Source organism: Canis lupus, chromosome 10 (assembly GCF_011100685.1).
Source record: "Canis lupus familiaris isolate Mischka breed German Shepherd chromosome 10, alternate assembly UU_Cfam_GSD_1.0, whole genome shotgun sequence".
Taxonomy (NCBI): domain Eukaryota; kingdom Metazoa; phylum Chordata; class Mammalia; order Carnivora; family Canidae; genus Canis; species Canis lupus.
Genome location: NC_049231.1, coordinates 63,408,028 through 63,696,385, shown reverse-complemented (window position 1 = coordinate 63,696,385; position 288,358 = coordinate 63,408,028). Strand labels below are relative to the sequence as shown.

The 288,358-nt window shown below is 45.1% G+C and overlaps 2 protein-coding genes and 5 long non-coding RNA genes across 25 annotated transcripts in view; 4 read left to right on the top strand and 3 right to left on the bottom strand.

The window, feature by feature from the left end:
* The window catches only part of LOC111097779, a 115,120-nt gene extending 70,578 nt beyond the window's left edge, over positions 1-44,542 (bottom strand). For all 3 annotated transcript variants that reach the window (XR_005366137.1, XR_005366138.1, XR_005366136.1), the window contains exons 1-3: positions 44,298-44,542; positions 38,306-38,397; positions 11,333-11,391 (exon numbers count right to left, since the gene is read on the bottom strand). This is a non-coding gene — a long non-coding RNA (uncharacterized LOC111097779). The remainder of the gene's footprint in view (positions 1-11,332; positions 11,392-38,305; positions 38,398-44,297) is intronic.
* Positions 44,543-44,596: 54 nt separating this feature from the next.
* TMEM17 (transmembrane protein 17) lies at positions 44,597-50,209 on the top strand. Its single transcript, XM_038551400.1, has 4 exons — positions 44,597-44,777; positions 48,049-48,152; positions 48,324-48,437; positions 49,315-50,209. Exons 1-4 carry the CDS (start codon positions 44,678-44,680, stop codon positions 49,591-49,593), a joined length of 597 nt encoding a protein of 198 aa, XP_038407328.1. The 5' UTR covers positions 44,597-44,677; the 3' UTR covers positions 49,594-50,209.
* Positions 50,210-89,325: 39,116 nt separating this feature from the next.
* LOC106559435 lies at positions 89,326-106,857 on the top strand. 2 transcript variants are annotated; one of them, XR_005366135.1, is made up of 4 exons: positions 89,326-89,495; positions 102,251-102,637; positions 103,119-103,504; positions 104,128-106,857. It is a non-coding gene; the product is annotated as an uncharacterized LOC106559435 (long non-coding RNA). The 2 variants fall into 2 exon arrangements; XR_005366134.1 differs by lacking the exon at positions 102,251-102,637.
* LOC106559436 lies at positions 93,227-122,104 on the bottom strand. Of its 3 annotated transcripts, none has more exons than XR_005366131.1 (7): positions 121,969-122,104; positions 121,337-121,520; positions 103,116-103,416; positions 100,527-100,767; positions 99,593-99,697; positions 95,023-95,157; positions 93,227-94,138 (listed from the first exon to the last, which is right to left on the bottom strand). It is a non-coding gene; the product is annotated as an uncharacterized LOC106559436 (long non-coding RNA). The 3 variants fall into 3 exon arrangements; XR_005366132.1 differs by having other exon boundaries at positions 103,309-103,416; XR_005366133.1 differs by lacking the exon at positions 99,593-99,697.
* Positions 122,105-123,189: 1,085 nt separating this feature from the next.
* Positions 123,190-133,103, top strand: LOC111097778. Its single transcript, XR_005365241.1, has 3 exons — positions 123,190-123,423; positions 123,821-123,949; positions 132,884-133,103. It is a non-coding gene; the product is annotated as an uncharacterized LOC111097778 (long non-coding RNA).
* Positions 133,104-166,473: 33,370 nt separating this feature from the next.
* Positions 166,474-286,748, bottom strand: B3GNT2 (UDP-GlcNAc:betaGal beta-1,3-N-acetylglucosaminyltransferase 2). Of its 14 annotated transcripts, XR_005366120.1 has the most exons (4): positions 285,842-286,036; positions 283,160-283,217; positions 167,361-167,476; positions 166,474-166,803 (listed from the first exon to the last, which is right to left on the bottom strand). XR_005366120.1 is itself a non-coding variant. In XM_038551380.1 (3 exons), exon 3 carries the CDS (start codon positions 260,366-260,368, stop codon positions 259,175-259,177), a length of 1,194 nt encoding a protein of 397 aa, XP_038407308.1. In that variant the 5' UTR covers positions 260,369-260,377; positions 283,160-283,217; positions 285,842-285,982; the 3' UTR covers positions 257,846-259,174. The 14 variants fall into 14 exon arrangements, 3 of the variants coding, with proteins under 3 accessions (XP_038407308.1, XP_038407309.1, XP_038407306.1); XR_005366122.1 differs by lacking the exon at positions 283,160-283,217 and having other exon boundaries at positions 285,842-286,027; XR_005366126.1 differs by lacking the exons at positions 283,160-283,217; positions 285,842-286,036 and adding an exon at positions 234,844-235,180 and having other exon boundaries at positions 166,474-166,800.
* On the top strand, positions 213,840-218,319 carry LOC111097776. Its single transcript, XR_005366130.1, has 3 exons — positions 213,840-214,842; positions 215,131-215,289; positions 217,843-218,319. It is a non-coding gene; the product is annotated as an uncharacterized LOC111097776 (long non-coding RNA).
* Positions 286,749-288,358: the final 1,610 nt, after the last annotated feature.

The following is a 288,358-nucleotide window of genomic DNA, read 5'->3' as shown; positions in this document are numbered from 1 at the left end:
AATTTATAGCCAGAGGTGATATTCAAAATATTTTCAAACTGGATAAAGTCAGGCACTGAGTAAACAGAAGGGATGCCAGCTAGAGGTCCTTGAGTTGCTAGAATTCGGAAGAGTTTAAGGATCTAGGAGGAAGGGCCAGGTAAATTGAAAGATATGGACTTAGGGAATGAGGGCACTTCAAAGCTCCACAGGGGTGTTTTTAATAAGTGATACAGAAGATTTCAATATTTTAAAAACTGGTTAGAGCTGTTTCAGGGCGTACCTGTCTACCTTATCTCTGGTATGCCATCAGAATGCTCACCTGGCTCTCCAAATGTGGCCTTAAACTGTAAAGATGATGTCTTCTACTCTTGACATTTTACAGATAAGAAAACCAAGGTTGAGAAAAGTTGAGTGGCTTGCCCACGAAGCTTGAACAGTAACAGAGTGGGAAGGAGAACCCACATCTCCAAAATCTCAATCCAGGTGATATGTGGTAGGGTAAAATGGGCAAAACATTCTCACACCAAATTAACTTCTCCATTTATATTTTTTAACCATTTCCAAAGCAGAGTTGCAATTTATCTTCTAGTTGTGTGTATAGAAAAAGCATATATATTCATTACAGAAAAACAAAGGGACACTGAGTCCAGACTTCTGGATAATTATTTTTAAATTATATTAATGGGAAGCATCATGATATACATGTAGCATCTCTCAACAGAACCCACACATCATTGTCAAAGCAAATTTGAAGAGAATAAATCAAAGGTATTTAAAATAAAGTACACACCTTTCATCTTCTTAGAAAAGACCAGAAAAGAAACAAGAAATGATAGACGAAAAATATCTTATTCATCATAAGTATGATTTAGAGAATTGCCAATAAGATGCTACAGAACAACTTTTTGGATGCTTAGAGTTTTGTGTATATTGAGGGATAGATGAGTGGTATATTCATTCATTCATACTTTAATAATAATTCTGATATTTGAATGGTCCTTCACAGTTTTAGAAGTGCTTTCCATAAATAAATAAGTAAGTAAGTAAGTAAGTAAGTAAACTTTCCTAAACATGTAGTAGAAGACTATTGACATAGGAAATATTTTTCAATATACTGCTATATGGAAACGTGGGCTACAAAAACGTATGCATAGTTAAAATGCTATTTTTTGTGTAAAAGAAAGTGTATGCTGCATGTATGTGTGTATGTATACACATAAAAAAGACTGAAATACTATTTATCCTCCCAGGTTGGTACAATTATGGGTTCTTGTTTGATGTTTCCCTTTGTCTTTCTGTTCTCCAGCTTTCTTGCATTGGACCTATATACTTTTGTAATAAAGAAAAAAATTTAAAAGCGCATCCATGTGTATTTTATATTCATTGAGCCTCATAACAGTCATGTGACATATAACACCTAATTTTTATATAAGAGGGTATTGAGTCTTAGAGTGTGTGGGTGGTGCAGTCGGTTAAGCGACAGACTCTTGGTTTCAGCTCAGATCATGATCTCAGGGTCTTGACATGGGTCAAGTCCCATGTCTAGCTCCATGCTCAATGGGGAGCCTGCTTAAAACTCTCTCTCCCTTTCCCTCTACCCCTCCCCCCTACTCTTGCTCTCTCTCTCTCTCTAAATTAAATAAATCTTAGGCAGAAAAAAAAAAAAAAAGAGGATATTGAGTTTCAGAAGAACTAAGTGACCTAGACAGGCAGCAAGTACCAGAGCTTGGGTTTTCATACAGACCATTTGACTCTTAATATTATGTTCTTTCCTCTACATTAAAATAGTCAATTTTTTTAGTTGGCTTATGTGACAACTCAACCCGGTGCATTCCAGGCTATCTTTATGTAATCCTTGCTGTAGAGCACCATGCACTCATTTGTACCTGTTAGTCATCCTATGGAAAACCGTTATCTAATTAAAATAGTAGCTGTCCTATAAGTGGCACCAATTGAAGCAATTAACTTCCCACAACATATTCCTGCAGCTTTATTCATAGGAGGGGCCATTATTTCAAAGCAGTACACTGCACATAGCTCTCAAATCTCAAACGCTTCCTGGACTTTCTCCTAGACTCTGTCGTCTTTATCTACATCCAATTTCCCCTCCTATCAGTTTTTCAAGGTATGTATTTTTCTGTGATCTTTTCCTTAAAAGCTACTTCTTGCTTCCTAATAAGCCCTGTTCTACTGTGAAAAAGCAAAGAGAACTGTAGGAAACTAGAGCCAGGGAGCTAAATGTGACCACCAGCTCTGCTGAAAGCTCTGAAAATCTAGCCCATTACCCCATCACCTCACAATGAGCTCCAAAAGCTGCTGCTGATTTTCTGGGCATAGAAGAAGTTCCCAATCAATTGAAAGTCTATGCCTTAGGATTTCCTGAATACCACTTTATTCTTTGACTTTTCACACAAATTTTGCAGCATCAGGTAAATGTTCTGAACAAGTGACATTGTCCAAATCAGGAAAATTTGGAGTGAAAGTTCCATAACCCCCTGCGAGATACATAGGGAAGGTATGGATTAAGCCAAAATATTCTGGATTTTATATATCTTGGCAGATGAAACTCCACCTTCATCCTTCAAAGCCGAGCTGTGCTGTTCTGGGCCCAGTGATGATGGTTTCCAAGTGCTTGTTACTTCATTCTGCTTTTTTAAAACAATGCATATCTTCAGCCAGAGAAATTGCTGGTATCTAAGTAATGTGACCCACATATGCCTGGGCCTCATAGGCAGCCCTGTCCTGGGCTCACAGACACCTTGAATAGGACTCAGCACTTCTAGACCCAACAAGAACAAATTTAATTTCCCAAGACATTATTGTAGACTTCATGGAACAAGGCATGAAAGGGTTATAATCAAGTACCGCATGGCAACCTTTAATAGAAACTCCTGGGATCCCTGGGTCGCTCGGCAGTTTAGTGCCTGCCTTTGGACCCGGGCATGATCCTGGAGTCCTGGGATCGAGTCCCGCATCGGGCTCCCTGCATGGAGCCTGTTTCTCCCTCTGCCTGTGTCTCTGCCTCTCTCTCTCTTTCTCTGTGTCTCTCATGAATAATTAATAAATAAAATCTTTTTTAAAAAATAGAAATTCCTATTCAACATCTCAGTTGTCCCCTATGAAGTTCCCCTTCATTACCCCTTTTCCCTTAATCTTGTCCTCATATAGTCTGTAAGTTTTGCCTCATTCTGGATCTCACAGCATTGTTCCTTGTCCCTGCCCTCCCCTGCTACTTCCTGAAAAAAAAAAATAATAAAAATTTTCTAATGCAGAACAATTTAGTGAACTCTCTTAATCTTGCATCTTCACATCCATCACGTTGTTCAGCAAACAAAGAGCTTTCTTTGGAATCAGTTGGGCATCATAAATTGCAAGTAATTTTTCTCTACCACAAATAATTTTTCTCTTGTCACAAGAGTGCTGGTCATCACTAATTACTAGGGAAATGCAACTCAGAACTGCAATATTACCTCACACTTGTAAGAATGGCTATCATCAAAAAGACAAGACAGGTGTTGGTAAGGATGTGGAGAAAAGAGAACCTTTGTGCACTGTTGGGGGAAATATAGGTTGGCACAGCCACTGTGGAAAACAATAAACAAGTTCTTCAAGAAATTAAAATTTGGGGTGGGGGAGAATGAGTGAAATAATTGAAGGGGATTAAGAGGTACAAATTTCTGGTTATAAAATAAATACTATGGAGAGGAAAAGCACAGCATAGGAAATACAGTCAATAATATTGTAATAATCTTATGGTGGTAGATGGTAACTACACTTATCACAGTGAGCACAGCTTATTGTTGAATCACTATGTTGCCTGAAATTAATATAATGTGGTATGCCAACAATACTTCAACAATAAATTTTTTTCTTAAAAATTAAAAATGGGACCATCAAATGACCCAGCAATTCTGAGTATGTATCTGAAGAAAAATGTAATCAGTAACTCAAAGAAATACCTACGCTGCCCCCACTCTCACTGCCAGGTTCACTGCAGCATTATTTCTTTTTAAAGATTTTATTTATTTATTCATGAAGACAGGCAAAGAGAGAGAGAGAGAGAGAGAGAGAGAGAGAGAGGCAGAGATACAGGCAGAGAGAGAAGCAGGCTCCATGCAGGGAGCCCAACGCAGGACTCCATCCCGGGTCTCCAGGATCACACCCTGGACCGAAGGCGACACTAAACCACTGAGACCCGGGCTGCCCTCACTGCAGCATTATTGACAATAGTCAAGATATGGAAAGAACCTAAGCGCCCATTAACAGATGAATGGTTAAAAAAAATTGAAGTAAAAAAAAATTGAAGTAAATATACACAATGGAATACTATTAAGCTATGAAAGAAGAAGAAGAAACTCTTGCAACATGGATGAACCTTAAGGTCATTACACTAACTGAAATAAGTTAGAGAAAGACAAATACTGTGTGATAGCACATATATGGAGAATCTCTGGAGTCTCCTGTCTCTGTGAATGGTTCCACTATCCACTTGGTTGCCTGAGCCAGAAAATTGAATAACATCCTTACACTCCCTCTTCCATGCCCAACACCCAGGCCCATCAATCATCAGACCCAGTGGAAACTAATTGTGCATAATCTCTGGCCATATCTCTCTACCAGCACTTCTGCTCCCTTAACCCAGGGAACCCCCATGTCTCAGAACTCTGGAATAGCCTTCTGCTCTGGTTCCCCGCTTTGCTCCTCTTCATTCCATTCTCCACCCTCCAGCCAGGGTGGCTTTTAAAAACAGAAATCTGATTGTTTTACCCTGCTGCTTCCCATGGCTCTTAAGTTAAAGTCTATGCTCCTTAAAATAGCTTACAAGGTTCCTCTAACATGCACTCTACACTCCAGAGGTAATACTTTTTTCTTCAATTCTTCAAGAGAGCCATGGCCTCTCTCACTCACAGGTTTTTTTACATATTCAAGTCCCGTTTCCTGAACACTCCTACTTCCTTATTTTTGCTTTGCTAACATTGAGAAGCTTTTCTTGACTACCTCCCCCACACCTAGTTATCACAACACACACTAATTATTTATTGCCCATCTTTCCACTAGATGACACAGTCCATGAGGCAGGTACATGCCTATTTTATGGTTCTATTCCAGCACCTAGCATACTGCTTTGCATATAGGAGAAATTCCACAGATATTTGTAGTATAATGAATAAAAAAAATAAACTTGTCACCGCTTTGCACTAGCAGCAATATCCGTATCTTAAGCCTACTTTATTTGCATGCACTGTAAGCTATTTAATCCAGAAAAACTATTCTAGTTGTGTTTTCTTTTTATAAACCCATATTTAAGCAGTGGAACTCTTTCCAAATAAAATATGTTAGGGCCCAATTTATATAAAATGGACAATAGCTGCTCATATTGAAACTAGGGTGGGAAACTCCATCTACTTTGCTTCCTTGATCCTGAAGGATTTCCAAGGAACCCATTAGGACACTCAGAATTTAGTTTGAGAACCATAGATCCAGCCAATCCCACTGCAAATAGGCAGAGACATTCGTATCACCTGAGACTTTGTTTTTAAAATCTTCTCAGAAGTATCCATTAATAGATGGAGGTGCTTATCTAAAGAAATAAGAAACCTAACAAGAGACCCTCAAGTAACTCTATTTCAGCTTTCCCAATAATGCTTTTCTAACCTGCAATGAAAGAGTAAAATACTCTTTCAAAGATTTAGAGGCTCAAAGTACTTCAGGGCACAGATTGAACACATTTTACCACGAACCTTGACATCTGGGGGGTGATTCGGAGTGAGTTAAAGCATAAGAGGATTTACCCTGATGCGGTCTTTGCTTTGGTTGGAGCCTGAAGTCAATGACACGTATAAAGCTCTAATCCTCATGCAGTTGTCCTTTTCCTTATGTTGCTGATATTCAGCACCAAAGTCTAAGATTCTTTTCATCAGAATTTTTTTTTCCTCACAAATAGTGTTTTCTGCCAAAGGGAACAAACTTGCTCCAGACAGAACAGCATTCAGAACAGCACAAGAAAAGACATTCGTCAATAGGGAATCACACAATGAAATATCTCTTGGGCAGATGAGCCATCGTTTGAAGTGGTTGAGAGGAAAGTCTAGTCAAGGCCCACACAATCCCCTGGGTAAGGCCATGGCACACACTATTTTCAGAGGGCCATGAACACTTTAGTATATCAGTGGAAGGCTTGGCCTTAAAACCAGCAAGAGAGAATTTCCTCTAGATATCTTGGAGGGAAAAAATGGGAATATTTTCATGTGTGTAAGTACTGTTTATTTTGACTGTAGGCTAAACTCAAAGTATGAATAAAATTCTGAATATTTTAATGAGAATATGATTGGGAAGCATAAGAGTGCAAAGCATGGAACAAGTTCTATTTGACAAAAGCATGATAAAAAATTTAGTACTTTCTTTCACTGACTACAACATTAAGAAGGAATCAAGAAACATAATCTATATAATAGTGGTTAAGTCTAGGAGCCGGTGTCATTGAAAAGAGCCTGCATCTAACTTGGGTTACGTTTAGCACATTGTTGGCAATAAACTCAACATAATTATACAATAAGAATGTATTCTTTGTGAGGCAGATGAGGCAAATAGATCGTTTTCTTTTTTTTTTTTTTCAAAGACTTTATTTATTTATTCGTGAGAGACAAACACAGAGAGGCAGAGACACAGGCAGAGGGAGAAACAGACTCCCTGCAGGGAGCCCAATGCAGGATTCAATCCCAGGACCCCAGGATCACAACCTGAGCCCAAGATAGACACTCAACCCCTGAGCCACCCAGGCGCCCCTAGATCATTTCTTAATAGCACCGTCAAAGCATAAATACTTAAGAGATGTTCAATTCACTCCCTAACTCAAGAGCTTATACCTGTTTGGAAACAGGTAAGTAAATGAAGCATTGTAGAGTGTATAGTGGGCATTGCGATAGCAGTAAGGACAGCACAGGAGAGGAAAACCAAACCTGGGAAGGGTCTCAGGGGAAGCTTCTAGAGGAGGTGATACCTGGGCTGTGTCTTAAAGGATAAGTAAGATAGAAGGGAGGGGAACGGAGAAAGGACAGTGAGGATGGAATGAGGAGGAGTTCTAGATAAAGAAACCAGCATGCACATGTTTGTATCTCCACCATGCAAAAATCTGAAAGTTAACATGTAACTACAGAGTGTGAGCTCTTAATTTATAAATTCCAATAATAATAATAATAAAACTACAATCATGGTACATTCTCCAATGAAATAATTACTGGGTAGACCTTTTTTTTCCCCACTTATTTTAACTTTTTTTAGAGTAGTCTCCATGCCCAGAACAGGGCCTGGACTTACAGGAGATGGTGTTATACTGTGCTCATGGGCTACTCAAAGGATTTCAAAGGGTAAATTATATTATACTTTCACTTGACTTTAGAATCTTCCTCTCCATCTCCTCCCCCAAACTCCTTGTTTCAAAATGTGACCCCACTATAGGTAAAGCCTAGCATTCAACTATGTTACCCAAGCAAACTGGAAAAGGTGAAGGGATAGAGATTCTAGGATATAACCCCAGGGACCACTGCCATCTAAGCAGGGCCCAGGGGACTAAAGTTCTTGAAGGAATTTGAGAATTGGCCAGCAAGGTAAGAGGATGGAAAATTAGAAGAGGATGAAAGTTAAAGATGGAGTTTAAAGAAAGGAATGGCCTATAACTTCAAATAACCATTGGGTAAGATATAGGAAAAAAAAAAGTCCATTTGATTTGGCAATAAATCACTGGCCTCAGCACAAAATGTTACAGAGACATGGTCAGCAGACAGTTAAAGGGTGAGTAAAAGATAAGGAAGAAGAAACAGCAAGTATAGCTTTTCTCTTTTTTTCCAAGAAGAGCGACCAAAAGGGAAGGAGACAATTTGAAGAGGGCCATTACAGACACTTGCTCAGGCTGTGTAATGATCAATCCTAGGAGACCTGATTCACACCATGTTGATTCTGTGAATGGTACCAGGGACACGCCATTCACAATAGGATACGGTAGCCTGCTTTGGGGAGGGATACTGGGTTGAGGAAGAGTTGTTTGTTTGTTCATTTGTTTAGTTAAAATTTTTTATTTTGTTTTATTGGAAGGAAAGAGTATTCAGAGAGGGGGAAGGTGGATAAAAGTGTGAGAGGGAGGGAGGGTGATTGAGAACATGAAGTTTCTGATTAGGCAGGAGGGGGTTTAATGAGAGCACACTGGAGTATTTAATCACAGACGGATGAAGAACACTACTTACAGTGCAGGAAGGAAGGAAAGGGTAGGAAAAGATAATTTGATGGCGATAAAAGTTGGGGGTTTATCAGGAAATTGGAGTGTATGGAGTGTATGTACACCCAGAGTGTAAACCCTGGGTGGCTCAGCGGTTTGGCGCCTGCCTTCGGCCCAGGGCATGATCCTGGAGTCCCAAGATCGAGTCCCACATCAGGCTCCCTGCATGGAGCCTGCTTCTCCCTCTGCCTGTGTCTCTGCCTCTCCCTCTCTATCTGTGTCTCTCATGAATAAATAAATAAAATCTTTAAAAAAACAACAAAAAAAGGAAGTTGGAGTGTATGTGAGGTAGGAGAAAAATGCACTTGTAAATGTAAATTTACAAGTAATTGTAAATGGGGGGGGAGTAATTGTAAATGGGGGGGAGGAGGATAACTTGTAGCCAAAGATGAGGAAAAGAGCTTGAAGTTTAGAATAGCTGCTGAAGATAATGAGAGAGGGGAGGATTACTCAGAACCCCCCAAATAAAATGGTTCTTAGGGTCTGGCTGCTACAGACCATGACTTTGTAGTGGAAATAACCCTTGACGGAGCTTGAAAACAAATCCTGAACTAGTAACAAGGAGTAAAGGATGGCAAGATTCCATTTAAGCCTTTCTAGTGTATGTTGACGAGAGGGGGTGGAGGGGAGTGGGGTTTACATCTACTGAGAAGCAGAACAGCATAGAAAAAAAAATCACAGCCATTCGTTATGTCCATAAGCAGACTATTGAACAGTCAACCATAAAACTAAGAGGCGATGTTATACTAGACAGATATCAAGTACCCAGAGCTACCCCTAGGGTATGTGGGGCCACAATCAAATATATTTTTTTTAACCAGGTCCCCTCTCTGTATTAAAAAAAATTATTTTAAAATTGCATTACAAAATTTAGGTGCCAGTCTGAGGAATAATGGTTTATACATGAAGATTTAAAATAACTGGCAGAAAAGATATAAAGTATGTGTGTGTTGTCTAATCTGTGTAGATGAAGTTCTCATAGGGTCTGGACACCATCTCCTTATGTTCTTTCTCCTCAAATGAGTTGTTCCTGGTTAATTTCTTATGTCCCACAGCAGGAAAAAGGTAGCGACACTGCTCACAAAGGTAGCTACTACTCACAATGCCATGGCTCTTTGGAACCTTCTAGTATTTAAACGATATGGATTTCTTACCTCTGTGGTTCCCTAGTACCATTTACTGTTTAATACTGGTTATATAATTACCCAGGAGGCTGTATCATCTATCATATCACTTGTGAATACAGACTGCTTAGCCACTCTCGAAAAAAGTTGCTTCTGTGCTTTGTCGATGATGACCACAAATGTGAGTCCAGAGCATGCAGAAAAATGTGAACAGTGATTTGTTTCTGTAATTTGTTCATTAATAGAAATGTTCTAGTGAAAGCATAGAACATCTTCTGATCTTGTCTCCTCCTACACTCACTAGGCTTTAATGACCACATGTGGCCTAGAGTCTGGGGTAGAAGAAGGGTGACTATGATGAGGGGAGGAGGGTGTGCCTTAGGGTATAGGACACCCACCACCACCCTGCTGCCCTTGGGTTCTGTATACTGGGTGGGAACACTCATAGGTGAGAACCAGCGCAGGGCTAAGGCATGTAGCTCAAGCCCAAATCAGTAGTGGAGCACTGGTACCCCAAAGTCCCAACCTTGTCCTTAAGTCCAATACAAGTGTGAATCTCCCAAAACCAGCATGTTTGCACCATTCTGGTGGCCCTGCCATCTGTGAAATGGTTTATTTCTTCATTTAAGTCCCCTTTAATGTTTCTTTAATAAAACTTTATACTTTTTTCCATAAAGCTAGGTTTATATCCAGGTATTTGATATTGTTGATATTGTTTAAGTGGTGTATTTTCAATTTTATGTTTTCAAATTATGTTGTTGCTAGTGGGTAAACATGTAACTAATTTTGTCTATTGATTTTATAATCGACACTTTGGCTAAAGTTTCTCATTAATATTCATTGTATACTGTGGATTTTGTATGTGGATGGTCATATATTATTTGTGAATAATGAGAGTTTTGTTCCTTTTAAGCTATGCATATACTTTCATTGCTTTTATTTATATTTATTTTTAAGTTTCTGGTGGAGAATATGAGCAATGATATTTTCACTTCTTTTATTCCTTCCTTTATGAGCTAGCTAGGTTCTCCAGTAATGTTAAATAGATAATAGATATATGTGCAATGAGATATTACTTAGCCATAAAAAATGATGAAATCTTGCCATTGGCAACAATGTGGATGGACCTTGAAGGCATTATGCTAAGTGAAACAAGTCAGATAGAGAAAGATAAATTCCTTATGGTCTTATTTATACATGAAATCTGAAAATAAAAACAAAACCCAAGCTCATAGATCTACAGAATAGATTGGTGGTGGCCAGATGCAGGGGGTGGGGAGTGAGCAAATTGGGTGAAAAGAATCAAAAGGTACAAACTCCTAGTTATAAAATAAAGAAGTCATGGTGTAATATGCAACATGGTAACTGTAGTTAATAATACTCTACTGCATATTTGAAAGTTGCTAAGATAGTTAAGCAAAAGTTCTCATCAGGAGAAAAAATAAATTCTGTAACTATGTATGGTAGTGGATGCTAACCAGATTTACTGTGGTGATCATTTTGCAATATATACAAATATTGAACCATTATATTGTAAATATCTGAAATTAATATAATATTGTATGCCAATTATACCTCAATTAAAAAAAGAACTGTTATCATGAATATACACTGAATTTTAAAACTTTTTGTACCTGCTGAGATGGCCATATGATTTTTCTACTTTTAATATATTAATTTATTTTATTTAATTGGTTACCTAATGTTAATCCAACTTTGCATTCCTGGAGTAAATCCCCCTGGTCATGATTTACTAATTTTTCCATATACTTGAGAGTTTAATTTGCTAATATTTTGTCTAAAATTTTTGTACCAAGTTTATAAGTGAGATTGGCCTCAAGTATCAAAGTTATGCTAACTTTATAACATGTGCTATAACATGTTTCCACTTTTTTGTCTTTGGAATAGTTTGCAAAAGATTGGAATTGTCACCTGAATATTTTTTAGAACTCACCAGTAAGACTATCTGGTCTTGAGGAACTATTGCAGGTTGCTGGAGACTCTCAGTTGGATCTTGGGTAAGAAAAAGAACATTAATGGAAAAGCTTGAGAGATTCAAATATGATCTGAAAATTAGTACTATTCTATCAAGGTTTCCATCTTAGTTTTGATTAATTGTTTTATTATATAAAATATTAACAATAGGGTAAGCTGGGTAAAAAGTACATAAGAACTCTTGGTACTGGGGTGCCTCAGTGGTTGAACATTTGCCTTTGGCTCAGGTCATAATCCCAGGGTCTTGGGATAGAGTCCCACTTTAGGTTCCCTGCGGGGAGCCTGCTTCCCCCTCTGATTATGTCTCTGCTTCTCTCTCTGTCTCTCATGAATAAACAAATAAAATCTTTTTAAAAAAGAACTCTTGGCACTATTTTGGAAATTTTCAGTAAATCTAAATTTATTTCAAAACAAAAAAATAAATTAAAAATGGAAATACTATATGATCCAGTAATTCCACTGCTGAATATTTACTCAAACAAAATGGAAGCACTAATTCAGAAAGATATATGCAGCCCTATATTTAATGAAGCATTATTTATAATGTCCCAAATATGGAAGAAACCCAAGTGTCCACTGATAAATAAAGAAGATGTGATGTGATTATATATATATCCCCGTGATATATATATACAATGGAATACAGAATACAGTGGAATATTACACAGCTATAAAAAAGATGAGATGGTGCCATTTGAGACAACATGGATGGACCTAGAGGGTATTATGCTAAGTAAAATAAGTCAGACTGAGAAAGATGTATATACCATATGATTTCACTTATATGTGGAATCTAAAAAAACAAATGAATAAACAAACAAAAAGTAGAAACAGATCCATAAATACAAAAAAACTGAGGTTGCCAGGCAGGCGGCTGCTGGTGGATGGGGGATGAGCAAAATGGAATAAGGGTAGTGGGAAATACTGGCTTCTAGTTAGGAATTAAGTAAGTCATAGTGGTAAAAGGTAAAGCTCAGAAAACACAGACAATGGTTATAATAATAGTGTTGTATGGTGACAGATGGTGTCTACACTTGGCAAGCATAGCACAACCTATATACTCATTGAATCACTATATTAATCTGAAACTAATGTAACATTGTGTGTCAGCTATACTTCAATAAAATAAAAGATAAAAAAAATAAATTAAAACTTTCCTTAAAGCTGGAGGGGGCTGTTGAATGAAAAGGAAAAGTGAATGCTGATAGCCATTGAAGTTTTACTTTCCATTTTCTGCATGATTGGAAATTATTACAATAAAAAAAATTTTTTTAAGGAAAAACCACAACCAAAAAAATATGACCCGGTCTTGGTTTTTGCTTTGGATGTCGATTTTATGGAACCAATTTATTTTCTTTAAAAAAAATTTGGGGGGCTATTATTTTCCTCTTGAAAAAAGTTTTGATATGTTATATTTTTCTAGGAACTTATCCATTTCTCTGAATTGTCAAATTCGTAATCTTGAAGTTGTTTATAATCCTTCTTTTAAACCGTTTAATTGTCTGTATCAACCGTAGTTATGATCTCTCTTTTAACACCGATCTGTAAAAGGCTTTTCAAAGGAAGAATTTTGGGCCATGTTAATCTTTTCTTGTATTTTTTTCTCTATTTCATTGATTTCTGCTATTATCATTGCCACTCTTATTTATTTTTTTACTTCATTATTGTTTTTCTAATTTCTTAGCTTATTGTTAGGCTTTCATCTTTCCTAATACATCTTAATTTATAGTATTTTTGTCATCATACATTCTAAGTATTTTCTAATTTCTGTAATTTCTTCTTTGACCCCCAAGTTCAAAAATACCTTAATTTTCAACATACAAATTTTTTCTAGTTACCTTTCTGTTATTGATTTCTAATTTAATTGCATATGGTAAAAAAAAAAAAACTATGGTCTCTATAATTTCAATCTTTTGATAAGTGTTGATATTTGCTTTGTAACTCAGCATGTGGTCAATTTTCAAAAATACTCCATACTGCTTGAAAAGAATGTGTATTCTGTAGTTGTGAGGTGCAAGGTTCTAAATACCTATTCAATTAGAGCATGCTTATTAATTGTGTTGTTCTCATCTCCTACCTCCTCATGGATTTTGTCAGCTTGATCTAAGTACTTACAAGTTTAGAGAACTTCTTACATCTTCCTGTAGAACTGAACCTTTTATCTTTAATGAAATTATTCTCTTGAACGCCTTCTGTCTTAAGGACTATTTTGTCTGATATTAATATAGCAACACCAACCTTTTTTGGTTCGTGTCTGTATGGTATAATTTTTTTCACACTCATTCTAATTTTTCTGAATCCTTATGTTTTAAATGTGACTTAAATAGGCAGCATATAACTGAATTCTTTAGAACAGAATGTATATGTATCTGATACATATACATATCTGTAAATCTTTGGCCTTATAAGTTGGGAAGGTAGTCTATTTTTATTTTTTTAAGATTTATTAATTTACTTGAGAGAGAGAGGGTCGGGGAAGAAGCAGAGGGAGAGAGAGAGAGAATCTCAAGCAGGCTCCATACCAAGCACAGAGCCCTGTGCCAAAATCAAGACTTGGACACTTAACTGACTGAGCCACCAGGTGCTTCTGTTTTTGCTTATTTTAATTCCGGGTATATTTGAACTTATTTCTCCATCTTATTTTGTACTTTTTATGTGTCTTGATTTTTTCTGTTCTTATCTACTTGTTTGGTATGGATTATTTTTTCCTACTTGTTTTCTTTTTAGTTAAAATGTTATATACACCCTTCTGGTAGTTATGCTACAAATTTTAACTTGGACACTAAATATCCTTACCATTCCCCCAAACAATAAAAAAAGACAGTAGAATATTTTAACTCTGATCATTCTCCCCCAAACTTATATGCTATGGATGGTTGTGTGTTTCATTTCTAGCTATTTTTTAACTTCTTAAGAGATTACTCTTTTTGTTATTTTTACTTGATGTTTACAGTTAACCACATATTTAGCGATTTCCTTGATCCTCATTCCTTTAGTCAGCTCTGACCTTCCAGCTGTGCTTTCTTTCTGCCTTTAATTTTTTTTTTAATTTTATTTTATTTATTTATGATAGTCACAGAGAGAGAGAGAGAGGAGAGACATAGGCAGAGGGAGAAGCAGGCTCCATGCACCGGGAGCCCGATGTGGGATTCGATCCCGAGTCTTCAGGATCGCGCCCTGGGCCAAAGGCAGGCGTCAAACCGCTGCGCCACCCAGGGATCCCTCTTTCTGCCTTTAGAATTTCCTTTAGTGAGGGTCTATTGGTGGCAAACTCTCAGTTGTTTGCTTGTTTAAGGATGTCTGTATTTTCCATTGTTCTTGAAAGATAATATACAAATTTAGGTTGGCATTATTTTCTTCCAGCACACTGAAGATTTCAACCTTTTTCTGACTTTCATAGGTTGTTAAGAAATCTGCTGTCCTGTTGAAAGTCATCTGTCTTTTTTCTCAGGCTGCTTTTATTTTTTTTTTATTTTTTTTTTTAATATTTTATTTATTATTTATTTAAGTCACAGACAGAGAGAGAGAGAGGCAGAGACACAGGCAGAGAGAGAAGCAGGCTCCATGCACCAGGAGCCCGATGTGGGATTCGATCCCGGGTCTCCAGGATCGCGCCCTGGGCCAAAGGCAGGCGCCAAACCGCTGCGCCACCCAGGGATCCCTCTCAGGCTGCTTTTAAATGTTTTCTTTTTGTTTATGGTATTCTGAAATTTGGCTAAAATGAGTCTAAGTATAAATTTCCTTTTATTTATCCTCATTAAGATTGTTCGGTTTTTTGAATCTGTGGTTTGTCATTTTTTGGAAATTCTCAGCCATAATCCCTTCAATTATTGTTTTTATCCCTTCCATCATCTACTGCCTGCCTGGTATCCCACTTAAGTGATTGTTGTATTTCTTATCTATCTCTCCATGATTTATAACTTCGTTTGTGTTTTCCATCTCTTTGGATTACATTATGTAAACTTTTGTGGATCTATCTTTCCTGATCCATTCTCTGGCTATGGTTATTCTGGTATTAAATCCATCCATTGTGCTTTTTATTTCAAATATTGGACAGAGTTTGCTTTATTGCACTTTATTGACTTTGCAGGTACTGTGTTTCTTACAAACTGAAGGTCTGTGGCAACCCTGCTTTGGGCAAATCTATTGGCACCATTTTTCCAACAGCATTTGCTTACTTCATGTGTCTGTGTCACATTTTGGTAATTTTCAGAATATTTCACACTTTTTAATTATTATTGTATTTGCTATGGTGATCTGTGATAGTGATCTCTGATGTTACTTTGTAACTCAAGGGAAATAAAGAGTCATATGTAATCAAAAGCTAGAAATGACTAAACTTAGTGAGGAAGACATGGCAAGGACTGAGACAAGCCAAAAGCTAGGCCTCTTGAGCCAGTCAGCCAAGTTGTGAATGCAAAGTTCTTACAGGGAATGAAAAGCACTACTCCAGTGAACACACAAAAGATAAGAAAGCAAAACAGCCTTATTGCTGATATGGAGAGAGTCTTTGTGGTTTGGATAATAGATCAAATTAGCCACAACATTCCCTTATGCCAAAACCTAATCCAGAGCAAGGCCCTAACTCTCTCAGAGAGGTAAGGAAGCTGCAGAAGAAAAGTTTGAAGCAAGCAAAGGATGGTTCATGAGGTTTAAGAAGCAATCTCTATAACATAAAGTGCAGGGTAAAGCAGCAAGTACTGATGTAGAAGCTGTACGAAGTTATCCAAAAGATCTAGCTAGGATCATTCATGAAGATGGCTACACTAAACAACAAATTTTCTATGTAGATGAAACAGCCTTCTACTGGAAGAAGGTCACATCTAGGACCTTCATAGCAAGAGAAAAGAAGAGAAGTCAATGCCTGGCTTCAAAGATTCAAAAAACAGGCTGACTCTCTTGTTAGAGACTAATGCAGCTGGTGACTTTAAACTGCAGTAATGCTCATTTACCATCCTGAAAATCCTAGGACCCTGAAGTATTATGCTAAGTCTACTCTACCTCTGCTCTATAAATGGAACAACACAGCCTGTATGACCATATGTTTACAACATGGTTTACTGAATATTTTAAGTTTACTGCTGAGACCCACTGCTCAGAAAAAGATTCGTTTTAAAATATTACTGCTCATTGACTCTATACTCAGTCACCCAAGAACTCTAACTGAGGGGCACCTGGCTGGCTCAGTTAGTAGAGCATGTGATTCTTAATCTCAGGGTCATGAGTTCAAGCACCATGTAGGGTGGGGTGCCCACTTTTAAAAAGAACTCTAATTGATATGTACAATGAGATATGCATGTTGTTTTCACACCTGCCAACACAACATCCATTCTGTAGCCCATAGAGCAAGGGGTATTTTCAGCTCTCAAATCTTATTACTGAAGAAATACATTTAATAGGGCCATAGCTGCCACAGATACTGATTCCTCTGACAGATCTGGGTAAAGCAATTTGAAACCTTCTGGAAAGCATTCACCGTTCTAGATGCCGTTAAGGACATTCATGATTCATGGAAGGAGGTGAAAATATCAACATGAATAGGAGTTTGGAAGAAGTTGATTCCAACCATCATGGATGGCTTTGAGAGATTCAAGAGAGTGTAGAGGAAGGAACTGCAGATGTGGTGAAAACAGCAAGAGAACTGGAACTAGAAGCAGCGCCTGAAGATGGGGCTGGATTGCTGCAATCCCATGATAAAATCTGAACAGATAAGGAGTTGTTTCTTATGGATGGCAAGGAAATAGTTTCTTGAGTTAGAACCTACTCCTGATGAAGATGCTGTAAAGACTGTTGAAATGAAAATGAAGGATTTAGAACATTACATAAACAGTCAATAAAGCAGTGGCAGGGTAGGAGAGGATGAACTACAATTTTTCAAGTTCTAATATGGGTAAAATGATACCAAACAGTATTGCGTGGTATAAAGAAACTGTTCATGAAAGGAAGAGTTCATTGATGCAGCAAACTTTATTGTGTCTTATCTTAAGAACTTGCCACAGTCACCCCAACCTTCAGCAACCATCACCCTGAGCAGTCAGCAGCCATCAATAGCATAGCAAGACCCTTCACCAGCAAAAAGATTACAACTTACTCAGAAAGCTCAGATGATGGTTAGCATTTTTTAGCAATAAAGTATTTTTAAACTAAGGTATGTATATTGCTTTTTAGACATAATGCTACTGTATACCTGATAGCAGTATAGTGTAAACATAACTTTTATATATAGTGGGAAACCAAAAAATTCACTTGACTTGCTTTATTGCAATATTCACTTTATTGAGGTGGTCTGGAACTGAACCTACCACATCTCCAAGGTATATCTATATTTTAAACTCCTAGAAGCTCTTTTGAGTCTTTTTCAAATCTGCTGGGTCATGTTTTATGTATATTTTCAATCCCTTCTTTCTTCAAATATATTTAACATATTTTATATTCCATGCCTGGTAATTCCAATAGCTAATGTTTTGTAGTCTGATTGTGTTTATTGTTTCTGCTGGCCTTTGCTCATGGTATATTATTTCCTTTTGTGTTTTGTGATTTTGACCATGAGCACATATTTCTTTAGAATTTACTGATGGGAATTCTTTGAAGCCTTTTTTTTTTTTTTTTAATTTTTTTATTTATTTTATGGTAGTCACAGAAAGAGAGAGAGGTAGAGACATAGGCAGAGGGAGAAGCAGGCTCCATGCACCGGGAGCCCGACGTGGGATTCGATCCCGGGTCTCCAGGATCGCGCCCTGGGCCAAAGGCAGGCGCCAAACCGCTGCGCCACCCAGGGATCCCTGAAGCCTTTTTTGAAGATGGTTTCCCTTAGAATAGATTTGCATCTGCTTCTTCTAGGTGCCTAAAAACAACACATTAAGGTTTACTTTAAATTTAATTCTTGACTTCAGTGTTTTTGGAGTCCCAGGTATAGTGTGAATTTGGGCTACAAGCCTGTGTGAGTGCTGGCTATGTTACAAATTCTCAGTTTTTTCTCTCCCTTCATTTACAGTCAACTCTCAAGGCAGGTAATTTTCCTTGCAATTTGTTGGGGATGGAGCAGAAGGTTTCTTTGTAAGTTCATCTTTACACAAAAGGAGTAGTCTTTTGGGACCCAGATTTAAGCAGAGGGGTTTATACTTAGACTTCTCACTTTGTGCACACCTTAACCTCTGCATTCACTCCTTTGGCAAATGTCCTCAAGGCAAAGCCCTCTCTAGGCCTTTGCTTACTTCCTAGGTCCCCACTTGCATTTAGTTCTTGACCTCTAAGTATTCCTCACTTTGCTACCAGCATAAAATGCATTTCAAAAGATTAAAAAAATACTTTGTCAACTATTTTTAGTTGCCTTCAGTGAGAGGACAATTCAGGATATCCAGTCTGTCATATTGTAGAATGGGAATTTGGGGATGTCTGTCTCTGTCTGAGAATTAAAATTGATCTCCAAAGTCCCTTCTTGGATCCTCCTATCTCCTTATCCTACATACTTTCTCTCTTTAGACTATTTTATTCATTCCTACTACTTTGGTGCTTCTTGCCAATGATTCCCTGAACTATACCTCTGTATTAGTTTCCTATAACTGCTGAAACCACTTTACCAGAAATTTGATGGTTTAAAACAACACACATTCATTTTTGTATGGTTCTGGAGCAAAAGTTGAAGTCAGTTTCACTGAGATAAACTCACAGTGTCAATAGGACTGATTGCTCCTGGAGGCTATAGGGGAGAAACCATTCCTTGCTGCTGCTTCTTTTTTTTTTTTTTTTTTTTTTAATACTTTATTTATTTATTTGAGAGAGAGAGAGAAAGAGAGAGAGTGCACAAGCAGGGGAAGCAGCAGAAGGAGCTGCAGAGGGAGGAGAAATAGGGAATCAGATGCAGGGCTCAATCCCAAGACCCTGAGATCATGACCTGAGCCTAAGGTAGATGCTTAACCAAGTAAGCCACCCAGGTGACCCCTTCCTTGCTTCTTCTAACTTACAGAGGCTTCTTGCATTCACTGAATTATGACCTCTTCCATGCACGCTCCAACATTTTGCTTCTGCCATTACTTCCTGTTCCCTCTTCTGTAGTCACATCTCTCACTGTCTTGCTCTCATAAAGAGAGTTCTGATTATATTTAAGGTCCATGTGGATACCAAGAATTCTAACTTAATGGCATCTGTAAAGACCCTTTTGCCATGTAAGGTAACATTTACAGGTTCCAGAGATTCAAATCTAGGTATCTTTGGGGGCCATTATTCAGCCTCCCACAAGTTCCAATCCTAATCTCCAAACTCAAATCACCAGTTTCCTTCTCAACATCTTCTACTGGTCGTCTCCTAGGCACTTTAAACTCATTTTATCTAAAACTGAACTATATTCACCAGTTCAGTTAGTGACATCACCATTCCTTCCTAGCAACCAACCTCAAAGTTGATACACACTGCTTTTCCTTCACTCTTTACATCGAGTTGGTCACTGAGTTCTTACTCAGTCTACTTCTAAAATGTCTCTCAAATCTAGTCCTTTGTCCCAATTGCTACTTCCAGACCTTGTTATCTTCTGTAATTGTGACCTAACTGAACTCTTTACTTCTGTTTTTCTCCCACCTAAAATTATTCTGTTGTAAGAGAATATCAAGCAGACTCGTCACTAAGCACAGAGCCTGTTGCAGGGCTCCATCTTGTGACCCCGAGACCATAACCTGCGCTGAAACTAAGAGTCAGATGGTTAACCCACTGAGCCACCCAGCTGCCCCATGAATTATCATTCTAAAATGCCAATGGAAAAAAAATTGTTTACATGAAATAAAAAAATAAAACCCCAATGACTACAGTACTCTCCTGTTAAAATCTCAATGGTTCCATCTTTTTCTACTCATTTAAATCCAAAATCACTCAAGGCCCTTTGCAATCTGGCCACAATGTATGATAAGATCCTCATTGTTGCCATGCCCTACCAAGTACCATGTTTTCTTACCACTCAAACTATACTCTGTTTCCTGAACAAGTCATGCTGCTCCTGCCTCAGGGCCTTTACACAATCTATTCCCTTTGCCTTGTGAAAGGATTTAAATCTATAATGAAACCAGATAATATGATCTGAAGAACCTCACTCATGGGTCCTCAGGAAAATAAAACTTAAGGAATGAGAGATAGATTTCCCATAGATGCCTGATGTATAGAAAGCCAAAACTTATTCCTTGACCAATGAAAATTCACCAAGAACTCCTCCCCACCTTCAAGCCAATGACCTTGCTACTTGGACACTAACTAAATTCCCCTTTCTTTGCACTCCTTAAATATAGCCTGCCCAAACCCTCAATGGACTCGCCTGTAGATTGCTAGTTTGAGTGTCTCAAGTTGCAATTCCACTGCTATTCCTGAGTAAACTCAATTTTTGGTAATTTGAGCTTTCCTCAGTTTACCTCTTATATATAACTTGACAGCCTGGAAAATTTTTCCTTATCACCAACCTAAAACTCTTTCCAAACCTTCAAGAACCAATTGAATTCTTACATTTTCTAGGAAGCATTATAGGACTCTATCACACAGTTAGGATTAAGGCTCTGTTAACACTTCAGACATTGATTCAATGATTCACAATATTTATTGAGAGCCATTTATGTCAAGGACATTATGGAAAGCATTGGGCATAAAATAGTGAACAAGGTATAAATAGATCTTTCTCTCACAGGACTCGTAGTCTATAGGAGGATACAGATGAATGAGTAAACAGAGTATCATGTAAGTGCTCTCACAGGAAAAGCATAAGATGCTGCAGGAAAAAACAGGAGGGGAAACATGTGCTGATATGGAGGATCACCAAGAGGTGATAGCTAATCTAAAACTAAGCCATGAGTAAGAATCAATGAGGGAAGGGGGTTGGAGAGAGAAAGAATTCCATCATGAGGACCACATTGTGGTCTAAATGTCGCCCCCCCCCCCCCCCCCCCGCCATTTATATGTTGAAATCCTAACCCCTACAGATGCTGGTATTAGTAGGCAAGGCCTTTGGGGAGTGATTCAGTGAGTCAGGGCTCAGGACAGAGACCTCACGAACAGGATTGGTGCTTTTATAAGAGATCCCATAAGGGTCCCCAGACTCTTCCACCATGTGAAGATACAAGAAGTCTGTGATCCAGAAGAGGACCGTCACTAGCCATGCAGGCACACAGACTTGAGACTGCCAGCCTCCAGAGCTGTGAGCAATAAATTTCTGCTGTTTAAACAAAACTGACATAAAAATATCTAAACAGTTGTCAGAATGGAGGGACACCTCATGGGATGGAAGCAACATGACTGGGCAGAACAGATTTCTTTCCAGGGTGGTCACAGGTGCTTTGGCAGGGACACAGCCCTGCTTTCTAGAGGACTCTGGGTGGGTGCCAAGGGCCCTGCAGGGCATGTGGGAGCCAAGGATGTCTTAGAATTGCCACAGAACTTAGAAACATCTCCTTGCTCTAGTGTTTAAGTCTATACAGAAACCTTCCCAGAAGGATCCCTGGGTGGCGCAGCGGTTTAGCGCCTGCCTTTGGCCCAGGGCGCGATCCTGGAGACCCGGGATCGAATCCCACGTCGGGCTCCTGGTGCATGGAGCCTGCTTCTCCCTCTGCCTGTGTCTCTGCCTCTCTCTCTCTCTCTCTCTCTGTGTGTGTGACTATCATAAATAAATAAATAATTAAAAAAAAAAAAAAAGAAAAGAAACCTTCCCAGAGAGCCTTAAGTGGATTTTTTGACATTATAAAGTGATTATTAAGTTATCCTATTGCTCTTTGGCTACCTTCTGTTTTTCTTTTTTAATGATCTCTGGGATGACATTTACTCCAATAACACCAGGCTGCTGTAAGTCCAAACACTGGGATGGTATTTCTCCTCACAGGTTGAAAACAAATGAGATATATTAAAATAAGCAAGGTATACCCACTTGTGCATCGTGTCCTAAATGTTTCTTGCTTTATATGCATCTCCTCTGCCCCATTTTATCTTACTTTTTAATTTAAGCCATTTCAAGAGATCTATGTGTGAACCAGTCAAGTCTGCCCTAGGCCAGCCGTTCCTGGACTCACAGCCCTCACAGCAGCAAGGTTGCCCCTATGCCAGTGTTTGGACAGAATCTAAATTCTTGATTTTTGGGTAAGGTGTTACACTTTACATGTACTCAGCAGAAATGTGTGTGTGTGTTGTGTTTTTGTTTGTATAGGTGAAGTTTTCTATTTTTGTCTAATATTACCAGTCTTACATATATATAAAAAATTATGTTATTTACCAGCCAAGTAGCATGTGGTATTTTGTTACAGCGACCCAGATAGACTGAGACACAGTATATATAAAAGCTTCAATATAAAAGAAAACACAGTACATTCGTAGCACTGAAGAAAAGGTCTGGAAGGCTGGAGTGTAGAGAATGGGGTAGGGAATGTCAAAAGATGAGGATGGGGTATAGCAGGAGTCAAATCCTACAGGGCCCTGCAGGCCATGTTCAGAAGTTGGGTCTTTATTCTAAGAGTAAAGGAGAGCCACCGAAGAGTTTTAAGCATGAGAATGACATAATCCAATGAATGTTTTAAAAGATAATTCTGGTTGAAGCAAGGGTAATGGATGTAAATAGGAGAAGAATATCAATTAGGAGGTTATTGCAGGAAGCCAATTAAGAGCTCACAGATAGCTAAGCAAGGCAGTGCTAGTGGAGACACACAAAAATCAGATGGATTTGAAAAATGTATAGGACATTATGAAGAAGACAGAGTCAAAGATGCTGCTCAGGTGATGGGTTTGGGCTGCTGAGAATGGTGGAGCCAGTCCCTGAGAAAGGGATACAGAAAGAAGGTAAGCCTACAGGGAGGCTTTGTGTTTTAGCACTTGGTGGAGCAATGCTTTTTGTGCACTGCTTTCTATCTCATTGTCTCACCTCTGACTTCCATACAGCTGAGGGCAACAGCTCCCTGCACTCTGACAGGAGCCCACCTCTGCTTTTTTGCCTCACCTCTTTCTCCGGAGCTGGGGAAGTCCATTCAAACTGTGCAAAGGTACAGCCCGTAAGTGCCTCAAGTTACCATTTTCCAGGGGCAATCTTCAACCAACGAGTGCTAGAAGCCGGTGGATAACACCCCTGCCTCCCTTCCTTCAGAGTGACAATTCTGAGTCACAGGGACAGTGATTACTAGTCTATGCTCACAATGATTACCAGTCAGCCATGTATCAGCGTTTCCTCCTCCTCTCACTATTCCGGCTCCCTCACTCCTTCTTCCTAGAACTATCATCCCAAATAAACTTCATTCATCTAAGCCCTTGTCTTAGGCTGAACTTGAGGGAGAGAGCCAAACAAGATAGGACTTCAAAGTGAAGATCCAAGTTAGCCCTTCAGGAGAAGAGAGATGGAAAAGAAACATAAATGTGTGTTTTCTTCCCAACAAAGGCTGAAAAATGTAGCAGTAGATGAAATAATTCAGTGAGAAGAAAAAGGGGCCTGTGAGGGAACCTTGAGAAACAGTAATGTTTCAGGCTCTGGCAGAGGAGACAAGGTGACTGACAAAAGGATGACCAGAGAGAACAGGAAAGAACCAAGAAGGCTTGTAGACATGGAAGCCCAGGGAAGAGAAAGATTCAAGAAAAAGAGAGAGCTCCGTCGTGCTAAAGGCTGTTGAGAAGTCCAAAAAAAAAGCACAGAGAAGTAGCCATCAGATTTAGCCAAGAGGAGTCCATTACAACTTGGTGAGAAAACAACTCTCCAAAGCACGATGAGGCTTAAGCTAGCTTATACAGAGTTGAGTGTTCATGCGGAAGGGAGATATATGAAGAGAGTGAATATGGGGAACTCTTTTAGGAAGTTCAGCTGGGGAAGGGGAGGAGAAAATCAAGAAGATAGCTTTTGAATGACTTAGGGGAGTATGTATGTAAAGACGGGAGAAAATTGAGCCTGTCCCAACTGTTTCAGCTCATAAGAAACTAGGCAGAGAAAGAGGTTGAAGGTCAGAGAGAATGAGGAGCTATAAAGATAATGAGTTTCTGAAAAAGAAATCTAGGGTGATTTCCAAGTAGATAGATTAGATTCAGTCTGAAAGAAGGACTTGCCTTCCGCTGAAATGATACTGTGGTTTCTTGCCTCTTTCAGAGATTATATAGATATGGAATCCCAAAGCATGGCCATACTCCTTTTGTACTAAATTGTCTTAATCTAATACATTTTCATTGAATTTAGCTATGATAATACCTGATTAATACATAGACATATATATGCCCATCAACTAAATTACTGGATGCTGCCATGGTATTAGGACTGGAGTCCCTCAGATGTTACATGGGTATTTGCTTGACTTCTGTGAAAAACCCATGTTTCTCAGGTGAGAGAGAGAGAGAAAGGGGAGCATCATTAAACTTCGGTGTAGCAATCTGGTACCATGTGACCTCATCTGCCTTTTTCTAGGGGAAGTCAGCAAGCCTTTCACTGCTTTTGGGTCTGTTCCTCATTTATGAACTGAGACTAATATAGTAAGTATTTATGATACAAATTATTCCTGAATATTGGTCACAAGTTAAGCTTCCTTAAGTTAAACCTTTATTACCTATAAGGTTATAAAAGAAGATAGTGTTCCTGAAGATCCATTTCATACTATAAAATATCAAAATGAATCATGAAAAGACAACTATAACAACGATGATTTTCTAAGTTTGTGAAGAAAAAAAGTCAAAGTTTTAAAGGATCCTCCTGGAGGATTCTTCTTTCTCAACTGGCTGAGGCTTCTTAAAATACAAATCAATTAAAAAATTTCTAGCTAAAGATATTTTATTTCTCTGATAAATCTCCCTGAAGCAAGTAAATGCTTCAGTGCTCTGAAAACCTTCAAACTGTGATCAAAATTAGGGCCATCTGTGTAAAAACTATCACTGTAGATTCAGTGGGTAGAAATTTCTTTGAATGTTAACATTTTCCTTATTGTGGCACTCTCTTCCTTCTTTCCTACTCCTGCAGCTCCTCATCTTCTTCCCATCTCTGCTCCTGATTTTATCATTAAATGCCCCTAGCACATAGCAGCCTTCCTCTTGAGTGGATTTTGTAGGCAAATTATTTAATGCTACCCTACTGGTTCTTGTGGCTTCTCTGAACAGTTAATGTTTTGCCAACTAGCCTCTGACAGTGATCCAATGAGCTTTCAGTTGCGATTAAAACTTTGATGTCTTGATGTTGCTCTTTTTCAATATAAACGAACGATGCCTTTGCAAGAGCATTGGCTCTTGCCAATGAATATGGATTTGCTTCACCTACACCTGCGTCCATAAAATCAAGTTTTTCTACTTCTAGCACCAATCAACATAAAAGCAGCTTCAGTTTTCTTGTTTCCTGTGATAAGAGTCATATAGGTAGTCCCACGGCGAGATTTGGCCAATACTAGTAGAGTAATATTTATAATAATAAAGGTCGTAAAGGCAAAGGTCTAAAGTGAAGCAACCCTTCTATCTGTTGTGAGGATTAAGAGCATCAAGGGTTTTAAAAACTACAAAACCTTATACGAATGGGAGGAATTCTTGAAATCCGAACCTGTGTAATATATACAAAACACACAAACCAAGCAGCTACTAATGTGTGGTTCATACAGGCCTGTGTAGTTAGAATTTGAAGCTTTCCTTTTCCATAAAAATCATGGCTTCATCTCACTGCGTTAAAAAACCATTTTGGTCACCACAGAAGAGTAACACCAAGTGAACCATATACCTACGACCAGGAAAGGAGCTGCTCTTCATCCAGTGTCCTCCCTTCCCTCCCTCCGTCCCTCTACATCAACCACTGTCCAGCTCTCTGGCCTTTTGCAGAGCTCACTGTCTGCAACTCTGGAATGACATCTCTCATCTTGGAGTTTGGGGGCTTGAAAAATTCTGACAGACACCCATGAAAGCACAAATAGCACTGTCCCATTCAAATCTGAACCAGTCCCCTAGCTCAGCGACAGACTGTTAAATAAAAAAGTTTGCCCCTCCCCCAAAGCTTTTAAAGGATCAGTGTTCCCTTTGTTTAAATACAAAAGAAGGAAAGAAAAACCGAACTAACTTGCTATAAAACAAAGCAATTTGAAATTCTAGTCACATTCTGAAAAAAGTCAAGAGATCATTTTTCCACAGGAACCCCCATTAATGCCTCGCGTGACTTTCAGGAAGGCTTCAGGCAGTAGAATGCCTCAGAAATTCAATCTGGGTTTTAATGTCCCACCTACCCCTGTAGTGCCAAAGTGCCAAACTGGCTCTGAGAAAGAAGCCCCAAAGCAATTGTCAAGTCACTTTCTCCCTTAAATTTCCAAAAATTAACAGAACATGGGGATGTACACTCACATGCATTAATTCACTAATGTTTATTAGGTCCCAATCACACCTACATATACTGTCCCCTTCTCTTTGCGGCTCATGATCTGCTTCTAGTGTCTCTTACATCACTAAAACAACAGTTACAATAACAACCACAGGAATTTTCATTAGAATAAACATGATCAGTAGTCCTTGCAATTTTCCATGAAAGCTTAGATAAGAAAAAACAGAAAAACATGAAATATGTTTCCCTTGAGTCCCATCACGATTCATTTCCGTGCTTGTTTCCATCGTTAGTTACATGAAAGACAAGTTTACATATTTTGGGGGTTCCCATCAAAGACTAAACTACAAGAAACAGACGTTTGGACCTGACTGTGGTATGATGCTTCCTAGTTTACAGAGCACCTTTGTATTCTTGATTTCCTTTCATCTACACAATAACAACTGTTGGGGAGGTATTATTGTAGATGAAGAAATAGGATCTCAGAGAATTCAACTGCCACAGCTAGGAAGTAACAACACTCAAAACGGACCATCTGATGCTTTCCCCCACCCCAAGTTTCCTTAGATAGATGAATACAAAGATAATAAGACTTAAGGAGTGATAATATGTGAAAAGCTCAACTCTCAAGGATATAGAAAGATGAAAAAGTGAGAGGATCAGAAAAAATACCTTAAAAAGACAATCCTGATTTTTTTATACACACACATCACTGTTTATAAGTTTTATATTATAATCTATTTTTCCTCTAACAGCTCTGATGGTGTTAATATTTTGGGAAAAAACTACACAAAAACCATTTTAACTAAGGCGTGTTTCTATTGATTTATTTGTGGTGGTGTTAACACTGGAGCTGCTTGTAGGCTATCTTCTCACACATAATAATTATTATTTACTGATGGCAAAGCTCTGTGGATGCAACCAAAGTGTCAGTGACATAAAGAAAAGCCTGTTTAAATGATCTGCAAAGCAGGGCCACAGCTGTAACTTTGCCCTGGCAGAGTCTGTCAAGTAAATAGCATGATCTTTTCAAACACAGCCATATTATTTTCTTCCTGGCATTTGTAATTTGTTAAAATGCTCAGTGTACATGCCTTTCTTCCTAATAACAATGGCAAATGGCCAATCTCTGTACTTATCTCTTGCACACACATTACTTCTATGTATATTTGATCTAGTTTCTATATTTGAAGGAGATATGTGTATACACACACACACACACACACACACACACGAATGCACCTCGCTGCAAATTTCAAACAGCATTCTGTGACTGCTATGATATAACCAATAACTCAGTGATGTAACACTCAAAAATGCCAAATAAAACAAGTTCATTTGAGATGCTATAAAAGTAGCCCAAGATCAACCACTGGATCTGCTGAGAATTAAACACACACACACACACACACACACACACACACACACACCATGATGCTTCAAAACTGCTGATATTTGATTTTGTAAGACATACTCCATCTGATATTTATAGGCTTAATCTTATTGCCAGAGCCCCAAGAGCGTCTGTCTGGGATCCCAGCCATTGTCTACCAACTTATTTGTACCTTGGTAGATATGTGAATATCCAACAGCTTTCTAATTTAGAAATGATGGGTGGATTTTCAGTAACTTTTATTTTATTTATAACTCAGAGATTAGATACTAAAACAGGAGCCACCCAACATCACTGCCAAAAAAAATTGATCTTTAATATAAATCCTTTTAGGCATGACTTTTTTCCACATACAATTATACAATCTCAGGATTTGACAGAATCTTGAAGGTTATTGAAGCCAACCATTCTTTCCAGCCAATTCAGTGCATTGGTTAAAAGTTGGGGTTCTGGAAACAGATTGCCCAGGCCTTCACACTTACCATCTATGTAATACCAGGCAAGCCTTCAGACTCTCCAAGCTTCTGTTTTATTTGTTATATGGGGATAAAATAGAACGTCCCTTCTTGGGTTGCCATAATTGAATGCAATAGCACGTGGCTCGGTATATGCACACAGTGGGTGCTCAAGAAACGTGGACTATTTAGTTCCTATGACAGGAGGGGATCCTACAGTTATCTTTCCACATGGTGACCCAGCCTTTGGTGAAAACCTCCAGTGACAAAGAATCTTCCATCTCCTAAGGGATATCTCTCCTAATTCTGAACACTCAGACTCTTAAAGGGTCTGCCAGAGTTTATATCTCTCTTCCACTTGCCTCTTAGTGACCCTAATATGCTTCCTTGGACCTTTCAGGGAAAAAAAAATCTGTTCTGCATAACAATTTTTCCTTTAAGAAAAAAAAAGATTTTATTTATTTATTTGAGAGAGAGAGAAGGAGTGGGGAGGGAGGGCAGAGGGAGAAGCAGGGAGCCTGATTCGGGTCTTGATCCCAGGACCCTGAGATCATGATCTGAGCTGAAGGCTCAACTGAATGATCCACCCAGGCAGCCTCACAACAATTTTTCCTTTAAGTAGCTCAACCCAAGGTAATTTGGCTCTTTTTTCCTCCTGTGAGCCTTTTCCCCCTGTGAAATATCCCCAAATCTTTTCCTCATGTGTCATGCTTTCAAAGTTCCCTCCTCATCACTACCATGATTATTCCTGTATAAATCTCTTTTGGTTTATGTCCATACAATATTCTTACAAGGTGATACACACAGCTAATGAAATAGCCTAGGTAAGGACTAAGTTAAAAACATATGAAATTCTGATTCTGAATAGTGACAGTTTTATTTCTTCATTCTCCATCCTTATACCTTTTATTTCATTTTATATTTTTGTGTGGATCAGTGCTGAATAAAACTGGGAGCAGGGGCCAGGCAGTAGTAAGTATCCTTGTCTGTCTGCCTGTCTGTCTATATCTATCTATCTATCTATCTATCTATCTATCTATCTATCTATCTATCGTAAGCTATACACCCAACATGGGGCTTGAGCTCACAATCCCAAGATCAGGAGTCACATATCCTACTGACTGAGCCAGCCAGGCACCCCCATCTTTTTGATTTTGAAAGGAAGGCTTGTATCAGCAAGCCCTACTACGTCAAGCACATTTTGACAAAACTTGTGCTAGGCCTACCAGAAATGGAGGTGGGACTACAGGAGGCATAGAGGTTTTCTGAAAAAGGTATAATGCCTGTGATGTTTGTATCAGACAACCTCAAAGAAAAACAAACTGTTGAAACTGTGTTTTTCCTACTCTGTTTGGCTATGAAGATTGTCTACCTTATCTTAAGGATAAGGATATACTTTTGATTACACATTCCTCAACAATTGTTGAAATATGAGCCAATAAAATAAATGACCTCAAGCATATCTAAATCAAACATACACTGAGGTTTGGTTCTTTTGATGGTGTTGTAGGACTATAGCTTCCCTGATTCTGGACCTTAGCTAAGCTTTAGTAACAAAGCCTAAGATTTCAATAGTTTTTTGGCAGCCAAAGCACACTGATGCTAATAACCTCAAAGCTCCCCTAACCAGATATTATGTAATTAGTATTCAAAACCCATGAGCTGGTTTGTAGTCCTATTCTTATTAAATATTATATGATGGAAGATATAGGTAAATAGTTATATTTTTAATATTATTTTTTGTAAGTAGGACACAAAAGGCAAAAATATAATAAAGTGATTGACAGATTTAACTTAAAAATTAAAATCTTTGTGTCAAAAAATAAAGTTCATAAACAAAATACAGATGACAAACTTGGAAGAAATATTTGCAATATGTATTTCAAAAAATGGTTAATGTATTTAATATATAAAAGCTCTTAAGAAACATGAAGATACATACTGTAATTGAAAAATGAACAAAAGACATGAACATAAAGGTCCTAAAACAATAAAAATAGGCAATATAGATATGAAAAAATACTCAGCTTTACCAGTATTGAAAGAAACTAAAAATAAAGCAAGACTTAATTTGTATTTATAAAATTGACAGGAACTTGGAAAATCATAATATTCAACAGGTAAAGCAACAGGGAAATAGACCAAGATTCTTATACACAGCTCAGGGTTTATCAGAAAGAAAAAACTATAACATTTTTCCAAAAATAATGCCACAAGAATATTTATAGGACTCTTATAGATAAGAAGTGGGGTGACAGGGTAAGCATTCTAATTGCCTAAGTAAAGCATACTGATTAAATAATAATGATACAGCCATCCAATTGATAGAATAATATTTAATGATTTGGAAAAATGTTTATAATTTTAAGCAAAAAAAAAAGGTTAGTAAACAGTATTAGAGCATTATCCTGAGAGTCTGAAAGGAGATTGGGTAAGTAAATGATAGTATATTAAAATAATATTTAATGATTTGGAAATATGTATGATTTCTAAGTGACAGTATTTAAAAAGTAGTATTATTATCCTAATTATAATTTTCACAAAACAAATAGACTGTAGAAAAGAGAATCATTTTCTCAATATTTGGCAATAAGCATGTATTATTTTTATAATAAAAAATGTTTTCTTAATGTAATCTTGTTACACTTAGACATTGTTCCAGGTTGTAGCATCCTGCTAAACAATGTGTTTTCCTCAGTGAATTTGATAAGCATGCTTTCAACAAAGGTGGTGATAAAAATGTTAAAAAGAACAAGGTCAAAGGGAGAACTTTATATTAAAAACAAAAGCAAAAGTAAAAATAAAAATAAGGACAAAAAACAACCTCCCTCAAGGCTGGAGCATTTCACTAATTAGTATCTTTTGGGTATGCTCACTTAATAAGTTTTTAATTCACTGATTTACACTCAGATTTAGTGAAAATTTCTCAAACTTGTCCAAAGATATTACATGTCTTAATGAAATATTTTGCTGAGCTCATATACACATTCAGCTACATTCGCTGATAGTCTCTTGATTAAAAGAAATACAACTAATTTAGGTCACCTTAAGAAATCAAGTTTCTTACAAGATTACATGTGCAGTACATAGACCTAAATAGATCCCAGAAACCCAGGTGGTTCTGGTGAAAATGTGCCCTTTCCATATATCTTTTGCTTCTGTCTGGAATTTGCTTTGGTCTCCTTTTGAAACTCATTAGCCAATCCCTTCTACATTGTCCCACTCCAAATGACAGAGATAATCTGATTAGCCACCACTGTGCATAGAAGAGCCCAACTCTGTTTCCCTGAGCAGGAGGCTGTGGGTGAGTCATTTTCATCTAGAAAGAAACACTGGGTAGGACAGGCACTATGACTAATGTGTCTGATATTACTGATTTGCTAGTTCCACCAAAGAAGAAAGTGAAGTTCAAATGACATGATTGTTCATATTAAACACACTTTGCCTGATAATCACTAATTTTGCTTTTAAATATACTCATAGACCATATATTTTAATGCATGAGGAGATATATGGAATGCAGTGAAAAAGTTTAATTTTAGATGTAATTGGAATTCTAGATATGAAAGAAAGAGAAAACGGGAAGAAGTAATATCTGAATAAATAATGACCAAGAATTTTCTAAAAATCCAATATATATTTCAGCCACAAGATGTGCTGTGAACCTCAAGAGATTATGAATTTTAAAAGATTACAAATTCACATCTAGACACATCAAACACTGAAAAGCAGAATCTTCAAAGTAGAGAAAAAGATACAATACCTTCAAAGGAGCAAGAATTAGATTGACAACTGACTTTTCATCAGAAATAATGGAATGGTATAAGAGCAATGGAACATCATCTTTAAAGATTTTACCAACCAAGAATTCTATACCCAGTGAAATATTCTTCAAAAATGAAAGCAAAATGAAGACATTTCAAATCAACAAAATCTGAGAAGATTTATTACTAGTGAACTGATACTGAAAGCAAAAGGGAATACAAACCCAGAGAGAAGCATGGAAGTGCAAGAATAAAAGAATGAAGAGCAATAGAATAAAAACCTGGGTAAATCTAAATGAACATTAACTACATAAAACAATAATAATAACATGCTATGGGATTTCAACTGTATGCAGAATTAAAATATGTGACAATATTAACACAAAAGGCAAGGCAGGGGCAAGTATAGTGCTCTAAAGTCCTTGTATTGTCTGGGGAAGCAGTATTTATGTGTATTAGATTCAAGGATGATTTTTTCTCCAGGATAACTACAAAAGGAATAATAAAGAATGTAGACCTAACAAGGTAATAGGAGGAGGCATCATTTTAAATAAATCCAGAGAAAGCAAGAAAAGAGAGGGAAGGGAACACAGAAAAGTGGAAAAAATAGAAAATAAATAAGATGATTGATTTAAATCCAGATATTTTAGCAACTTTAAAATGTAAATGGACTAAAGTGTTCTATTTAAAGACAAAGATTATCAGACTGGATTGGAAAAAAACCTATATACTGCTCACAAGAGATCTATCTTAACACAAAGAGGTTGGAAGTAAAACGATGGGAAAAAATACAATCAAACATTTACCAAGAAATGTAAAAGAGCACACTGTAAAACAAAAGCATTTCTAGAGTTAAAGAAGAACATTTTATACTGATAAAAGGTCAATTCACCAGGAAGGGATAACAATTCTAAATTTCCAAGTTCCTAAAACATTGTTTCAAAATATCATAAAGAACAGGGACAGAACTAAAAGGAGAAATTCACAATCAGAATGGAAGATTTTTAACATACCTTTTTCAGTGACTGACAGAATAAATAGACAAAACATCAAGTTTTGGAAGATTTGAGTAACATATTTAATAACCATGACCTAACTGAACTCACATAGAATGTTTCTATTAGTCAGGGTTTCCCCTAGAGAAAAAGAACCAAAAAGAGACATGAAGATATATATGGAGATTCATTATAGGAATTGGCTCACTCAGAATTATGGAGGCAGAGAAGTCCCACAATCTGCCATTTGTAAGATGGGGAACCAGGAAAGCCAGTGGTATAAATCAGTCTGATTATTATAATTCAGGGGAGCCAATGTAAATTTGAGTCCAAGATCAAAGGCCTGAGAACCAAAGGGCACCTGATATAAATCCCAGAGCCCAAAGGCCTGACTTCAAGGACAAGAAAAGATAGATGTCCCAGCTCAAGAACAGAGAGAAACCTTTCTGTCCTTTCTGGTTCATTCAGGTCCTAACAGATTGATGAAGGTAGATCTCTTCACTTAGTTACTGAATCAAGTACTAATCTCTTCCAGAAACACACCTCACAGACATGCCTAAAAGTAATGTTTTACCAGCCATCTGGGCACCCCTTAGGACAGTGAAACTGACACATAAAATTAATAAAACATCACGACACTGCATCCAACAATTGAAGGAAACACATTCTTTTCAAGTGTACTCGGACATCTCTCAAAATTGACCATATGCTGGGCCATAAAGCAAGTCTCAACAAATATCAAAGGATTGGCATAAGTAAACTGAGTATGTTTTCCTTTTTTTAAAAAAAATTTTTTGATGTATTTATTTGATAGGGCAGTGGGAGCTGCAAGCGGAAGGAGAGAGAGAAGCAGGTTCCCTGCCGAGCCACCATATGGGGCTCAATCCCAGGATCCTGGGATCATGACCTGAGCCAAAGGCAAACGCTTAACCAACTGAGCCACCCAGGCACCCCCTGAATATGTTTTCTCACCATAATGGAATTGAGCTAGAAATCAATTGCAAAAAGATAACTAGAGGTTGCCTAATAGATGGAGATAAAAACAATATACTTCTAAATAACCCACAGGTCAAAGAAGAGATCTCAATGGAAATTGGAAAATATTTTCAACAAAATTATAACAAAAATACTATATATCAAAATTTGTAGAGTGAAGTAGAAGGAAAACTTAAAAGATAACTTATAATTTCTAATGCATATATTAAAAAGGGAGAAAGTCTGGGGGCGCCTGGGTGGTTCAGTTGGTTAAGTGTTGGACTCTTGATTTCAGGTCAGGTCATGATTTCAGGAAAATGAGATGAAGCCCCGCATAGGGATCCATGGGCAGTGTGGAGTCTGCTTAAGATTCTCTTCCTCTCCTTCTGCCCCCTCCCCAACTTGTACATGCTCTGTTTCTCTCTCTCTCTCTCTCTCTCTCGTAAACAAATCTAAAAAAAAAAAAAAAAAGAAAGTCTGAAAACCAATGACTTATATATCCATCTAAAAAAATCATATCCAAAGAAATAATGGAAAATTAAACCCACAGAAAATACAAATAAGGAAATAATGAACAGAAAACACATGCAATAGAGAAAACCAACATGCCAAAATATCCGTTCTTTGTAAAGACAAATGCAATTCTAAACCTCTGCCAAAACTAGTGAAGAAAAAAAAAACAAAGAAGGTACCAAAAAACCAGTGTCAGGAAGAACAGGAAAGACATGGATATAGATCCTACTAGCATTAAGAATACACACATCACACCTATCAGAATAGCCACTATCAAAAAGACAAGAGATATCAAATGTTGGCAAGGATATGAAGAAAAGGGAACCTTTGTGCACCATTGGTGGGAATATAAATTGAAAAACTATATGGAGGTTCCTCAAAATATTAAAAATAGAACTATCATACGATCCAGCAATTCCACTTCTAGGTATTTATTTGAAGAACACAAGAACACTAAGTTGACAAGATAGATGCACCCTCATGTTCACTGCAGCATTATTTATAATAGCCAAGACATGAAAGCAATCAACATGTCCACTGACAAATGAATGGATAAAGAAAATGTGATAGATAAATAGGTAATAGAATATTATTTCACCATAAAAAAGAATGAAATCTTGCCATTTATAACAATAAAGTGGACTTTGAGGACCTTGTGTTAAGTTAAATAAGTCAGACAGAAAAAGAGAAAAACTTTACTATCTCACTCGTTTATGGAATCTAAACAAACAAACAGATAAACAAACCCAAACTCTTGGATATAAAGAATAGATTGGTGGTTGCCTGAGGTAGGGCCGGGGGTGGGCAATATGGGCAAAGGGGTCAATAGGTACAAAATACCAGTTATGAAATGAATAAATCACAAAGATGTACAGCATGGTGACTATAGTTAATAATACTGTATTGCTTATTTGAAAATAGCTGGGAGAGTAGATCTTGAAAGTTTTCATGACAAAGGAAAAATTTTTAACTATGCATGGTGAATGTTAACTTGTTAGCTGGACTTATTGTGGTGACTGATTTGTAATATATGTAAGTATTGAATCATTACATTGTACACTTGAAGCTAATACAATGTTATATCAATTATACCTCAATTTAGAAAAGGAATATAGGGGCACCTGGGTGGGTCAGCCAAGTTAAGCACCTACCTATTGATTTTGGTTCAGGTCATGATCTCAAGGTCCCCCGGTAGGAAGTCTGCTTGTCTCCCTCTTTCTTTGCCCCTCCTTCTGCTTGTGCACTCTCTTTCTAGAATAAATAAATCTTTAGGGATGCCTGGGTGGCTCAGCGGTTGGGAGGCTGCCTTTGGCTCAGGTCGTGATCCCGGGATCAGGGATCGAGTCCCACATGGGGCTCCTGTGGAGAGCCTGCTTCTCCCTCTGCCTATGTATCTGCCTCTCTCTCTCTCTCTCTCTTTCTCTGTGTGTCTCTCATTAATAAATAAATAAATCTTTAAATAATAATAAAAAATAAATAAATATTTTTTAATTTAAAAATATAATAAGAGGAAATTATTAAAAAACTGCATGCCAATGAAATGAACAAATTCCTAGAAATATACAATTTGCCAGAGTAGAAAAAGAGGAAATAAAATCTGAGTAGTTCTATACCTATAAACAAAAATTGAATTCAGAATTTTAAACTTTCCCACATATGAAACTCCAGGCATAGAAGGTTTCTCTGGTGAATTCTTCCAAGCACAATAGGACAAACATGGATCTTACACGAAATCTTCCAGAGAACAGAAAAAGAATATTTCTAACTCGTTTATGAGGTCAGTATAACTGTGATGCCAAAAGTTGGCAAGAACATCACAAGACAGGAAAAGTCCTCTCTCTTATGAACATAGATGTGAAAGACCCAGATAGAGTATTAGCAATTAAGGCCAGCAGCACTCTTTCTAATAGCCCCAAATTGGAAAAAAAGTCAAATGTCCATCACCATCTGTATAAATAAAATTCATGGTATATTAAAATAGCAAAATATTATGCAGCAATGAAAATGAATAGTTTTTATTTACTTCTGTACACAGCATGGATGCACCTCTGCAAATGTAATGTTAAGTGAAAGAAGCAAACACAAAAGGTACCTGATGCAGAACTTCATTTACACAAAAATAAAATCAGGCAAAATTAACATACAGATACAGAAATCCAGATAATAGAGATGTTAGGAGGAAGATGGAGATAATGACCGAGAGGTGACTTAAGTGGGTGTTTCTGGGGTGTTCGCAGTGTTCTGTTTCCTGATCTGGTGCTGGTTTGACAGGTATGTTCACTTTGTCAAGCTCTACACCTACAACTTGTATGCCTTTTTGTGTATATGTTACATTTCAACTAAAAGAAAAAAATAAAACCATTCTAGCTTCTTAATGGAATTGATATCAATCTCACCGTTTGTGTTACTCAGAATTGATCATCCTGCTCATAAAAATTAGAACTCTATTTTATTTTGTAACTACTTCTTTAAGGACTCTCAAGTCATTGGGGTATAAATATGAAATGGCTTTTATTTTTCCAATAATCCCCCCATCTAATTGTGCTGCGACCCTGCCATTTTCTTGCTGGGTGTCAACTCTCTTAATATCACACTTTGGCTTGATTCCATTATTCAGCCTCTTCAAGTTATTAGGATCATCTCATTCTGGCAAGTAAGGTTCAGTTTCATTCATTTTCAATTAGGCTTCAAACTGAATTAAAAATTATTTTTCCTCCCTTCCCTCCAGAGAAAGGCAGACAAGTTGGCTGTTAGTGGCTCAAAGTATGCATGTGGGGGGTGGGGGGGAGTGACTTTGAGAGCAGGAACGCTCAAATCTTCACACCCTTCCCTCTCCTTCTTTCTGACGCTTCCTTTGTGATGTGAGGGCAAGAGTAGGAACAGGTGAGTAGATCTCTTATGCGGCCCCTATATGGGAAGACTGCAGTTCCCTCTCTATAGGATGCTGCTGTTTCCCTAGTTAACCTTGTCAGACTTCTGACACTCTATCCTGGAGAGTATCCAAGTTCTGAACTCCTCCCTGGCAAGGGTCTCTGGGGTGCCTCCCTGCTGTCCAGTTCCTTGGGGCATATCTTAAACCTACTTGTCCTCTTCCACAAGGGGCCCAGCTAGCAGCCTTAGAGAAGCCAATGTGGACTACTGCCACGCCCCTTCCCTCCCAGAGGCCATCTCCCTGCTGGCCCCTCTCCTTGTCCTGGAACATTAAGCCCCGTGGTCAAGGAGAGATAAGAAGTGAGACAATCATCAGTCTACAACCAAGTAAAGTGGAAAAGTTGAGGGTTTCTAAACTTTATAATAAGCAATTCTCTTGAGGGCTTTCTCTAGACTTTGAGAGGAAGAAGTAACTCCCATCTCTTCTCTTACAGTGACAATGGGGTGAAGGGAGGGAATATGGTATCCTTATGAACATTCTACTCCACAAAAGCCTTCTCCGCTCACTCTTATACTTCAGGGAGGAGGGATGCAGTGGTCTGGGGAATGTTGAATGGTAGGGCTGTTTCACTCTACTAACATTTTTTTAGTAGGCTGGCCTAACCACAGGAGATCCCCGAGTTCAGAAAATGTGAACTTACCACCTTCTGTGCACAGCTTTGGTACTTAGCCAGGGCCCAGCCAACATCTCTATTGACATCCTATTGCACTTGTCTCCCATTACTTGGAACTTCTGGTTAATCGTCATAGCATGTGTTGAAAAAAAAAAAAAAAAGAAGAAGAAGAAGATGAAGAAGAATTCTGTATTAACTAAAAATACAGTAGGAAAGGGAATGGGATACAAGAATAATTGGAATGATTTTCTATTTTGCAAAGCAAATTTACATCCAAGAAAATTTAGAGGGCTAGGTTATTCATCTACATAAATACAATAAATAATTCAAATTTATTTGAATTCTTTACCTATGTGTATATTTTTTGTTTTAATACTCAATTGCCCATTTACAGGATTTCTACTCATACAACCTTGATGTGATTAAAGGTAAAAAGTGAACCTGACTAAGCAATGTGTAGTATGCTCTTACAGACAAAAGTACCCTATGTTAAAAGCACAGAATCACAATTTATAACAAGCAAGAGGTTACAACTGTATCGATATTGAGTGCAGAGGGCAATATTTTATTATAGTCAACAAAAGGTAAAGATTAATTTTCTTCTAGAAAGAAAAACGATGTGTATTTTACATCATGTAATATAATATTAATGTAATATAAAAATATCATTAAGCTCAGCAATACTATCATTACTAAAAATGGAACTTATTACTTATTCAATAAAATGGCCACTTGCTTCTAATCAATATCACAATTCACTTGACAGATCTGAGGTTTCCTGAGGCAGGTTTTGCTTTGCTGATCTTCTTAGGTTTGTCCTTCCCATCTCCCACATAGTTTGATACATGGAACAGTTGTTTGCTGTAGCAGACGAGCGGCGCGCTTGTCTAACACAAAGAAATGTCACAGAACCAAAAAACTATAATATACACAGCATTCTAATATTCAATGGGGATGCCTTTGGAGATAAAATATTAAAGTCAGCTTTCAAATATCACTTAATATGGTAAGAAAAATTCCTTTCATGAAATTTGACTTTCTGTGTAACTCATAGCCTGATTCTTTCTTATAAACTTGAAAAATATTATGAGTAGAATATATTATACTTGGGATTCAAAAAGCTTCTGATTATTCATTAACAACTTCAAGATTATAAGATTATATTTCAGGTTATTTAGATTTTTTAATGCAGATGCTGATGTAGAATCATATCTGAAAATATTATATCCAAGCATATGTTTTTTAGATTTATATAAATTCTTAGAAATGTCTCACAGATCATTTTAAGGCAATAAATTGAATAACATGTTCTCTGTTACATATTGTTTCTAAAGTTTTTATTAGCATCAAAAGGTAAGAATTTATAACTTTATTATGCCAAAGAGTGATTTAAATAACTCCCCAAATTAGTTTCTTGTCACATGAGATAATACACTATTACCAGACAACTTTGCCTCCTGTCAAAGAGAAAGAAACTACTCCACTAGGCTCAATATTTTTGTGAAAATAAATATTTATGAAAGTAAACCATGAATGTATTAAACCCCAGCAAAAAGCATTAAGCAATTATTGGAGAAGCTATTATTCTGACCATCAACATTCATATAAAAAAGTAAACAGTTTGACTTAATAGGGTCAGTTATGAATCTTACTGGGAATGATTCCCATGATTTTAAGAAGGAAGACTCCATACTTCTCTTTAGATTCTGAGTAATAGGTCTAGGATATAGGAAACTAAAATTATATTAGTCTCTTGATTACGTGAAAATGGATTCCCTTCTTTGTTCTTATTTCACTAATGTGATTGCCTACAAATATTGTGAGCACCAACAAAATAATATTTGGAAAGTTTTTTCAGCCCTTTGGACCATCAATAATGACAGGATTCTTTTTAAACCACAACTTCTGCCTCTAATATACTCTTTTCTAATATATTTTTACACCATTATTGCCTCTTCCTTTCAATTTATTTTAATAAGATTTCTTTTAAACTATGAAATGCATGCTTATTGCAGGATATTTAAATAATAAATATAATTTAAAGGAAAAATACCCATTATGCTATCCATTTTTTCCTCCAGGATTTTGATGAAATAACTGCCATCTGAACAAGTGTTCCATATCCTTTTTTCAATGCTAGGGAAAATGTTTAGGAGAATTCACTCAGGCTTTTGATAAATTTGGTTAACATGCATGTACTGTTTTATGGGTATTCATATCAAAGCAATGGAGATATTGTCTTGCAGGTACAATCGAATTCAGAAAATCAAATGCTGGCATGATTTCACTCCATTGTAGGGGTTTCCTCTTCACAAACAACATTTTAATAGATCTGTCAGTGATAGCTATCACTAACAGAAAGCCTTTTCTATTGATACAATCTTCACATCAATCATAATAAAAAGTCTGAAATCAATTCCACAACTCTCAGGTGGTAAAGTGAGAATTTTAGGTGATTTGAACCCTGCTCTCTCTGCTTCCATGGGTATTTTTTTCCACTATAGCCCAAAACCTCACCATTAATATCCTATTCTGTTTAACTAGATCTGTGGTTGGACACTTCAAATGCTCCTTCAACAGCTTTTTTTGTTTGTTTTAACTAATATTGATAACATTGGAAGTAATATCTTTGTATATAAAGCTTTATTTATAGTGTTTATGATTATAACCCCAAAACAGAGCCTTAAAATTTGGATTATTGTGTGAAAAGCAGAAATATTTTTAAGACAGTTTGTCCATATTGCCAAAAGCTTCCCTCAATGAGATTGTTCAAATTATAATTCAATCAGCAGAGCATGAGGCTTCCTAGTTCACTATGCCCTTCATAAAAATCTTGGCTAATTTAATACATGAAAATTGATTCTTTGTTGCCAAGTTTAAATTTTCAGGGGACACTATAACGTACTGTGTCCTAATATATCAACTCTCTATTCTATAGAATGAACCGTATGTAGGAACTGGCTAAATCCTTGAACTAGAAATGAGAAGATATGGGTCTTTAGATCTTTTATTCCCTTTATTCATTCCATAGTTACCCAGCTCCCACTGTAGGTCAGGCACTATACTAGTGTTCAGGATATAAAGGTGAAAGATCATCCCTGATCTCAAATAGCTTGTGAACTAGCAAGAAAAACAGACACGGATAGACAATTCTAGTACAGCATGACTAGTACTGTGACCAAAGTAACACAGAGGAAGATGCTTTGAGAAACAAAGAAGCCACTTAAGCCAGCTTCAGGGAGGTCCTGGAGCCTTTTTTGGAGATGCAAAGGCTTAGGTTCCATGCTAAAGAGAAGCAGAACTTAGCTCACTTTTCCCTGAAATCTCCAACTAGAATTACTTGCTTCCTCATCTCTTTTCCTTTACTAACATATACATACTTATTTGTTTCTACCTCTCTCACTGGTCTGAGCTTCTGGATGAGGAGGGACCATATCCCTAATTAGCCTAGTACAGCGCCCCCAAAAATAGTAGGACTGCATTAAACATGTTAATAATTTTGAAATTCTAGCCATGTAACTATTTCCTCCCATACCTTCCTAAATACACCTTGACATTTATGCAAATAAGTACGATCTTCCTTGTGATGGTAAAAGTAAAACTGCTCACCGCACACCAATAAAAATGGCTAAGAGAAAAGGATCAAAGATAACAAGTGATGGTGACAAATTTGAAGCCACAGGAATGCTCAGACATTGCTGGAGGCAATAGAAGTTGGTACAACCAAAAACTGTTGGCGGTATCTGGTACAGCTGAGTCATACCTCACAAGCCAGCAATTCTACACCTAGGAATAAGAGCAACACAAATGCATGCACATGTTCACCCAGAGGGATATTTTCACCAAAAGTGGCATCATTCATACATAACAGCTCCAAACTAGAAAATACACAGATGCTCTCCAACTGTAGAATGGATACACTTACTGTGGTGTGCCACAAACAGCAAGGAAAAAGAACCTACCGTCAACAATGTGAATTTCCTAAAAATTATTTGAAGGACAAAGAGGTAGATTTTTCTTTTAAAAAGCACTCAATAAAATAAATAAATAATAAATAAATAAATAGCACTCAATATAGAATTACTTTTGCAAAAAGCATATAAATAGGCAAGATTATTCTTTGGTATTAAAAGTCAGAAAAGGTCTGTTACAGTCAGTCACTAACTACAAGGGGACTAGGAAGGGCAAGCTTTCCAGAAGGCCTGCTAAGGCTGTATTTCTTGATCAGGTTACACATGTATATTCAGTTCGTGTCCTTTTCTGTAAATATATACTTGTTTGAGGTTTTTTTTTTTAAGATTTTAAAAATTTATCTGAGAGAGAAAGTGGGATTGGGGATGGGGAGCAGAGGAAGAGGGACAAGCTGACCCAGTGGTGAGCGCAGAGCCCTACATGGGATACACGCCAGGACCCTGCGATCATGACCTGAGCAGAAATCAACAGCCCCTGGCTTAACGACTGAGGCAGCCAGGTGTCCGACTTGAATGGTTTTTAAAAAATAAAAAAATATATATATATATATCTTAGGGATCCCTGGGTGGCTCAGCAGTTTAGGCCGGCCTTGGGCCCAGGGCGTGACCCCAGGATGCTGCAGGCTCCCTGCATGAAGCCTGCTTCTCCTTTGCCTGTGTCTCTGCCTCTCCTTCCATGTATCTCTCACGAATAAATAAATAAAATCTTTTTTAAAATAAATAAATAAATAATAATACATCTTAGGAATCCCTGGGTAGGGATCCCTGGGTGGCGCAGCGGTTTGGCGCCTGCCTTTGGCCCAGGGCGCGATCCTGGAGACCCGGGATCGAATCCCACGTCGGGCTCCCGGTGCATGGGGCCTGCTTCTCCCTCTGCCTGTGTCTCTGCCTCTCTCTCTCTGACTATCATAAATAAATAAAAATTAAAAAAAAAAAAAAAAAGGAATCCCTGGGTGGCTCAGCGGTTTAGCACCTGCCTCCAGCTCAGGGTGTGATCCTGGGATCCAGGATCCCTGCAGGGGGTCTGCTTCTCCCTCTGCCTGTGTCTCTGCCTCTCTCTCTGTGTTTCTCATGAATAAATCAATAAAATCTTTAAAAAAATAATAATAATACATCTTATTTGAGACAAAGCTGGAAGACACAGAAATTTCTTTTAAATTTTAATCACCCACAACCCACCACCCAGAAATAAAAACTAACATTTTGGACTATTTCCTTGTCTTTTTTTTTTTTTTTTTTTTTAAGCCAGGGTGCTTGTACCACCTCCTCCACCTCTGCTCCTCATGTATCCACACACATACATTTTGCAAAACTAGGTTGACTTCTAAGTTTTTCCTTTCTTTGAGGTAAATTTTTACTTAAAACCAATCCATTCCTGAAGTAAGTCAATCGGAGAAGGACAAACATTGTATGTTCTCATTCATTTGGGGAATATAAATAATAGTGAAAGGGAACATAAGGTAAGGGAGAAGAAATGTGTGGGAAATATCAGAAAGGGAGACAGAACATGAAAGACCCCTAACTCTGGGAAACGAACTAGGGGTGGAGGAAGGGGAGGAGGGCAGGGGGTGGGGGCGAATGGGTGATGGGCACTGAGGGGGGCACTTGACGGGATGAGCACTGGGTGTTATTCTTTATGTTGGCAAATTGAACACCAATAAAAAATAAATTTATTATAAAAAATAAAAAATAAAAAAATAAAACTAATCCATTCCATCAAGTACTCCTCAGTGTATCCACACACATATATTTTGCAAAATTAGGTTCACTTCTAGTTTTTCCTTTTTTTTTTTTTAATAAATTTTCCCTTTATTTTTGGTAAATTTTTCCTTACAGCTAACCCATTTAATCAAATACTCATTGCAAGCATTTTTTTTAAAAAAGAGGCAGCAATATATTCCATCCAACGTGTGTGTATATATATAAATGTATCCTATAAATAATTTAAAATATCTTATTTATATGCCTACACAGTATATGTTACTAATATAATAACAATTTAAAAATTAGGAAAAAAAAAAAAAAAACCCTCCTAGGAAAGGAACTACCAGGTCGTGAGCATTCTTTAAGCTCTCCGTTCCTTCTCAATTTCCTTCCAGAAAGCGTGCATTCCACTGACAAAGCTGTGAGGGCTCCTGGCATCACGATCCGACCTCAGGTCACTTATTATTATTATTTCTATTTGTCTCAAGGGCGGTGAGGCCCTAAAACGGGACGGAGGACCCCGCGGCTGGGCACCCGGCGGTGCGCGGGGCAGAGGCGACGGTCCCCGCGCCCCCGCGCCCCCGCGCCCCGGTCACGGCCCCGGGCTTCGGTGCGGCCGCGCGTGCGCGGGGGCCCCAGCGTCTCGCGCGGCCCGGTTGCCGTGGGAACCGCAGGAGGAGGCTGCGTCCGCAGACCTCGCTGCGAGCTGTACGGAGGCCCGGGCATGGAGCTGCCGGATCCGGTCCGCCAGCGGCTGGGAAACTTCAGCCGGACCGTGTTCAGCGACTCCAACCGGACCGGGCCAGAGTACAGCGACGGTCCGGGTGAGTGGCCGAGGCCCCTCGCAGCGGGGAAGGCCTGCGGACGACCTGGCGCGGGGTATGGAGTGGCCAGATTTTGCCCGGACCTAAAATGGCGGTCTCGCCTTCAGCTGGTTCGCCGCAGTGCGGGAAGCGCCCTCGGAGGAGGGGCTGAGCCTGGGGCTGCGGCAGCGGCTGGGGCGCCTCCAGCCTCGTATTTCCACCCCCACGCCCCTCACGACGGGTCCTGCGCCGACGGTGCTGCGGCCTGGCTGGCGAACTGGAAGCCGAGCAGCTGAGGTGGCGCCAGCCTGCCTCAAAAACTAAAAATGCATGAAAACCGCCCTCGCAGCACATGTCCGGTTTCGCACCCTGCGCGCAGGCCGGCGCGGCTTTTCCCCGCGACTTCCGCCCTGGCTCTGCGGGGCCGCGCTGGAGCGGAAGCAGCCCGCGCCGGCGCCCCGGCCCACTCACTGCCCGCCCGGGTCGGAATGTCTTCCCCCTTTCCCTTTTGTTAGCGGGACAAGTGCGTTCCACCGCGAGCCCGTCTTCGGATGGGAGAGGCGGAAATACTTTTTTTTTTTTTTTTTTTTTTTTTGAGTCATTTTGAAGCCGCTATCCACTCCGGCAAGGCAGCTGCCCAAATAGCCCCGCTTTGCACCAAGCTCGCCCGGTCCCCGCAGCGTCTGAATCCCATAAGCAGACACCCCGAGGCCGCCGCCTTCAACTTGATGGCAGGTGGTCACTCGGGCTCCTCCGACACCGTTTCCCCTTCTTACATCATGATGTCATGATCATTCTGTCAACCAAAAAAAAATTTTTTTTTTTTTGATCACTTAGGGAATAGAAATCTTTTCCTCTTGCTTGGTTTAGGGATTTTTTTTTTTTTTTTTAAGAGGGAAGAGAAAAGTAAATCCCCATAGTTGCATTGTTGGCACCCTGAATTTAGGCCTCTTCAAGACTCAGGATGTACAGAGAAAGACATAACGTGGAGGATGAGTTTTAAATGTGATTCTAAAGCAAAGACTAAACAGGCACTGAAATCTGATGATGCAAGGTGTCAGGCAGGGGCAGGGGACGTTTTCTGTAAAGGGCCAGACAAGCAGGTACCTTAGACTTTGCAGCCCATAGGCCTCTGTAGCATCCATAGACAAGGGTAACATGCATGCATGTGGCAGTGTTCCAATAAAACTTTATTTATGGACACTGAAATTTGAATTGCATAGGATTTTCAGTGTCACCCAATATTATTCTTTGGATTTTTTTTTTACCCACCCCCCCACCCCAACCATTTAAAAATGTGAAAAAACCATTTTTAGCTCACTTGCTATACAAAAACAGGCAGCTGGCTGGTAGTTTGCCTACCCCTGATTTATATAATGTTTTAATTTAAATTCCGTTTACAGAACTCAACTTGTACTTTTGCAAAATTTAGTAAATTCATGTCTTGTGGCTTTCAAGTTTCATTTACATATTAACTTGATTTTCAACTGCATGATTATAAGTTTGAAATGCCGAAAGATAGACCTAGCATAACTCTTAAGATGCTCACGTACGCGATTTCTGACACAAAAACTACTTTGCAAAATTTGACTGGCTTCTCCAAATGTATTAAAATTGTCAGCTTAATTAATCATTTCCCCCCACACACACACACACATTTTCTTCCTGCGAATCCAAAGTAGGTTTGACTTTTGGCACTGTAATTACAAGTATATACCATTACCATGTCCACTGACCAAGAGTTGTACTGTTGTTATGAAAAAAAAAAAAAATCCTAGGCTGGCGAGTTGCCTTCAAGTTAAACAAATTTTAAGAATTCATTTGTCAGTGATAATCTAATAAGAATAAGCAGAATAAAAATTTTAAATAGGGATAAGCAAAAGTAGATAATAACAGAAAAAAGCTAAAGAGCTTGCTGTGAGAGACCACGATTATTTCTTATATTTTAAAATTATTAAATGACAGATATACTCAGCTATGGAGGAAAAAAATCTGTTTTTAAGAAATTTATTCTAGAGCCTTTATAAATTCTTACATTTAGGGCAGTTGATTTCAAAATCTACATCTGTTCTTAAATTGATAGAATTTAGTCAAATTTAGGATGTATTTGTAGGGTTCAATTTAAAAAAATCAAATTCTTAATTTGGGACCCTTCTTCCTTACATAGAAGCAAAAGCTATCTTGCAGTCGGCCTTAAATAAATGAATCTCCTATATCACAAATGGCTCCATTTTTTTTTTTTGGCTCCATTGATATTTATGATGGTACGTTTCCATTAATTCATTCTTTCTGCTTATGCGTATTTGGTATGTACCAGGTGTAAAGCAAGATTTTAGGTTCTCTGAGGGTCTCAAATTTGGGTAGAATATAGTCTGTGCTTACAGTGAGGCTGTGTATTAAGTAAAAGAGAAGCAAGGGGGACTAATGTTGTTGAGGGCCTAACTAAGCACTAGGCATGGTGGAAGGGTGAGATAATTAATGGTCTCTAATCCTCCTCACAAGCAACCTGTGAGGTACTTTTAATGTTACCATTTTACAGATGAAGAAACTGATTAGTTGAGAAATTAATCAGAAAGTGTAAATAATTTATCCCAAGTCTGGCATCCAGGGTTACAGAGGTGTTTGAGGAGTTAGGGGTTTACTTGGACTCCACAGTTCATGATCTCTGTACCACACTAGCCTGTTTCTAGAGTGAGGGGATGTGGTTCTTTGCTAACACTTTATTACACACAGGTTAGAGACAGAAGAGACGAGATTTCTGCTGGGATAGGAGAATGGGATCAGGAAAGGATTTATGGAAAAAAGTGGCATTAAATGGGTATTAATGAATGGGTGGGATTAGGGTATGCTGAAGAGGGGTGTGTCTGTAATTTAGAGGGATTAGTTTTTGTATGAGGTTCGTTTGTGAGATTAGTGTTTATGTATTTTACATGTTCATTTTATAGCCTCTATTTACATAGAACTCTATAAAGGAGGTAACGATCTTTATCTGTTCAACAGGATTCATATTAATATTCCACATTTAATCTATACCGGTAATGTACAAAAAAGTCAACAGGCTGTAATGGCAAAATGATAAAGTAATTGAAAACTATATAACACATCCCCAAGAACTAAATAGTATTAAATAGTATTATGATGAATATTTCTTTTCACCATCAGCAATTATAAATAGGCTTAAAATTTGGAGCTTTGTTGAACCAACCCCGTAGTTACTAACTTTAAGAAACGAAAGGACCTCTAGGGCATTGACCAGGATTAAGAGTTTGTTCTTTTTCTCTTTCTTTTGTAGATAATGAAATGGTATCTAGTTTGGCGTTGCAGATGTCACTTTATTTTAACACTTACTTTTTCCCACTTTGGTGGATAAGCAGCGTTATGATGCTTCAGATGAAGGTAAGTCTATGCTTTTAATACTTCTGCTGAGATCTTTCCTGCCCCTCCCTGGCATTGTTACATTGTCAATAAATTACAGTTCTTAATATCTGTTTTCTATCCCAGGTCAGTTTTACTATCTATGAGATTTTTACAGACATGCTAATTTTTGTGTTTTGCTTTGTTTTTTAGTATTCAATCTTGCCTGATTACTACAAATTTATTGTGGTCACTGTTATCATCCTAATAACCTTAATTGAAGGTATCAGGTTGTATCTGGGCTACATGGGGAACCTACAGGAAAAGGTAGGCTCTTCTTTCCTTTGCTCAGTGCTACATATAAAGGCAGTATGGTTTTCATAGCAAGGAAAAGGCAGAGAGATGTGGTAAAAGGAGCAAAGGCCTGCCTGCAGCTTTACTGTTTCTGTCACTGTAGTCGGTTTGCTGAATCTCTTGAGCCTTGGTTTCTTTGTATATAAAATGGAGAAAATATTTACTCCACCGTTTGTTGGGATTAAGTGAAATAATTTATATAAAGTACCTGAACATAGTAAATACTTAAGAATTGACAATTTCCCCTCTTCTCACCATTGTTGAAAATACTTGGTCAATTAAACATGTCTAGATTCAGGAATCCTGTGCCAGGCACATGCTTTCTGAATCGTCATGCTGCATAAGCATCCACAGCTACCAGAGTTTAGGGATGCTGCCTAAAGATTTCTCTGGTTTTCCAGGTCCCACCCACAGGCCTCACTGTATTTCTTGCTGTTTCCTAACCCAAGCATCCATTCCAGGCTGACATGTTGATTCCTAGTTGTGCTCATTCCACATCTTTGCTTACTTACCTTCTTAAGCCTCTTCTTCCTTCTACCCAACCCTAAAAGCTTACGTCCTTGGGTTCTTTCTTTTACCTACCCTAAGTAGTCTCTTGTCTTATTTCTTGTAGTATTTAGTTCATACCTCTAAGTGGTGCATTTCATTATTCACCAAGGTATGTTGTTCTAGCATTGCCACATCAGTTAGTTTTCACCTTTAATCAAGACTGTAAATCCTTTGAGGACAGGGACCATGTTATACTCCTTTTGAATTACAGAGCTCATAATGTAGGTTTCAGAGTGCTGATCCGTATAAACAAAAGACTGTCCTCTACTGATGTGATTACTCTTACTGTGTGTCATTGCAGGTTCCTGAGTTGGCTGGCTTTTGGCTTTTGAGCCTCCTATTGCAGCTGCCTTTAATTCTCTTCTTGCTCTTTAATGAGGGCCTAACAAATCTGCCCTTGGAAAAAGCGATACACATCATCTTTACTTTGTTCCTTACTTTCCAAGTTGTTTCAGCCTTTCTTACCCTGAGGAAAATGGTAAATCAGTTGGCGACTCGTTTCCACCTCCAAGACTTTGACCGGCTCTCTGCATATAGAGGAGGCGTGAGAAGAATGAGATCTTGTATAGAAGAGATTTGACCCAGTGCTGTTGAGTGAAAAGCTGAAAGGTCAGCTTTTCCACAAGAGGAAAATATCAGAGTTCTAGCATGAGGAGAACAAAGCTAGTGTTTTGAACTATATATTCTTTAGCTTTGAAATTGCAAAGTTGGGGGTAATAAGACTGTATAGTACATGAAAGCAGTGAGTCAACCCTAAAGCCTAAATAGTGTCCATTTGGCACCAGATTTCTTAATATTCTTGTTGACTTTTCAGGTGTGTAGAAGTCTGTGTTAGTAGTCACAGTTTACGAGCTTTACGGGAATATTTCTAGGTAGCACCTAAAACTAGAAATGTGTATATTTCTGTTAAACTTGTTGGCTATTCATGCCTTGGCAGTACGTCTGAAGCACATGGCAATTCTTGTCAGTATTCTGATGTATTATATATTTGTAAATCTAGATACCGATTTTTCATGTCTGCTAGGGTTAAATTCTAACCCTACTCCTAGCTTTTATACTGAAGTTAAAAACCGGTGGATTATCATGGTATTTGGGAAATCATAAAATTGTAATTTTCATAAAACCATGTTCAGTATTTATAGTCATGATGTGCAAAATGTCTTTATAATAAATTATGAAATATTTATGTTAAAGTATTTGCAACAAATTATTCCTGTCTTGTATAATTCTTTTGGGCTGTGGGTTTATTATTTTTATTACAGAGTTGCAAGGGAAAGAGAAACATATATACAGGGTTAGCCTTTTATGTAGTGGGCACTGGGCTAGGCACATTAACCCTTTTCACCTCATCTACTAGATCATTGTTCACTGAAAAACTCATAGCCAGTAAATTCACACCCGGCTTGATTTGAAAAGCAGGGTGCTTGTTAATAGTACACAGAGCTGAGATGAGCAAAGGGACAATAGTCATGATCTTAAATGAGCACGTTCCCTCGCTAATAGGAGAAATCTATTTAGGGAAGTTCTGTTAAGAACAAAGCTGCATGGGTATATCTGAACATTATTTTTATTATTGGATTGTGTTAAGAGATATAATATTTTCTTCTTTCCTACAGGGAAATGTGCCTTTATAAGTAATGTATTTTACTGAGAGACAGTTGTAGCTACATTAAAAAGTATTCTCTCCAATTTTCCTTTTCTATAATTCAGGCTTATCTTAGTATCTCCCTGTTTTGCCTTATTCATTCTTATATTGCTTATTTTTTGAAAATATTTTCACTTCCCACCCTTAATTACACTTTACCAAACCAATTATGCTAGTTTTGTTATTTCTGCTTCCTATTATATATAAAGATCAAATATTTCTCCCTGGTTGCAGAGGCTGTTTTAACTTCTCCCTTCTACCAAAATAGTTCCTATGTATACTCCAGTCATTTGAAATTCAAAATACAGTAACATTTGGATATTTTTCTAAAGCTTAATTTGTTTGCATTTGTTTCCTGGTGGGAATAGATAGGTGATTCTATTAGAAAATATAAAATAAGAACATTAAGCTTATATGACAGATAAATTAAGGGATGATCAAGAAAAACTATTATATTTAACAGTTATTTCCAGAGTTTTATCCTAATTATCAGAGCCTCGGATACATTTAAACTTTAATTTAGTTTTAAAGGATTAATAGCTAAATTATTAGGGCCATAACCAAAAAATGCTAAAGGCTATAAAAATTTTGGTAAAATGAATTTATTAAAATTTTCTATAAAACAATTTTTTTTTTACTGTAGTAAATACTTGCTTAAAATGCAAATATACTAAGGGTAGGAAAAAGAAAGTCCATTGAGAACATGATCAAGTCATTTATTTTTCCTCTAAACAATTTTGTGTCAGGCTGAACCAATATTTCCTGTTGGAGTATAGCCGGTTCCCTATGTAAGCATATGAAAAATGAGGTAAAGAAGATATTTACATGTCAGCACATTTAGAGTCCATGCAGTCCTTGTTTTTATTTGGATAAGTCTGTCTATTCTTAATTCCTATTACATCTATCTCTCCAGGGGTCCACAACACTGTTCTGAAGATTCCTAGTTAGGATGCTGACCTTCACATATATTTTTTCTTTCACACATTTTTTTATTCCAGAGGCTTTTTCTCATCACAGACAAGGTGGATGCAAATCTCTGTAAAGCAGAATGATTTTTAAAATTGGATTTTAGTCATTGTATGTTTGCATGTCAAGTATGTGAAAGGGAATAGTGGAAGGTTCACAGACAGCTCAGACTGCTCCCAGTTCTGAGGTGTATGATGTGGGAGGTACAATATTTGCAAGACACCCTTAAGACGAAATCAGAAAGCCTAAGTTCATCAAGAAGGTGCCCTGAACAATTCCTAAGTACCTGACAGTAATAGTCCTTCAATTCCAGCACATCTCCCCTCTTTGTTCCTAGAATCCAGTGTCCGGATTATTAGCATGTTGGCCCTTCATCAACATTCCATAGCATTCGCTATTCCTCTCATTGTCTGAGCACAGGAAGGGAACATGGTGAGAGGTGCTGGGCTTGTGGTTAGACACATACACGCTTGCACTTGCCTGTAAACAAGAACAAATGTACTGTCTGGTAGGAAAGGCAGATGAGCAAGTCAGTGATAGCACAATATAATGGGCATTGCAGGATTACAGAGAAGGGACACAGAAAAGATGAAGAATCTGGGAAGCCTTTCCAAACAAAGTAACACTTGAGATTTGAAGAATGTGTGGGTATTAACTGTTCATTTTGGTATGAAGGGAGAAGTTATAGTGACTCTGAGCACTGTTTCGGGTATTGCATGGAGTTCGGTGAAGCTGGTTTGAAGGGTACAAGGGAAGAAAGGACACAGAATAAGGTAGAGAAGCTTGGGAGCAGCTCGTACACTAAGCTAAAGATTTTAATATTCTGAATCCCTGAGTGATTTTTTTTAAAGATTTTATTTATTCATGAGAGACACAGAGAGAGAGGCAGAGACACAGGCAGAGGGAGAAGCAGGCTCCCTGCAGGGAGCTCGATGCAGGACTCGATCCCAGGACCGCAGCATCCCGACCTAAGCCAAAGGCAGATACTCAAACACTGAGCCACCTTGGTGCCCCTCCCTGAGTGATTTAAACAGTAGAATATCACGAACAGATTTAGGTGTCAGAAAGATCTCTCTGAAGAGAACTGTGGAAATGGATTGAAAGGTTTGACCAGATGTTGATTTGATGAAATAACTGTGGGAGAACAAAGTTTCAAAAAATCATTTTATATTTTAAAATAGGTATTGAAAGTTTTTTCCTAATGCAATTTTTTGCAGATTACACACAATGCTAAACACAAGGCACTCGCTGTGTTATTGCCCCTCTACCAGTTGTTAGTTTATTACTAGACTTAAATAGATCTCTATCTAAAGTAGTCTTTTATACATTTTATTTGACATAACCTAGATAGGTTGTTAATTTGCATCAGTTAAAATTATAGCTTTTAAAAACTCAACTTTTAAAAGAAATTTAATCAAGATTTTGAGAGTAAAGAAAAATCATTCTAATTCCACCACCCTAAAATAAGAACTTCAGCAAATGTCATGCTTCCTTGCTGTTTTCCCTTTGTAAATGCTTTTTAAAAAACAGTTGTGATCCCTGGCACTTTCTGCTTTTCTGAAAACATAAATACCCATCTTTCTACCCATCACCTTGAATGACTGCACAATATTCCATCAAGGAGATAGATGCTAATTTTTTTTAACTTCTCTCCTATTGGGTATTTGCATTGTTTTCTTCTTTTGCTTTTATTCCTAACATTGTGATGAGCACCTCATGTATATTGCTTTTTCCATATCTTAGATGATTCTTTTTGATTAATAAGCTGGATTCTCAGAAGTGAAATTGCTGGATCACAGGGTCTGAACATTTTTAAGGACTCTTGATGCATGATGCCAAATTACAATATCCACTTTCTGCCATTCACCACTCACACTTCTAAAGATAGTACAATGAATATTTTGATAAGGACAGACTTATGGACCTTAGTTACCCAATCATCTGTGTATTTCTGAGTGGATAGATACCACAGGTACACTGAATCTCCTAAGGAGGAAAAAAAATAAAATAAAATAAAAACTAAAAGCTGTGGAAGAAGAAATGCAAAGAATTTAAAAAAAAAATTTTTTTTGAATTAAGGGAAAACTGATAAGGGACAGGAAAAGGATTAGGCAAGCTAGTCGCAGTCAGCAACAGACAGTGAGATGTGACACAATAAAAACTGGGTCATTGAGTTGGGACAGCCCTAGGACATAAAAAGACTGAAATGAAGTAAAGCTCTAGATTACTTTGTTCTTGAATATTGAATTTTTTCAGAAGCATGGAGCATGAAATATTATAGTGATAAGCCAAGATTGGAAACATAGCCAAGAAAAAGAGGTCTTTAAGGGATTGTTTAAAATGTGCTGAAGGAATAATTTGGTTTGGTCTTAAACGGCTCAAAAAGTAAATTGACATAAAGCTTTTGCATAGCAAAATAGGCATGGAGGCGGAAAACAATGAGGCAAGGGGAATAGTCTACCCTATTTGTAAATTTATTATAGTGTAAAACATTAGATTTTGGTCCTAGGAAATTCTCATCAGAAACTTAAATGCTATATTTTAAAAGTGCAACCAGCAGTAATTTATTATGAGTATATATCTTTATTCTAATTTTTAAACAATTATTAATTTGGAAGTTTTAAGTTAATAAAAACAAAACTAAGCAGTTAATTATAGGAATCATTCTAAAAATCCCCCCCGCCCCCACCACCACCACCACCGTGGTGAAGCATTTAAAAACATTCAGGCCTTAGAAAGATGTGTTTAAATACAGATTTAACCACAATGTTTAAATTTATCCTTGTGCTTTCATAGATTTACATCTTTCTAAAAATGAGACCAGTCAAGAAAGTATAGAACTCTTCAAAACAAGATTAAAACCTGAGGATAGGGCAGCCCTGGGGGCTCCGCGGTTTAGCGCCGCCTTCAGTCCAGGTTGTGATCCTGGAGACCCAGGATCAAGTCTCATGTTGGGCTCCCTGCATGGAGCCTACTTCTCCCTCTGCCTGTGTCTCTGCCTCTCTCTCTCTCTCTCTCTCTCTCTCTCTGTGTGTGTCTCTTGTGGAAAAAAAAAAAAAAAAAAAAAAAAACCTGAGGATAGATAGAACATATATTCTATGAAAAACTAAAGACACTCGGAAATTTATCTTATCAACATACTCAATCTAAACAAGTTCTAGCAACACAGTGTGGCTAGAAGCAGGTTTTTAACCTAGTGAAGTATATAAAATCACAGTGTATAAATCATAGCTATTTGTCCTTCATTGTTCCACAGACCCAAGTGTTTAGCACTAGGTTACATCAAAAATGCAGATTTTTAAAAACACCAAGAATCGCCTTCTAAGTTTTCAGAACTGTAATAGCACTATATTCAGCTGATAGGGAAGTAGTATCATCGATTAATTTTTGAAGGCTTTTAGTTCCTGATCTTGAGTTGGTATATTCTAATCAAAAACATGTTGGGGAAAAAAAATGTTGGAGACACTGCTCAATATTATCACTTAAAAGAGAAAAATGTTTGATAGTCAAATTCAAACTCAAAAAAATGTTTAATATGTACATTTACTCATTGTTTTATAAATATTTGATTCATTAGTGCCTAGAAGTATTAAAATGATCAGTAGGGAGAGTAGAGGTTTAGAACTTTGTTTCAATAACTTTCCTAAAAAGAACTAGTTAAGAGTCAAGGTTTTTTGCTGTTCTAAAATCCTGAGCTCCCTGTGGTCAATAAACCCTTGCTAAGGAAGGCAGCACAGCAGTTAGCTGTTGATTGGTAATTTTACCAAAGGATGTTCATACTATTTATTTTTAGTATGCTATGATTTCGTTCTGCAAAGTCCATGTCATTGAGTTACCTCCAACAATACACTATCCACTATGTCTGATATTTCAGGACAAAAACAGAAATAGAATTGAGTCCTGCCCTTGCAACCAAAGTCCAAAGGAGACAAATTTTAGGTGTTAGTAATAGCTTAGGATAATATTGTATTAGAGCAACATGAAGATAAGTGAGGAATCCTTCTAGGGGGCAGGATGGTCTTTAGCGTCGATGGAACAACATGTGCAAAGGCACAGACCTTCGAAAACAGAAGGACTGAACAGAACCAAAAGTAGTTTGATGTGAATAAAACATAAGGTGTGTAGAAAAGGGCTTGAGATGAGCTGAAAAGATCAGCATCAAGATGTTATCAGTGTTTTATACATGATAGAGTGGACTTTATACTAGAGAGACTGAATAGTGCATCTGTATTGAAACAGAATTAGAAGGCATTGTTTGAAAATGATAGAAAATGATAGAAAACTGAAAGGGAGAGCTCATTTGATTGATGATACAATTTCATTTCAAAAGAATCTCTTAACAGGCTGAAACGCTAGGCACGATACATTTTACACATACACATGCACACACACACACACGCCCTCCAACATACACCTCTCTCAAAAAATCAGTTCACTGGTGCACAATTAAGGAGCTTGTTGTGTGCTGCTTTGCAAGGGAAAAGGGTTTATGATGTGGGAGGTACAATATGAGGGGGTCTTGGGAGAGCACAAGCATGTACTCCAGAAATAGAGGGACCAGGTCACACAGAGTAGCGATCTCACTGTACTCTAGCATGTTGCAGTAGTAACTGTCTCCACGTCATAGTACCTTCCCAACACTTGTGCTCATTGAGAAACCTAAAATCAAATCCAATCACGTCACTACTCTCCGCAAAATTCCATCAGACTCCATTCCCTGCAGCATAACTAACACCCAAACTCCTTGGTGCGGCCCACCTGTCTGGCCTTCTCTTGCCACACCTCTACTCCAACATCTGCAGCTCCTCCAGAGCACCATTCTGGATTTTGCCTATGAACCTTTTCCCCTCAGGCAGCTCTTTTTGCCTAAAGTAATCTTACCCACATGGTAAATAACCTTTTAATGCCTGGCTCAGCTGTCATAGCCTCTGTGGAAATTTCCTGCTGTCCCCTACCTACTTCCATGTAACACTTGTACACATTGTTCATATGACTGCATTTAAAGCAACTTATTATGTGTATTTTTAAAGATTATTTATTTATTTATTCATGAGAGACATAGAGAAAGAGAGGCAGAGACACAGGCAGAGGGAGAAGCAGACTTCCTGCGGGGAGTCCAATGTGGGACTTGATCCCAGGACTCCAGGATCATGACCTGAGCCAAAGGCAGACACTCAACCACTGAGCCACCCAGGTGCCCCTGCATGTATTTTTATATTATACTCCTGCTACTTAATTGTAAGGTCTTCATAACAAGTGTTCTATTCATCCTTATATTTCTAATGTTTAACACAGTGTAAGGGTTCAATAAATATTTGGTGAATAAGTGAATGAATGGACTCAGTTGATGGAGTCAGTGTTGCACAGTGGTTAAAAGGTGGCTTAAAAGGTTAAAAGTAGCTTCAGAAGCAGATAGACCTACGCTCAAATCCTTTTTCCATTTATCAGCTTGGTCAGCTTAGTTAACTTACCGAATCTTTAATTTATTCATCTTTAAAATGGGTGCTCATGGGGCTTTAAGAATTAAATGAGATACACATCACGATGAGCATTCCTAAGTGGCAAATATTCTTATTATAATATAAGATTCTAAATTTCCTGGGCAATTTAATTTCTACTAAGTCTTTCAACACACTTTGTTGCTTTGTAGGACCAGAAGCTTTACCCTCAGACTTGATTAAGCTTTGATTACCTTCCCCTAAACTGATAAGTCTTACTGATATTGTGTAATAGGAGCTATATCTGGTCTGAACACCCTAAACACCGGGCACAGGCATAAAGCTTGTCCTTCCTGTGAGGCCAGGTCCATTTAGATCAAGTTATAATTGCAGAGGTTGCTTAGAAAGCAAAGCTTCAAAAGAAAGGAAATTAGATATTGTTACAAGGTTGTTGTTTTTTTTTTAACAAGCAAATATGTATCTATTAGGGACATTCCACTAAAATAGGCTTTTTTTTTTTCCTCCCTTTCTCACGAGTTGGTGATCTCAGAATTGTAAAGGTTTTTAGAAGTCATTGTTGATACAGGGAGGTGAGATAAATATACTGTCTCAGGAGTCCAGCTAATTACTTTGGCGTTGTCTATGTGGGCTAAGCAGTTTTATCCTGGGCTTTTCTGTCCAGAAATTGAGTTTTAACTAAGAGACTCAAAAGGAGTGACCATGGTAACTAAACTCATAGAAGACTGATGTACAAACCAGGGCTTTTCAATTTATAATGCAAACTACAATGGCCAGTTTTTTTTCTTCCTATAAGAAATCTATTTAAAAAGCCAAAAGCATGGGCAGCCCGGGTGGCTCAGTGGTTTAGCGCTGCCTTTGGCCTAGGGCATGATCCTGGAGTCCCAGGATCGAGTCCCATGTTGGGCTCCCTGTATGGAGCCTGCTTCTCCCTCTGCCTTTGTCTCTGCCTCTCTCTCTCTCTCTCTCTCTCATGAATAAATAAATAAAATCTTTTAAAAAATAAAAAAATAAAAATAAAAAGCCAAAAGCCAAATTATAATCGAAGTTGCTTATTAATCATGAAATGGAGGGAAATGATGTTCATATCATCCAGCTATGCTAATTTGAGATACTCACCTCTACTCTAGAGATGCATCTGCCTCCAAACTGGCTATTTGAATCCCTGCCGATCAGGGCTCCCCAGCCCCATCCCCAGCCCTGGGGGATGCCATGAGCAGTTAGGGGGGCCAGAAAGGTCATGATGTGTGCAGGGAATGGCAAGCAGTGTCTATAATGCTCAATGTACAGGGAGAGGAAGAGATAAACGAGAGAGAGGAGGCTGAAGAAGTAAACAGGACCAGATCATGGTATGTAAAGACCAGTAAAAAGGAGTAGCAGGGACCACAAGGATTTATTAAGCAGGACTGAGAGCTGAGCTGGGCCATGTGCAGCTATTCCAACCCACGTAATTGCATCATTTTCTATAGCTGTCTGGGTAGTCGTGGACAGATGGTTACACTGATCCAGAGTTAGACGTATATAAAGTAAATGCAGTGGAAAAACAACAACACAGAGATCTCCAGGTGTGCTGACAGTGGCAGAAAGGAAAGAACCATGGCATCTCTACTAGGTAGAAGGAGAAGTGAAATCATGAGGGATACTCAACAAACAAGGGTGAGGCCAAGGTCTTGATGAGGTGAAAGGCAAGTTTGAGTACCCATCTCAATGGGCATCTTGAGGACAAGAATCGGGTCTTATTCACTCTATCCCCAGAGCCCAAGACCATGCTTAGCACATCTGTAGGCTTTGAAGACTGCTGACTGAATACACAGATAAATCAATAAACCAACCACGGTAGAACTCACAGCTCCTGCCTCCTGGTCTTAATATACAGTCATTTCTTTAATCAGTAAACTCCCTAGAAGTTAGAAATGCCACATTTACTCATACCTATTTTGGGGGCATGAAAAATAATTCTAATTTTAAAACCAACAACCACTCTCACACTAAGAATAAACTTGCAGATTTGGCTGGACTCCCAAAACTAATACAAGTAACAGGCATCATTTAATTGAAGGCTTGCTATGTATCAGATGCTGTGTGCTTGGGCTTTATCATAATCTCATTTGATTCTAATGACAACTCTGTAAGGCAGGAATTATTCCCATTTTATAGAAGCTGAAACCAGGACTTGGGAGAGGTTAAGGACTTGTCCAGACTCAACCAACAAGCAAACAGAAGACAGAATTTAAACCTAGCCTGTTGGGCTCTGAAGACCATGCTTTTTCACCAAGCAATGCCCCCTCCCTCCAAACACATGCTCTGAAGATGTATTTCAGTTGACTTAGAGTTGTCCAATTTAGAAGCCAGAGCAGGAACAATGACACGATTTCTCAACCTTGCACCCCTAGATCTCTAGGGATCAAGAAAAGTAGTAAATAAAAGGTCCACAAGTTACTGTCATTGTTTTTTTTTTTTAATTGAATAACATGTTTCCCTACTGAGAGGCTGAGCACACTAACTACACATCTGGGTTTTAAAATGTTCCTTGGAATTGCTCATTTCAGGACAAAGTTGACTGGCAGTTAAAGAAATGTGTATTTGATTAATTTTTTAAAGATTTTATATTTATTTATTCATGAGAGACACAGAGAGGGGCAGAGAGAGAAACAGTCTCCCTACGAGCCCAATGCGGGACTCAATCCCAGGACCCCAGATCACGCCCTGAGCTGAAAGTAGTTGCTCAACCGCTGAGCCACCCAGGGGTCCCTGATTCATTTTTTTAAGTGAGGAAAACTTCCGGTAGATGAATTAAAAGGATTGTCATTTTCTGAAGTAGATCCTTGTGAAAGCCTTTTTAAAAGTTTACTTTTCATGTGCTATCTTATTTACCCCTCCAAAGAATGGTAACAATTGCATTGTTATAATATTATATATTAATAATTATAACATTTTCCATATAAGAAAAACTGGGCATCTAATAAGTGAACCAAGATCATATAGTCTGTAAATAGCAGAACTGGGATTCAAAATGCAGTGTCTGATTCCAAAGCTTTATTACACAGTTCTACAGATGAGTTGAGGTCCTGTTGTTTGGCAGGCAGAGAGGTCTCTAGGATGACTCAGATACTGTTCAGGAGACTTACAGTCTAATAGTAGCTTTCACAAAGGGGAAGTGTAAGAGAGAGTAATAATGAGGTGCTTGGCGGGGGAAACTGGGCCCCACTCGAGGCGCTTCTGTCCCATTTCAAATAGCCATGGGGTCCAGAGTGTGAACCCACTGTTGGAGCCAGGAAGCAGCAGGGCTTTTAAAGCAGCCGGTAGCCTGCCCTGTGACCCACAATTGCACTACTGGTATTTGCCCCAAAGATACAGATGTAGTGAAACGCTGGGACACCTGCACCCCAATGTTCATAGTGGCAATGTCCACAATAGCCAAACTGTGGAAGGAGCCACAATGTCCTCTGACAGATGAATGGATAAAGCAGATGTGGTCTATATACACAACGGAATGTTACTCAGCCATCAGAAAGGGTGAATACCCACCATTTACTTCCACCTGGATGGAACTGGAAGGTATTATGCTGAATGAAATAAGTCAATCGGAGAAAGACAATAATCATATATGGTTTTACTCATACATGGAATATAAGAAATAGTACAAGGGACCCTAAGGGAAAGGAGGGAAACTGAGTGGGGAAAAAATTAGAGAGGAAGACAAACCATCAGAGACTCCTAACTCTGGGAAACAACAAAGGGTTGCAGAAGGGGAGGTGGGCAGGGGGATGGGGTAACCGGGGGATGGGCACTAAGGAGGGCACGTGATGGGATGAGCACTGGATGTTTTACTATATGTTGGCAAATTCAATTTAAGTAAAATATATTTAAAAATAAAATAAAGCAGCTTGTCATGCACATTTGCTTCCTTTTCCCTCTTGCCTTAGAATAAACCCCAAAGCTATGTTTTATAAAGCCAAATTCCTCTACAACAAATGAATAATGTACAAACTGAGAGCTCACAGAGATGCTGACAAAGGAGAAAAATGGTCACATGGGGTCATAGGAAACGGATTCTGAGAGAGGCAATTTGAATCATTAGTGGTCCTGTGACACTCAAGGTGCCCACACACTTTTGTTTCTCTGAGTAATGGGTTGATTATTAAAATTAACTTAAATCCTACGTATTTATTACTCAGTTTCTAAATCATAATCTTTAAAATATGAGGACTTGTCAGATATTACTCTGTATTTATGCCTCAGCATTTATGAATTTGTTTTTTTTTTAAATATCAGAATTAAATATTTTCTGAAATTAATTTTTGGTCCTACAGAAACAAAAAGGAACTCACTGGTCTTGGATTTCAGAGACGTAAACACCATGGAGCTCAAGTGCACAAGCTTACCTAATAACATCTTGATGGAGAGTTTTTGTTTTGTTTTGCTTTGACTTTTAAACTTAAAAATAATAGAGTTAAGGTAAGGCGCACGTGCACTTGGGGTGTTATTGTGTGGCTCCATATCAAACAAAATCTTAATAACACCTACAGCTTGCCAAATTTCTTTTGAAAACGTCAGTCTTCTGAGTTACAAAAACAGTCCCCACTAAGCTGCTGTCTTTACTACATGAAATGGGACGGAGCCAGATATTTCTTCCTTTTGCAAACAAGCCCAAATCAGCACACGAATGGAGGAGTGAAAAAGACACAACGAAAATACAAGAATAATCAAGCCCCTCGCAAAAATGCCCACTCCGACTGCCGGGCACAGGCAATCACAAGTCAACGTGATCCTCACCAAAGACAAAAACAATCTGCTCACAGCAAACGCAGCTGCAGCTAATAACACGAGCAATATCAAGAGCAGATCTGAACACACACACACCAGAGAAGAGATTTTCATGGTTTCGTAGAGAAAACCCCACCTTCTACCCCATTCAGTGCCAAGAGCGAAGTCAAGCAAATGGAAAATACGCTGGAAATTTCGTTGAGGCTCTCCAACAAAAACATTCCTTCCCTTTTCCTTTTAACTATTTGACACAGCCACGCTTTGGAGCGAGAGGGTGCGAACAGTCACCCCCTACCCGCCCTAGGAGTGTTTTACTGTAATTGCTTTCTGAGATGCTGGGCTACTCCAGGCTACGTTTACCATTTCCAAGCCCCCGGGAGTACGTGTGATGGGTGCTGCCAACCCCGAATCACCTGGTAAAGGTGTCTGCCTGGGAAAGCACACGCTTTTCCAGTTTAATTCCTGCCTTAACCGTGTAAGCCTCTGTCCTATTGACTAACAGACACATACCCCAATAAGGTGTCATGTGTGTGTGTGTGTTGTTGTTGTTAAGTTTGGAACCTAAGCAGAGAAATTGTGCTAAGGTTGGGGAAAGTCTTTAATTTTACTCCAATTAAAAAAAAAAAAAAGAACAGGATAAAACAGAGGGAGTGTGAGCAAGCAGGAACTCAGTGTAAACCTTTTAAATCTAGCCTCTTATAGGTTAGGGACTTTGTTTCTTTTGATTTCCCTAGACTCAGGATTCAATTCCTGGTCAAACCACAAAAGGAGAACTGCAGAATCGGGCCCTGCGTATTTGAACGGCCATCAGAGAATGGCAGTCAGAACTCTTCCTTGCCAGTAGCTTTTAGGATTGCCCTAAATATCATAGGTTTTCTAAGTCTTCTTCATAAGGCTTATTCGTTATTTAAAAAATAAATAAATAAATTTTAAAAATTAAAAAAAAATGTTTGTCCATTTAATGATTGCTTGAATAGCCTATTCCTCCTTCATGGAAAAACAAGGTCAGTACCAGGACCATGGTTTTTATTCTCCATTCAGCATCTTTCTCTGACATCCGTTTTAATACATATGAATAGCTTTGCATTTGGGTCACATCTTTCTACGGCAGCTATCTGTGTTAAAATGATCATCTTGGTCACTTAACGGGGCACCGCAGTGCTGGAAAGAGGAAGTGACATAGCCAGGTCAAGTTTGGTGAGCACAAAATTTGAATCCAGGTCTGACTGCTGCTCCTACAAGGCCACACTTTCCCCCCACACTCCTTCTCTTTACTCTGTACTGTCATCTAGAGTGACAGCCTGCAAATGAACTGAATACCTGCATTTTATGTTCCATCCTGGGTTTCAAAGTAAACTCAAGGGTGAGATCTGTGCAAGTTTGGTTTCTTTACTTTGCTGTTTTGACTCTTCAGCTTCCTTACCCGTTAAAAGACAATTCCACCCACTCACCTATATTATAGGCATTTTCAGGGTCTAAGGAGATCTGTAAATGGCTTGGAGAAAGGTGAGGGCTTATTATTCAAGTGGGCCAAATGATAGTCCCCTAAAGATGTCCATGTCCTAATCCCTGGAACCTGTGAATAGGTTAGGTTCCAAGGCAAAGGGAATTCAGTTTGCAAATGGAATTAAGGCTGATTTTAAAAGAGAGAGATTATCCTGGATTATCCAGGTGGGTCCAAAGTAATTACAAAGATCTTAAATGTGGAAGAGGGGAGCAGAGGAGGTCAGAGGGGTCTCACATGAGCAAGACTCAATTGGCCCCTGCTGGCTTTGAGGACAGAATGGGGTAGAAACCAAGGAATGCGGGCAGCCTCTAGACGATGCAAAAAGAAAATGAATTCTCTCCCAGAGCCTCCAGAAAGGAACACAACCCTGCTCGTACCTTGATCTCAGCCCAGCGAGAGATTTGTGTTAAGCCACTAAATTTGTGGTATTGTTATGTATCCATAGAAACTAATGCAGTTATCAAAATGAACTATTTTTTTTAAAGATTTTATTTATTTATTCATGAGAGACACACAGAGAGAAGCAGAGACACAGGCAGAGGGAGAAGCAGGCTCCATGCAGGGAGCCCGACGTGGGACTCTATCCCAGGACCCCAGGGGTCACGCCCTGAGCCGAAGGCAGACACCCAACCGCTGAGCCACCCAGGCGTCCCTTAATGACTGAACTTCTAAGGACCAAAACAAGTTCTAGATGGATTATGAGAGCTGAATGAAATACACTGAGTTGCTGGCACTGTGTCTGCCTGTAGGTCACCGAAACAAATCCAATAAGAGAGACAGCAAGACAACAGGGCTCACAGGGGCACACAGCCAGCCAGGGAGGGGGCAAGGGCAGTCTGGAGCTGCCCCAGGATAGCCTGAGCGGGAGACCCGTGCTAAAAATGACAAGAGGCTGCAAACCATCCCACCTGTTAGGTGAGACACCCTTGGTGTCACCCACGTAGACAGATGATTCTCCCCTCGTCCCCACCCCCAACACCCCAGGCTGCACCCATTTTGTCTCTTTTGGTTCCCTGTTACCCTTCCAATTCCCCTTCCGGCCACTCTCAGCTCACATTCCCCCACCCCCACCCCACCCTCCGGAGGCAGGGTTTGGAGCTCTGTGATCTGCTCTGGAGCCAAATCCCCAGGAACACCTCTGGTGGTCAGTTTCCAGATTCAGGGACCGGGCAGGTCACCGAGCAACTTTATCCTTATTCTATTCTTGCTGGAAGATCATTCCTGCTTCACAGACATCTTATCAGAGGGCCTCCAGGGACAGAGGCAGAGCAAATGCCAGATTTTAAAATTATTTCCCTCCAGCTGTGCATTAATATTTTATTTCAATCTTGCCCCAAAGCCTGCTCAAGATGAAAAGCTTGAGGGGGTTCCAAAGGTGGATCAGAGCCAAACTGATTTTTGTCCATGTCTCCAGGCCCCAGCTCTCTCCCACCTACAGCAACCGGATCATTAAAATGAAAATCCTGCCCTGGAGAATCCTCTATTCCTGCAGATTTACACACACCTAGCACCCTGGCCAGGCCTCAGAAGCTCTTCCCCGGTCAATTCAGCTTCCACGTGAGCGTCCCCTCTGACCCACATTCCTGGGACAATTTCTTTTGCAAATCAGCAGGTCTTAAGCAAACAAGGGCATATTCAGGACACTGAACTACGCAATTAGCTGAGGGTAAATTTGGCAAGGCATCTGGTCTGTTCACCAAAATGGAAATACAAAAAAAAAAAAAAAAAAATCCAGCTTTTAAAATTAAACATTAACTGTGTAAGGTTGATTCTGGGCAAGCCTGTGTGGGGTGGCACAGAGGAGCACTGGCTCTGGACGAGGGGTGGAGGGACTGGGATTCCTGGGGCCACTCGGGAGAATCATCATCTGATTGGGGCAGATGCTAAACGTGGAGACAAATATGATTGCGCAGTGCCAGAAAATGAGAGCAAATAGCCAGTCATCTTTTGTTGGCATCTCCTAAAGTCAGCTCTCAGCAGGGTTTAACATTTTACTAACTGTGGGCATTAGAATTGTTAAAAAGGATACCCTGGATTAATCAAATGAAAGATACACTCCCTGAGTCTCTGGGATGTTAGAACACACATCTTATGTAAAAGCCTGTGCCACTCTTACATAACGCAAGGTCAAAGGCACAGGTCAATGAAACAATAAGAGGGCCTCGAAGAGAGTAGAATGCGTGGTGGCAAACGTATTCACTGTTAGGCCCTTCCAGCCACTTCTGGTTCGGGAGCATTTGTGTTGAAGTTCTGTAATCACCCGCCTCTGAGAATCACAAAGGTCAGTGTGACAGGTTTCCAAACACTGGAGGAAAACAACACATATAAATATCAGAACGATCGGTCAAGCTGGTTTTCAGGAAAACCAGGAAGTCAAAATACTATCTTTTCCCAACTTTTGCAGCAATCCGCAGCCCCTGTAATAGAAATGATGAGTCAGTTAGGAAAGTCATGACTGCTTTTCTACTTCTTTCTGCTCATCTGAGGAATTCTTATGTAATTCTCCACCAGCTGACTTTGCAGTATGACCATCCTTTTTGGTCAAAGTCAGACTATTCTACACAATATGAGAAAAGGGGTAGAAAAAAAAAGAATTTCAATAGCGATAAATGCAGACCTGGACATATGAGAAAATATCAAAGCACTCAAAAAGAAGCTGAGCACTATACAGAGGTCACCCAGAGTAAAGTGTCTTAGTGGACCACATAATGAGCAAAAGTCAGCAGGTAGGTATTTAAAAGACAGGCTAATGCCTGGAAGGCCAGAAACAAGATCAGATCATGGATGTGCTCTATACAATTGGGGAAGTTAGCTACATGTGACTATTTAAATTTAAATTAATTAAACATAAAGGAAATGTAGAGTTCAGTTCCTGAGTCACACTAGCCACATTTCAAGCGCTCCATGGCTGCATGTGGCCAGTGTCTACTGGACCCGTCAGCACAGATAGAGCATATTTCCACCACTGCAGAAAGGTCTATCTGATGCTGCTACTCTAGAAAGAGAGGAGCCCTGGAAGTAACCTGGACAACTACCACCAAGGTCAACGGAACCTTTAAGAGAGTCAATAGAGGACTAAGTTTTTTAAGCTTTGAAAGGAAAAAGGTAAAGAGTGTCTTTAGGCCTTAAAAGTATAACTGGTGAGTGAAGACCAGCTATTTTCCACTTGTTTGAAGAGCTAAAGCAGGAAGATTGTAAGTTGATCATAAAGAACCTCTAATTGTGAGGTGACTGCATGCTGGAAGAGAATAGCAAGGGACACTGTCAAATTTGTATCCTGGGAAAGATTTAAAAATAGGGTAGTGACCTGGCATCCCAGATTTGGTGTCAGGGGATTGACTAGAGTGAACTCTATCATCATCATCAATTTGCTTTGATCAGTTCGAGTCCAGCACATAATCAAATGACAGTCACAGAGAAGCACTGCTGCCTGAGTCCCCAGAGGATTTGGTTCACTGTCTCATGCCTATGGGGGCTGTCATCCCCAATCGCAGCCTGAGATCTTGACCTCAAAGTCTGGCTGCTTTTTCCTCCCCCTGTAGAAATTGTTTCCAATGGGAATTAGAAAAGTTCACGCCAGCCTTTCCTTTGAGCAGCCCACTCCACCTTTTTTGAGAAGCTACAGAGGCAGAGCCCACGGTGACCTCAGATGCACCGACTAAATTGGCATGACTATGATATGACCCAGCAGGTAAGAGCCTAAACTCTGGAACCTGACAGGCCCAGATTGGAGTTCCAACACTGCCTCTTACTGACTGGGCAACTTCGGGCCATTTATCCTTCATATGAGACATTCTCTCTTGGTTGCAGATAACATTTTCTTTTAAGAAATTGAAAACAGGGACACCTGGGTGGCTCGGCAGTTGAGCGTCTGCCTTTGGCCCAGGGTGTGATTCTGGGGTCCTGGGATTGAGTCCCAAGTCAGGCTCCCTGCATGGAGCCTGCTTCTCCCTCTGCCTGTGTCTCTGCCTCTCTCTGTGTGTCTCTCATGAATAAATAAATACAATCTGTAAAAATAAATAAATAAAATAAAATAAAAATAAAAATTGAAAACGTATTGGGTTATGTACCCAAGAAACTCAAGGGTCTGCCCGCCGTTTCAGGATCTCTCACTCACCATACTCCTCTTTGTTACTGGTTTTGTTTATTAATCTCTTTTGGTGGCAACTGGCAAAACTCCAATCCAAACTAGGTAACATAAATAGGGAATTTATAGGTTCGTGTAACCTGGGTGATCGAGAGTACAGCAAACGTCAGACGTGATTGAATCTAGGGTTCCAAACGATATCTTTCCATCCTCAAATAAGCATGTTCTATACAGTAAGACGAATATCAGAAGCCAAGCCCTAGACTTAACCTGAAGTTTTTCTCAAGGGACAAAGATCGTATCTTTCCTGATAGAAAAGTCCCAGGACAGTTTCTGATTAGCCCACCCTGGGCCAATGCCCATTTATAGACTAGTCACTGGGACCAAAAGGATGGAATGCTCTGACTGGTCAGGTCACCTGGTCATTCCATGGCCTAAAAATAGACTAGGTAACCAGCACACAACTGCAAGCAACGCGTTCCTCACAGGAGAGAGGCAGCTTGAGGACCTTACGGTCCATAAGAACGTGCTCACTGCAACTCCTCAGTCTTAGTTTCCCCACCTGCAAAGGGGAATAAAATGCTTTTCTCATAGGACTGTTAAGAGATCAAATGAAGTACCTCCTGTAAAGCATCTGGGACATTGCTCAAAAGATGGCAGCTTATAGTTTTGCCAAACAACAATTTACTATTATTTTGTGTAGGACCCTGTAGCTTTGTAACCTGTCACCTTGGCTGGGCTGAATTCCTTTTCCTCTATGTTTCTGTTTAGTCGGGGAGAGAGGTTCTTTCATGAGATGGGGAGGGTGGAAGTGAAGCAACAGCCACTTTGCAGTTCACACATGCCGCAAATCCGCTAGATCACCTTGTGGGTGTGGGGTGGAGCCTAGCCTGGAGTAGTTCCACTTTCCCCTGGAAACACCTTCAGCCTCTCTGACTCCTGGACCAGGTGTGTGTACACTTCTGCAGTGCAGGTGCCATCTTCCCCTGTAGCACATCCATACACCAAAGGCAGCGAGAACTAGCTTGGGTTTCAGTCCTCCTTGGGTCCTTCCTCATGCTTGGGGGTTCCAGCTTGTGTTTGCTCTCTTCTACCTTATACCCACCTTCCCTTCCCACCTATCGTCTCTGGAGACTTCAAGCCTGAGCATTAGACACAAGGACAACAGCCTTACAGAGATTCCTTAACCAGCTCCCACAATTGCATAAGGTCCCATCCCTGACACATCCACTCCCCCCTCTAAGTGCTTCTGTCTCTTTCACTGGACCCTGACTGATGACACCAGAACTTCGTTTTTCTGAACAACCCCCCCCCCCGACCCATCTCCCTTTAGGGCTTAAAGGAAATAAGATTCTTTGGAAATGGTTTTTATGAGAAGCACAAATTATTACGAAACTAGAGCTGACAGTTAAACTTCAAAATAATAATTAAAAAAACAAAACAAAAAAACAAAGAAAGTTGGGGGTGGGGGAGACAACACCATAGGGCCAAACACATTCTAACTTCCACCCCAGAGGCACAGTAGATGAAATAAATGGGACCAGAAGCCTTTATTATTGATCCTGATTATTAGTTCGTACTTGACCAAGATCAAGCGCAAAACCCATGCAAGAGACAATTAGACACTTGGGCCGAGGAGAGGAGTTCGGTCACTGAAATCAAGCAATAATCCTTTTCTGTCTACTTATATATAAGCTTAAGGCCAGTGAGCGAGGGTGTCCATCATACCAACATATATGCACCCCGAAAATTTCTTGCCATGTGCCTTCCTGCGTTTGGAGGCTTGGCTGGGTCCCCAGTGGCGGCTGCCCAGGACAGTGTTCTCTGGACTTCCTCACTCCCTCCCTTTCCACAGGAAACAACAAAGCAGTACATGCTGCTCCCTCCTGTGCTCTGGAGGAACTCATGACAGGCCATGCTGGCTAAGAAAGGAAGCATTCCCATCCCGTCACATGGACAGAGGGGACTTTAGGAAAAAGTGAGTTCGCTTTGGGACTACACCAAGGCACCTCTCAGCGTAGGGAAGCTCAGTGGCTTCTTGACCCTCTCTCCCAATGCTGTCCACAAAGCTCTCTTCCTTGGATGTCCCTACCTGACATTTACCACTAGAGTACTTTATTGTGGACTCAAGTCACAGTCACATAAGACACTTTGATCATCTTTGTGCCCTGGAACAGTAAGGAGAGACGCTCCCAGCCCCTGGTGAGGTTTTAGGGTGGAGGGGAGGGGTGGTAGATAATAGGACCCAGGTGGTAGAAAGGGGTGGTCTGAAGAGAGGGGACAATGAATGGTAGTTCTAGGAGCCACCATAGTGTGAGTGCCTTGGATTGCTCAGTGGTGTGCAGGGCTATAGGTCAGGGGGCCTCTCGGGTAGGAGAGGACACGTAAAGGAACGTAGAAAGGCCCTGAGCTTCCCTCTGCCACAGCTCGGCCTAGGCCTACATATCTTGCCTCCACATACCCTTTCCGTCTTCCTGTATCTCAGTCATTTCAAGGGTCACGTTGGGGGCCTATTCCATGCTCTCTGCGATAGGTCAGATGCCTCAGGCTTCTTGCCCCCCATCCTTGACCTCATCTCTGATTCTAACTGCAGAAATCAAGGAATGTGCCGGCCTCACCTTCATAGCCCCTTGTCTCAAGAGCTGCCCCATGTCCTTTGCTTTCTCTATTTGGGGATTTCTAGGGTGCTGCAGACACCAGTGGGAGCCCACTTATTTCTCCCACGTGCACAGGGGTGTGAATGCCTCCACTGGGACTTTCAAACAGTGGGTGAAGCCTCCTCTGGCTGACCGTCAGGTGGGCAATCCTGAGTGATTATGTTTACACGCTCCTCAGAACGTCCTGGGTGGGATTAAACTCCACTTGTAGAGTGATGACCTTCATAACACACCCTCACCGTCTCCTCTTCCTTCCTTCCTTTTCCCCACTCCCTCACTTCTACCCCCTAGGGTCAGCTCCCGAATAAACTACCTGCACACAATCTCTTAATCTCTGGCTGGGCTTTCCAGAGGGGGTCCCAGGATAGCAAAAATAATTTTTCTGTGTAATCCCAGTAAATCCCGGGGCCCCACGAGGCTCAGTCTTGGCAGGATGTCCAACGCACAGTCCAGCAAACAATAACGGCATCATAAAAGGGAATTTCAATCTTTAGCATTTACAGAGATGCATCAAAGAGGACTTAACACTTCCTAAATTCTCCTTGTCTGGGCTCCAACCCATCTCAGAGCTGCTCCAGACCCCTCTACTTGCCATTATCACTCTTACTCTTTTCGATCTCTTCTATTACATGAAGGCCTTTAGCTTCCCTGGCACCACGCACAGACCCCATCTCCACCTCTACAGAAGCTGCTCGGATTCGGCTTCCCAGGAGAGCAAGAAGCGATCTTCGTTGCTGGTGGTGGTAGAAAGAGAGTAGGAGTCCCGGCCCTCTCCGCCTTTGGTTCTGGGATAAAACCCGGCCTGTGAGCTCCAGGGCATGGACGTATGAACAGTGGCCTCCACGGGGCCCAGACGGGAGCCCACAGCAGCCCTGCGGGGAGAGCACCTTTTTCCTGTCATGACACACAGAAATGGGCATTTATACCATATCCTCAGGCAAATGGATAAAATTGCCCTCCCAAAGGACAGCAGGCGCCCCATCTTGCTTGGCACAGCGGTCACCCCGCCGAGCTGGGAGCGGGGCCTAGGGAGCCCCCAGGGCCTCTGCGCCGTGGCCGGTCCCGAGAACACGTGGGGAGCTGGCGCACGCGGCTCTGGCTCGCTCGCTCGCTCTCTCCCCCTTTTAGCTTCTAACGAACACGAGCACTTGCTTGACGTTTTCCTGTACGTTCTGACATTTTCCAGCCGCCTCCCTGCCCCCATCCGCACATTCCACAACACGCCAATTAGCTGTCCTCTGCTGTTCGGCCGCACTGGTGTGCCCAGTGGGCCTGCTTCGTTCCCAGTTCAGTCCCTGGCTGTCCCTGGCCGTCCCTGGCCATCCCTGGCCGTCCCTGGCCGTTCCTGGCCATCCCTGGCTGTCTCTGGCCATCCCTGGCCGTCCCTGGCCGTCCCTGGCTGTCCCTGGCTGTCCCTGGCCGTCCCTGGCCGTCCCTGGCCGTCCCTGGCCATCCCTCAAAGACCAGACCAAACCAGCCAGCCGCCCAGCCAGCTGTCAGCGAGCCCGCTGCTCAGGGAGCCCACAGGGGGCTCATTCTTCTCCTTTCTCCTCCTCACAATCCACGGGCTCTGAGGAAGGAAACCCTGAGCTCTGGGCTTGGCAGCGGGGCAGGAGGCTCTTGTTAACAGCTTGCCTTCCTGTTTATATGGGGTCTGGCAAAACTGTTAATTTCTCTCACGGAGGTGACAAATGGGAAAACCAGAAACGCCAAGGAGTAGCAGCTTGGAAAGCTGCCTCAGAGGGACTTCTTGAAGCAAGACAGCGGCTGCGAGTGCTTGGGGGAAGGGGGGAGCATCTTGGGTTCCAGTTCCTGGAAGAAGAGGACATCCCTCCAAAGAGGTAGAGTGACCCCCACCCCCGTATGGGCCTGCCTCACCTGCTGCTCCGCTTCCCAACGGGTCCCTGCAGAGTAAGCACCTGGACGAGGGCCTGCAGGGTCTCGTGCCCGTCGCTTACGGTCACGAGTGACTCTGAGCTGGCCCTGAAGTGCAAGCCACCCCAGGAAATACACCAGGATTCAACGGCCGCCTTCCTGCTGCCTCCCCTTGGCATGAACCTGGTGTTTCTCCACTGAAAACACTTGGGGGGAGAGTCTGATCTAACTGTTTTGGGGACGGACCTGGGCCCTGATCTGTTTTACAAGCTCCTCAGGTGATTCTAAATAAGCAAGCCGGGGCCGAGAATGTTGGGAAGGAAAAACTTTTCCCCTACCCTCTGAGGTTCAGTAACTGAGATACTGCAAAATTTTACTGCCAAAAAATTAACAGAAGAAAAGGAATACACGTTTATTCATATTTTACATGCCCGGTAACTCACATACAAGAAGTCAAACTCAAAAGAAGTGGTTAGACTCGGAGCTCATATGCCCTAGAGCTCATCTGCCCTTCTTAACAAAGGAAAGTGGGCTTGGGCTCCAAGGGACAATAGATGCTGGGGAAGCAACTAGGAAATATGTGGGAGAAAACTAATGGGAGACAAGGGCAACCTTAGTAAGGCTCGTTAATGCAGACGCATCTTGGCGCTGACTCCAGGGATGAGAGCCGTTTGTCCTGCCTGGTATGGGAGAGGAGGGTGTCCCCAAAAGGGAAATGTATGCCCCCACTTTTAGGTGGATAAGCAGAGGGCAGAGAATTCTTTCTGCATCTATTGCTTCTCAATTGCTTTTAGCTCAAAATAATCCTTACTCCAAAATGGCATATTTGGGGGGTGGAGGGGGTGCATATCCTCATCTCCTTCAATAACTACTGCAAAGGATAGATTATTGTTGTGTTATTATCGTAAATTAAATGCTAGCTCATTTCAGAAAGCTGTTTATAGGGGTGGGGTTGGAGGCAAGGAATGAGATGAGGAGCAAGCCATTCCAACAGGCACAGCCCTGTGCCAGGGTGACCAACCATCCTGACTTGACTGCGACTGAGGAGCACAGGTTTGAGGAAGTGTTCCCTGGATGTGGATCCTTGGGTGCTAACACTGGGAAGGTCAGTCACCCGACTGGACCCCAGGGCACCATGGACTGACTTTCATCATGGGTTCCCTGGGCCCCTGGCCTCTTGAAGGCAGGCCATGGAGTATTATTCCTGTTTATAGTCCCTAGGATCTGCCATACAGTAGGTGCTCATTGTCCAGTTCCTGAATTCGTTGCCTCCTGTTTAATACCACAAAGGTCCCCAGCTTTTACATGGGAACATTACCACCCTTTCATGGCCTGCAGAAAGACGTGGTGTTATTTGTTCTAGAGAGAGAAGCAGCTTCCGAGTGGGTGGGAGAGCAGGTTGTAGGCTGGCTTTGGGAGAGTATTTGCAAGCCCGTGGACACAGAATGCTGTGGCTGCAAACACTGCAGAGAGATGGAGCTATTCTCAGCATAGACATGGGACTCATTTTAATATCCCTGTGCACACAATTCCCATCAAAGGGGCTGGATTACAAAAATTAACTATTTTGGAGCTTTTTGTGCCTTATAGAAGGAACCCCAAGATATATTCACACACACACCCTTCAGTTTTACATGAAGAGGGTAAAACGAGGATTGGTAGCTTCGTGGAGAACGCTGCAGCTTTCTACTCAGGCGTTCTGAGGACTCTCAAAGCCTGACAGGCAGGCCTTCCAGAAGCTATAGAGAAGATCTCCCCCATCTCACCACACTGGCTCCCTCTAGTCCTTAAGCGTGGCCACTGGAGATCTGCCAGGGTCCTGTTCATCTCCTGTTCCGGAAGCTCCTACCTAAGCCCCTCTTACTTCTACTCCTTCCGCAATGGTTGGCTCATGTCTAGGCAACTCTAAGAAATCCTATCTCCCACTCTCTCTTCTGGACATTTCTAAAGCAGGCAGAGTCCATATCACCCTGTCTAGCATCCCTGTGTTCCCTTCTGGAAGCAACCAGGTAATTCATTCTGCCAACATCTCCCTTGCTGATATATGCTCTCTAGTATACCCCAGTCTTGGTATTCCCGGTACTCTGTGAAAACCTGGATGGCTGTGGCCCGCCCACCTGCTCACCATGGTACATACTCAATAGGAAAGAAGTTGGGAATGTGGGGGGTGGGGGTGCGGGGCACATAATGTTGGCTCTGCTGTCATGAGGCCTTGGGTGTGAACTCTCTCACATGGTTGCCTTCCCTGATTCTGTGTTGTGGGCATCCCTCCAGAACTTCTAGGACTACAGGCCGTCTCCTATGCCTGCTGCAGTCTCCCCTAGGTCCTGGGTTCCTCAGTCCTGGCCAGATCCTCAACTCAGCCCCAGAGTCAGCAGCTGAGCACACAATCAGGAGCCTCACCCTGGAGTCGGTTACCCTGAGTTCTGGCTGTGTGGCCAGACCCTCCCAGTAACTTAGTTTTCTCATCCATAAAATGGGGATAACAATAGAGTGACTCACTTTTAGTAAAGCAATTAGAACAGTACTTGAGACATTCAAAATGCTGGCTATTGATTATTATTTTACTGGAAGGGAAAGAGGCCGCCTGATTAACCTGAGTCCTGTGCCCCAAAGTTTTTCCCATCTTTGGGTTGGTTCTTATTGTTAGAGGCAGTTCCAATCTCTCTAGAAACTTCTAGAGACACTCCTGGGGTTCTTTTGCGCTGTACTATGCCTCCCAAAGAGGCCAGCCGAGGCCACATTCTAAAAAGGTTTCCTTTAATTGCCACCCTGAGATAGTCTATTTCTAATTTTATTGTATGTGTTCGTTTTGATCTCTCAAACCTCTGTGGGCTTGTTGAGGCAAAGCAATTCCTTCTGGTGCAATTCCTTTATCTCCCAACTAAGCCTAACATAGTTCTAGGCATGGGTTGAATGACGCCTTAGAATCTGGGAAAACCCAAAAGCAATTTTCTACCCGTGTTGCCTAATGTCCACGAGACCAGAAATAACACTAAAGGGAGTCCCCTACCCTGCCTTGTTTATCTTGGACATCTTCATCTGGAACAGGCGAGTTAACACCTGCCTTGGATGTTGGTAAATTGGAATTGTGGAGTGACAATTAGGAGAACTTCCAGGCCTCTCCTCTGTCTACTCCCCGAGGTTTAGAATCAGCCCAAATACCTTTACAGGGGAGATACCAGCCAAAAATCAATAAATAGACATCCTCTCTCCCTCAGTGTTATTTCCTCAGCAGCGCACCGTAATAATGCTGAGCTTAGAGTCTGCAGTAATAAAATAGACACGGGCCATGAAGGGGCTATAATTCTCGGCTGCGGGGAAAGCCCCAAGGCTCAGCTGTTGTCCTCCATGGTCACCCTTCTTTTACTGGAAAAGGAGTGGTTTGTGGCATCTCTCAGATCCCTCTGGCATTGCAGAGCTTTTGTTGGAAAATGCTTTTATATTAGCATTAAGTCTGTGTTACCCTTGAAAAGACTGCCTGAGTACTAATATGTGCCTGAGTAATATAAGTGAGCTAACCTATTTTCCAGAAAGAACTCTAAATCCCCCCGACACACACACACACACACACTTGTCTGAACAAAATATCTGTATTCCCACCCACACTCCCAGCTACCTACTGCGGAGGCGGAAACGCTGCCAAGTTTTGCTTTAGGGCTACGACTCCTGGGGCTGCGGGCTGGTCCCCCATTCCAGCCAGGGTCTTTCCTCCCTGCGTCTGAGTACTTGCTCTGCTCTGATATAGATAAAGGCATGTTAATGGGGCCCCGAGTCCTTCTGCCAGATGGGATGACACACCGTAGACTTACTGCGGTCAGCAACCCTTGGAGGAGAGTCCAGACATTAAGCGCTTTGCTGTGTGGAAACTCAGCAACAGCAAGCCAGACCAGCCCCGTCCACCGTGCACATCATATTCCTGCCTGGGCGTCCAGGTGCAGCCTGGCCCTTACCTGAAAGGCCTTCCCTTCTCCTAGTCATATGACAATCCTACTAGCTTTTGACCCTCAGCCCTAGCTCCTCCCTCTCCTCTGTGCACTCATTCAGGGTGCCCTCATGGAACACCTGTAGAACTCCAGGGAGTAGGTTAGGGATGGGGATACGAAGATGAAACTCATAGGACCTACCTGCAGGGAGCTCCCAATCTAAGAAGCCTTCTCTAAGGACGCCAGCCCACAAGAACCTGCCCTTTCTTGAACTCCTTCGATCATCATCTGGCCTAGCCTTGGCTTTCACTAATATTATCCCCAACTTACAGATGGATTAAATGAGTCCCTAAGAGCGTTGCCCAAGATCACGGACTCAGTTGGTAGTTCTCCAGTACTCTACCTTTCTCTGTGTTGGTCCTGTTTCCCCAGTTGGCCTCCAAGCTGCCAAGAAGATGGACAAGACACTTTAGCTTGTGACACCACAGCCTTTCAGTCAACTCCTTTGCACGCATTGGGAGCCCAATAAAGGCTGATGACTCAGTGAGTGCTCTGGGGCCAGCCCAAGGTCACCAGGCTGCTGTGCGTGAGACCCCTCAGCCCAGACTCTGCATCCTGAGAGGCTGAGTTTGTTCTCAACTGCTCTGGCCTCACACTCAAGTTCCCGTGGTGCAGTCTCCTTTTCAGCTTCCAGAAATGTACCTGCATCTTGCCATTTACAAACAGTTTTTGCATGCTCCAAAGGTCCTGTTCTCAAGACAGGCCAAGGTGAGAAGCTCTCAAGATGAGAGGTTTACATAAATAGGGATCTTGATTGCAATCTTCTTTGTCAGAGAAAATCACATTACCCTGGCCTCCCCAGCGCCCCCACTCTGCCATGAGCCATTTATGGGGAACAGGAGATAATCAAGAAAAGGGAATTTTCCTCCTGTGAAACTTCTGGGGCAGCTCCTTATGAGAGGCTATGGTCTTGGCAGAACACAATGTGAAGGAGAGATGAGTGGAACTACAGGAAGCTCAAGGGGACCCACCCCGCAACAGTGGGCCAGCCACATGAAGTCACCGAGGACCCTGTGGGCTAGGCCTCTGGCCAAAATGGGTAAGCCTGGTTGTCATCCAGCCAAAGGCTGCTGTGCCCATGAAAATGTTCCTCTACAGACACAGCCTCACTTGCGATCCACAGGCTGCGGGCTGAAGTCTGCCCACGGGTGTTTTTCCCTCTAAGGGCAGCCAGAGGCAGCTGGGGAGTTTAGGAAGCGGCCAGGAAGACTCTGCATGAGGACACTCAGGTTTCAGGATTCAGGTCAGAGCCTCATTGAAGATTTCTTTGTTGTCTTTGTAGAAATTTAAACGTCCATCTCTCCAGAGCCGCCTCTAGAATCTGGTGAGCTGGAGAGAGGTCTCAGGGCCTTGGAATTAAATCCCGGGGATAGGGGATCCCTGGGTGGCTCTGCAGTTTGGCGCCTCCCTTTGGGCCAGGGCATGATCCTGGAGTCCCAGGATCGAGTCCCACATCCAGATTTCTGCACGGAGCCTGCTTCTCCCTCTGCCTGTGTCTCTGCCTCTCTCTCTTTCTCTCTCTCTCTGTCTCTCATGAATAAATAAATAAAATCTTTTTTAAAGAATAAAATAAAATAAATAAATTCTGGGAGTAGAGGAACAGGGAGGGAGGATCTCAGAGCAGAGAGAAAAGGTGCCCCTCACCCAGAGGTGGTCGGTGCAGTAGGAGAATCTGACTAATAAGACCCAACTGGGCCAAAGGGAAACAAACCCACTCTAGGGGCATCTTCCTGGAGCTCAGGGACCAGGGAGAAATTGCCACCTGCAAGATGACCTTGCTTTAAGGACCAGGGAAATGAGAGGACACACTCTGGAAGAGTATATCCAAGGCACTGAGGACATTTGGATGCAAAGGTGAAGGTCCTAGAGCGGGGCTCCAGATGGGTTTTCTCAAGGCCAGGGGACGGGAAAGAGATAGGACACCGTGCGACAGACTTGCAGCCAGTCAGCAGGACCCAGGCTGGCTGGGTGGCTGATGGCCAGGAGACAGCCTGCTTCTAGGGCACCAGACACCACCTCTTCCCAGAGACCATGAAGTGTCAGCCAACAGAAAATCCACCTGGGCCTCCTCGTGCCTCGTCCTATTCTCAGGAGCCAGGAATGTGCCCCTTCCTTCTGTCTCCCTGACCTCAGCTACACTCAGCAGAACAGCTGGATATTCTCCAAAAGCAACTTGCCTCCCATCACCTGGCAACAGGCAGACTGAATAACCATCACCTTGAATTTTTGTTTTCTTGAAATAAAATTCCTTAGAAAGAGCTCTCAAAATGAGGAGAAATCCTAATTTGGCAACACCATGGACTGTTTCTGTATTTCAGAGCAGTTCAATCTCTGGATTTTTAGAGAAAGGAAGAAAGGCAAGGCAAGGAGGGAAGGAAGGAAGGTAGGTAGGACAGAGGGAGCAAGGAGGGCGGAAGGAATGAACCGAAAAGCACCTTAGTAGGCAGCTAAGGTAGCCTGTGCAGTGAGATGACGAAGGGAAAAGCCCTGGCAAAGCTCTTCCTTGCTTGGATCACACGTGCGATGGGGCCGGTGGCCTCCTGGCCTCGCTCAACACTTCACGACTCTGGGCCCATCTTGAGGGAAGAAGAGCTTAGCAGGTTCTACAAGCCCAACCCAGTCTACTGGGCGTAGCCTGAGGCCGGAAGAAGCCTCTAGCTAATTTAGAGACGTTCACTCCTGTGTACTAACAGTGGCCTGGGGCCGCCTGGGTGGCTCAGTGGGTTCAGGGGTTAAGCTTCTGCCTTTGGCTCAGGTCATGATCCTGGGGTGGGGGGTCCCTGCCTGGTGGGGAGACTGCTTCTCCCTCTGCTCCCCCCCACCGTGCTAATAGATAAATAAAAGCTTTTTAAAAAATAAATATAGGGACGCCTGGGTGGCTCAGTGGTTGAGCATCCACCTTTGGCCCAGGGCGTGATCCTAGGATCCTGGGATAGAGTCCCATATTGGGCTCCCTGCAGGGAGCCTGCTTCTTCCCTCTGCCTGTCTCTGCTTTTTCTCTCATGAATAAATAAACAAAACCTTAAAAAAAATAAATACATAGGGATCCCTGGGTGGCTCAGTGGTTCGGCGCCTGCCTTTGACCCAGGGCATGATCCTGGAGACCCAGGATCGAGTCCCACATCGGGCTCCCTGCACGAAGCCTGCTTCTCCCTCTGCCTGTGTCTCTGCCTCTCTCTCTCTGTGTGTCTCTCCTGAATAAATAAAATCTTTAAAAATAAATAAATACATACATACATAAAAGTTGCCTGTGTTGCATATGCAAATTGGAAATTAGGTGCACCTGACATAAGAAGGAGCATTTGCACATTTTCTGGAACAACAGAGGTACTCCTTGGCTTGGCCCTGCAGGCTTCCTGCTGTGGCTGACCCCACGGCCAGGGATGGGCTGTGGGGCTCCTAGGCTGCCCCCGTCCCGCCCCAAGGATGACACCTGGCTCTGCGGGACCCCTGGCTCCCCCGCACCCCGCCTCCAGCAGCCCCACTCTGTGGCCCCGGGCCTCCACGCAGGTCGGCTGGCGCGGAACTCTGCACCCGGGAGCTCGCCCTGTGGACACCCGAAGGTTCTTGCGGGGGGTTTCACGCTCTAGGCCACCCGTGCTCATAGGCGTGTGTCCCCTCTGGTGACCAGCACCCCCTACAGCCGCGGCCCCCACACCCACAGCAGCTCTACCCCGCAATCTAGACGCGAACTGGGGCTGACCAACACGGGGGAGCCTATGTGAGGGCCCCGTGTGTCCTTCTACTGGAAGCCACTGGTTTTTTAAGGGGACGAATGACTGTCCTCTGGACTGTCAATCAAGTGTCAAAGGATTCTTTCATTGGAGTTGGGGGGGAGGTCTTTTGTCCCTCCCCGGGACCGTCCAGGGCAAGAGCCCGTGTGACAATGTGCTGGTGGCACAGCCGTCACCTCCACCCCACGCAGGCTCAGCCCAAGGGGCAGCCTCTAGCAGCAGGGAGGCAGGGGGCTGGCTGGCCTCACGGGGCAGGGCACCAGAACTGGGGTCTCCCCCGGCCAGGCACGGGGCGGAAAGGGACATCATAATGGCAGCAAGCACGACAGCCCACTCTGGCCCTTACACGCTGACCGAAGCCGCTTTAAGCCCAGGTCGCTAACCACGAGGGACCGCAGAGCTTCAGGGCCAGACCCAGGGGACCACCACGCAGAGGGGCCCCAGGTCCCAAGCCTCAGACACCCGTCTTCACAGTGAGCACCTGTTCTCCGGTTAGAAAAGACAACAGATGAGAGCCCAGCAGCAGGCAGACACCCCTGTCACTGCCACGGGCCCCTAGGACCATCCCTTGCTGCCAGAGGCCCTGCCACCTGGCCCTTGGGGGAGTGGGAGCCTCTGGGAACACGTGGCCTCTGTGCCTCTGGGGAGGGGGGGCAGTGGGCCAGGAACGGCCTCTTTCCCCAGCCCCGAGGCATCGCGGCCCCACCTGGCCCTGCAGAAAAGAGAACTTCAGCCCCAGGGACTGAGAGTTTGAGAGGCTCCAGGCGGGCCCTTAAGGAGCCTCTGTCTTGGGATGAGACTAAGCAGAGCAAAGTGAGACAGGACTGCCGGGAACTCTGATCTGCAGTTGGCCCCTGGGGCAGAGGCCTGTTCTGCCTTTGGGAGTCCTTGGCTTGGCACCAGGGTGAGGCTTCCCAGAAGTATTTTGACAAGAACACTCCAGAAGTCTCTATGGTGCTTCCAGGTTCATGTGTCTTTAGAATGTTAAAATAGGAAGAGACCTTTTGGGGGATTTTTGGAAGTCCCTTCTCCTCCGTGGGCCGGTTTGCTTATCTGTACCATGAAGGCCTTGGACTGGGCCCAGGGATCTCAACTCCGCGCATGGAACTCCCTGGGGAACGCCAGGATCATGAGCTTGTGCTTTCTGAGTGTGCTTCCAAGCAATCCAGGGCCAGGTGTCGGGGGAGTCGGTGGAGGGAGTGCTGTCCCCAAACTAGCAGAGACTTGTTTAAGTGGGATGAGGGGCAAATGGAAGAGCGGTATTATTCTGTTCACTCAACTGTTTTGTTGAATAAAAAGTAAAAAAAAAAAAAAAAAAAAAAAAGAAAGAAAGAAAGAAAGAAAGAAAGAAAGAAAGAAAGAAAAAGAAACTACTGGTGCCCCAAAGCTACCTATTCCTGATTGTCACCTGGAATCCATTAAGTTGGAATGTCTAGAAGCTGAGGCCCCAGCATTGGCGTTTTAAAAACAAGCCCCCCGGACAGTCCAGTGTGTAGCCAGGATTGAGAGCACGAGCTGGACCCTCACTGTGGCTCCAATGCACAGCTGAGTCCCCGAGCCACCCACACCTTCAACCAGACACAGCAAGTCACATTCAGATCCCATCGGCTTTACCTGCTCCCTGCTGGAGCCCCGGCTCTCAGATGGGACAACATGGGAGGGCCTCAGACAAAGGTCCCCAATTGTACCCCAGGTCCATGCTGCCCTGAATGCTGAACCCTCAAACTGGCTGCTTCCTGAGGCCTCCAGGGCCACCTGTGCCAGCTCAGGGGGGATGGGGGGCTGCCCCTCCAGGTGCATCAAGAAGTTCTGGACAGGACTGAGCCCTCTCACCGGCACAGTGAGCTGGAGCCGGAGCCCCATTTTCAGTCTGCTCCTGTGGCCAAGCAGCCAAGCCTCCCACCTCTCTGAACACAGCAAGTCGCATTCCTATTGCAGTTGGGTCGACTTCCCAGCAGACGCTGAATGTTCCTGGACCGCGTCCCAGCATCCTTTCTATCCCTGTTGCTTTTCAGCATCTGGGACCAAGCAGCAGCAAACAAGCTCGGTTTGGATTTCCCCTCAGGATGCCCGGCTTCCTGGGGCCCCTGAGCGGTTCCCCCTGCTTTCACTGCCCCCCTCACTCCAGAGCACCAGCTGGAGACCCCTGGGCCTCCCACCCTCTGCGATCGATCGGATCCTACAGGCTGGGTTTTCCCCTCCTCTCTGCCCTGGTACAGACCTTTACATGCCAAACTTAGCAAACTCCTCAGAAGGTTCCCCCGCTGCTGGGCCCTTTGTCCTTTGTTAATGACAGATCAGCTCTGCAAGGCAGCCGGGGGTTCCTTTCTAAAACACAGGAACTTCTTAGGTTATATTGCTACTTTTTACATAGGTACCTCTTCCTGTCTTTTCTGTAGCTGAGGTTGGTTCTCCAGTTTGGCATTTGAGGCCTTTCCTCTCTCATTTCCCACTACTTCTCTACTGGGGGAAAAAAAACTTTTTTTTAAGCCTTCTGCTTTTGTCTTTCTGGTCTGCTTCTGTCTCCCAAATGTTCCTTTACCTTTAGGTTTCTGCTCAGCCTAATCCTCCTGCTTTGCAAAGTGGACTGCCCTTCTCTCTACCTGCCATCCTTAGTATTTGTCAAACCAAATAACAACAGTAATAGAGGTTACAACTTCCTGAGCACTGTGCCAACAGTGCTAAGCACCATATATGCATCATCTCTTTTATTCCTCATAAGACCTCAGTCACTTCAACAACAACAACAAAAAGCAAACAAACTTTTGACTTACAGAAAAGCTGCCAAAAATAGTACCGAGAGCTCTGTGTACCTCTCACCTAGCTTGCCCTAATGTCAACACCTTATGCAACCATAGTGCAATTATATTTTTTCTCCCTAAAGCCCCTCTTTTGGTCAAGAATCTCACATTTAATGTAGTGGTTGTGTCTCCTGATTCGCCAATCTATAAACAGTTCCTTCATCTTTCATCGTCTTCTGTGACCTTGCCTTTTTGGATGGGTGCTGATTAGTTACTTTGGAGAAAGTCTCTCACTCGGAGTTGGTCTGATGTTCTTCTCACGCATAGCTGAGGTCACGTGTTTGTGGCAAGACTACCCCAGGAGCGATGTTGCGTCCTTCTAAGTGCACCATACCGGGGGGGTTTACGATGTTGATTTATCTGCTTACAGGTCACATTAACCTTGAGCACTTGATGAAACTGCCAGGTTTCTCCACAGAAGGTTCCTCTTTCTCTCTTCCTGATTCCTAAGTACCTTGGGGGAGATACTTTGAGACCACGTGAATATCCGTTTTCTCCTCTGATTCCTGACCACTGAGTTTATACCCATCCATGGATCTTGCCTGCAGCAGTTATCACTGTGATGTGAGTCTAAAGAGGATTTTGTATTTCATGAGGATCCCTGTTTTACCCCCCTTCATAGAGGACAACACGGTGGCTCAGATCTACAAAGTAACTTGCTCAAAGTCCTAATGCTCCTTACCATAGGGTCAGACCTCGTGCCAAAGCTCCGCTCCTGATGCTAAGCTCTTTATTCTCCTCATTGAGGGGTGAGCCATGTGCCGTCCCGTGACGCCCCTTGAGGCCACTCGATCTTCCATGAGTGGGCTCCTCCCCTAGACACAACGTTAGTTTCTGGCAGGAACTGTGTCTCCCATCTGATTTCCCCAGGCTGCTTAGGGCAGGGTCTGGGGTCCAGCTAGTACTTGGGGACCAAGAGGTCCTGGAAGATTGACGAGGTCATGCGTATCAAGAGGAGGAGACAGAACCAAAAATGTCTGGCTTCTTTCCTTTTCCCCAGCCTGGAAGGTACTATGGCTGCACACATGCCCAGGTCTATGAACAAGGAGAGAAGGGTGGGCAGGGTCTCCTGGAGGGGCACGGGCAGAAGCCTGAGGCCAACTGGGAGGAGGGGGCGGGAGAAAGTTAGAGAGAAGGCAGAGAAAGGAGAAGGGCCCATCTTATCAGGTCCAAACAGCCAATTCCATGTTCTAGGGTTTCACTGGTTACAATCAGACCATCAAGGGCAAAACTACTCAGGAAGTTTACTGAACTCGCCGGTAGGAAGTGCAGCCTGGAAGTTCAAGTGTTTTCCGTAATTACTAGTGTCTCTGTGCCTCTGAGTTCACATGTGTCCACAAAGCAACAAATATTTACTGATCACCCTCTAGGGAGCACCACGGTGCTAGCTACTGGGAATACAATTGGGAGCAAAACCAGGGCAGTGGGAGCGGTGGGTTTTGTCTGACTGGTCTTTCCTGGGCTGTGGGTGGAGCAACCACGCTAGAAGAGGAAGACACAGGGACAAACACACTAAATGATGTCTTGAACAGGCCAGAGGTCAGGGGCTTGCCTACGTTCACGCAGAGCTAGAACTCGGGTCTTATGCCAGTTTCCGGGCTTTCCCTGTGCCAACATGAACCCCATTCATCTTTGTTCACTTCTTCAAAGGTTTTATTTTATTTATTTGAGGGGGAGGGGCTATGGGACTCCTTGCTGAGCACGCCGCTGACACAGGACTCGATCTCACCACCCCGGGATGGCGACCGGAGCCGGAATCGCGAGTCAGACACTTGACTGAGCAGGCCCGGCAGCCCCAGCTCCGCAGCACCTGAGGGCGTCTCGGGAGATGTGCGGGCGCACAGGGCCGGGGCCAGGGCCGGGGCAGGAGCGGGACACGTGGGGGGGGGGTGAATGGCAGGGGGGCCTGTTCCTAAGGAAACCACAGGCTGGCAACGCTGAGAAACAGCCTTCGGGAGCCAGTTTCAGGCCTCGGCTTCCAGCTCTGCTCTTACAGCAACTGCCGGCCCCCGGGCCGAATGTCCTGGACCTGGGCTCCCGGTCTTCACAGTGAGAGGAAAGTGGAGGTGAAAACCAACGGTACTGCACGTGGTGACAAGCGCTGGACCAGGAGTGGTCCTGGGGGTCTCTTCCTAGCTCAGCCGGAGGGTCTGTCCCAATCCCTTCACCTGTCAGACGCCAGCCCACTCGCTGGATGCAAAAGGAGGGCGGGCACAGAGGTTTCAGTCTGAATCACCGGGAAACTGAGACCCAGTAGATGGCAGGCCCATCCCACAGATGGGGCACAGGGGGCCGGGGACACACCTGTGCCAAGTACCTGCGAGGAGCTGGGCCATTCTCAGGCCTGGGCCACACTTCAACTAACAGTGCCCATGGTCACCTCCGGGTTCCCTCCCAGCATTTCCTGGAAAAAGCCAGGTTCCCTGGGCCAAGCAGGAAGGCGGCCACATTTTCCAGGTGCCCCCTACCTGTTACGTAGGGTAGGCCAGCAGAAGAGGCTGGGCTTCCGCCACTGACCAGGCAGGGGTGGCCGAGCTGGACACCTGCCTACAGGGAGCGGCACCAGCAGTCAGGATTGGGGAAGCTCCAGCGGCAGCACCTCCGGATGAGGACACACTCGACTGTCCATTCACATCAGAGGTCACACTCACCTCCATGTCCCCTTCCCTGGCCACTTTACATCCCAACCAGACCAAAGCTCATTTGAACTCATTTGAACATATTTGTATAACCAGGGAGCAGAGTTCAGGGCCTGAGTCCTGACCGTACTTGGTGTTTTGCCAAACTCCAGGAGATCAACAAGCTGAGGAGACCTACCAGGAGTCCGAGGGCCTCGCCAGAGACCCCAGGGCCCAGTTCCTTTGTGGGACATCACCTACTTACCAACTAATAGCTCTGAATCTCAGTCTGCCCTCAAAAGCTCCATCTTTCAAGGGTTTCTTCTCCTATAAAGCTGTCCCTACACCTCTGGCCATAATTACCTACTTTCTCTTCTACAACTTGGTCAGTCATTTCAGGACCCATCTCCAACACCAGCTGGACAGTCCCATTCCCCCCCTCCACCCCTCCCAGAGAGCCTTAGGAGGTGTTCAGCAAATCGACAATAGAATTGAATGAGGCAGGGGTTCCTGGGTGGCTCAGCCGGCTAAGCGTCTGACTCTTGGTTTCGGCTCAGGTCGTGATCTTATGGGTGGTGGGATCAGACCCCACACTCAGCAGGGAGAGTCTCGCCCTCTGCCCTTTCCCCCACTTGCTCAAGCTCTCTCACTCTAAAGTCAATACGTTAAATTAAAAAAAAAATTTTTTTTAAGCTGCACAAAGTCACACGATTGCACACACAGCTCATAATTATGTTGGAAGAATGACCCAAGAATAATGGAGTTCCCCTTGATTCCTAAGGACTCATTTCTCCCACAGAAGACAGACACCATTCAGAACCTCGACGTGACAGTGCTGGCGCAAGGCAAAACCTGTCCACATCTGGGTGTGAGGTGGCCCCTAGCAGCGAGCGAGGGTTTGAGACACAGAGTTCTGCAAGCTGATGGTAGTGCCTCGGGTCAGTGAGACCAGGCAGGGGCAGCTGCAGCCCACATGGAAAAGGCTTATCAAAAATAAATAAATGAAAAAAATCTAGTATCAAGAATGTTTATGGGAAGACAACATTTTAAAAATAATGTTACGGGGCGCCTGAGACGCTCAGCGGTTGAGCGTCCGCCTTGGGCTCAGGTCATGATCCCGGGGTCCTGGGATCGAGTCCCGCATCGGGTTCCCGCAGGGGGCCTGCCTCTCTCTGTGTGTCTCAGGAATAAATAAAAATCTTTTAAGAGTGTTACAATGACACTGGGACTGACTGTGAACATGTCTTTCCCCCTCTGCTCGAGAGTTTATGCAGACCACATGAAAATGCAATGAGGCAGTGCTGTCTGCCTTGTAAGTGTGTTAGTGTGTAAAATGGTTTTGGCATCGTTGGTGGAAACGAAGCGCTGGCCCTGGCTGGCCGCTTACAGAGGTCCCTCATTGTGACCGGCTGGAAAATGAACCAAATGAGAGCGTTTCTGTTCCCCAGGGTGACCTGGTCAAGAGAAGAGTCAGGAAGCAGAGCCACGGGCGTGGCTGAGCACCGCGTGTCTGCCCCAGGGGGAGTCTGCAGCAGAGGGCTCCCAGAGTCTGAGTCACTGAACCTTCCACCGTGCGGACAGTGAGGGGGTTCCAAGGCCCTGGAGCCCACACCGACAGAGGCTTCAGTGCTCCACACCCGGGCCCTGCCTCTCCACAGCTGCAGGCCTCCTGCAGAGCTGGGGCGCCCCCCATGCGCGATTATTCCCAGCACCCACCCCCACCCCCCACCCCGGGGCACTCTCCCTGCTGCCACAGCCCACTGAGAGCTCTCGGGACGCAAAGCTTCGACTAGCTTAGGATGTTCCGTCAGAAATCCTACAAGCGGGGAAACCACGTGGCCTCAGAGTTCCACCCCTACATGTGGATCTGAGAGAGGGCTACCAAGTTGTATGTGAACGTTTGTAGCAGCTTTAGTTCTTGCTGGGTTGTGCATTGTCTTTAAAAACTAAGGTTAAGGGATGCCTGGGGGGCTCAGCGGTTGGGCATCTGCCTTTGGCCCAGGGTATGATCCCAGAGACCCGGGATCGAGTCCCGCATTGGGCTCCCTGCATGGAGCCTGCTTCTCCCTCCGCCTGTGTCTCTCATGAATAAATAAATAAAAATCTTCAAAACAAAACAACAACAACAACAAAAAACTAAGGTTAAAAAACAAACAAAAACTAAAGTTAAGTTTACTTTAGAACCAGAATTTAGTTTCTCTTCAAACCAAACTCTGCGGGATTCCATGCTGGCAGTGTCTGAAGACGCAGACCTGGGCATGTTGACTTAGCAGTAGTAGTAGCAGAACCTTCTCCAAAAAGGCCCAACTTATCATGGATTTTCAACTCTAAACCTCCCCTGGCCCGAGCAGGGCAATCCGAGTGTTCATCCTCCGGATCATCAGCGCCAGGTTTCTGAGGGCGCGTGGCTGTCCCTGCAGCATCACACACTTTACCTCTGGATCTGTATGATGTGACCAGGGGGGCTATGGGAGACCCACCTGCAGATGAGGAAACCAGTCCCCGCAGAGCCCAAGCCACCGGCCCAAGGCTGCACAGCTGGGCCGTCCCGGGCGGGGCCTGAACCCAGGTGCTCCCGCCTGTTGCTGCGATAACCGATAACCGATAACCGATAACCGAGGCTGCCCCCGATGGGCAGAAGGAGCCCCGGAGGTGGGTGCGGAAGGCAGGCCTTCCCCGCCAGGGCTGCCCGCTGCACCATCGCCCGCCAGCTCCGCTCCCAGCCCGGGGCGCCCGCCAGGCCCGCACACACCGACGGCGGACGCCCTCCGGCTCCACACCGAGACCGGGTTTGAGCCCGGAGTCCTGGCCTCGCACCTCACAGGCACCGAGGGCCCCTCCCGCAGGCCTGGGCGCAGGGGCGGGGGGGGGGGGGGGCGCGCATCCCCGGCTGAACTGCCCAGACGCCGAGGCCGTGGGCGGCGCCCCCACCTCCGCCCAGGAAGCGGCCAGGCCAGACCTGAGCCCGTTACGGAGTAAGCCCGGGGCGGGGGTGGCGAAGGCCTTGGCTCTTGGCTCCTTCGCCTCGGCAGGCCCTTGGGGGAGGCCACAGCGACGTGGGGGGGAGGACGAGCCGGAGCAAGGGCGGCAGCAGCCCAGCCCGGCACCCGCCCCGCCCCGGAGGCCCCCAGGAGGCTGCACCGCGCCGGGCGGGCGGGGGGGGGCGCTGCAGGGCCAAGCTGGCCGGACGTGCTCGGCGAGACCCCGAATCCTCCTGCCCGGCGCTGTCGGGCGACCCCCGGGCGCTGTCGGGGCACAAAGACGTGGGCGCCTCGGGCCCCTGCGCCCCTTTGCAGGCTGTGGTCCCTGCACACGGGCTGCTCGGCCTCCCTGCCTCCCCCCAGCTTCCCCCCTCGCCTCTCCTCCCTCCCCCCCGCCTCTCCCCCCCTCCTCCCCGCCTCCCTGCCTGCCCCCCCAGCCTCCCCACCCTCCCTGCCTCCTCTCTGCCTCCCAGCCTCCTCTCAGCCTCTCCCCTACCTCTCCACCACCCCCCCCCCCCCCCCGCCTCCCTGCCTCCCTCTGGCCTCCTCCCCAGCCTCCCCCTGCTTCCCCTGCACCTCCCAGCCTCCTCCCCACTTCCCCCTGCCTCCCCCCACCCCGCCTCCCTGCCTCCCCCCTCCCTCTCTGAACCCTCCCCCCACCCCCACCCCCGGCCTCCTCCTGCCCGTCGCAGTCGGGACGCCCTCCTGGGTGCTTTGGGAGCACAAAGACGCGGATGCCTCGGGCCCCTGCGCCGCCTCTGTGGGCTGCGGCCCCTGCACAGCCGGGCGCTCGGCCTCCCTGCCTCCCCCGCCTCCCCCCGCCTCCCTCGCCTCCCCCCGCCTCCCCCTGCCTCCTCCCAGCCTCCCCCTACCTCCCCCAGGCCTCCCTGCCTCTCCCCGCCGTCCCCCTCACCCCGCGCCTCCCCCTCGCCCCCGGCCTCCCCCCCACCCCCCGCCCCTCCCCGCCTCCCCCAGGCCCCCCCCCCGCCCTCCCCCCTGCGTGCCCCCGGCCCGGCGGGGAGGACGGCCCTCCCCTCGCAGCCGCCCCGCGGGCCCCGCCCTGCTGCGCCTTCTCCAGGGCTCCCGCCGGGGCCCGCGACGCCGAGGGCCGGTGGCTCCGACCGTGACGCCGCGACGCGAGCGAAACCGGAGGCGCCGGGAAGCCGCGGCGGGACGAGCGTTAGCGCGGGGGATGGCGCCCCCTGCTGGCCGCACGCGGGGACGCAGCCGGCGGCCGCCCTGCCCGGACCGCGACCTGGAGGGCAGGTGCGGGGAGGGGGGGGGGGCACCCGGGCACCCCTGGGCGTCACCAGCCCCGAGTTCTAATTCGTCCCGAGACCATCGGCTGCCTCAGCCCTTCCCGGTTCTAAAAACGCCGTCAACGCTTGCAAAGTTCCAGCAGGTGAGCAGGAGGAGGGAAGAGGGAGGAGGAAGGAGGGAGGAGGGGGAGGGGGGAGGAGGAGGCGGCGGCTGCCGGTACGCAGCGGCTCACCCCTCCCGGGCCTACCTGCGCTCCCAGGCGCCTGGGCAGGTCCTCTCCGAGCCGCCACCTCCAAGGCCTGCGCCCGGGAGGCGGCGGCCGCCACTCACTCCCCGCACGGCGGAGGCCTGGGCCCCGGCCAGCCCCTAATCCTTGGAACCTGTGAATGTTCCTTGAAATGGCAAAAGGGATTTTGCAAGTGTGATTAAATTAAGGGGCTTGAGATGGGGAGATAATCCTGGATTATTCAGGTGAGTCTTAAATGCAATCACAGGCATCCTTACAAGAGGGAGGGAGATTTTGCTGCAGAAGAGAAATAAAAGCGGAAAAAAAAGAAGAGAGAGAAAAACGTATTACAAAGGAACGGGGCGGGGAGGGATGTAAGAGGCTACTGCCTCCTTTAAGGATGGGTAAGGGGCCAGAGGCCAAAGAACACAGCTCTGAAAACTGGAAAGGCAAGGAAATGGATGCTTCCCTGGAGGCTCTGTTGATACCTTGATTTTGACCCAGTGAAATCGATTTCAGACTTCGGATTTCCAGAACTATGAGACAATAAACGTGTGTTGTTCTGAACCATCCGGTTTGTAATAAGCAGCCGTCAGAAACTGGTGCACGGCCTTCTACTCTCAACTCTTGTGCTGGGCAGTTGAGATTAGGCAGTTAAAAAAAACAGAGACCCCCCAGGGAGGTTTATAATCTCCTTCCCTTGGGAGTCTAAGAAGCAACAGCCAAAGAGATATTTCGCCACAGAAGATAAGTGAATGACTTATCCGCACATGAAAGATGTTCCATCAGTAGCATTAGGGAGGGCAGATCATGAAAACCACAATGAGATACCACACACCCAGGATGGCTATAATGGAAGTCACTAACAAGCTTCGGCAAGGATGGGGTGGGGGTCTGCGATCCTCAGACACCGCTGGTGGGTTGGTAAAATGGTGCGACCACTTTGGAAAATAATTTGGCAGTTTCTTTAAAAGTTAAGCAAAACTTACCATATGACCCAGCAATCTCACTCCCAGGAATCTATCCAAGACAAGTGAACATTTATGGGGTGCCTGGGTGGCTCAGTCTGTTCCACTCAGTGTCCAACTCTCGATTTCAGCTCAGGTCACATTCTCAGGGTTGTGAGATCGAGACCAGCATCAGGCTCTATTCTGGACACGGAGCCTGGCTAAGATTCTCTCTCTCCCACTCTCCCTCTGCACCCCCACCCTGCTCACACCCTGTGTGTGTCCTCCCTCTCTAACAAAAAACAAACAAAAAAGGTGAGTGAACATTTATGTCCAAAGACATGCATGCAAATGTTCACAGCTGCATTATTCATAAAGCCAAAACCTGGAAATAACACGCACGTTCATCAACAGTGAATGAAAATGTGATAAATACAATGAAATATTATTCGGCAATAAAAAGGCAGATTACAGACACGCTACAATAGAGATGAACCTCCAAAACATTATACTAAGTGAAAGCAGATCCAAAAGACCACATATTCTGTGATTCCATTTATATGACATCTCAAGAGATAAACCCACAGAAATGGGAAGGCTGGTGGTTGCTGGGACTGAAGGTGGAAACAGAATGACTACAATATACGTAGAAGGGATCTTTTTGGGATGAGGACAGTGTTGTAAAACTGGATTGTGATGATGGTTGCACAGCTCACTTAAAATAGGTGAATTTTAGGGTATGTAAATTATACCTTAGTAAAATTTATTTAAAAAAGAAGGTGCAGCCCAAGTACATAGGTTGATGAAGGCTCAAATATCTTAGGAGTGTTTCCATTTTCTTTCTTTAAGAAAGACACAGAGAGACAGAGAGAGAGGCAGACACAGGCAGAGAGAGAAGTAGGCTCCCTGCAGGGAGCCTGATGTGGGACTGGATCCTGGGTCTCCAGGATCACACCCTGGGCCAAAGGTCGCGCTAAACCACTGCGCCACCCAGGCTGCCCAGGAGTGTTTCCATTTTAAAAGAGGCTCATAGGGCACCTGGGTGGCTCAGTGGTTGAGCGTCTGCCTTTGGCTCAGGTCATGATCCCAGGGTCCTGGGATCAAGTCCCTCATCGGACTCCCTGCAGGGAGCCTGCTTCTCCCTCTGCCTGTGTCTCTGCCTCTGTGTGTCTCTCAAGAATAAAAATAAATAAATACATAAATACATAAATACATAAATAAATAAATAAATAAAGCAAGCAAGCTCATTAAAAGATTTCAAAACCTAGAGTATGGTGGCAGGCCAAGTGACAACTGGCCAGCACTTGTTCAGGTCATCCTGGTAGGCGGCATCCTGCCACACCAGCAGGTGATCCAGCACTACTGGTGGCCTCCTTTATATTCTGGGGCACAATGAGAACAAAGCTGCACACTTTCCTCTCCCCACCCCTTGGCTAGGGCCCCAGGCAGAAGCTGGTACCTGCCTTACGGAGCCACATTCATGCCACGGTACTCCAGCCCTCATGCCTCCACTTTCTAGAAGGCAGGCATAAAAGCTGCTCCATCCCACCCCCACAGCCAGTTAAGTCCAGCTGCAGCACTTAGAGCTTCCCACTCTGGGAAGGGCTCCGTACTTCATCCCACCCAGCACTTCTCATGCTCCATACAGCTGACAAGCAAAAGGGAGCATGGTGAGGGCAGGAACCATATTTAAGACTTCTGGCATCCTCTCCAGTGTCTCCTCCACAAAATGCCAAGTGTGGACAAAGAGCTGAGCAATATACAATACAATGACTTATAAGTAACATATATTTGGTCATTCAGATGACCAAAATACATCTCTCAGGTGTATTTGGTCTTCATCAGTAGTTCCTGAAAATGCTTCAGGAATGTGAAGGTAAAAGGGGTGTCTTGTTATTAATAAGGTAACTTTCAGACCCCACCCAAGGGCAGGGGTTGGTTATCAGGAGGACCAACCATGTGATTAGGGAGTTTGAATTATCCCACCTCCCAATGCCCCCCTGCCATCGCCCCCTTCTCGAGAGGGAAAAGGGGCTAGAGGTTGAATCAGCCAAATCCCAATGAGTTAGTCAATCATGACTGTGTAATGAAGCCTCTATAAAAACCCACGGGGACACCTTTCGGTCTTTCTTAGAGAGCTTCCACACTTGGGAAACTGGAATGCTCCCATGTGCCACCAAGCCAGGCCCCAAGCTCCATGAGGAGAAAAAGTCCTTTGTTCAAGGCCTGGCCCTATGTAACTCTTCATCTGGCTGTTGTTGATTTGTATTCATCACATGCTTTAATAAACTGCCAAATGTAAATAAGACATTTCCTGAGCTCTGTGAGCAGCTCTAGCAAACTAATCAAACCTAAGAAGGAGGTCACTGGAGCCTCCAATCTGTAGCCAGTTGGTCAGAAGCACAGGTCACAACCTGGGGCTTTCGACTCGTGTATGAAGTAGGGGGTGGGGGGCAGTCTGTAGGACTGAACCTTTAACCTGGGGAGTCAGATGGCATCTCCAGGTAGGTAGTATCAGAATTCACTGGATTCTCAGATACACTTGGGTGCCTGAGAATTGCTTCCTGTTGTGTATGGGGGAACTCCGGCTTTGGAATTAGGCCTGAGAACCTTTAAAACAAATGGTAACCACCTCGTTTTTGAAAGATAAAGAGCCAAACATTAGTGGTAGATTTAAAAAAGATGATCCAGAGAGCTGTATTTCTTTTAATATACAAAAGGGTTTCTTTTTTATTTAGGGTTAAGCTCTAAGGCTGTAGTAAAACCTGGCACATGTGGTGATGCAAACGGAATAAGAACAGAAGACTCTCTCCATAAAAAAAATTCATAATCGAATAAAAAAACAACCAAGTATGAAGGAAAAAGAATCAAGAGTTCTCACCCTCTTCTTTTAGGGGAGTTTAACAGTTCCCTAGCCTGTCCATTGATAAACTCATTCAACTTCGTAAGTTGGTACCATGTGCATGCTGCTCCTGTGGACACCTCCTGTGGACCACACTCATCACCTCAAGTGTCTGGGTCACCAGAAGTCTACCTCGGCCCTTTGCTGGGATTATAAACTGAGTCTTGATGCAAACCTCCTCTCCCCCCGCCCCCCAAAAGCACACAGACCTCCTCCCCAGGGAGAGTCGGGAACCACAACACAGTTGGAATCATAAAGAAGTGACAGGCAAGATCAGAATCAAGGTAGTTCTTCCTAAATTCATGAGTGTGTCACCTGACAGTGAGGTTTTTACCTCCAAAGGATAACTCCACTCCTGCCCTCCTTTCTAGAGGCAGTAGCTATGCCCAAAGCCTCTCTGATTGCTCTACCCACACCTGCAGTCCCCTGTTTTGAGAAACATTCTTGCCTTGAGCACCATCTGGAACCTTTGCATGGGGCTTAGGCTGGTAGAAGTTGAAGGGAAGGTGTCTGCAGAGGTCCATCAGGTCAAAAGCAGGTGCTATAGGCCGGCGCTCCTGCGGTGCCACATTCTGACCCACAGAATTTTCCTTCTTAATGTAGGTTCTAGTCAAGAGCCACATTGAGGTCAATAGCCAACATGAGCAAGGCTTCAGTGAACACAACAACTCCAACCAGCAAGTCCAGGTAATTAAAGGATAACTCAACTCCTGAAATACAAAGAAACATTAAAAAAAAAAAAAAAAAAAAAAAGATAACCAAATGACAGTCCATTATCTAACAGACTCTCAAAAGCACCTTCAGAGATTTATACTCTTATCCCCTGTCCCTAGCATATTGCCTGGCACGTTAGTAGGTACTTATTTTTTGAGAGAATAAACAAAGGAACTGACTGCTAATGTTTTAGCAAAGCCAAAGCCAGACTTGGAACAAAATGAATCTGGTAATGACTTGTCACCAACTTTTGCTATATACCTCCCTCAAGAATCCTACTCATGTACACAAAGTTAGCTTTGAAAAATGTCCCACATCCTTTTGCAATGTGGATTCTAGATTTCCTATGAGCTAATAACTAAAGGTCTTCCATCTTAGGCATATCAGAAATTAATTTTATCTATTTTTTAAAAGACAGAAACTGTTAAAGTTGAGACCGTTCACCAAGAGAAGCACAAGGGCCAGTTGTACTCCAAAATGTATCCCATCATCATGTAACTTACTATAGATCCAAAGAACTATAACTAGTTTGCATACCATCTAGAAACTATCTTTAGGGCAAAATCCACAGATGCCAGATTTCTGAAACTTCAAGGAGGCTGCCTCACAGAACTTATTTCACCTCGACTCTTGTCACTGCAGGCAATGGACTGAATGTTTATGTCCTCTCCAAATCTGTAGGTTGAAATCATACCCCCAAGGTGATGGAATTAGGAGGTAAAAACTTTGGGAGGAGGGGATTAGGTGAAGAGGGTTGAGCCCTCAGTGGATAGGATTAGTATCCTTTTGAAAGAGGCCCAAGAGATAGCCTTGCCCCCTTCCACCAAGTGAAGACACAGCAAGAAGACGGCTGGCTAAGAACTAGGAAGCGGGTTCTCACCAGACACTGAAGGTGCTGGAGGCTTCATCTTGGACTTTCCAGCCTCCAGAACAATTTCTGTTGTTTATCAGCACCCAGTCTATGGTATTCTGTAACAGCGGACCAAATGGACTGAGACATTGCCTTATCTAGTCACTTGGAGGGCACAGGAAGAGAAAAAACATGGAAAAATTTCAAATTGTTGGTCACAAGTAGATTCCAAGCCATAAGATATTCAGTTAATACATACTAAGCCCGTATTTTGTGCCAAACTGAATCTCCCTTTGAGACAAAAACTAAGAAACACACACACACACACACACACACACACACAAACCTAAAGAACTATGCAAACAGCATTGCAAGATCACCCACCTGCCCTTAGAGCCCAATAGCATCTTTGCTGGAGTTTCAACATCTAGCATGCAAAGAGCCAGACAAAACCTTTGATGTCTGGTTGAAGCTTTTGTTCAAGACCCGAGGACCAAGGTCACACAGCAAGTTGGCAAGAGGAGAAAGAGAAATCCTGTCCATTGATCTGCCCGTGATGGCACCAGACAGTTTATATTATTTCAGAGGTGACTGTACCAAATGGATTACCATCACCAGCAATAGCTCCTTTAAAAAGCTAAGGGCATCAGCTAGTTCATTACCAACTGCTCTGCCAAACCGGCTCAGAAGAAGCTCACTTAATCCCGTGCAAGTCCCCGGCCAATTTTATCTTTGGTAAGAAAACGTCTAAAAGCAAGGGCATGACAGACAGAGCCTTGGGGGAGACAATGAGATGTTCAAGTTCAATGCTACATACACCCACTTCTGATCAGGGTCAGGAGTGGCATCCTTAGGGAAGTGCTTCAACACCAAAGTTTGCAAAGGAGAAGTCAGCACAGCGAAGATTCTTATAGTAAATGGTTTTATGCCGTGTTCCAAGTTCTAGAACTGATTCTGTACTTTGTATCCTCCCGAGAATGTTTGCTTTTTGGTGTTTTGTGGCCAGAGGCATCAGAATGAGAGCTCAACCCTGATCTGAGGATGGTATAGATCTCACAGGAGATCCCAGCAGCTCGTAAGCGTACAAACGAGAGGGCATCTGGGCAACCAGTGCCTTTGTGAGGAGTGTGCACACGCAGCGTGCCAGGCTGCGTGGGGTATGGTCTTCATACTCCTTTTGGCAGCGACATTAGTAAGAGCCAAATCTGTTCACACATTCTGCTCCATTATCACAGAACTCCAGGCCAATTTCACACTCGTTCGCATCTAAAAATAGAAGAATAGACTACTCTGGTTAGTCTCACTCTCTGGTCCCTTCTGCTGTACTATCCTCCAGACTATTCCAAAGACTGATCATCTGCCTTTTCCTACTCTTGCTGGTCTCGTGCTGTTCCTTGAACACATCAGGCCCAACCCTGCCTCATGGCCTCAACACCATCTGGAGGCCGGCCTCCTCCCCCGGCTGGCTAGCTGCATGGCCCTCTCGCAGGGGTCTTCCCAACAAGCCTTTCCCTTCCAGCCTTTAAACTGCCACGATGACCACATTTCTCAGTAGAACCCATCAACTTATCAACTAATGTACTCTAGTCGTCTTGCTTGTCTCTTGGCTAGACCGTAAAGTCCATAGGGAAGGAATTAGTCTTTTAGGTCCACTATTGAACCGTGAGTACCCGGGACAATGCCGATGCATAGTGGGAGTGTAATAAAATATGACATAAATAGATGAACTACTAGCCAACCCTCCCGTGGACTGGGAGGCAAGCATAACTTTTCCATGATGAAGACTAAGAAGGGGCCTGCTCTCCACAGGAAAGGACATGGCCTAGCACCAGGGGACTTCTCCTATTGACTCAGCCCTGTCTGAATCATGCTGTAATCTTCCAAGCATAGTAAATACCGACTACCACCAGCTGCCAAGAAACCCCTCCATCCCCTCAAGAAAAAGGACCTCTTTTCTCCATCTCATGGGTTCCTAGAGCATCCTTGATGAGGGTCCTTAGCTGGTAAGATAGAGAAGCAGGCACACTCGTCGCTTGAGATCTTAAGTGTAACCAGAAAATGTGTGTGATGTCCACAGCATCTTTCCTGAGAATGTTTTGGGAGAGAAGAAAACACAATCCAGATACCCTTGGTAGAGGAATATTCCTTTCTGAAGAACGTTCAGTTTAGACAATATAGTCATAAAACTGTATCGTAGATGGTTGAATTCATCAATTTAGTTCCTTATCCAAATTCTGGTCTTTTCCATGAAGTCACAAGCCTTAGTTCTTGTCTGTAGAAGAGTTTCTCTCTCTCAAGAAAATTTAGCCTGAGGAAGTGGTTTTTTAAATCACGCTCTCCCTAGGATGTTAGCTGCTCCAGTTTATTTTATTTTTTTTTTCATTTGTTTTTATTTAAGTTCGATTTCGCTCGTTGTATTTTACCAAATTGTTCTCCCATTTACAACAAGGCAAGGGAAAGTCGTGTCAAAATCTTGTCTAACGCTCTAGTTGTTTTGTTTTTTTTTAGAATTTTATTTTTAAGTAATCTCTACACCCAGCCAGGTGCCCCCTGACACTCTAGTTTTAACACTTGATAGGATTTCCCCTTTTTATTTCAGGTACTTGGACTATATATAAATGATTTAGGCTTTCCCCCGCCCCCTGAAATGGAATAACCGCATATTAACACATCTTGAATAAACAGCTAAACCTCTAGCACATGTGCTTTTCCATTCTAGAGCCAGCCTGCTCTCAGCATTTTGGGATGAACAGTAGTCCTTTTGTCCTAAGCTCGGTAAGCAAAAGCAGAGATCGTATGAGACCACCCTTGCTCTTTATGACAGCTGGTCAGCACTCAACACATCCCTACCAACTGATTATGGAGGCTGCCTTCAGCCCCCACACGCAAGGGAGTATTGCCCCCACCCCCACCCCCGCCACCAAAAAGGTCTGGTGCACCGCAGCCCTAGGTAGATAGCCGTTGCTTATCTCTAACAGAGTCTTTTTCTGAATACATTTTAAGAACAGAAGCTAAAGGCAACGTAATTCTAGAAAAGAACCGCTAAGTGACAATCCTCATTAAAGTCAAGTCTTCCTGAGAAAAGGAAAGAAACTTATTATGTTCTCATGAGTGGCACCTGCTACAGATCTCTTCCCTTTCGAAAGACAAACGAAAACCCACAATGCTACATGGCCCACACACATCAGTGTGTGCACTCCCATTCATGCTGTAGGCACACAGGCTTGTGTATTTTCAGAAATTTGTATTGCTATAGTCTTTGAGTGGCTAGAAAGGAGCCAAGTGGAGGTTACTGGAATTTATTTGATCTTCTTCAACCCTCGTATTTCTGACTTTTATCATAATAATCCCGTGATAGACAGTGCTGTATGAGTTGTCCAAGTTCTATCTTTCCGGGATTTCTAGAAGGGGAATATGTGAGCCTGAGAACCATTTGTTTCAAGTTCTTGATATATGTGTTAACCTGTTTTCCAGAAGGTGCAAGATTATCTATAGCCCTGTAAGCAATGTCTCCTAACCACTCACACTTGCTAGACTATATTACATGCCATCCACTGTTCTAAGCTCTTTGCATGAACTCATTTAATCTTCAGAACAATCTTAGGAAGTAAGTACTATTATTCCCATTTTCTAGAAGAGGAAACTGAGGCACAGAAACTATCCCTGATCTTTTTTTACAGGAAGAAAGCTAGTTTGAGGAATAATCATATTGTCAACCTAGGGTGAACACTGAGGGGAAGCAGAGTTAGGACACTTAGCGATGCTTCCTAACAGCCTAAGATTGTATCCATCTGAACTCTGAGGACATAGGGGTGAGGGATGGGTGCTCCTCTGTACCATTTAAGTAGCTATGGTCCTTCCCCTGAACAGCTCAGCAGCCAATTCAGAGATCCAGCAATCATGCAACTGGTAGTAGTATCCCCGCCAATTAGGTCTTAGTAAGTTAGAAACTTCTAGAACTAGAACCTTCATTAAACTCACGTGTGGACTTCATAAAGCTAAGATAAGAAAACAGATTTGGAATGGGGACTTTCCAAAACTCTATGAGGGACTCAGCAGGGACTAGAGCCTAACCACCTAAACCCCAGTCTGTCTGACATCCCTTGCTCATGCCCATTGCCCCTCACTTGTGTTCCCTGATTGCAGCCAGAAGGCAGACCAGCAAGTCCGGGGGAAGGAGGACAGTTTCCCACCTGGCTGAGGGCCAATAGCCAGAAGAGGGAGGAGAAGGAGAAGGGAGAGGGAGGGTGGTGGAGAGAAAGAGAAAATGTGGGTGTGCAGTGGTAGGGATCCCCAGCAAGGACTGCTGACCTCATCACTAGAACAGGAAGGGTCTGTGGGCACACGGGTACGTAGCCCAATCCTCAGCTTCCCACCTGCTTAGCTTCTCTCACCACAGATGTGAACCCTGTGAGAGAGCCCCCCACTCAAAGACTCTTTGAGGTGGTCTGACTCAACCATCACTGAACTAAGACACCTGCCGGAGACGGGTGAGAAGAGACCCCTGTCAACGAAGCACACCAACAAGGCTTTCGTCTCACATGCCTCTTTGGGCTTTTACCCCACCCCCACCCCACCCCTGCCACCAACCCCCTCCGACCTGAAGCATGCTCTTGTGGCTTGCACGTACGTCTGTGTTTACATCAGACTTGGGAATAGTTTCTCGGACAAGGGCCCCAGGGCCATACTGCTCTTCAGGTCAGGCCTAGGAAATATAAAACCATAGACACCATACTCTAAAAAGGTACTGAGTTTGAGTACTTGTAAGGTTGGGGAGGCACATAGCTTGAAATTCTGGATCAGAAAGGCTAATTTATGGTCCGTTTCCTGACGTGCCCGGTGCAAACCATACATTGTGAATATGCCCAACTACACAGCCCCCCTTCTGCTATTGGCTTATACGACGGCTGTAGAGGATTCGGGTCTGTAACCGTGATTAGTGGGTTTAGAATACATCTAGCAATCTCCAATTATGAAATCTCACCTCTCGGGTTATGCTGAAATGCTAAAAAAGAGCCATTTCCAGAGAGTAAGTAAGGTATTATTATATCTTCACGAGTCACAGGAGAAAGTGAAAGAGAAATTCAGTTTTGCTCTCCTGTTTATAGGAGTCAAATTCCTATAGTGTTTCGCACTTAATGCAGACCTTGATAGTGGTTTAAGTAGTAGATGAAACCTATTCAGCTCACATTCGGTGCCAGGGTGCTGATGTTCAATACGTTCTGTATAATTCAACCACTTGATCCTCAGGATCCCTGGGCGGCTCAGTTGGTTGAGCGTCGAACTCTTGGTTTCAACTCAGGTCGTGATCTCAGGGTCATGAGATCAGCAGCACGTCGGGCTCCGTGCCCAGTGGGGAAACTGCTTCCTCCTTCTCCCTTTCCCTCTGCCCTTCTCCTCTGCTTGTGCACATATATTCTCTCTCTCTCAAATAAATAAGCAAAATCTTTTTTAAAATGTCAGTTAATCCTCACAACCCTGAGGTACTATCATTTCCATTTTACAGAGTATGAAACAGAGGTTGAGTGACTTACCCCAGGTCACATGGCTAGAAGGCCGCAGAGTCAGAATTTAGAACTAAGCTCTCTGGCTCCAGACTCTGCACGTAGAGCAAAACCCCTTGTGAGACTGTATGTGGGTTTGACTTCCTTCTCCTATCACCGGTGTCGAGGTGCTTGGGGTACCAGCCGCAGAGGATTAGGGACAGCAGCATTTTATGTAGTGGAGTCTCAACCGGCCTTCACTCTTCCATGACCAAAGACTTATTTTTTATTTCTGAGAAAAAAAAAAAAAAAAACGGAGTCAGAAATAATCATGACAGAGTTGGAAGGGACCCGAGAACCTGCCTACTTCCATGACCCTTCCTCCCTCGTTTGGAGAGTCAAACTCCGTTCTCTGTGTCTTTGGGCGCTTAGAGCAGTGAGCATCTGCTCACGATGCAGTCTAATCCATCTCAGAATAAGGAGGTAGCTTTCTCAATAGTAAAAAGGAAAACTTCTGACAGCATTTCAAATCCAGCAGCTGCCAAGTTATCCTTTTCAATAATCTTCAAGACTCCCCTCTCTCCTGATAACTCTGCCTGGGTTCCAGCTTGACAAAGCTTGTCAAAGTCGCCTTCAAAGTATGTTTTTCAGAACACAGCTGTTAAAAAAAAAAAAAAAAGAATAGAGCTGTGTCAGCCAGGGTAGAAGTACAGCAAATAAAGGAGGATTATCACCTCCCTTGATCTACATCATCTACTTCTATTAATATGGCCCAAGTGTCTGTTCTCCAAACAGTTCTGAAATAGCCCTGCCTGTGATACCCCATCTCAACTCCTAATCCCAATTACCCTCCAACTTCTAAAGTTGCCTCTTGATGCTAACTGACCAAAAAGAGGCTTTTGAGGAAGGAAACACAGTGATAACCCTCTAGGCCAGAGCAGAACATGATCTTGAAACCACGGTTTTGTGGCCTTCAAACCCAATAAGTGATTAAAATAATCACAAGTCAAAGTCTCAAAGCTTCAAGGTTTGAACTGTTTTCAGTTCAAACTAAAGGTCTAACTCCAGCAACTCCTGTTGCCAACCCCGAGGCTGCTCTGTGTTTCCGGCTCTTCCCACCTTCAGACTCTACAGGATCCTTCTTCCCAACCCTCCTGCGTTTGGGCATGCTTGAGCGTCACTCCTGGACCACAGCATTTAACTGCTATGCAAACACAGACCCTCCAGAACTCTTCCTCTCTGGAGGCACACAGGAGCTTTGGGCTGGCTCCCTGGGGCCTGTGGCGAGCAGAGCCCGCCTGCTCCATGTGACGCCCGATAGCCTGAGTGAGAAAAACATCTTCCTTTACTTCCAAGCCACTGAGATGAGATGTTGGGGGTATTTGTTACCACGGTATACCTAATGTGTTCCGACTCCATTATTAAATTCCTGAAAGGAAAACAAAAAAACAAACAAAAAAAGAAAAAAGAAATTCCTGAAAGGAACGGAGTTTCCCCCCAACATTTCCTAGATCCTTCTTTTTTCTTTTTTAATTTTATTTATTTATTCATGAGGGACACAGAGAGGCAGAGACACAGGCAGAAGGAGAAGCAGGCTCCCTGCGGGGAAGCAGGACTCGATCCCAGGACCCCGGGATCACGCCCTGAGCTGAAGGTGCCCCCGCCAGGTGCCCTCCCCAGATCCTTCTTACACCACCTAGTATCTCCTGAGAGCTGACCCTCCCCCGATACTTTTCCTTCTTTTTCCCAATTGGGCTTAAAAACTCTCTTTGCAGTGAAAATGCTTAGGATCATAGAAGCCCACCTGCTACTGACAAACCAGAAAGACCATCTCATCCTAAAGTCTGACACAACAGCTCCTTCTAGAATCTGTAGCATCAACAGAGGCCCTTACCACCCTCAGGGCGGCCCTGCCCTCCAGCTGCTGATGATGAAGAAAGGGAGGGCGAGGCCGTCAGGACAGACTGAGGTTCTGTGCCGCCTGACCTTGGAGTCAAGCTCCCCCTAGGAACAGCTCTCTGCGGGGGGCAGCGGCTTCACTGCAGGGGGAGTCAACCCAGAAAATGAGAAATTTTGTAAACGGCCTCCGGGCAGAAGCCCTTCCAGCCACGGATGTGACGTGGGCCGTGACGGAAACGAGGAGGGCCTACTCCCCTAAAGAGGTACCAAGTTGCTGCAATTTTGTTTTCTGCTCGGCAGGGTCCCCAGATACCCAAGTGCCAGGCCTTGGAGGGGGGCTTGCCTGCCTTCTGGTCCATTAGGTACCTCATGGCACTTAGGGGGCGCCCAGGGTATGCAGCGCCTACTCACCTAGAGTAGGATCAGCTTCCTGGGCTCCCCCTCACCCCCCAACTCCCCAACTCCAAACCATGGGATCTGAGGAAGACAAGTCTAAGTTCAGCCTGATAGGATTCTAAAACCTAATATTTTGTTGGCAGAGTAGGGTGGGGGGTAGTGGAAAGATATGGGGGGCGGTGGAGAGAAGTACATATTTTCCTGTGAGGACTTGGGAGGGAATACCTGGCACTCATGAACTCGCTGGATCTCCCTTGATGGAAATAAGGAAAGCATCCAGAACGGAGAACATGACTTCAGAGCATTTTTTAAAGCCACTTCCCCTCACTCTAAGCCCTTCCTCACCAGGATTCCATAAAGCCTCGTCATAAGCTCTTCTTCTGTTGGATTTATCATTGGATTTCCTGAAGTCCCTAAAAAGATACTCCGAGGAGAGGTGACATTCATCTGACATTCATCAGCTGTGTGCCAAGAACTTTCTGGGCCCCACAGTAGATACCAGCGAACACATCAGGTGACCTGTCCTCCCGCCACTCACATTCCAGTGAGACGTGCCGTAAACAAGAAAACTGCTGATGGCGATGAGTGCCCTGTAAACTAAACAGGGTGATGTGACATCGACTGCTGGTGGCATCGGAGCTGAGACCTAGAGGGACGAAAAGGAGTCGGGCAGGTCAAGGGCTACCGCTGCTCTGGAAGTCAGGAAGTCAGGCTCAGTGAGGGACACAGCCCAGGTGAGTTTCCAGGAAGGGAAGGGAAGGGGGGGGAGAGGGAGAGGGAGGGGGGAGGGAGGGGTGGGGAAGGCAAACCTCAGACCTAGTCCTCTTAGGCCTGCCCCACTGCAAAGCAGCACTTAAAACAACCCAACTTGAGGTTTCAACGCTTGAGGAGCCCCTCCACCATCCGCCACAACAAGATGGCAGCCCCTCGTTGCCTGTCCTTCCCACTTGCTGCTGTCCGTAACCAAGGTTGCGATGGCCAGGCCATCAGTGGTAGAAGTCTTCACCACTCAGCAGGGGAAGGAAGCACTGGGGGCTTGGGGCCTTGTGTCCTGGCCTCGTTGGGGACGAGGGTGCAGTCCCCCACAGGACGGCTGAGGGGTCACCTGTGGCCCCACAGAGCAGACCATGGGGCTGGGTGACAACCTGGTATTTCTCACCCCTCCACCCTGAAGGTGCAGCCTGGCTGTGGCCAGTGGGTGGAAGGTCCTGGACCGTCTGGTGCTCAATCCTGGCTTCCGCAGCACTTCCCCAAACCGGGGGCCCCTCTGGGAGGGATCTGCTCTGCCAGTGGTCAGGCGAGGAGTCTAGGCTCTCTGCCCTGGTCACCCTGTACAATATCTGAGCCATTTCTCTAGATTTCTCTTTTCAGGGGCAGTTGCAGACCCCGACGCTGTCTTCTCCTTGCCTGGAAAGAACCGTGAGGACTTGGAGGGCCATTCTGAGGGGGCTGGCAGTGGACAGTCCACCAAACCATCCAATACAGGTTTACCCTGCAACTTGGGCTTTCAGAAACCAGTAGTGAGTGAGTAGGGCTTTTGTTAGACCCCTTCCTCCATGCCATGCCTCGCTTAGCTGTAGCCCTTGGGCTATGAAGATTTCACCTCTGAAGAAAGGATCTTCTTCCCACCAGGTATAAGGGTAAGGGAGTACAGATGCCCTCTAGCCCCTGTGGCTTCCTCGACCTCTGCCCTTCTGCATCCCAGACCCACGTGGGTGACACTCGGGTCTGAGATGGTTTCTAGCTGCCACTTTGGGGCCAGGCCAATGAGGCTGCTCACTACCAGGGGATTCTCTGCTCACAGGGGACTCTCTCTGGGGCTTGGCAAAGACATAGTACTGGCCTCGGAATACACTTCTGGGGGGTCGGGAGGTCAGTCTCACGGAAAGTAGCATCACGTGGGCAGCCAGTGCCCGTGTGCCAAACATCAGACTCCCAAAGTGTCTGCACACACGACAGGCCTTCATTTCCACCGTGGAGGAGGCTCCCCAGACGGTGACCTCATCCTGGCTCTCGGGAGTCCTCATGGCCACAACCCATGGATACAAATGACAACATACCTGTCAGGCTTGGGCCAGATGGTCCAGCTGCACCAGATGTTTAGTGGCTGGCTGGACAGATTCTGTGACAATGAAAACCCCCCAAATGGGTCCCTCAAAACCACATGGCACCTTTGGATTGAAACATATACTACCCTGATGCTTTGCCTTACCTCTGTGGAAAAAGGAATGAGGGGAAAGGGAGTAGGAAGGATGAAGAAGGAAACAGGTTGTGGAAGACCCAGCTAATAAATCAGAAGAACACTATAGATACAACCCTACTCCTCCCCAACTAAGACAGAAGGCTCACCTTGGGCTGTGCTTAAGGGACAAAGCTACTGACTTCCCAGAAAGCACTCAGCTCATGGGTCACCACCTCCAGAAACTTCCCGCCTACTTCCCCAGAACTCCTCCTTGGGAGGAGTTGGCCACAGTGCCCTGAGAGTCCTTGCACCCTGACAGTAGTCACACAGAGCATTTGTCACGGGGCATCTGGCCAGCAGCAGTTTGTCCCCAACCACTGTGAGCCACCAATCCTAGAAGCTGGCCGCCTCCCAGTGGCTACTGCCCAACAGCACACTCAAGTGCCTGCTGGATGCAGTGTGGCGTTGCCGTGTCCACAGACTCGGCTCCTGAACAGAGAGGCAGACATCACAGGGGCTGAGGGTACACTTGTTTCCCACCCTGACCCAGACCTGGGAAAGCGATGAGGGAAGCAAACTGTCCAATCCGCAGTTTATCAGCAAGTAAGGCAATGGTGACACTTGGAATATCCCCCTGAGAGGTCTCTTAAGAGGGCCTTCATGGGCCTTCTACCACCCGCGGCAGGTGCTCACAGCTGGGTTGCATGTGAGTCACCTACCATTTGCCTCTTCCTTCCGGCTGCCCTGAAGTCTCTCGCCATGGCCTCGGTTCTCAGAAGCCATGGCTACTAACTTGGGCAGCGAGCAGCTTTGAGAGAATAGGCAAAGCCCAACATCTAGGCCCTGTGAGAGCCCCTCTCTGCCCTGCAGTGAACCAGGTCTAAGCGCTCCAGGAAGGGATTCCCAGGCAGCCAGGTAGCACTGATGTGGAACACCCTGAAGAAAGCTGCCTACAGCCTTAGCTCCCTAAAGAGACTGGGAGTTTTATCCAATTCTGCAAAGTTAGAACTGCCACGTTTAAGCAGACATGGCAAGAAAATACCATGACAAAATACCTGTGTCTGGCACTCCAGGTGACCGGGAGCTCTCCAGGACGCTCCCCTTACAGAATCATATCATGAATTTCGTGCATACACACAATTTTTCATTTGCAAGGAGGAGGGCTCTATGTACTCCTTCCCTGCCTTACTCTCCAGAGAAAACCAGGAGGGAGTTAGAACAGCGAGAACTTGCTAGAGACATGTTGACCTGAGGGTGGTTAGGGACACTAAGGCCCAGGGCTGGCAGCATGATGAGGTCAGGAGTCTGGGACTGGTGCCCTGAGGAGAGTCCTGGAGGAGCTGGTATGCTTCCAGATTGCTGCATGTCAGCCTACAAACAAAAGCGCATCCTCTTTGAAAGTAAGCATTCCAGTTTAGGCCTCGAGCAGGGGTCCATAAACTATAGCCCACAGGACAAGTCCGGCAGCTGCCTGCTTTTGTAAATAAAGTTCTACTTGACAACAGCCAGGTCCATTCATTTATATGAATGTTGGAAGTATTCTATAACCTGTCCCGCCCTGGGAATAACTCAGAAGCAAAAGCAGTAGCTACTCGATACATGTGGCCACTGTGAACATGAAATGTGGCTTATGTGACCAAAGAACTGAACTTTCAACTTTAAGTTTAATTAATTTTAATATAAATAGCCACATGTGGCTATTAGCTATCATTAGTGCAGCATAGATTAAGATCAAGCCCTTTTAGCAAGATGACAAGAACCAATTCACACTCGAAGATTTCTTGGAATTATCAGATAAAGATAATTATATGAAACAATGTTTAAAGAAATAAAGGACATAATCATGGGGCGCCTGAGTGGCTCAGTAGGTGAAGCATCTGACTCTTGATTACACTTGGGTCATGATCTCAGGGTTGTGAGGTCAAGCTCTGCTTCGGGCTCTGTGCTGGGCATGGAGCCTGCTCAAGATTCTCTCTCTCCCTCTTCCTCTGCCCCTCACTCTGCCAAAAAAAGAAAGAGAAAGAAGGAGAGAATCAAAGCAAAACGATATGTTGGGAGGGGCCCCTGGGTGGCTCAGTTGGTTAAGCGGCCGACTCTTGATTTGGGCTCAGGTCATGATCTCGGGATCATGAGATGGAGCCCCGAGTCAGGCTCTGTATTCGGCAGGGAGTCTGCTTGAGGTTCTCTTCCTCTGCCCCTCCCCCTACTCTCTCTCTTTATCTCTTTAAAGTAAAAAACTAAGTCTTAAAAAAAAAGACATATTGGGAATAAATGGACAGATTGAAAAATAAGTGAGTTTATAGAAATGAATAACTGAACTAAAATTTCATGACTACCGATGTCTACAATATACTTGAAATTCATCCAAACAATAAGATGAATAGATGGGTGGATTGACAGTTGAATGGATAGACAGATATGATAAAGTATGATAAAATGTAAATAGCAGAAGGCAGGTAGTGGGTATATGGCTATTTGTTGCAAAGGTCTTTTAATTTGGTCATGTTTAAAAAATAATAAAATGTCAGAAAAAAAAACTAGTCATGAATCAAATAAAGCACCCAAATGCAGCACAGAGAGATATGTATATGAAAATATGAGAGAAGTTAAGAGAGTCTTAGATATTTAGGGGTACCTGGCTGGCTCAGAAGAGCATGCAACTCTTGCTCTTGGGGTCATAAGTTCAAGCCTACGTAGGGTATAGAGATTAGTTTTTAAAAGGGAGAGAGAGACTTAGATATCTAATTGGAGCTCCAGAAGAAACAGAGAATAGAGGAAAAAAATATCTGAGGAAATGGTTGCAAGTTTCTTTGAGCAGATGAAAAACATGCACCCACAAATCCAGGATGCATAGTGTAGCAACTCAAGATGGCCATAAAAATCTTGCCTCTCCACTCATTGAAAGGTGGAGTCTAACCCTTCTCCCCCTTGAACCTGGGTTGTCTGGGGTGACTTGCTTACGTAATAGGCCACAAAGTCAAGCTGTATGATCCCCAGGCTAGTCAGAAGCAGCTTTTCAGCTCCCACCTTGGTCTCTTGGAAACCTCAGGAAAGCCAGCTACCTTACAAAAAAAATCTGACTAGAGAGGTCTCAAAACTACATGGAGAAAGCGGGACATATCTGCACCCAGCCTCCCAGATATCCCCACCAACATTCATGTTATAAATGCACATGGAAGTCATTCTGGACCCCGCAGACCAGTGCAGTTATCAGCTACATATCACTAAGGGACTTCAGTCCATCCCATGTGGAGTGGGAGGACGGCTCTGCTGCGATCTGCCTAAATTTCTGACCCACAAAAGTAAGAGATTGAAAAAACATTGCTTCTTTAAGCGATTAAGTTTTGGGGCAGTCTGTTACACAACTAGCTAGAAGACAGCATTCCCAAGCAAAATTTAAGGTAACAAAGGAATACAGACAGACATAATAAAATAGGAAAGCATTAAAGACAAAGAGAAGATCTTAAAATAAGTCAGAGAAACAGGATTGATCACCTTCAAGAAATGTCACTGAGCAGGCTTTTCTGTGGAAGCAATGGAAACCAGGAGACCCGGGAGTCATTTCTTAAAGATTCTCTTGAAAAAAGTAACTGTCAACTTAGAGTCATGTACCCAGCACAACTATGATGAAAGAACTTGGAAGACGTTAGATAAATAAGAATTTATCTCCAGTGCCTCGCAAGAAACTTCTTAAGTTCATCTAGGGAAAGATGGTTTGAAATACTGAGAAGGATGTGAATAAAATGCTAAGTACTTACTAAAGTTGTTCTGGAGTAGCTCAGGCTCCAGAGAGAGTACACCCTCTTCCTTGGGAGACAGAGGGGACATAACAGTAGGTGTCCTTACTGCTTGGGCTCATTTCCCAGAAGGGGAGCCTGGAAAGCTAGGGACAGACACTGGCATGTCCCAGGCGAAGTCTCTCCACACCTGCCCCGGGAGATGGGTAGACTGCCAGGGCTTAGCTTCCTATAAAGTGAGCCCCTTGGAGGGCTGGGAGGCCATTTCAGCATGTTCCTCAAGGGTCTCCCCAGAGGAGGCCACTGCCCAGCTGGTTTGCTGCTCTGAGGCTAACTAAGCAATTATAGAAGGCCTTTGGCCCTGAGGGAGCTTCATTTCCAGGGGAAGGACCAGAGAATGTGAAAGCCAGAACCTGGGAATAACTCAGAAGCAGAAGGATACCGGTCTTCTTCCATCCAGTCTTCTTCCCTCAAGCAGGTTTGTTATTCTGTGCTCTCTCTGCCACAGGAGAAGATGGGAAATAAGTTCCCACTTCACCTTACGTAGTGAAGACCAGGCACTGAAACACTGGAAACTCTGTCCTCGGGCTCAGGTCAGGAAGTACTCACTAAACTTTTAGAAGCTAGCTCTGCTCCAGTCAGATTTGGAAAGAGAGGGCAGCCCGGGTGGCTCAGTGGTTTAGCGCTGCCTTCAGCTCAGGGTGTGATCCTGGAGACCTGGGATGGAGTCCCGCGTCGGGCTCCCTGCATGGAGCCTGCTTCTCCCTCTGCGCCTCTCTCTCTCTCTCTCTCTCTCTCTGTGTCATGAATAAATAAAATTGTTAAAAAAAAGAAAAAGATTTGGAAAGAGAGCCAGACCAGCCAGCAAGCTCTGCAGAAAGTTTGGATTGCAGGTCTGAGGAGTTCAGCAGAGAGGCCAGCACCCACTCTGCTCTTTCCATGACTGGATAAACCCTGGGAAACGGCTGGACTTGGTGGGCCAGGGGAAGGGCCCACCTCCTAACTCATCTCCCTGCTTCTACTCTATGGAATGGTCCATTCTGCAGAGCAATTTCTGTTCAGACATACCACACCATTTATATCTCAAAACTCCAGAAGCCTGCCCTCATTCAGGCTTCAGTCCCCAGGGGACGCAGCAATGAACAAAATCAGAGTCTGTTCTTCTATGCAGCTTATGTCCTAGTGGGTGTGATGATCCCTTCATTAAGATCTAAGTTCTAGGAAGAAAAACCTAAGAAAGTGGTGGGAGGGGACTATTTTTGACTGTGATTAGAGATGATTTTGCTGCATCCCTGGAGCTTAGAATAAAGCAGTGCCCAGCAAATGGTAGCTGGTCACTGAATGCAGGCTGACGATGTGACTAAGGGTCTGTCAATGATCTGATGCTGTGTCACTTGGCTGGGACATAAAGACAGTAATCATAAGACCAGCGGAGGGGGATCCCTGGGTGGCGCAGCGATTTGGCACCTGCCTTTGGCCCAGGGCGCGATCCTGGAGACCCGGGATCGAATCCCACGTCGGGCTCCCAGTGCATGGAGCCTGCTTCTCCCTCTGCCTGTGTCTCTGCCTCATCTCTCTCTCTCTCTCTCTCTCTGTGTGTGACTATCATAAAGAAAAAAAAAAAAAAAAGACCAGCGGAGAGACCTACAGGGAGAGGTTACAACGTAGGTTACACAAACCTCAGACCACACAGCTCCTCTGTCTCTGTGGGTAATAACCAGAGTCCACTGCGCAGACACGGATGCGGAGTAGGACAGTGGCCTTCAAACTCGAGTGAGCATCAGAACCACCACGTGGAGGGCTTGTCAGAGATTCCTGGGCCGTGTCTCCAAGCTTTGATTTAGTAGGTCTGGGCTGGGGCCTGAGTGTTAGCACGTCTGATAAGTTTCCAGGTGATCATGATTCTGGTCTGGGTACCTCACTTTGAGAACCATCAATGTAGGTCAAACTACATAATCCCCTTGGTTCATCTCTGCCCCGGAGAAGAAAGCCAGCATGCCGGCAGTTCCTTACACCACATGGGTGGTGATAGCTGGTCTTTGCTCATCATGTGCCATCCCTCCTCTCCATGTCTTTGCTACCCTTCATGGAAGGGCCCCCTTCACCTCCTAGCTAAACGCTGCCAAACTCAAGTCTTACCTCTGTGGAGCTCCCCGTGGCTACACTGACTCATAATACCCTCCCCTCTCCTCCCACCTGTGCAACTGCTCTTGGGGTTTAGCCACTAGATCATCTTTCTAATCACTAACTTTCCTAAGTACTACGCACTTGCCTCCCGTCATCTCAGACCAGGAGCAGAAGGGCAAGCCCAGGCTGCAAATGTTCCCTAAGTTGGCTCAGAACCATGGCTGGCACGAGATTCCACAGAGCCCGCTGCTGTGTTGCTCCCACTATCCGGAGATGACGCCCAGCCCAAGGAACTCGCAGCTCTCTAAGTAGCCCCCAGGGGTATCTTAGGGAATCCCAGGACAGGACTTCATTCTGGGTCAGCTGGAGACAGAAGAAGGAAATGACAGTGGAAAGTTCACTCTTTCCCTCCAAAGCTTCTAAATCTAGGCTTGTCAAATATACACAAGCAGCCTTCTCTTTAGACCCTTCTCCTAAAGCCAACACAACAGACGTCAAAGGCAGAATGTGTTCCAGAAGACATGCTGTTGAGGGTCAGCCCCCCACGACGTCACCAGGTGGCCTAGCAGGTGTTCCTGCGGTGGTTCTCAGCACCGGCTGCAACTTAGAATCTCCCGGGAAGCGTGTAACATCCAAATGCCCAGGCCCCCAACTAAGTCAGGGTCTCTGGGCCTGGGATCCAGGCCTTGGTATTTTTAAAACTCCCCAGGTAATTCTCATGTTTAGCCAAACTTGAGAAAAGCTTCTGCATTCTCTCCTAACTTCGGGCCCTTAGAAATGTCAGTGTAGAGAGTTCTCCATCTTACCTGGATCGTTCACTTGGATGATGGTCCTAGTGCCTGACTATCCCGGGTTGCTCCTCTCTGAGACACAACCCCACACAGGGATGGGAACACTTAAAGAAAGATCAACTACCAGGCCAATGGGCTTCCCCCGAGGACCCAACCTTAAGATTTTATCTCTGCATTGAATAGTGTGGTCAGGTTTGAGTTTCTAAGAAGGCCAAGAACCTGCCCCCAGGCCTGGTTCCTGTGCCCGAGTTTGGTTGGAGAACGAGGTGCAGAAGCTGGTAGAAGCTCCTCTGGGGACAGAACAAGCTTAGTAGGGCTCTCATTTTAGTTCCTCATGATTTCCTGAAGTTTGGGAGTAAAGATAGAAGCAGAAGACACCAGAATCAAAGACTTAATCCTGGTCTTAGAAGCATCATGATTGGATGACCACCTCCTTGCTCATTTCCTCAAGGGCCAAGGTCCCAAACTGTTGATGACAACATAGACTTTATCCCCATTCTGCGAACACACCCGACCTGTTTGTGTGCCTACAGCGTCATCCACCTGTTAAGAGCTCTTCTGCCTGACGTGGTGGCCTAGCCTGTCCCACAGACGACAGGCGTCCTGGGGTCAGCGACTGAGCCTTACCAGGCCCTAAGCCAGCCTCCTGCAGCCAGAACCCTGCAGGGTCTCCAGGAACACTGATGAGTTGGTAAAAAAAAAAAAAAAAAAAAATGCAGGCAGCAATGTTTGGAGAAGAGGAAGGCTGTCGTTCCCCCTCTAGGGGCTTTTCTGAGAAGTAACTTGATTAAGGGCACAGTGGGTGACGTGCAGCAAGGACGCCGCGTGGGGTAGACGTTACGAGGGTCACTCACCACTGTCCAGGGGCCCGAAGTCTGCGGGAGACATGCCTCCTGGTGGGAACGGGAAGCGCTCGTTCTCCACAGAGGCCTGCCCTCGGGCCCCACTGCCTCGGGGCTCTGCTCCCCACCTGGCGAACAGCCCCAGGTACCCAGCCCTCTGCTTCACCCCCTCATGGGGGGGTGGCAAGGGGCTCTGAACAGCTGTTGATCTGCCCTTTGGGGGTCTGAGGCCAGCCCCAGCCCACACGGGCACAGCTGTGCCAGCCACTCCGGGATGGCCCCTTCAACCAGGCTCCCTAAGAGGTGGCAGGTGGCAAGTGGCAGGTGGCAGGCGGGCCCTCCCCCCGCCAGGGACCGGCTGGTCCCCGCATATGCACCACCTTCTCCTAGGGCCTGAGAGCCAGGCCAGGTGTGGGGCTGGACCCGAACCCCGACTGCAGATGTGGGCCTAATGAGGCTCCCATTCCGCAGTAGGCCGCCAAGGGCAGGCCGTCCTCCACAGGGGCCGCAGTCGGGACGGGGGACAGGTTTGTCAAGACCCACTTCGGACGGTGCCAGGGCCACGGGGGGAGTCACTTCGCCCCCGCCCACGCTGCCAGCCTCCCCAGAGGCTGAAAGCGGAGGAAACAAGCCCACAGACTCCTCCTCACTGACTTCTCAGCAGTCCCCGCACCCAGACTGGGCAGGGCCAAGGCTGGGGATTCCTCTGGAGCGAAAGCAAGATGGATCTGCAATTTTTTTAAAATAAATCTGGATTTGTTGATTATTGATTTATTCATGAGACACAGAGAGAAGCAGAGACATAAGCAGAGGGAGAAGCAGGATCCCCATGGAGAGTCTGAGGCAGGGACTTGATCCCAGGACCCCTGGATCACGACCTGAGCCAAAGGCAGATGCTCAACCACCAAGCCACCCAGGTGCCAGATGGATCCGCAAGGTGACCAGAGAGTCCCCTGTGCCCCTTCCTCCCTGTCCAGGGCCCCCTCATCCATGAGCTCTCCTCTGAGACATCTGTATGCTCTCCTCGCCCACAGGCACCTGCTGGCAGGAAACCAGGGCATCGGTGGTTGGCACCTTTGTGTCATTTCAGTCGGGCCTCTGGTTGGCACGGCAAAGCCTCAGGGCCACACTTTTCCTGAGTTGAAGAACTCCAGGCATGGCGAGACTCTGCAGGAGAGATGAGACGGGAACGGGATGGGGGCTGCAAAGGCATCCTAGGGCCCTGAAACTGCATTATCTATGTGGGTCTGGCCAGCTCAGGCTCTGCCCCCCTGAAAGCGTTGGCACCCCTCAGAGTTATGTCCTTGGTCAAGGTTGCGCCTCCCTCCATGCTCCTCTCAGGGTCATCTCTACAGCATCTAGCACTTCCACTGCCATCCAGACCCCATATTCTCAAATCCTTACCTCCACCCTGAGGTCCCTGAATACCATGCCTGAGTATCATCAGGCTGGTTTCCACCTGACATGTAGATCTCCTTCCCCACACCTCTGCTCTTTCCCCCAGAGCTCCATCAATAGTACCCCCATCCACCCTGGTCTCACCAGGCCCAACGTCATGAGCCATCCTGGCCTCCTGGGACTCTCTCCCTTGCTTTCCACAGCTGCTCTATCTGCATGACCCCTGCTGCGTACACCCCCATCCTCTCCATCCATTCTGTCATTGCCTTAGTTGGAGCCCTGGAACCCTCACTTGCCTATTGGGGCATATTATATCGGGCATATTATATGTTCGACGTGGCTTTGGGGAACTGGTGTGCATGGCTTTTCTGCTTAGAAAGGTTAAAAAAATAACTTTGGTTTTAGAAATCAATATAACTTTTATCATTATCAAAAACTTTTAGCCTTTTTTAAATGAAGAATATAAACAATCAGTAACTATTGTTGACTATCACCAAGAATTCTCATTCTGAGAGACTCTATTGGGCAACATTTACAGCAAGGAGAGCTTTTAAAGTCCAAGGGCCTGGCACTCTCAAGCACCATTTGATACGTATATATTCTATCTTAAGTGTCACGTTGTTCATTCAGGGGCATTAAGTACATTCACCTTGTTGTGCAACCACCAGCACACCCATCCACAGAATTCTTTTCATCTTGCAAAGCTGAAACTCTGTACCCCTGAAACACTAATTTCCTCCTCGTCTCTGCCCCCGGCACCCTCCCTCTACTTGTTGTCTCTAGGAGTTTGACTGCCTTAGGTACTTTCCATGTGGACTCGCCTGAAGCCTGCTTGAACATCTCGAGCCTTTGCCCTTGAGCTCTCCTTTGCCTGCAATGCCCTCTCCTGACTTTCAGACTCCCACCCACCCTTTAAGACCCATGTGTCTCCTTCCTCTGAAGCATTCCTTGCCTATTAAAGTCAAGTTCATAACCTCCCTCCCACCCCATGGCATTCCCCCACTGACCCAGCAAATACTTCAGTTTGCACATATCTGCAATGATTTACCTACACAGACAGCTCCCTGAGGCCAAGGACCCTGCGCCTTTTGTTCATCACCAAGGCCTCAACACCCTGCAGAGCCAGACTCATTAGCTGAAAGATGTCCCGTCTCTCCCTCAGCTCCATCCATCAAAGACCAACAGATGTCCTGGGATCCCCCTGTTCCACCAAGGACCTCTCTACTTCCCTGGGCTCCAAACCTTTGTTTTTCATTTCATTAGGTTGGGAAAGAACAGTTCAGCTTTTTCCCAGGAATCCCAGCAATGTGCCCTAGTGGCCTAGGCAGCCCCTTCCCCAACAAGTGTGACTGGTGACCTCTGTGTGGCCACCGGCCAAGATCTTTGTTCTACAGGGGAAGTGCAGACAGGGTGCCCACGAGCAACAGGTCCCACCAAAGATGTGCAGCGCTGATTGCCTCTCCCCAGCCCGGCCAAGACGGAGGGAGGGCAAAAGGCCTGAGTGAGGCCTAGAGCGGCTCTGGTGCCCGCACCTGCTGGCTCCGGGCAGCCTGTAGGCCGCTGCTGCTCTCCGGGTCGTGACCCCGCCCTGTGGTCTGCTGGTGTCAGGCGGGTGGCTGAGCCATCTCACGTGTCGGCAGCAGGCCTCCACCCCGTCTTCACAGAAACGCAGCAGTGGCCACTAAACTAAACATTGGACAGAGGCAAGTTTCAGACGGTTCTGGAGGCCGAGCTTTCTCTCTGAGGAACGGTCCTTGCCAGAACTTTAGGCCCCAGTGAAGATTTCTGCTCAGGCGCAGGGGACAGGCCTCCACTGACCGTCTGGCTAAGAGAAACGCTTGGAGGTTGATGGCATTTCAGGTCAAGCGCCTCCCCGTGCTGGCTGGGGCAGAGGCTGATCTTGGCTACAAGAGTAGCCAGAGATAGTCCGCATCACACTTGCTGGGCGGAGAGGAGATTCCTGGGTCCTACCCGGATAATCCGATTAGCTGGTTCTGAACCTCTGGGAGGGGTGGGGGTGGGGGTCCATAAATCGCCCTAATTAATAAGCCCCCACCCTGCCCCCAGGGAATTCTTGTGCTCACTAAATCTTGCAAAGCTTTTCCTGACGGGTCCAATAGCAACAAATCCAACAGGAAGAGAAAACTCACTTCCGTCCCAGGGTCCAGATATGAGCAAAGCAAAAGAGTCACAATCATTAAGCCACCACCACCCGAGGGCAATGGTCGTGTATTTGTCTCCAGAAACCCAGTGCCTGGGCAGAGGGTGGTCTTGGCCCTTGGAGGAGGTTATAGAGGAAGGAGATGAGAAAAGAAGGGGGTCTCCGGTGGGACTATCGTACAAAGACATCAGCCTGTGGGGTCACAGCAAAGATGAAGATGGATGAGGGGCCCCACAGCAACATAAAATCACATGCCAGGGATGGATCTCAAAAATGTGACAGTGAAAGAAAGCATCACAGGAGGATAATACAGTAAGTTCCATTTATATGAATTTTTAAAAACCGATGGATGCAAAGAGCATATTGCACAGGAACGCAGACGTAAGCCCTAAGTCTGTAAAAAGCAGTGAAGGAATGATGGCTCTGGAATCCAGATGGGTCCCTTGCACTATCCCAGTGGGAGAGGGGACCACAGGGGACTTCAAAGGTACCTATTCAAAAAAAGAAAAAAAAAAAGGTACCGATTCATTTCTAGTTCTTGAACGGGGGGGGTGGGCGGACACTCAGATGTGGGTGCGTGTACCATCCTGCATAGATGATGTATGAAGGCTTTTAAACCTACAGATGAAACAACGAGCAGCATAAGTGTGACCATGGCTTGTTCATCAAATTCTGAAATACTGGAAAAGGCAGGCCCTTCTAGAATTTGTGGCAGGTATGGCTTGAGTGAATAAGAGGAAGTCCCATGGACCACGGGGACTGGGGATGTTTGGCACTTGTTACTACTTGAGCTCACCTCGGGGACAGGGAGGGGCAGGTGAGTGAGGTGCTGGGGAGCTGACTGGGAGAGAAGTTACAGCGTCCAGGCCACAGGCCTTGGGCTGACAGCCATGTCGCAGAGCCGGGTCCTGGAGAGAAGGGGGACATGCCAGGGTCAGCAAATCCAAAAGGGCCATGATGGGAAGGAGGAATTCAGACTGGAAGTCAAGCAAGTGGGACAAGAGGAGGGTACATGAGATGGGGCGTGATCTGAAGGAGCCAGCCTATAGGAATTCTCTGAGCTGGATTCGGGCCCCATCTGGTCTGTGGCAAACTTCTGGAAGTAGACCTGACGTGAAGGAGAATGTCAGCCCCAGAGGGGATGCCAGTGTACAGAGCCACAGGTGGCCAAGAGCAGCCCCCCTGAGGCAGAACCCAAGGTGGCCCCATGAACCATGACCCCTCACCCCCCCCCCCCCAGGGACATAAGCAGCCTTAGAAGAAAACTGTCCACTTTCTGGCTCAATGTAGAAATCCCTTCTCCATCCTGTCACAAATTCCCAAGCTCGGACCATTCTAGAGGCACAGGACCTCTGGAGGGTTCTGCCCCATTGTAAATAGTCACGCCTTCTTATGGAATCTTTTGTTCTGAGCTGCATTTCAGCCTCCTTGGCATCTTCCCCCCATCGTGTCCCCTGTGCTTTCAGGAGCTATGCAAAATTAGCCAAGTCCCTCTTGCACCCACTGGGTTAGCAGGACTGTGGGTCCTGGCCAGCAAGCAGAATGAGGTCCCACTAGGGGAATGGTGCAGTTGACGCAAGGATGTGCCAACCTGACTGCCTCTCAGAGCAGGACTTGCTGTGGTCAGCACACAGCCTCCAGCTCTCTGGGGTTGGCTGAGAGCTGCCTTACACCAAAACGACTGATCAGGGGCAGGTGTCTAAACGCTGGCCACTGCGTCCCCCACCGGCCACTTCAATGGGCCACATATGCCCGTGGGCTCGGCTTTGTGGGGCCTGCATCCCAGCATCAGCACCCTCCGTGTGCAACCCTGCTTCCGCTCCCTGACCTTCTGCTCCCTGACCTGCTTGCCAAACTCCAGCTCAGCACCTGCTTCCAGAAAGCCCTATCTGCCACAGAAAGGGAGTCTTTACAACAGATGGAACCAAAGAGGAGGTGGTGTTGGATGCTCAAGCAAAGAAAAAAAAGATGGTCTTTCCATTTTCAGATACCTGATTCTCTGCAGCCTTTGCTAAGAGTCTGGGGGTTCCCTAAGAGCTCCTTCAAAGGACACAGGAAAGGATTTTCTTCAGGAGAGAATCCTCTGCACCTCTCCAACCTAAGCGGCCTCCAGCGGATAGTTCAGAATGGGCCAGACTGCAAACATCTCAGCTCCCTGCCCCTGGGCAGGACTGGAAGAGCCATCACCCTCTATTTGTTGACGCCAGGACGGGATTTGCTAGCCCAAACCAGCAGAACCACCTGGCAGTTTCCACTCACTTGGAGAGGGTTTCCTTTCAAGTTCAGTTCCTTTCCCAGCCCTGGAATTCCCAAAAGCAGCAGCTTCCTGGTTCTCCCTCCTCTGGACCCATAGTACTGAGTGTTCTTGCCCCATTATATGCAATTAATTAGGCACCGCTGTAGGACAATTCCCAGGCTCCCGGCTGCTCAGCTCATTGACTTACCCTCTGAATTAGTATTTCCTACTGAAAAATAGCAACCAGCTAGGAGCTCCTTATCCAGGTTTGGGGTTTTTTTTGTTTGTTTTTTGTTTTTTGTTTTGTAGAAAGACGACTATGCCAGACTTCCTCCTAGCATGGCTATTGGGTTAAATTACAGGGCATGATTTCCAATCTTTTCTTTTTAAGTGACTTTTGCTATCATCGTCACTTGTTTTTATTATTAAAACAAGAGAAAGTCATTGTATTGGTTTCCTATTGCTGCTGAAACCAATTACTACAACCTCAGCAGCTTAAAACAATCCAAATTCATCATCTTATAGTTCGAAGGTCAGAAGTCCAAAGTGGCTCTCACAGGGCTAAAATCAAGGTGTCAGGAAGGCTCCCTTTCCTTTTTTTGGAGGCCCTAGAACAGAACCCCATTCTTACCCCTTCCAGCACTTCTGGGGGCCTGGCCCCCTGCCATCGACACTGGCAGGTGGAGTCTCTCCGGGCACCATTCTTCTGTGCCTGCTCCCCCTCCCCCATGTAAAGACGCCTGTGATTACACCGCGTCCCCTGGATTATCTAGGATAATCTCCCTTTCAGCTGATTAGCAACATCAACCTCACCTTAATTCCCTTTTGTCGTGTAATCTTACATACAGGCTCTGAGGATTAGGACGGGGACATCTTTGGAAGGTCATTATTCTGCCTACAACATACATGCTCATAGAAAATTGAGAAATACAAAGTATAAAGGAGAATATATAAATCACTTGCCATCCCGCTGCCCAGAGATAACCAACAGGTACAGGTCAGTGGATCTCCATCCAGTCCTCTGTTCAGAGCATGGCTTTTTGCTTAGCAAACTAGATTTAGGTAATACTATAGGGTCTAGTAACTTTCCTTAATGGTACGCATGTATTCCCATGCTATTTAGTATTTTGCTACATCTCATCTTTTAATGGCTTTCTAGGATTCTACTATGTAGATGTACTACAATTTATTTAACTTAGTTAATCCTCTGTTGTAAGGCACATACCTTATCTCTAAGTTTTCTTTATGCCTAGGAGCCCGGTGGTAAACATCCCTAAAGCTACATCTTTATATACGTTCTTAGGCTACATATCCTAAAGGTACCCCAGAGACTGGGTACCAGCCATAATATTTGTCCTGTAAAGTGGGATGTTTTTGAGACTGAAAAGGGGTAATCTTAAAAGTTAACAGTAACTAATAACTAAGAATAAGCCAGGACTGATGTGGGCGTGATCCCTTTGCCCACCTGGCCTCCCGAAACGTGGCAATGATTCACATTCCCAGCAGCAGCACCCAAGTATCCTAGCTGTAAGCCTTTGCCGAAATTGCCAGCCCCCCTTCCTGCCCCCAGTCGCGTCTTCCTAAAACTGAAACCACACAGAGGCAAATGCCATTCTAACTCTCAGGGGACAGGTGGCAGTGGAGGCCCGTTTCTGGAGGCAGGGAAAGGACGGCTAAGCCATGGCTGGCCCTCGTTGCCAATGATTTTACTTTAGGTGAGTCTATCGTGGCTTCTGATCCAGGTACAGGCTGGATTAGCTTCAAGGCAGTGGTGACCGGCCCCCCCTCCCTACACAAGGATGCAGGGACAGGTTCCCTGGATCCTGGAAGAGGCACCTTCCCACAGAGCCTTCCCCAGGCCCAGGCAGCTGTCCTCAGGGAGTCCGACAGCAAGACAGTATTACCTGAGCAAATTCACCTGACAAACTTGGCTGAGCAGGAGGCACTGACCCTGCAGAGCCAAGGATGAGAGCTTGAAGCTGCAGCCAATTCCCCACACAATGTTTCGGGGACCAAGTTACACTTTCTCATCAGAGAACCTCCTTTTGGATAGAACCCTCTGAAACCATCAACTGTCAAGAACACACTCAAATAGGGGCGCCTGGGTGGCTCAGGTCATGATCCCAGGGCCTTGGGATGGAGCCCCGCATTGGGCTCCTTGCTCAGTGGGAAGCTGCTCCCCCTGCTGTGCTCTCCTCTGTCTGACAAATAAATAGGATCTAAAAAAAAAAAAAAAAAAAAAAAAAGAACACACCCAAGTAAGGCAGCTGAAACCAGTAACCCAGAGGCCACTCAGCAGACGTTTGACTCATTCTTGTTGACTCATGTGCTGGAAAAGCAAACCCAAATGCACCCCGATAGCAATCTAGTTTGGGAGCAGTTTCACTTGTTAGCAACTGGCTATCGGCCTATAGAGAATGTAAGCCTTCAGATATCGGCCCCAGACCCCTAGGTTACCCTGCCGTGAAGACCCACACGGCCGGCTTCAGGCCTTTGCATCTGCAACTCCTTGCCTCCCTTGGATACCCACTGGCTCACTCCCACTCAGAGCTCTGCACAAATGTCACCTGCCCATAGAAGTTTTACCTGATGGATGATCCTATCAGAAATAGCCCCCCCAACCCCCCTGCCTGGTTTCCCTTCATCACACTTACCACTACTCTCCATTGTAGGGTACACTTAAGGGCCTCATTACCTGTCTCCCCGCGTTAAAATGCCAGGTGCCGGGGGATCCCTGGGTGGCTCAGCAATTTAGAGCCTGCCTTCAGCCCAGGGTGTGATCCTGGGGTCCCGGGATCGAGTCCCACGTCGGGCTCCCTGCCTGGAGCCTGCTTCTCCCTCTGCCTGTGTCTCTGCCTCTCTCTCTCTGCGTGTGTCTCTTGTGAATAAATAAATAAAATCTTTTAAAAAAAATAATGCCAGGTGCAGGATGGTGACATTTGCATTTACAGCCCAGGCCCCAAGTCTTAGGCCAGCGCCTGGCACATCGTAAGAACGCAATAAATACTTGTTGAAGGAGTGAATGAATCCTAAAGTTAGTGTTGAGGCAAACACAGAACAGCCGGCCTTTCACCGGGCAGATGGGGACTCACCTGAGTGGTATGTGGGAGCCAGGCGACGTCTCGAGGGGCTCTGGGGATAAGCTGGGGTGGAGAGAGAGCCAGGGTGTGTGGCTTGCGGCCCTGTGGTTGCAGACACCATAGGGGGAGGGGGGTCACGGCCAGGGGCTCCCTCCTGGTTTGACAGCCGCTCTCCTCAAGCGCTGACCTGGTAAAACTGGAAAAGTCTAGAAGCATCATTTGACTGATGGGAAACTGAGGTCCAGAGAGACTTAAGTGGCAGAGCTGGGGTTCACACTCAGGTCTATCTGACACCCCGTCGGCTCTTCTTTCTAAAATGCACCACCACCCCCCGGCAGTGGGAGGAGGGAGTCTCTGGGCAAAACTGCTCTGGAAAACCTTGACCAGCAGCTCCTCTGATGGTAGCAGAACAGACTCCAAACAATATTTCCTCTGAATTTTTACAATTCTCTATCAAATGACAACGCTGGACTTTGTATAACGGCGTTGTTCTGCAGAACTTTCTACAATAATGGAAATATTTCTATTTCTGCGCCGTCCCATATGGTAACCCCGAGTCACACGGGGCTGGTGGGCCTCTGTGGCTAGTGGGGCTGAGGAAGTGACTCCTAAGTTTTAAATGTGATGTCACTCAATCAACTTACATTTAAGTATGAATGGCCGTCTGTGGCTAGCGGCTACCGCTCCTGGACAGCACCATTCTAGAAACTTGTATAGAGAGGCCTTACTCTGGAATAGGAAGAGGAGGGGCAGGTGGGAGGGAGAGATGGGCGGAGGAGAGAGCTGGGGGGGGCGGGGAAAGAGACGCAGAGAGACACGCAGAGGGGGAGAGGGAAAGAAGGGGAGAGGGGGGAGAGGGGTGAGGGGGCGAGGGAATGAGGGGGAGAGGGGGCGAGGGAGAGAGGGAGTAAGGGGGAGAGGGAGAGAGGGGGTGAGAGGTAAGAGGGAAAGGGAGTGAGGGGGCGGGGGGAAGGGGGAGGGGAGAGGGGTGAGGGGGCAAGGGAGAGAGGGAGAAAGGGGGTGAGGGGGAGAGGGGGTGAGGAGAGGGGGTAAGGGGGAGAGGGAGAGAAGGGGAGGAGAGAGAGGGGTGAGGAGGTGAGGGAATGAGGGGGAGAGGGAAAGAGGGGGCAAGGGAGATAGGGAGAGAGGGGGTGAGGAGGAGAGGGGTAAGGGAATGAGGGGGAGAGGGGTGAAGCAATGAGAGGGAGAGGGTGACAGGGAGAGAGAGGGGGAGAGGGAGAGGGGGACAGGGGGAGAGAGGGGGAGAGGGAGAGGGGGACAGGGGGAGGGGGTAGAGAGGGAGAGGGGGAGGGGGGAAGAGGAGGAGGGGAGAGGGGGGCGAGGGGGAGAGGGAGAGAAGGGGAGAGGGAGAGAGAGGGGTGAGGAGGGGAGGGAATGAGGGGGAGACGCGAGCGCGCGGCCTGGCCGTAGTTCCCCGCCGCGGCCACGAGATGGCGCCCCTGCTCGCAGGCCGGGGGTGGGGGAGCGCGGCCGGCGCCCCGTGGCCCCCGCGGCGCCCCCTGCACCTTCGCGGCTCGCTCTCCCCACCTGCCCCCCCGCCCCCCGCCCCCGACTCCGCCCGCCTGGAGCCGGAGGCCCGCGGAGGACGTCGTGTGAGGCGGCCGCGGGGTCCGGGGCCGAGGGCTCTGAGCCCGCCGAGCTCGTCGCGCCCGAGGCCGGGGCGGGGGATGCACCCGGGGCCGCTCCGCAAGCCCCCGCGGGGGCGCTCCCAGCTCCGGGCCGGCCGAGCCGCCAGGGGGAGGGCAGCGTCGCGGGGCGCCCTCGTGCGGCGGCGGCCGCTCCTGCCCTGCGCCCTCCCGAGCAGCTCGGTGGGGGCGGGGGGGGGACCCCAGGGGCCCCGAGTGGGGTCCGGGCCACCTGTGCTCGCACGAGAGCCGAGCCTGGACGCAGGAAGGCGCCCACAGCAGCCCTGGCCCCCGAACCCGGTCCCTTCGGACCCAGCCCCTTGGCAGCCGTGACGCGAATCGCTACGGCCCCGAGGTCATCCGAGGTCAACCGAGGCAATAACCAGGAGCATCATTAATTCCTGAGGCCTCAGTGGCTCATTTATCTCTGATATGCACGGGCATCAAAGGAGGGTATTTATAGCTTGGAAACAAGCCTCCCATTCTTCCCCTGCTGTGATAAATAATAAAAAGCGCCCGGGCTCCTTCCTGGGCCATCTCTTTCCTGCTGGTCCCAACTGTCCCCGGACAAAAGCCAGCCCAGCGCTCCCCCCTCTCTCTACTCCTGCTCTTCCCTCTTGAAGGACCGGGCCACAAACCCGGCCCTGCCACTTACTAGCTGTGTGACTAGGGCAAGTGACTTAACCTTAACCTAGGCCTCAGTTTCCCGGTCTGTGAAATAGGGCTGATAAGAGCATCTAAGGCTGGCCTGTGAGAACTACACGACCCAAAATGCTCAGCACAGAGCCTGGTACAAAATAATGCCAGCGGCCTTCGTCAGTACCTCAAAATCCTTATTTTATCCTACCAGGACTTGTAGCTGGTGTGCACCCTGTATCTTTCACGTTCCACGGTGGCCTGTAAGAGATGAGTGAGGACGCATGGAGCCCCCACTGGAACCCGGGACTGCCCAGCTGTACCAGGAATCGGATCATTGTAGGTCTGTATGCAGGGGAGGCGGCCGGGGGCAGGGGGGATCTTCAGCCTTAAGGAGGCTGTGAGCTGGGCCCAGGTCAGTTTCTCAACCTCTGCACTCTTGACGTTTTGGTCCAGGTGACGCTTTGTCGGGAGGTGTCATCCTGTGCGTTTCAGAATGTTTAGCAGCATCTCAGGCCCCCACTCACTAGGTGCCAGTAGCAGCCTGCTAGTCGTGACAGTCAAAACTGTCTCTGGACATCCCCGCATGTCCCCTGGGAGGCAAAACTGCCCTGGGTCGAGAACCTTTGGTCTCGGCAGATGGGGGGAGTGCGGAGACCTCCCCGCAGGTACCTGGTAGAGCTAAGGTGACGAGGCAGGAACGAACGGAGAAGAGACTCTCCTGCCAGACCCTCAGGGTTGAGCACAGAGGTGAGCCCTCCGAGAGGAACACCGCCACGGCCTTCCCCAGGAAGAGTGTGCCCTGCTTGGATGTGCACCTCCGGGTGGCCCCCGGCCACAGGTCAAACACATAACCCTGCCCGGCCCAGGTGCCCTGGCTGAGGAACAGTGCCCCGGAGCCCCCACGGGGCAGACCTCGGGTCAACACTCATCTTCGGGCCAAGGACCCCCCGAGTGCGGATCCCTGCGCTGCTCCTCACTCACCGGGCGACCTCTCTGGGCCTTAGGATCCGCATCTGTTAAATGAAGGCATTAAGAGCATTTACCTCTTAGGGTCATTATGGGGATTCAGTGACTTAACATATGTAAAGTGCTTAGCACAGAGTCTGGCACATGGCAAGTAGGAAGTAAGTATTCGTTAAATAAGTCAAAACCCAAAAGGCAGAGGCCACAGACCAGGGGACTCAGGCTTCTTTAAGTCAGAAGTTGCCCCTGCTGTGACCTCGGCCCGGAAGGTGTGTTTCCACGGGCCCCTGGGCATCTGCGCCAGGGGTTAGGGGCTGCGTGCATGCGGATCTCCGGGGATCCCCCCTACAGAGCTCGTTGCTCTTAAAGTCAACCTCCTTCGCCCAGACAGAAAATTCAGCGCAGGGGGCTTCGGAACTTCCCATTCGACAGCCCCTGGGGACTTCTTTGATTTTCCGTGTGTTGGGAGGAAAGCCTTTCCCTCTACCAACTTAGGTCTGAGGGGTGGGAGTAGAGACCAGATTAATAGGACAAAGGCCAAGTGCGTCACACACTAGTGCGGGAGCACCGAGTAATGGGTAACTCACTGGAAAACCAGAGGTAGAGGTGTATATACCAGTTTAACCAAAGGAGGGGCGGTGGTCAGGGCTTCAAGGGATGGAAGGTTCGATGAGGAATGTATACACAGTTTCTCCAGGAATGTCCCTGTGCCCCATATCCCTGCCTCCCTGACGGAGGCTTCCCTGGAGGGCTGGGGGTAGGGTGGGCAGCTGGTCTCCTAAAGCTCTATGCTAAGGGGAGTCCAGACGAGGCTTCTATGCATCTGCTGTTGGGTTGTGGGTCCCTTCCTGGGAAGTACCTGTGGAGGGAGAAGGCGTGAGGGAAGGAATCGGGGTGAGTGGATGTGGCCTTTTGGGAGCCCTAACACTTCTGCTTAGCAGGGGAGGCAAAACCCAAGTCAGGAGGCCTCCCCGACACAAGCTGGACAAGCCCCCCAGCGTTGCCAACTGCGGTGTGCTAGTGACCCATGGCTGTGTAACAAACTACCCTAAAACATCTATCTCGGCTTAAACAATAAACATTTATCATCTCTAACAGTATCTAAGAGTCAGGAACTTGGAAGCAGCTAAGCTGGGTGGTTCCGGCTCAAGGCCTCTCACGAGGTCGCGATCCATGTGTTGAATGGGGTTGCCGTCAGCCCAAGGCTTGGCTGGGGCTGTAGGGTCCGCATCTGAGAGGCCTCCTCTCACAGCTGTTGGCGGGGAACCTCAGTCGCCACGGCACGGACTGTGATAGGGCTGCTTGTGTGACTGCTATGAGGTGGCACTAGCTTCCCTCTGAGTGAGCAGCCCAAGACAGAAGCTAATGCAGAAGTCATAATGTCTTTACTGGGCGAGGCTTAAAGGCATGTTCGGTCACTGCCATTGTCTTGATGCCCATACAGGTCAGCCCTGATATAATGTGGGACACTACACGAGGCCAGGAAAACCAGGAGGTGGGGGGCATTGGGCACCATCTTGGAGGCTCTCTGAAACACTGTCCCAGAAGAATGTTCACCTGGGCGCTGGCCCAGGTGTCAGCCCAGCTCAGGTACACCCTTGTAGAAGACTCTCAGACAAAAATCCATCCCTCTGGAGTGGGATTTGGGGCTCCTACCCACTGCCCCAAGCATACCCACTCAGAATTGGGTCATGAGTCGTCCCCATGAGTCATCCCCATGGCAAAGGCTACAGGCAAGACACCAGGTGGGAGAAGCACAGGGTTCATGGGCCCTTCTCTCAGTCAAGACCAAGAAATAAAACCTTCATACAAAAATAATAATTAAAAAAACAATAACAACAGCAGCAACAGTAATAGGGAAACATGCAATTTTTTAACTATAAGATATTGGCCCAAGATTATAGAGGAACAGACATAATGGGGCTGAGGCAGTTCTGCAGGCTTCAGGGACATGAGTTAAGTCCTATCACCCAAGACCCTTCCTGAGTTCCAAGTCCAGATATGGGAAACTACTGTTAGCTTCGCGCCGTTTCCTGCTAGCTCGTGCCTCCCAGCCATTGCATATGCTCTTCCCTCCGGCAGGAATACCTTTCCCTCAATCTTCCTCTTCTTGGTCACTGTTTATCCTTTCAGACTCGGCTCAAGGAGCACTGCCTCCAATAAGCCATTCCCAATCCCTCATCTGATGAAGCTGTCCTCTTCTGTGGTCTCAAAGCATCCTCACCTCCCACAGATCTCTACCGTGTTTGACCCCACTCACCGCTTGCTCCCCCACTAGACTTGAATCTTCTTGAGGGCAAGGCAACAGTGTCAGATTCATATTGTATGGTGCCCAGCCCAGTGCCTGGTGCATACTCCCACTAAATATATGTTTGTAAAAGGAAAGGAGGGTGGGCAAGAGGGAGAGAGAGGAGGAGGATAGGCTCAGGAGACAGCAGTAATGCATCACCTTTCTTTCTCCCCTTCATTCCCAAGAGTGGGGCTTCAAGCAAAACAAACCACTGTCCTCTGCCCCTCCACAGCCCAACCACAGTACACTGGAGAGTTCTAGTCTCTATCATACAACACACTGTTTGAGAAATAGCTTTCAGTATTAAAGGTGCTCAAAAAAAGGGGGTGGGGGAGGAGCTGCAGGAGTATTTGTCCTCAGGATATCTTGACTTTACTAGAGGAGTGTGGGGCTATCCACAGGTTGAAACCACTCCATGGTGACAATCTCTGTGACCCAGCGGGTTCCCTGAGAGCAGCCAACAGTGCTGACCGGAGGTGAATGTCTGTGATTAAGTGACTCAAGGCCATAACAGGGTGACTCTAGAATGAGATCAACTGTTGGAGAGAATTACAGGGGACTGAAGGTTTGGGGACACGTGACGTCCCTTGGAGTAGCCCAAGGCCACTGTCTGGGCCCATTCTGCCTAGATCCCTAAGTGAGAGCTCTCCCTGCCACCTCTGGGCATGCGTTAGCCTTCTGGTTATTCATAGCTACTCACTCACATGCTGTTTCCACATGCATCAAGTTAATATTTTAAATATTAACTGTTTTGTTTTGGTTTTCTGTTTTCTGAAAACTCATGTACTGAGAATGAATTAGTCATACTTCTTGGTTCAAGGCACATCAACTTTATTAGCATATGCAGGTCTCACTTTTATTTTACTTTTTCCCCCTTCCCCTCTGTCCCACCCCCAGCCTCATTTTCTTCCTCTTAACCATTGCTAAGATCCTGTGTGTCCTGCTAATCCGTATTCCTATTTGCATCCAGATCCAGTATTGGTATTATTTTGTACATATTTTTAAAAAATAAGCTGAAGTGGTCAGCATGTATGATATATATATATATCATTCTCTTCTACTCTTGTCCGGTCAAGATGATGAGATTTTGAGATGGCTCCAAGTTGATATGAGTCAAGATGGACCAGAGCATTTCTTTCATCTGCTGAATAGTACTCATCATTTCATATAACATTTTATTTATCTGCTTTCCTATTAATGAACTTCTAGGTGTTTCCAAATCCTATTACATATTCACATGTGTCTCTTTGGGGGCTTGGACAAGAGTTTCTTTAGGCTCAGCATCCAGGAGAGCTGGGTTGTAGGACCTACCTGTAGTGTTTCACTTAACGCTTCCAAACTGTTTCCCAGAAAGTCACAGCAGTTAACATTCCCATGAGACTTTGTTGTCCTCCATCTTTGGCAGCACTTGATATTATCCAACTTTTTAAAATTTGACAATCTGATGTGTATAAGGCCTATATCTACATCTTAACCAAATTTTCCCTTTCCATCCCCATCTGTTGTGTCCACCATTCAGTGTCAGGCTGTTCTGTTCTCACTTCCTCAGAAAGGGATGTAATGGCCAAAAGCAGAAGATGAGGAGGAGGCACAAGTGTTTGCTTCTGGCTTTTGAGTTTCAAAATCCTAGACTCTTGGAGGGCCAGAAAGGATTCACAGCACAGAAAAGTGATTTCAGGGAAAAACATCACAAAAGGGAGAGGAAAAGAAGGTACCCCCTTGAACAGCCCCACTTGAAAAACAGGGGGTGAGCTGGGTGAGGAGTGTTGAAAGGCAAGTTCCTACCACTTGCAGACCAGAACACTGATAGCTGAGACAGGTACCCTAAACACAGGAAGTGAGCCAGGTTTCAGGACAGCAGCGCGTGGCAGGGACGGTTTCCCTGGATGCCACCTTCTCCCAACACTTCTCAACTCTGGCTGCAATATGGAGGTCTATCCTCATGTTGCCGGGTCTTTCCATTTTTTCAAGAGAATCTAAAATCAAATTTTTTGTGTGGAAGCTCCCCTTTAAAAAAAATGTTACTATAGAAAACTTCAAACATATTTAAAAATAAACAAAATAGTTTAATGAACTTCCTTGTACTCACCACTGAGTTTCCCTAATTATGGACTCACGGACAATTTTGTTTCATCTATAACCCCACCCACTTCCCCCTATCTTCAATTATTTTGAAGTAAGTCCCAGACACACCATTTTCCTTGTAAAGATAAGGACTCATTTCTAAATATAACACAGTATCATAACTAAACAAACCCCGATAATTTCAGATCAAGTAGCCTGTCAGTGTTAAATTTTACTTTTCTCGTGAGCGTCATGTTTATTTTATATTACTTTATTTTCTACAGTTTGTTAGAAACAGGATCCAAAGTACATGCATTGCAAGCAATTGGTGCTTTTAAGTTTCTTTTAATCTACAGGTTGATCCCCATCTTTTTGTCCCTTGCAACGCATTTGTTAAAGCCAGATCTTTTGTCACATGATTTCCTACAGTCTGGATTTTCCTGGTGTCATTTAACATGCTTCTCTGTTTTCTGCATTTGCTGGTAACTGGTAGTTGGATCTAAAAGCTAAAGCTCTACTTCAAAAAAAAAAAAAAATGTTCACAATCTTTTCAAAAGAATCTTTAAATACCCTCTGAGCCAGACAAAATACCTGCTGGACTGGATTTGACCTGCATGCTACTAATTTGCTTCCTCTGGCTTAGATGTTAATGATCATGAACAAAAGGATTCAGGGACCTCTATCCTGAGCTGAGCCCCAAGGAAAGAGCAAAATCTCAAATTAATGTGTAGGATCTGAGAGCAGGAGGCCATGTGCCTCACTTTCCAGAGAGAATCCAAGTCAAGGAGGTAGTAAAACTCAGGAGAAGGGAGGAGCGCGTACAGCTTGTTGAGGCCTGGCAGAGGGATTTTGCAGGCACTCAAGAGCAGCCCAGAGGTAGAGAGATGCCCAGTCCTGAGGGACCCTGCATCTCCATAGCAACCAAGGAGCATCTGCCCTGCTCCACCCCCATGCCACGGGAAGTCCTCCAGAACCACACAACCCAAAGGGGGTGGGGGGCAGATTCCAAATAGCTAGGCTGAAGATCAGGACTCCTTGATTGGAATGGGAGCCTGTATTAGACGTCCAGTTGTATTAAGGAAAACAGAAGTTTAGGTCTCTTCATCACTTGCGTTTACCGACTGAGATTTGTACCCACTACACATGGGAGTCTCTGGGGACTCATTAAAAACCCCCTTGCAAAAAAAAAAAAAAAAAAAAATCCCCCTTGCAGCACACCACAGAGCCGTGCATTTGGGGGTGGGTGGGCTCTTTCCTGAGAATTGGACAGAGAAGAAGAACCCTCAGAGGGCATTATTGATTCTGGAAATCTTCTTTTCCTTCTGTTGGATTTTGATGGAAATATTCATCTAACTTTCTGGATTTTGTCTTTTTTTTAAAAAACATTTGAGCGCACTTCATAATTAATTTACTAATGGATTGTATTTTTCAGTCTGAACTGAGGTTCTTGTTTTTAGTAGAAGAATTATGACTCCATTCACTTACCATTATGTTTAGTCATTTCCTGGGTTCATATTTTGTTTCAATTTTTATATTTCCTTGCCTCTTTTCCATTATGTCCTTTGTTTATTTGTACCTTGCAAGTAAGTATGTATGCTAAGTCATATTTTTTTTCAGCAGTAATGGGCAATTAACTTAATAAAAAAAAAATCAAACTTGAGATCAGATTCGCAGTTACCAGAGGTTGGGGTGCAGGGGTGGGGGATTTGGAGGAAGGTGGTCAAAAGGTACAAACTTCCAGTCATAAGAGAAATAAGTACTAGGGATGTAATGTACAACATGATGACAAGAGCTAACAATGCCGTAAGGTATACAAGAAAGTTGTTAAGAGGGTAAATCCCAAGAGTTCTCATTGCCAGGAGAAAATGGTTTTCCTTTTTTTCTTCTTTTCTTTTTATTGTATTTCTATGAGGATGGATGTTAGCTGAACCTATTGTGGCAATCATTTGGCAATATGCCCATCAAACCATCATGCTACATACCTTAAGTTTATAGTGATGTATGTCAATTATTTCTCAATAAAACTGGGGGGAAAAAGACACGAGAAAGATTTCCATTCCTTTATGGCTACTTTTTAAAAAATTTTTTTAAAAATTTAAAAAAGATTTTATTTATTCATGAGAAACAGAGAGAGAGAGGCAGAGACAGAGGGAGAAGCAGGATTCATGTAGGGAGCCTGATGTGGGACTTGATCCAGGGACTGCGGGATCATGCCCTGAGCCAAAGGCAGACACCCAACCGCTGAGCCACGCAGGCATCCCATGACTACTTTTTTTAAAAAACAGATTTTATTTGAGAGAGAGCAGGAGGGAGACGGTGAGGGAGAGAATCTGAAGCAGACTCCATGCTGAGCATAGAGCCCTATGTGGGGCTCAATCCCACAATTGTGAGATCATGACCTAAGCTGAAACCAAGAGTCAGATGCTTATCCCACTGAGCCACCCAGGCGCTCCCTTAAGTTAGTTGACTGATGTGTGTTTTGACCATTACTTAGAGTGCTTTATCATGCACTTTCCCAGTGTATGTATATCTTTTCCTCATAGTAACTAATCTCTCTCAAGGCCAGTTAATTAAATGTCGTAAGATTTGTGGCAGCTTAAGTTTGGATCCAGGATCATAGGAAGTTTGTACATCACAGGTAGATAAAGACGTGAAGTTAAAAGTTTTGTTTCCCAGAAATCTATATTCTCCAGATCTATCTAGGAAATCAGATGAATATGCATTAAACTACATGATCATATGGTTTACATTCTTCCATCTGGTCCAAAGAATGGTGTCTGTCCAATCTCTTGCTAAAACATGATACATCGTATTATGCTATTCTCTAGATCTACTAATTTAGTAATTCCGTTAAAATGAAAAATTTGGCTAGTTGGGTATCCATTCATTTATTTCTTCATCCAATTATAATTTCTAAAGATAACCAATAAGAAAAACAAAAACCACTTTTCCATATTTAGTACTAGCAACACTCAGAATTTTTAACTCTCTTCTGTGACGGTTTTTGTTTTTTGTTGTTGTTGGTTTTGTCTTGGTTTTGGTTTTCTGCTTTTCACCACCTACCAAATAAAAGCAAAAAATACTCAAAAGAATGAGAAAGATCATCAGAAAGACCATCATATAATGGAAAGGATATGCTTAATAGTAAAGTGCTAGGGACAGTGAGCATATATGACCTCAATGTATAGTTACAAAATAAGCAAAAATGGGCATAAAAACAAGGAAATTTCATTCCAGAAAACACCATTGTCCTAAGAGATTTTGCTGTCCTATCCTCAGTTAGGCTTGAATTCAATTGCACAATAATAGAAATGTAAACATGGCAGCTGAAGACAATGGAATATTTCCCCCAAGTAACAAGATGTCTGGCACAAAACCTCCAGGGCCAATGCAAAGCCTGTGGAAGTTACCAAGTATCCAGGCTCCTCCTAACTTCATGCTTTGCTGCAGTGTGCTGTTCTTGACCTTGAAGTGTAGAGAAAGATTATTTTCAGCTAAAGGCAATTAAGAAGTAAATACAAGAAACGTCCTCTGCACCACTCTACTTAAAATGAATCCAGACTTAACTTTCTAAACCACCCAGTCTAAGTCAATAGCCATTTACAAAAGGCCCACAGTGTGCCTGGAATTGGGAAAGTCCGGGTAGACCAGGCATGGTTTCCACTTTGGGGAATGTGGCAGAGACTGCTAGCTGCCCACCCACTATCTAGTCTCCCCTAGTCTCCCCTAGTAAACAGATGGTTTTGATTTCGTTCGGGGTAGTAATGCACTCAGCTAAAGGATGGCATTTCCCAGCTTTCCTTGTAGTTAGGACTGGTCATATGACCTCTGGCCAAAAAAAAATGGAAATGGAAATGCAGAGCTTCCAGGAAGATTTTTTTTCCAGGAAGATTTCCAGAGTGTTGCTTCAGCTGGAGGTGAGGTTTCATCCTTTTCCCTTTTTAATTCCTGTTCCAGGAATACAGATATGGTAGCTGAGCTCCAGCAGTCAATTCTGAGACTGGCAGAGAAGAAAGAGTGAAGAAATGGGAGTGCCTGATGACTCTGTGAAGCCACGATTCCAGCCCTGGACTGCCAGATGTCTTAGAATCCTTAGCTATTTAAATTACTGTTATTAGAATTTTGTGCTGTGGGCAACCAACCCAAATCCTACATAGTATAAAGATGTTCAATGAGATCCATCTGCCTTTCTTTCTACTCCCTCTTTGACTTCTCTGCTTGCTTACAGTTGGACCTCTACCTCGTTGTGTAGGTGACATACCATTTCTCCATATCTCTGGCCTGTCATACCAGCTATTATCTTACCTATTTCAGTAACTTGTAAGTTGTTTGAGTGGTACCCTGCTAAGCTCTGCCTGGAACCCTAGTAACTATATCCATGGATGTTCCTCAGCCCTTAGTTTGGACCTCAAGGCTATCCCAGCTGAGAAAAAGTATCTTGAGATAGAATCAACAGACAACTTGTACTATGTCGGATTTCCAACTGTCCACATCAGTTGCCCATATGGTCTCATATATCAATCAGGCCACAAACATCCTCCCAACTAGTTCAAAAAGATCAGAAATGTACATGCTAAGTTCTCTGGCTACAATAAAATGAAATATAAAGCGACTACCAAAACAAATAAAAAATAAACCAACTACTTGGAAATTTAAAAATTCATACTAAATCAATAATTGAATTGGAAAGGAGCTCAAGAACACAAAAGGAGTTTATTCAGAAAACGATAATGATTGAAATAGGCCACAGTAATCTCTGTGGAGTGTGTCCAACAGCAGTACTTTCAGGAAATTTTATGATTTAAAGTGTTCTCTGTTTTGGTGGTTGATAAAAAGAGAACATTTTATAAATAATTCAACTGAAGATATTAGAAAAGAATAGGAAGACAAGCCAAACTAAAGAGGAAAAAGAATAGGGGCCCCTGGGCGATTCAGTCAGTTAAGTGTCTGACTCTTAGTTTTGGCTCAGGTCAGGATCTCAGGGTCTTGGGAAGGAGCCCTGCACTGGCCCCCAGTTGGGCGTCCACCTCAGCCTCCAGCTCTGCACTTAGTGCAGTCTACTTGGGATTTTCTCCCTCTCCTTCTGCCCCCCTCTCCACTCCCATGCATGCTCTATCTCTCTAAGACAAATAAACAAAAATCTTTTAAAAAAATAAAGAGGAAAAAATATGATAAAAATAGAGGAGATAATTCTGAAAGTGGAAAATAATTTCATAGGCTCAATAAATAAAACCAAAAGCCAAGTATTTAAAAGTCAAGTCATAATTCAATGACATTTGATGTGCAAAAGGAGACACCAACCACTATCTAAAAATTTAAATAGAAATTAGAACATAAAAATATATGCTAAAATAAAGAAAGAAAAGAAAAATATATATGCTAACATTTGAACATACAAATAAAAATAATTTTTTATAATATAAAACTCCAAACTTCATCTAATATATATTAAAATAATAATGTAAGAAGGGGGAAGACATGTGGAAAGTTATTCAACTAGAAGTGTCCAGGTGTGTGTGTGTATGTTAGTTTTTTATTGCTGTGTGTGCTTTTATTTTTAAGCCACAAACTCAGTGGCTTAAAACAATCCAAATTTATTATCTTATAGTTTCCCTGACTCAGGAGTCTGGGTACAGCTTAGTTGGGCCATATGGCCCATGGCTCAGAGTTTCACAGGTGACACTCAAGGTGTTGGCTGCACCATGTTCTCATCTCGAGGCTTGACTGAGGAAAAAATCTACTTCCAAGCTCACTGGTTGTTGGTAGAATTCATTTCCCAGTAGCTGTATGACTGAGGGCCCTGCTTCTTACGACTGTTGGCTATCCTCAGGTCCTAAGGCCACCTGCAATTCCTTCCCATGTGGCCCTCCCATAGGTAGCTCACAGCATGGCAATTTGCTTCTTCAAGGCCAACAACAGAATCTTTCCAGTCTACTTAGACAGTCTTATGTGATGAATGAAACCAAATACATCTCATCACCTTAGCGATGGTATATGAGTTAGAAGAAGAATCACGGGTTCCACTGGCATTTGATAGGAGGGGATTGATTATACAGGAACATTACTCATTGGAAGTCACCTTGGGTGCATCCACCACAATATGGGTGCATCCTAAACCCTCCCAAATGTTCAAAGGCTCATTACCTACCTTGAAAAGTGGCAAACAGGAGTTCCATCTCCAAGACTGAAGATCCAAAAGAGGCACATGTGGTGGGCAAAATAAACCTTTAAGAACAAAGCCTCCAACTCTCATCCTTATGTGCCTTAATATCCATTGTTATATACCAATCTACAGCTCAGCTTGCAACTCCAACCTCTGCCCTCCACTTCTTCTCCCTCAATTTAAACCCAGCTACTATGCTCCCAATCCTTGGCTTTACTTTCTTGGTTTGACAAGGAGCTGTCTCAATGGAATCTTGCTGTCCCTGGCTGTCATGCTCTCCCGCTAAGGCCGTATGTGCAATACCTTCAGCTTCGGGGCTCTAGCGACTTTGTAGGCCCTTGCCCTTTGGTCTCCTCTCCTGTCACTTGCAAAACCATTACAGATATTCTGAGTCATACACTAAAGGGCCTGTCTATGATTGATGCTGTGAAGAAAGGGATCGTGGGCTACACCTGATGAAGTCTTGCTTGGTGAGAGCTCTCTAGAGATGGATTAAACTGAATTGGAAAGTTCTGAGGCTGATTTTGTTAGTGATGACAAAGATCAAATGTAATTCTTGGTCTGTTTTTATAGGATGGTCAGGGAGGAGCTGAAAAACAGACTTGGTCTTTACTAAAATGTATTGGCCTTAAAGTGTCTCTGCTATATCTCATTTCTGAACCTTGAAAATTATGGCCTTTTGCATAGGTCGCACCAAGACGTAAACCTCCATATGGCTTAATCCTGAAATCTAATAAACATAATGCAGGAATAAAGAATAGACTTGAGTGGCCATGTGTTCTAAGGGCAGTGATATCCCCATGCATTCCAACGGAGCAATTTGGTTCTGGAGGGGGCTAAAAAAAGTCCTCTCTTTAATGTAGAAAGTGCAGATATACATATAACATATATATGTACTGATATATAGCCTATATGTGCAATTGAAATTACATGGAAGCACAGTTAAGGAAAAAAAATGCTTAAGAGTTCCCCTAAGGTGCAAAATAATAAGAAAAATTTCAGAAGCACTGCTATAAGAAACACTCCCCGATAGATACAAGCCATCCACAAATCTTACATAAAAATATACAAGACATCTTATCAAGGGCATTATGGTCAGTGAAATACATCAGACAGAGAAAGACAAATACCATATGATCTCTCTTATACGTAGAATCAATCAATAATCAAACTCGCAGATACAGAGAAGAGATCAGTGGTTGCCAGAAGCAGGGAGAAAAGGTAGGGAAAAGGGTAAACTGTTTTTGTTTAAATAAATTCAATTTAAAAAATATGTGTGTGTGTGTGTGTGTATAAAATGTGTATATATATATATACATATATAAAATGGTATTCACTAGGATATTATGGGAAACACTACACCATGACCGAAGAGCCTTTATCCCAAGAATGATAGAAATGCTTGACACAGAGGCAAGTATTAATAGTAATCCACCTACATCACTGGATTAAACAATGAAAAATACAATGATTTCAACAAATGCTGAAATAGCATTTGATAAAATTCACTAGGTATTTCTCATTTTTAAAAAAGAGGGAAATAGGAATGTATTACAATAACAAAATACAGACCTTTTAAAAACAGAGCTGGTTTTACTTTTAATACAAAGCAGAAGCATTGTTATTCAACATAGGAACAAAGCAGAAACTTTGACCCCAGCCACTCAAAATGATCATCGGCCACAGGGCGGCTTCATCCTACCTACAGGTCAGTCTGTAGCTAGCCAGCTACTGTCCTTTGTCCAGAGTGGCTGCAGGGCAACATTAACCTCCATACTAGGAATATTTTCTGATGGAAGTCTCCTGAATCTCTGGCACGTAGGCATAACTACCTTGCTGGGTCCTTGAATCCTTGGGAAGTCTGACTTCTCTTGCTATCTTCCTATCCATCTCATTGTTTTCATCCTTACTTAGCTTAGATCATCATCCAGTTTCCTTGAAATTACGTATCTCCGCACCAGGCCTCAGACAAATGTCAACCCTGATCAGGACTTCGGTTCCCTGCCAACCCCTTCGTTCCCCTTTGTTATAGATTTTTCACTCCCTCTTGGACATCAACAAGATAGCACTACCCTTGAAGATTGTTCATTCTGACTCATTCCCTTCTACCCTCTGTTTATTTGTGCATACTTTCACAGCTGGTGATTTGCCAACACCCTTTGGGAGCTTGTACTAGTCATGGATCTTAGTTGCAAACAACAAAAAGGAACTTAAGCAGAAACAAAATTTACATAGGACATTGTAGTAGTTTGCTAGGGCTGTCATAACAAAGTATCACAAACTAGCTTAAGCAACAGAAACTGTCTCAGTCTGAAGGCTAGAAGTCGGAAATTACGGTGTTGGCACAGTTGTTTCCTTTGGAAGGCCAAGGCCGCAGGAGGATTCGTTCCATGCCTCTCCCCCAGCTTCCAATGGTCTGCTAGCAATTTTCGTATTCCTTGGATTGTAGATCTTTGCCTTCATCTTCATATGGCCCTCCCTCTGTGTATCTGTGTCCAAATTTCCTCTTCTTATAAGGACAACAATCATATTGGATTAGAGGCCTACTTGACTCCAATAGGACCTCACCTCAACTAATTACTTCCACAACAACCCCATTTCCAAGTAAGATCATATTCTTAGGTACTGGGGTTAGGACTTCAACATATGAATTTCTGGGGGTCACAACTTAACTCTTAACAGATATACTCTCAGTAGCTCATTGTATCAGCACCAGGACCAGAGTATCAGGTTTATACAGGAACCAAAGGAAGAAGACTGTCAAGATGGTGCATCAGGAGCAGACAGCCTAGAACTCTGGGGCTCACCAATGGGGCACATATTCCACAACCACTGCTGACCCCACCATAGCAGGTCATTAGAGTAGCTCTGCTGGGTCTGGTCCTAAGGGCTCCTGCTGGGGCCTCAGGCTCTATCTAGATTCCTACATAGCCCCTCACAATGCAAGTCCAAGTGAGGCATCTGACTTGTGGCCAAGTCTGGGCCACAGGCTAATACTCTAATTGCTAGGGGGCAAGAAAAGCACACTGTGCCCTCTCTGTGATGGGAAGCAATCTTGACTCCATCGTATATCGAGATTCTATCACAGTTACAAGGGTGTTGGGGTGCTGGACAGATGTGTTAGTCTTGGTTCTGCAGAGAACTAGAACCAATAGAGGACAGATGATGATAGACTGATTAGACAGATAAATGGAAGAGGAGATTTATTGTAGGAATTGGTTCACACAATTATGGAGGCCAAGAAGTCCCACAGTCTGCCATCTGCAAGCTATTTCGAAAATGAGGAAAGCCAGTGATGTAATTCAGTCTGAGTCTGAAGGCCTGAGAACCAGTGGAGTTGATAATAGAAGTCTGAATCCAAAAGCCCAAGAATGGGAGGGCCAGTAGGTAAGTCCAAGTCTAAACCCAAAGACCTGAGGACCAGGAGTACCAATGTCTGAGGGCAGGAGATGTCCTAGCTTAAGCAAAGAGAACAAATCTACTCTCCCTCTACCTTTTAGTCCTATTCTGTCTCTCAATGGATTGAAAGACCTCACTGGTCTTTACTCATCTACAGAGTCACATGTTAATCTCTTCCAGAAACACCCTCATAGGCACACCCAGAAATCATGTGTTAACAACTATCAGAGGCATCACTTGCCTAAACAAGCTAATACATAAAACTATCACGGCAAACAAAATGACAAATGTCACTACAAAACCGTTTGCCAAATCCTGTACATAGTGGTCTTCAACGTGTGGAACGGAACACCAGCTACAAGGATCTCCTGGGAGCATCTCAGAAATGTAAATTCTTGGCCCTATGCCAGATACACTGAATTAGAAATGCTAGGGTGGGGCCCAGCAAACTTTTCAACAAGTCCTTTTCTTCCTTTTTATTTTATTTTATTTTTACAGCTTAATTGAGGTGTAATTGACATACAATGTTACATATAAAGTTCACACTTTTATGAATTTAAATAGGTATAAATCCATAAAACGGGGATCCCTGGGTGGCTCAGCGGTTTGGCACCTGTCTTTGGCCCAGGGCGTGATCCTGGAGTCCTGGGATTGAGTCCTGCATCGGGCTCCCAGTATGGAGCCTGCTTCTCCCTCCTCCTGTGTCTCTGCCTCTGTGTGTGTGTGTGTCTCATGAATAAATAAAATCTTTTAATAAATAAACCCATAAAACCATCACCACAATCAAGATAATACACATACGCATCATCCTTAATGTTTCTTCAACCCCATTGTCATCTCTCCCTCCTTCTTTCCACACACACTCCCAACATCCTAAGGCAACAATTGATCTTGTGTTGCTCTAGGTTAGTTTGCAATGTTTAGAACTTTACATATACACAATCACAGTATTATTCTTTGCTTTTTTAAAAGATTTTATTTAAGTAATCACTACATCCAATATGGGATTCAGACTCACAACCCCAAGATCAAGAGTCACACACACTAACTACTGAGCCAGCCATGTGCCCCTTCTTTGTCTTCTTTTATTCAGCATAACAAATTTTACATTCATCCATGTCACATTATGTGTCAAGATCCCATTCTTTTCTGTGATGAGTAGTGTTTCATTATGTGGATACGTTTGTTTATCCATTAACCCGTTCATAAATGGGTTTGGATTGATTCCAGTTTAGGGCCATTATAAATAAAGCCACTGTGAACATTCATGTGAGAGTCTTATGGACATACACTTGCATTTCTTTTGGGTAAATATCTAGAAGTGGAATGACTAGATTATATGGTAGTTGTATGTTTTATCGTTTAAAAAAACTGCCAAACTTTTTTCCAAAAAGATTGTTCTATTTTGCATTTCCACCAGCAGTGTATGAGCTTCCAGTACCTTCATATCCTTATCAACACTTGGTAAGGTCATCAGTCTTTTAAAAAATTTTTAGCCATTCTGAAAAGTGTGTAGTGGTATCTCATTGTAGTCTGTATTTGTATTTTCCTAATACCTAAGGATGTTAAGCATCTTCATGTGCTTATTTGCCATCTGTTTATCTTTTTTGGTGAAATATCTGTTCAAATCTTTCACTCATTTTTTATTGGATTATTTACCTCACTGAGTTACAAGAGTTCTTCATATAGTCTAGATACATGTCTTTTGTCAAGTAATATTTTTCAGATATTTTCTCCCAGTCTGTGGTTTGTCTTTTGGTTTTTTCCTTTGATAACAGTGTCTTTTGAAGAGCAAAATCTCAAATTTTGAGGAAATCTAATGTATCAATATTTTTCTTTTACAGTTTGTACCTTTTGTGTCATATTTAAGAAATCTTGCTAAACCCAAGCCTACTAAAATTTTCTACTAAATTCTCCTCCAGAAATTTTAGCTTTTAAATTTAGGTCTATATGATCCATTTAAAGTTATTTTTTAAGATTTTATTTATTTATTCATGAGAGACACAGAGAGAGGTAGAGACATAGGCAGAGGGAGAAGCAAGCTCCCTACAGGGGAGCCCCAAACCCCAAACCCTGGAATCACAGCCTGAGCCGAAGGGATATGCTCAACCGCTGAGCCACCCAACCATCCCTAAATTTTTAAGAAACTTTATTTTGATATAAGTTTAGGTTTACAGAAAAGTTGCAAAGATAGTAAAGAGATTTCCCCTGATGTTAACAACTTACATAAGCCATAGTACAATTATCAAATAAGAGAAATGAACATTTATTAACTAAGCTACTGACTTTGTTTAAATTTCACCCATTTTTCCCTCTACTGTTCCTTTTTGTTCTAGCCTCCAATCCAGAATCCCCATACTGTATTCAATTGTTGCGACTCCTTAGGCTCTTCCAATCTATGAGGATTCCTCAATCTTTCCTTGTCCTTCAAGTTAATTTTCATATATGATATGAGGTAAAAGTCAAGGTTCATCTTTTGGCATATGGCTCTTTAATTATTCCACACCATTTCTTGAAAAGATTCTCCTTTCTCTCATTGAATTGCCTTGAAAAATTTGTCAAAAGATCAAAGGACTACAAACATGCAAATCTATTTCTGGACTATGTTCTGTTTCATCAAGATTTCTATTTTTTTATTTTTAGATCAATACAATATTGTCCTGATTTTTGTAGCTCTATAATAAATCTGAAATCAAGTGGAGTTAGTCCTCCAACTTTGTTTTTCTTATTCAAAGTTGTTTTGGCTACTCCTGGTCCTCTAAGTTTCCAGATGAATTTTATTTTAATTTTTTCAAAGATTTTATTTATTTATTCATGAAAGTCACAGAGAGAGACAGAGACATAGGCAGAGGGAGAAGCAGGCTCCATGCAACGAACACGATGTGAGTGTCAATCCCAGATCCCATGACCACGCCCTGAGCCAAAGGCAGACATTCAACCAATGAGCCACCCAGGCATCCCTCCAGATGAATTTTAGACCAGTTTTTAAATCTCTACAAAGAGCCCTCTGGAATTTTGATTGGGATTGCATCAAATACACAGATCAATTTGGGGAGAATTGACATGTATTGCTATTGAGCCTTCCAATCCATGAATTTAGAATTTCTCTCCACTTATCTAGGTCTTCATTAATTTCTGTCAGTAATATTTTATAGTCTTCAGATTCCGTAGTGTACAGATCTTGAACATCTTTTGCCAAATTTATCCCTAATAAGCATTCCAGGTGAGTCTGATGCACAGTAAAGTCTTAGAATCACTTCTCTACATCAGCACTGTTAACTTAAACATAATTTTGGAAAAAATAAGTGTTAGAACAGAATATGCAAAAAACTGATAGAGTATGCAAATATAAATGGGAACTTAGTAAAGTCAGGGGTTATAATTCTTTTTTTTTTATTTATTTTTTATTGGTGTTCAATTTACTAACATACAGAATAACCCCCAGTGCCCGTCACCCATTCACTCCTACCGCCCGCCCTCCTCCCCTTCTACCACCCCTAGTTCGTTTCCCAGAGTTAGCAGTCTTTACGTTCTGTCTCCCTTTCTGATATTTCCCACACATTTCTTCTCCCTTCCCTTATATTCCCTTTCACTATTATTTATATTCCCCAAATGAATGAGAACATATAATGTTTGTCCTTCTCCGACTGACTTACTTCACTCAGCATAATACCCTCCAGTTCCATCCACGTTGAAGCAAATGGTGGGTATTTGTCATTTCTAATAGCTGAGTAATATTCCATTGTATACATAAACCACATCTTCTTTATCCATTCATCTTTCGTTGGACACCGAGGCTCCTTCCACAGTTTGGCTATCGTGGCCATTGCTGCTATAAACATCGGGGTGCAGGTGTCCCGGCGTTTCATTGCATTTGTATCTTTGGGGTAAATCCCCAACAGTGCAATTGCTGGGTCGTAGGGCAGGTATATTTTTAACTGTTTGAGGAACCTCCACACAGTTTTCCAGAGTGGCTGCACCAGTTCACATTCCCACCAACAGTGTATGAGGGTTCCCTTTTCTCCGCATCCTCTCCAACATTTGTTGTTTCCTGCCTTGTTAATTTTCCCCATTCTCACTGGTGTGAGGTGGTATCTCATTGTGGTTTTGATTTGTATTTCCCTGATGGCAAGTGATGCAGAGCATTTTCTCATATGCATGTTGGCCATGTCTATGTCTTCCTCTGTGAGATTTCTGTTCATGTCTTTTGCCCACTTTCATGATTGGATTGTTTGTTTCTTTGGTGTTGAGTTTAATAAGTTCTTTATAGATCTTGGAAACTAGCCCTTTATCTGATATGTCATTTGCAAATATCTTCTCCCATTCTGTAGGTTGTCTTTGAGTTTTGTTGACTGTATCCTTTGCTGTGCAAAAGCTTCTTATCTTGATGAAGTCCCAATAGTTCATTTTTGCTTTTGTTTCTTCTGCCTTCGTGGATGTATCTTGCAAGAAGTTACTATGGCCGAGTTCAAAAAGGGTGTTGCCTGTGTTCTTCTCTAGGATTTTGATGGAATCTTGTCTCACATTTAGATCTTTCATCCATTTTGAGCTTATCTTTGTGTATGGTGAAAGAGAGTGGTCTAGTTTCATTCTTCTGCATGTGGATGTCCAATTTTCCCAGCACCATTTATTGAAGAGACTGTCTTTCTTCCAATGGATAGTCTTTCCTCCTTTATCGAATATTAGTTGCCCATAAAGTTCAGGGTCCACTTCTGGATTCTCTATTCTGTTCCATTGATCTATGTGTCTGTTTTTGTGCCAGTACCACACTGTCTTGATGACCACAGCTTTGTAGTACAACCTGAAATCTGGCATTGTGATGCCCCCAGATATGGTTTTCTTTTTTAAAATTCCCCTGGCTATTCGGGGTCTTTTCTGATTCCACACAAATCTTAAAATAATTTGTTCTAACTCTCTGAAGACAGTTCATGGTATTTTGATAGGGATTGCATTAAACGTGTATATTGCCCTGGGTAACATTGACATTTTCACAATATTAATTCTGCCAATCCATGAGCATGGAATATTTTTCCATCTCTTTGTGTCTTCCTCAATTTCTTTCAGAAGTGTTCTATAGTTTTGAGGGTATAGATCCTTTACCTCTTTGGTTAGGTTTATTCCTAGGTATCTTATGCTTTTGGGTGCAATTGTAAATGGGATTGACTCCTTAATTTCTCTTTCTTCAGTCTCATTGTTAGTGTATAGAAATGCCACTGACTTCTGGGCATTGATTTTGTATCCTGCCACGCTACCGAATTGCTGTATGAGTTCTAGCAATCTTGGGGTGGAGACTTTTGGGTTTTCTATGTACAGTATCATGTCATCGGCGAAGAGGGAGAGTTTGACTTCTTCTTTGCCAATTTGAATGCCTTTAATGTCTTTTTGTTGTCTGATTGCTGAGGCTAGGACTTCCAGTACTATATTGAACAGCAGTGGTGAGAGTGGACATCCCTGTCTTGTTCCTGATCTTAGGGGAAAGGCTCCCAGTGCTTCCCCATTGAGAATGATATTTGCTGTGGGCTTTTCATAGATGGCTTTTAAGATGTCGAGGAATGTTCCCTCTATCCCTACACTCTGAAGAGTTTTGATCAGGAATGGATGCTGTATTTTGTCAAATGCTTTCTCTGCATCCAATGAGAGGATCATATGGTTCTTGGTTTTTCTCTTGCTGATATGATGAATCACATTGATCGTTTTACGGGTGTTGAACCAGCCTTGTGTCCCAGGGATAAATCCTACTTGGTCATGGTGAATAATTTTCTTAATGTACTGTTGGATCCTATTGGCCAGTATCTTGTTGAGAATTTTTGCATCCATGTTCATCAGGGATATTGGTCTGTAATTCTCCTTTTTGGTGGGGTCTTTGTCTGGTTTTGGAATTAAGGTGATGCTGGCCTCATAGAACGAATTTGGAAGTACTCCATCTCTTTCTATCTTTCAGGGGTTATAATTCATATGAATTGATAAAACAGTTGAATAAAGTAGATGAATGTAAGATACACTATATACTCAAAATACAACATAATTTCTTTGACCTGATTAGATATTTTATTTTATTTATTTATTTTTTATTTATTTTTTATTTTTTTTAAGATATTTTAATTAAAAATGAGATCCCATTCTCAATAGTAACAAAAAAACAGCAAGTGAAAATTTTAATTGTATTTAATATAATTTATGTTTTAAAAAAATCTTGTACAGTGATGCCTGGGTGGCTCAGCGGTTGGGCGTCTGCCTTTGGCTCAGGGTGTGATCCACCCACATCTGGCTCCCTGCAAGGAGCCTGCTTCTCCCTCTGCCTAGGTCTCTGCCTCTCTCTCTCATGAATAAATAAATAAATCTAAAAATAAATTAAAAATCATGTATGTTCATATGTTTATATATGTAAATGAATAAAGAAAGGCCTGGAAATCTGAGACAAGTGCTTTTCCCAGGAAGATGTATAGAAAGTAAGAAAGGGTTGTCTACTTCCTTTGAATTTCTTCCAATGATAAGATATTAACACAGTACTTGTAATTGTTAAAAACTTTCCTAAACAGCATATAGGATTTCATTTTGTCAACTGCAGATACATTTGTGAACACATTTGGGTCTCAAAAGATGATTATACAAATTTAATAGCAGTTATGTATAGATAGTAGAATTTCAGATGATTTTCACTGTGATTTTTTTTTTTTTTAGTGTTTAAGGCTTTACAATAAGCATGTACTATTTTTATAATGAAAAGCAATAAAGGTATCTTCATTTTGGAAAGAAACATAATCTAAAGAGTGCTGTTCATGACACACACAGGACACTTAAAAACTAAGAAAAATATAAACAAACAGAAAAACAGATCAGTTCTTATTTCTTTTTCTTTTTTTTTTTAAAAGTAGGCTCCACACCCAGCATGGACCCCAACACTAGGCCTGAATCTACAACCAAGACCTGAGCTGAGATCAAGAGTCACTCAACTAACTGAGCCACCCAGGTGCCCCAGATCATGTTCCTATTTCTAATTTATAGTATATTCACATATAAATATAATAGAGACAAATCTTCCCAAGCTATAAACAGATTTATTATCATACTGATTAGCATTTTAACATAAGAAACTTCCTGTTAAAATATTTATTCCACTCTCTTTTTATAAAACCCACTGAATATAGCAAAAAGAAATGAAATATAGAAGGAGGGAGGCCTACATTTTCAATGAGGCAAGGAAGCACCAAAGCAGAAACCATAAGGCAAACCAGCTGGTCACTGTGGGACCAAAACTAGAATAGGAAAGAGATGCCAGGTACCTCCTTGAACCCACAGTAGGACCCAGATCACCAAAGGTCCATGGTGGAAGTTTAGCTGATGACACCTTTATCCCATGTATAAGGTGTGATAGTATGGGCTGACTGTAGAAACTGGGGAATATCCCATAGAGAGCAGGACTCACAGTGCAGAGTGGCCTGGGTGGTGGAGCTGCAGGAATCATCTTACCAAACTCACCTCTGGAAAGGGAGATATGTGGGGATGATGCAAGGGGAAGGAGGAAGTGGAGGCAGGAACCACCAGATTGCACCACAGGGAGCCTAGGAGTCTGAGTCACTGGATTTCCAGAACACCAAAATTTGAGGGAAGATGGTCCCCAAAGAAAAGGAAATAACTGAAAGGGTGGTTTGAGACAACAAAACCCATGAAAATTTAAGGCTCCTAGATACTCTCCAATCTCACCAACTTCTTCACTTATCATACCATTATTCAGCCAGTAGTGGCCCCCATTCAAACCATAATGGGATTCACACATGGAAATTATAGGAGAAGGGAATATTACACAAAAAGATGAGAAGAAAGAAAGAAAGAAAGAAAGAAAGAAAGAAAGAAAGAAAGAAAGAAAGAAAGAAAGAAAGAAAGAAAGAAAGAAAAGAAAGAAAAGAAAGAAAAGAAAGAAAGAAAAGAAAGAAAAGAAAGAAAAGAGGAATTACCTAAGGTGTGGTATTACCCAAAGAGGTTTAGATAAAGTTTCCATATTCTCAGAGAAATTTCAGACAACACAATCTAGAAAAAGACTCCAAAGACAGAAGAATTCAAAAAAGAGATTTAAAAAATGAAAAGAGTAAAAGTAAACTAGTAGATTCTAGATGAAAATGGAACCACAAACAATGACAGAAATGGAATCTACAACAGAAGCAACAAAAAAATAGGATACAAATAACTATGTAATTAAGACCACAGTGGAAAGATTCTGGGAAATCACATGAAATGAACAACAAAACTCAAGATTTTTACATAATTCTAGAGAAAATTGCTATTGTTATAGAAGACCAATAATAGAATCCTTGGCATTTATAAAGGAGAATAGTAATTTCTGAAGAAGAATAAAAGGAATTAAAAATACATTATTATCAAAAACAGAAGAGGATTTTTGTTGAAGTAAGGATGATCTAAATCTACAGATTAAAAGGACGTATAAGGGCAGCCCAGGTGGCTCAGTGGTTTAGCGTGGTCTTCAGCCCAGGGCCTGATCCTGGGGACCTGGGATCGAGTCCCGGGTCGGGCTCCCTGCATGGAGCCTGCTTCTCCCTCAGCCTGTGTCTCTGCCTCTCTGTCTCATGAATAAATAAAATCTTTAAAAGAATAAATAAATAATAAATAAAAGGACATATACACATAGACTGTTCAACATCGAGATATATCTTAGTGAAGCTATACAACACCAAGGATAAGAAAATCTCACATGGATGGCCATGTAGTTAATAAACCATGTGCAGAGAGAAAAATTAAGTTTCTTTGGGCTTCATCTCAATGCCAAAAGATAGCAAACCAACATCTAAAAAGATGTGAAGGAAAGAAAACATGATTCAAGGATTGTGTACATGCCAAGTTACCTTCAAGCATAAAGGCAATGGACAAGCATTCTCAGGCATGTGAAACTATAGGGAACAAGGCACCCAGGAAATCTTCTCAAAAAACAACTTCTAAATGAAATCTATCCAACCAAGGGATGAGTCAATATAAATTCTAGAATAGAAAACCTAAGTGGAAAAAAAAAAAAAAAAAAGGAAAACCTAAGTGTATCAGTTTCCTAGAGCCGCCATAACAGGGTTCCACAAACCAGATGGCTTAGAACAATAGAAATTCATTGTATTACAATTTTTGAGTCTAGAAGTCTGAAATCAAGGTGTCAGTAGGGCTATGTTCCCTCTGAAAGAGCTAGAGACAGATCCTTCCAATCCTTTTCCAGCTTTTTAAAGCCCTACACATTCATTCACCAGTAGCAGCAAAACTCCAATTTTCACATCATGCATGTCAACATCCAGATTTCCCCTTTGTAAAGACATCAGTAGTCTTGGATTAAGGCCCACTCTAATGACCTCATTTTTAATTTGATTACCTCTGTAAACACTCTCTTTCCAAATAAGGTCACATTCTGAGGAACTAGGAATTATGACTCCAACATACATTTTTTGGGGGGGAGGATACAATTGAATGTGTAACACAGCGGTAATACAAAGGGTTGAGCATTAAGTCCATTAGAGATTGAGCTCAAACTAAACAACGGTAAGAAATGTGGTTAGAGGACAAAATGAAGGGAGGTAAATATTGATGATAGAACACAATAAAAACCAAGAGAGCAGGAGAGCGGGATAAATTGTGAGTAATTCCTTACCGTTAGAAGGAAGTCCAGACATGCCACTTAAAACTGAAACTTGTTTTTTAAGCTTAAATTTTATTAAAAAAATTTTTTAAGCATCGTTGACACACAAACTCGTTTTTTAAAGCATAACAAATTTAATCTCTTAATGTTTGTCATTTTTACTTAATTCTGAAAGAATTAATCTTTTGAAAACTTGTAAAGAAACAAGTCATTGCTAAGTTTGTCTTTAGTTTTTCTGACAAACTCAACTACATCAATATTAAGTTTTTTTCATCTAAAATAGTCTGCAGAATGAGATCCCATCTCATAAAATTATATAGTTGTTCTAGCTCTCCACGTACCTAAAGAGTCTTTAAGGATGTTTTATAGAAGTTGGTAATGGTTATCTCTGAGCAGTAGAATGTATAGGGAGATTTTTTGTTTGTTGAACTTTGTTTACTGTATTAACTGAATTTTTATAATAGATGCTATTTTGAACAAAAACAGTGAAATTGTTTTTTTGTTTTGTTTTGTTTTGTTTTCTAAAAGCTTTCTTTGCAGGCATTGGGGGTGGGCCTCAACTCCAGATTCTAGGAGGCAGCGGGCCCAGGGAGCACAAAGTGGGGACCGAGGGTGCTGTGACAGCCAACACAAGGTGCCTGGGCTGTTGGGGGCCCTTCCACAGCTGGGGGTCCTGTTTTGCAGCTGTTGTGGCAGGAATCTCCCCAAGTGCAAATCCCACCACATGTTTTAAGGACTTTCCATGGTCAGACCCAGCCCTCAAAGCAGCCACATGTCCTCGAAGATCAGCAAATTGAGTCAGAGCTGCCCTCTAACTCTTAAGACCCAGCATTTGCTTTACTGTGACATCAAAGAAGCCAATGCTCCCAGAAACCAACCTGGAGGTTGGCTCTGTCCTTCTCGAGCCCCAGGCATCAGAGTTGCCTGTGCGATGGTCCTGAGCTCACAGCTGTGAGATCAAGTTCCCCACTCCACCTGCAAGCTGCACTTTTTCAACAGGAAAGGCATCTGGGCACATAACCGTCATCATCATGTTCATATTTTATTGTTCCTCTTCTTATATCTGGTTGCCCCCAAATGCTTGGCAGGAAGTTTATCTTTTATTATTTCTCTTCCTGTATTTTAATGGAAACGCTAGAGGTTTCTGTGGATACAGCACGCAGGCAGCTGGGCTTTGTAAGGCTGAGCACATCACAAAAGGGTCATGGGCTCTTGGCCTTACCTCCTGAAAGTTGGTGCTGGCCTTCACATTTGATCTATCTAGCCTATAAGATGTGACAGGTGTCCCACCAGGAGATACCAGCTCAGCAGCAGTGGGTGCCTGGACAAGCAGGAGGGCAGTGGCACGAACAGGGTCTCAGCTTGGGCCAGCACCCCTTGTGGGGCCTGTGACCCTGAATGCTGGCCTCAGAGAGCGTGGCGCGTAGGGCCTGCATACTGGACTCTGCCAAAAGGCTACAGATCTCATGTAGCCGGGGTCTCCAAGGGACAGGATCCCCAGACAGCTTGTCCCAGTATCACGGCTATGGAGGCACGTGGAAGGCTCCAGGGAATGCTGAGCACCAAGAAACAGGGCAGGAGCCATCAGCACCTGCCAGCAGCCCAGGAAACTTCTTGGAAAATGTGGTCTCTAGTCACTTTTTTTTTTTTTTAAGTTAGAGAGATTATTATTAAACAGAGAAATTTGTTTGTTTCAACATACAGGAAATCAATGTATTTCAAATAATCTAACAGGACACGTTCTTACTACGTTCTCTGTTGTTCTGAATCTAGGTCCTAGACTTGTCTGTCGCGATCTATCCGTTTCCTCTTTGCGCTCTAGGAACATCTAAGGCTAGTGGCAGCTATTCCGAGAGGCTGAGTGTCTCAGAGCTTATATCCATTTAGACAAGGCGGCAGAGACCGTCTTATCACCCGCCACCCTGACCTCCGCAGCAGCTGTATCTCCTCCCACACCCTTTTCCCTGGAGCAGCTTCTCCTGTGCGTCACTGCGCCTGGCAAGGCTCTCCCTCCTCTGATACTTGTCATTCCGGCAGATGGCTTCTGCTCCACTTACCTCTGCTCCCTTAGTTGCATTTTCTCCACAAAGTTTACATCTCTAGAGAGCCACCTCGGTTTATTAAAAATATAAATTCTAGTCATTCATGGAAAGCAGATTATGAACCAGCAGCAAAATGAATCCGCTTTCACCACAGCCTCCCCACAGCCTTTTAGACCACTGCCCGCAGTGGGAGCTGATGCCTCTGCACTATCTGATGTCAGATCTTGTGTGACTATGTTTAGCCACTTTCTTGTGAGCCACTCCTTCAACTCACTCACGCCTCAGCCTGCTTGATCAGGCTTCTGGCCCCCCACCCCCACCCCTGCTCTATGGATAATGCTCTTTCCTAGACCACCAGTGAGTCCCTACTCATACCAAAAAGGAGGGACATATTCCACCTCCCATTTGCCCGATCCCTCTGCTCATGTGAAATGTTTTCTCCATCTTTAAACTCCAGTGGCCACTGGTTCCGCTCCCATCTTTCTCTCCCAGTTCTTCCTGCAGGCCATCTGAGAGTTCCTCTCACTCTTTAATGGCCATCTCTTCCTCCTCTCCCCACAAGTGTTCAGGTTTCTATATTCAGTGAGCAAGCTCTTCCATCCTCATGTTTCAACTACCAGATGTCTCCAAACCCAGCCCTCTCCAGGTTTCCATTCCCATTTAACGAGCTTTAATAGGTGGTCTTAATTTACCCTGCACTGGGACGTGATCATGCCCCAAACTCTCTCTCTTCCTGGGTTACACTTCCTGTATTACATTGTTTCCGCAGCCCATGCTCATAAATGGAAGTAAGAGCCATTCTCAGGTCCCCAAAGCAGAAGTCACTCAGAGCTTCAATTATGGTCTTTGGTTTCATCAGAAAGCACGGCCTCGAGGGATTTGGCAGATACTGAGCTCAGAGAGGAAGTTTGATTGCTCTTCCTCCTGTATCTGTGTCCCCTTGGAACTCTTTATCCCCCCAGGTGGAAAATGTGGAGGAAAAACTAGGCATCTCCCTTGCTTGCACTGGTAATGTCAACCTTGAGATGCCATATGTGAAAACAAGGATGGAGGATGAATCAAGTGGATGAAGTGGATGAAGAATGAGTGCAGTAGCGTTTCCCCAAACGCTCCAATGTGTTCTGAGAATACAAATCAAGCCAACTCACGCAGCTCTGAACGCTGGAGCTTTAATCTTTCAAGAACACATTTCCTTCCTGTACTTCTAGTAATTACTGTTTCTGGCTTTTCTGGAAATCCCTCCAGTCATCCTGACTCTCTCCTCCCAAAGAATTGAGTCATTAAAATAGAACCCTGAGAAGTTAATTTGACTCCTTTGCTCTTTGAAATGTGCTGGGTGGAAAGAGCCTGGGGAAATGGACTGAGAACTTGGGGAGGGGGGGGGGGGGTTCTTCAACTGGTTCTTCCATCTCAGGAAAAAGAAACTGAATAAAAGAATCCTTGTTTTAAGTTAGTCATCCACAGAAAAGTGATTTTGTGGGGAAAACATTCATGCTTGGACTATTTTAGTATTTACAGAGCCTTGAACCTGAAATCCACAAATGGGCTTTATCAAAATATATGATCCTCCAGAAACTGTGAGCAATGCGTTTTCGCGTCTGTATATTTTTCTGAGAAGAGGATCCATAGCTTTTATCAGATTCTCAAAAGGGTTGAGAATACCCCAAGGGTCCCTGATACTCCAAAAGGTAAGAGCTACTCACTTAGAGGTTAACTTTATCTATTGCTATAAAACTTAACAGTTTTACCAAAACTTAACAGTGTAATGTAGCTAACATTATCTCACAGGTTGTATGGGGCAGGAATTGAGGAGTGGCTTAGCTGAGGGACTCTAGGGGTCTCTTGATGTTGTAGTCAAGAAGTCTGCTGAGGTTGCTATCATGTGACAGCTTGACAGGAGAATCTACTTCCAAGATGGTTTGTTTACATGGCTGTTGGCAGAAGGCCTCAGTTCCTCACTGGCTGTTAGCAGGAGGGCTCCACTCCTCGCCACATGGACCTCTCCGTCTGGCTGCCTGAATGTCCTCACAACACGGCGGTGGGCTTCCCCCAGAGTGCGTGACTGAGGGCGAGGGGAAAGTCATAGTTTCTTTTAGGACTTAATCTCAGGAGTCCTATGTCGTCATTTCTGCCACATGCTATTCTATAAGCAAGACCGTTCACTCTCAGGGTGAGGTAATTGGGTTCCATTTTTTGAAGGGTGGAGTATCAAAGAATTTGTAAATATATGTTTAAACTACCAAACTAGTAAAGAGGTTTTGTTGAAAAGCATTTCTCGCTCCCCTTCATAACCCTCCCCATTCTTCCATCAGAATTTGGGACTCCTCCAGGGGAGGGCTCCCCTACGACCTTGGACAAATCACTAAGCCTCTTTGTGTCTCCATCTTTTCATTGGTAACTAAGGATAATAACAGCACCTACTTCAGAGGATTGTTGTAGGAGGATTAAATGAAACTCTGGTTTAATAAATGCTAAAAACATGTTAGCTGTAAATGGTGACCCTACTCTCAACCTAGAGTTCCATTTACCTTAAATAGAATTGTGTATTAAAAAAAAAAAAAAAAAAAAGAATTGTGTATTTTTGGATTGTAAATCTTCTAGGTAAGGATGGTGCCAAACACTGGATTCACAAAACCTTTTAGGAATGAATAGCAAGAAAACCTACATTATGATGTCATGAATATAAAATACTATGCAAAGCAATCCTATATATTGTTTGGCGACAGATAGAAAAAAATGTATGGGACTCATAAATACCAAATGTAGGATATTGATTACCTCTGGAAGGAAGAGAGGGAAGTGTAACCCAGGATGGGTCTCCAAGAGGCTTCAGCTATATTAGAACTACATTTCTTGAGTTGAGTGGATAATCCCTGGTTGTGTATCCTGTTAGTCTTTATATCTTTTTGTATATATTAGATATTATAAAACAAATATTAAAATAAATGACATGTATTAGTTTCTATTTTGCAGTTTTCCTTTGTTATTTCAGAGTTAATTAAAAATTTTCCAGGCTCAGGGCATCTGGCTGGCTCAGTCAGTAGAGCATGTGACTTGATCTTGGGGTTGTGAGTTTGAGCCCCACATTAGGGGTAGAATTTACTCAAAAGCAAAAAAAAAAAAAAAAAAAAACCAAAAAACTTTCTGTTTGTATTTTGGCAAATCGCCAGGAATTTAGTGGCATATACATTCCTTGTTTCGTACTATTGGTCCCATCCCCTATCTTCAAAGCCAGCAGCATGCCATCTTCAAATCTTGCTCTTTTTCTGCTCTCTGGCCTCTGTCACCAAAGCTCCTCCAAATCTGATCTCATGTCTCCATTCTATAAGGGTCCTTGTGATTACACCAACCCATTCAGACAGTTCAGGAGAATTTTCCCATTTCAAGTTTCTTATCTTATCACATCTACAAAATCCCTTTGCCAATATTCATAGGTTTTGAGGATTAGGACGTGGACATCTTTGGAGGGCTGTCTTCTGCTGGCCACAAGTGGCCTTAACATTTTGTAGGCCCTAGTATATGGTACCTTTTGTACCCAGCAGAAAACCCCTTGGCCTGCTTAGCTTTTACTGTGCATCTGAGTAGCTTTCCCCACCCTGGTAGATACCTAGATGGTCACAAAGTAGTCAAAGGTAAGCCCCAGGAGGGAAGAAAAATCAAAGAGGCTGGAAATTCCCCAAGCTGGAGAATGGTCCAGAACTACTAAGAGAGTTGTCCTAAATTGGAATAGCTAGACCTTAAAATTTCCTCAAAGCAGCTAGACTTAGCACTGTCGAATATAAATCTGGTCATGTTCCTTTCCTGTGTAAAACCCCATCATGGTTTTCCCTTGGCTTTAGAATAAGGAACAAAGTCCTTGAAATAGTCCTAAGGGTCCTAGATGAGGAATTCTCAACCTCAGCCCTATTAACATTTTGGCAGGGTAATTCTTTGTTGCTGGGGGCTCTCTTGGGCGTTGTAGGGTGTTTGGTAGCATCTGGGACTCTTTCCCACTAGATGCCAGTAACAGCCCTACCCCCCCCCCCCCACACACACACACACATACTTGCGACAACCAAATTGTGACACCTTGCCAAATGTCCCTGAAGGAGAAAAATCACCTTTCGTTAAAGACTCCTGTGTCTAAAGAAGTCCTACAGGAGCTGGGCCCTAACCATCCTCCCACCCTGTTCGCTCTTCTTTAACCACCTAAAGGACAACTTTCAGGTGGAGACAGCAAGGTTTCTTTGGCCTTGAGATTTCTGCATACACTGTTCCCTCTTTCAGGATCACTCTTCCCCACATCTCCTCACCCGGCAAACTCTGTGTGTCAATCTAAAGGTCTATTACTCAGACATCCCTCCTTGCCCCCGCTTTAAGAGATCACTGCTGTGTGCTGCCACAGCCTCCATCCTGCACTACAAACCCTCTTTGCACCTGCTGTCACTTGTTTGCTTTTTCCACCAGACTGCTGCCTCCAGGAGGGCAGGGCCTGGGACTGTCTGGTCCTATTGATTACAGTGCCCCTGATTAGTGGCTAGAGAGTCTATATTCTCTCACTGTTGGCAGACACTGTCAGCCCAACCCCTGACTATCTCATAATTAGATACCCAGAACAGGAATCAGACCATAAAGCCAGATAAATTCCCAAGGAAGTTCTGGGATTGTCTGCTCCTTGTTGTATCTGGATAATGTTGGCTCCACTAAAGATTAAACAGTAACGTGTGGTCTGATCTGAAAAAAGAGCCTTTACCTGAGGGCAGTAAATTCCTAGGGCTACACATCAGGAATGTTTGCCTAAGGGACTCCTGCTAAATCATGCCCTCTTCCCTGGGGAAGGACCAACACCACGACCTGGCACTAGCTGCCAGGACTCTTTGGGGAGAGAGGCAGACGGTGGGCACTCTGCAGACAAGGAACAGTCCAGCAGGGAGAAGGCTATCACCTGTCAGACCATTCACAGGATAGCATCCACAAATCTGAGACATCTAGACTCTGGCCGGGTTCCCTTTATCCAGCCCAGCCTGGGGCATGTAAATGCAGGCTGGGCAAAGATCTAACACATCCCAGAAACTCAGCCCCATCCCACCAAAGAGGATCAATGCTTTACCTGATTCAAAAGTTGTAACTGAGACTCTGAAATGGAACCTTCTGAACAATACTGAAAGGACAAAGTATAGCCCCTGAGAGCAAGGCACCGAATTTTTCATGATAGGAAAGTTGTGCTTACACTTAGCCTGGGCTCAGTCGCCTCCTCATTCCTCACAGTCTCCCAGAATGAGACCTACATCAGGCTAAGTCAACCATGTAGCTAAATCCACACATTCCTTGTGTTGTTATGTACTTAAAACATTCCTGTAAATATACATACCTTTACCCATAACAAAAATGTTTATTTTCTGATTATGTAAATAGTATGTGCTCATTATAAAAAATGTAAACAACATCCACAAAAATAAGGAAAACAAAACAAAAAAAATCACTGTAAGATAATCACCATTAACGTTTTGATGACCCTCCTTTCCCACATCTTTTTATCCAAATGCACACATCCATATGATTTCATATCATAAGATGAGCTTCTTTGCTCAAATGCATGTATTTAAAAGGAACTTTCTAAGGCACCTGGTTGGCTCAACTGGTTAAGTATCTAACTCTTGATCTCAGCTCAGATCTTGATTTCAGAGTCATAAGATTAAGCCCCGCACTGGGCTCTAGGCTGGGCACAGAGCGTACTTAAAATTAATTAATTAATTGGAACTTGTTATTAGCATCACTAATAGCAAACTGCCATCACTTGACAAAATAGAAGGCCACCCTCAAAAATAAATATGATGAAAACAATGTGATTAAATATTTAGTCAGCTACCCTAGCCCCCAAGGCTCCAAAGCCTGAGGCCCAAACTTTGTCCTTTCAGTATGGTTCAGAAGGACAATACTGAAAGGACAAAGTACAGCCCCTGAGAGCTAGGCACCAAATTTTCCATGATAGGAAAGCTGTGCTTACCCTTAACCTGGGTTCAGTCGCCTCCTCATTCCTCACGGTCTCCCAGAATGAGCCCTACATCTGGCTCCAAAGCATGAGGCCCAAACTCTAGGAGTTAAAAAGGAGGTTAGCAAGTGTTAGAGAGGCTTGACTAAGTATACCAAAAGGAGGCTTTCTCTGAGATACAATTAGAAAGATTGAAAGAGAATTAAAAGAAGAAAATATTTCTCTACTTCTACTGCTCCCTGTTTCATACCTATACAGTAGCCTAAGCTTTCTGGGGTGGCTTCAAGAACCTCCCACATCCTCTGGAGAAGGCAAGGAGCAGAATCCATAAGGGCAAGACCCTTCAGGGTCGCTCAAAACAGTGTGGAGGGGACATGCCCTATTGCACCAGCCCCTTGTCCCAAGAAGTGTCCAAAAACTAGAAAAGCCTCTAACAGCACATCAGGGGCAATGGACCTGTTCTCCCTTCCTCCCTCCAGACCCAGGCATCCCTTCTTCCTCAGCCTGGAGTAGAGAGAAGATTCCAGGCTCCTTTTCCTTTTTTATACAAACTTTTCTGCCTCAAAGAAAGGCACTATATAAACATAAAAAGAAAAAAACCCAACATGAAGATCTAACAAATATAAATACGAACCCAACATGGGAGCACTGAAACACATAGAGCAGGTAATAACAAAGTAATCAATAGTAATACAATAATAGTAGGAGACTTTAACATCCCATTTATATCAATGAATAGATCATCCAAACAGAAAAATCAACAAGGAAACAGTGGTTTTGAATTACACATTGGAGCACATGGATCTAACAGATATATTCAGAACATTCCACCCTAAAGCAACAGAATACCTATTCTTCTCAAGTGCACATGGAACATTCTCCAGGATATATCACATATTAGGCCACAAAACAAGTCTCAACAAATTTTTAAAACCCTTGAAGTCATACTATGCATCTTTTTTTTAATATATATTTTTTATATTTTTGTATATATATATATATTTTTTATGCATCTTTTCTAACCACAACACTGTGAAACTAGAAATCAACCACAAGAAAAAATCTGGAAAGAGCACAAATACATGAAGGTTAAGTAATATGTGGCTAAACGATAAATGGATCAACCAAGAAATCAAAGAGGAAATTTAAAAAACACACAGAGACAAATGAAAATGAAAACACAATGATCCAAAATTTGGGGGAAGCAATAAAAGTGGTTCTAAGAGGGAAATTTATAGCAATATAGGGCTACCGATGGAGGCATGAAAAATCTCAAATAAAAAAACCTAACTTTACAGCTAAAGGAGCTAGGAAAAGAAGAACCAACCAAACCCCAAACCAGTAAAAGGAAGGAAATAATCAAGATTAGAACAGACATAAACAAAATGGAAACCAAAAAATGATAGAACTGATCAATGAAACCAGGAGCTAGTTCTTTGAAAAGATCAATGAAATTGATAAATTTTTAGCCAGACTCACCAAAAGAGAGAGAGAGAGAGAGAAAGAGAGAGAGAAAGAGAGAGAGAAGAAAGATATATCGAAAAGATCATAGAAGATATCCAACGAGATCGAGCATTATATCGCCTTGTACTCTCTCGAGATGTATACACAGCTCTCCTCAATCTCTCCCCTCTAACAAACTCATAGAACTCAAACAAAATCAGAAATGAAAGAGGAAGTAACAACCAACACTACAGAAATACAGAGAATTATAAGAGGATATTATGAAAAATTATATGCCCACAAATTGGACAATCTAGAAGAAATGGATAAATTCTTAGAAACCTATAACCTCCCAAAACTGAAACAGGAAGAAATAGAATATTTGAACAGACTGAATACCAGCAATGAAATTGAATCGTAAAACTCAACAAAAGTCCACAAATATATGGCTTTACAGGAAAATTCTACCAAACATTTAAAGAAGATTTATTACCTATTCTTCTCAAAGTATTCCACAAAACAGAAGAGGAAGGAAAGTTTCCAAATTTGTTCTATGAGGCCAGCCATCACCCTGATAATAAAACCATATAAAGATACTACCAAAAAATAAAGAGCAGAAAAAAAGAATGACAGGTCAATCTCTCTGATAAACATAGATGCAAAAATCCTTAACAAAATAGAAGCAAACTGAATCCAACAATATATTTTAAAAAAAAAAATCCTTCACCATAATCACATGGGATTTATTCCTGGGATCCAGGTGTGGCTCAGTATTTGTAAATCAATCAACATGATACATCACATCAGTATAAGAGAAAGGTTAAAAACCATAAGATCATTTCAATAGGTGCAGAAAAAGCATTTGACAAAGTAAAACAGTGCTCGCTTCGGTAGCACATATACTAACATTGACAAAGTAAAACATCCATTTGTGATAAAAACCCTAAACAAAGTAGGTGTAGAGAAAATTTACCTCAACATAATAAAGGACGTATATGAAAAAAACCCACAACAAATATCATATTCAATGGTGAAAAACAGAGTTTTTCCCCTAAGATCAGGAGCAAGAAGACATCCATTCTCACCACTTTTATCCAATATAGTACTAGTCCTAGGCACAGTAATCATACGATGGGGCGGGGGGGGGTGGGGGGAAGCATCCAGGTTGGTAAGGAAGAAGCAAAACTTTCACTATTTGTAGATGATATGGATATTAGATATAGAAAATCCTAAAGACTCCACCAAATAATTTCTAGAACTAATGAAAGAATTCAGTAATTTCACAGGATACAAAACTCAAAATACAGAAATCTGTTACATTTTTATATACTAAGAATGAAATAGCAGAATGCAAAATTAAGAAAACAATCCCATTTACAACTGCACCAAAAATAAATATCTAAGAATAAACTTAAGATCTATACTCTAAAACTATAAAATATTGATCAAAGAAATTGAAGATGACATAAACAAATGAAAAGATGTTCCATGCTCATGGGTTGGAAGAATATTGTTAAAATGTCTATATTACCCAAAGCAGTCTGTCTACAGGTTCAACGCAATCTATCAAAACACCAATAGTGTTTTTCACAGAACTAGAACAAATAATCCTAAAATTTGTATGGAACCACAAAAGATCCTGAATAGCCAAAGAAATCTTGAAAAAGATTGAGAAGAACAGGGATGCCTGGGTGGCTCAGTGGTTGAGCTTCGGCCTTTGGCTCCAGGCAGTGATCCCGGAATTCCAGGATCGAGTCCCATATTGGGCTCCCTGTAGGGAGCCTGCTTCTCTCTCTGCCTAGGTCTCTGCCTGTCTCTCTGTGTCTCTCATGGATAAATAAGTAAAATACAAAAAGAAAAAAAAATTACCCAAAATATCAAGTTAAAAAGAAAAAAGAAAAAGAAGAACAAAACTGGAGGTATCACAGATTTCAAGATACACTACAAAGCCACAGTAATCAAAACAGTACAGTACTGGCACAGAAATAGACACCTTATGTGATCTAAATCAATGGAACAGAATAGAGAGCCCAGAAATAAACTCACATTTATATGGTTGGTCTATAACAAAGGAGACAAGAATATGCAATGGGAAAAAGGTAATCTCTTCAACAAATGGTGTTGGGAAAACTGGAAAGCCATGTGCAAAAGAATGAAACCGGACCACACATAGACAGAAATAAGCTCAAAATGGATTAAGAACCTAAATATGAGACCTAAAGGCCATAAAAATCCTAGAAGAGAACACAGGCAGTAATTTCTCTGATATCAGCCATAGAAACATTTTTCTAGATTGGTCTCCTGAGGCAAGGGAAACAAAAGCAAAATTAATTATTGGGACTACATCAAAGTAAAAAGCTTCTGCACCAGCAAAGGAAATGATCAATAAAACTAAAAAAAAAAAAAAAAAAAAAAAAAAAAAAAACAGCAAAGAAACCCTACTGAATGGGAACAGATGTTTGAAAATGATATATTCAATATATTCAATAAGGGGTTAATATCCAAGATATATAAAAACAGCTCAATATACACACACAGAATAATCCACCTAAGAAATGAGAAGATGTGAACAGACATTTCTCCAAAGAAGACATCCAGATGGCCAACAGACACATGCAAAGATGCTCAATATCACTCATCATCAGGAAAATGCAAATGAAAACCACAATGAGATATCACCTCACATGTGTCAGAATGGCTAAAATTAAAAACACAACAAGTATTGGTGAAGATGTGGAAAACAAGGGAACACCTGTGCACTGTTGGTGGGAATGTAAATCTCAGCCACTGAGGAGAACAGAATGGAGGTTCTTCAAAAAATTAAAACTAGAACTACCATTTGATCCACTACTGGTATTTATCTACAGAATATGAAAACACTAATTTGAAAAGATCTATGCACCCCTATGTTTACTGCAGCATTATCTACTATAGCCAAATAATGGAAGCAGCCCTAGTGTCCATCATATACATACACAAACACACACACACACACACACACACACAATGGTATATTACTCAGCCATAAAAAAAGACTAAAATCCTGCCATTTGCAAATACATGGATGGATCTAGAAAGTATAATGCTAAGTGATAATGGTCAGTCAGAGAACAACCAATACCATATGATCTCACTCACATGTGGAATTTAAGAAACCAAACAAATGGACAAAATAAAAATGAGACATGCCAAAAACCAGATTCTGAACTGTAGAGAACAAACTGATGGTTACTAGGGGCGGGGGGGGGGGGCGGGGGTGAGTGAAAAAGGTGAGGGGGATTAAGAATACACTTACAGTGATGAGCACGGAGTAATGTAGAGAATTGTTGAATCACTCCATTGTACACCTGAAACTAATATAACACTGTATGTTCACTATACTGAAATTAAAATTTTTTAAAGATTTTATTTATTTATTCATGAGAAATAGAGACAGGCAGAGAGAGACACAGGCTCCCCGTGGGGAGCCCGATGTGGGACTTGATCCCGGGATTCCAGGATCACACCCTGGGCCGAAGGCATACTCAACCGCTGAGCCACCCAGGTGTCCCTGAAATTAAAAAAAAGAAAAAAAAAAAAAAAAAAAAAAAAAGACTCTTCTGTCTCAGGTACCTAGATTCCTAGACAGGAGATCCAAAGTCTCATGTGTGCCTTTCTGCCATGGGCTGGGTTCCCTGGAGGGGGAGAATGACAGCAAGGCAGGGATAGGCTCGGCAAGGTGCCTAGGGTGCAAAAATGAAGGCACTCGCTCTCAGCAACAGATCCTTGCAACCCTGAGACTGGGCACTGGGCTACTCTCACCCTTTTCCTGGCTGAAGTGAACCGTTCAGTATGTGGTGCTGGGACAACTGGGTATGACATGGAAAAAGATAAAATTAGATCCAATCTGACCTTAACCTACATTATATACAAACCTAAGTTCAATGTGTAAAGGCCTAAAAATGAAAAAGAAAACATTTCATTTTTAAAATAAAAAACAGCTTTAGGATTCCAGAAAAGGGTTTCTTTAAAAGATATCAATAAGCTATAAGTTAAAATGTTCATAAATTCAATATTACACTTATCTGATTGCTTTTCCAAAGCCACTACAAAGTGGGAAAATACATTTGTACAGAACAGAAAAAAGACTGGCATCCAGAATCAGTGAGAGGGGATAAAGAGGGGCACCTGGGTGACTCAGTTGATTAAGCATCTGTCTTTGCCTCGGGTCATGATCCCCATGTCCTGGGACAGAGCCCCACATCATGCTCTCCACTCACCATAGAGTCTACATCTCCCTCCCCTTTGGTGCTCTCTTTCCTCTCCCTCTGTGATCTCTATCTCAAATAAATAAAATCTTTTTAAAAAGTAATAAAAAATTAGGACAGCCCAGGTGGCTCAGTGGTTTAACACCTGTCTTCAGCCCAGGGCTGATCCTGGAGACCCGGGATCAAGTCCCACGTTGGGATCCCCACGTGGAGCCTGCTTCTCCCTCTCATGTCTCTGCCTCTCTGTGTCTCATAAATAAATTATTTTTAAAATGTAATAAAAAATAAAAGAACATAAAGAAAAATAGGCAAGACTGAACAAGAAACTCACAGACGAGGAAGCATAAATATCCAATAAATATGGGGCACCTGGCTGGCTCAGTCGGTAGAGCACACAACTTCTGATCTCGGGGTCATGATTCCAAGACCCGCACTGGGTATAGAGGTTACTTTTTTAAAAAATCCTATAAATCCATTTTATGAGGGGGTGGGGGTGGATGGCTCAATTGTTTAAGCATCTACCTTCGGCTCAGGTCATGATCCCAGGCTCCCAGTTGGGCTCCCCAATAAGTGGGGAGCCCGCTTCTCCCTCTCCCTCTGCTGTTCCCCCTGCTTGTGCTCTCTCACTTGCCCACACACTTTCTCTCAAATAAAATCTTAAAGAAAAATTACAATGAAATGCCAATTCACACCCATTTAGTTGGCAAAAATATAGAGATCTAATAATGCCACATAAAAATTAGTTTATAAGAAAACAAGAACTGTCATAACCTGCTGGGGGCTGGGGGGAGGGACATATGGACAGCCCCAGGAAGGCAATCTGATACCGGTAAGGGCAAACACCTGTGTGTAGCCACTTCCCTGACTTCTTTATCCTCAGTTCTTCGGAAACCTGGCATCCTACTTCACCTTTCTCAGGTTCAGCTCTGAAGATATCGCTTTCCTCTTTATGTGCCTACGATGGTCCCCCACTCCCTTGCCTACAAAGGAAGCATCAAATTCTTTGATGACATTTTAGTCTTTCATGATGTAACCAACCCACCATACGGTTTATAGCTCACTTTGCCCCATGTTCTTCATGCTCTTCCTATAAAATTAACTGCACAGGGACGCCTGGCTCAGGGGTTGAGCACCTGCCTTCAGCTCAGGGCATGATCCTGTAGTCCTGGGGTCGAGTCCCACATCGGCCTCCCCGCAAAGAGCCTGCTTCTCCCTCTGCCTGTGTCTCTGCCTCTCTCTCTTTCTCTGTGTCTCTCATGAATAAATAAATAAAATCTTAAAAAAAAATTAACTGCACACACTGAAATACCTCTTTTAAATCCTTAACCAGATGGAATGTCAAGCAAATAAGGCAGAGGCAGCGCCAGGAAATAATCAAATTGAAGATCTTTGTGTTATAGATGAGAATGGGGCCCAGGGAGGCTGAATGTCTACCCGACGTCACTCCAGGAGATAGAATCAGAAGAGACCTCAGTTTTTCTGAGTCCCTGAGGAGGGCTGTGACCACTGTACATCCCTTCCTGGGCTGATGTAGCTCAAGCCTGGCTATGGGGGTACGGGGAGCCCAATGCACTTGGCTCTCTTCACATCACCCTACTTGACACAGCCCAGGAGTGACAGCCACCACTTGTCACGAGGTAAAAATATGCCAAGTTGCTGGACAGGAAAGTACTTTCTGTGCCGGCAGCTCGCTGGTCCAGGAGTACTCTAGCCCTGAATTGGGATGCCCTTGTGTTGACCTTGTCAACAGGGAGCAGCAGATCCCTCTTTTACTGTAATTGGGTTAGACTTGTGGGTTTACCCTCCTCCTGGCTGTCAAAAGAGATTATACAGAAATGTACTGCTGCACCAACCACAGTTCAGGTGCCGGCTGAGGCCAAGGCAGGAGGAAATTTCCAAATGCATTCGTTAATCACCCCAAGTACCAGGTTGCTGCTGGCTGCTCTGTTTTCTCCTAGATGCAATCACTTTTGCTCCAACCGGAGCTCAGAGGTCTCCGTGTAAGCTGCAAGGCCCGCAGGCAGGGGCCTGGGTGCAAACACAGGGAAGGTGGGGGTCTGGGCCTACACCCACCCAACTAGCGTCCCCAGGCCTGGAGGGCCAAGACATTAAATAGCAAATTTTTAAACACATGAGAAGTCAAGAGGAAGAAGAAAAAAAGCTTTTCTCCTGATTTTTGCACAAAGGGCCCTGCATTTTCATTTTGCACTGGGCCCCACAAATTATATAGCCAGCCCTGCCCCCAGGCCAGCAGTGTCTTAGTCCTTTCAGGCTTCTATAGCAAAACAGCACTTAAGATGGCTTAAGAACTACAGAAATTTCTATCTCACAGTTCTGGAAGCCAGAAGTCGGGGATCAGGGTGCCAGCATGGTCGGGTGAGGGCCCTCTTCTCCCAAGCTGCCAGCTTCTCATTCTATCCTCTCTTGGCAAAGATGGTGGGGAGTTCGCTGGTGCCTCTTTTATAAGGGCCCTAAACCCATTCATGAGGGCTCCACCCTCAAGACTTAATTAAGCACCTGCCAAAAGCGCCACCTGTTAATAGCATCACCTTTGCGGGTTGGAATTTCAAGTTACAAATTGGGGAAGCACAAACATTCAGACCACAGCAAGCAGTTTTAAACTCTACCGAGTAACAGCAGAACACCTGTTTCCTTAGAACCCCAGAGGTGCCTATGAAAGTGGAGCGTCTGGTGGAGGGAGGCCAAGGGGCTTCCTGCATCAGTGCCCGAGGGGGTCTACAGAGCCAGGTCTATGAGGACCTCTGATAGTCCACCCCAGGGACCTTCCAACTTCAGTGAGTGCAAAATTACCTAGAGACTGTGTTAGACATGCAAATTCTCAGGCCTTGGCCCGAGATTCTGAGTCAGTAGGTCCAGGTTTTGAGATTTTGCAGTTCTAACAGGCTCCAGGTAATGCTGAGGCTGCAGGTCTGTGGTCCAGCCGTGGAGCCACACCAGTAACCCCTTCACAGATGCGACAACAGAGACCAGGTGCCTCGCCCAACAGCACACAGCTGTTAAGGACAAGCACCGTGGGACCCTGATCCCCTCATTCCTGCTGCCCTCTCCCATTGCCCTGTCGTGACTGTCATGGAGTTTGAGGAAGGAAGGTGTGAGTTAGGACCATGCTCTGGAAGTTCCTATTGTTGAGGAGGAAAAAATGTCCTATTCCAGTCTAGGTCCTTTTAGCTGAACTAAGAATCAAATTGACATGAGACAAATTAACAGTAGAAAATCAAATTTACTAGCGTATGTACGGGAATCCACACAGACATGGAAAATCCAAAGACAATGAGGCAGCATGAGGCCGATATGAGCTAAGGAGAGGGGCGGGGGTCTGAGGATGCAAAGGGGAGAAAGGCCATTAGCAGATGTTTGGACAACAAAAGTCGCCCTATTACGCAGTTAGGTTTCTTAGGTAAAGGGGAATCTCTATTAATAGTTCTCTTCCTGGTACAAGCAGGCAGTTGAGGGGGAGGTAAAAAGCTTTTCCTGAATCTGCTGGGTTCAGATTGCCTTTAACTCAAAACAGTGTTCATGCCAAAGTGGCCCATCTTGGGGAGGCCTGCACCTCGCCCCCACACCATAAATGCTTCTTGAACAAATGAGTGTCCTAGGAACTGAATAAAATCCTCGTTTCTCCCTGTGACCTCTGAGGCAAGGCGAGTAGCACCGAGGAGCAGAAAGATAATCTTTCATCTGCTTTGAGCTTCGGTTTCCTTAATGATAGCCAATACCCACGAAGCATTTACCAGGCATTTCACATGTATCGATCCTCTCCACCAACTTATGGGATAGACACTATTTTTATCCCCGTTTTACAGATAAGGAAACTGATATTCAGAGAGTTTAGGGAATTTGACTAAAGTCACACCGCCAGGGGTGCAGAGGCAGGATTTGGACAGATATGCTCTGATTCTAGAGCCTAAACTCATCACTCTGCCCTAAGAAACCGTACCACTGGGAGTCAACAGCTCAGTCCTGGCTACTCTGCTGGAGGCCTTCCCATTTTTTCTGCTCCCTAAGCACTCCCACTTTTATGGTCCAGCTCAACCAACAGCTCTCTTTGAAGATTTCCTTCAGATGTGTGGCAGTCTGCTCATTTATGCTCGACAGGCAGCTCTCAGAGTCTCATCCAGTCTACCTGGACCTCAGCCAGTGCTTCTCATGAGTGCAGGGCTGCCTTAGAGTGGGCAAGAAGGGCCCCTGGCCTTGGCCTGTGCTTTGGTAAGCCTTGCTGTGTCCCTTCTCCAGCCATGCCCTTTCCCGTGTAGTAGAGAGCCTGGATGGGCGGTGGTGGGGCAAGGACCCGAAGCCCCTCTCCTAGGATGTTCTGAGTACCCAGGACCCTGGAATTCCCTGCACAAGTGACCTTGAGCCATTCCAGGGCCTTGATTGGCATTGTCCCCTGGGCTGTACTCCCACGAGTATGGCATTGCTCTCATGGGTAGCATCAGCTGAATATGCACATACCTCTAGGCTCGAAGGTTATCTGGGAGCAGAGAGTGGGGATGATGAAACTGGCATGAAACCAGGGAATCTACAAAAATGAACATGAGGTCCCTCAAAATTCGAGATGAAGATGCGGTAGGAAGAGAAGACAAATAGGTAACTGAGAGCCACAGCTGAAGGCCAACTCTTCCAACAGAGCCACTAATTATATTAGTTTTTTATTGTGTAAACATTACCACAAACTTAGTGACTTAAGACAGCATGTTTGTCATCTCTCGGTTTTGTGGGTTAGGAATCTGGGCAGGGCTTAAATGGGTCCTCAGCTTCTATCACAAGATGTTGTCCAGGGCTGGAGTCTCATCTGAAGGCTTGACTGGGGAAGGATCTGCTGACTCTCAGTTCCTCAAGGGTCACTGGACTGCAGGCCTTGGTTCCTTGGTGGCTTTTAACTGGAGGCCACCCACATTTGCTTGTCATGTAGGCCCCTCTCGCATGCCAACTTGCTTCATCAAAGCCAGGAAGGGACAGTCTGCTAGCAAGAGAGAAGTCACTATTTTATTTCACCTAGCCATGGGAGTGAAATCCCATCCTAGTTGCCACATTCTGTTGGTTAGAAGCCTGTGATGGGTCTTACCCATACTCCAGAGTGGGGGGATTACACAAGGGTGTAAATATCAAGAAGTTGGGGTGGGAGCAGGGGGCGTATGAGAAGATGTCCACCACAGCTATGTCCAAACACAGAAACCCATGGAATAAGAGGAAATTCTACATTCAAACCTGGTCTTTTTGGGTCACTTGAAGTTATATTTATGAAAGGGATTGAATAGATAACTATTTCAGTCAATAGTGTGTTAGCTTAAATTATAGCTTTTCAAAATTTAGATATACGGTACATGGGCTTCCCCTGATACTCTCATCCTGGCCCCATAAATGTTAGGATCAGGCTGTTTATGTGCAGATGTCCAGGCCATCCCCACGACAGGCAAGGCCTTGTTGGCAGAGCCCTGTCTGCTGACCTTTTGCTGCCCTCCCCCCCGCCCCCGGCTGAGCACAGGGTTCACGGTGTGGGAAGCAATCGGTAAAGTTTACCTGGACATCCAGTAGCAGCTGCCCAGCTCCAGTGGCCCTTCCCTAGCTGCTGTCATGAGGCAGTTGGGCTGATTCTGAAGCCTCAGCAGTTGGGCTTCCTCATGTGAGAAAGGATCCTGCATGTCACAGGAAGGAAGGAAGAAGAACAAAAGCCCCTATAGCAGCAAAACAAAGCTGATTCCTTCCAGTGGACCGAAAGCTCTGCCTTTAGATAAAAAAAACATGATTATTAAATTTCTTTTTTTAATTTTTGTTGTGAAAATAATGAATATGGTTTATATATTTTGAAAAGATTTAAGAAATCAAAGTCAGAGCTCTCCCACTGAAACACCCTTTGTTTCATGTGTTTGTGTGTATAGACATATGCACATCTGCATATTTATATGTACTTTCATTTTGTAATGTGATATATTAATTTACATTAATATAATATCACTGTAGTGGTAGGTCTTATTTTTTTATTTTTATTTTTTTAAGATTTTATTTATTTATTCATGAGAGACAGAGAGAGAGAGGCAGAGGGAGAAGCAAGCTCCATACAGGGAGCCCAACATGGGACTCGATCCCGGGTCTCCAGGGTCATGCCCTGGGCCGAAGGCGGCGCTAAACCGCTGAGCTACCCAGGCTGCCCTGTAGTGATAGGTTTTAAATTTCCTTCCTCAGGAAATGTTTTCTGTGCATAGCTCTTCGTTGTGTGGTGTTAAATTTGTATGTGTTGGGAACTTTTAAAAAATAAAAGAGCATACTGTCTATTTAATTATATATCTGCTTTTTCAGGACAGTAAATGCTTTTTTCAGATTAAAGAGGTAGAACTTTTTAAAAATAACAGTTAAAAATAGATACCACATTCACAAGGTCAAAAAGTAGGCAGTGAGAAGTCTCCTTCCCAATCCCCAGCTGACATCCCTGGCAGTAACCAATGTTAACAATTCCTTCCAAAGATAGTTTATGCATATATATAAATATTTTCTTCTTCTTTTCCATCTTCTACATAGTGGCGGCATAACACATGCTGTGCTCTTCACTCGGTACATCTCAGAGAAAGTTCCGTATCTTTACATACCGGTGGTTTCCAATCTCGGCGAAACATTAGAATTATCTGCATAGCTTTTAAAACTCCCAGATGTGTAAGCCGCGTCCCAGAAAAATAAAATGAGAACCTATAGGGGTGAGGCCCTGGCATCGGGATTTTATAAAGCTTCTTCAGGTATAGCCAAGGTTGCATACCACTCATCTAGAAAGAGCTTCCTCAGAAAAGCAAGAGGAAATATAATAATTCCATCATTGCTTGTAATAGAGAATTAGGATGACCATCTGTCCTGGTTTTCCGAAGACATGGGACTTTAAGGGCTGAAGCCAGGATGAGCTGCTCAACCTATAAAAAAAATGGTACATGTGTCTAAAAAAAATAGAGGCTTAAAAGGGTCTCGCACAATTTTAAGACTATAGAAAGAAATGTACTTAAAATCAGTGATGCACAGGAGGGTGCACACCCCCCTGGCTGGTCAGCTGGAGCCCTGTTCATTGTCTTTGAGCTTCTTTGCACTTCTTGTAAATGGCAGGTAAATGACAAAATGACAGCCATGCAAATCTGTATTGTTTGGTAGTTTCCTTGGACTTCCTTCCCCCTCTGGAAAAAACAGGGGTTTTTATGTCTGTTTGTTTTGTTTTTTTATTTAGAAACTTGAGGTTTATTTAGATCCTCAGAATGCTTAACTTTATTTATTTTTAAGATTGTGATATACGTGTGGGTTGCACTAGGAATTTATTTTTCCTGAATCACTGCTTTATGTACCTATTTCTGTATTTTTAGGTAGGCTCCACACCCAACATGGCACTTGAACTCATGACCCAGAGATTCAGTCTCACGCACAACTGCCGAGCCAACCAGGCCCCCTGGAAAAACCAGTTTTGCCTCTACTTGTAATTCAATCCTTTATTTCATTTAAATTTGTGTTCCTTTAACTTTTCCTCTGAACCTGTTACAACACCTGTCTGGTCCTCTAGCTAATTAAGGAGTAAAATAAAATCGTTAACACGTATTCTTTCTTGTATCTGGGCAACAATCAAGATTTTCTTTTTTTCTGAAAATTATTTTTTAATAAGACTAAAAAGATAACTACTAGAATAGATATACAAGCCTTCCAAATTACCACTAAAAACACAAACACAAGAATAAAACAAATACAACAGACCCAAACATATCTGTCATATCAATAAGTACAAATAAATAGGCCAAATTCACCTGTTAAAAAAGACTCCTATTAGATCACTAAAATCTACTGATACAACAAAACGATTGAGAAGGTTTGAAAAGGATGAGAAAAGGTGTTTTTACCAATTAAGTGTAAAAGGTTAGCAGACATCATGATCTTAATACTAGACAATGATGAATTCTGGGCAAAAATCATTGAATGAGACAAGAGTTACTTAATAGTAAGATTGTCGGGATCCCTGGGTGGCGCAGCGGTTTGGCGCCTGGCCTTTGGCCCAGGGCGCGATCCTGGAGGCCCGGGATCGAATCCCACGTCGGGCTCCCGGTGCATGGAGCCTGCTTCTGTCTCTGCCTCTCTCTCTCTCTCTCTCTCTCTCTGTGTGACTATCATAAATAAATAAAAAATTAAAAAAAAATTAATAGTGAGATTGTGAGAGTCACAAAAAGGACATAATTCTTATGAATATCTATGTAACAACATACATGAATAAAGCAAAAGCTAGAGGAAATACAGGGAGAAATAGAAACACATGAGTAAGGGAGATTAATTTACCTCTTTGGGGCTATAGTCATCAGGTTAGACCTTAAGTAACAATTTTAAAAATAGAGCTGTTGAGGTGCATCTGGGAAGCTCAGTGGTTGAGCGTCGACTTTGGCTCAGGGCGTGATCCGGGAGTCCTGGGATCGAGTTCCTCATCAGGCTCCCCATAGGGCACCTGCTTCTCCCTCTGCCTGTGTCTCTGCCTCTCTCTCCCTCTGTGTCTCTTATGAATAAATAAATAAAATATTTAAAGAGAGAGAGAAAAAAATAAAAATAAAAATAAAAAAAGAGAGCTGTTGATATATCAAACTTATAACCTGAAAACTAAAAATTCATTTTATTCTCATGTAACTATAGATCATTTTCAAAATTGATTGACTCTGCCATAATTGGGTCATAAAGAAACTTCCCTAAGTTCCAGAAGTAATATAATTGAAGGGGAGACAAGATCCCTTCCCTTTCCCCCTACTAGTTGCAGTGCATGGACGTTCCACATGGATATGCGAGTGTCAGGAGCACACTGCGAATGTGCACACTCGAGCTGTATCTTTCCACAACGTCAGCTTCATTCGATCATAAAGCAAAGTCAAATCACAATTATAAAGCAGGCTCAGAGTTCCCAATCAATGACAATGCACCATGTGATTAAACTTGGCTTCTTACGCAGTGCACGAAGCAAGACAGAGGACAAGCCACACAACCAACAAGATAACAGCAGGGCGCAGGGAGTTAATGATCCAGACACAAAGTCGGCCTGTGGGCGCAGCTGAGCTAAAGCCTGGGTCGGTCCGAGTCAGGTCTCGGCACTTGCTGCTGCTTCGGTTCAAGCAGTGGAGGATCTCGGTCCTGTTCCGAGATCCATAGGGCAGTGGCCTTTGTTAAGCGGTCAGACATAAGAGGGGTCATGTCTGGAGAGTCAGACAATTTGCTGTCAAAATCCTTCCCTTTTTCCAATGGGATTTAATCAGTTTTGGGGTCCCTACAGACCTCCTCTGGTTCTGCTCATGATCAGTTCTGTGGCGTCAGCTGCCGTAGGTCTGGCCAACATCTCCTGGCTCTAGTACCTTGAGTGTTTGCCTCATTGCTTGACACAGTCCCCCTGCTTGACATGAGAGACTCCATTTTGCTCTCTACAGCAACCCACAGAGGCGGCCATGGGACTGAGATTTTTATACTTAGGCCGAATAAGGTGTCACCAGCTAGACCCCAAGACCTGACATTTACTGCTAAAGGTCTGACCTTTGTCTTATAGTTTTCCTTAAGCTCTTCTTCTTGCCTTACCTCTTTACTCAGGCAGATGAAACCCCAAGTCCCCACCCCTCACCACCTCCACACCACCCAGGCCACCCAGACCCTTTGAGCTAAAACCCTGAATTGTGCCTGTGCAGATGGGCTGTGGAATGGCCGGCAATTACCTTGACTCATTATAATACTAAACTCTCTGGCCCAAGGAGGAGCACAAGCCTCATTTACATAACACGCAAGGTATGTATAGGCATGTTTCCTTAAGGCACATGCATGACCCTGTGCCCGCCCCTATATACAATGACAAAGCTTCCCTATCTCAATATTCATCCTCACTCTAAACCAAAGGTACCCATTCACCCTCTCCTGGGGAGTCATGTCTTTGGAAGCTATTTCCCTGCTGTCTCCTTATTTGCTGCAAATAAAGTTGACTTTGTGCGACAACCCCCCCCCCCCCGCCCCCGCAGTGTATCTGTGACTCGCCAAAGAGTGAATTCAATGTTGGTTTGGTTACAAGAGGAAAAGAGGGGGACGCCTGGATGGCTCAGTGGTTGAGTGTCTGCCTTCGGCTTAGGGCATGATCCCGGGATCTCAGGATCAAGGCCCACATCGGGCTCCTTGTAGGGAGCCTGCTTCTCTATCTGCCTGCATCTGTGTCTCTCATGAATAAATAAATAAAAATCTTTAAAAAAAAAAAAAAAAGAGGAAAAGAGGTTTTGAGTTTTAGGGTAGGGGGAAAATTTGAGGAAGGTGAGAGAGATGGAGATAAGATCGTTGTGTTATGTAGTTAGGAGTCTCCAGGTCATAAGAGATGTCTCCAGAAGTAGCTCTCTTCCCAGTATGGAGACTTCTTGTAAATGGCAATTTCTTTATAAATGTAAGTTTCCTTCACTAAAGGAGAAATTTATAGTTTATTTTTAGGCCACTGAGGGAGGTAAAGAGCTTTTTTTTGACTCTCCTGGTTCTCAATTATCTTTAGTTCAAAATGATCTTTATGTGCTAAAAAGGCATATTTGGGGGTGGCATATTTTGGTACTATTCATAATCCTTCAATTAGAATTCACTGCAAATGTCAATAAATTCCCAAGAGAATAATAGATGACATAGTTTTTGAATGTTGGTGAGGTCAGGAGCCGACAGCCAAGAAAGAATTCTTGAGACATCTTTGGTGCAAAAAGGTGATTTAAAAAAAAAAAAAAAGATGTTTGAGAGAGCAAGAGCATGGGGAGGAGCAGACTCCTCGCTGGGCCCCAAGATCCTGAGATCACGACCTGAGTGGAAGGCAAATGCTTAACCAAGAGAGCCACCCAGGAGCCCCTAAAAAGGACAGGGCCCATGGGCAGAAAGAGCTGCAAAACTGGGGTTGTGAGGAATGGCTGATTATATACTTGGGAGTTGGGGAGATAAGGACAAAGGCAGGTGTCTCCATGTGCTAAGGAAGACCCTCACGATACTGGAGGGCTGGCTATATTGTCAAAATAAGGTTGCTTTTCCTTCTAGTAAGAAATTAACATTAAGACAGTTGGGAACTTCCTGGAGGATTGTTCTATTCTGCCCATCTCAGGTCCTTGTCAGTGGGCTGCAGGTCATAAAGAAATTTAATTTTGTTTAGTTTCCCTTCTGCCTCAGTTTCCCACATCACTCATGGAAGGGAGGGTGATGTTAGGGCTCCAGGAAATTGAGTTATGGGTCCCTGGAAGTTAGACTACTGACAAGAATGCTTTTTCCTTGTAAATCACTAATGTCTTGCATTAGTGTTAGAGACTCATATGTCTTGTAGGACTGTGATCTCTATCAGTTAACCATTTATTTTTCCCTTCCCTTAGTTTTAGAGCAGTCAGAAGGACCTGAGGAATGTCACACATATCCCCTGGGATGGGGGTTGAGGGCTGTCAGTGTGTGCTTTGTCCTCACTGTGCCTTCTGCTCCTTCATCAATAGACCCCATTATCTAATCATAAAGTAATAAAACTAGAAATTAATAATAGAACCAGGAAATAAAAAGATCTTACTGTTTGAATACTTAAAACTCTCTTTTGGTTCAAAAAGGGAAAAAAAGGAAGATGGGAAAAAAAAGAAAAAATTGTAGAATATCTAAACAAGAATGTTAATGAAAACCGTATATATCAAAAGCCACAGGATACAGCTAAACCAGTTCTCAGAGGGAAAACATACATTCAAAAATGCTTCTTAGTAAAGGAAAAAATAAGTAAATAAAACATAAAACCCAAGAAAGATAGGGAATGGGGAATTATTCCTACGAAAAGCAAGAGGAAGAAATTACTAAAGAATAAATTAATGAATTAGAACACATACAAATTGTAGCACTAATAAATAAATTGATTAGCTGATCCTTTGGGGCACCCGGGTGGCTCAGTGGGTTAAGCGTCTGCCTTCAGCTAGGGTCATGATTCCAGGGTCCTGGGATTGAAAAACAAAGGCCATAAATAATTCACAGAAAAGAATATATCGAGATGCTTGTGTGGCTCAGTGGGTTAAGCATCCAACACTTGAGTTCAGCTCAGGTATTGATCTCGGGGTCCTGAGATTGAGCCCCCCAACCCTGTCAACTCAGCACTCAGTGAGGAGTCTGCTTGAGATTCTCTCCCTCTTGCCTCTCTCCACTCACATGCACTGTCTCTCTCTTTGTCTCTCAAACAAAGAATATATAGAAATTTCTTGGGATCCCTGGGTGGCACAGCGGTTTGGCGCCTGCCTTTGGCCCAGGGCGCGATCCTGGAGACCCGGGATCAAATGCCACGTCAGGCTCCCGGTGCATGGAGCCTGCTTCTCCCTCTGCCTATGTCTCTGCCTCTCTCTCTCTCTCTCTGTGTGACTATCATAAATTAATAAAAATTTAAAAAAAATCTTTAAAAAAAAAGAAACTTCTTAAACATATAGAAGGATATCTAACATTACTCATAAGAAGAGCTACATAGTTTGAAACTATACTGAGATAAGTAAGCATAGGAGAAGATTCTTAACATCATTAGTCATCAGGGAAATGTCAGTCAGAACCAGCAGATCCTACTTCATGACCACTAGGATAGCTGTAATTAAAAAAACAAGTTGTTGGCCAGGATATCAAAAAATTAGAACCTTCCTAGACTGCTGGTTGAAATGTAAACTGGCCCTATCACTGTGGAAAACATCCTGGCAGTTCCTCAAAAGGTTAAGCCTAGGGGCACCTGGGTGGCTCAGTGGTTGAGCATCTGCCTTTGGCTCAGGTTGTGAGCCCAGAGTCCTGGGATCAAGTCTCGCGTCGGGCTCCCTGCATGGAGCCTGCTTCTCCCTCTGCCTGCCTCTCTCTCTCTCTCTGTGTCTCTCATGAATAAATAAATAAAATCTTAAAAAAAAAAAAAGTTTAAGCCTATAGTTACCACTAGACTCAGCAATTCCACTCCTAGATCTATAGCTCTAAAACATATGTTCACACAAAAACTTGTACCTTAATGTTCATAGCAGCATTATTCATAACAGCCAAAAGGTGGAACAAAAAAAACCAAAAAAACAAAAAAACAAAAAACAAAAAACAAAAGGTGGAACAACCTACATGTCCAGCAAGCAATGACCGGGTACATAAAATGTGTTATACAATGAAATATTACGAGGCGGTAAAAAGGAATGAAGTACTTATGCTCAACATGGATGAACCTGGAAATTACGCTAAATGAAAGAAGCAGAAAGGCAGAAAGTAGAGATTGCCTAGGACCAGGCAATGAAAAATGGGGGAGGGACTGCTGATGGGTATGAAGGTTTTTTTTAGAAGTGATAAAAACGTTCTAAAATTGATCATGATGACGGTTGCACAACTCTGTGAAATACCAAAAACCAGTGAATCGTATACTTATAAATGAGTTAACTGGATGGTAGGTAAATTATATCTCGAGTTTTTATTTCAAGAAATAGAAAGAACTATGTGAGGTAACATTTTTTTAATGGTTCAGAAATCCCCCACCCTTTTGTGTTCAAAGAAGAGGCTAACACGTGCTCACTTCAGCAGCACACATGCTAAAACTGCAACAATACAGAGAAAAGGCTAACCACACAATCACATATCCAAGATAAGACTCGCCTCTACTCTTCCGCAATGACTCGTTTCAGAAAACTTCAGGTTCTCTTCCTCTTCTTCCTCTGCCTCATTAATGAATGCTCTCCCTGCTGCACCAGCCTGAATAAAATGATCTCCTTCATTGTTGGTTTCGTTTGTCCTGGGTGGTATTTAGACACGGGGTGCTCTTTGCTCTAATCTCTCTGGTTTGATTTTGTAAATTAGATAATTAATAGAAGTGTCAGTGGTCTGACGTGGGAATTATGAATCTGAACCGAGTGGTGCATTGATAGCATATGAAGCACATCATAGCTCAGTCTGGCACAGTTTACCTATTTTGTGAGTCAAGATATGCTTGACAGTTCTATCCTCAGCACTTACCTGGTCCCTAGGTAGTACTCAATAAATATTTGTTGAATGACACCCCCCCCCAAAAAAAAAAAACATTTTATAGGCAGGGGAGCAAAAATAGTACAAATAGTACAACTTCTTTGATGGCTTTAGTCTGGCAAAATCTATAAAACACACAAATACACACTCCCTTGACATAGCAATTCCACTTTTAGGAATTAAACCTGCAGATCACTTGCACACGTGCAAAGTGCCACCTGATAAAATTATTAATTGCAATCACAAGAGACCGCAAGGCCCCCAAACTTTCATCACTAAGCTTTTTTTTTTTCTCCTTAAAGATTTTATTTATTTATTCATGAGAGACAGAGAGAGGCAGAGACACAGGCAGGCTCCCTGCAGGGAGCCCAATGCAGGACTCGATCCCAGGACCCAGGGATCACGACCTGAGGTGAAGTCAGGCGCTCAACCACTGAGCCACCCCGGTGCCCTCCATCACTTAGCTGAATTAAAATGGTACAATGGAATGAGATGCAGATGTTTAAAACAACAACAACATCAACTAGAAAGTACTCATGAACTCTCTCATAGAACATCTCTGAGACATATTTACTCAGTTCCAGCTCCAGGGCCTTAGGGCAAGATGTTTCCTTTACTTTGAATGTTCAACTCCAGATTATGTAGAGGGCTCACTCTCTCACTTTCTGCAGGTCTTACCTGAAATATCACTTAATCGGCAAGGCTTTCCCTGAACACTCTACATAAAATAAAATAGCAACAATCCCCCCCACACACTCCTAATTCCTTTATCCTGCTTTTCTCCAGAGCACTTACTCCTTATCACTATCTATTTACCTGCTTATTGACCTCCCACGAAAATATGGGCTCCAAAAGTGCAAAGAATGTGTCTGTTTTGTTCACTACCAAACTTTAAATGCCTAAAAGAGTGGTTGGCATGTGGTAGGTCCTCACTAAGCATTTGGCGATTAAGTGAATACAGTAAGTGGTGAAAGCAAGATGCTGGGGAGTCATTCTTGAACATGCTTCTATTTTTAAAAACACTATCCATGTATATGGTCATATGTGCATGACATTATCTTTAAAAGGTTACAGAAGAAATAGGTCACGCCAGTGGCCTGTAGGTGGCTGCCAGGCAGTGGGAGGGAGGCTTTTCGCTACACTTGTTGATTATTAACTAGCCATGATTTGAATTTAGAAAGAAAAAGGAAAGCTCTCATATCATTTCTGGTTTGTAGCTCCACGGTGTGCTGCTGCAAAAGACGTGCAAGAAGTCATTTTATCTTTTGCTGGATGATTCTTTCCAAACGTTTGCTTTTAAACATGAGGGAGTCTGGTTATTTACTTTTCACATGTCCTAACAAATAGGATGCTGAGGTCTTTCTTTTTAAGACCCCCTGACTTCAATTCTAAATGTCTGCAGTTGAAAATGTAACCCACACCCCAGACTAAACAAAAGTTTCCTACAGGATTTGATGGCTGGAAGCAGGGGCCGCCTCAGGAAGCAGAGGGTCCTGGGAAAGGGAGAATGTTATTATCTTCATTAAACATTTTTATAGTTTCATTGATAAACTTAATCCAATCAGCCCTGAGCCTGATGACATTCCACTAAATTACAGGGGTAGGGCTGTCTTTTTTTTTGGGGGGGGGGGCGGGTAGGGCTGTCTTACAAAAGAGAGGGAGCAAAGACAAAATAAGAAGCTCCTACAGAAAAAAAAAAAAAAAAGAAAAGAAAGAAAGAAAAAAAGAAACTCCTACAGAGATGGGAAAGAGATGGGAAGACAGCTCAGGATTCCTAATTCATGCAATGGAAACAAAAAGTCCCAACTGGAAACTGAGGGTTCCAGTTCGGTTACTGAGGCGCTGTATGACCCGGAGAAGTCAGCTCCCCCTCCCTGGGCCTCCCTCACCCCATCCCCTGCTGGCTCCGCTCTCCAGGCAGGACCTGGTTTACTGGTTCCCTTTAAACTGATGATTCTCTAACACTATGTCAGGGGCCTCGGGGCAGCCCCCAGATGCAGCAGAGCTCAGGGGCTGTCCCTTTGCGGCGGTCCCTCCTGGCACACGGGCCACTGGGTGGCTGTGAACTCATCCACTGCATTGGGAGGGGACAGCAAACAGAAAAGCAGCTGCCTTTGTTTCCAGAAGCAATCCTGCACTTATTCAGACTGACAGGTGAGCAGAGCCCCAGGTGAGTGCAAGGGTGGGGTCAAGGGGTGTCGGTGGGCACATCAGAAATGGGGCATGGGGCAGCCTCTCCAGGGTGGCTCTGGCAGGAGCCAGGGAGGCTGTCCTGATTGACTGTTCTTCGTGGCTCTGTCTCCAGTCAGGGGCTCAGAGGGAGCTGGGACCCCCTCCTGAAGAATCTGACGAGGCACTGGCTTTCTGGAATGTCCCTTCCCAGGTTGCCCAACCTGAAAACAGACTCTGGGAGACAAGTTGATGGGCAATGGGCACGTTTCACCACCGCAACCCTGGGAAGTGCAAAAGGAAGGCCTGTACATTCTTATTCTGTGGATCTGTCCTTAAATCTTCATTTAGGAAAAAAAAAAAAAAACACAAAAAAACCCCCACAAAAAAACATGAAGTTGCAAGCATTTCATTCAACCTGTTCAAGTCGTGAATTTGAGGAGAATGTACCAACTCATTTTCAATTTTTATCAGTAATTAAAAGTTCATTAGAATGAACCACCTATGAAGTTCTCTGCTCACAAATTTTATGAGAAACTTGTTCAGTGGAAGATTGCTCACTTCCAGTGTTACTGGTTTTTAAAAACTTAAACATCATTTTTTTGAATACTTTTCTTTTTTTGATTTTTGCTTTTCTGAGCAATGTCATATATTTTTTAAAAGATTTTATTTATTCATTCATGAGAGACACAGAGAGAGAGAAAGAGGCAGAGACACAGGCAGAGGGAGAAGCAGGCTCCGTGCAGAGAGCCTGATGTGGGACTCGATCCCAGGACTCGATCCCGGGACTCCAGGATCATGCCCTGAGCCAAAGGCAGGTGCTAAACCACTGAGCCACCCAGGGATCCCCGCAATGTCATATTTTCTAAATCGATCCCAACTTGATTTGTACTTATTCCCAATAGGCCGAGTTTACAAAGCAAACTTGTCTTTCTTCTAAAACATTAAAAATTATTAACTTACAGAGCAAAATATAAAATATTTAATTAATAAATATAAAAAACTTAAATAAAATGTATTTAAATAAAGCTGAATTTTATATTAAATTTTTTACTTTTTAGTTAAATCTTATTAAATATTGCTATAAAAATAAAACTTCATAATTCTAGGGTTTGGGGTTGTTTTTTTTTAAAGATTTTATTTATTTATTCATGAGAGACACAGAGAGAGAGACACAGAGAGAGAGAGAGAGAGAGAGAGAGGCAGAGACACAGGCAGAGGGAGAAGCAGGCTCCATGCAGGGAGCCCGAAGCGGGCCTCGATCCCGGGACTCCAGGATCAAGCCCTCGCCAAAGGTAGACGCCAAACCACTGAGCCACCCAGGGATCCCCAATTCTAGGGTTTTAATGTCAACTTTATAAGCAAGGCAAAGAATCTATCCCACACTTTGGATATTTTACAACTACATGTACACAAATGTAAGAAAAATATGAATTTGTTAGTATGGCAAAAAGCCTGTGAGGCACAGTGGTTTATCATTAGATGATGGTATGTCCCCATCATATCATACCTCCCTGTGTCCAGCTCCTTTGAAATACATTTTTGCCATGCCTCCTATCAAGAGGTAGAGTCTCTTCCCTGCAGCCCACCCATTGGATTTGGGTGTCCCTCAAGTCTTCATTTGGTCAATAGGATGAAACAGAAGTAACACTGTGCCGCTCCCAAGGCCAGGCCTTAAGCCTTATAGCTTTTGCATCTGCCCTCGCAGACCATTTATGCCATTATATAAAGAAGCCCATTCTAACCTAGAGGGCAGAAAGGCTATTTGGAGGAGAACTGAGGCATCCCAGCCAACAACCAGCACAACTGCCAAACACTTGAATAAAGCCATCCTGGCCCGTACAGTCCCAGTAGAGTTGCTGGCTGACTGCAGCCACATAAAGTGACCCCCATGGAGAGCAGCAGAAAAATTGCTCAGCTGGCCCAGCCCAGAATTGTGAGCAAACTGTTGTTTTAAGCCACCGACTAAGTTTCAATGCAGAGTGTTACACAGCAACAGATAACTGACATTGATATGAGATGCAACTATAGCAAATATGAGCTAATCCCTGAATGCCTCTAGAATCACAGATGAGAACAAGATAAGAAATGAAAACAGACCCTTGGCACTGTTGAGAAGTAATATTTAGTTACACAAGGACCCACTGAATCCATGCTCTCTGAGAGGAGAGTGTAAGGCACTGGAGGGTTTTGAGCTGAGGAGCAAATTAATTTGTCTTTTATTTACACACATCAGCCAATGAAATTCTTTCTCCCTCCAAAGCAGTGACTATCTCTAAGGTCAGCAGGGGAACAACCTTCACAGCATTTGGACTCAGGAGTCTTTTGTCTCGAGAATTATAGGAGGAAATGTGGAGACTTTGGGTGCTAGTTACGAGCATTCGGGTTCAGGGTTGCAGGTCACACTGCCAGCTCAGCGTCGAATGCAGAATGCCATGGAAGAAAAGCTCCCGTGTGACCTTCAATACCTTAATTTTTTTGCATTTGTGACATGCAGGCCCTCTAAAGTGTGGAGGCTCAGGATAGAGGCCACCTTGACTGATCTAAAGGCAATATTACCCCAGCCCCAGTTTAAGAAAAGGGTTGAGGCCTTGTTTCAGGATTTGCCTGAGAACAGCGACTCAGGAAAATTGGTAATGGCTATTAAAATGTTAAGTATGTCAATCTCTTCATACACCAACCCAGCGTTACAGAAAATATCTTATAGAAATAAAAGATCAATGTCTTAGAGTAGCTTTGTAAAAATGTTTAGCACAAGCATTGCTTAAATTAGGAAACGATTTAAATTTCATTAATAGGGGGATGGGGGATGGTTAAGTCAACTGTGGTCCATCCACATTAGCATAGATGTTATGCAACTGTTGGAAAGGTTGTTGTATCTTGACATATCTGACTCGGACTTGTACCTGACTTAGTGAGATTCATGCATTCTTTCATTCATTGAACATTTACTGAGCATCCGCTACGAACCTGGCACAGCTCTAAGTACTAGGGATAGGGATACAGGCATTGTTGTTCATGAAACTCACCTTTAGTGGAGGAAGACTGACCTATAGGCCAGCAAATAAATCTGTAGTACATTAGGTGGGAGTGAGTACGTGCTGTGAAGAATAATGAAGGTGGGTTAGGATATAGTCTGGAAGGAAGGGAGGGAAAGACCTTTGTGGCATTCGGGAGGAAGGGTGGTCTAGACAGGAACAGCAAGTGCAAAAGTCATGAGTTGGGAGTATGGTTGATGAGATCTAGGAACTTCAAGGATGCCTGGATGCCAGGGGACAGGGGTTGGAGGTGAGGTCAAGAGGAGAGCTGTGGAGTTGGTGTGTGTGTGAGAGAGAGAGAGAGAGAGAGAGAGAGAGAGAGAGAGTGTGTGTGTGTGTGTGTGTGTGTGTGTGTGTGGTAGGGCCTCATAGCCCCTGGCGGGGACTCTGGTTTTACTGTGTGTAGGATGGGAAGCCACTGGAGGGTTCTGAGCTGAGAAACACCATCACCTGACTTAGATTTTTAGAGAATCCCCCTGGCTGCTGTGACAACTGACTCAGGAGGGTAGAGGAGGGCCGAGAAGAGTAAAGAGGCTGTTGCCATGACAGAGGAGAGCTCACCCCACGGTGGAAGCAGCAAGTGGTCAGATTCTGGATAGGTTTTGAAGGGAGGCCTGCAGAATTGTCCTAATGGAATTAGATGTGGGGGTGTGAGCAAGAAGCCAGGTGGCCATTAAGTACTGTTAACGAGAAAAGCAAGTGTCAGAGCAACGTGAGCCTAGCATGATCCTATTTTTGTTCAAATAGACAACAAATAAGGTCCGTCTCCTCCCTGCGCGTGGATCTTTGTGTAGCGGTTATACGAGTGTATTAGTTGGCTAGGGCTGCCATAACAAAATGCCCAGCCCAGGCGGCTGACATCACGGAAATGTGTTTTCTCATAATTCTGGGGGCCAGAAATCCAAGGTGACAATGCCAACAATGTAGTTTCTGGTGAGACCTCTCTGGCTGGCTTGCAGACCTCTATCTTCTCGCTGTGTTCTCACAAGGCCCCACCCTTATGACCTCACCTAACCCTTACTACCTCTTTATAGACCTTGTATCCAAATATAGGTGATGGGGGTGGGGCTGGGCCTCTAACATTTGAATTTGGTTTCCAGGCTGGGTGGGGGTGGGGGTGCGTTGGTGGGGGGCACAATTCAGTCCATAATGTATAGAGTATATATATATATATACACACACACACACACACGCACACACACACACACAGTATATATAGAGTATAGAAAAAGTCATGAAAGGTGACCCGCAAGCAGTTAGCAATGGTCACCTGAAGGGCTCTGGGCCAGATGAGGATGTTTATTTTTCTCCTTCGAATAGCCTCATTGGTTACAGTAAGTGCACGTCAATTTAAGAACTGTCGACAAGGCATTTAATATAGAAAAAGTTTCTAAAAGAGAGGAAAAGGCCGCCGTGGCCCAGAATTCATTCCTGCACATAGCTGTCCGGTCATCACTGAGCCTCTGGCTTGGAGCTACCATTCCCAGCCTCTGGTTCGCCCGCGGCCTTGGTGAGGAAGTAGGGATGCTCGGGAGCTGAGCATGGGGCAAAGGGGCTAAGGGGCCATGGAGAAAGGAAATGGGCATGACTCCCCTTCCGGAGTCAGGCATGGGGTGTCCATGACAGGACCCTCCAGCCCTGGCAAGCAACATGGCGGGGAGAGAGGGTGTGAGAGGGAAGTGACTGGAAGGATCTCTTAGTGACTTCCAGCCAGTGAGGCCGATGGAAGCCTTGGGGGGTCCCGCCAGCCGTTCTCAGGGCTGGGCTAGGGCTGGTCTCCACTGGCACCTCGGACACGGGGCCCTCCTAGGTCCTCTCAGGCTCTGGCGTCATAGTTTCCCTGGTCCGCCCATTGGAAAGGAGAGGGCCCGTGTCTTTCCCTTGCCTAGACCCTTCCCGCACCATGGCGGGGGTGGGGGGTGCTGGTGTCACCCACAGGCTGCCACAACAGGGGTGCCGGGTCCCAACGCCACACTTGAGCCAGCGGCTTGACCTCACTCACCCCTTTTTAGCGGACAGGAGAGTTTGGCCCTCACAGAGGTGCGGGAGCGCTCGGGGCAACAATGGAGGGGAAGCGCCTGCTTCTTGCCCTGCGGTGCGGCCTGCGCCGGGCGGGACACTGACAGCCACGGGCCCTCCGGAGCCCTCGGCCCAGGTCCAGGTTACTGCTGAGGAAAACGCGGGGACAGAGAAGAAAGGCGACCGGGCCGGGCCCTCCCGCCGCACCTCGGGGGCTGCGTGAGGTCGTCCTGAGAAGCCCGGGCCCCGGGGGGGAAACACGGGCTAGTGGTGACCCTCTCGGCTGCCCAAGCCCGGAAAACACGCGAAAAGGATCTGGGAACAAGCACACCTCGGAGTCTCCATCTAGTACACAAACCACAGGCACTGCTCAGCCGCTCCCCCCCCCCCCCCTCCCTCTCTCTCTCTCTCTCTCTCTCTCTCTCTCTCTCTCTCTCGGCCTTTGTTTGGGGAATACTTTGGGGGATAATTCACGTCACCCGCTGATTACATCAGGTGGGACCCCTGTTACTGGGGCTCTCCTGACCAGAGCCTCCCGGCTTCAGTCAGGGCCCCCTTCGCCAGGGCCGCAGACGGCCGGAGGCTGACCCCGTGGCCCCTGCAAAAGTGAGCCAAGAGGAAGAGAGTGTGTGGAAATGGTTCAATGCCCAGGAAGCCGAGGAGCCTAAACGGCCAGGCCAGTCCTAGTGTTCTCGGGGAATGTCCTCAGGTCTTCAGATTCTCATGAGCCAAATTTCCAGGTTAGGCCTCAAGTCCTCGGTGCTGCCGGCCGGGTCAAGTGTCCCCGCCCTGGGGCTGGCAGCGCACCCCCGGTGCCACCAGCCTGAACGAGGCCTCTTGGCCAGAGACGACGCTCCCAGAAGAGGAGTGAGTTAGACGGAGTGATCAACCTCTGTCCGGGGCTGAGAGAGATCACAAGAAGTGTGGCCTTTAAGGCTGAAACCAGGGAAGTTGCTGGCAAACCCAGGTGTGTCAGTCACCAGCGTAACCAAGAGCCACATGGGTTTCGCTTCCCTCTCCCGTTAATCCTGAGGAACACGTTTCCTCCTGTGCAGTCGGGATGTGTCCAAATCAGCAGCGCCCTGCAAGGGCTGGTGGCCAGGATGGTGGCTGAGTTCTCGGGGGGGGGCATACGTGCTTGCCCGTCACTTCTGGGACGCCAGCCACCTGAGATCACCTGACATCCGTTGTCTGTGTGACATTTTCAGACCGCACTGACAGGACACGCAGACCTCTCTGAATGGGTGGTCCGACTTGTCAGGAGAGAATTGTTTTTCTCACTCCACATGGTGCCAAGACTAAGCCATGCGCACTTCCAGCCGGTCTCTTCTTCGGGAGGGCTTCTGGATCCGCGGGGTCCCAGCTTTTATGCGGAGCCTCCCTCCTCAGCACTTGGCCTCTTGCTCGGTGGTGCATAAAATAATGTGCGGCTGGTGGCGTCTCAGATTGGATGAAACACAAGTCATCAAGCCCCAGCAGCCCACACAGGGGCAGAGGGGCCCTGCTGGTGCTTGAAGGAGGCACAGTGCCCGATGCACCAGGCACTCAGGACTGGATCCAGGGAAAAGAGCAACAGTCCTCCCCATCTAGGCCTCTTGGCCATCAGGAGCCTCTGAGCTCAGGGGCTGTGCAGCCCAACAGCCCATTGAGAAACCTTTTCTTTGCCAGTTTCTCCAGACAGGTCAGTGTTTAGAAACCTTGACAGTTTTCCCTATAAACAGCCCGTATGGTTGAAGGTTGATAAGCCCCTCCTAACAACTGCCCTATATAGAAAAGCCAAGGAAGCACAACTGTCAAGGAGAGAAAGAGGCAGGAGCAGTGTTTGAACTTGGAAACCAGCACCCATGCTGCTTTCTCCCACCCGATCCTCCTCCAGTTGCCTGCTCGGCATTTTCTGGATAGATGATGCCTGGCTCCTTTCATCTGTCGATAGCCCCGAGGGAAATCCTCAGCCCAGAGCTCCTTGTCCTCAGGGCTAGATCATCCCCCCTCATGGCTTTCTAGGTCCATAGTTTGTCATTCCTGGTTATCACCTCCCAGCTTCCTGGGCGAAGGTCCTTCCTGGCCCGAGGCAGGGGCTGAACCCTCCTGTTGTACACGGAGGCATCCTTTGGCCTGAAGACCAACCACAGTGAAGACCAAAGCAGGTACTAGGGCCTCACACAGTAAGGGGGGCAGGTGCACCTGGGGTGAGGGAGGGACCAGGGCAGGGATGTCCACTGTAGGCTGACAAAGTAGAAGTAAGCATATGTGAAAAAGGGCTTATATTTTCTCTTATTATTATTATTATTATTTATTCATGAGAGATACAGAGAGCAAGAGAGAGGGAGAGAGAGGAGAGACACAGGCAGAGGGAGAAGCAGGCTCCATGCAGGGAGCCCGCTGTGGGACACTATCCCAGGTCTCCAGGATCACGCCCTGGGCGGAAGGTGGCATTAAACTGCTGAGCCACCTGGGCTGCCCGGGCTTATATTTTCTAGTTTAACCTAAACCATATCATGAGTGAAAGTTGTTTAAAAAAAAAAAAAAAAAAAAAGACATAGGCCCAGAGTGGAGCCACTTGTGCTAAGCCCACATCACCAAACCAAGACTCAATACCTAACCTAATTGCAGTTTCAACCTTTCACAGGAATGTAATCTTAACTGGTCAGTCTGGAATTTCCTGGTCAGCACAAGTAAGGCAGTCTGCCTAATGAACTCTTTCTGTCCCCCAAAAAGTTCACCTAGCCCCAAATAATCCTTTTTTTTTTTTTTTTTCATTTATGACTTACTTGTCCCACCCCCCTCTCTGCCTTCAGAAACCTTTCCTTTTCTCTAGTTCTTTGGGACTCCTTTCCATTTGCTAGATGGGAGGCTGTCTGATTCATGAGTCATTGAATAAAACCAATTACACCTTCAAATTTACTCAGTTGGATTGTTGTTATTTAATAAGGGTATAAAATGAAACTGGGAGTCTGGTCTGGGTGAAAAGGACACTGGGTTGAGATCCAAAGATCTGCATCCAAACTCTGCTGTCTGGCTGTGTGACTTTGGACGGACTGCTTCAACAGATCTCAGTTTCCCCATCTATAAAAAGGGAGTTATTATCGCAATGTTAGCATTGCAGGAGGTGTGAATGGAATAATGTGTGCTTTAAAACCCACATTGTAGGCATTAAAGCATTACCCAAATACTTACCCTAGGCCTGGGAGGGAAGAGAGGAAGGTACTATGTTTTGTGTAATGTTTTTCAAAGAGCAGGTTGTGAGCCATCAGCAGATTGTAAAAAAAATTTAGTGAGCCCTGATCAACATTTTAAAAAATGAATATAATAGAAAATATCAACCTATAACCCAAGTACTAAGGGTAGGTATTTTGTCTTTGATTAAGTTGTATGTGTGCATGTATGTGTGTGGTGCTGTACAAGACAGTTTTTACATCACCACGCACGTACGAACACTTTATTTTCTGTGGTAAATAAAGAAACTAGAAATAAAGGGAGCTGTTTTTGCCTTGCTGTATTTTTTAACTGCAGCATTTTCACATTCCAAGAGTGGGAGAAGAATTCATCTAGGCAAAGAATTTATGTTTTGTTTGGGAAAACAGTCTAACGGGCTCTTTGGTTATGCAAAGGTAGGAGGCCAGGTTGAGGCGGCCAAACTACACGATAAAGTCAATATTCTGTTTCCTTTGGTGGTCCTGGAAGAGGCAATGGGGGGGCCTAAGGTTTCAGAGGTAAGGGGGTTTGGGCAGGGCCTGAGGAGGGAGACCCTGAGTAAAGGCCTCCCATGACACTGTGATGGAGCACTGGGGCTGCCTGTGTTGTGCTCAGTGAGGTCTCCTTGCCTGCATGTTAAGCCCTTACCAGGTCTTCAAACCTTGACTGGAATTGATTAGGCATCTTAGCCTAGTTCTCTCCAGACAGCACTGCTTCAGGAATGATGGGCAGGTCCCTGTCCGGGAACAAAGTGTGGGCATTGATAGAACCCATGTTCGGGGAACTGGAAAGATCTAGAAGTCAGGAGCAGTATGGAGTGAGAGGAGACAAACCAGGATGGTGAACACACATCCAGGAATTCTTGGTAATATTTGAGAGGGAATCCCTCTGGCCTGAGTATTTTTCTCTAATATTTAAGTAAAGGATAATGCTGGAAGCTTAGAAAACATGGGGCCACCAACCAAGTTAAGGACTAAGAGGCTCAGCCACAGTTGAAAATTAGAAAGGCACTAACCTGTAGCTTCAAGCAAGGCTCAGCGGGACTATGACCAGAGTCATTATTACCACCACCTCCTATCACAGCACTTTGGTTCATGACCCTGGTAGGAAGGATAATGACTCTCCAAAAATATCCGCATCCTAATATCCAGAACTTGTGATATGTTAGGGTACATGGCAAAAGGGAATTAAGGATACTGGTATAATTAAAGTTACTAAATAGCTGGACTTAAAATAGGGAGATCTTGTGTGCCTAAAATGCCATCATAAGAGTCCTTAAATCTGGAACCAGGAAGAAGAATGAGTCTCAAAGTGATACAATGAGAAAAAAAACTTGATTAGCCACTGCTAGCTTTGAGGATGGAAGGTGGCCATGAGCCAAGGAATGAGGGCAGCCTCTAGAAGCTTCAGTAGACCAGCCTCCAGTCCAATGAGGTTCTGACCTCCAGAATTGTTAGGTAATCAGTTTTTGTTAAGACTTCAGTTTTAAGAGAAGTTTTAGGTTCACCGCAAAATTAATGGGAAAGAATAGAGATTTCCCACATACCCCTGCCCATTACCAGCATTGCCCACCAGAGTAATTCTTTCACATTAGAATTCTCTCTTGGTGTTGTACATTCTACAGATTTTGACAAACGTATAATGACATATGCCCGTCATTATAGTACCATAGAGACTATTTTCGCTGCCCTAAAAATCAACTGTGCCCCTCCTGTTCACCACCTTCGCAACCCTTGGCAACCACTGATCTTTTTACTGCACCCCCGCCCCAGTTTTGCCTTTTCTACAGCATCTTGTAGTCAGAATCATATAGTCCGTAGCCTTTCCTGACAACTTCATTTCATAATATGTATTTAAGTTTCTTCCATGTCTTTTCACGGCTTGCTAGCTCATTTCTTTTTAGTGCTAATATTCCATTGACTGGATGTACCACAGTTTATCGATCCATTCACCTAGTAAAAGGCATTGTGGTTGCTTCCAACTTTTGACAATTATGAATAAAGCTGCTATAAACATCCATGTGCTGGTTTTTGTGCAGACGTAAATTTTCAACTCATTTAGGTAAACACTGAGGAAGACCACTGCTGGATCATAGGGTAAGAATACATTTCGTTTCGTAAGAAACGCCAAACTGTCTTTCAAAGTGGCCTGTGCCATTCTGCATTCCCACCTGCAATGAAGAAGGGTTCCTGTAGCTCCACATCCTCGCCAGCATTTAGTATTGCTGTGTTCTGGCTTTTGGTCATTCTAATAGGTGTGTGGTGATATCACATTGTTTATCTTATTGTTGTTTAAATTAATTTGTGTTGTTTTAAGTCACTAGACTTGTGGTTCTTTGTTATGGCAGCAATAGAAAACAAATACAATGACATCATGCAAGGAAATGACAAGGAACCAAGAGACAGGAGGCATGACCAGGAGCTACCACCAGCTCACTGTGTTTCCTGGGATGAATTACCTGATTCTTTTGGGTTTTAGACACCTTGAGACTAAACTAGGCATGGTAATTCTTCCCCTAAGCTATAGCAGGAAGCAATGAGTCAATTTGGAATATAATGGCTACACTAACAACACCGGAAGCTCCCAGTGAGGAAAGCTGGAATGGCCTAGGAGGTGGTTTTGTGGTTCCATCAGTATTGGTGCTTTTTGTGAGTTCAGTCTCCTAGAGATGCCATCAGCCCAAGTCATGACTCAGCCAATGATGACTCCTCAAGACCTCAGTCCTGCCTAGAGGAGCAAGCAGAGGCAGGAGCTGACCTTGCTGGGGAGCTCAGGAAGGACATGAGACAGGCATGGTGTGCACATGCATGAGGCTGGGCAACGCTTCCACCCAGACTTTCTTTCTAGAGTAGGAACTAGCCAAGGGTGAGGATTTGGCACAACTGCCCTTGAGTTCCCTGTAGACCACGCCCATGAAGATATTTAACTCCACAGGACTTAAGCCGGACATAGTCTCACAGGAAGCATCGTTTAATAATAATGACCTCCAGGTGTTCTCCACTCATGGTTGCTAATCCTTCCAAGAACCCTGCATTGGTATTCACCTTTGACACAGGTTCTAGAACTGGCATTAGGGCATGCAATTAGCAAAAGGTAGAGCCAGGGTATAAGCTCAGATCTGTCTGAGCACAAAGTAGCCTGCACCGTGTACACCCAGCTGGAAGGGAGCTTGAGGCCTGCCCCTCACTTTACAAATGAAGACAAGTGATCTGTCCGGGTTCACTCAGCTACTTAGAGCCGGGCAGGGTTAGGACTCAGTTTCTTGGCTCCCGGTCCATTATTCTTTCTAATAACCTCTGGGGTTCATAGACTTCTTTGGGAAGCTGATATCAACAGTGTATCCTCTCTCTTCCCCAAATGAACATCTATACACATTTATTTTCCCTACAGTTTGGGGGTGAGTTTGTGAACCCCCCCTCTAGCTACAGACCCCAAGTTCAGAGCCCCTGCACTATACCCTCTGCCTCTCTCACGTGTAGGGCCACGAATAGAGTGGGAATTCAAGGGTGACTGTATATTAACCAGGCTTGTAAAGGAGAGGGTTCATTCTCCCTACAAGTTATACACTCTGCTTCATCTTTCACCCACTTTTAATTTTTTTTATAACAGCTTGAAGGAGAGCAGATTTTGTCACCTCAAAATACGTCTCTCTGGCATAAGGATTATTTTGAGCAAAAGGCAAACAAAACCCAGCAGATTCAGGGAAAGTTCTTTACCTCCCCCTCAACTGCCTAAATTTACATTGGAAAGTGGGCCTGAACCAGAAGGAGAGCTATTACCAGAGATACTTTTTCACCTAAGAAACTTATCTGCATGACAGGGCAACCTTGGGTTACAAACATCTCTCACCTTCCTGTGAGTGGCCTTCCTTCCCATTGTGTCCCCAGACCCCTACCCTTTTCCTTAGCTCAAGATGCTTTATAAACCTCGAGGACCTTGTTGTCCTTTGGTGTCATATTTTTGAGGACTTCCACGTGTGTGAAATTTGTTTTTCTCCTGTCAATCTGTCTTATAGCAATTTAAGTATTAGACCCGCCAAAGAAACCAGAAGGAAAGAAGGGAAAAAATTTCCACCCTTACAAGCTTTGTTGAGACATAATTCACATACTGTGTAACAAGCTCTTTTGTCATTCCTGCCTTTTCCATACTTCTGGAAAATGAGAACAATTCTACAACTCCATGCATCATGGGATTGCTAAGAAAAACTAGAAGCCAATTATATGTGGTAATTATTAGTGCTATTGCCAAATAGTCATTTCAGTTTTATCCCTTTCTAGACACATGTTAGATTATACTTCTTGGTGTTGGGAAGGAAAATTTTATTCTACTCTTCAAGATTCTTCTAGCTGCTCTAAGAATCAAATCGACATGAGCCACATTAACAGGAGAAAATCAAATTAATTATGTACATACAAGGAATCCATATAAACACATGAGAATCCAAAAATAGGTACCATTATGTAGATAGATATGCCAATCTGAGCTAAGGAGAAGGGGGTAGAGGTCTGAGACTTCAAAGAGAAGGAAGAAAATTCACAGAAAGATGAAAAAGAGTAAATATTTGGCAAAAAAAAAAGCTTGCCGGGCCATACAGAAACAGTGGGACAGAGAGAAGAATTTTAACAGATTATGCTAATTTTCTCCCTGTCTACTACCCCTACTTCATATTACATTGTGGTTATTACAGTGATAGCTCCCTTCCTGGAACAGGTCCTCTAGCTAAATTCCTTTAGGCACTCAGGGGGAAGGTCAGTTTCTTCCTGAGTCTTTTGGGCCTTGATGATTTTCAGCTCAAAATAATTCACATGCCAAAGAGGCACATCTTAGGGTTATTTGTTCTGAAGTCCTACATTGGTGTCCTTGCGGTTGGGTGGAACCACATGAGCATTTACAGCCAATGATTTTCTTTGGCTCATAAATTTTGAGCAGAAGTGATTCATGGCACTTTTGGGCCAAATCTTTAATTTCTGAGTGAGACCTACCATGACATGACCACTAGCAATGTTCTGAGTAGTGGCTGCTCCATTGCCCTGGGGTCTCAGAGTGAGGAGGCAAAAGGCATGGCAACAGAGTTCCTAATGCATCTGTAATGATAGAGAAATAAACCTTTGCTGTTTTAAGGTACCAGAATTTTTTCTTTTCCTTTTTTTTTTTTTTTTTTTTTTTTGCAGCAAAACCCAGCCTATCTTGACTTTGATAAAATTTGTGGATGTCCTTTATTTTTTTTTTTAAGATTTTATTTATTTATTCATGAGAGTCACAGAGAGAGACAGAGACACAGGCTGAGGGAGAAGCAGGCTCCATGCAGGGAGCCCGATGCGGGACTCGATCCCGGGACCCTGGGACCACGCCCTGAGCCAAAGGCAGACACTCAACCACCGAGCCACCCAGGCGTCCCTGTGGATGTGCTTTAAAAGCTACAGAACACTTACAAATATAAGGATTGTCATTACCCCAATTGTACTCTTTTTTTTTTTTTTTTTTTTTTTAAATTTTTATTTATTTATGATAGTCACACAGAGAGAGAGAGAGGCAGAGACACAGGCAGAGGGAGAAGCAGGCTCCATGCACTGGGAGCCTGACGTGGGATTCGATCCCGGGTCTCCAGGATCACGCCCTGGGCCAAAGGCAGGCGCTAAACCGCTGCACCACCCAGGGATCCCCCAATTGTACTCTTACTGCAGCTTTTCCTGACATTGCCAAAGTCTTCACATTGGAGCAATGTATATTCTGTCTAAATGGATAATTGCTCATCAATGTCCCAATGATCGACTGTAGGAACAGTCAAGGGGCTACATGCATGGTCCCCAGAGTGCAACTAAAAGAGAGATTCCTTTTGGATTCCTTTGGGAGTAGCAGCACAACTGATGAGCTGCTAACAAAATATCTTGGTGTGAAGAAAAATTGAGCCCCCAAAGAGTTTTGGATAGTTGTGCTACTCATTCCTGTTAACTTGGCAAAGCCACTCTGCATGCTGCCAGTAGCTTGGCTGAAGTTGAAAGAGGCCATCCTAGACACAGTATTTGATACGCCATACTACAGAACCAGAGTAGCCAAACACAACAAATAGAGCGATAAAGAAAAAGAGTTTGGGGGTCAGATAGACCTCTTAGGTTCAAATCTCAATTTTGCCACTTACTGGCAGCATAATCTTGGGCACGTTACATAACCTGCAAGACCCTCCATTTCCTCACCTTCCACTCAACAGTGAACCCTGACTCACATTCTTCTACAGTTCCACATTGAACTTGGCTGCATATAATGACCAATGGGATGTAGCAAAAGTGATGCTAAGTCACAAGAAGGCCTGGTCTCTTGGAATACTAGCTCTGGAGAAGCCAGCGCTCCTAAGACATCCGACTGCCCTGATACTATGATGCTGTGAGGAAGCCCGACAGAGAGAGACTGTGGAGATACAGATACTTAGCCAGCCTCCAGCTGTCCTGTCATCTCAGCTGAGGCATCAGATACATGAGTAAAGAAGCCACCCTAGATATCCAATCTCAAGGACTCCAGCCCTAGCCACCATCTGATTGCACCCACATGTGAAAGTCAAAGACGGAACCACCCAACTGACCATCCCAGCCCCAGAAGCCTAAGCATATAAATAGTTATTTTAATCCACCAATGTTTAAGGGATGATTGCTACACAGCAATAGATAACCACAACGTCATCTGTGAAACAGGAATAATAATAATACCAAGTTTACATGGTTGCGTGAGAATAGAGAAAATGCATAAAATGCCTAACTCAATGCTTTTGCACTTTACAGCAGCTATCTGTAATAAAAAGGATATGTCTGGGGGGCTCCTGAGTGGCTCAGCCGGTTCAGCATCTGCCTTTGGCTCAGGTCATGATCTCAGGGTCCTGGGATCGAGTCCCACATGGGCTCCCTGCTGAGCGGGGAGTCTGCTTCTCCCTTTCTCTCTGCCCCTGCTCCTGCTCCTGCTCTCTCGCTCATGCGTGCTCTCTCTCAACTAAATAAATAAAATCTTTTTTAAAAACTATGATATGTCTGTATAATTGCACCCAAATGGAGCAATTTTTATAATTGAAAAATACCGTCACCTACAATGAGGACATTCTTGCAATACGTACAGATGTGGCAAGGAAAGAAGGCAGGAACAGGGACAGCTGGTTGAGCCCTAGAGCTACCGCAGGTCACAGCATAGCAGAGGAACCATGGGACAGGACACATTTGGAGCTGGAAGTCTGAGAACCTAGGAGAAGTCTCAGGCCCCAGGCCTGTGTTCCTTGCACATCCATGATAACAAGAGGAGACTAACACAAGCAAGAAAACCAATGCAATATTTATTTCCCTGTATTTGCTGTGAGCTATGACCACTTAAGCTTAAAGTTGGTTCTCTGAATTAATGAAAAAAGCCCTTGTATTCAAACTGAATCTTCTGTTGCTGTGTAACCGAAAAACAGAAATGAGAAATAACTACAGTGGGGCTGAAGTGGCTCAAGTTCAAAAATGCAGGAAGGTCTCTCAGCCTGCAAAGGGCTGTTCCAGATAAGGTTCACACTTCCAAATGTCAAGGAGACTGCTCACTCAGGAGCTCCCCAGTGTGATTGTTCAGGGCTAAAAGTCACACTTAATTATGCTCTGAGCTCGAGAAATTCCAGGAGTAGCAGTTGCTTCTCTCAGGAATTAGGCTTGAAAGAAAGAAAAAAATGCTTTGTCCCATCAGCCACCTTACTAACAATTTCAATGCTGTTTGGAGAAATGATGACAAAGGATGGGAAGAGAGGAGAGGAAAGGAAGGGCTAGGAGTTGGCACCCCAACCTGTGAGGGGGACTGGATGGCTTGATGGGGAGAGGAACTAGCCCCTTGAATTCCTTCCAGGTCTTTTGCCCACCTCCCTCACCACTACAGGTGCCCTTCCCTGCAATTCATGCTCTGCCCTGTTAATTCCTCACTAAAGCTCTTTTTTTTTAATTTAAGATTTTATTTCTTTATTCACGAGAGACACAGAGAGAGAGGCAGAGACATAGGCAGAGGGAGAAGCAGGCTCCCTGTGGGGCGCCTGATGCAGGACTCGAACCCAGGGCCCCGGGATCAGGTCCTGAGCTGAAGGCAGATGCTCAACCACTGAGCCACCCCGGAGCCCCACTAAATCTCTTCTTAGGATAAAATTTAACAGGCAAACTTCTGCTGAGGGGCAGTGATTCATTTAAAATAAAGACATTTTCAAGTCCTGGGAGATCTCTGAGCAGAGAACAAAGCCTCAAAGCAAAGAACTCATTTCTCATCTTGATTGAAAGGCCACTGAGCAGGACAGGAGAAGAATGTTTGCAGAGAAGGGCCTTCGGTGTCCCTGAAATGACGGGGTCCTGTCCTACCCACAGAGAGCTGCTCTTCTCCTCACTTATTCTCTGGAATCAGACGGTGCCTCGTTCCATTACTACACTTGGATTTGTTAATGAAATAGCCCACTCCTCCAGGATTTCGCTTTTCTTTTTCCTGCTAAATGTGATTATTAAGGAGTGTTTTTTAAATCTCCATCATAAAAAAAAATAAAAAAATAAAAATAAATAAATCTCCATCATAAATGTAAATACAAACTTAAGGGATAAGGGATAATGCTCTGTCATTATTCATTTAGATTAAGGTATATGAACGTATATTCTATATTAGCCTGATTTTTTCCCATCACTATTTCCTTGTTCTTCATATTCCCCTATCCTGAGATTTTTGCTTTGATTCATTTGTTGCTTCGAGAGAAGCTCTTCTTTTGAATACATTCCTTAAATGGGGTATGTGGGTGCTATACTCTCTTCTCTACATCATATCCACAAATAACTTTCACCCTGAGGGGTGAGACTTGTCAGGTGGGGTTGTAAGAATTCCTAGGCCAAGGTCATTTTCTTTCATTTGTCGTTAGATGTTATTCAGTCTTCTAGCTTCCAGTGTTGTAAATGAAAAGCCCAATGAACAGTCTGAGGCTCCTTTACAAGTTATTTGTTCTTTATTGCTTATTATTTATAAGCTTCCGGACAATTCTTCCAGAGAATAAGTTCTCTTAATCCTGGGAGTTGAGGAGTTTTACAGGATGTTACTAGATGTGTGTCTTTTTTGCTCAATCTCAGCCTGGAACTCAGTGAGCCCTTGGAAAATGCAAGTCTTTCTTAACGTCAGAGGCATTTTCTTGTATCATTTATTGTCTCCAGCAATTCGTTTTCTCCCTTATGAGCTCCTATTTCTCAGATTAGGTGTCCTAGATCTTATCACGGCAAAATAGGATGGCCATTACGAAGCAAAAAATGTGGGGCAACTGTGTGGCTCAGACGGTTGAGTGTCTGACTCTTGATCTCAGATTGGGTCTTGATCTCAAGGTCAAGAGTTCAAGCCCTACACTGGGCTCCATGCTGGGCATGGAAACTGCTTAAAAAAAAAAAAAAAAAAAAAAGCAGAAAATGCAGTTAACAAGAGTACTTAACAGCACAGTCACAGAAACCAGAAAGCCTGGGAGTGGATACCAGCTCTGCCTCAGCCATGTGATCGTGGGATCCTACATTAACTTTCCTGGGCCTCAGTTTCTTCAGCTGTAATATGGGTTGAAGAACAATTGTACTTAATGCCTAGGTTTCAGTAACAAAGTACGTTAATATATGTAAGTTTTGATAAAAATACAATTACTGTTCTCCCTCATCTCTTTGTAGTCCCATGCTGTGGGTTGAGATATCCTTCTACTTGATATTCCAGGCCATTAATTCATTTTTCCATTTTGCCCTTATGCTATTTTTACAACGAGCAATCGCTACTTGATAAAAATGACTAGAATGCTAAATTTTGAAGCATTTCCTTTAAATAATTGTTATAAATGACAGTGTGATGATTTCTGAGAGACCCTTTCCTAGACTCACCAGAGGAAACAGCATGGTCAGGGGCACCAGGGGATACTGTCTGGAAGGTTCAGGCAACAAATGAAAAGAGCTCTGCTGTTCGGACACAGTTTTGCTTCAGTCCTGGCCTTCGGGTCAGGTGGCAGGAAGGCCATTCTCTAGATACTTCCTTTCAGAGCCACCACTTCCCCCCAGCTGCAGAAGGCCAGGATGTAGCCCCATGCCTCTGTTTCCATTCTGCCTTGGTGGGAAAGGGCCAGGTGCCAGCTGAGGGGGGTAGGAGGCCATCCCCTGCTGAGATGACACGCTATCCCAGCTTTCCCTCTGGAACCGCAGAGATCTTAGTGAAAAATAAACAGCATGGTGTAAGAACACCAGACCGGGAGTCAGAAGTCTTGCTTTCAGCCACCAGGTCCATGACCGTAGACAAACCACTGTGCCTCTCTGAGCCTCAGGAAAATAAAGGTAACAATCATAACCACCTCACAGGGTTGTTGCTTTTTTTCTTTTCTTTTTTAAGGAGGACCCGATGTGATGATGTTATACAGAGCATTTTGCAAACTATAAAGAACCATCATCATTCATCTTGGTAAGCACGTTAGGCCTGTGAGTGGCACGGGATGGGGAAAAACAGGGCCCCATACCCACTGGCAAATCTCATATTATGGGGAAATACTTGGAGATAATAACAATACCTCTCTGTTTTCTTGTCTCTTAACCACCACACCCCCCGGCCCCTTCTGTGGAATCTCAGCGTGTGGGTGTGGCTGCAGGTGCAAGCCCTGTAATCACAGCACTCAGGGGGCCTCCTTCCTGTTACCTTCTGCCCCGGCCCAGTGGGGCATGTGTGTGTGGGAAAGCCTTACTATGTAAGATCGAGGGCAAAGGATTAAGTAACTGGCAAGGGTTTCTCTGCTGGCCCATGACTAACCCTTTAATTGAAAAGGAGGAGCCCCTGAATGACAACGGGACATCTTCTCTGCCATTGTGTTCAATCTAGATGCTACCTGGGTGATCTCTCTGGAAGGGGAGGAAACTCCTCCATCACACAGGTGTGCTCCAGTCCTCAGGCCACAGAAACACACCCTTTCTCTGCAGCTCCTCAACCAGAGGGCAACTCCCAGATGTCAGGGCCCAAGACCCAGAGGAAGCATGCCTGGGTTATCCCTTCCAGGGAGCTGTTTATGGGAGGACTGAGTCAGGGATGGAGTTGGCACCACTGCCCGGTGGGTGATGGAACACATCTTTCCCTTTGATTTACTTTTCTTTGCATCATAGAACCTGACCACTGGCCATTGTTATTATCTTGGGTTTGTTTTATTTTAAGCATGGCTTTATGATTATTTCAAAATTATATGTATATAAACATCTGTGAACATATCTCTCAACCTAAGATCTAATATATTAATAACTTAATATTAATATACTATTAATATAAATATTAATATATTAATAACTTAAGTGTTTCTCTCCATCCCTTTACTTTCATTTTGTATTTATAATTTCCTTGCTTTTTATTTATTTATTTATTTTAAAGATTTTATTTATTCATGACAGACAGAGAGAAAGGCAGAGACACAGGCAGAGGGAGAGGCAGGCTCCATGCAGGGAGCCCGACGTGGGACTCGATCCCAGGTCTCCAGGATCATGCCCTGGGCTGAAGGCGGCGCTAAACCGCTGGGCCACCGGGGCTGCCCAATTTCCTTCCTTTTTAAAAGTAGTTTAATGCTATGCTTAATTGCTGTTTAATCAGTTACATTTAATGAAGGTAATGCTTAATTAATATTTAGTTTTAGCTGTTTTTAGACTTTATAGAAAAGGTATTAGTTATATATCTTTTATATCACTCAGCATATTTAACCAAACTATATTGTCAGAACCGTTGCGTGCCTTGGTAGTTCATTGTTTTCACTGTAAAATATCCCACTGTGAGAATATAGGAGTTTATCCATTTACCTCTCAGTGGGCAATTTGGATATTTCTGGGTTCATTTATGTTTGTTGATTTTTGGTATTATGTGTGGCACTACTAAGAATAATCTTGTATGTGTATCCTGAGAATGTGACTCTTTTACAATAGAGTTAATATGGCCAAATTTATCAAGTTTTTCTCTTTGGGGCTGGTGCCTTTTTATACTTTATTAAAGAAATGTTTCTTTTTTCCTTTAAAGATTTTAAGTAATCTCTACATCCAAGGTGGGGCTCAAATTCAACCCCAAGATGAAGAGTCGCACGCTCCGCTGACTGAACCAGCCAGGCACTCCAAGAAACTGTCCTTTCTTTAGTGCAAGAAAGATAGCCATCTATCTTTTCTACCAAGATAAACATACAAAGACATGGTTTGACACCATCCTTAATCTTTTCAGAGTAGATCTTGTGTGTGGTGTTAAATGGAGATCCGGTTTCATTTTTATCCATATGTATGTTTTTCTAGTTCCAGTTATTGAATTGTTCCTCTTTTCCCCGCTAATATGACATGGCTCTTCAAATTGTATTTCACACCAATTCTTCATAGGAGAACAACATTTTTCACTCGTAGTCTTAATAGAATATTATGTTGGCATATTACCTGTAAAACATTATGTCAATATATTACCTTTTTAAAAAACTGTTGAAAAGTTATCACTTCTGTAGGGTGTCTAGGTAGCTCAGCATCTGCCTTCTGCTCCAATCATGATCTCAGGGTCTCAGGATCGAGCCCCACAGCTGGCTCCCTGCTCAGTGGGGAGTCTGCTTCTGCCTCTGCCTCTGCTGCTCCCTCTACTGCTCCCCGTTTGTGCTCTCTCACTCTCACTCTCTTTCAAATCATAAATAAATAAAATCTTAAAAAGAAAAGTTATCACTTCCATTAAATGGATTCCTCACTGGCTATGCTTCTGGTGTTTATCCTCCTCAGCTTTCATCACAGCATCAGGCAAGCGCCTGATTGGTCCTCCAAAGGCTGGAGCCAGGGAGAGGCTCTGCTATTGGTCAGCAGAGGACTCCCTGGGCTCATCTGGACTAACTTCAAACACCTGGGGGGAACCTGTTCTGGGGATGCTGGCCTGGGAATGGGCTGGCTTAGAATCAGTCTGAAAAATAGGGCGCTGTCACGGGTTGGGTTGAATTGTGTTCCTTAAAAAGATATGTCTTAGCCTCTGAATCTGAGAATATGACTGTTAATAGGGTCTTTGCAGATGTAATCAAGTTAAGATGAGGTCATATTGGATTAAAGTGAGCCTTAATCCAACGATTAGTATTCTGATAAAAGAGGGAAATCTGAACACGGACACACAGGGGAGAAGGCCACGTGAAGATGGAGTTAGCGATTGGAGTGATGCATCTACAAGCCCAAGACTGCCAAAAACCAAGAAACTGGGAAGAAGCAAGGAAGGATCCTCTCCAGAGCCTTCCATGAGACCACAGCCCTGCTGCCAACTTGATTTCTGACTTGTGGCCTTTACCAAACCATAGCAATGGTTGTTGTGGGCGGATAACAGAGATGGACAAATCTCAGATTTTCTCATGCCCCTGAGGGTCCTGGCTCCACTCTCCTGGGTCTGTCCTAGACCCCTCCTCTGAGGGAAGAAGCCTGGCTCTGTCAGCCATTCTTGAGATAAAAATCAGCAGAAGGGAGGAAGGAATGGAAACAGCCAGGGGCAGGAGGGTCTGAGAGCCCTGGCAGTAGGTGGGAGAAGGCAGGAAGGAAAGTGTGAGGCTCTCATGCTGCCACTGGAGAAATCAAAAGTATTCCTGAGGGCTATGGGTTCACTTAGTGATGAGAAATGCAAGTGAAAGAGGAGTTATTTTTAAATTGCTTTTGATTTCATGGTCTCTTGGCAGCATGGGAGCTCCAGCAGGAAACTGAGCCATGTGGACTGAGGCCCCATGAGCTTTCCTGCCTCCTCATCAAATGCTTTCTGCCCACCAGCTCTGCTAAGTGCTTGGCAGAAATATCTCCTCTCCTCCTCGCAGCAGCCTGTAAATAGAGGCTGATTTAAATGATAAAACTGAGGCTGGTGAGTCTTAGTTAAACGGCCAAGTTCAAAGAGCTTTGGAGTGCCTTCTGTCTGGCTCAGAACTAGAAGCAGGCAGGAGTCTCAGGGTGGCACCTGCAGCTGGCGGCCAACCCCGCAACTGGTGGGCACCCTCAGCGCAGCCGTGCCTTGTACGATAATAGAGCTTTGTTTCCCTCAAGGAGACCATATGAGCACGGGTTTCTGACGCGAGGCCTAGCTAGGCAAGGGGACAGAGGCGGTGGCTACAGAATGGGCTCTGGAGCTTAACTGCCAGAGTTGCCCCCAGCTATGGCTCTTTCCAGCTGTAAGAGCATGTGAACTAACCCCCCGGGCCTTTGTTTCCTTCTCTGTAAAATGGGCACAACAGCTCCCAGCTCAGAGAGTCGCTGTGAGGATTAAATGGGTTAATACAGTAACACACTGGGAACAGCCCCAGCACAAAGCAAACACTCAATAAAAGCTAGCTCTCGTGGTCACTAAAAATATGATGCCGTCATCAGATCTGACAAGACCTTGGCTACAAAACATGTAAGTCATGGAGAAGAAGAGTCTAATGGTAGATTGCAGGCAGTGTAAGGATTGAGGTCTTGAGGCAGGGTCAAGATGGTGGAGCAGGAAGGTCCTGAGCTCACCTCCTCCCACAGACACACTAGAAGTACGACCACACATGGAGTAGCTACCTCTGGGAATGAACTGAAGACTGGCAGAACGGATTCCACACAACGGAGGAGACAAAGAAAAAGCCACATTGTGGGGTAGGAGGGGTACAGGGGTCCACTCAGGATCTGCACCCTTGACGCTGCGACCCACAAGCAGGAGGGGTACCCAACAGCAGAGTCCCTCCCTGAGTAATGATGTGCCCGAGCCCCACATCAGGCTCCCCTGCCCAGGGGACCCGCTCCAGGAAGATGAGCCCCCCATATAGTCTGGCTTTGAACAACAACAGGGCTTACGTCTGGGAGAGCCAGAGTACAGTGGGCAATCAGACTCCTTTCTTGAAGGGCACACACAGCCTCACCCACTGGGAGTGCTGGCACAATGGTGGCAGTTTGAAAAGCATGTGGGTTATACATGAAGATTTATTTACTAATTTTACGGCATGTGCTGGAGAAGTAGGGATCTGTTGGCACATTCTCTGGGGACAGAAGCACTGGTAGGCACCATTTTTTTTTCACTCCCTTTCTACCTAGCCAGACCAGCACGGGAGGGAGCCAGCTCCAACACCATCCATCTACCTCTCTAGCACCGCTCACCCCACTCTAGGGCAAGGGAAGCTAGTCCTGCACACTAGAGCACCTGCAATAGTTGCAGCCACCAGGCCTGTCACCAGCTGCACTGAAGGCCTGTCCCACCCACCAGCCTACCGGTAGCAGTCATAACCAATCCTTACAGACAGCTGAACTGCGGGGCTACCCCTTGCACGGGTCAGTTGATGCCAATCTTGGCCCAGCGACAATAGGAAGATGCATGCAGCCCACACAGGAGATACCCCTAGGGCCCCCTGCTCCATTGATAAAGGGGGGTTTCCACTACTGGGAATCACAGGACACCTTCTACATAAAGCTAGTCCTTCAAGACAGGGACATAAGTGATCTACCTAATACAAAGAAACAACCAGAGTTAGGCAAAATAGGGAGAGAGAGAGGAATGTAGTCCGAACAAAAGAATAAGACAAAACCTCAGAAAAAGAACTAAATGAAATGGAGATAAACAGTCTACTAGATAGGGTGCCTCAGTGGCTCAGCGGTTGAGCGTCTGCCTTCGGCTCAGGTTGTGATCCTAGAGTCCTGGGATCAAGTCTCACATTGGGCTCCCTGCATGGAGCCTGCTTCTCCCTCTGCCTGTGTCTCTGCCTCTCTCTCTCTCTCTCTCTAATGAATAAATAAATCTTTTTTTAAAAAAATCTACTAAATAAAGACTTCAAAGTAATCGACATAAAGATACTATGGAACTTGGGAGAAGAATAGATGAACACAGTGAGAACTTTAACAGACATAGAAAAAAAAACCAATAGAGCTAAAGGAAACAATAACTGAAATGAAAAATATACTAGAGTGACCCAACAGCACTGTAGATGATTATGGAAAAAAAAAAAAAAGATCAGCAATCTGGAAGACAGAGTAATGACAAAGATCACATATATATTTCTTATTATAAATCACAACATCACAGACTACGTGAGCCTCACCTATGAAATGGGGGGTAATAGAGCCTACCCTACCAAGCTCTTGTGAGGATTACAGGGATAGTCCTTGGGAAAACACCTACCAGGGCACCTGACATGCAGCACACTTCAGTAAAAGCCAGTTGAGTCAGATTCCTAACCAGGCTGTTGCTTCTTCCTTTCCCTATCTGTAAAATGAAGATAATGTAACAGTACCACCTCCCAATCTTAATGCAAGGAGTCAGAGTTTTTGTTTTAAGATTTTATTTATTCATGAGAGACAGAGAGGCAGAGACACAGGCAGAGGGAGAAGCAGGCTCCATGCAGGGAGCCCCACGTGGGACTCGATCCCGGGTCTCCAGGGTCACACCCTGGGCTGAAGGCAGCACTAAACCGCTGAGCCTCCGGGGCTGCCAGGAGTCAGAGTTTTGATAGCTCTCTGGTCACTAGATAAAAGTTCTCTCAAACTAATCCCAGAGATCATTCCTACAAGCACTACCCAAGCGTGGGACCTCCTCCCTGCTCTTTGTAAGCACCTGGCTAGGAAAGACCAGAGACTGGCCCACAGCCTCCCTACAGGTCGGTGTCGGAGGCCCTATCAGTGCTCCAGGACTTCCTGGGGACGAGGCCTGCCTCCTCCTTAGGCAGCTGGTCCACTCAACCCCCCAAGAAAACCTGCACCTACAGAGGACTTTGTTTTATGACTGCCCCATAGATAAACACACAGGCTTTTTTTGTTTTATGGGTTTCACAGCTAATGATTATTGGCAACACAGGATGGTAAAAATGGCAAACCTGGGAAAGTTCCAAAATCCTGCCAGGCTGGTCCCTGATTTTCTGGGAATAGGAAGCGTCACTCCTGAAAGACAGGGCTTTTGCATTGAATATGGGACTCCGACACAATGAAGCCAGGCACCAATGGAGAGATTTCAGCCAGTGCCAGTGGCCTGTAAGGAAAGCCAGAGGGGAGACAGGTGGCCTCCTGTGAGTGAATTTTACTGCTACAGAGATGCCCAAATCCCCTCAGGTCCCCACTGAAGACAGTCCAGGCAACTGGTGATCTCAGGTGGCCTGGGCTGTCTTCTGGGGAGGGTGGGCTGGACACAGAAGGAAGACTGGTCAGCCTGGCCTAGGGACAACAGAGGGGAAAACTGAGCTAAGAAGGACTTCACCAAAAGTGTGTTACCTGAAATACAAAGATGAGTCATGAAAAGAAAGCAGAAAAAGCAGTGAGATGTGTTACCAGGTTCTCTTTTCTGTTCCACAGGCAGGGAGAAGTTGTGGCCAGCAATGCCAATGGAGGGAGCACAGTCTGCTTGAGCAATCTGCACTCCTCCGCTGCACTTGCAGCCACTGGCAGGGGTTCGGAGGGGAAACCGAAACTGCACAAGTAGGAAAGCCCCTGCAGGAAGCCAGCCGTTGGTCCGGCTTACTGGTTACCAGGGCAACCAGCAGATGCTCTTCTCCCCTGAGAGGGGGTGGAGGCCCAAATATCTCCTGCCCTGTGGTCCAAATAAGAGGACCTCATCTATGACAGCATCAAACAACAGCACTTCCTGTGCATTTCCATCTCACTTAATCCACCTCTTGAGGGAGTCAGATCCAGGGTGATTATACCCATTTGACAGTTGAAGAAACTGGGGCCTTGTGACACTAAGTAACTTGTCTAAATTTACATGACTCAGAAGTAGATCAGATCCAACCTGAGTCTTTTTAAAAAAACTTTTTTAGATTTTATTTATTTATTTGAGAGAGAGAGAGAGCTAGAGCAGGGAGAGGGGCAGAGGGGGAAGCAGACTCCCCACTGAGCAGGGAACCTCAATGTGGGGCTCCATCCCAAGACCTGAGATCATGACCTGAGCTGAAGGCAGACGCCTAGCCAACTGAGCCACCCAGGAGCCCCTCAACCTAGTCTTTAAACCGTAAATCCAGTGTACATCCCCCTCCACAGCCTGTCTGTCAAATCATCGGCATGTGGTCTTGTCAGGGACCGTCACATCTCTGAGTGCATGCAAGCCACGTGAGACACGCCAGGCATGGCTTATTCCCCTCTCCTTCACATCACACATGAGAACTGGCAGTGCACGGGGGTGGGGCTAGCAACAGCCTTGCTGTGTGGTTAGCCAACACTCTGACTAGACTCGAATCCAGCACTTTTCCCATGACACCCAAAGCTGGCTACTTTCCCCTCATCACATCTGGAAAAAATGACTCAGGTGACAGTGGGCTACTCGTGTCACGCTCATATATGGAAGGTGCCACGTTGTTTATGAAGCACTTCAAAGCAGGGCATCTGCTCTGGCTTTCCCCCAGGTCTTTATTAAGTAAAGGTCATGATGTTTGCTGAAATTTGAGTGCAGGGGTGCCTGGCTCACAGGAAAGGTCAAGATAAGGTTGATTTCTGGAGGCCTCTCTACAGATAAGCATGAATCACACCCAGCCCTTTGCTGGATAATAAGACTAAGAAGCTCCAGCTCCTCACTTCCTATCTGGCTTCTGTGAGCTCTGGGTCTGACTGGGCTGCAGAACATGCCAACCACTGAAGAAAGGCAGGAATAGAAAGGTTCAGGCCCAAGAATGATTTCCGGTTTCCTTTGGAATGGCACTTTTTCTGGCTATAAAGAGAAGTTTCTGATCCTAATTCCACAGAAGACCCCCAACTGTTCCTCATTCTCCATGGCTCTGGACCAGATCCAAGGCCCTGATGGGGCCTGAGGCCCCTTGCCTGGTCAGCGCACTAAGATCTGCTCAGGTATTTGGCCTCCTTCTCTGCCCAGAACAAAGAAGTCAGCAACAGCCACAGCGGCCTCTCCAAGGCAGCAGTAAGGGGTATCGCTCCTAAGGCAACCCCTTCCTGCCCGCTCTGTCCCAGCAAGTGCTATTTGTAGAGGTGGTAATGGGTAAGGTTGTAGGAAGCTGGGTTGAAACTTTAATTGGCCTTGATTCACCCATTGCTCCTGCCTTTCTTGAGTGGTTCAAATGTTCTGAGAAGCCCCAGGTAGGTCAGAAAAGTAGCAGCCTTTGGCCTTCTCTGCTAGGAGACTGGCCCTACCAGAAAGGGACAGTCTCACTATCTGTCATTCTGTGGCCAGCAAAGAAGAGAGGGAAGGATTTCCTCCTCTCTCTAGGGAGTAAGCAGGCCTGGGGATTGCTTTTGGTGGGGGCTGAAGTGGCCCGTGGGTACGAGTCACTTCTCCTCTGAGGCAAATGGAAATTACTCTCCTCTGCCTGTTCTCTCTCCTCCCCAGTCAGTGGAGCCTGGCTTCAGGTGGGCTGAGGAGGGGAGGAGGGCCATGTCCTCTTCCTGAGGCCTGGCAGTCACCAAGACACTAGTCTCGTGTGCTACAGAGGCAGAATCACAGCAGGAAGATGAGAAGGTCGGAGTAGAAGAGACTTGGAGAGTTTGTACCAGGCTGTGTCCCAGACACTCTCAGAAAATTTCAGGGAAGGAAACTCTAGGTTGGAGTTTCATTTCATTTTAGAGAGAGGGAGTTTCAACAGAGGCTCCTGGCATATCACAACAGATTCATTCCACAGATGAAAAAAATGAGAGTTGGAGGACCTGAGAGAAAAAGAGAGATGGACAGACAGACTGTGAGCAGTTCCACTGCCCGAGGGGCAGGTACCACGCTCTGATAGTAGCAAGAGCCCGGAAGACCCTGGGATCTTGTGAGCTCTCGAGAGCTGCACCTGCTTAGACATCAGGGAAGGGTGGTATAAATGAGGCCAGAGCAGCGACCTCCTTGTAGCCCATACTCCTTAAAGTCATCAAACAATGATTTAAAAAAAAAAAAAAAAAAGGCCAAAAGTTAATCAGAGGCAACTAATTATGGAAAATAGACTTGAAAAGTGCCAAGAGGAAAGAAACAGGATCCTAGAATGGAATGTTAGTTGTCTCTCCCCACACACACATCCAGAGCTGAATGAGAGGTCAAAAAATAAGATCCCAAGAAGTGTCACCAATACCTCAGTTTGGCACGAGGAGGGCCGAGAGGCTACACAGGCCATCAGGGAAAAGCCATAGAGAAATCCTGGAGAGAAGGAGTCCCTGGGCCCGTTGGGGTCCTGTGATAGAATGTCCTTTCACCTCCTGGTACAGGGAGGGTTCCTTTCACACAGGAGATTGATTTCTTGCTTTCTGGAGATAAAGGGGGGCAAGTCTGAGCATTCTTCTTGCACTGGCTGTTTCTTAAGTAACTTTAATTCAAAATAATCAATATGCCAAAAGTGGCACATTTGGGGATGGCCTGCCCCAGAACCCCATCAAGGAAACCAGCTGGGGCAGGAAGAGCAGCTGGACCTGCCTTTGAGCCAAATAGCCAAGGAACCAAAGAACCAAAGGTTGTGTGGCCAAACGCTAGCCATCTGCCCAGCATTGTGTGGAGACAGAGTCCAGAGTTTTGGTCCACTAGCTTAAGTCTTGTTCTGGAGGCAGTGCCCACACCCCATAGGACAACACCAAAACCTCCCTTAAGGAAGTCCTTCCTCCATAATCCAGGGCACATGAAGAAGTCCCAAGAAAGAGGACGCCCAGGGAAGATGAGCCACGAACAAGAATTACAAAGTCTATAAGTATAAGCAAGACTAGGAACACTAAGGTAGTTTTTAGACCCTAAAATAAGAAGAATTTACATTTGAGGAACTAGAGATAATAGACAATCTCAAAAAGATTTTTTTTAATTTTTTTTAATTTTTATTTATTTATGATAGTCACACAGAGAGAGCGAGAGAGAGAGACAGAGACATAGGCAGAGGGAGAAGCAGGCTCCATGCACCGGGAGCCCGACGTGGGACTCGATCCCGGGTCTCCAGGATCGCGCCCTGGGCCAAAGGCAGGTGCCAAACCGCTGTGCCACCCAGGGATCCCTCAAAAAGATTTTAAATTAAAATGTCTGTCAAACTCAAGAGAACTAAATGAATGAATAGCCACCATAAATAAGAACAGGTAATTATGAAATAAAAACAGGCAGATATTTCACAAAGTAGAAATATCAGAAACAAATAATGTAGTTATTAACTGGACAAAGCTCTATTTGTGTTTTACAGGTGTATGAGTGTTTTCTTATCCTCAAGCATTGACATGTACATTCTCAGAAAAAAGTTTGGAAGAATATACATCAAGTTGTGAATAGAAATTAACTCTGAGAATGGGTAGGGGTATGTCTTTCCGTCTTTTTGGACTATCTGCATCGCCTACCTATTTTATATATATATATATATATATATATATATATATATATATATATAGTGAATATGTAATGTTTCTATCAAAAGAAAAATCAACAAAAGACACATTTTAATTTAACTTAATTTTTAATTTTTTTAAAAGATTTATTTATTTTAGAGGGAGAGTGCAAGAGCAGGGAGAGGAGCAGAGGGAGAGGGAGAGAGACACTCTCAAGCAGACCTCCCCACTGAGCACAGAGCCTGATGTGGGGCTTGACCCCATGATCCTGAGATCATTACCTGAGCTGAAATCAAGAGTCAGGCACTCAACCAACTGAGGTACCCAGGCACCCCGACACATTTTAATTTTAAAATGATGGGGGTGTTGCAGAGCTTCTGGTTCAGCCTACGTCACTAAGTATAAAATAATCATGAATTAAACCATGAGAAATTAATAAAATTTTATCACCTGAAAATAGTTAAATCTGGGGCAAATGTTTAGAATATATTTGGGATAGGCTGCCTTTATACAGGCTAAATGTCATACCCAAAATAATTCACTTCAAAGATAGTATAATATTGTGATTTATAACAAGAAATACATCCAGTTGAATAGCAGAGGGTTAGGGGCACCAACATCCACACAGTAGAAAATCCATACACCTTTTGTCTCCCTCAGTGTGGATCCCTGGTGATCTGGGAGATAGGATTTGAATATTTCACCAAAAACTTTACTAATAGCCTACCATTGACACAAATCCTTGCCAATAACATAAACAGTTGATTAACACTTATTTTGTATGTTATACGTATTAAATAAATGTATCATATACTATATTCTTATAATAAAGTAGGCTAGAGAAAAGGAAATGCCATTAAGAAGTCGTAAGGAAGAGAAAATACATTTTCAGCACGGTACTGTATTCATTGAAAAAAATCAAAAAATCAAAAAAAAAAAAAAAAAAGAAAGAAAAAAATCCATTAGTGGGCCTGTGCAGTTCAAACTTGTGTTGTTCAGGGGTCAACTGTGGTGGTTTTGATCAAAAGTCACAGAGGCAGGTGCCTCCAAGCACTGACTGGGGCTCAACCTGCCTCTCTCTCTCTCTTTTTTTTTTTAATATTTTATTTATTTATTCATGAGAGACACAGAGAGAGGCAGAGACACAGGCAGAGGGAGAAGCAGGCTCCATGCAGGGAGCCGGATGCGGGCCTCGATCCCGGGGTCTCCAGGATCACGCCCTGGACTGAAGGCGGCGCTAAACCGCTGAGCCACCTGGGCTGCCCCTCAACCTGCCTCTCACATGGGTATCTTGTAGATGAGGAGAAACAAAAGTTATTTATTTAGTGATGACTAATGAGCAACATCAGATAAGGCCACTAGTAATAAGTCAAGATGGTTTAAAGAACATAACCTAAACAAATGCTTTCCAACCCAGTGTAATGTGCTTTTCCCTGGACACAGCGTCCTAGGGGATGAGTCACAAATACAGTGTGACAGAAAAATCTTCTACTCCAGGCCCCTGCCCGTGGTTCCCTCCTTCCCCTGGCAGGACTCTGGCATCGCATCTATAGCACCTCAGCTGACAGCCGTTCTCCCCTTCTCTTTGGTGCCATTCTCCTCTTTGCTTCAGTGGGACCAGCAGAGGGCTTTGCTATGATGCCGACCCTGCCGTCACCCAGAACGACGTTGTTAACTCCATCCGTCACTGGGGTAGTGGTCATTAGCAGCACTGCTCCCGGGTTTTTGTGGCTGTCACTGCTGCCCAGTGAGGACATCACCACATATTCTGACCCCATACTGTGCCCTTAGACCCTTCCTGAAGACACTGGACTTCCTCTATCGGAAACCATCGTGATATTTTGATTTTATTAGGAAGCAACCCTTGGCTGCCATTTGCTGTAAAGATTTGTCTCTAGAATGTGCTTCCTTGGGTGTAGCCAAGCACAGCCCACACAGCTCTCTGGCCACCCTTGGGTGAGCTGTTCCTCTTAAGCAGTATTCACAGCTTGTTTCTATGGCTCCAAAAGGAACAGTCCTGCTCTTCCATTTTCTGAAGGCTTCCTTGCTTCCTCCACCCAGAGCTGGGTCACAACTTCTCAGCCGTCAACCACCATCAACCATCCAGGGGAATATTAAAAAAATTCCTTTCCACCATTTCAAACCACAGCCTTCTATTTTTATTTTTTTTTAAAGATTTTATTTATTCATCTGAGAGTGAGAGAGAGCTAGCAGGAGCAGGGAGGAGGGGAAGAAGGAGAAGCAGACTCCCTGCTGAGCGGGGAGCCAACGTGGGGCTTGATCCCAGAACCCCAGGATCATGACCTGAGCAGAAGGCAGACGCTTAACTGACTGAGCCACCCAGGTGGCCCGAACCACAGCCTTCTAAATTGAAGTGAACTTTTTGCCCATCAGGCACATGTTAAGGTGTCAAAGTCACCCTTGTCTTTCTTTTTTTCCCCCTAGAGATGTAAACCTGCTCTCCTAGGGTCCAGCAGTTAATCCTTAAAATTCTTTTCATTTCTCCTGGCAGTCCTAGCACATTCTCATGCAAAGCAGATACACAAAATCCCATTTGGGTATGCCAACACACATCCCTTCCCTTGCGTATAGCTGTGGTCCCAGGAGCCTCTGCCACGTGATTGTGACTTGTCACACATGCCCTACCCTCAGCAGTCCAATGCTGACCTGCTCCAAAATGGTCCACTCCAGTCACGGGCCACCTGTTGTCTCCTATTCACAGCAGATGCTGTTTAACGACCAAAGCCAATCCAACCCTCAGGTGTTTAAACGAAAACAAGAAGGCTTTCCCTCCACATTTGCACTAGTTTAGATTTGCTGGGAAAAAGAGCATCTTAAAGAAAACATCAGGGATCCCTGGGTGGCGCAGCGGTTTGGCACCTGCCTTTGGCCCAGGGCGCGATCCTGGAGACCCGGAATCGAATCCCACATTGGGCTCCCGGTGCATGGAGCCTGCTTCTCCCTCTGCCTGTGTCTCTGCCTCTCTCTCTCTCTCTCTCTGTCTCTCTCTCTCTCTGTGTCTATCATAAATTAAAAAAAAAAAAAAGAAAACATCAGTGTTCACTGAGCATCTTTATGAACAGTGCACTAGGACAGACACAGACAAGGATTCGAAGATGGATAGTCCAGGCTTGTTCATGGAAGAAGTTTAGTCTGGAAAATAGGAGAGTCACATACTGGGGCGCCTGGGTCGTTGAGCGTAAATCTCTTGATTTTGGCTCAGGTCACGATCTCAGGGTTATGTGATCGAGCCCTGTGTTGGGCTCTGTGCTCAGCATGGAGTCTGTTGGAGATTCTCTCTCCCTCCCCCTCTGCCCCTCACTCACTCCACTCTTGTGCTCTCCCAAATAAATAAATAAATAAATTATATTAAAAAAAAAAAAGAAGAGTCACTATACTTTGCTGTTTGCTTGTCACTGTCTCAGTTCACATACCCTGTCCCAGTGTAATTAGTATCTATATTGCTTTCCACTCTTCAGAATGTCTCGGTTTGGAGGCTAAGAATTATACAGTCACCCTAGAGAGAAGATCTATTCACATGAAAAGAGAACTCAGAGGGACACCTGGGTGGCCCAGCAGTTGAGCATCTGCCTTCGGCTCAAGGCGTGATCCCAGGGTCCTGGGATCGAGTCCCACATCAGGCTCCCTGTGTCTGTCTGTGTCTCTATCCCTCTCTCTGTGTCTCTCATGAATAAATCAATAAAATCTTAAAAAAAAAAAGAGAGAGAGAGAGAACTTAGAAATGCAGGGTGGGACACACTATCAGGTGCAGGGTAAAGGGCTGTCACAATGCTTTTTAGAGAGGAGACAGAGGCGCCAAGTGTTTAAGTAGCTTCTGGGACCATGAGGCCTGTTGGGCATCGCTGGGACCAGTCTCCAAGGCTACTTCCTTAGCAGCCCCTCCACACACGTGCCTTCCCAGTGGAGAAAATGAGGCTTCCAGAGAATGGCAGGGAGGGGAGACACATGGGGGTAGACACCCCAGGAGAGTCTGCTTTCATTGCTTGGAAAGACAAATAAAAGGTTTTCAAATATTTTTAAGGGAGCACTAGAGAGAGTGATGGACAAAGCTATGAGGACTACTTGTCCTGGACACACACTACAGGGTCCAGATGCTGCGTGAGAAGTTGCTTCGGGTCTTCGTGTACGGGAGAGAGACTGAGGGGGGCCATACGGGTCTATCTGACTGCCCTGCAGAGGCCCAAGGAGACTATTTGGTGTGTGTGGAGACGCCTCCGGCCTGCCCCGGGCCTGCCCCTGCTCTGCTCCAGCCTGCCCAGGTCTCACGGGCAGAGGCAGGTACCAGCATCTGCCTTTGGCGTCAGTGGGGGCTGAGGGGACACTTGGCCTGGGTGCCTCTATTCAGTTCAGTTATTTACCCATCATGTGGTTAACCCCACTCACATCATGACGTGTCCCCCAAGCACCCCACTGATTATGGGGCTTTCCTGTGTGTTCTCTGTCTAATTCAAGTGGCTTCTGGAAGCCTTGCGGGGGGGAAGGGGCAGCACCAAACTCAGAGGCCCGGAGCCTTCCCCTGTGGTGGGGACAGGCAGGGAATCCCCACAGGCCGGCCAGCAACCCCCCAGTCACTGACACCCTTCTGCGACTTGTCAAAGAAGAATTTTCAGAAACGTCAAAAACGTGGCACGACATGGGTGAACACTGAGGATACTATGCTAAGGGAAGTAAGCCAGCCACCAAAGGACAAATACTATATGATTCCACTACCGTGATATATTTAAAATAGTCAAATTCCTAGAAGTAAGGAGTAAGCTGGTGGCTGCCAAGGGCTGGGGGTGGGGGTGCGGTTGTTTAATGGGTATCAAAGTTTCTGTTCTGCAAGATGAAAAAGTTCTGTCTTACGGCAATGTAAATATTCTTACAACTACTGAAATGTACGTTTAAAAAATGCTTAAGATGGTATATTTTATGGGGTTTTTTTTGTTTGTTTTATACCAGAGCCATACACACAGACGTGATTCTGTAGGGATGGTACAAGGGAGTTTTTTGGCATGATCAAGCTGTTCTGTGGCCTCGTTGTAGTGGTTGCACAATTTCTAAATGGGTAAAGTCCATGGAACTGTAACATGAAGTGTCCATTTTGCCTTATGTCAATTTTTTAATTAAAAATTTTAAAACATAGTTTTCTTACAAATGTAGACTAAACGTGTATCAAAAGCGAATTTAATTAATTAATGAGATAATCAACAGGATGGTAAGGCTGGTTCAAAAAAGTATAGAACAGGGGCACCTGGGTGGCTCAGTCAGCTAAGTGTCCCTCAGCTTAGGTCCTGATCCTGGGACCCAGCCCTGCTTCAGGATGTCAGGATGTCAGGATGTCGGGGTGTCGGGGTGTCAGGCTCTCTGCTCAGTGGGGAGCCTGCTTCTCCCTCTCCCTCTGCTGCTCCCCCTGCTTGTGCTTAATCTCTCCCTCTCCCAGTCAAATAAATAAAATCTTAAAAAAAAAAAGTACAGAAGATATTTAAGTCTTTCTAATAACTGAAAGAGCATTGAAATAGTTTGTGAAGCTACATCATAAAACCTTAGCCTTGGGTTTTATTTATGCAAAAATTTATTTATGCAAACATTTTTATTTGCATCACTCTATGACAATCCTGTGTGGCTATCGGTTTTCTATGCTTTCCTTATAAAGTTGTAAAATACCCTAATTAATAGTAACTAGACAAAGGTTCACATCCCTAGAAAATCAGATCATCCCCCACAGGCAGGACTGTCGCGGGACAATGCCCCAGCCCAGCAGGACTCAGGGGCTTGCAGGAATCCCCTTGTCCCATTTCCAAATCTTGGACAACTTTTCCTAACCGTCCAGATGAAAGGAAACAAGAGAATGTGAGGCCCAGAGCTGTGCCAGGCGGAAACAGTGAGCGGCGCTATCAAAGAAGCGATGCCCCCGGGGACGCCCTGCTGTCCGGAGGAGGCCAGCGGGTGCTCGTCCTCGTAGGGGATCAGCAGTTTCCAGGAACCTAGGCATTTAGAGAAAGGACCGTAGGAACGAAACCGGGAAGGGGTTCCCGGCTCCACAAGCCACCCAGATCCTTCTCAGACCCATCAGGCCCATCCTTGCCCCAGGATTCTGGACTCACAGCAGTGTGGGGCCTGGATCTGTCCCTCCACGTTTCACAGACACTATTCCGACCTCTATGACTTCAGGTGGCTCCCTCTGCCTTTCTTTTCCAGGCACTGGAAATGGAACACCCATGGGTGGATCTGCTCGGAGGGGAACCCCAGGGAAAGCCCAGAGCAGACTTAGAAGTGGATCTGGCCTGCTCTGGAGATCTCCTGCGAATGGGAGGGGTCTGGCCAGCCCCCCCGAGGCTGACGTCAGGTGCAGGGGGACCCCTGAGACTGCCCCCCTCACCCCCCCACCCCGATCCAAGGCCCCTGGGCTTCATCTGTGGGGAAGGGAGGGAGCAAAGCTGCTCAGCAGGAAGGGGAATGCAGAAAATGTGGGGGGGGAGGGGGGCAGCTGGAGCACCTGAACAAAAGGCCCTGATAAATCCGGAATGGAGAGGAATGGAGAGCCTAGGCCGGGGTCCCTCCAAGGCAGCCAGAGGCCTTGTTTACACCCTGGTCGCCCCGGGGCCGCTGAATTCTTCACCTCCCTGCGATGGTGACTGGTGACGGGAGAGAGGTGACCCCCGCGTCTGTGCCAGCCTCCCCCCCCCCTTAATAATTCAGGGCTGTTGACCCAGCGGGCCGCAGGCCTGGGCTGGGCCCGGAGCCAGGGCCTGTGGTTCCGCTGTCCCTCGCCGCCTCCCGCACCAACTCCCAGGGTCTGACTCCCCCCACGGAACCTTCGGGACCCTCAGGCGGGCACTAAGGCCTCCAGCCTGTCAGCCCTTCCCGCCCGGCTGCCCCCGGCCACGGCTCTGGTCTGTTGTCTGGCGGCCCTCAGGCCCCCCCCTCGCTGGATGCAGCTCCAGGAAGGGACGTTCTCATGACCCCGCCAGCCCCCTCCTCTTCGGGGCTCCCCTCCACCTCCCCCCTCTGCATTCCCCGGCCTGAGCTCCCTGCCAGTGGGGGGACCTGCAAGGCAGGGGCGGGACCACCCCTCGAGTCCCTGCAGAGCCCAGGCTCTGCTCTGCATCAGGAAAGGCGGGGCGGGGGCGAAGGTGCTGCGGCCTGACAGTGTGGACGCCAGAGGGATCCCGTGGCACCTCGGTCCCTCTGGGGAGGGCAAAAGAAGGGCCAGGTTCCTGGCAGCCCGCGAAGGGCCGCCCGGGGAAGGTAGCCGCTGAGACCGTCTCCACCCCGGCCCCTGGCCCCGGCCGCGGAGGGGACAGTGGCTGCCCCGGGTCTGGGCCTCCTGCCACGCTCCACACTGGGGACAGAGGTGCTGGAGCTGAAACAAAGCTGTTGCCGTGGCAGCAACAAAAACAAGCAGCTCACGTGGAGCAGGTAAGCCCACGCGCCAGCAGGGTCCTGGCAGGCGGGGTGCAGGCCGCAGAGCAATCAGGAGAGGCTCGGGCCACAGGCCGGGGACCCCCGGGAATGCAGGACACAGGGGTTCCCGGGGTCTCCCCCGCCTCGGGCAGCAGGAGCCAGCTCAGAGGGACCACAGTCTCCCTGTGCCTCTTCTGCGCGAAACTGGGCCCTGCTGACTTTGGCACCAGACCGAGCCTCCTGGGTGGGAGGCAGGGAAAATACCTCTTACATAACTCAGTTTACGGTTTGACTTTTTGAAAGCCACAGCGTGCCACCAATTCGGGAGAGGACTTTATCTGAGGCTGCTCCACGGTTGGTCTCCTCATCACTGGGCCTCCTTCCCACCAGAGAGGTTCCCCTCTGCTGAGCAGCTGGGGCCAGGCCTGGGCCCGACCTTCACATCCTCACCAGCCTCCGGAGGTGGGAATCCGAGCCTGAGGCTATGGGGGGGCTCCAAGGTTAAGCGACAACTTCTAAATGATCTCCCTCCACCTTGGGTTTCTGCTGATCAGGTTCTGGAGCCCAAATGTAGGTTTATCATATTTCCCTGTTAGAGGTCATCTTGAAGCCTACCCCAAAAGAGAAAGAAAGTAGACTGGTGGTTGGCTAGGGCTGGAGGAGGCCTGGAGGTTTCAGGGTCTAAGGGGTACAGCGTTTCTTTTTTGGACGAAAATATTCTAAAATTCATTGGGAAGATGGCTGTATGACTCTGAATATACTAAAAACCACTGAACAGCATGCTTTTTTTTTAAAGTTTTTATTTGCTTATTAAAGTCATCTATACCCAACACGGGGCTCAAATTCATGACCCCAAGATCAAGAGTCACATGCTCTTCCAACCAAGCCAGCCAGGCCCCCCTCTATTGTATACTTTAGATGGGTGAATTTAGATCGATGTGACTTACATTTCAATAAAGCTGTTACAAAATAAATAATTTTGACAGATTTGGGCTCACAAGATGATCTGCCATTTGGGGTACGGGCTCTGCATCTGCTCTCAAGCCAGCTGTCCCTCTGACCAACACATCCTCCTCCTTATATGTATCTTATTTTGTTTTGTTTTGTTTATTTTTTTTAAGATTTATTTATTTATTTGAGAGAGGGAGAGAAAAAGAGTTGCATGTGAGTGGGGGCAGGGCCAGGGGGAGAGACACAGGGCTCAATCACAGGACCCATGAGATGATGACCTGAGCCAAAATCACACACTGGATGGTTAACCAACTGAGCCACCAGCCTCCTTGGATGCATTTTTTTAAAAGATTATTTACTTATTTACCTATTTGAGAGAGAGAGCATGAGCAAGGGGCTGCAGAGGGAGAGACAGAAGCAGGCTCCCCGCTGAGCAGGGAGCCCATTGTGGGTTTGGTGGGGTTTGATCCCAGGCTTGGGATCATGACCTGAGCAGAAAGCAGATGCTTAACCAGTTCAGCCACCCAGGTGCCCCCCCCACCCCGCCCAGATACATTTTAAAATCTCCTGGTATAAAGGTTTGCTGTCATCCACCCTCACCCTCTGTTACTTGTCCCGATTCCTGGCAGTCACACTAGCCTCCGGCAGCAGGGCCCCACAGAGCTCTGTCTCATGCTCTTATGTCCACTCACGTGGAAAAGATCACAAGGGCCCAAATGGCATCTCACCTACTGCTCTGCCTGTGAGAGTGGAAGAGGAATGAGCTATCCTGGATTGTTAAGAATGTGGCAGGAAATCAGCAGAGGTATGGGGGGGGGGGGGTGATGAAACTGTGGAAGACCACCTTGCATCCTAACCCACACTTGGCCACCCAGAGCTATGGGCTTGCATTGGGCTGGTGATAAAATGAGGCCTTCATTTCCTTAGAGAAGTCAACAGAAGATCTCTCAAAACTGCCTGTCTTCCTACCTCAGCGTGGGTGCCAAGGCCTTTGGTGGTCCCTCTAAAGGTCAGTGAGCCCTGAGACATTGATTCCCTTTGCTCTGTGGGGCCTGGAATGACCACAGCTCTTGGGCTGGTAACCTTGGGCTATTTGCAACCTGGCTCAGGGTTCCAGGTTTCTCTCAGTTTACCCAAGTAAGCCAAGAGGTAAAAACAGTTGGCACCCAGCTCTTGTTTTGGTTCAGGTCATGATCTCATGGGTTGAGAGATTGAGCTCTGCTGAGCAGGGAATCAGCTTGAAGATTATCCCTCTGCCCCTCCTCCTCTCATCCCTGCCCCCTCTAAGAAATAAATAAATCTTAAAAAAAAAAAAAAATAGGATGCTTGGGTGACTCAGTGGTTGAGCCTTTGGCTCAGGTCGTGGTCCTGGGGTCCTGGGATCGAGTCCCACATTGGACTCCTCACAGGGAGCCTGCTTCTCCCTCTGCCTGTGTCTCTGCCTCTCTCTGTGTGTCTCTCATGAATAAATAAAATCTTAAAAAAAAAAAAAAAGAGAGAGAGAGAGAGAGAGAAAGAAAGAAAAGAGAAGAAAGTAGCTGGGTGAAATCACTGCCTTGACCAGTGGTTCTCAAAGGGTAGTCCCAGAACCAGCAGCATCAGAATCTCATGGGAACCTATTAGAAATGCAAATGCTTGGGCCACCCCAGATCTGCTGAATTGGAAACTCCAGGGATGGGGCCCAACAATCTGTGTTTTAAGCCATCGAGGGGAGTCTGATGTACCTTAAAGTTTGAGAGCCATGGCATAGATCCCGAGGTCCCTGAGGTATAGGGATATTTGCCTTGTTCTAATGGGTATCCTCAGCTTTTAGCTGTGTCTGCCTGTTATATGGGAGGAAATAATGAAAATTTTATTGAATAAATGAATGAATAAATGAATGGTTTAGTTCCACTGCCATTAATTGCTTCTCTCCAAGCAGATGCCAACCAGGACATTTGCAAGCTGATAAAAAGGGAAGAGTGTGGGTATATCTGATCGTTCACTTCAGCTTCTAGTTGGCTCAGTTCGGTGTCTGAATTATTAAGCAGGACTTAACAGCGCATTTACGTTTTCTTTTTACAGATGAGGACTTGACTCCGATAATTCTTCCCTAATCCCCAGAAACAAAAGCATTTTCCACTTGATTTCCAACTCAGGCTCTCCCCCTACACTCTTCTGGCTCTGGAAGGAAAGGAAAAGGAGGAGGCAGCTGGAAGGATGTTTCTGCATTTTCAAGTTAGAATGTGCCCAAACTGGGACGCCGGGGTGGCTCAGCAGTTGAGCGTCTGCCTTGGCTCAGGGCATGATCCTGGGTCCAGGGGATGGGGGGATCGAGTCCCACATGGGGCTCCCTGCAGGAAGCCCACTTCTCCCTCTGCCTGTGTCTCTGTCTCTCTCTGTGTGTCTCTCATGAATAAACAAATAAATCTTTTAAAAAATAAAATAAAATAAAAATAAATGTGCCCAAATGATTATACATCTGGCTCCTAGGAGAACCAAGACATAGGGGCCAAGCATTTCTTTTTTTTTTTTTTAAGATTTTATTCATTTATTCATGAGAGACACACACAGAGAGAGAGAGAGAGGCAGAGACACAGGCAGAGAGAGAAGCAGGCTCCATCCAAGGAGCCCGAGTGGGACTCGATCCCGGGACCCCAGGATCACGCCCTGGGCCGAAGGCCGGTGCCAAACCGCTGAGCCACCCGGGGATCCCCCAAGGGCCGAGCATTTCTTAGAAACCCCTGGGGATGGGCAGGCACAGAAGAAGGAATAGCCCCGCTTCCCGGTTCCAGCCAGGCGGCACCTCCTCTCATCTGATCCCGAGTCACAGGCCAACTTCCTGATTCACGGCTGCTGCTACCTCCCTTGAATGGCATTTCTTGGGCTCGACCCAAAGCTGGTATTTCTTGGGCTGGCATTTAAAGTTTGAGAGCCATGGCATAGATCTCAAGGTGGCATTTCTTGGGCTCGATCTCCCCAAACCACCCCCTGTGTCCCCCAAGCCTTGCTCCTGTGACCACACACGGCCCAGCAGCAGAGGGCAGGGGCAGCGCCAGGACTGGGGTGACATCCGCTGCCCGAGTTCCACCTGCCACCGGGGCCCACCCTCCACTGACAGGCGCTGGCTGCCCCCCGGGCCCTTCCCCCCACCCGACACCCAGCACCTTCTCTCAGTGTCTTCTCTGTGTTTTAGAGGGGGGGCCTCTGGAGCAGTGGTAGAAAGACCAGGCTGAGAAGTGCCCCCGGCCCTTGTCTGGGGCTGTAGGCTCATCACGAGACATAAAGTGTCCCCCTTCCTCCTCATGGATGACCAGGGCTTAATCCTGGGGGTTTAGGTGTCCCCGGCTCAGAAACATGAGCCTTTATTATCTTCATCAAGTAGGTAAAGGGCTGGGGGGAGGGGAGCTGCCTCAGATGCAGGATCACAAGGGGCTTCCTTCCCAGGCCCCATGAGCTATGGGGATCTGCCTCCCAGGAGTGGAGGTGCTGAGGGTGAGAGGCAGGGGCACCAGGGTGGTGGCCCCCCAAAGCTGTGTCCTAGCTTAGTCTGAAAGAGGAGGAGTCACGCTGAGGAGCCATCAGGGCAGTGGGGAGAAGAGCGCACACAGCGCCTAGGGACGGCTCTTCCCAAGCCTCTGGGGCCTGGGCACCCACAGGCCGTGGGGTGCAGGGTGAGGACGGAGAAGAAGGACGGGACCCTACCAAACCACAGGGACTCCCTCCTTCCAATCCCAGAGCAAGGGATGCTTTGTCACTCCTCACACTTGGGGAGATCTTGAACAAAATTGCCCTTGACTGTAAGCTCCTAGAGACAGGGGACAGGCCTGCGCCTTGATCTCCCTGCCCCAGCGCTCAGCAGTGACAGGCACAGGGCAGACGAAGGCTCGCCCGGGAATGCCACCATCTCTGCCTGTTCATGTTCTTTCTCCTGCTCCTCCTCCTCCCGCCACCCTCCTCCTCTTTCTCCTCCTTCTTCCCTCCTTCTTCTTTTCCTTCTTCCTATTCCTCTCCTTCCATTTCTTCTAAAAAGTAACTTTTTCAGGTGTCATTCACACACAATGAAATGGACCTTTTTTTAGTGTAACGGTTCTGTTAAGTGCATATGGAATCACGTGACCCCATCGCAATCAAGTTACAGAATAGTCCCATCATCCCCCAAAAGTTCCCTTGTGCCCCTTTGCAGTCACCGCCTCTACCTGGCCCTCAGCTCGGGCACTTCCATATCAGTGGGATCACACAGGGAGCCCCCTCTTTGTGTATCTGGCTTCATTTAGCACGATGTCCTGGAGAAGCCCCCACGCTGCGCATGTAGAGCCATGGTTCATTCTTATTGCTGAGTAGTAACCCCTTTTAGGGCTCCATCACAATTTGTTTCTTCATTCACTTGTTAGAAATTTGGGTTGTTTTCAGTTTGGGGCCATAATAAATACAGTTCCTATCAACATTCAGGTTATGAGTCTTTTTGTGGACATAGTTTCATTCTTCTTGGGTAAATATTTAGAAGTAGAATTACAAGGTCCTATGATAAATATGTACTTGAATTTTTTTTAGAGATTTTATTTATTTATTCATGAGAGACACAGGCAGAAGGAGAAGCTGGCCCCCTGTGGAGAGTCTGAGATGGGGACTCGATCCCAAGACCCCGGGATCACGCCCTGAGCCAAAGGCAGACACTCAACCACTGAGCCACCCAGGCGTCCCTGTACTTGACTTTTTAAGAAACTGCCAAACTATTTTCCAAAGTGGTTTTATCACTTTATTTTTCTACCACCAATGTGTAAGCGGTATAATTGTCCCAGTCCTCACCAACACTTGGCTTTGTCAATGTTTTTAATATTAGTCACTCTAGTGGGGACGTAGTAGTGTGATTTTAATGTGCATTTTTCTGATGAGTAATGATGTTGGAAATCTTTTCACATATCTTTTTGGCATTCATATGCATTTTATAAAGTGTCTGGGTAAGTCTTTTGCTCATATATTTTTTTAAAGATTTCATTTATTTATGAGAGACACAGAGAGAGAGAGAGGCGCAGAGACACAGGCAGAGGGAGAAGCAGGCTCCATGCAGGGAGCCCCACGTGGGACTCGATCCTGTGTCTCCAGGATCACGCCCTGGGCTGAAGATAGCACCAAATTGCTGAGCAACCTGGGCTGCCCTTTTGCTCATATTTTTAAAATAAACTTTATTTTAGAATAACTTCAGATTTACAGAAAAGTTGTAAAGCTAATATAAAGAGCTCCAACATATCTTTCACCCTTTTGGTCATTTTAAAAATTGGGTTGTTTTCCTTACATATTCTGAATACAAGTCCTTGGTCAGATATATGCATTGCAAATATTTTCTTCCAGTTATCTTGTATTTTTCTTTTTTTTAATTTTATTTATTTATTCATGATAGACATAGAGAGAGAGAGAGGCAGAGACACAGGCAGAGGGAGAAGCAGGCTCCATGCAGGGAGGCCAACGTGGGACTCAATCCCAGGACCCCAGGATCATACCTGGGCCAAAGGCAGGCGCTAAACTGCTGAACCACCCAGGGATACCCTACCTTGTGTTTTTCAATTTTTAAAATGTGTTTTCCAAAGAGCAGATGATTTTTTGGACTTTTCTTCTGAATTTCAATGTGTCAGTTTTCTTTTATGCCAGTGCTTTTTTGTGTGTCCTGACAAGTGAAGCTTTGCCTATCCCAAGTTTATGAATTTATCCTGTCTTCTTCTACACACTCTTATTACTTACTTTTAACTTTAACATACCTCAAGGATGATTCGTTAATATTTGAAACACCCTGAGACACCTGAGTGGCTCAGCAGTTGAGCGTCTGCCTTTGGCTCAGGGTGTGATCCCAGAATTCCAGGATGGAGTCCTACATCAGGGTGCGATCCTGGAGTCCCGGGATCGAGTCCCACATCGGGCTCCCTGCATGGAGCCTGCTTCTCCCTCTGCCTGTGTCTCTGCCTCTCTCTCTCTCATGAATAAATAAATAAAAAATTTTTAAAAACCCAAAAACATTTGAAACACCCCAATTATGAATAACACTACAGAGGTGATTATTTAGCTGGTTAAAAATACTATAAAAATCTATACCAGAGGGTTTGTTAATTGGACTAATGCACTTTAGAAGTGCATTTTCAGGAGACACACCGTATCATAGTCACATCAAGTTATACAATAGTCAGGATACAATAGTTGGCTAAGAAGTGGCAGGCCTCTATCATCTACCCTTATTGAGCATTTGAGGCATAGGCCCTGGTGGTCCTGCATCCTCCCACTTGACCAAGGGACCTGTTACCTGCCTCAACCACAGGGCTAGCTGACCCTGGAAGCTGAGAGAATGTGACATCATCCCAGAGAGGACCTTTTGATAAAAGGTCAGGTGGGTTCTCAGGGCAGAAAGCAGGACTTCCTGAACAGGTTGCATCTACGGTTTGGGTGGCTATTCGCTGGAAAGCATATATGTATTTGGTAGGCTTTGGTGTCAGCCTTCTTTTCGGCAAAGCAAACATCCCAGGAGAAGGTTGGTGTGACCTTCGAAGGATTCCAGACTAACCTAAAAGAACCTGAGGATTTTGCTAAGTGACCAAATCAGCCACGGTCAGTTCGCATAGTAAGGAAGAAGAAAGGAACTGCTCTAGGCAAAATAGAATTATTGCAGGAGTGCCTCCAAAATGAGAGTTCTACTTTTTTTTTTTTTTTTTAATTTATTCATCAGAGACACACACAGAGAGGCAGAGACACAGGCAGAGGGAGAAGCAGGCTCCATGCAGGGAGCCTGATGTGGGACTCGATCCCGGGACTCTGGGATCATGACCTGAGCTGAAGGCAGACGCTCAACCACTGAGCCACCCAGTCCCCCCCAAAATGAGAATTCTAACTGAAGAAAGGATGCCTTCTCTGTTTTGGAAAGTGCGGCCCACATCTGGCCCACATCTGGCCCATGTTAGGCTGGAGCTCTCACAGGTGCCTCAGAGTAACCTCTCCTCTGTGGCTACACTCGGCCCCACTGCTCCCAGACCTGACCTTGCTCCACCTGCTACCAGAATCCTTAGTCAGACCCTGAATTTTCCCTCTATAATCAGGACCCACCTCTGAATATTTTTTCCTCCTGATAACGTTCCCCTTAGCCAAAGCCAGAGGGGTCTCTGCTCCTCCAGGGGAGTCACCCCTGACTAATTGAGATGAATCCTGCCAGGGAGCCTAGACCCAAACTCGTGGTTCCAGAAAGGGCCACTATGCAGCCACACCAGACTTTATCCTGATTCTTTCATTCATTATTACACAAACAACAGGTCGTCATTGCCTATAAATCAGAAATGTGGTAAAACAAAAAGAAAACAACCCAAATCCCACCAACTGGCAAAGGATTTGAATAGACATTTCTCTAAAGAAGATACATAAACAACCAATAAGTACATGAAAAGACACTCAGCATCACTAGCCATTAGGGAAATGCAGTTTAAAGCTACAGTGAGATACTGCTTCACATCCATTAGAACGGTTATTAAAAATAAATAAATAAATAAATAAATAAATAAATAAATAAAGCCAGAAAAAAAAGCAAAATAGGTGTTGGCGAGTATGTGGAAAAATTGGAAACCTCATATATTCCTGGTGGGAATGTGCACTGGTGCAACTGCTGTGGAAAACAATTTGGTCATTACTTAAAAAGTTAAATATGGGGCACCAGGGTGGCTCAGTTAAGCATCTGCCTTCAGCTCAGGTCATGATCTTGGGGTCCTGAGATGAAGCCTCATATCAGGCTCTCTGCTCAGCTGGAGGCCTGTTTCTCCCTCCCCTTCTGCTTGCTCAATCTCTCTCTCTCTCTCTCTCTCTCTCTCCCTCATGGTACTGTCTCTCAAATAAATAAAATCTTGAAAAAAAAAGTTAAATATAGAATTACCATATGATGTAGGAGTTCCACTCCTTGGCATACATCCAAAGAACTGAAAACTTATGTTCACACAAAAATTAGATTCGAATGTTCACAGCAGCATTCTTCACCATAGCCAAAAAGTGGAATCAACCCCATGTCCAGCAACTGATGAATGGATAAATAAAATGTGACATATGTAATATCACAGTGTAATATTCAGCAGTGAAAAGGAATAAAGTACCGATATGTGCTACAGCCAGGGTGAATCTTGAAGACATTATGCTAAATGAAGCCAGACACAAAAGGCCACATACAGTAGGATTCCATTTATATGAAACGTCCAGAACACAAACCGATAGAGACAGAAAAGATTAGTGGTTGCCAAGGACTGGGGAGAAGACTGACCACTAACGGACATGGGTTACGAAATGCTCAGGTAAGGAAAATGTTGTGGAATTAGTGAAGATTGTGCAAAGGATTTGAATAGACATTGAATAGACTCTGAATATACTAAAAACTGCTGAACTGTGCACTTTAGAAGGGTGACGTGTATGGTATTTGAATTATATTTCAGTCAAAAGCACATCCTATCAACCAACTGATCATAAGCATTGAATATTTAGATAGGTAGCTCCGCAGGTCCATGTTACATAAATACCATGCACTTTAAAGAAGGAGATTGGGCAGCCCGGGTGGCTCAGCGGTTTAGCGCCGCCTTCAGCCCAGGGTGTGATCCTGGAGACCAGGGATCGAGTCCCATGTCAGGCTCCCTGCATGGAGCCTGCTTCTCCCTCTGCCTGGGTCTCTGCCTCTCTCTGTGTCTCTCTCTCTTTCTGTGTGTGTGTCTCTCATGAATAAATAAAATATTTTTTTAAAAAGAGGGAGATTATACCAAACTATGGAAAGAGCCCAGATGTCCATCAATAGATGAACAGATAAAGAAGACGTGGTGTATATTTATACAACAGAACACTACTCAGCTATCAAAAAACCCGAAATCTTACCATTTGCAACAACGTGGTTGGAACTAGAGGGTATTATGCTAAGTGAAATAAGTCAGTCAGAGAAAGACAATTATCCTATGATCTCACTCAAAGGTGGAATTTAAGAAACAAAACAGAAGACCATAGGGGAATGGAGGGAAAAATAAAACAAGATGAAATCAGAGAAGGGGACAAGCCGCAAGAGACTCTTAACTATAAAAATACAAACTGAGAGTCACTGGAGGGGATAAGGTAGGGGGACAGGGTAACTGGGTGATGAGCATTAGGGAGGGCACGTGATGTGATGCGCACTGACTGGGTGTTATATAAGACTGATAAACCACTCACCTCTACCTCTGAAACTAATCATATATGTTAATTAATTGAATTTACATAAGATGAAATTTTTAAAAAGAGGGAGACTGGACTATTCATATTGTTTGTTAACATCCATTTGTCACATAACAGTTTTTGAATATCTGTCCATGTCAATAAACATAGACCTACATTATTTACTTTTATGGCTACATACATGCTGCTATAGGTTTACAATAATTATTTAGCCACTTCTTATTACTCAATATTTAGGCTGTTGCCAGTTTTTACTCTTTATCAACAGCATGCTTGAATATACTTCTTGATTTACTTATCTCATTATTGCTCTAAGATAAATTTCAAGAAGGAAGACTGTTGGATTTTTAAGATATAGAGAATCTGTGAAACTGCCCCCTGCAAGCTTGGGTGACTTCCCTGTGCCCCGGAAAAGTGAGGTAATCTAAGCTCAATAGGCTCTTTTAATCATTTTCCTCTTTGCTTATTTGCAGGTAGAAAAACAGGACCACATCCCTCTTTGATTTCTTTTTTTTTTTTAAAGATTTTATTTATTTATTCAAGAGAGAGAGAGAGAGAGAGGCAGAGACATAGGCAGAGGGAGAAGCAGACTCCATGCAGTGAGCCTGACGTGGGATTTGATCCTGGGTCTCCAGGATCATGCCCTGGGCTGAAGGCAGGCAGGCACTTAACCGCTGAGCCACCCAGGAACCCCACCTCTTTGATGTCTAACCACTTTTGCTGCCTGCCCTGCCATTCGGCGCCAAGAGAACTTGCTCTGAAGTTGTCATGTGCCATCTTCTAAAGCCCCCAACCCTCCTAAGCCAGCTTCTCTTTTGGGCGATATCTGTATTTCTCAAAGATCTATTAATTCATGGATATTTATTCACTGGATGTGAATGTGATACATCTTATTATCTATTGAATATTCTGATATTCTTTTCAATATTGACTAAATGTCAATATTTAGTTGTATCCCAATTACTGTTTATAACACCCTGGGAGGGAGGTATCACACCCCTTTCACAAATAAGATAACTGAGTCTCAGAGATCATTGACCCTATAATTGGCAGAGCCTGGATTCAAGCCCATGTTGTCTCATTCTAAAGTCTCCACTCTTTCCACTCGGGACATGGGATCATGCCCATCCTTTCCCTGAACTTTCTTGAAATCTCCCATCCTGAAATCTAGAGCACACTGACTATACACATGCCATGTGCTCTTAGATTTCATACATAGGCTCACTGCTCCTTGTTGGCCAGAATTTAGTTCCAAACAACAATTCCTTTGACATCTGAGAGAACACTGAGACCCACCCTCAGATGTCTAGGCCCCAAGGCCAGTCCATCAGGGCTCCTGGGGCCTTGCACCCCAGGCCCATTTCAATGATCATCACTGGAAACCAGCTTCAGCAAAGTGTGCAACTCAGAGCTAAAAGCCTCCACAGAAACAGAGCCCCACCAGATACCCAGAAAAACCATGAGGTTTCTTTTAACAGTTTCATCTTGTTTAATAAGATTTGGTGCCTAAAACCACAGAGCTCCTGTAAGTGAAACATGAGCTGCTGTAGTGGGTTTGCAAAGCTGTTCCGGAGCAGAGGACTGAGCAGGTCTGTGAGGATGGATTCCAGTGTGAGGAGCAAACAATGTGCCCTCGTTCCACAAGCTCCTTGGATCCTCCAACATGCTAAGCCAACCTGTGTAGACAGGTCATTTCAGTCCTACTTTATAGGTTAAGAAATTGGGGCTCAAAATTAAAAGTGACTTGAGATGTCACGCCTCGTAAGTAGAGTCAGCAGAAATCTTTACCCTCCAGGCCTGAGGCCTCTCTGGGTCACTAGAAACTGAAGAACATTGTTTAACTAGATGACTGATCCTTGCCCTTTTCATGGGTCTTGGCTACAATCACCTTGGGCTGTTCTTTTCATTTACTTGCTTCCTGGCCCTAGGGCCTTTGGATTTGGAACCCTCCTCTAGATAGTCTTTCTTGGTACACTTTGTTCTGATTATCTCCTGCTGCATAATAAACAACCCCAAACTTGGCAACATACAACACCCTTTTTGTTAATGTTCTGGATTCTGTGGGTTGGGATTTGGACAGAGCACTGTTGAGGGGTCTTTGCTCTGCACCTAGATACCTAAGGCCTCAACTAGAAAGACTCAAATGAGTAGGATTGACTCCAAGGGCTGGGTACTGAAATCATTTACAACTATAGTGTCCAAACAGTGGCCACATGCAGCTATTTAAATGTACATTTAAATTAACTAAAAATGGGGCCCCTGGGTAGCTCAGTCAGTTGAGTGTCTGCCTTTGGCTCACTCAGGTCATGATCCCAGGGTCCTGGGATCGAGCCATATTGGGCTCCTTACTCCATGGGGAGACTACTTCTCCCTCTCCCCCCCTGCTCATGCTCTCTCTCTCTCTTTCTCTCTCTCTCTCTCTGTCTCAAATAAAGTCTTTAAAAAAATAAAATTAATTAATTAAAATTTAAAATTTAGTTACTCAGTGGCACTGCCCACATTTTAAGATTCTATGGCCACATATGGCTAGTGGATTGAACACAGATGTATGTGGATAGCAGCTGCAGTATTGGACAATACAGATATAGAACATATCCATCACCATAGAAAATTCTGTTGGTAAGCCTGCTCTGGTAGTGGTGCCTTTACCCACATGCCTGGCACCTGGGCTGGGATCTTTGGAGAATCTACATGAGGTTCGGTTTTCTCACAGTACATGTTTACCAAGAGGGTGTGTCCCAAAAGGCAGCATCAATAGAGCAAGGGTTCTAAGAGACCAAGACAGACACTTCAAGCTTCCTCTAATCTAGCCTTAGAAGTCATGTGCAACCCTTCTGTCACATTCTATGGTTACATGAGAAGAGGGGTGAAATAAAATACAAACACTACATGGGACATACTTACATTAAAAAATCACTCACTGTTTATCTGAAATCAAAATTTAACTGGGCATCTTGTTTTTGTTTTTGTTTTGTTTTGTTTTGTTTTGTTTTTCTGCTAAACCAGGCAATCTTACATGGGAGTCACTAAGTCCAGCCAGATTCAAGGATAGGTGACCCATTAGACCCATCTCTTGAGAGAGTAGCAACGTCACATTGCAGAAGAGCATGTGGGATGGAAGATATTGGTGGGGCCACCTTTGGAAAATACAATCTGCCACATAAGGTCAGGTGGTTCCTCACAAAGTTTAATAGAAACGTTCACAGCTCCCTACCACCTAAAAAATGGCATTCACATTTTATGGCCTGGGTGGATAGAATGAGAGAAATTATCTCGTTTGCCATCTTTTATCTTTTTTCTCTGTCACATGGGGCTTTGGGGCCAACTATCCTCAAATAGTAGCTCTAGGCCTTTTAACAATAGGCATTTATCTCTACTGATACCATGACCAAAATAAGCAACAAATACTGAGAACAGATACTCCATAGCACCACTGTAGACAGTGTTTTGTCTAAAGTAAGGCCCCCTGAGGTTGATAATGTGCTGTGGACACAGTGATCAATCAGGGAACTTTTGTCCAGGACAAATAGCTCCTCATCTGGAGGTCTCTAAGATCCAGCTCAACCACAGGAGTTCTCCCATATATGCCTTCCTATTGTTAACATAATGACACACAGGACAGAGGTACAAGCAACGCTCTGTGGAGATGGAGATTATCCCTGCCACCAACATAGGACCATTTATTCCATGCACAACAGTTGGTGCTATCACCCGCTAGTCATACAAAGATAGAGGTGTCCTGCTGAGACCTGTAAAGGTGAGGCCAGGATTCTTGAAGACAATGAGGTCACTCCCAGTGTCAAGCCTTAGTCAGATGGAGAAGAATAGAATGTATTTTCTCTGTCTCTTTCTTTCTTGACCTAGGTGTCTTGTTGTCCTGGGGGTCTGGGAGGGAACGCGGGTGGAGAGTGACAAGATGGTGTGCCCCATGTGGAGACCAATGAGGAGCTAGCAAGTCAGGACCTTCTCGAATCAAAAGTGAATTTTAGCTCATTAATCACTTCGTGGAGACTCAGGATGTGTTCTGTGCTTTTCTTTTCCTTTGGACATGTGTGGAGAAGGGCTGGGACCAAGAAGGAAACAGAAACAAGATCATCATAAAATGTCAAGTTGAAAATAGATAAGAAACTAAACTAAATTATATATAATACAGTCCTAATTTTGTGTAATCCATGTATATCCACACATATACCCACATAGTGATTTTTATTTTCTTTTATGTATTCTATATTCTCCCCAATGAGCAATTAGCATACATTACTTTTATAATAAGAAACACGTAGACATTACTTTTAAACCAGAAAAAGGAGGAACAGACTGTTGGAAGAATTCCAAATTAAAAGAACACCAACTAAAGTGCTATGAATGGCTGTTGTAGCTCGTTGCTACTCAGCTGCCATTTCCTCATCTTTCTTGTTAATAGAAAGCTGATCTGAGTCAAGGTCAGTAGGCCCAGCTGAAGAAAATTAACTATAATTGGGCCAAAGCTCATCTTCTCTGTCGGTAATTGGTGTAAAGGTTGGCATGTGACCCATTTTTGGCCAATAAAACATAAGTGGAAGCCTGCTGGTGGCTCTTAAGAAAGAATTTACTCTTTGGTTAAAAATAAAAAGGAGGGGTGCCTAGGTGGCCCACTCCGTTAAGTGTCTGATTCTTGATCTCAGTTCAGGTCTCAATCTCAGGGTTATATGTTCAAGCAATGTGTTGAGCTCCACACTGGGCATGGAGCCTACTTAAAAAATAAATGAGAAAGAGAGAGAATCAAAAAAGGAAAAGCACCCCAAGACCTCTCCTTAACCTTCATGTTAGGATGATGTCCTATGAAAATAATACTTGGTGCTACGGCAGCGATCTTGTGACCACAGCAAGGAGACATGGCCGACATGTTGAGACCGCAGAAAGAAAAGATGAGAAGACTTGAGATCTTTAATGACATCACTGAACCACTAAATTCACCCTGAAACTGCCACTACCAGATTTGTTATATGAAGTAATCGAGTCTGTATTGTTGAAGCTATTTTAGTTGATATTCTACTATCTGCTACCAAATACATCCTGGATAATATTCACTATCAAGAGATAATGTTAGAAACCAGGAATTAAGGATATATTCATATGGTTGAAGCCACTAGAAAAGCCAGGAAAAGGGCAGCCCGGTGGTGCAGTGGTTTAGCACTGCCTGCAGCCCGGGGTATGATCCTGGAGACCTGCGATCGAGTCCCACGTCGGGCTCCTTGCATGGAGCCTGCTTCTCCCTCTGCCTGTGTCTCTGCCTCTCTCTCTCTCTCTCTCTCTCTCTCTCTCTCTCTGTCTCTCATGAATAAATAAATAAAATCTTAAAAAAAAAAAAAAGAAAAGCCAGGAAAAGCCATGTTGAGTGGGATAAGTCAGAGATGATATTTAAAATATTTAACAATTGGTCCATCTGGCCAGTTGGACACAAAGAAATCTGAAAGGGGCACTGGCCCAGTGAGAATGGACATGAGCCATAAATAATTGATATGCCTCTGCCCGTGTGTCCCAGCTGAATATCAGCCCTAGAATAGCTACAAAAGGCAAGTTGGGAGACATAATTAAACCTATGTTTGGGGAAGCCTGGGTGGCTCAGCAGTTGAGCGTCTGCCTTCAGCCCAGGGCCTGATCCTGGAGACCCGGGATCGAGTCCCATGTTGGGCTCCCTGCATGGAGCCTGCTTCTCCCTCTGCCTGTGTCTCTGCTTCTTTCTCTCTAAGTCCTCATGAATAAATAAAAATTTAAAAAAATAATTAATAAACCTATGTTTGGGGATAAATTTTCTTGGACCAGATTCTCCACAATGTGCCTCTTTGAAAGTCATGGCTTGTTCCAGGACTCTGATACTTTATTTAGTTCTCCAACCTAAGTGAGAATAATAGTCTAGTCCCTTACTTCCCTTTGTTAAGAAAAATTATCCAAAAATCGGAAATACAGCAAAAATATTACCAGGTACTCCTCCCTCTTTCCTTCCTTCCTTCCTTCCTTCCTTCCTTCCTTCCTTCCTTCCTTCCTTCCTTCCTTCCTTCCTTCCTTCCTTCCTCTCTCTCTCTCTTTCCTTCTGATTTAAATTCCATTAGCCAACATGGCCCATCATCAGTTTCAGATGCAGTGTTCAACCACTGGATTCGCGTAACACGTGACGCTCATCACATCACATGCCCGCCTTAATGCCCGTCACCCAGTTACCAACCACCCCCCCGGACTCTTTCAAAGCCACATGACTGTGAGTCTGTGTAACAATCTGCCTACAAGTCATCTGATTTTGAGGGAAGCAACTGTTGGACTTACTATTTTCTAGCGATTAGGCTGAGCTCTGTGAGGTTACATCTACTGTGTGGAAGAGTGACATGTTTTGCAAATGACCTTTCCCCGGTGGAGACGCAAATGACTTCTGTCCAGTAGAAAAGATAGGCAGTTGGATTGCCCTGTGAGGTCACCATCTTGTCCTGTCTCTAACTCAGCCATCTTGCTCCGGCCTTCTTGGCACTAACCACATATATTTCTGTCTCTTCTCCTTGGAACTAGCTGTGTCATCGTGCTGCTTCCCTCATTAGGGAGCTAAAGAAATCTTGGACAAGGCTCACTGTACGGTTGGATGAGAACCGTGTCTTCACCTTTGGGAAGGTGACATTTTTGGAGCCCAGCTGTCACAGGCTCTCAAAATGACTTTGCTAAATGTGAAGGAAAGGGAATAGCAGGAGGAATTCAAGAAGCAGAAAATCAGTCTGGCTTCCAAACCTATCATGGTTAAGGTGTTACCTACTTCACGCCTTGTCCCCAGAAATGACAAGTGGCTGCTGCAGAGGGCCTTGGTGACCCTCCAGCGTTCCCTTCCTCACCTTACACCACCCACAAAGACAGGTCCACCTGACCAGCGGCCAACTCCAGGCCCTCTGGCACCTCCAAATCCAGGCTGTGAGAACATCAACATCGACTGCTCCCGTTTGGACCCTGTTTGGAGATCTGGGACGTGCCTTTCCCACAGATGGTGAGCAGGACAGTAGAGGCTGGTCCTCCCTCCTCCAGACCCCTTCTCCCATCCTGGAGATGGGGCCCCGACCCTTCCGGCACCCAACAGTATACTGTACCCTTCCTATGCATGACCCAGGGCCGGGCTGGGAAGTCGCCCACCCTTCGGCCTTTCCATCCAAATGGCTCAACCTGGGCCTTCCCGGGCTTTTCCTTCTCATGGCCACTTCATTCCAATCTCCTGTCCCCACTGAATGCCTGTGTCCTGCCTTCTCTTGGGCCCAGCCCTGGAACCCAGCACCCTCTTGCCTTCCCAGGGCCATCATCCACCTCAGCAGCATATCCTCATAAAAGGTTTGGAGCCAGTTACTTCACATGGCTGCGTGGCCACCATCTTCACATTTATAGTAGAGCCCCCAGGCCTTCCTGCCTCCTCAGGGCTCCCTGGTGCCCTCCTGCTGTGCCATCTGGACCTGAGTCCCTCTGGCTTCTCCCTCTGAGCCTCTCCCTCTCCTTCCCTTCTCTGCCCGACTGCTCATGGCTCCCCCGCCCCGTTCTTCCCCCCTCCGCTCTCCCCCCCAAAGGGCGGGAAGTGTGGCCCTGAGCTTTCAGCCTGGATCTGACTGAGATCACCTTGGAGGAGACAGCAAGGTAGTCCCTTCACGCAAAACAGGACATTTCTCTAGAGGGCAAAGGAGGCAGCCGTTGGTTCTCATTTTAAAAAGTAAAATTTTCTTCTCCCACCACACACAGGAGAGAACAATACAAATATAGAGCCAGATGGAGGGAGGAAGAGGGAATTTTTTTTCTGTCACATGGCTCTCTCAGGGAAACTGTCTCTGAATTTACCATATTTATATTCTCTCTCTCTCTCTCAGAGCCCCCAAAAGAGCTGGATTCAGAATTGCCCTTTAGGGAAGAACACAGTTTTCCCAAAGGCAGGGCGAACCTTTGGGGCATGGATCATGTCCTTCCCCAGGCACAGAGTCCAAGGGCTCTTTGCTGTGTCACAAAATGATGGGGCTCAGGAGATGCTTCCAGCAGCTACTAGAATGTTCCCTACTGAGACAGCAGCATGAAAAATGCTCCCACGCTGGGTATCGATTCACTATCTCCATACGTTAGCCAGCAAAGAAATCAAGGAAGGGTTGAGTTGCATGTTGCAATTTCTAAAAATAAAACTTCCTAATTTTGAGTTTCACCAAGCCTTAGGTTTGGTTTTGCAACATTACGCATGTGCTCTTACTTCTTACACTGTCTCAACTTTCACAGAGCTTTTAGGAAACTTCCCTTTGCATGGAGAAATTAGCCTAAGAAGGCTTGCTGTTAACCTTCCTGTTGACTTTCAGTATGAGAAGACACCAGACTCTACTGGTCTTCTTGGGCTGCCATAACAGAATGCCATTGACTGGGTGGTCTAAACAACAGCAATTTGTTGCCCAGCTCTGGAGGCTGGGAAGTCCAAGATCAAGGTGCCGCCAAGGTAGGACTCATTCTGAGGCTCCTTCTCTTGCCTTGTAGAAGGCTGCCTTCTCCCTGCGAGCACCCTTCCTTTTGTGCACATAGGGACACAGAGGGCTCCCCGGTGTCTCTTCTTGGAGGGCATTTATCCCATCGTGAGGGCTCCACCCTCATGACTTCATCTAGCCCTAAACACCTCCTGAAGATCCCACCTCCAAATACCATCACATTGCGGGTTAGGGCTTCAAGCTATGAACCTGGGTGGGTGCGTGGGGGTGACGTCACTCAGTCTATAGCAGGGTCTCAGCCTTCGGGCCAGTCTCTCCAACTCCAAATCATGTGACGTTGAAATGACAACCCAGATCACCAGTTGCATTTTACAGTCTGCAAGGTTTTCCTCTTATCTTCCATGACTATAAGTAGGAAAGCGTATTAAAAGTTATTTACCCTAGTGTTTAAAGGATTTTTTTTTTACAATCCTCTTCAAATACTTCATTAGAATAGTAGGTAGTAGCATTCCTTTGAAATTTCAATAAATTTCTGCCAAATGTCCTTCTACTAGAGAAAAAGAAATTCATGCTAGATACAGGAAGAAGATGATAGTAAGTTCCTCTCTGTGGTAATCCAAAAATATCACAGAATACTGCATGTTAAAATGCATTAGAAATGCACAATGACTTTCTTCTCATCCTTATATGTCCATTTATGGACTATGATTCATACATAAGAATGCTCTGTCACTAGAAAAGCATAAAAAATCAAATTTCACCGTGGCATATTTATAATTGCTACTAGGAAAATATGCAGTGTTAAGACAGGGGGTGATTCTTTCTCCTTTGGCCTTTTTCTCTTTCCTGTGTTGTTACAATGTTAATTGTACATTTATTTCTAGAACAATGGTAAATAATGATAGCTAACCCTGGTTGACTTCTTAGCATGTGCCAGCATGGGGCCAAGTATTTATACTCCCTATCTCTTCTAATCCCCACAGAAGCCCCACGAGGTAGATATTGTCATTGTCTATGAAACCACACACAAAAAGTTAAATGTTAAGTATTTATAATTGCCTCCCTGCTCCCCACCTCCTAGGAAGGTAGTTTCTTGGAGGACTCTTTATTTTCCTTGGTGGGTGCTGTTGGGGCACAGGAATGGAAAAGCCAAGAGACAGGGGGGCTAAGTTGAAATAAAAAGGTGGAATCGGTGAGTGGCTGGAGGGAGCCGGGCAAACTAAGGGCTGGGAGGGGACAGTGAAGAGAAAGCGAGGGGGAGAGGGAAGGTAGGAGAGGCCTAGCAAGGGCCCACGGGCTGCAAGAGGAGGCCAGGGAGAAAGAGAGAAACATGCCATGGTCACTACAGAGAGGAGAAGAATTTGGGGAGAAAATGGGAGATTTGGAGAGGATTTTTCAAAGTTCAGGTACATGAAGTATAACTTACCCCTTCAGAGCTCCAAGAAAGCCTCAATACTGACTCTGCCACATGTTGGGTGCCTGGGTGGCTCAGTCGGTTAAGCATCTGCCTTCGGCTCAGATCCTGGGATGGAACCTCAAGTTGGGTTCCCTGCTTAGCAGGGAGTCTGTTTCTTCCTCCCTCTCTGCCCCCCTCTGCCAGCTTGTGCTCTTTCTCTCTCAAATATATAAATAAACTCTTAGAAAAAAAGACACTGCCATATTTCATTTAAATCTAAGACACCACTGCCTGTAAGATATAATCAATGGTGGAGTACATCATTATTTTCTGTGCCAGCCAAAAGGAAGGCAGGAAGGCAAGAAGGGAGGGAAGGGGGGAGGAAGAGAGAAAGAAAGAAAGAAAGAAGAAAGAAAGAAAGAAAGAATAAAGAAAGCAAAAAGAAAGAAGAAAAAAAAGAAATAAAGAAAAAGAAAAATAACGCACGCAAACTCCCCTCAACCCCCTAACGCCTCCCTCCCTCCCTCCCTCCCTCCCTCCTCCCCGCCCTATCCGCTCCTCTCTCTCTCTCCCTCCCCCCTCCCTCCCCTCCCGCCCTCCCTCCCTCCTCCCTCCCTCTTCCTCCCCTCTTTCTCGCTCCCTTGTCTCTCTCCCTCTCTCTCCCTCCCTCTCTCTCTCCCATCCCTCCTCCCTCCCTCCCTCCCTCCCTCCCTCCCTCTCTCTCTTCCCCCTACCTATCATTTGAAAACATGTTCTGATTTCAAAGGAACACGGTAGATTATTCTATAATACTCAGTCAGATTTATGGGTTTTCTTCTTCTTTTTTTTAGTGCAACGTTATGTGGTGAGGTCAGATCTGAGCTGCCCAAGGAGGGCTTGGCTACATTTTAGTTACACACATTTTACAGATAAAAATTGAACCTCAGGGCAGCCCAGGTGGCTCAGCATTTTGGCGCTGCCTTCAGCCCAGGGATGTGATCCTGGAGGCCCAGGATCGAGTCCCACATCGGGTTCCCTGCATGGAGCCTGCTTCTCCCTCTGCCTGTGTCTCTGCCTCTCTCTCTGTGTCTCTCATGAATAAATAAATACAATCTTTTTTTTTTTAATAAATAAAATCTTTAAAAAAAAATCGAAACTCAGAGAAGCTAAGTCACTTACCCCTGGGCTCACAGATAATAAATGGAGAGCCAAGATCCCAACCCAAGTCAGTTTAAGTCCCAAACCTATGTTCTCTACTTTTTAATTAAGACACACAGTTAATAGTTGGCCAGCATTTTATTAAACCTGTAGTTAGTAACAAAAATAACTTTTGAATTAAAAAATAACAGCTTTAGGGGAAGATGGGTGGCTCGGTCATTTGACCATCTGACTCTTGATTTCAGCTCAGGTCATGGTTTCAGGGTCATGGGACTTGAGTCCTGTTGGGCTCATGCTCAGCATAGAGTCTGCTTGTCTCTCCCTCTGCTCCTCCCCCGCTCTCTCTCTCTCTGTAAAATAACTAAACAAATAAAATTTAAAAAAATAACAGCTTTATATAACATCATTTACACATTGTTGTGATTCAGAAGTCCCTACCCATTGGAAAAAAATTGTGAGAAACCATGATTTGGGCTTTGTGGCTCTAGAATTCCTTTCTTTCTTTCTTTTTTTTTTTTTTTTTTAAGATTTCATTTATTTATTCATGAGAGACACAGAGAGAAAGAGGGAGGCAGAGACACAGGCAGAGGGAGAAGCAGGCTCCATGCAGGGAGCCCGACGCAGGACTCGATCCCAGGACTCCAGGATCACGTTCTGGGCCGAAGGCGGCACTAAACCGCTGTGCCACCGGGGCTGCCCCTAGAATTCCTTTCTCTTCTTTTCAAATTATCTTTAATTAAGTAGGATGGTCAAATACTTGAATATTCATCAGGAGGTTCGAAAATCAAAGCTAATTCTGCACTTCTACTAAGCAAACATTTTCTTTTAGAGACAACAAAAGGGAAGCCTTTCTGTGATTCAGAAGTGAGGAACATCAAGCTCTAGGACCAAGCTCCAAGGACAAGTTCTAAGACCAAGACCAAATACATAAAATATAAACAGATAAGCAGACCATGAACCTGGGAAAAAGTGTCCAATCTCACTAATAATTACAAAAATCCCAGACTGTCCGATTCCACAACAGGTACCTGACAACGTGGTTTTCCAACACTAACTAACACTTTTAACAAATCTGGATCTTTGTCCATCCAAGAATGCTCCCCCTACCCCCACTTATGAAAATGTTATTTCTCTTTAGCTCCTTTTAATATAGAACAATCCCTCAATTATTTTTATTATATATGATACTGACTTTAAAAGTGCAAGCCATATTTCTCAAAGAATGTTCCACTATCTGATTGCGTGTGTGTGTGTGTGTTGTGTGTGATGCAGTTTAATGTGTCCTCCTACCGCCTGTGTTTCCTATTAAATACTGAGGTGGGGCGATTCAGGCTTAAACTTTTTTGGTAAAATTGTTACACAGGTGATGCTTTCTATGTCATAGCACATCTCATCAGAACACACGCGTCAGGTGTCCGGCCCTTAGGGACAAGGCTGGGATGCGTGGTTACAGTGCTGATTGGCAGTTACCTCCCTTTGCAATGAGTAAGTAGCTTGTGGAGTGGCACCTTCTTCTACCTTGTTCATCTCTGTAGCTTCCAGTTCCTAGCACAGGCCACACGCAGTCGATGGACGAGTTTTACCTTGTCCCTACAAACTAGAGTTGAGCACAGCATCCAGATCTCACAAGCGTACTTCCTTTAATGGATTATTCTGGAATAATGGAGACCTTAGGAGATGGCCGTAGGAATCCCCAGAGCAGGTGCTGAGGGGTCACAAAGTTTCTGCTGCTGCCTCAGGCTGAGTGCCCAGACCCATACTAAGCGCTGGGGAAGAACTGCCTTCTTTCAGATGCGGCTGGAGGAGGCTACCCAGAGCTTTGTAAACGGCAGAAAACCGAAAGAAAAATTTAAACTGTCATTTCAAAGCTGAGAACAGTTTTCTGTTTTGCAAGAAGTGAAGACTTGGAATCTCCCTTAGTTCTTGGAAAACCACCTGCTTAGTTCATTAATGTGATGTAAATCTTAAGCAGAAAATGTTTGAGTTAAATTGCTTATTATAATGTAAGAGGGTGTCTATGTTTTTGCATAGTCATCTCTCTCTTTTTTTTAATATTATATTTATTTATTCATAAGAGACACAGAGAGAGAGAGAGAGGCAGAGACACAGGCAGAGGGAGAAGCCGGCTCCATGCAGGGAGCCTGACATGGGACTGGATCCCAGGACTCCAGAATCATGCCCTGGGCTGAAGGCAGATGCTTTAACTGCTGAGCCACCCAGGCGTCCCATCTAATGAGGCATTTCATGCTACAAATTTCCCCCAGTGCTGCTCCTTTTGCAACATCCCGCAAATTCTGTCATGTGTTCATTTTCACTCAGGTCAAAGAAGAGTTTCTAATGTCCCTTTTAATTTCTTGTATTACCTATGGCATATGTAGAAGTATGTTACTTAGTTTACAAGTATTTAAGAATTTTTTCAGAGGTCTATAATTGATTTCCAATTTAATTCCATTATAACCAGAGAAAATACTTAAAATGACTTTACTCCTAAAAATGTATTGAGACTTGTTTTATGGCCCAAAATATGGTCTACCTTGGTAAATTTTCCATATGTACTTGAAAATGCGTGTTTTGCTTTCTTGCACCATATACAAAAAAACCCTCAAAATGACCAAAATGTGAGATCTGAAACTATAAAATGCTAGAAGAAAACATAGGCAGTAATCTCTCTGTTATCTGCCATAAAAACATTTTTCTAGATATGTCTCCTTTGGCAAGGGAAATAAAAGCAAAATTAAACTATTGCAACTACACCAAAATAGAAAGCTCTCACAGAATTGAAGGTAATCATCAGCAAAACAAAGGGACAACCTACTGAATGGGAGAAAATATTTGCAAATGATATATCAGGTAAGAGGTGAATACCCAAGATATATAGAGAACTTACACAACTGAACACAAAACAAGTAATCCAATTTAAAAATGGACAGAAGACATTTAATGACATTTCTCTAAAGAAGACATACAGATGGCCAATAGACACAAGAAAAGATGCTCAACATCACTAATCATTGGGAAATGCAAATCAAAACCACAATGAGATATCACTTCATACCTGTCAGAATGGCTAAAATAAAAAATACAAGAAATAAGTGTTGGCCAGGATGCAGAGAAAAAGGAACCCTTGTGCCCTGTTGGTGGGAATGCAAGCTGATGTAGCTAGCCACTGTGGAAAACAGCATGGAGGTTCTTCAAAAAATTAAAAACAGAATTTCCATATGATCCGGTAACTCCACTACTGGGTATTTACCCAAAGAAAACAAAAACACTAAATCAAAAAGATACATGCACTCCTATGTTTATGGAAACATTATTTACAATAGTCAAGATAAGGAAGCAGCCCAAGTGTCCTTCTATAGGTGAATGGATAAAGAAGTGGTATATAGAGACAACGGAATACTACTCAGCTGCAGAAAAAGAATGAAATCTTGCCATTTGCAACAATGGAGATGCATCTAGAGGGAATAAGGCTGGGAAATAAGTCAATCAGAGAAGACAAACACCATATGATTTCAGACTTTTAAATATAGAGAACAAACTGGTGATGCCAGCGGAGAGATAGGTGGGGGAGGATGGGTCAAATAGTGAAAAGAATTACAAATACACTTGTGATGAGCACTGAGTAATGTATAGTGTTGAGTCGTTATACTGTACACTTAAAACTAACATAACACTGTATATTAATTATACTTGAATAAAAAAAGGAAAACGTGTGTTTTGCTTTTGTTGGGTGGAACGTTGTAAGTCAAGTTCATCGATAATGTTCAAATCTTCTAAATCTTTAATGATGTTCTATCTTCATGTCCTATCAATTGTGGAAGGAAGGGTAATGAGATCTTCAACCACACTTGTTTGTTGTTGGTTTTTTTTTTTTAAAGATTTTATTTATTTGACAAGGAGAGAGCACAAGATGGCAGAGGGGCAGAGGGAGAGGGAGAAGCAGACTCCCCGGTGAGCAGGGAGCCCCATGTGGGGGGCTAAAGGCAAATGCTTAACCAACTGAGCCACCCAGGCCCCCCTTCAACCACACTTGTGAATTTGCTTATTTCTCCTTGCTTTAGTCTTTGCTTTATGTATTTTGAAGATCTGTTAGGGACATAAACATTTATGATTTTTATATCTTCTTGATGAATCGGCCCCTTTGTCATTGTAAAATGACTTTATCTCTATGGTTTCAGCCTTATCTGACATTAATACAGCCACCCCAGCTTTCTTCTAACTAGAATTTGCATGTTTATCTTTTTCCATTCTTTTATTTTTACCCTAAGTATCTTTATATTTAAGTGTGTTTCATGTAGGCAGCATATCATTTGGTCTTGTTTTGATAACTAACCTGACAATCCTTATCTTTTTTTGTTTTTGTTTTTTGAGAGAGAGAGAGAACATGCACACATGTGCATGGGGGCGGGTGCAGAGAGAGAGGGAGAGAAAGAATCCTAAGCAGGCTCCAAGCACAGCGGGGAACTTGACTCAGGGCTCGATCTCAAGACCCTAAGATCATGACCTGAGCCAAAATCAAGAGTCAGATACTTAACTAACTGAGCCACCCAGGCACCCCAAAATAATTAGGTTTTTTTTTAAATTTTATTTATTTATTCATGAGAGACAGAGAGAGAGGGGCAGAGACATAGGCAGAGGGAGAAGCAGGTTCCCCACAGGGAGCCTGATACAGGACTCGATCCCAGCACCCTGGGATCACAACCTGAGCCAAAGGCAGACGTTTAACCACTGAGCTATCCAGGTGCCCCCATAATTAGGTTTCTTTTTTTCCATAATTAGGTTTTAAGTCTATCATCTTGCCATTTGTTTCTATTGGTCCTATATGTCCTTTGTTTCCTTTTTCTGCCTATTTGTAGATTAACTAGCACATTTTATGATTCTATTTTCTCTCCTTTACTGGCTTATTAGCTATAATTCTGTTTCTTTATTTTAATGGTTGCTTTAGGATTTATTGCGCACGTCTTTAACTTATCACAATCTACCTTCAAGTGATATTATACCATTTCTCATACCGTATAAGAACCTTACAGTGGTATGCTTCCATTTTCCCCCCTCCCAGCCTTTATCCTATTGTTTTCATGTATTTTACTTTTAAATTATGTGGTAAACCCCATAATACATTGTTATTTTTGTTTAAGCAGTCAATTATCTTTTGAGATGTTAAGGAATATAGCGGTGCTGTGAGAGAGGCTTTCTCAGCCTGTGATCTGCAACCTACCCTGGGACCGAGAGCCAGAAAGTGCCTGGGGCCCCAAGCCTTTCTCAAGAGCTTCCTATTAGTATTTCTCAGCCAGCATATGAAGCATGAGAACCAGCATAATGACAAAGATCAGATTAAGGACACTGCCTTCCTCTTAAGCCTACAGTTTCTGATAGCCTCAAGTAGTTGCCCTCTGTTAAGGAAGAAAGAACTGCACTTAGAGCAACCAGTAAATAACTGAAATTTCAGAATGCTGAACTGTTTAAATGAGATTTTATGAAATATTTGGCTGTGGTTACCCAGTCATATAGCTGGCAGGAGGCCAATAGCTGGAAGCCTCCTAAGTGCCAGCAGGACTTTTCTGTCAACAAGACCGCAAGTCAGGCCTGTAAGCTGGTCTTGAACCACAGGATTCCATCTGGTTGCCCCAGAGTCTGGCATTTGACTTTGCTCCTTTCAGCACAATCCCCTCCTCCAGGCCAGCCTTCTGGTTTTCTGGGGCCTCATATCTATCATAGTGACCAAGTTAGACCGGTGGCCTTCTCCACATTTCCCACACCAGATTCCCCTCTGCTACTCATTACAAGATCTCCCCGACACTATTCAAGGGCTAGGGGCCTGCCTGCTGGACTAGATTTACATTAGGATCACCCCCCAGTCTCCACCCTGCCCAATGGCAGGCCAATCTCCAGGTACCAGATTGTCTAATCGGGCCTGAACTGCTGCCATCACCACCCACGTATTGAAAGAGGAGACTTCGAATGTCATGAAATCCACCTGCCTACCTGGGCAGGGTCCTCCATGCGTGGTCAACTACTAGTGTTTCTCTCAATTAAGTAAGGTGTCTCCGAATATAACTTCCACCTGAGGTTCTATTCTGAGATCTTGTCAATTTAAACAGGACTTCCCTACTTTCCCCTCTACCCAACCACCCTTCAGACGGAAGACATCTTTGATCACGTGTTCCTTTTGCCTTCTCTCCTCAAAACCAAAACATTTTTAGTTGAATTAAACTTAAAAACAAATTATTGAGCCCTACTAAGGATATGTAAGATAAAGCTAGACCCAGAGATGGAAAAGTAGGAAGAAGGAATTCTGATCTCCTGCAGTAAGGAAGTTATTTTCCTACTTGATGGGAAGTGGAGTAGAGCCCGACTCAGAGGACTCTGAAGCTTATGCAATTTTGTGGCCCTCTTAAGAATTAAAAAAAAAAAAAGAAAGAAAAAACAAAAACCTCCCCACACACAAAAGAGGGACGCCTGGGTGGCTCAGCAGTTGAGCGTCTGCCTTCAGCTCAGGGAGTGATCCTGGGGTTCCAGGACATTGGGCTCCCTGCATGCAGCCTGCTTCTCCTCCCTCTGCCTGTGTCTCTGCCTCTCTCTCTCTCTCTTTCTGTGTCTCTCATGAATAAATAAATAAAATCCTTAAAGAAATAATACAAAACTGCAAATACACACAATTTTTTTTCTTGAAATAAGAAAGGAAATCACAACAAATGAAAAACTATATAAACTCTAGAAACAGAATCATAAAACCCAGAAAAATTACTTATTTTCATAAACTGTCAGACATATATATCTCTTTAATAATTTTTCCCTTCACCTTTTTTCAGTCACACACTCTCTGGTTGCTCCTTCATATAACAATAAACTTGTGAAATAATTTTTTAAAAATATTTTATTTATTTATTCTTGAGAGACACACAGAGAGAGGCAGAGACACAGGCAGAGGGAGAAGCAGGCTCCATGCAGGGAGCCCGACGTGGGACTCGATTCTGGATCTCCAGGATCACACCCTGGACTGAAGGCAGGTGCTAAACCACTGAGCCACCCGGGCTGCCCTGAAATAATTTTTTATAGGAAAAAACCAGAAGGATAATTTAGTCTTTCCTCTACCATGTTTGATCAAAACTTGCTTTTCATTGACAGTTTAGAAAAGTCTCTTTCACCTTCTCCAGCTCAGCTTCACAATTCATTATTTGTAATGTCATGTATACTGTTGGATTTTTCCCAAATTTGGGGAAAACTGTCAAGTTCATTCCATATCAGAGCTATATATAATTTCAGGGACTTTCAAGTTTTCTTGTGTGGTGACTCATCTTATTCTTTGAATTGACTACACTCACTATCCAGTTTGCCACCAATATTTTTGTAGTGGCTTATTGTGAGTTACATATGCTTTTATGTTATGTCAATGTTTTATATCGATAGCAAAAACTTGGTAAGAATCTATATAGCTGTGCTTGGGAGATGCCATTTCAGGCTGAAGAGCAGTCTGAGCACAAACAGGCCTGGAAAAGACAAGAGTTCCATGGATGAAGCCAAGGGTATGTGGATGGTGGCAATGGGTGATAAGATTAGGATATTAGACCAGGTGGGAAAGTGGAAAATCGTGTCAAACAAAGCCAACGTGTAACGACAGATTCTCATGCCTTTAAGCATAAGAATCAAAGCTTCTGATGGATCACTGAGAATAAGAAAGCCAATGTAGTGTTAAGTCCATGAGATGAACCTTGGAATGAATCCTAACGCTGCCAAGTACCAGTCTGTGAAACTCTGCGGCAGCAACACGACTTTACACAGAAACGACTGCAAGCCACGTGAATGGATGTTCTTAAATCCTGCTACAAGTACCTCCAAGTCAACTTTCCCTTAGCCAAGTCCTGAAAATACCCCAGCCATTCCCACCAACCAGACTCGAGGAAGTACGAGAGAAGGGAAGCTGAAGTAGTAAGGGAAACCAACCCCAACTGACTGCAGGTAAAACATGTTCTGTAAATTTTACAAAAGCATATGACCACATGAACACATTGCTAGGGACTCTCCCAGGGCCATGCAAGGGGCCAATGTAAGTGAGGAGCCCAGAAACTTAAGTTTCTCTAGTTTCCTAGTACATTCAGCTCTTGGGTGAGAGCAGAAAACAAAAACCACATACACACTATTTTAATTATCTCCTGTTGAGTAACAAATCATACCAAAACTTAGTGCTTTCAAATCACATACTTTTATGATCTCAGGATATAGGGTTGGGAACCCAGGCACAGCTCAGCTGGGTCCCCTGCCTCATGGTCTCTCACAAGGCTGCAGTCAGGGTGTTGGCCGAGGCTCTGCAGTCTCCTCTGAAGACTCAACTAGGGGAAGAGTGGCTTCAAAGCTCCTTCATGTGGTTGTTGGCAGGACTCACTTCTTTGAGGACTCAGACTAACTGCCTCACTTCCTAGTTGGCAGAGGGCCAGAGACCACCCTCAGTTCCTTGCCACATAGGCCTTTCCAACATGGCAGCTTGCTTCATGAAAACCCCCAAAAGAGAGAATTTGCTCACAAGACAGGAGTCACAATCATTGAGAGACATGGAAGGGACATCTCATTATCTTTGCTGTAGTCTATTGGTTACAGGCAAGTCACTAAGTTCAGACATGTGGCGGCTCCAAGAAGCAAGCTGATCTCTAGAATGATTCTCAGTCTCCCTCCACTGGCAGGGACACGAGGCAGGACACAGCTGGCTGGGCGGCCCACAGGGTGGGGCAGGAAGTTGGAGTATCTCTTACAGGCTGTGGACACAGGAAGTGGTGGAGATGGAATGCCAGACTCCAGTCCAAATGGCTCATGCTGAGACCCAGTTCTCAAAATGAGTCATTAAATGCAGGACTGGGACAGAAATCAAAGCCAAGAACAGAGGAACATGAGAGCTGGACAAGAAGTAATTCAGGTAGTCCTTCAGAGAAGTGGCCAGCACTGCGGCACGCTGTCTACCCATCCTCAGCTTATCTTTGCATGGGCAGTTGGTCCATTAAGAGGCTGGGATGTGACAGACGGACAGAAAAAACATAATAAAGAGTTAGTAAGTATGTGGAACAAACAGTTCCCTGCTTTTTCTTCCTCCCCTCTCTGGAGACCTTTTTTTTTTTCTTTTTTAAGATTTTATTTACTTATTCATGAGAGACACACAGAGAGAGGCAGGGACATAGGCAGAGGGAGAGGCAGGCCCCACGCAGGGAGCCCGATGTGGGACTCGATCCCGGGTCTCCAGGATCACACCCTGGGCTGAAGGCGGGTGCTCAACCGCTGAGCCACCCGGGGATCCCCCATCTGGAGACCTTCTGAGTGCCACTCGAACTCTTCTTCTTTCAACGAATATTACCATGTTCATCTATTCAGCCAACAGCTGTGTATCGAGCTCCAATTACGGAAATGTATAGAGGTGAACACAACAGATACCTGCCCTTACAGAACTTTCCATCTACCTTCCCATAAAAACTGGGTGGAGAAAACAAAGATTAAATTCAAATTAAATCGGGGTGGCTCAGTGGTTTAGTGCCTGCCTTCTGCCAAGGGTGTGACCCTGGAGACCTGGGATCAAGTCCCATGTCAGGCTCCCTGCATGGAGCCTGCTTCTCCCTCTGTCTCTGTCTCTGCCTCTCTCTCTCTCTGTCTTTCATGAATAAATAAATAAAATCTTTAAAAATTTTTTTCAGGGGATCCCTGGGAGGCTCAGTGGTTTGGTGCCTGCCTTTGGCCCAGGGCGCAATCCTGGGGTCCCGGGATCGAGTCCCACACCTGGCTCCCGGCATGGGGCCTGCTTCTCCCTCTGCCTGTGTCTTTGCTTCTCTCTCTCTCTCTCTGTGTGTGTGTGTGTGTGTGTCTATCATGAATAAATTAATAAAATCTTTAAAGAAAAATTTAAAAAGAATTTTTTTCAAATTAAATCAGCCAATCGGGTTAGTACAAAACCTTAGGAAACACTTTGGAAATCTGAAACTATTGCCTATTTACTCACATACTTCCTCCTTCCAGAAATACTATTCTAGGCATTTACTCAGTCATTGGACAACTACCTCTGGAGCTCCTCTCCTGGGCAGGGTACAGAGGTGACTAGGACCGACATGCCTCTGTCCTGGAGAACTTTCATTTCAGTTGGCAGGAGACCATATGCAAGCAAAGACACCAGAGCTTTGAAGACAAAGGAGGTAACAGGACAGCAGGCACGAGGGGCCTCTGGCCCAGAGGAACACCGAGGCTAATGTGGGGGACACACGGCAGCGCAGCAAAGTGGCTCCCCCCAGGCAACTACAGCCCTTTGCTCCGAATGCACCCCTGACGCCATGCAACTGGCTCACAGACAGGCAGGGGTCTCAGGGCATCACGGGATCAGAATTACGGAATTTCAGCATCAGCAGAGGCCTTAGGCCTTTACTTTATCTCCAGCACTGGGAGGGAGTAAATGGACGACCAGGGGACAGCCCAGCCTGCAGGCGGAAAGCATTGAAAGGACCCTTCCCGTGGCCTGTAAACCCAGTGGAGCCTAATGTGAAGGTCCTGTCTTTTACTGGTGTTGGGGGAGCTGGGAATTAATTGATGGATTTGGTCTGGTTTTGCCCAAGAATTGGAACTGAGTCCCTGCCTTACCTTTTCTTCTCCTTAGATTCAGTGAAATTTTATTCTGTAACAAGTTGCTTGAGCTAAAAGCCACTCACCATACAATTCACCCCCTGCAAGTGTACGAGGTCAGGGGTTCTCAGTACATCCACAGAGTTGTGCAACGGTTATCACGATGAATTTCAGATCTTTCTCGTCACCCCCAAAAGCAACCCCACGCTCCTCAGTAGTCATGCCCCCTGCCCCCAGCACCTCCAGGCCCTAGGCAATCACTGTCCTGCTTTACCTTTCACTGCCCACCTGAAATTATTAGGTCACATGCTCTGTGAGTCACAGTTGTGTCACTTAACAACACTTCGCAGTAGCCACAAACCTTCGACAAACAGGTAAACGTGTGAGAAGAACACCAGGCTTCGCGGTGAGTCACGAGGACAGAGCGTGAGTCAGACTCCGGGATGACAAAGCCCGAGGGAAGCAGCTGACAGAGGCGGGCACCCCGGGACAGCAGGGTCAAAGGCCAAAAAGCAGGTGCGGGTCATGGCTGGGGACTGGCGAAATGCCACCGCGCCGGCGGCCCTGGGCTGCACCTTGGCAGCCTCCCCACGAGCTTCCCGGAGGCCCAGGGAGACCATCCCACAGTGGGATAAAGCTGGGGGGCTACGCAAGGAGAGAGTCCCCCACTTGCCAGCTGTGTGGGCTTGGGGGCACATTCCCTGGTGAGCCTCACTCTCCTCGTCGGGAACCCCGAGGGCGGGGGGATGGCGGCGCGGGCCCCGGGACACCCCCCTCTGCGGCGCAGTGACACACGGCGGGACCCCCAAGGCTTCCCCCAGTGGGGCCCGGAGGTCCTGCCTCCCCACCCCTGCCAACGCCAAGTGCGGCTTTAAAAGAATGATCACGTGATTGTGAGAGCGGGGTACGGTCCTGTGGCTGCTCCAACCTCTGCAGCTCTGCAGCTGGGCCCCAGCCTCCGCAGGCCCCGGACCACCCTGGCAGCTGGGGGCACAGAACTTTCTAATGAGCATCCGTCCACCTTCCCCGTCACCGCTGTGCCAGGCTCTGGAGTGCCTCCTCCTCAAGGGAGGAGCCAGGGTCTGGACTCGGGCTCTCCTTCCCTTGACCATTGGACCCACACCCCACACTCAGGCTGCATGGGCAGCCAAGCACCCCGCCCTGCCCGGTCTTTTCCCACATCACCAGCATCTTCTCCCGAGGAACTGGATTTTATACGTGCAAACACACACACAGACACCCCCTTTCCCTGTTGTTGGCTCTTTATGTGTCACCAGAGCAAACACTCAGAGCCTATTAACCTGACCTGAAAGAGAAGCTGTAAACTGCCTTGCCCAGGGATTGCAGACCTGCCCTGAATACACCCTGGGAGGAAGGAGGGACTACCCCGCTTCCTGAGTTTTTCTACCCAAATTCTTTGTCCTAAGACAAATACATCCAGTCCCACCTCCAGCTGCCTACCAGTGTCTCAGGGTAGGAGTCGGGAGGCTCTCGGAGCAGGCCTCAGCCCGAAACTCGAAACTCGGGGAAGGAGTGAGGCTTTCCTGGTATCAGCCAGGACCAAGGAATGCAACTCCAGCCAGCCTGGGCCACAAAGGGAATGTATCAGCTCCCCGGCCAGCCAGGGCAGGGGGAGCACTTCCAGGTCACCTTTGCTCTCTCCATTCCCCCCTTTCTGCTTTCACACATGTTGTCCTTATTCCTTTGCTAATGGAAAGCTTTGCACAGACAGCCAGGGAGCTGGCGGGGTAACTCCAACAGCCCCATTTAGCAGCCCCAAGAAATAACCGCTCCCCTCCCCTAGCCCCAGAGACTCCAACAGGCCCTGCTTGCTCACGTGCCCAGCCCCGCCCCCCACCCCTGGTCTTGGGGCTCCGACCATCTCCAGGAGGAGGAGGATGGAGGAGAGCATTCTGGGCAAAAATAGTAGCTACGACAATCCTCTACATGGCAGCTGTTTTCAAACATGAGAAACTTCTCCTCTCTGAGTAAAAATAGAGCCCAAATGCTCTAAAGTAGAGGAAGAGTCTGGAAGGCCAAGAATGCTGCCGAAAACAGCCGTTCTGTAAATAAAGCGCTGTGTGCTAGAGTAGGACAAGGAGCCTCCTGGAAAGCAGTTCGCAACGGGCCACCCGTGAGCACGCTGGCATCCCCTGACCCTGCCTGAGGAGCCCCTGTGCTCACCCAGAGGGAACACGGTTACTTTAGCTTGGGCATCCTTGCCAGGCGTGGGAAGAAAAGGCAGGCATCTCCCACATCCGACTTCGGTGCTCTCTCCACCCCCGACCTGACCCTCCTCCTCCGGCGTGACCCCTAAAGGCTGCCCAGTGCTGCAATGCACCCCCTCATTGGTGAAAACCCCACCGCCTGCTAGAGGAGGAGGTCCACCTTTGGTCCACTCCAGGTCCACGAGGAGAAGAAGGACTGTGGGTCCTCAGGTTCTGATCCAGACCCCAACCACAAGGGGTATGGGACAGCTTCCCCCACAACCATGGTCACCGCGGAAATAAACGCATTCTTGGGGCACCTGGGTGGCACAGTCAGTTGAATGCAACTCTTGGTTTCGACTCAGGTCACGATCTCAAGGTCATGAGAACCAGCCCTGTGGTGAGCTCTGTGCTCAGCGTGGGGTCTGCTTGAAATTCTCTCCCCTTCTCCCTCTACCCCTCCTGCTTCTGTTCCCTCTTACTCAAATAAATAAATAAATCTTTAAAAAAAAAAAAGAAGTAAATGCATTCTTTAAAGACAAATGAACACTTCCTGTTGTTAGCACCGGGGCTTTGCCCCTACCCTGAGGAACAGTAGGCTCTAGCCCCACCCCGATCCCCACATGCTGGGGAGCATTCAGCTCTCTGTACCCTTCTTGAAGCTTCAGATATTTTGTTTTTAGGATTGTTGTGGTTTTTTTTTTTTTAAAATATTTGTTTGAGAGAGAGACCAGGAGTGGGAGGGACAGAGGGAGAGAATCTCAAGCAGAGTCTGCGCTGAGTGCAGAGCCAAAGCGGCACTTGATCTCACGACCCTGAGATCATCACCTGAGCCAAAACCAAGAGTCAGATGCTTAACAGACTGAGCCAGGCGCCCCAAAGCTTCAGATATTTTGAGTGAGAGCGCCAACCGTGTGCGAGGAAGTGACTGGTGGGAGGTGGTGGGTCAGCATGGGATGAAGAGGATAAACGGAGGAGCAGTAACAGTAGCCAACACCAGAGGAGGAAAATCAGAGCAAGAAGAGGCACAGGGGGAGCAACGATGACGACGAAGAAAGCAACAGCCGCCATTCCCTGAGCTCCTCCTGCACGCCAGGCTCCACGCGCTTCACAGGCATCCACTCATTTAATGCCTTGTACATCTTAAACGTGGAGTGTCCCCCAAAGGTTTTTTTTTTTAATTTTTATTTATTTATGATAGTAACAGAGAGGGAGAGAGAGAGGCAGAGACACAGGCAGAGGGAGAAGCAGGCTCCATGCACCAGGAGCCCGACGTGGGATTCGATCCCGGGTCTCCAGGATCGCGCCCTGGGCCAAAGGCAGGCGCCAAACCGCTGCGCCACCCAGGGATCCCACCAAAGGTATTTTTTAACTGCAAAGAGAAAGATAGTACCTTCCTGAGGTAGAAACCCAACAAACGTGTTAAAACTTACCAGGAATTGGATAATACCGTCCACTATTGGCACCATAAGCCCCCGATGTGATGCACTGAGGACAGACCACCTTTTCTGTGATATTCTTGCCCCAAATCCACAATCTCATTCTAATTGTGAGAAAACATCGGACAGACCCAAACTGAAGGAGCCGGCTCTTCAAAAGCACTCTTCGAAGTGTTAAAGTCGTAAAAGGCAAGGAGATGTGAAGAAACTGCAACAGATTAGAGGAGTGCAAGGAAAAATAACTTCTTGCCATGTGGGGCCTTGAACAGGATCCTGGAACAGAAGATGGGCATTAGTGGGAACAAACGGTATAGTTCAAGACCTGTCGTGTAGGCAAGAGAAGGTTGGTTTCCCGTTGTCGGTTGGTCCAGCACTGATCGCGACCACTGCAGCTCGGTTATGTACGACGTGAACCTCAGGGAAAGTCGGGGGCGGGGGGGTACTCCTGTACTACAGCTGTTCTGTACGTCCCAATTAATTCAAAATTTGAGGTGTTTAACTATTTTTGCATTTAACGTTTTCTAAGTGCAAGATTTCTTTTTTTTTTATTAAGATTTTATTTATTGATTCATGAGAGAAACACAGAGAGAGGCAGAGACACAGGCAGAGGGAGAAGCAGGCTCCCTGCGGGGAGCCCCATGCGGGACTCGATCCCAGGACCCCGGGGTCACGGCCTGGGCCGAAGGCATATGCTCAACCACTGAGCCATCCAGATGCCCCTAAGTGCAAGATTTCTCCAAACAAATCAATCCATCTCAGAAGAGCGACTTAGTGGATTGGTCTACAGGAACGAAAAATGCCCAGACTCTGGCTAAGGCAGAGAATATTCTGTCTGCCATCTTGTTAGCAGTTCACCCCAGCTGGGTTTTTACTGCTCCAATAGCCCCTACCGGCCAAGGAGGTCCTCAGCGGTGGGTGCTGGACCGGCACCCATTTCAACAGGCGTTTCTGCAGTTTCTGGGGGGTGTGACCGCGAGACAGGCCACCTCCGACCATGACATGCTCTCTCCCCTCCCAGTGTCATGGGCCAGTGGGCTCACAATGAGGTCGTTCTGCACCTTCCATCTTGTTCTTCCACCCAGCAGGACTCAAGGAGTGAGAAAGTTCTTCGCTTTCTCGACTGCATTGCACCCCACCCCCGCTTCATTCCTTCCATGGTGACTCACTTTTGGAGGCTTTCACAATCAAATAAATAAAGGCATTTCCCATCCACTTTTTAAAGCTCAACAACTTCATCCCTCCACGTCCACCACTCCTTTCTCACACCCCACAGAGGAAAAATCAGTGTGACATTATTGCTAAGTGGCTGTGGTGTGCCTACGTTGGATTATCTTCTTTACCTTTGTGCTTCTCCGGGTTCCTCCCATCTCACCCACAGATCAGAGGCTGCTGCTGAGAATCCGTAGCCCCCGCCTCCTGGCTGACTGCAGTCCCAGGAGCAGGCCCAGGGGTCCTCAAGTTTCCAGGGAGCAGAACAGACGGGACTTGCACCCTGTCGCTGTGCTAGACTTTGGCACCTGTCATCTGGCTCCTGTGGCGTCGCCTAGTTAGGTGTCCTGCTAGGCCCCTGCAAGCCTGGCCCTTGACTTGACTGTCTTTGTGCCAAGCCAGCAAAGTTCTGTTCTCGTTCCCTTCTGTCCATCCCCACAGACTGGAAGTAAATCACCCAATGATTAGTTAACACCTCATCGTTGTGCCACATTTTGCAAGGAGGTGGGGCAAGTGGAAAAAGGAATTCTGACCCCAGTGCCTTGAACCCTTGGACAAGAGGAAGAAGAGCCCAGGGGGCTATTGCTTCAAAGGAGGGGAAGGCTGGGCCTTTCTCTAGTGTCCACGGACATCTGGGGTGGGGCCAGGCGAGGCCGGCAGGGCTGGATCACTTCCCGCCCATCCAGGAAGATTTGGCCGCTGGAGGGGTGCTGCGTGGGCAGCGTCTATGAATGGAGCCCAGAGCCCCCTCCAAGGCCACCTCCCCAGCTGCTGAGCTTTGCACAGAGGGCTGCACGGCGGGAGCATAGGGCGGAGGGAAACTGTTCCGTCCCAGGCCCTTCAGGCTGGTTCCAGTTGTCACCAACAGCAGACCAACAACCAGGAGGACAGGGAGGTCAACGTGGCAAAATCTACAGAGGTCGGGAATGACGAGAAACAGGGCTGGGGCCTCCTGCCTGGGCTCAGGAAAGTGGACAGTCCAGCGCTGGCCTCCTCCCCCTGCTCAAATCACCTGGAAACGACAACGAAGGGATAAGAAAATGAAGAAACCCAAGGCAGCACTGGTGACAAAGATGGTACCATCGACGGAAAGATGGGAAATACATGCAGTTGTATTATTGGACAAACTGGGTAACGGAAGGACAGTCCAGAAGCTGAAAGAGAGAAAGCAGCAGGGATATGGGGTTGGCCTTCCCGAAGGGGAAGGAGCCTCCCAAAGGCTCCTCGCTTAAAAGAGACAGTGGAGGTGACTTAGTGGGGGCCTGGCTGCACAACAGCTGGACCAACCCCTCCAAACACACACACACACACACACAGATGGGTGATCATGAGCTCAGATGCTTACATGCCAAGAAATGTTTCCTAACCTGAGCAGAGATAGTGCTCCGGTTGGAGGAGAGGCCGAGTAGAACACCCTGACACACACCCGAAGCGAAGAGAAGCCAGCCTAACATCTGGGGTCCAGCGACCTGTGCCCACCTGTCCCTGAAAGGCTCCTGGCCCATACCAGGACCCTGCCCCTACGGACCCGCACCCGGCCTCCCAGGGCAAGGAAGTAGAGTTGGCGGCGAACAGCCTTGAAAAGAAACCCCTTCCAGGGACTTGCACAAGTCCGTTCAGTACATTCATTCACCAAAACGGCCACTTAGTTTTCTCTCCCATGAAAATTAAGATGAAAAACAGGGGCGCCTGGGTGGCTCAGCTGCTTAAGCAGCTGCTTGTACTCCGGTCATGACCCTCGGGTCCTGGGATGGGGTTCCCCATGGGGCACCCCTGCTCATGCTCTTTCTCTCTCTCTGATATATAAATTAAAAAAAAAAATTAAGGTGAAAAATAGCATAACTGAGGCCTGAGGTAGCTCATTAAGAATTATCAAAATAAAACTGAGCTGACTCCTCTAAGTAAGTCACTGCATCCACAAAGAACAGGCTGCTATGGAAAGAAGAGTAATAAAACAAGATACTGTTTGGGGAATTAAAAAAGAAAAAAGATGGTCAAAATAAAAGATTTCTATAGAGGGCCAAGCAAAAGAATGGTTATGACTGGAAGTTAATTTTTTTTGTTTTGCTGCAAAAAGCTTTATTGCGTCCATTTGGTCCGTGGCTTGGGAGAGGGCTGCCTCCTGGCCGCAGGGAGAGGCCCCGGCACCTGGTGGGGGTAGGGGGGCCGCGGGGGCCCCCCAGAGGCCCCTGGGCTTCCGAGGCTCCCCTTCCCCAGGGACCCTCGCTGCCCCGCGGGGGGAGTCGGCCTGTGGAGGGGCCTTGGAGCCGCGCCCTCGAGGTCACAGCGGACCCCAGGGGCCGGGCCGGGCGCCCGCAGGTGCTTGGACGGCGGCCTCCGCCTCGGAGGACTGGCTCCGAGGCTCCTGGGAGCTCAGGGTTCATCAGTAACAAAGAGCTAAGCCCCAAATAGGATTTTGGCTGGACCCTGGAGGCAGAGGGTGGCTGTTGGCTCCGAAGGTTGCCCTGGAGAAAAGGTCGGAAGGCGGTTGGCGGCCTGGAGAAGGGGAGCCCCGGGGCTGTTGGGTCCACACGCTGCTGACCCAAGAGACAGTCGAGACCTCGGGGCCCACTGCTGAAAACCAAATTATTTTTGTATTGGATCGCGGGGTAAGTGACCGCACACTCTGACTAAAAGATCATTGTAGACTCAGAAGGGGTCACATCATGGTGGGACACTTATTCCTCAATAGCCCAGGCCCTCAGCCTGAGAAGGGATCATTCTGGGGCACGTTTTCCACACTGTTCTCCAGAGATGTCCCATGGACTGAGCTCCAGTTCCGCAGTGGCAGCTGGCTTAACACACCCTCCTTACTGGTTGCCTTCCTTCCCAACATCCCCTCCTCACTGAACCATGTACCCAAAAAAACTACTTGTGCTAGAATCTTTCTTCTCTCCCACGGACTATTTCTGGAGGAATCCAACGAAGAGGAGAGTATTTTTTCTTTTTCCTGAAAGTTAAAGAAGAGATGATAAAGTTGGTGCCAGGACCAGGGTTACTGTTGACATTTCAATAGAATGGTTAGGAAAAGCCAACCTGGGGAAGGGCTTGGTGATGAGCAAGAGGAGAATGTTAGTCGAAGACAGGCCAGGAAAAGGCTTGTCACAGGACGGCAGGTCACCTGGGCAATGAGAAGCCCTTGCTAATGCTCGGGATGCAATTTCTTCCTGTGGCTCACTGCTTGATAGGACAGAGCGTTTCCCTGATGCAGGGCAGCTGTCGGGAAGCCGCAAGCACCTTTGTCCAACCAGCAGGCCTCTAACTTAGAAATAAGCCCTGGGATTACAATCAAATTAAAAACTCCATTTTTGCTGCTTCGATGCAATCCTACCTCCCCTGTCACAATGCACACCAGGCAGGAAGAAAGCAATTGCCAAAGGTCAAGAGCCACCATGGTTTCTTGGGTGGAAATTGCTAAACAGGAAAAGTCACACACAAAAGTGACAGAAACAGGACTCCATTATTTCAATTGAAGAGTTTTCAAATTTATGGATTTTTAAGATTTTATTTATTTGACAGAGTGCGAGAGCACAAGCAAGGGGAGTGCAGAGGGAGAAGAAGCAGGCTCCCCGCTGAGCAGGGAGCCAGGAGCTCGAGCCCAGGACCCTGGGATCATGACCTGAGCCGAAAGCAGAGGCTTAACCCACTGAACCACCCAGGTGCTTCTAAATTTTATATATATGCATGTAATAGACACACTGATGCTGTATTTCAATTATTCTAAGATGCAATATTTCACATTTTAACCTCTCTGCAATTGAAGCAAATCATATGGAATTGACTTTTAGTGGTAAATAAAATATTATATCTTAATAATTCATATACAATGTGACAGGGTTGTTTTGGCTCCTTAAATATAAAAAATGCCTCATTCTTGGCCTCTACCTTTTCAAAGCATTAAGACTTGAATGAAGCAGGTCAAATACTTCAATTTTTCAGATTTACTGTTAACCCGAACAAGGTCAAGTTCAGCTTCAAGGTTTTTTGACACATGTCCCTAGCATTTAAAAAATATAACCAATATACAATTAACTTTAAGGAAAAATTGAATTTATCCAATAATCACAGCACAGAGCATGAACAATGTTTTCAACTGTTCTAAACAAGAATTTTTACTTCATCTGGCATTTTTCATAAGAAGGCAAATCACACTGAATTAACGTTTGGCTCAAGTAAAGGCTTCATTCATTTCAGTTTTCCTGGAAGTGAGAATAAGATATCCTTTGCCTTAATAAACATATTTTCCCTTTCTGCATCTGAGGGGGCCAAGACAACTCAGAACACCAGACATTCTAGACCATTGTCAAATCAGGGGTAAGTAGGAGATGGTCACACTTGGGGAGGCCTTTAACTCTGGATTCAAATTCCAAGGGATACAAAGTATTCATTCCCTCAAACTCTTGACCTCCTTTTCCATTCTCCCTTGAACAAAGCAAGAAAGGAAACCAGGGTCAAGGCTGTCTTCTTCATCCATTTCCTCTTAACAACTGCCTGGGTTTACACCTTCATAAACCCAGGCAATGCTTATTCAGCCCTGATCTTCATACTTAAAATCAACATGACTTGGAATAGTCAAGAAAAGACTCAAACATGTTTCTGCTGAGGCATCAATTGAGCGGGTCTCAAAGAATGAATTAGATGGTGATGCTTACATCCATCTCAAAGGCACCCAGAGAGGGCTTCATGGACTTAAGAGATCAATCGGTAAACATAATGGAGCCCAATGCACATGTGAAGCTCTAAAACCCAGTATATCCCGTTGCTAAAGAGGACACAAACCCCAAAATGGACATGGATTAGCATAATACAGTCTTTAAGATGCTCCTTTAAGGCAGGAACATACAATGGGAAAAAGACAGTCTCTTCAACAAATGGTGCTGGAAAAACTAGATAGCTACATGCAACAGAATGAAACCGGACCACATTCTTACACCATACACAAAAATAAACTCAAAATGGGTTAAAGACCTGAAACCATAAAAAACCTGCAAGAAAACATCCGCAGTAAGTTCTCTGACATCTGCCGTAGCAGCATTTTTCTAATAGATTTCCTGAGGCAAGGGAAAGAAAAGCAAAAACAAATTATAAGGGCGACACCAAAATAAGAAGCTCTGTACAGCAAAGGAAACCATCAACAAAACAAAAAAGGCAACTTATTGAATAGAAGAAAATATTTGCACTCGATATATCCATTAAGGGGTTAGTATCCAAAATATATAAAGAACTTCTACAACACACACACAAAGACAGCCCAATTAAAAAATGGGCAGAGGACACGAATAGACCTTTTTCCAAAGACCTACAGATGGCCAACAGACATATGAAAAGATGGTCAACATTAACGAATCATCAGGGAAATGCAAATCAAAACTACAATAAGAGATCACCTCACACCTACCAGAGTGGCTAGAATCAAAATGACAAGAAATAACAAGTGTTGGTGATGACGTAGAGCAAAAGGAATCTTCTTGCGCCGATGGGAACGCAAACTGGTACAGCCACTGTGGAAAACAGTATGGAGTTTCCTCAAAAATTACAAATACAGAACCGTACGATCCAGTAATTCCACTACTGATATTTACCCACAGAAAACAAAAACACTAATTCAAAACATCTATGTACCTCTATGTTTACTGCGTTATTATTAGAAACAGTCAAAATATGGAAGTAACTCAAGTGTCAGTGCATAGATGAATGGATAAAGGAGCCGTGGGTATATACACACTCAATGGAATATTAACCCAACCATAGGACAGAATGTGATCTTGCCATTTGTGACAATATGGATGGACCTAGAGAGTATTATGGTAAGTGAAATAAGTCAGACAAAGACAAATACCATACGATTTCACTTACATGTAGAATCTAAAAAATGAGTGAATAAACAAAACCCATAAACACAGAGAACAAATTGATGGTTGCCAGAGGGAAGAAGGTGGGAGGATGAGCAGGATGGGGAAGGGGAGTGAGAGATACAGGTTTCCAATTATGGAATGAATAAAATTCACAGAAAATGTACAGCACAGGGAATATAGTCAACGATATTACAACAGTGTTGTACGGTTGATAGATGGAAACTGCACTTTGGTGAGCACCTGAGCACCGCCTAATGTACGGAGAAGTCTAATCACTACGTTGTGTAACTGAAACTTATGTAACATTGTGTATCAACTATACATAAAGAAATTAAAAAGGTGCTGCTTTATTTCCTAATTAAATTTTCTACTCGCCACATATGGAAGCATAAATATATATTTATATTCCTCTTTCAGGACTCTAATGGGAAAGCACTTTTAAGAACTTTAAATGCAAAGACAGAGAACCCACTGAGACAGTAAAAGTTAAAGGTCGATATTACTATAATAGTTTGTGTGGGGGGGAAATAGTCTCTTTAATCAAATACAGGAAACAAAAAGGGATCATAGACCATTCATTACACATTACACACGACAATTAAAAATACAGTGACTTTATTTCCATCTTCTCACAGTCCCCAGTATCACATGTGGTAAGAAGCATCATCTCTATAAACACAAAAATATTTCAAGAAAGCATGTTACAAGATAGTATATGTAAGTAACAGTTTGGCAGAATTTTATCAACTCTAGTAGTTCAGAGTCCCCCTCCCCCACAAAAAAGCCAAGTTTTAAAATTCAAAAATAACAGTTAGCTTTATTTAACATATGTTACACCTTAACACTTAAAATACCATGCTCTAGTTAAATATTTCATCAACAACACTGTATACAAATAAAATATTACACAAAATATATTTAAGAAAATGTTTTGGTCTTTGATCTGAACAATAAATAAAAACACAGGCACTTCCTACACTGAGACAGGGAAGCAGTCTACTCAGAATAATTTTGTATAAGCGACATGAGGAAATATGGCAAGAACAGAATCCTGGAGTTTTAAACTGACAATCCACTCATGAGAAGGTCTGCAATTTCAATTTTTTCACTTAAAGTTCAGAAATGACATATGCTTTCCTGGTCCACATTGAAAAATCATAAGCACAATATGGCTGCCAGGGTCAATTCAATCTTCAGTTGACCGTTACGGAATCACACTCAGTATCCTCAATCACTAAAAATTGAAAATTATCATGATACCGCCTACCGAACCAAACACAAGAACAGTTCAATTTTCTCCTCATTATGGCCATAAGACCAAACAAGGCAAACCAGATAGATGCCACACAGTGATTCTCATTTTGCAAAATTAACCTGATTAACACAAGAAAATACTGTTGGGGTGGCAGGAAATTTTGACAGAAGTTAATTTTTCTAGACGATTTTAAAAATTCATCCAAATTTCATGAAAATAAATGGAATTCCATTTAACAAAAACCACTGAATCACAGATTACAAAGTCTTTGTAGCCAATACATTTATGAACACCTAAATTGCAGATAATTCACTCATTATAATGGAAAGTAGAAATATCATATGAGGGCAAAACATAAATAACCAAAAACGGTCAAATTCTAGAAATGTATGATTTCAGATGAGAAGGAAGGCAAATTAAAACATAATGACCATCAGCCACAGGGAGGATCAGAACCAATTGTCCCGCCATATCCTCCATAAAAAAATTACAATCTTCTGCTTTCCCTCTTCAGAAAGTACCACATAGGAGGGCTTAGCGGCCCTCGAATGGATACTACTAATAAAGGCAATTTTGATGGTTTAACATAGAAGTTACCCCTAATGTGAAAGAACACAACATGGGAACTATTCAAGATAGGTCTTTCTATGCAAAACTTAGTTTGTATATATTTCAGCAATTTAAATGAGCACTTTGCAACCGAGACCAAATATCAATCATCTCTTGAGGTTTTCTACTATGTACTAACATCAAATCTACATAGGAACAAATGTTATTCTTGTTTTTCTCTTCTATATCAAACGTCTTGAAGCCTTTATGCTTCTCTGGAACGAGGCCGAGCTTCTGAAGGCACATTCCAGTATAAACGTCATCGATGGGGTAGAGAAGGACCTGGTCAGTTATATTGTACAGCCTCAGGGCCAGGTGGCCAGAGTAGAGGAACCCACCTCCCCCTGCATAAGGCGGATAGACACCAGTGTAAACAACTTCCGGGATGTAGTACTTCAGTTTCTTATCCCGATGAGGTCCAGCATTGTGGATCACATCACCTATAAACAGATCTTTGGCTTTGTTCTTGGATAAGCTATTCAAGTAATTCAGGATGTGATGAGTGTTCACAAAAACATCGTCATCGCCCTTGAAAACGAACTCGGCATTTGGGCAAGAAGCGCTCACCCACCTGAGAAAGAGTACTTCTTTCAGGGACAAGTTGAAGAAAGTGTCTCTGTAGTTCCACATGAGAATGTCTTGGTGCTTCTCGCTCTCAAATTTCAGCATATCTGACAGGTCCGGGTGGTTGTCCTCTGGCGGGGTCTGACCCAGTAGGAAGACTCTCACTACCGTTTGGTTCCCCACGTTGGTTTCTCTGCCCCAAGACTCCCGAATTGCTTGCCTTCTGGCAAAGTGTGGAATGAGGGACTTGATCGCCAGTAATAGGAAGGGTTTCTTCGCACATTTATCTGGTTGATCTATAAGCAGCGAATAATTTCGACATCTCAAATACAGCAGAAAGTCTTTAAATCTGTCTGGCAAATTGCTGAAATCTGAAACTACGGACATGACCCTCAGGTCAGGTTCACAAAAATTTAGATGGCTTATGTTGGAAAACCCGTATACTTCTCCCGTCTGGTTGGCCAACATGTTCAAAATGGGATTGTACCGCCTGTTCAGCTTTTCTTGCTCTCTGTTCCAGTAGGCCACAGGGGGGGCAGATATCTTCCAGAACTTTTCTTTGGGTATTATTACTTCCCCCTTTCCATTTTTTTCTTGGCTGCTACTTTTGGAGACTTCCACAATCAAATAAATGAAGACATTAACCATCATCAGGATACCCAACAATTTTATTCTTCGACGTCCAACACTCATTTCTCATATCTGGAATAAAAAGGAGGAGGAGCATTGTATTAATTAGATATTTACTAATTTGCATTTGCTGACATAGGTCACTTGCCTCTCTATCATCTCTGGGATAGTGGTTTGGAACAGACTCTGGACTTGGACCGCCTAGGTTCAAACCGTGGCCCTACCATTCCCGCTCTGTGACTGTGGACAAGTTGTATAACTGACGTCTCAGTTTCTCCTTCTACAGAATGGGGACAATAACCTGCTTCACAGGATGACTGCAAGCTTTTGAAACAGTGGCTGGTCCATAACAAGCAGTTCGTGACTGTTAATAGTGTGGCTGTTTCAGACACCTGAGGGCAAAGACCTGCATTTACTAATAAATAACCTCACAGGTAGGTGCTCAACTTCCTTGCTCATAAAGACACACAAATCAGTGTGTTGCAAACTGATCTGCTCACAATCCATAACAAGTACATTTTATATTGTGACCCAGGACACACATTAGCTGTACTTGTACATGTTACAATGTGTGAGTCGCCATGTAATTCGCAAAATTTTCTATTTTGTCTGTTTCATTTTTTAGAAAATGGTGGTCCCAACCCCAAATTGCTTCTCAATCTACCATTTTACAGAAGAAACGAAGGGAGGTGGAGGAGACACGAGCCACCCTGAGTATTCAGAGAAAGAAAATGAAGACTCATACCAGCTTTATCCTACGGGCCCCAAACTAAGAATGACCTGAAAACCATCAACAGAAGAATGGATTATCAAACTGTGGTACATTCATAAATGGAAATTTACATTGTGCGTGAAAGACCTCAGGGGCACCTGGCTGGGTCAGTCAGAAGAGCATGCGTGACTCTTGGTCTTGGGGTCCTGAGTTTTAAGCCCCATGTTGGGTGTAGGGATTGCTTCAAACAAACAAAGTGCTTAAAGAATAAAGAAGACCTCAAATTCCATTTATGTTAGGTTCAAGAAGGCAAGATTAATCTAGGACCTAGAAATCTAAAAATCATAGGGATCGACATTTTGATTGGAAAGGGGCAGGAAAGAACTTTTAGGGCATAGAAATGTACTGTATGTTTCTTGGCCTGAATGAAGGTCTCATGGCTGTATACATTTATCAAAACTCAAACTGCATACTTAAGATCTCAGCTGTTTATAGCAAAATGAAAGAGGGAAACGAAAATGACATTTTCGTGAAATATCAAAGGCCAAGAATAGACTTCAGGCTGTGGGCAAAAGAAGAAAAGAAAAAGCAATAAAATAGCTTGCTGGAGATATAATTCCCAAGTTCTAGCACTACTGAGGAGACATAACCGAAGAAGAACAACCATTTAGATAAGTTTGATATTAAAAGACAACCCACACTGGGGATCCCTGGATGGCTCCGCGGTTTAGCGCCAGCCTTCGACCCAGGGCATGATCCTGGAGTCCTGACTGAGATCAAGTCCCACATAAGGCTCCCTGCATGGAGCCTGCTTCTTCCTCTGCCTGTGTCTCTGCCTCTCTCTCGGTGTCTCTCATGAATAAATAAAATCTTTTAAAAATAAAATAAAATAAAAATAAAAGACAACACACAAAAGTGGAATGGCAATACATACTCTAAGGAATTTTCTTATCAGGTTAATTCTACAACAGAGACTCTACACTTAGAATTCCTAAGAACTATTGCATCCCAGGCATGGTGTAGTGTCAGGAGGATTCAGTGAATCTATGAAGTGGGTGTTGTTACTTTTATTCCCATTTTGTACCCGAGGAAACAGATTTAAAGAAGTCATCGTTAAGGGCAGAGCTGGAATCCCTGCCAAGGCAATGAGGTTCCCAGGCCACCAAGCCAAGTGGTAGCCACACTCCTAGAACCTCTAGAAACAAGGCTAGGTGCCTGCTTTAATCAAGGGTAGTGTTTATTATTTTCTTAATATAAGAGAAGTTTTAAGTTTACTGGGTTCCCCTCCCCTCTTTTTTTTCTTTCTTTTCTTTTCTTTTTTTTTTTTTTTTTTTGAGAGAGAGAGAGAGAGGGAGAGAGCATGAGAAAGCACAAGCAGGAGGAGCTGTAGCAGGAGATGGAGAAGCAGACTCCCTGCTGGGCAAGGAGCCCAATGTGGGGCTCAATCCCAGGACCTTGGGATCATGACCTGAGCCTAAGCAGAAGTTTAGCCAATTGAGCCACCCAGGTGCCCCAGCTTACTGGGTTCTAACGAACAGTCCCAAAGTAGAATTATTTGTCATGATGAGAATGCTGTGAAGTTAACACATGCTGGACAGCCCAGATTAGATGGATGGGAATTCACAAATTCTTTAGCATCTCTAAAAATCTGTCTAGTAGATCCTCATCTAGTTGCTTGCGTTTACCACTGCTAAATAGCTTTGGTTATAGACACAGCAGTAAAAGGTTAAAAACAACAACACGAGCCCCTATCCCATACCCCCACACCCCAAAAGCTTCTGCATATCAGAAAACACGGAAAATAACGAAGTTATGTGGGTGCCCTCAGTTCACCCAATAACCAGCGCCCCCCCATCACCACCCCATTTCTCCCCTCACTTCTCAACCACTACCTACCTCCACCCCTCAAGAATCCCACCATTGGGCCACCAAGAAAGGGTCTTTAAATTTTTTTTGATTGATTGATTGATTGATTGATTGAGAGGGTGGGTGAACAAGGGAATGGGGTTGAGGGGGGAGGGAGAGAGAGAGAATCCCAAGAAGACTCCCACTGCATGCAGGGCTCAATCTCTCAACTCTGAGACCATGATGGGAGTGAAATCAAGAGATGGGTGCTTAACCAACTGAGCCACCCAGGCACTCCAAGAAAGGGCCTCCAGAGAAGGCAGTTTAAAAACCACGAACAAGACATTTCTTACTCCTTAATTCCAATTTGAAAGGGCCCCAAGGCACACACAACCTGAATAACTCAAACACCCATACCCAAGTCTAGGGGTCACACCATTTTAGGTCAGTTCCTTTCGAATGAGCTTTTGGGCAAACCTAAGGAGCAAACTGAAAGTCTCAGTCCAATACACCTTTGGCAACTTAAACTTAAACCTCTTTGCTCTGGGCCTTACTCGCAAAGGAGAAGAGAACTCAAATGGGACACTCAGAATGTACTTGCATGGGCACTTCATACAGGTAAAGAAAAAGCCATATTTTTATAAAATAAATCCTAATTTTAAGGCTTTGGGGTTTTGTTTTGTTTTGTTTTAGCTTCCAGATGAGACAAGATGGTTTGCAAAAACAACCGATTGTCTCTAAATTGGAATAACATTCCTAAAGCTACAGTAGCACTTGACCCAGGATCTCTGATCTCTACATCTTGGGCAGTTCATTTGAACAGCTTGAAGGAAGGGCAATAAGGAAAAGCATGAGGGTGAACGAGAAAGACTACAACGAGAAAGACTACAATGAGGAAGAAGATCTGAAAGCTACTCAGGAAAAAAACAGCACATGCTATAAACAGCTAACACCTGAAGTTTTCAACTCAGGAAAGGAATATGGGTATCAGTAGACTATTTCTGAAATTTCTAGAGTGCAAGAGGTCAGCTCAAGAAAGAAAAAAGGGAAGCACAGAACTCTACGTAGCAGGTTGTGAGCCTCTAAGTTAATTTTCCCAGGGAAAGATTCGGGGTGAATAATATGTGAGATGATTCCAGATAAATGAGCTGGTTATACATCCAGGTTATGGGGCAGGGCTATGGCGACTTGGAATCCAGCCATAACTGTCTGAAGTGATGGTCTGAAGTTTCTGTCACAGAAAGCATTGCTCCTTCTCTTGGGAATACTGTGAGGAAAACATTAGGCTTGCCAACCCTGGCCCCGACTTCCAACTTCATCCACTGCAATTCAGGCCTTTATTTCCATGATCGAGACCCAGCCAGGACTTCCTATCACCTCGGCCAAGACAGGGTTTTTTGGCCCTCAAAGGGACATCATCCCCACTTTATATGTGCTCAAGGATTCCAGTCTGAGGAGCATTTTCTTGCACATTTCTCATTTGCACCCCCGAAGGGAAGCCGAAAGGATAACCCCTTCATAGTGAGAAAAATGGAGGCTCAGAGACGGTTAACTGAGCTGCCTACAAATTACATAAGAGTTACACGACAAGGGTGACATGATGCAGTTTTCTGGTTTGTAATCCAGGGCTCTTTGGATCTCCTTTTTCTACAAGGCACAGCCACATTCTTGTAACCTGACCCAGGTAGGTCAACAGCAAAGTCTCAAAGGCAAGACTAGAAAAACCCAAAGCACAGAGAAACTCTATTTGTCAGCTCAAATGTACACAAGGTACATTTGATCATTACCAAGACTCTCCAAAGAGCGGGATATGGGAGTGCCTAGAAGCTCCCAGCCCCCCTTCTGAGAAGGGGCCAGCCTTCCCTGTCCAAATTCCCAAACATGCAGGTCAGGCTAACTTAACCACTACTTGCTAAAGGGCATTTCTTCCAACCTGAGAAGGAAGGATGGGGAAACCAAGATTCTCGATTATACATTTCCATCGAGTTTAAATGTCATCTTTTATTTGTGACCTGGGTACAGTCCCTCGCATGAGAACTCGGCTTTTGGCAGACTCCTACGACAAACCAAAGTTCATGGAAAGGAGGATAAAACAGTGACCCCCATAAAAATATCTGTGGGAAAAAGCTCTCTGAATTATCTGACTAAATATTCCCATTGCAGACATAAAACCAATACGTGTCCTTTTCTGAGCAGGAAGTTACATTGCTTAAAAAGAATTTGAGTAAGAAAACTTACCCCAAAGCTGGGGAAGATGTTATACAACCCTCACTGTGAAACACAGAATTTTTATCATAACAGAAAAAGGAGATAATCCCATATGCAAACAAAGAATAACCTTAGCGTTTCACCTTGTGCTTGGGAGAGTAAAGGCTCCCCCAGTAAGGACTGAACCGTTTTTGAAATTTCTGAAACACTTCAGTTGGTTCTGTTTAATGGAAAATAACTTCCTTCTTTATTTTATAATTAAAATATTTAGAAAAGCAAGGTAGGAACAGGAAAAATATACTTGTTAGCCGAAAATGGATTACAAAATAGCACAGACGCTATGCTTAAATATGTGAAAGTCCAGATCAAACAACCACACAAAACCAAAACTGGTTTAATCGGGGTTGTAGGGTTGCGGGTTATCTGAACATTCTTTAAGGCTGCCACGTGATGCCCATCCCTGGACGGCGTCCACCGCGGCACGGGGTGCGGAGCACATCACACCCAATCCCTGGTGCGGGGCTCCCGACTACCTGAAGCCCGCGGCGCCAGCCTGTGTCCTGGCCTCGGCTCCACGGTCACGGCCTCACTGCTCGGGGCCCCGCAGGCTTCAGCAGGGCTCTGGGACAACCCCCCGGGCTCGCCTCGGGCCCGTGCCAGGTGTCCGGAGCCAGCCATGAGAAAGGACTATGAACCCATATGCTTCATCTAATAAATACTGCCTGGCACCAGCCATCCCATGGGGCGGATGCTCTCAGAGAGGTGACTTCACTGGCCCGAGGTCACACAGCTGGTAAACGGCCGAGGCAGCAGTCAAACCCAAGCAGCTGGGCCCCAGAGTCGGAGTTTTAAGCCATGATGCAAGCGGATGCCGCCGCACAGGGTCACGACTGACGGGACGCTACTCTTATTTTCCAAGGTCAATCTCCTTAAAAATTATTAAAAAAAAATTATTAAATATTCACAGCCTTATATTTATACATTTTAACCTACAAAACTACCAGGAGTCAAAGTCAGATATGGGGTGTGTGGGGCGGGGTGTAAAAGAGGAAACTTGATTCATGATTACTGCATGAGCCAAATTCTGGGCAAAACACCTCACACACCGCATTCTGCTTCCCAGTGTGCGGTCCACGCAATCCCAGTGTCTCACTCACGGACACTAGCGTGGGAACCACTGAAGCGGACGATCCTCAAAGGTTTCCTCCAGTTCTGAAAGCCCTGGAAACACTGGAACAACCTGCCGGCCAGAAAACATTTTAATGTGGCCATCGACAGCCAGGAGGACTCCTCATCAACTCCGACTCAGGGATACTATCTCTCTGTCTCTGTCTCTGTCTCTGTCTCTGTCTCTCTCTCTCTCTCTCACACACACACACACACACACACACAGCGAAGGAGCTCGGCAGGTTAGGGAGGGGGCCACCAGCACTAGTCCGCACACTCAGGCCCCACCCAACTCCTTGCGGCTGCCCTACACCTCTCCCCCGAGTATTTCCAAGGTTAAGCATAAAAGAAAGGCAGGATCTTCCTGTTACCATTAAATAAAATGAGCAGCCACCGGTCCATCCAGTCGGGCCGAGTGAGGCAGGGAGGCTGGAAATCCGAGCTCTGACTCAACCCCGGCCCGGGCAGGCAGCCTTGGCGCCCGGGAGGCCCTGCTCCTGCTCACCCTCCAGCACACAGCACACACCCACGGCCCCAAGGGGAGGGAGCCCGAGCCCCTGCCGTATCACCAGGCCGGGGGCGCCCGCATGCCTGGGAGAAGTTGCGCAGCACCCTGCAGGCCCGCCGGGCCCCCCACCCTCCAGGGGCCTGGCCAGAGTGGCTTTCCTAAATCCTTATCTCGCAGGCTGCTCCCATCTGCTGCCTGGTCCTTGCCAGCCCTTTCCAGACTCTGCTCCGATAAACAGGGACAGTTTGCAGCTAAGTGGTTCTGGGGGAGATAACAGCTCCGAGCACCCGTGCAGACATGGGGTGACAAGGGTGTGAGCAAAGCAGCTCAGTGGGACCAGAAGGGCTAGGCCATTCCGAGACCCTGTTCCTTGATGGGAAAAAGGAGCCGGGCCTGGGTTCTTGCAGGGCTGGGGAGGGCAGCCCGGGACTTCGCTCACAACCTCACCTAGCGGCTGGCACGGAGAGATCGTGCGTGTCTCGGACTTTGCTTTTTAATCTCTAAGTCGTGGAACAACGGACCACCAGCTAAACCCCGGGAATCTGGTTCCTAGTCACTAGTATGAGTATTAGTACTTCACGTTCGAAATTCAAAGGGAAAAGAACATATAATGAATCTACTCACCCACACATCCCCACAGGCAACATCATACATGGGAAAGTGTCTGGCGGGACATGTTCTCGTCCCCATCTGATCACAGCTCCCCAAAGCCCAGTAGGCTGATGTTCTCAAGTGGTATTTATCATTCAGATAAAATTATCACTAAGTCCATTCTTCAAATAAACATGTACAGAACTTTCAGAAAAGGGAGAAGAAGAAAACTTAGGAAATGATGACAGGGAATGAATCCTCCCGGAGGCTATCTTGACCCTGCCTTTAGTAAAAGTGACAACACTTTTAGACGGGCGGTGTGAAAGTCCATGGAGCTCTAAAACGAGGCTGGTAGCTGTTTGAGGGAGGAAAATGTTCCAGATCCATTTTCACTTGGAAGGTCAGCCTGGCATCTGGAGTCAGCCCAGAATTAAAATCTGGTTCCGCTCCCTGCTAGCTGTGTGACCCTGGGCAAGCTGCTCAACCTCTCTGAGTCTGTTTCCTCATCTGTAAAATGGTGAAGGTCAAACCCACCATTCCAGTCTGTCGCCTACCACTCAACGGGCATTCAAGTTTTCCTCCGAGGGTTCGGATTCCTCCAACACTAAGCACGTTTCTCAAGTTTTGTCATTCGTTGTCCCTTTTATAAATTCTCCCTCGCTAGAAATCTGTCTGTCCCCTACCCCAAACACCACCTCCAAAAGGAAGACCACAGCTTGACCCAGTTAACTGCAGCTGTTAGCTTCTAAGTGCTTCGCAGGGCCCCTCTCCCCAGGTCCCCTATTTGTAACGGATGGGTTCCGCCGACCCCGGACGTACACCCCAGAAATACTTGGATTGCTGCTTCTTCATGCTCTCCCCGTCCAACCAGGAGCCGAGTCTCCTGTGCCCACAATGTGACCTGCACCTCCGGGTCACCTCCTCGCCTCCTCTCCGTCTTCAGGCTCGGCCCCAGCTACCGGGCCAGCCTGCCGCCTTCCTCCCCGCCTTGCTCCCTCCTCCCCTCCTGCTCAGGCTTTAGTCCCCGCACATACACTGTCCCTGCTCGTGCTGCTCCCTCAAAGCAGAACTACCCGCCGTGTCCTCTGACACCCCTCTCTTCCCCACTCCCAGGGCTAGAGCTCAGGGCTCCGTGGCCTCTGGGCTCCTCCAAGAAGAGAGACCTGGGAGACCTGGGCCCGCTCACCCACACGCCCTCGGGCCCAGCGGCACTCCGTAGGGATCCGTGCTTCCCTTCACACCGTCCAGCCAACATCCCCCGTCTCCACGCCATCCACGCCTTAACATTCAACCACAGCAAACACATTTCTCTTCCAGAAAATCTCAGCTTCGCTCTGCCATCTGCAGAGTGCCTGCCTTTTGCCACATGCCTTCCTGGACAGCTCCTACTCCTTCCAAATAAATTAGTTCAAGTGTCACCTCCTGGCTGGAGTACACCCGCCTCCCAGGAGCTGGGGCATCGTCTCCAGATCATGCTGGCCAACGCCTGGGCATATCCCATAACCAAGCTCTTCACATCATATCCCAGCACCTGGAACCTGGGAATCATTCCGCATTTGCTAAATGAGCCGATACTGTGGTCATCTGGTCAAGTTCTTAAATACCATGAGATGCTCGGTAGAAACTGGATTAAACATATACATCTTTTCTCCAAAGAGAGGACACTGGAAAATCACTTTATGTACTGGTAAATGACTCACACGTATTTTATAAATCTCTCTTATCAAAGTAATAAAGTACAATAAAAACAAAAATTTAAAGGATTTTTTCTAGAGTTAAGAGAGAGACGAATTTCAGTAGTGAGCTTGTATTAAATCTGGGAGTTCGGGGACAAGATCTGAAGAGGTAAATGGGGTGGACTATGGCCCAGACCCTCATTTCCTGCAGTCAGCCCCAGACCCACCAAAGACAACATACTTGGGTGTACTCTGACTGGGCGTGCCCCACCTGTGTGTGTGGGAAGGGGTGGGGGGTGGGAATGTACATGCACAGGATTCAGTAGTGCTTCCAAGGGAGGGCTTCATTCCTCCTCCACCCTATCCTCAAATAGGGGAGCCTCCACACCTCCTTCCGGGTGAGGAGAGGACCTTGAGCAATTGTTACCCCATCAAGGCAATGATAGTAGTAGAGGCCCAGGGCAAATAGGCCTCAGGAAGGAAGGTCCTTGGTACAGACTTAAAATTTGAGGGACATCCACTTCCCTAAGGTGGGAAATCATCTTCGAAAAGAAATGCTGAAAGGCAGGCATTTGCTTCCTGTGGAGCTTTTTTTTTTTTTTTTTTTTTTTTTTTAGAGAGAGAGAGAGAGAAAGAAACTCTTAAGCGGGCTCTATGCCCAACACAGAGCCCTAGGCAGGGCTTGATCTCATGACTCTGAGATCATGACCTGAGCCTAAATCAAGAGTTGGAGGTTTAACTGACTGAGCCACCCAGGCGCCCCATTCCTTGGAGCTTAATGTGTTCTGGAAGCCCTTGTTAAGAGCTGTACGTGGCCATGCCTTGGTAAATGTTTCCACTCTGAGCTCCAGGACCTAGATACAAGCAGTACAGTCTGGCAGGCTCTCGACAGGCCCTCAGAGAAAGCCCTGGATTTCTCTCTGCTCCATCCTTCTGTTTGCATAGTTGGGTTACATGGGATGCATTTCAGCCTGGGTCCAACCAGGAGGCAGGAACCACAGTAATTTAAGCACAAGTTTAAGAATCTGATAAGTAATAACTATAAAGATGGAATAGAATTCTAAAGAGTAGGCTTTGGCAGATGAAGAGTACCGGGAAAAGGACAAATGTGGAAGAGAGCTTCCAAGCTTGTCTGACAAGGAATGGATGGCAGAGAAGTTCCCGGGGTCCCAGGCCAGAGAGGGTCCAGGGAGCAGGAAAGCAGGAACAGCCCCCTGGGGATGCAGCCACAAAGCCTGGAACACACAGTCTCCACCAAGAGAACGAGAGAAAACAAACCTTGGAGACGGCTGGGTGGGCACGCAGAGTCCCCACACCCGGGAGTTAAGGTGCTGACCAGGAAGTGGCCACAGCCCGGGACAAAGATGAGGTGGCCGGCTCGCTGGCTGCCCAGGGTCACGGGGCACCAGTATGAATATACGTGGGGCCCCCAGAAGCAGTGGCCTGAGCCCCGGCTCCCCATCCTGCCACCGCCAGAGCCGGATAAGCCATGCCCTGCAGGCCCTAGGAGCGCAGGAAAACAGCAGCTTTACAGGAGCCTGCTTCCAGACACAGAGCCAGGAAGGAAAACCCCACTCTTCCGCAGCACCCTCCCAGAGCCTCAGCTCACAGAAGGCAAAGGCCTCCTGGAAGGCCCGACCCATTTTCACCTGTCAGGCCACACGGGGGGAGTCTGGGGCTGAGAGGCAACGGTCAAGAACTGACCCAAGTCCTCTATCTCTAAATCACCAACCCAAGTTCATCTTCACCCAGACTTTTAGTAAGTCCGAAGTTAGGAGAAAAGGTTTCTTATAAAATGTGGGGCCTGGGCCGCCTGGGTGGCTCCGTCCATTAAACGTCTGCCTTCGTCTCTGCTGGTGATGGGTCCCCGGATGGATGGAGCCTCGGATGGAGCCGGGCCGCTGCTCAGCGGGGAGCCTGCTTCTCCCTCTCCTCTCCCTCGGCCTGCGCCTGCGCCTGCGCCTGCACCTGCACGCTCTCCCTCTAATAAATAAATAAGGCCTTTAGAAAACAAAACAAACCGAAGATCCTATAGACAACAAATAGGTAAGCGTTCATGAGCTGCCGGCAGAGGTCAAGGCAGGACCCGAGTGGGGCCCGGGGTGTCGCCAGCAGAGGTCACGCAGCCGTGGCTCCCGTGGGCCCCGGGGCGGGGGGAGTAAGTGCTGGCGGGCCCAGGGCCTCTCCACAGAGCAGGAGGCCGCACCCGCGCCTACCTGAGCAAGCTGCCCCGACAGCCTGCGGGAATGTGTTCTCTTCCTTCCCAGGCCCTCTACTTAAAGAAACAAAGAAGAAAATGGGCTAAATCACACAGGAGTGGGAATTAAGGGGAAATGAAGAACTCCGCATCCATGTCCATGTTGACAGCAGAGTTGGCTTCTGCGGTCCCGGAGACTTTTATTGGGGAAGTGGGGGGGGAGGGTTAGAGAGAAAGAGAGAGAGAGAGAAGGAGCGCACCTTAAGCAGGCTCGACATCCAGTGCAGAGCCCGACGCAGGGCTCGATCTCCCACCCCTGAGATCATGACCTGAGCCAAGAGCTGAGAGCCAGAGTGGGGGCCACCCAGAAGCCCCACTGAGATTTAACTCCTGTAAAGCAGGTTGGGTTCCCGGGGGGCAAGAGCACGCTCTGAGGAGTCTGTCTCCTATCAGCAGAGCTCTCGCGCACCTGCGGACACAGGGATTTGTGCTGGCTCACCAGACAACTACCAGCGAGTGGTTTAGGATTTTCCGCATAATCAAAAAAAAAAAAAAAATGAATCACCTCATAAATGCATCTTTTTTGTCTTATTATTTCCTTTGGAAAAACTACAGAGAGAAAGAAGACTGTTCTCTCCTCCTCCTCCGTCCCCGCACCAGAAAGGCCAGACCGGTTTATCTGCACCGCACACCCGAGGGCAGGGCCCACACAGGGCACCATCCACCTTGACCCGGGATGCGGTCCTTCTTTTTAAGCTTCACAGAGAATGGACATCTCCCCGTCTTAATTGATGTTCTTTCCATATGCTTCCTTCCTGATTTTCCTTCCTCATGCCCTTTCCCATTTTCCTATGTCGGAGGCTCTCCTCTCATTTCATCTTCACAAGCTCAAAACTATGAAGCCATTCGTCTGAGGCTATGGAGCTAATCCAGGTGGAGGCAGCACTTGGAGCCTGGACCCGGACCCCAAGACTAAGCTCTTACTCTTTCTACCGCACAGGGCCACTGGTCAAGAAGATTTCAAGAATCCCCCAAATAAAGTTGGACTTAACCCTTTCGTGGGAGCTGTTCAGAGAAAATGCGGCCTCTCCACTCCCCTCACCTCCAGCAGCACAGCCTGAAGGAGGGACCCCAGCGAGGGACCCCTGGACGCTGCTGCAGGTGAGAGGTCAGGTCCCCTGGACAGCAGAGGAAAGGGCCCCGCCTGTGTCAGAGAAGATGATCGAAGGCTAAGTGCTGGCCACAAACTGTTCCATCTCAACTTTTCACTGGTTCTCTCCATCACAAGCACACACAGATCACAGACCACTTTCCTTACTAGAAAGAAGACGTAAGAATTTCCTCTCTGGGGCCTGGTCACTCATCTACTCAATTCACCTCATTTACAGAAGAGGAAACCCAGGTACCAGGAGGCCCAGACCTCAGCCGACGCCCCCACAGGGAGAATCAGGACCGTGAGGCCAGCGGTGAGAAGGACTGTCAGTGACCACGTCTCTTCCTCAGTTTGCAGCTTCAGACTCTAGGCCTTCCACATAAACAACAAAAGGGCAAAAAGGCTAGTTGTTTCCAGCACTGCTTTGAGCGGCTCCATCCCTGATCCCCTCCCCTGGGTGTGTTTGTATTACTTCCCCTTTGCTCTTGGAACACCTAACACACATTTATCTGACTTATCCACACTTGTTGTTAACAAGCCTGACACACCCACAGGATGTGGGGGGCCTCAGGGATGGGCTGGGCCACATTCGTTTTCGGGCCACAATCGTTTTCGTTTTCGCATCTCTGGTGTCTGCCACTCAGACAGCACCTGGATACCGAGTCAATGAATCTGAGGGAAAGGAGGGCGTAAAAGGGGAGGAGCAGTAAAGAAACAAAAAATAAAGTTTTTATTTTCGTTTTTATCTTTTTCATCAAGAGTCAATGCTGCTTGTTGAGTATAATTTCACACACAGGCCCTAAATCTCCAGCCCCGCAGAGTCGTGTACCTGGCCGCTGGCTGTCAGTCCAGGCCACTCCTCTTCCTAAGGGGGCCAAGCCTTTTCCAATTCCAGTGCTTTCCCCCTCAATGCCTTACCCCTCACGGAAGCATTAGCTGGTATCATCTGGATGCTGTACGTAACCTAAAAACATCTCAGGAAACAGTCTACTACGATTAAATAAATCCATAAACAAACACAGGCCCAAGGGTTGGAAGGCAATTACAAATTAATAAAAATGCATAAGCATAAATTACAGTACTGGACTAGAAAAGAATCCCATTATATAAACCAAGTTATCAAAATGACCTTGTATAAATGCTTCTAGAAATAAGTAGGCCATCAGCATGGCTTGGCAATCTTGGTATAGAGATAGGGAGGGGAGGAGGTAATTTGGCGCCAGCTTTGTGGACTCCTTTTGTCTACAGACACTTATAAAGAAAAGCTGATGAAATCAATAAGAGAGGGGCACCCGATGGCTCAGGGGTTGAGCGCCTGCCTTCGGCTCAGGGTATGATCCCTGGGGTCTTGAGATGGAGTCCCCGTTGGGCTCCCCGCAGGGAGTCTGTTCTCCTTCTGCCTCTGCCTCTGTGTCTCTCATGAATAAACAGACAAAATCTTAAAAAAAAAAAAAATCAGTAAGAGAGTACTTTGATAGAAGTACTGGAAAAGAGATTAGTGTCATTTTTAAATATATGAATATTTCACCTAAAGACTAGCTTATTTACACAAGGAAAAGTTGTCTCATCAAAGTTTGAAAACTGACTTTCAAAATTGTATCATTCCCCACTACGTAATTCCATGGGTTATGATAACTGACCACAAACATTTTTTATTTTAAAAGAACCATTTTGGGGATCCCTGGGTGGCTCAGTGGTTTAGTGCAGCCTTCAGCCCAGGGCCTGATCCTGGAGACCCGAGATCGAGTCCTGCGTCGGGCTCCCTGCAGGGAGCCTGCTTCTCCCTCTGCCTGTGTCTCTGCCTCTCTCTCTCTGCGTCTCTCATGAATAAATGAATGAATCTTTAAAAAAAAAAAAAAAAAGACTTAAAAAAAATAAAACAATCACTTTAATGTTAAGCACTTGACACCCAATCCAATCTTCCATTTTCTCTGGCATAGAGATTTGTATCTATGTTACTTCCAGCAAGCTCTACAGACAAACTTTCAAATCAACCGCCCTCCCCAATCTTATTAAATTACATGTGGCAATTCTTGACCCTACAAATGTAGAGCTTGAGAGCCTGTCCATCAACCTCCTGCACAATAAAAGTTTACATTTGTCTTCCTTCTAAAAATAAAAATATAACCTCCCCAAATCGAGAGAACATTGTCTGAACATGCTGCAAAAACCGAGGGTGCACACAGCACGTTCCACTTCTTCTGTGACTTTAATATTTAAATCAACACCAATGACATTGATAGTGTTTATTTTAAGTGATTTAATAAATCGCCTGGGGAAGTCTCAATTTCTTGGCTGTTAGGACGCCGGTTCCCGGATGCCCAGTGACACACGCTCACAAGAGCGCCTGCCCTTCCGTGCAGTAAGTGACAGTAAGTGACCCCACGGAGCGCGAGGCCCAGGGAGACCCACCAGGCCTGGAGGAGCGCCTGACTCCAGCGCCCGACTCACTGTCCTGACAACGTGACCGTCGCAGGAAGTTGTGCGGCGCTGGCACGTGCAGAGATTTAGATACTGTCCTACTAAGACAGGAGGACAGGACGGAGCCAACACGTGGGGGGCAAGGCGACCCAGCCTTGGGATCCAGGGACCCAGCCCTGAGGGTCGCAGCGGAGGTTCCTCCGGGTACAGTAAGTCCGCGGCCGCCAAAGCTGGCCTGAGGGCCCCAAGACCGAGAGGGGACGGCGAGCGCCAGGAACCGGGGAGCCAGGTGGGCCCCCAGCCCGCGCCCAGCCCGCCGCCGCTCCGCTGAAGGCCAGCGTGGGGCCGGGGGCGACCCCCCATTAGGCACTCTCACCGCCACCTGACCTCGAGCCAAGCAGGCGGCCCTCAGAACCCTCCCAGAGAAGGCCGAGGCCCCGCACCCCCGAGGGGCGACCGACTCCTGTCCTCCGCACCCACCCCTGTGCTCCGGGTAGCCTCCCCCAGCCTGAAACACTGCCCGCCCTCCTCCCAAAGACCCAGGTTCAAATCCCCCCGCCTCTTCCTGAGGTCGTCCTTTATGTGCTTCATCTCCCGACCTGCACTTGGGATTGCCCCCAAACTGGAACCTCTCAGGAAGAACAGGTGACCAGAGCTGATTACCTAGAACCTACCCCTCACCCCCAGCACTGCTTCCGGGCCCAAACGGCTGCAGGTGAGGCAAGATCCCCTCTCCCCAACCCCGAGGGAGGCAGGACCGAGCCCCCGCAACACACACACACACACACACACGCACGCTGTAACCCCAAGGTGAAAGCACCCCAACCACTGCTCCTCACACATACTGAGGATCCAATTAAACTGCGCCTCCCCCTGGGAAGCCACGTCTTCTCCAGAGTCAGGGACCATCCTCATCCCAGAAGAATCCCTTTGTAGTGACAAGTGACCCTAGGGTGGCAACCTCAGAGTGGGGTACCAACAAGCAAACCGCCGCCCCTCCCTCAGTTCCCTTCTCCTGGATTCCTTTCCCTTCCCTGCCTCTCTTCCTTTTGTCAAATGTTAAATCTCAAGAAGTTACTAAAAGAAGCTTCAGGCCCGGTTTTTAAGTTGCTTTTTTTTTTTTCAAATATCAAAATAAATCACACAGATTTAAAATACTTTCAAGCCTTCTATCCAAATGTCTTATTAAAAGGGGCCTGTTCAACCAAGACTTATGTCCACATATTTAAAGGGATGAAATGGTAACACTTCCTTCTCTGGCCACCTGCCAAGAAAAATTTATGTTGCCAAAATAAAAGAGATTATGTTTGCTCAATATACAAGCACAGGACAGAGCAGCTTAGAAACTGGGCCTCTTGTACCAAGCAGCTTAAATCATCTGATTTTAAGTGTGTCTGTGAATGTCACCTTCACATGTCCTAGGCTCTCCCCTACTTGGAGACGTCAGGGGCCGTACAAATCCGTGTGTCACCCGGTGCACATCCTCTGCTCACTTCTCCCTTCCCGGGGGGTCCAAACACTCCCACAGTTTCTACTTCTCCAACCGGTGGGTGACCTGGAGGTCCTGCAGGACTTGCGCTCCACAAAGCCGCCTGCTCAGGCAGGGGTTAAGGGCGAGGCCTGCCACGCTGAAACCAGTGACAGCCACCTGAGGCTTCCTTAGATCACTCTCCCTATCTGTACCCGTTTGAAAATTTCCATTATAAAGAGGCGTTTTGTTGTTGTTTTTTTTTTTTTTTAAGGATCCATCAGACCCTTAAGGAAAAAAATTCAAAAGAGAAAAACATTCAGTTAAAAATAGGAGTATTCATGAGAGATATTTTAAGTTCATTTGAAGAAAATAATTCCTTATGTGGTGAAGAGAAGAAAAATAAAATGGCTGCATCTCATTTACTGTGAGAATAAAAGCTACATAAGTTCCTTATAAACAAGCGTCAGATTCAGCCATAAAACCATAAATGTAAAATATATTCCTTTAGTTCCAAATGTTAACTATTTAGAAAAGATGGTAACTGAAAGAAAAAAGAAAAGAAAAGAAAAGAAAAGATGGTAACTGGAACAAACCCAATTAGACTCTTTCAATGCTGAACAAAGATATTTGATTCTGAAAACATCACTAGGCTTCCCAATGAATACTCTAGAGCCAGACTTGAAGGTTTTATTTTGTTTTGTTTGTATTTTAAACCTAATTGTGTTACTCTCTGACCGGGACTCAAAAAAGCAGCACTCCAGAGAAGCATTTGGATGTTAAGTGCTTTTCAAAGAAAATATAAAACAACATAATGCTGAAGCACAAATTAAAGACCTTAGCAAGTCCATGGCCCGTGGAAGTAACCTTACTGCAGTGTTCATGCTTTCAGACTCATGACTGCGTTGGATTTAAACACTCCACCTGTGAGGCTGGCCGTGCAGGGCTTTTTCCTATTTCTTCGGGGGTGGAGGAAGCAACAGAAGCTAAGTAGGTTGCCATGGTTACAAAGGTTTTTTTGTTTGTTTTTCTTTTTCTTTTTTTTTTAAGATTTTTATTTATTTATTCATGAAAGGCACAGAGAGAGAGACAGAGAGAGAGGCAGAGACAGAGGCAGAGGGAGAAGCAGGCTCCACGCAGGGAGCCCGAGGTGGGACTCGATCCCGGGACCCCAGGATCATGTCCTGAGCCAAAGGCAGATACTCAACCCCTAAGCCACCCAGGCGTTCCTGTTTTTCTGCGTTTTTTAAAGTCAGCCCTGGAACCAAAATTTACTTCAAATTCTCTACGTGGACCACTCAGTTCGCACTAAGTCACACCCCAGCCCTCGAGATTAGGGCGGCCTTGACACAGCTCCAGGCACAAGCCCCTCCTCCCCCCTCCTATCGACACCCTGAAAAGGTTCTGCCCCTGCCCCACCTTCCCAAGTCCCTTCACCCTCTAGGATCTCCGTAGTGCTTGGTCCCTCCGGACTCCCCAGGGCACCTATCACGGCCCCCACCCCAAATTCAAGACCGCGGAACCCAGATTCTCTTCCTCATTCTCCTACATCTTTGAAGCTTTGCTCCTGGCCCCACAGGCCTGGGCTCAGGCCTATTGCTGGGTCGCCCTTGCGCGTAGCCGCCCCTGGACCCCACCCCCCAGATGCCACTGCAGCCTCCCATGTTCAAAATGTCAAATAAAAAGGTCCCCGTGTACCCGTCCGCGTAGATCCCCCTTCACACCTTCCTGTACTGGTTTCCAAATCCCAGGCCAGCGACCAGGACGCTTTTCACTTCTCACTCTCTTTCGAATAAAGCGCACAGATACACTCTAGTCCCGCGCAGCCCGGTCGGTTTGGGCCCTCGGTGTCCCCGGAGACTGAGGAAGTGAGCAAAGGCAGCACCTACGTCTACGGAGCAGGGTTTGAAACCGACAACCAAGAGTAGAGGCCAGAGGCCCGTGATCTAAGGCCGATACGAGCTGAGACAAATACACAGGACGGCAGAGATGATAAGGATAAAAGGAGTCAGACAAATCCTTCTTCTCAGAAAGAAAGTGGCAGGAGCGGGGCCAGACAATTCTAGGAAGGGGGACCGGCCACCACGGAGGGCAGGGGCGGGACCGCGCCTTCAGCCTGAGGAGAATCGCAGCTCCTGGAGGTTTCTGAGTAGAGAAGGGCATCAAGTAATTTCAGTTTTTAAATATTCCTCCGCCTTCTTTCTGAGAATAGACTGTTGTGGGGCAAATGAGAAGCAGTGCCCCATCGGGAGGCTGTAAAATGAGCCAGGCCCATGATCACAAGCTGCCCTGCATCCTCCTAAAGGCAAGCCTGACCTTGACACGTCACGACATCCTCTCTGCCAGAACTTTCCATGGCTCCCACGACCTCCATAAGTATCAAGTACCACGTCTTCGCATGGTCACTGGCCTGCACCGTGTCCATCACCCCTTCCTAGACACCCTGACCTCCAAACCCGTGGGATCACCTGCTATTTCCCTGACACACTGCCCCAAGCCTCTAAGTCTCTGCCCTCCAAAAAGTTATTAACTCATCCGTTAAGGCTAAGCCCAAACACCACTTCCTCAGGAAACCTTTCTTGGCTGCCCCCCAAAACTGCACATGGCTTGCACCTCAACGGGAGCACTCTTTCATCATTTCTGGGTTAGAGTTTCCCACAGACTGCTAACTCGAGGGCAGAACTGTGCCTGACGCATCTAGGAATATACATGGGGCCGAGCACAGTGCTAGGCATACAGTAAGTGCTCAATTGATGCACACTGGCTAAGTGAACAAAATGCTCCTCTGATTATATACCATCTTGAGGTCTTGGGGGGAAAGGGTCCCAAGGACAGGTTTTCTCTCTCAGCTACTGTAATCTGGAAGACCGGGGTCCTGGTGGGAGTACTGGGGGACTTCCACGCCCAGCACTGCTGATAATAGTACAGCCACATCCCCAGAATGGGGATGGATTTGAACCCAAGCCTTCAAAGCCTCCTGCCCTCTCAGCCAGGTATCTCTAGGCAGGCCCATATAATCCATTTTAAATTTACCTAAAGTATCAGCAATGCATTTTCTTCTAAGCCTATTCTAGAAGTGTACACATACAAAGAAAAGAACCTGGAAGGATCCAAGCCAAGTTAAGGGTAGTTACAGTGTTAAGAGATGGTGAAATTAATTTTATTTTCCTTTACCTTACCTTGAGCTTTCCCCCTAATTAAACATCGTAAGGAAAAAAAAGTCTTTTAGAAAGAATGCCACAGTACCACCCGAGTTATATTCAAAGCATGGCTCCAAAAATAGAAAGTGTCCAAAAAGTCCACCAAAAACACTGGGAACATGAGACCACTGAATATATCATATCACTTGCAGAGGAAGATTACAGAAGCTGCAAATGTTTTAAAAGGCAGGTCTGAGCCTAACAACTGGCCCTGTGCTTTCACTTCTGAAATAATTATTTCACAAAATTTAAGGCAGTAAACCTTGTTCCTGGGTACCCCAGGCACTTACCGTTGCCTCCTATCTCCACTCTCCCACAGACTTCATAATCCGGGTAAGCTGTCACTACTGCACCACAGCCTATACCATGCAGGTGACCTCCAGTGACTGATCAACTAACTCTAAATGGGACGTTTCAATGACTGTCATTTAATGACTTATACAGGAAATGTCAAGTAAAATAACAGGAGGAGCGTCTGGGTGGCCCAGTCCATTAAGTGTCTGACTCTTGATTTGGGCTCAGGGCATGTGGAGTCTTTGAGACTCTTTCTCCTTCTCCTTCTGCCACTCCCCACTGTGGTCTCTCTCTTGCTCTCCAAAATAATCTTTAAAACAATAATAAGAGGGATCCCTGGGTGGCGCAGTGGTTTAGCGCCTGCCTTTGGCCCAGGGCGGGATCCTGGAGACCCGGGATCGAATCCCACGTCAGGCTCCCGGTGCATGGAGCCTGCTTCTCCCTCTGCCTATGTCTCTGCCTCTCTCTCTCTCTCTCTGTGTGACTATCAATAAATAAATTAAAAAATTAAAAAAAAAATAATAAGAGATCAGTTATCAAGAAATAATATGTTGGAGATCCCTGGGTGGCTCAGTGGTTTAGCACCTGCCTTCAGCCCAGAACGTGATCCTGGATTCCTGGAATCGAGTCCCACATCGGGCTCCCTGCATGGAGCCTGCTTCTCCCTCTGCCTGGTGTCTCTGCCTCTCTCTCTCTCTCTCTCTCTCTCATGAATAAATAAAATCTTTTTTAAAAAGAGATGTCTTATTTAAGCTGAAAGCTACATCAACAAAGTGTTGAATCAACAAAGACTTGGCTTCTAACTTTCAGTAAAAGGCCAACATAACTTGTATAGCCTATTAAATAGCATATTAAAGCAAGGAAGATAGAATTGCTTTAGTTATCTTTTTCTTTTTTTATAGATTTTTTCAAATATTTTATTCACTTATTCAACAGAGAGAGCACATACACACGCACAATCCAGGAGGGCAAGAGCAAGATGGAAAAGCAGGTTCCCCAGGGCCTTGGGATTATGACCTGAGCCACTGGCAGACACTTAACTGACTGAGCCACCCAGGCATCCCAAGATTTATTCATTTATTCTGAGAGAGAGAGAGGGACAACACACAGGTGAGTTGGGGGAGGAAGCAGAGGGAGAGAATCTCGAGCAGACTCAGCACTGAGTGTGCTCAATCCCACAGCCCATGAGATCACAACCTGAGCCGAAACCAAGAGTCAGACACTAAATTCTTAGGGTCTAACTAACTCCGTTAGTTATCACCTTTTTAAAGAAATAGGGCACCTGGGTGGCTCAGTCAGTTGGGCACCTGCCTTTGGCTCAGGTCATGATCCCAAGGTCCTGGGATCAAGTCCCACCTTGGGCTCTTTGCTCAACAGGGAGTCTGCCTCTCCCTCTCCCTCTGCCTGCTGCTGCTCCCCTTACTTGTGCTTTCTGTCACATAAATAAAATTGAAAGAAAAGAAAAGAAGAAAAGAAAAGAAAAGAAAAGAAAAGAAAAGAAAAGAAAAGAAAGAAAAGAGGGACAAAGAAATGGCATGGCAAGCACAGTGCTAGATATTTTAGGTATATGATCACGTTAATCTTCTTATTAAATCTGAGATAGAGCTTCATCTCACCCACTTCACAAATGAAGAAACTGAGGCTCAGAGTGGTTAAGTAACTTAGTCACAGTAACCACAGTCACACAGTGGCAAAAACCAACTCAAAACCAGGTCTGTTTCACAAGACTATACACAGTATGATTCTGTAATTCCACTTATATTAGGTTCAAGAACAGGCAAGAACAATCCATATGAAAGGAGTCCCATCTGAGATGTCTGAAAGTCAGAGTAACAGTTCCCCTCTAGAGAGTGGATAGTGACTGGAAAGGGGCCCAGGCACCTTCTGGGGTACTAAAAAATGTTTGCTTCTTGAGCAGGGTGGTGGATTCAGGAGCTGCCCACAGCATTACAGCATTTCCCACTTCATGCTAGACCTCGAGTTTAAAAAAAAAAAAATTCTTCATCTGATTGACTCCAAGTTCCTACTCTTAACCACTAAACCACCACACCGCCCCTCGACAGAACCTGGCCACACGCTAGAATTGATTCCCTTGGACAATCATTTTTAAAAAGTATTCTGGTAAACACCGTACATCCTAATCGCATCAGAGTGAAGGCACTGGAACAATAAACCAGTTTTTAAATGCCGCAGAATGAAAAGTAGAAAGTATCAATTTCCTGGCTACTGGGAATTTCCCCCCTGTAGCCACATCAGAATATAATTTCAAACCCGGCTCTAAGGGAATGTTCACAGATGTACAGAAAATAATCTGTAACAAAGTTAACCCTGGAAATACCTAAACTAAAATTACATAAACTATTTCAAGACATGTTATAACTTTATCAACAATGCTGACTCTCAAAAGAAATGTGAATTTGGGGGGCACCTGGCTGGCTCAGTTGGTAGAGCATGAGACTTTCAATCTCAAGGTCGGGAGTTCAAGATCCATGCTGGGCATGGAGGCTATGGAAAAAAAAAAAAAAAAAAAAGGAAATTTGGATTTTGTTACAAAAATTAAGAAAGGCAAGGGGACAAAGCTGAGGGACAAAGAACATAACAGTTCACACAGGAAGTCCAAATCTCAGCTCCAGAGTTCTAGCATAGAGAAAACCAGTACGATTAACTTTCTCCAGCAGTGATTGTACCACATTTGCCCTAATAACAAATTCTCCATCAAGTACAAGTTCTTCCCACCAACGCTGTGTTCAGACTAGCAAAGCCTCACCACCAGATGATGATGAAATCATTACATCAATTCTCTAAAAGTCATACCACACACATGTACCTCTTATTCGAATGGTAATTGCCTCTCCAGAGAGTGGAATTTATTCATCCCACAATTTGGGGACATCTTTGGGAAGCACCTAGTTAACAGTCATCCCACCCTGGGGGGGGGGGGGGGGGGGGGAGGGTTGTGAGGGAGGAGGCAGCTGTATCTCCACACCTGTTGGCTGGATGTACTGTGGTCCCTTACTGGGGCTTTCGATCAGGTCAGCCAAGAAACCCAACTTTCAAATTGTCAGAGCCCAGTTTAATTCATGTTTCAAGGTTCTGTATACACTAAAATTGCCAGGCAACTGACTGAAATGATTTTAGTTCCTCCTGAGCATTTGCACATAAGACCATAAATTTGCCTTTACGAGAATTTTCCAGTATCTGTAACTTATACACCACAATTGGGCATGTTGCGATAGATTATATAACCAAATATTATCCCAGGTGCAAGAATCATAATGTTTATGAAAGTAACCACTGGTATCTATTAATTGTTAAAGTCTTTAACAAACTGTCCAATAAAACTGTCAAAAGAAAACTAAGTAAAGTTAAATATTGTGGCTACTAAGCAAGTTAGAAATAATTAAAAGCACTGACCCAGTGTGTTAAGAACAGAGTATGCTTCAGGCACATTCACAGCACGGGGTCGGGATCCCTAAATTATGGTTTAAAAAGAAACAAAACAAAAAAATAGCATTACTAGAACACATTAAAACTTAAAGATTCAAAGTTTCTTTAAGAAACAATGGATTCATCTTTTCATCCTGCATCAGCTGAAAAAGCCCCATGCATTTCGATCCAGAACATCCTAGCTTTGTACCAACAATGCAATCATGTTAAGCAGAATGATCCACTTTTTTTAGATTCTTCATTTCCTAATATAACTCCGTTTTTCCCAATGTACCTCTAAAAAAGGGCACATATTTTAACAAGTTGAATAGTGAAAAATCAACCATGAATTATTAGTTCCACTTTCCTCGTTTAGTAAAACCGTAGTATCTTAGAATTGGAGAAATCTAAATTGTGTTTTTTTCAACAAAGAACTCTTCAAAACTACAAGCCCATTATAGTTATCCTTCAGAAACCGGGGGGGGGGGGGGGGAATCGTAATTTTTTACAAGCATATTATGTTTATTTTCATCAAAGGATTACTTCATTTCTTGGATTTTAAAAGCTTTATCTGCATCTGCCAAATGTGGCTGATTTCGGCCTCAGTCAGACCAATCTAAATGGTTTCCAGTTACTGTTTTTGGTAAGGGGAAGTTGGTGCCTAGAGGGACTTCTATACCCGTTACTACGCAGTGACCACCACTCATTAAGCGCCTCTTAACTCCCATGAGGCAGAGCCAGGAGCCATGAGGCAGAGCCATGACAAACATGATCCCATTTGTCCTCAAAACCAATGTTGCAGAGTAGGCCCTGCCATCCCCCAACCCTGCTACGGAAAATAAGGCTGGGATGATCAACAACCTGCCTGAGGACTGAGCAGTATGTGGCAGATTCAGGACCAGTAAACGTGGGGGGGGGACTTGAACTTTTATGGAGAATTAGACCTTCCATCAACACACATGCCATCTGCACAAAAACTAAACGAAGAGCCGAAGAGCCGTGAGCCCCTGCTCTTGGGAGATGGCCAAGGGGGAAAAGCAGTATTTCAAACTGAGAAAGTAATTTCAAACGTGAGATCCAAAGATAAAGACATCCGGGAAGCTGGGCAGGGAAGAGCCTCCTCTACTTACACAGAGAATTCTATAGGGTTCTGCGCTTCTCTGGTCTTAAAAGCCCATCGGATTTAAGAGCACAGGGGCTGGGGACCCCTGGGGGGCTCAGCGGTTTGGCGCCTGCCTTCGGCCCAGGGCGTGACCCTGGAGACCCAGGATCGAGTCCCGCATCAGGCTCCCTGCATGGAGCTTGCTTCTCCCTCTGCCTCTCTGTCTCTCATTGATAAATAAAAATCTTAAAAAAAAAAAAAAAAAAAAGGCACAGGGGCTCTGTGTAACGCTCTCCCTAGTCCCGCACGGGCGCGACCCGGACACCGCGGGGCTCCCGGGCGCTCGGACTGGCCGGGCTCGGCCACCCCCGCCCCTTCCCGGTCCCAATCCTCACCCCGCGGGCCACCTCTCACCGGAAGAATCTGTTATAACAAGTGGGCGCCCGTGTGCACCAAGGGGTTTGGCAATCCGGGCTCCCAGCGCGGCTCCCACCGGGGAGGGCGGGACGACGCCGTCCCATTGTCCTAAACCATCTTTCTACGAGATTGGGAAGGTTCGGGAGGCCGCGGGAGCGGGGACAACGTGCCGGCGTGTTCCCGGGTGTTGAGCAGGAGAGGGAGCCTCCAAGCCAACGCGAGCTCAGAGGCATTCACGTCCCAGGCAGGCTCTCGCGCCCGGACACTTGTGGGCAGAGAACGGGTTTGGGGCTCCACGGCCCTAAGCCCAAGCCCCCGTGGCCCGGATACTAAGGTGACTCGGTCTCACTACCCCCAGGAGGGTCCGCCTGCCGCGGCGGAGGGGGGGGGGGTCCCTCCAGGACGTCCGGGCGCGCCCCAGCCCCAGCCCCAGCCCCAGCCCCAGCCGGCGGGGTCCCTCCGAGCGCCCCCGCGCCGCCCCCCCAGCGAGGTGCTCTGCAAACGCCGGCCTGGACGCGCCCGCGGCAGCACCCCCCTCCCCCCCTCCCCTCCCCCGCTCGCGGACGAGCAGCCTGGTTAATCATTCAACGCGGGCGGCGTGGAACAATTTTTTAGAGGTCAGAGCGGAAGGTTCTCCCTAAGTTTCAGAGCAAGCAGCCTCCGGGGGCCCGGGGGCCCGGGGGCCCGGGGGCGGCGGCGGCGGGGGGGGCGGGGAGCGCGGCCCGCGGCTCCGAGGCTCCCCGAACACCTGATCTCCCCCTGCGGCAACCGAGGCCGGCGCAGTGCGCGGGCGGGGCGAGGGGTGCGAGCCCGGAGCCGCGCTCCGCCCCAGGCGCCCCTGCCCGCGGCCCGCATCCCCCGCGCGGGCCCCCCGGAAGCTGGGGTGCAGCGAGGAGGGGGCGTCCCGGAGCCCCGCGGGGGGTGGGGGAGGGCGGGCGGCGGAGAGGACGCGCAGCCGCGGGCGTCCCTACCCCCGGCCCCGGGGCGGGGAGGCGGGGGAAGGGGGCGCCGGGATGCGGCGGGAGCACAGGGCCGCCCTCCTGCCGGGGCGCGCCGCGGGAAGCCCGAGTCGGCGACGGACGGCGCCGGGAGGGAGGCGGGCAGGGCCCGGCCGGCGGGCGGGGGGGGGCGGCTCGCAGCCCCGGCCCTACCTTGTCCGGGAGCAGCTCCTGCTCAGCGGGGCGGGGGCGGGAGATCCCGGCCGCATCCACGTTCCGGCCGCTCGGCGCGGCTCAGCCCGGCGACCGCCGCCGCTCCCGCTCCATCCGTTGCACCGCGAGGGGCGGCCCGGTGGCGTCGGCGGCGAGGGAGTCCCCGGCGCGGCCCGGCCCCGGCACTTGTTGCCGCCTCGGCCGCTGCGCCTCTCACTCCCGGCTCCGGCTCCCGGCGCCGCCGCCGCCGCCGCCGCCTCTGGGCGCCCGGCCCCGCCCCCGCCCCGCCCCCGGGCCCGCCCCCGCCCCGCCCCGCGCGCCAATCGGGCCCGGCCCCGCCCCCCGCGTCACGGCCCCGCGGGGCCCGCAGCCCCGCGCCCCAAGTTTGGGGGAGGCCGCGCTGCGCCCACGACTCGCCCGCCTTCCCCGGCTCGTGCTCCTCCTGGCTTCCAGGGACCTCCCCTCGGGGCCCCCAGGTCCACACGGGGAAGGCGGAGGGTTAAAGCAGGGGAGGGGGACCCCAGACAGTAGAGCCCCTCGGAAGGGCAGGGCTGCCGGCCGGGTTCCCGCCCCGTCTAACCTAGAGCAGCGGCAGGTCGCCCCCGGCGCGGGGCGCCTGATGCTGGGGGACGAAGCGCAAAGGCGGGGTAGGACCCCCGCGACCTTCTCCGGCAGAACCGGCCTGGGCCTGGGCCTGGGCCGGCCCGCGGCCCCCCCGCCAGCCCAGGGACGCCACTGCCACCCGCCCGGGAATGGGGGGGGGGGGGTCGTGCGGAGGGTTTCCTCGCGGTGCAGAAACGCGGGGTGTCCCGACGCCGCGCCTCCAGCCGCGCCGCCCACAGGGCAGGGCGGACACCCCGGAGCCCACAAGGCTGACCTCTGACACACCTGCGCTCCCCCTCCTGGGTGGCGCCTGGGCGTGGACTGCACCTCGGGCCGACGCACCTGGGCGCACCGACGCACCTCCCGGCCGGCGCCCCCGCTGGCTCGCCCGGGCACTGCACGCCGAAGGGAGCTCCGCCTCCCGCCGCGCGTGGGGCACGTGGGGCGCGCAGGTCCGGCGGGCGCCGGGGTCCGGGAGGCGGCGCAGCTCGGAGGGGCGCCGGGGGGTGGGGTGGGGTGGGGGGGCAGAAAGCACCTCCCTCTCTTGGTCCTTATCTCTTCGGGAGCACAGAGAGTCCCCTTTATACTAGTAAGACGGCGATTAAGGACTCTCTACCCTCAAATATTTGCATTTTTTTTCCCGAAGGCTTTCGGAGGCGGGATCGGCCGAAGGGGAGGGAGCTGCCAAAGTAGGAATGTCAGGCACCCGGGAGCCCGGCGCCCTGCACGGTGGGTCCTTAGCTCTTATCTCAGCGAGGAGCACGTTGCTGCGGGATGCGCCGAGCCTCGTGGGTGCAACTCTTCGAGACACAGGAATTCGCAGTCCGACCTGGGAAAGTTTGGATTTCGCAGCCTTCGGACCTTTTTTTTTTTTTTTTTTTTTTTTTTGCTTTTATGTTGCGCACACGCTTCTCCCAAGACCGAAACAAGAAAAGTCCAAGAAACAAGTTGGATTCTGTGTCTTCCTAGAAAAACAAGAAGGGTGCGCGCTGCCTGCCAACCGGGGTTATCTCGAGTGGGGGGGCTGGGAGTGTGAGAAGGGGGGGAGCTGGATTTTATCCCCTCACCGACTTTGAATTTTGTACTTTTCCATTTGCGGTAACTGTCCTAATTTAGAAAGCTAATAAAACATTTTGAAAGAAATAGAGAAATTGGGAATTCTTCAAGGACTCTACAGAAAGTATAAATTAATGAACCGACAAAGCCTGTGCTTTCCTTCTGCATGAAAAGAATTAGTCCTGAGTCCGTGTTCCTTGGTTTAAATAAAGATGCCTCTAGGCTGCTATTCTGATTAAATGCTGTGGTGGGACCAGACTGCATCTGAAGATTTTTCTGTGCCATCAGATTGATAGATGGTTTCTATGCACAGTGTCTTCCCTGTAAACGGGCAGCCAGTAGCCACAGACATACTTTGAGGGGCTGCCTGCCAAGGAGTTTTTAGTAAAGGAACTGCTAGAGTTTAAGTTGGGATCCAACAAGGAAATTAAGCTTGTAGCTGCCCAGGCCCTGAAATTTAAAAATAAGGGCATTCTCTCCACCCTGCCCTTAATTAATGCAGCTGGGAATGTATCTCTAACAGCTAACACTGTTCCATTGGGGGAATTACTCAACACTAAGTCCCACACCCACTTGGCTGTAGTCTTTCCCCTTGGGTTGGGGCCTGGGTCCATCATCGGTGGGTAAAGATGTATTATTTATTTATTTATTTAACAAACCTGTGTTGACCCTGGAGTGGTGAACATGACACACTTCCCTCTCGGAGCTCACGGTTGGAGAGCGAGCGAGCTTAACAATTAAATGCACTGTCGATTACATAATTAGGATTGTGGCAGTACAGGGTGGTGGGAACATCTGGGGGAGTCCAAGAGGAGGTGACATTTTAGGGGAGCTCTGAAGGGTGACCAGGAGTTTACT

Bases quoted from the DNA above. Each gene is read 5' to 3' on its own strand.
- TMEM17 (XM_038551400.1), top strand. From the start codon at position 44,678: ATGGAGCTGCCGGATCCGGTCCGCCAGCGGCTGGGAAACTTCAGCCGG. The intron at 44,778-48,048 runs GTGAGTGGCCGA...TTTCTTTTGTAG, and splicing joins AGAGTACAGCGACGGTCCGG to ATAATGAAATGGTATCTAGT. The intron at 48,438-49,314 runs GTAGGCTCTTCT...GTGTCATTGCAG, and splicing joins TGGGGAACCTACAGGAAAAG to GTTCCTGAGTTGGCTGGCTT.
- B3GNT2 (XM_038551381.1), bottom strand. From the start codon at position 260,368: ATGAGTGTTGGACGTCGAAGAATAAAATTGTTGGGTATCCTGATGATG.